We start from the raw sequence: 288,358 nt of genomic DNA, 5'->3' as shown, positions 1-288,358 counted from the left end.
TTGGGCTCATCAAATATATCCTGGAAATCCGACAAAAACTCAGGAACTTCAGAAGAGGGGGAAGAGGAAATCGACATCAAAGGAATATCACAATGCATCCCTTGGCAACCCCAACTAGTCACAGACATAGATTTCCAATCCAGCACCGGATTATGTAGCTGTAACCATGGAAAACCCAGCACAACTACATCATGCAAATTATGCAACCCCAAAAAACAAATATTTTCCTGATGTGCTGGAGCCATGTACATGGTCAACTGTGTCCAGTACTGAGGTTTATTCTTGGCCAATGGCGTAGCATCTATCCCCCTCAAGGGAATAGGACTCTGCAAAGGCTCCAAGGAAAAACCACAGCGCTTGGCAAATTCTAAGTCCATTAAGTTCAGGGCAGCACTAGAATCCACAAATGCCATTACAGAAAAGGACGACAATGAGCAAATCAGGGTAACAGACAAGAGAAATTTACTAATGGTAACAGACCTAGCGACCCTCTTAGTACGCTTCGGGCAATCAGAAATAGCATGAGTAGAGTCACCACAGTAAAAACACAGCCCATTCTGACGTCTGAATTCCTGCCGTTCTGCTCTAGTCAAAATCCTATCACATTGCATAGGCTCAGGACTCAGCCCAGAGGACACCGCCATATGGTGCACAACCTTACGCTCGCGCAGGCGCCGATCAATCTGAATGGCCAGAGACATTGATTCGTTCAAACCAGCAGGTATGGGGAACCCCACCATAACATCTTTAAGGGCTTCAGAAAGACCCTTTCTGAAAATAGCTGCTAGGGCATCCTCATTCCATTTTGTGAGCACAGACCACTTTCTAAATTTCTGGCAGTATACTTCTGCTACTTCCTGACCCTGACACAGAGCCAGCAAGATTTTTTCTGCGTGATCCACAGAATTAGGTTCATCATACAGCAGTCCGAGTGCTTGAAAAAATGCATCTACATTGAGCAATGCAGGATTCCCTGGCTCTAGGGAGAATGCCCAGTCCGGCGGGTCTCCACGCAGTAGAGAAATGACAATCTTCACCTGCTGAATGGGGTCACCAGAGGAACGGGGTCTCAAAGCAAAAAACAATCTGCAGTTATTTTTAAAGTTCAGAAATTTAGATCTATCCCCAGAACACAAATCAGGAATAGGAATTCTAGGCTCCAGAACCGGAGTCTGAACAACACAATCTTGGATACTCTGTACCCTTGCAGCGAGCTGATCAACACGCGAGAACAGACCCTGAACCTCCATATCAGCACCAAAATCCGGAACCACCCAAAGATCAAGGGGAAAAAAAAAGACAAAACAAGCTACAAAGGAAAAAAAAAATGGCTCAGAACTTTCTTTTCCCTCTTTTGAGATGCATTCAACACATTGTAGGCCAGCTGTACTGTTGTGACCTGGTGGTTACGGAGAAGCACTGATATGACCTGGTGGGTAAAATGAGTCATGGGACAAGCTCTGGGAGGTGGTAGCTTTACTGACCGCAGTTCCTAATCCTAACACCAACACTAGAAATAGCCGTCGGACGTTCCTGTCACTCCCTAGACGCCTCGTCACAGCCTAAGAACTAGCTACCCCTAAAGATGGAAACAGAAAACTATCTCGCCTCAGAGAAATTCCCAAAAGGAAAGATAGCCCCCCACAAATATTAACCGTGAGTAGAGAGGGAAATAACATACACAGAAATGAAATCAGATTTTAGCAAAGGAGGCCAATTCTAATCTAGATAGACAGAAAATAGAAAAGGATACTGTGCGGTCAGTATTAAAAACTAAAAATCCACGCAGAGTTTACAAAAATGATCTCCACACCGACTCACGGTGTGGAGGGGCAAATCTGCTTCCCCAGAGCTTCCAGCTAGCCTGAATATTTCATAATGACAAGCTGGACAAAAGAAACATAACTTAACTGAGCAGTAAGGTCCAAAGCAAATGGACAACCAAAGAACTAGCAAGAACTTATCTTATGCTGAAATGGACAGGCCATCAGAGAAATCCAAGCAGAGATCTGAATCCAACCCAGAGAACATTGACAGCTGGCATGGACTACAGACCAGAGCCAAGTTAAATAGCAAGGCCAGTGGAGCCGATTAGTGAAAGCAGCTGCTGCAGAACCTCAAGGAGCAGCAGTTCCACTCGAAACCACCAGAGGGAGCCCAAGGGCAGAACTCACAATAGTACCCTTCATAACCACAGGAGGGAGCCCAAGAACAGAATTCACAACAGGTCGGGTTTCACGAAACCCGACTTTGCCAAAAGTTGGCGACTTTTGAAAATGTTCGATCCGTTTCGCTCAACCCTAGTGGCAAGGGTTGCCTAGCCTGGGCCTTTTTGACACTGCAAAGGATGAGTCAACTCACGTAATCTGCCAGCTTTGCAAAAAAAAGTCGAGGTAAAAAGTGCAATAATTACTACTACTGTACATGTATAAATCCCACTGCGCAAAAATGCAGACCAGCTGACCTCAACAACCCACAGCCGCCCATCAATCGCATCTGCTGCTTCTCCATCCTCCTTTGTTACCATGCCAACTAATAAGATGCAGTTCTTTGACCGCAGAATCTCGGGTTCTTTACCCGCTCCAGACATGCACTGAGAGCCCGCCGTCAGCTGTAATGTAAGCGCACATGCCTGATGTTTTTGACCGTTCTCAGAGAACGAGCACACCACAAGTTACTCAATCCACCATAGCATCTCTTCCTGCACCTCTGTCATGGTCCAGTAGTTTATTAGTTTGTCCTGTTCACCGTACTGCGCCCACTCTCAGCACTGCAGCCGGATTACGTTTCCGCAGTTGTGGTCACATAAAAGATTGTTTCCTCCTATGCATGACAAAGCTAAGAGGTTGACCTCCACCATCTCCATTCTGTTGGCCACGGAAATGCTACCTTTCCACCTGGTAGATACATACCAACCTGGTAGGTTTCCAAAAGCTGATGGCCATCGCAGTCCCCCTGTACCAATTGCCTAGTCACCATTACTTTTCTAAGAAAGCTGTGCCTGCACTACACCAGCATGTCACAGACACCACCTGTTCCTTTGCTAAATCTCTGCCAGGGTGCATTTCACCACAGGCACTTTGACAAGTAAGCATGGCCAAGGGTGTTACATCTTGCTGACTGGGCACTGGGTGACTCTGGTGGCTGTGGGGGAAGGTGCTGATCCACAAGTTTTGGAATCCCCAAGGCTTGCAGTACAAAACTACATTTAACATTTCCTCTCCTGCTTCTGTCTCCTCTATCTCTAGGGTCTCCACCTACGCCCTCAACCTCTGCCTTAATGAGACACGCGTTCCAACAGTGCAGGAGCAATTCCCCACCACCTCCGTACTGCACAGCCAGGGCTCATCGCAATCAGTAACACAATTGATATGCCTTGGAGATCGCAGTAATACAGCTGAAGAGTTGTGGACAGCTCTTCAGGCTGAGTTTGATCAATGGCTGTCTCTGCTGAACCTGCATCCAGGGAAAGCCATGTCCGATAACGGTGCAAACCTGGCAGCGGACTTACGGCGAGGCAAGCTCACACACGTGCCTTGCATGGCTCATGTCCTCAACCTGGTGGTACAGCATTTTCTCCGCCACTATCCTGGCCTGGGTGAGCTGCTCCAGAAATCACGTAAGCTGTGTGCTCATTTCCACCGTTCACCCCCTCAGGTCATCGACTTGCATCGATACAAAGGTCTTTGTCCATGCAAGTTAAAAAGTTGATATGTGATGTGCCGAAATGGTGGAATTCCACTCTGCACATGTTGCAGCAACTGTGGCATCAGCAATGAGTCCAGATGCAGTATTTCATGTTGTATAGCCTAGGCCAACGTAGTATGGACATGGCACATATCATGTTTATAGAGTGGGCAAAGATTATGGACCCCTGCACTCTTCTGCACAGTTTCGAAATGGCTACTAAGGTGATTAGCGCTGATGATGCCATTATCAGCATCACTATTGCGGTCATCTATATGCTGGAGCAGACTTTGAATAGCCTGCAGGAGGAGATGGTGGTCCCAGAAGAAGAGGAGAAATCAGAGGAGGATGCGAAAGGGATAATATTGTCTCTAAGTTCCAGACTGTCGTCACACAGGTGGGTGCGAAGGGAGGGTTGATTGCTGCAATCGAGGGGGCTGATGATAACCGACAAATTTATCAAAAGGTGCAAGATCCGAGGAACAAAAGGAGGAGGAAGAGATGATGGGCGAGCTACTGTCATAAAGAGGATAATTCTCTCCTCTCTGTTTGTGGTTGATGGGAGGGGATGGATGGAATGAGCCTCATTGTTACCCAGCCACCAACATAGCATGGGCTTGGACCTCATGGTAGAGCCTGACATATGAGTGCCTTCTTGCTGCACTATCTGCAACATGATCCCCGTATAGTTGATATATATATCACACTTAAAATCTGTGCCACTGAACCCCACCCCCCTGCTTCCTCTCTGGGGCACTTTGGAATGCCAACTCCATCTGCAACAAGCTCCACGTGATCCACTATCTCTTTACTTCCTGCAACCTTTCCTTCCTGGCCCTCAGTGAGACCTGGCTGACACCCCCTGACACAGTCTCCCCTTCTGCACTGAGTAAAGGTACCGTCACATTTAGCGACGCTGCAGCGATCAAGACAACGATGCCGATCGCTGCAGCGTTGCTGTTTCGTCGCTGTTTGGTCGCTGGAGAGCTGTCACACAGAGAGCTCTCCAGCGACCAACGATGCCGAAGTCCCCGGGTAACCAGGGTAAACATCGGGTTACTAAGCGCAGGGCCGCGCTTAGTAACCCGATGTTTACCCTGGTTACCAGTGTAAATGTAAAAAAAATCAACACTACATACTTACATTCCGGTGTCTGTGGCGTCCCCCGGCGTCCGCTTCCCTGCACTGTGTCAGTGCCGGCCGTAAAGCACAGCGGTGACGTCACCGCTGTGCTCTGCTTTACGGCTGGCCGGCGCTGACACAGTGCAGGACAGCAGAACGCCGGAGGACGCCACAGGCACCGGAATGTAAGTATGTAGTGTTTGTTTTTTACATTTACACTGGTAACAAGGGTAAACATCGGGTTACTAAGCGCGGCCCTGCGCTTAGTAACCCGATGTTTACCCTGGTTACAAGTGAAGACATCGCTGAATCGGCGTCACACACGCTGATTCAGCGATGTCTGCGGGAGATCCAGCAACGAAATAAAGTTCTGGACTTTCTGCTCCGACCAACGATGTCACAGCAGGATCCAGATCGCTGCTGCGTGTCAAACACAACGATATCGCTATCCAGGACGCTGCAACGTCACGGATCGATAGCGATATCGTTGTTAAGTTGGTCAGTGTGAAGGTACCTTAACAGTGGCCTCCAATTTACCCACACTCCTCGCTCTAGCAACAGACAAGGTTTCCTTTCTAAAAACTGCTCTTTCATCCCTATCCAACCCCCACCTTCCCTTATCCTCCTTTCTTTTGATGTTCACTCTGTATCTACTTTCCCTCGAATCTCCAAATGGCTCTCATATACCGACCACCAGGCTCAGCCACTGCCTTCATGGACCAATTCTCCACCTGGCCTCTTCACTTTCTCTCTGCTGACATCCCCACCATCATAATGGGTGACTTTAATATCCCTACTGACTCCCGACAGCCAGCAGCCTCCAAGCTCCTGGCCCTTACTTCATCCTTTGGACTTACTCAGTGGTCCTCAACAGCCACCCACAGCCAGACATACACTAGACCTCATATTCACCCGCCTCTGTTCCTTATTTAATCTCACAACCTCTCCCTTCCTCCTATCTGACCACCATCTGCTCACCTCATCCTTGTCCTCACCTGCCCCCCATTTCCAGCCACTACTACATTCTCTCGGAAACCTCGCACATCTAGACATTCACAGACTCTCAGACTCTCTTCTACCCCTGTCCTCCATATCTTTACTCCACGACACGGACAGCGCCACCGCTTTCTATATCTCCACCCTCACATCAGCCATAGACTCAGTCACCGCTCTCATGCATGGCAAAGTGCGACAAATCAATAGGCAACCCTGGCACAACAATTTTACAAAAAACTTCGACAAGCATCCAGGGTCACGCAGCGGCATTGGAAGCAAACACGCCTGCCAGACAACCTCACTGCTTTTAAACAAGCTACACTTGCCTTCAAATTAGCCCTCACCTCTGCTAAACAGACATATTTCACAAACCTTGTATCTTCATTATCCTACAGCCCAAAACAGCTGTTCAGCACATTTAACTCTCTCCTCCGCCCACCACTGCCACCTCCAACTCCCCTCATCTCTTCCGAGGACTTTGCCACCTACTTCAAAAACAAGATAGACCAAACAAGGCAAACCTTTACTGTTCCACCACCCCAACCACTCCATATACCAAACATCTGCCCTTCCCTAATAACCTCCCTCTCCAACATCACTGAAGGAGAGCTTACTCACCTCCTTTCCAAATGACACCTCACCACCTGTGCACTTGACCCCATCCCTTCCCACCTGCTCCTCAACCTCACTAACATGCTCATTCCAGCGCTATCCCATCTGTTCAACCTATCGCTATCTTCTGGTACCTTCCCTTCTACCTTCAAACATGCCACCATCATACCCATCCTCAAAAAAATTAACCTTGACGCAACTGCTATGCCCAGCTATCGCCCCATATCACTGCTCCCTTTTGCTTCAAAACTCCTTGAGCAGCATGTCCATGCTCAACTTTCCTCCCACCTCTCATCTAACTCTCTTCTTGATAACCTCCAATCTTGCTCCTGCCCCCACCACTCCACCGAAACTGCCCTAACCAAAATTACTAATGACTCCATCCTCCTCCTTCTCCACCTGTCCTCTGCATTAGACACATTCGACCACAGCCTACTGCTAGATTCTTTCTTCCCTTGGCATCAAAGACCTTGCCCTGTCCTGGATTACCTCATACATTTCCAGCCGCACATTTAGCATTTCCCACTCCCACACTACCTCCTCATCCCTCCCTCTCTCTGTTGGAAACCCTCAAGGCTCTGTCCTGGGGCCCCTACTTTTTTCCCATCTATACCCTTGGCCTAGGACAACTCAAAGTTCCATGGCTTCCAGTACCACCTGTATTTGGACGACACCTCTCTGCTGTCCAGAATCCCGGTGTGTCTATCAGCCATATCCTCTTTCTTCACCTCTCGCTTCCTAAAACTCAATATAGACAAAACCGAACTCATCATCTTTCTCCCATCTCATGTATCCCCTCACCTGATCTATCTATTATGGTAAACGGCATCACGCTCTCTCCCGCACCTGAAATCCGCTGCCTCGGGATAACTCTCGACTCTGCCCAGTCCTTCAAACCGCACGTCCAAACTCTTGCCACCTCCTGTCGCCTCCAACTCAAAAATATTGCCAGAATCCATCCCTTACTCAGCCCACAATCTACTAAAACTCTTGTGCATGTCCTCATCATCTTCCACCTCGACTACTGCAACACCCTCCCTGCTAACTCTCTTGCACCACTCCTGTCTGTCCTCAACTCTGCTGCCCGGCTAACCCACCTCTCTCCTTGCTACTCCTGTTTCTCCCCTCTGCAAATCCCTCCACTGGCTCCAATTCCCCAACAAATCCAGTTCAAACTACTAACACTGATCTACAAAGCAAATCATAACCTGTCCCCTCCCTACATCTCTGAACTAATTTCCCAATATCTTCCCTCATGTAATGTTCGATCCTCCCAAGACGTTCTACTCTCCTCCACACTTATTTGTTCCTCACACAATCGCCTCCAAGATTTCTCCCGAATATCCCCCATCCTCTGGAATTCCACGCCTCAACATGTCCGATTATCCACCACCCTCGGATCCTTCAGACGGAACCTGGAAACCCCTCTTCAGGAAAGCCTACAGCCTGCAATAACCATTCTGCCACCTCACCACCACCCGAGCCTCCAGACACCACCACCTCAGACACCAGAACTCTAGCCCCCGACGTCAGCTGCCACCTGGTGAGCGACCTGCCCTCTTGTACCGTTCTGTATTCTCCTGGCCTTTCCTTCAGCCTCTGTTCCAACACTGCTGTAGCCCACTGCTGTTCTAGCCTGCTGCTGTGGATGGCTGGGCTCCTGCTTCACAACATTACGTGGTCACTGCGTAGTCCTGGGCATCAAGCCCGTCTGGACTGTCAGGGCACTCCAGCCCCCTGAGCTGTTCAGCTCCCAGACTAGACTGAACTAAAAAACAGGAAGCACTCTCTTACCCCACAGTAGCCCCTCCTATCATGACTATGCACAATGATATGACTAAGGCTACTTTCACACTTGCGTTGTGTGAAAGACGTCGCAATGCTTAGTTTTGGAGAAAAAACGCATCCTGCAAAGTTGCCCGCAGGATGCGTTTTTTCTCCATAGACTTGCATTAGCGACGCATTGCGACGTATGGCCACACGTTGCATCCGTCGTGCGACAGATGCGTCATGTTTTGGCGGACCGTCGGCACAAAAAAAGTTACATGTAACTTTTTTTGTGCGTCGCGGCCGAAACTCCACCCCCTCCTCCCCAGACATTACAATGGGGCAGCGGATGCGTTGAAAAACTGCATCCGTTGCCCCCGTTGTGCATTTCTTTCACGGCCCCGTACCGACGCTAGTGTGAAAGTAACCTTACATTATACTGTACTCCATCTTATGGACAAACTTCAGTACTACGCTTTCCCTATTTAACTGGCACACCAAACAACAATATATACATTTAGCTGAACAAGGCATGGTAATACACTTGATTGTGTAGCAGTACTAGTATATAAGAGGTGGTAGTACACTTAAATCGTATAGCAATACCATCATGTGTAAACCTATACACAAACACTGATAACATATGGCACCGGGATGAGAGGGAAAGGCAAAGGCAGTAACACGTTTTACCATGCACCCTACATTCCCCCTTCCCTTTAATTTGGCCGTCCTGACCAAGTACTGCAATAACTTTATTTTACAGATAATACTTCACGCAGGGAGGTCACATGAGGTATTCCATTTACTACTAAAATCGACTCAACACGAACAGAGTCAATTAAATGATACACCACTGTCCATGCAATAAGAACATAATCCTGGCTCACAGTCCTCCAGGTGAAGTCCACCAAATACAGTTTCATTCAGCGCAATGAAACATTTATTCACAGCATGACCCCTAAGTGAGGTCTGTAGTCCTTCTGGAAGGACTCCCCTTCCCTTGAGGCGAGCACAGTTTCAAACTTTTTCACAGATGAGAAGGCCTATACATTAGGTCAACAGTCCTTGACGTGGAAGGCACCCCCTCCCTTCACATTGAGTATTGCCCATTAATGCCAGGTGCACTGCCTGTCCTGGAAACAGTCCGTTGCTACAGTACACATAGTCCCTGACACAGTCCCAGGGCAAGTTCCTGTTTTCCAGCAGAAGAGAACATTAACGGTTTAAAGGGGAAAAAACACAGTTCAACTGTGGCCCGTACTGGCCACACTGCACCCGATTTTTTGGTGCTTCAGGTCTCTTTGCCCACAGGGATGCGGAACAGTCCTGAAAATCAGCATAGTGCAGTGAGCACAAAGTCCCCTAATCAGCAAGTAGTTCAACGGCACGTGACCCATGCTACTCCACTCCAGATCAGGCTTCATCCCCGTACTCCAGTAGATGACCCTGCAGCCGCAGGTGTCGTGTCCTCCTGCCGTCACAATGACAGGAGAGGGGCAGACCGGGGGACAGGGGGCCAACTGCGCCTGCTCCAGGCCCACATATAACTCCAGATGATGACATGACAGGCCGAGAGGCATGAGGCTACTACACAGGGACCTACTACTCGGGATAGGAGGCCAGGTGACAGGCCGGGCATCTGGGGTGAGGGACCAGGGCATGGACTAAGGTACACTCACCGCCTCCAGCTACTGCAGCTTGGCCGTGCCCGTCCCGCGAACATTAGATCCTTCCGCAGACACATCTACACACTGTGGCTCCCGAGACTGAATTTCTGGCTCTGCCTTCACTTCCGGCGCGGGCTCCTCTGAGGTGGTCGTTGTTTCCGGTCTGCCAGCCTCTAGCTCTCGATGACTTGGTTCCATTTCCTGGTGACGAGGTTCCTGCTCCGGAAGACGTGGAAGCTCCGCAAGATTCTGGCCCCGGCTGATTTTCTGGCTCCAGCAGCCGCCGGCAATTCTCCTCCACTGGTACAGGGAACCAGTCAGTTCGTACTTCATCTGCGGACTTAATCTGCGACTCCTCTCAGTCGTCCATGTCGGGTCTTTTCTTCCTCCATCTGTCGCCATTTCCTTTCAATGCGGCCTAGGCCACCACAGCTACACACAAAATTTTCTTCTGGGCCCCACCCGATCCCAGGTGGGGACACTTCCAACCACTCCACCCATTTGCTGTTATTAGGTAGAGATGGACGAGGCCTCTTCCTCATCACCCGCTCCCACCAGGGGCGGACCGGGGGGTGCAGCCCGACCTGTTTTGGTGCCAGTTTGGCTTCAGCATGCCCACGAAGGGTTAAGTCATTCTCCTTTTTTTCGCAAACATCCGCCATCTTCATGGCCACTATCTTTGTTGCCATTACAGTATCAGACACATCCAAGTTTTTAGACAAGCCCATTAAATCAGCCACAATCAGTCCATTAGAAACATCAGCAGTTTCTCCATTTCTCTTGTTCACTTCCAGTACATCACTGTTCACGGCATCTTTATTCCTTGCGGTTCCTCTGCATTGCGAGTTAATCGCATCCTGACGCCCTACGCCAAATGTAAGGATCTGGACCAGGACACCAGAAAGGTGCCCTCTTGCACCGTTCTGTATTCTCCTGGCCTTTCCTTCAGCCTCTGTTCCAAAACTGTTGTAGCCCGCTGTTGTTCTAGCCTGCTGCTGTGGATGGCGGGGCTCCTACTTCAGAACATTGCGTGGTCACTGCGTAGTCCTGGGCATCAAGCCCATCTAGACTGTCAGGGCACCCCAGCCCCCCTGAGCTGTTCAGCTCCCAGACTACACTGAACTAAAAAAACAGGAAGCTCTCACAGTGACCCCTCCTATCATGACTATGAACAATGCTATGACTAACAGTATACTGTACTCCATCTTGTGGACAAACTTCAGTACTACGCTTTCCTTATTTAACCAGCACACCAAACAACAATATATACATTTAGCTAAACAAGACATGGTAATACACTTGATTGTGTAGCAATACCAGTATATAAGAGGTGGTAGTACACTTAAATCATATAGCAATACCATCATATGTAAACCTGTACACAAACACTGATAACATATGGCACCGGGACGAGAGGGAAAGGCAAAGGCAGTAACACATTTTACCATACTCCCTACATGTAAATTCAGGAGAGGACTGTTGGATCACCTGAAGGACGCTCTGGCTCTCCATCCACCACCCAGCTCCTTGGAGGAGGCCATGACTCAGGCTATTTGTAAGGATTGGAGGCTATGGGAGAGAGGTGTAGTGCAGCAAGAGGTTCATTTGCTTCCTACTACTCCTGTAGTTATGCCACCTTCTGAACCTAGGGAGGTGGGGGCCATCAACCTCAGGGAGAAAGAGAGGAGACGGCGACACAAAGGAAATTTGTGTTTCTACTGTGGAAAACCCAGACATTGGAAAAAGGACTGTCCCTCCTGCCTACCGACTAGCAAGGTGTCGGGAAACGCCTAAGTCTGGGAGACTATTGAGGAGGTCACCCAGACTCTCAGGTACCTTTTCCCTCATTTCAGAAAATATTGTTGGAAGTGGAACTTGGTTATGGGAATTGCTTCACTCCCACTTCTGCCTTCGTGGACTGCGGGTCGTCCATGAACTTTATTGACTCTAACTTGGTGACCAAGTGCAAGTTAGGGACAGTTAAGCTTGAGACTCCTATTCATATTGTGGCCATTGGCAAAACACTGTTGGCTAAGAATGTTATTAAATTTGTCTCAGAGGAGTTTCTCCTTAAGGTGGGTTCCTTGCTCATGTTTTGTTCTGGATAGGGACTGGTGTTGGGATTTCCTTGGTTACAGTTACACAATCCATGATTGACTGGGAATCTCAGGACATTGTTAAATGCGGTCCTAATTGTATTAAAGGTTTTCTTACCGCTGTACTGGTGTCATCTGTAAGTCTGGAGGTATTCAGGAGTATCTGAGGGATTTTAAGTATGTTTTTTTCTGAAAAGGAGGCTGAAATCTTACCACACTGCCTTTTTGATTGTGCTATCAATCTAAGGGTACTGTCACACAGTGCAATTACAATCGCTACGACGGTACGATTCGTGACGTTCTAGCGATATCGTTACGATATCGCAGTGTCTGACACGCAGCAGCGATCAGGGACCCTGCTGAGAATCGTACGTCGTAGCAGATCGTTTGAAACTTTCTTTCGTCGCTGGATCTCCCGCTGTCATCGCTGGATCGTTGTGTGTGACAGCGATCCAGCGATGCGTTCGCTGGTAACCAGGGTAAACCTCGGGTTACTAAGCGCAGGGCCGCGCTTAGTAACCCGATGTTTACCGTGGTTACCAGCGTAAAAGTAAAAAAAAAACAAACAGTACATACTCACCATCTGATGTCCGTCAGGTCCCTTGCAGTCTGCTTCCTGCTCTGACTGTGAGCGCCGGCCGGAAAGTGAGAGCAGATCACAGCGGTGACGTCACCGCTGCGCTCTGCTCTCACTGTACGGCTGCACTCAGTCAGAGCGGGAAGCAGACTGCAAGGGACCTGACAGACATCAGATGGTGAGTATGTACTGTTTGTTTTTTTTTACTTTTACGCTGGTAACCACGGTAAACATCGGGTTACTAAGCGTGGCCCTGCGCTTAGTAACCCGATGTTTACCCTGGTTACCAGCGAACCTCGGCATCGCTCCAGCGCCGTGATTGCAAAGTGTGACCACAGTCTACGACGCTGGAGCGATACTCATACGACGCTGCGACGTCACGGATCGTGCCGTCGTAGCGACGAAAATTGCACGGTGTGACAGTACCCTAATTCCGGGTGCTAAATTGCCCAAGGCTCTTCTGTACAACTTCTCTAGCCAGGAGCGCACTGCTATGAAAGAGTATATTTCTGAAAGCTTACGTAAGGGTCACATCCATCCCTGTCTCTCCATTGATGGCTGGTTTCTTTTTTGTAAAGAAAACGATGGTAGATTACGCCTGTGCCTCGATTTTCGGGAATTAAGTAAGATCACAGTGAGAAATACTTATCCCCTCCCGCTCATCCCTGATTTGTTTAGCCAATTATCTGGAGCCACGTGGTTTTCTAAATTGGACCTCAGGGGAGCATATAATCTTATCCGTATTGGGGAAGAGGATGAGTGAAAAATGGCATTTCTCACCTCTGAGGGTTTGTTTGAGAATTTGGTTATGCACTTTGGTCTCACTAACGTGCCAGCATTTTATTAACCATGTATTTTCTGATTTCACTGGGCACTTTATGGTGGTTTACTTAGATGATATTCTGGTATTCTCATCTGAGAAACAAGATCACGTGGGTAATCTAAGTGCAGTTTTCCAGAGGTTACGGGAGAACTCTATTTTTGCTAAACCTGAAAAATGATAAATTTTTGTCCAGGAGCTGTCCTCTTTGGGGTTCATTCTGTCTACCAAGGGGTTTCATATGGACCCTGGGAAGGTAATGGCCATTGTGTATTGGGTGCAACCCAGAGCAGGGCCGGCGTTAGCGGCAGGCAGACCAGGCAGCTGCCTAGGGCCCCAGCTCCCCCAGGGGCCCCAGCTAGTGGCAAATCATGCAGCCGCTATGGGGCCCGTGAGGCAGGGGGGCCCGCCTGCCACCAGCACCAATTCCCCCGCTGCTGTATTGAACTATACCGGTGTCATGGAAGCCAGAACAGTTCAAAGCAATGATGGAGGAGAGAGCGTCAGCTGATGCTCCCTATCCCATCATAACCCTCTGCCTCTGACACAGCAGGTGCACGATGATGTCATATCATCGAGCACACACTATGTGTCGGGCCGAGGCAGTGCAGCCGCTGAGATCAGAGTCGGGAGCAGCGCGGGGCACAAGGAGCGGTGAGGATTGTGTGTGTTTTTTTTTTAAATATATCCGTGCGTACTGGACTGTGGCGCTATTGGGGGGGCGTTACATTATATTCTATGGAGGAGGCTGTGTTATATACTATGGGGGACACATTATATTCTTTGGAGGAGGCTGTGTTATATACTATAGGAGCACATTATATTCTGTAGAGGAGGCTGTGTTATATACTATGGGGGTATATTATATTCTATGGGGGAGGCTGTGTTATATACTATGGGGGTACATTATATTTTATGGAGGAGGCTGTGTTATTTACTATGGGGGGCACATTATATTCTATAAAGGAGGCTGTGTTTACTATGGGGTGCACATTATATTCTATGGAAGAGGCTGTGTTATATACTATGGGGGCTCATTATATTTTATGGAGGAGGCTGTGTTATATACTATGGGGGTCATATTATATTCTTTTTGGGAGGCTGTATTATATTCTATGGGTGGGCTGTATTATATTCTATGGGGGTACATTATATTTTATGGGGGGCACATTATACTGTATTCTATGGAGGAGGCTGTGTTATATAATATGGGAGTACATTATATTCTACGGGGAGGCTGTATTATATACTATGAGGGGTACATTATATTCTATGGGGGGAGGTTGTATTATATTCTATGGGTGGACTGTATTATATTCTATGGGGGTACATTATATTTTATGGGGGGCACATTATATTCTATGGAGGAGGCTGTGTTATATACGATGGGGGTACATTATATACTATGGGGGAGGCTGTGTTATATACTATGGGGGCACATTATTTTCTATGGAGGAGGCTGTGTTATATACTATGGGGGCACATTATATTCTATGGAGGAGGCTGTGTTATATACTATGGGGGTACACTATATTGTATGGGGAGGCTGTGTTATATACTATGGGGGTACATAATATTTAATGAAGGAGGCTGTGTTATTTACTATGGGTGCACATTATATTCTATGGAGGAGGCTGTGTTACTTACTATGGGGGGCACATTATATTCTATGGAGGAGGCTTTGTTATATACTATGGGGGGTACATTATATTCTCTGGAGGAGGCTGTATTATATACTATGGGGGACACATTATATTCTATGGAGGAGGCTGTGTTATATACAATGGGGGCACATTATATTTTATGGAGGAGGCTGTGTTATATACTATGGGGGGCATATTATATTATATGGAGGAGGCTGTGTTATATACTATGGGGGTATATTATATTCTATGGAGTAGGCTGTGTTATATACTATGGGGGGGCTACATTAAATTCTATAGGGAGGCTGTATTATATACTATGAGGGGTACATTATATTCTATGGGGAGGCTTTTTTATATACTATGGGGGTACATTATATTCTCTGGAGGAGGCTGTATTATATACTATGGGGGACACATTATATTCTATGGAGGAGGCTGTGTTATATACAATGGGGGCACATTATATTTTATGGAGGAGGCTGTATTATATTCAATGGGGGTACATTATATTCTATGGGGGCTGTATTATATTCTATGGGTGGGCTGTATTATATTCTATGGGGGCTACATTATATTCTATGGGGGTGCTGCATTATATCGTATGGAGGGCTAGATTATATTGTATGGGGGCTTCATTATATTCTATGGGGGCTGCATTATACTCTATGAGGAGGGCTACATTGCATTCTATGGAGGGGATACATTATACTATATAAGAGGACTGCATTATATTCTATGAAGTGGCTGCATTATATTCTGTGGAGGGGTGCATTATACTCTATGAGGGGGCTACCATACATTCTATGAAGCTGCTGCATTATACTATATGAGGGGTGCTGCATTATATTCTATGGGGGTTACATTATATTGTATGGCAGGGCTGCATTATACTCTGTGGGGTGGCTGCATTATACTCTGTGGAGTGGCTGCATTATACTGTGGGGTGGCTGCATTATACTCTGTGGGGTGACTGCATTATGCTCTATGGGGTGGCTGCATTATACTATATATGGGCTGCATTATACTGTATCGAGGACTATGGGGAATACATTATACTATATTAACAAACTATGGGGTGCATTATACTATGGAAAGTGAATTGTACTACATGGATTACTATGGCAGTGCATTATACTATATGGAGCAATACGTGGAGTGTATTATACTATATGGAGGACTGAGTATTATATTATACTATATGGAGGACTGAGTGCATTGTAATATGTGGAGGGCTATGAGGAGTGTATTATACTATATGGAGGACTGAGGAGTGTATTAAACAATATGGAGGACTGAGGAGTGTATTAATATATGGAGGACTATGAGGAGGGTATTATACTATATGGAGGACTGAGTAGTGTATTATACTATATGGAGGACTATGGGAAGGTATAATACTATATGGAGGACTGAGGAGTGTATTTTAATATATGTAGGACTATAGGGAGTGTATTATACTATATGAACGACTATAGGGAGTGTATCTATATATATGAGGCATCGTGATTACTTGCTAATCCCGCCCTCTGCACAGTAGCACCACCTGCCACCACATCACCACACATAATCCCGCCCCCCACCACATTACCACAGATAATCCTGCCCCCACCACATTATCACACATAATCCCGCCCCCACCACATTACCACACATAATCCCGCCCCCACCACATTACCACACATAATCCCGCCTCCCCACCACATTACCACACATAATCCCGCCCCCCACCACATTACCACACATAATCCCGCCCCCACCACATTACCACACATAATTCCGCCCCCCCACCACATCACCACACATAATCCCGCCACCCTAACACATTACTACACATAATCCCGCCCCACCACCACATTACCACAGATAATCCCGCCCCCCACCACATTACCACACATAATCATGCCTTCCACCACATTACAACACATAAACCCGCCACCAACCATATTACCACACAATCCTGCCCCAACACATTACTACAGATAATCCCACCTCCCACCACATTGCCACACATAATCCCGCCCCCCACCACATTACCACACATAATCCCGTCCCCCCACCACATTACCACACATAATCCTGCCCCCCAAATTACCACACATAATCCCGCCCCACACCCCATTACCACACATAATGCCCCCACCACATTACCACAGATAATCCTGCCCTCCACCACATCACCACACATAATCCCGCCCCCACCCCATCACCACACATAATCCTGCCTCCCACCACATCACCACACATAATCCCGCCCCCCACCACATTACCACACATAATCCCGCCCCCACATTACCACACATAATCCCGCCCCCCCACCACATCACCACACATAATCCCACCCCCCACCCCATTACCACACATAATCCCCCCACCCCATTACCACACATAATCCCCCCACCACATTACCACAGATAATCCTTCCCTCCACATTACCACACATAATCCCGCCCCAAACACATCACCACACATAATCCCGCCCCCCACCCCATTACCACACATAATACCGCCCGCCACCACATCACCACACATAATCCCACCCCCCACCACATCACCACACATAATCCCGCCCCCAACACATCACCATACATAATCCCACCGCCCACCCCATTACCACACATAATCCCACCGCCCACCCCATTACCACACATAATCCCACCCCATTACCACACATAATCCTGTCCCCCCACCACATCACCACACATAATCCCGCCCCCAACACATCAGCACACTATTGTTTTTAGCTTCATTTTAAGTTAATTTACCACCTGCGTAAGCACTATTGAATGTTGTCATTATTTACTTTAGTTTATTCACCAGCAGCATTAATTAGATAGCAATGAGCGTGCCGAGCGTTAGCTGGCTGGAAACATCTAGTTATACTATATGGAGGACTATGGGGAGTGTATTATACTATATGGAGGACAATGGGGCACATTATAATATATGGAGGACTATGTGGTGTATTATACTCCACAAGCATAATGCTGCCTATTCATCAAGTGATTGGATTGTTTATTCCAGAACATAAATCATTGTTCTCAGCAGCACATCACCGATGTAAATGGTAGATGTGCTGCTGATAAATTGATACTGTATGGGGACAGATTGATATAATAGTGATTGTTCTGTACTATATTGTGTCGGGTCGAGCAAATTGGAATACTCGTGAATCGCCCCGTCAGGGCAGCGGGGTACTCGGTACCGGGTCCTTCGGTTCACAGGGGGATGTCACAGTGGCTGACCCGGTCTGTGGCCCTGGGATGTCCGTGTAAAAGGGAAAGGTCTTTTAACTTTTAAGGGGAAATGTTCGTGACGCCACCTGTGGTATTCGGTCAGGGTGACCGATGCTGCTTTAAGGGGTCCGCTGGGGTGATGTTATGGCAGCTAGATGGTATACCTTCCCACAGGTGAAGTGTATCCCCAGGGCTTCCTGGTGTGTAGATGGTGGGAGGCGCAAGGAAGAACGAGGACACAAGGTTGCAGTCTCTTTACCTTTACTGAAGACTTCAGCATCCACAGTCCAGGGCACCAGATCACAGCGCTGGCAGAGTCCGGCCGGTTTGGAGGCAAGTCCAGAGTCCCTTAGTCCAGGTGGAAATCAGTAGCCTTCCTCTAGCGCTGCAGTGTTGTAGTCCCTTACTGCTAAGCTTCTCATAAGGTTCTCACAACTGTTGTAGATGTTGTCTCTCTCTCTGTCCCCCGAATAGGATAGGACAAACCCATATGACTGGTGGCTTGAGGCGGTTTATAGGGACTCTATCATGCCCCAGTCTCTAAGGGGTGCCACCGTGCCTCCTGGGTGTAGGGCGAACAGGTAACTTGAAATTAGCTGTCCTGCCGGTCTCTGGAGCAAGGCGTAAAGATCATTACTCCCTCGGTGTTCCGGCTCGGCTACTGGGCTTCTGCGCCTCAGAAGGAGGCAGCCTGTGTAGGGCTGGTCCCCTTTTGATATCCACTCCTTTGCTACGACTTCTTTTGCACGCTCGCTGCAACACAGTTCTGCCTTCGATGTCTCTTTCTAGGAGCTGCAGCTCTGAGGGCAGGCACAGCTCCATGTCCTTCTCCCTCGATATCTGACAGGATCCCAACCCTGTCAGGTGTCATGATATGTACTTTTGCCCTGTCCTGTATTTGAAAATATGCCATTTGATGTATGTAACTGTTCTCTGGTTTCTATTAGCTGTAATTTATGTATTTTCTTGTGCTGGGAGTCACCTGTAACAATGTCTCCTTCCCCCAATACTTGCAGCCCTAAGCTTTAATGTAATTAAGCTTTGTCAACTAGTGAAGGAATAGCCATTCTTCCTCACAGCAGGTGGCTAGTCAAATGTACATATTACGTAGACTAAGCGGAGCCGACCAGAATAGAATCTTCTGGTGGACCCAACCATTGAACAGAAGGTGTGACCCCTACCCCCCTTCATGGGCGGATCCCAGGAGCTCAGACAATCCATTCTTATTTTTGAGATCAGATGTGAGTTGACCTTTGAAGGAGAAGGAGTGGGGATTCTTAGCTGAGGCAAGACCCCATGTCCATCTGTGACTGCGTAAGCGAACGGGGCGAGACTTGAGCTGAGGGCATATCTCGTCGTTCGTGGGATTGTTTTGTGATCCCTTGGACTCGTGTGGACTATTGTTTTGTTAGCTGGCACAAGGATTATCGGGAGGTGCCCCCGAACCTGTTCCGTTGGACTAATTGTGGACTCTGTAGATCTACCTGCATGTGTTGTTCCAGCGTTCTTGATAATAAATCTGTGGAATCATCCCTTGGCCTGTTGTCCCTTCTTGCTCTGCCGTACACCCCGTCACAAACTGGTGGCAAGCAGCGGGATCAGAGCAGAAGGAATGGAGGGCAATGGCCCAACATCGGGAACCAGCACCGCAGAGTACAAGAATTGGACTTTGGGGAGCCTACAATCAAAGGCCCGTGAAGTAGGAGTCCGTTTTAAAGGACTCTCCAAGGAGCAGCTAATTGAGGCTTTGGAAGGAGTTCGCCTGCAAGATGACACTGAGGAAGGATCCTCACAGCAAATGGAGGAAAGACTGCAGCCGGAGGTAAATACCCAAAAAAGTCAGTGGGTTGTGAGGAGGAGATGGCAGTGCTGGGAGAGGAGGCCACCATAGATGATAAGAGGGAGGCCATTCACAGAGCTCAGGAGAGGGAGAGGGAGGCCATTCACAGAGCCGAGGACAGAGCTCAGGAGATGGCATTGCTGGAGAGGTAGATCGCTTTGGAAGCAGCTAGAAGCTCCAGACAGACTGTAACCCCAGCACCCACCATGAGGGAACTCCCCAGAGTGTCCCGCAAAGACTTCAAGCCCTTTAATGAGGCTGCAGGCGACATTGAGGGCTTCTTCCAGGACTTTGAGCATCAGTGTCGATTAATGGAAGTCCCGGAAAGGGAGCGAGTCAGACATCTTGTGGGGCTCTTAGAGGGTGGAGCTGCTGAAGCCTATAGAGCTATGGACCCTCGGGGGAACTGTGAGTATGCGGAGATTAAACAAACTATTCTAGAACATTATGCTGTGACGCCAGACACTTACAGGACTCAGTTCCGTACTTTAGCCTGTGATGGGGAAGTGTCTTTTAAGATATATGCTCATAGACTCAAACAAATATGTCATCGCTGGCTGGAGGCAGAGGAGGCCTTAACCTGGAACACCTTTCTCCAGGTTATCCTAAAAGAACAATTCTTTGCCCAGTGCCCCGTTGACATCAGGGAATGGGTGCGTGAGAGGAGACCAGTGACAGTGGAAGAAGCTGCATCTCTCGCTGATGAGGCTCTCACCATCAAGTCTCAGTGGAGGGTTCTGTTAGAGGATCGAGAGAGGCCTACCAGCCCCACAACACCGGTGGCCCCCAGTTCTTCTGTCCCCATTATTCCCCGTTCCTCTAAGCCACCACCTCATGCTGATACCCGTGTAAATGTGCCTCCAGTTGCTTCTAATGCATTTTCTGGAATACGACGAGGAGAGGAAGTAGCAGAGCGCAGGTGTTATGGTTGTGGGCATCCGGGGCATCTGCAGGCCTCATGCCCAGCCTGCCCATGGAGGAGTCGTCCTCAAACCCCTACAGCACCTTCAGGTGGGAGCTGGCCTCCAGGTTCCCTTACCCCTCGCCCAAGAGGACGCCTTGGATGGAGTGAGACCCAGCACAGATGCTATCGATGTGGGCAGCTGGGGCATCTGCAAGCCTCCTGCCCAGCTGTTCAAATGAGGATTGATCCTGTACCCAGGCGTGTTATTAATTATGTACAGCCAAGTGCCATGGAGGAAGACGTGTCACCACTACGTGAGGACCGGCCTAGTGCCTCACCCACCCATGTTGCACCACTAGGAGTTTATGGTGTGCGACCCACAGCTATGACGACTCCTGCTCATCGAGGTAAGCACTTGCAGGAGGTCGTGCTGGATGGACAGAGACTTATTGGATTTTGTGACTCAGGGGCTTTCCTCACACTGGCTGATCCTCAAGTGGTTCGGCCTGAGGCAATCCATAGAGGACCTGGGATTGTCATTGAACTGGCTGGTGGACAATGGAGGACTATTCCCACAGTCACTGTGGATCTGAACTTTGGTTTTGGGGTCAGGCGATGTGTGGTTGGGGTGATGGGTGGTCTGCCTGCAGATGTTCTCCTGGGCAATGATGTGGGAGAGCTAAGATGCCAATTCGTGGCTGCATGAAGCCACATGTAAGTTACGCTCTGCCTGTGTGTACTTAACCAGCGACCTGTAGAGGTCCCTAGTACGTACACAAATTGGGAGGGGAAGGGATTGTCATGATATGTACTTTTGCCCTGTCCTGTATTTGAAAATATGCCATTTGATGTATGTAACTGTTCTCTGGTTTCTATTAGCTGTAATTTATGTATTTTCTTGTGCTGGGAGTCACCTGTAACAATGTCTCCTTCCCCCAATACTTGCAGCCCTAAGCTTTAATGTAATTAAGCTTTGTCAACTAGTGAAGGAATAGCCATTCTTCCTCACAGCAGGTGGCTAGTCAAATGTACATACTACGTAGACTAAGCGGAGCCGACCAGAATAGAATCTTCTGGTGGACCCAACCATTGAACAGAAGGTGTGACCCCTACCCCCCTTCATGAGCGGATCCCAGGAGCTCAGACAATCCATTCTTATTTTTGAGATCAGATGTGAGTTGACCTTTGAAGGAGAAGGAGTGGGGATTCTTAGCTGAGGCAAGACCCCATGTCCATCTGTGACTGCGTAAGCGAACGGGGCGAGACTTGAGCTGAGGACATATCTCGTCGTTCGTGGGATTGTTTTGTGATCCCTTGGACTCGTGTGGACTATTGTTTTGTTAGCTGGCACAAGGATTATCGGGAGGTGCCCCCGAACCTGTTCCGTTGGACTAATTGTAGACTCTGTAGATTTACCTGCATGTGTTGTTCCAGCGTTCTTGATAATAAATCTGTGGAATCATCCCTTGGCCTGTTGTCCCTTCTTGCTCTGCCGTACACCCCGTCACATCAGGGACCAACTACCTGAGCGAAGCTCAGCCAGTAACTAACTCTTTCCCTACAGGTCACCAGTTTTACTAAAGTGTGGGGAGTGACCTAATAAATAGGAGCAAGAGCTCCCCCTTGTGGCCCGTAGTGTGAAATGTGTTGCATGTTTGTGATACCTGGATGCAGTTGTCCTTCTTTGCCTCCAAACGTAATACCACTCTCCCCTAGAGGAAAATGACATTACTGCAATGACCAGGACCCTGGGGTGCTGCACTCAAGTATTTGGCCCAAGCAATGAGCCCAATGTAAGTCTATGGGAAACCCGAATATTTTTACCGCGATCCCCCCGGGGGTCCTTTTGAGGTCTAAAAACGTCAGAAAATGATGGAAACACTGCACAAATGACACAGGAACATCATGGGATTGCCCCTGGAAGTATTTCTGACTCCTAGGTCACAGCTATAAGCAATGTTGTCAGAGTTTCACGCCATTTTTACAGGTGCACCAAAAAACATACAAAAATGTAACCAAAATGGATTTTGCTGGGAAAGACTGTATGTTAAGGTACATACTTTCCAGGCTAATGACTTGTATATAAGGCAAAATAATTTACTCCAGACCAAAATGTTCCTCCACCACTTGGGCTATGTTCACACGCAGCATTTTTGATGCGTTTTTCAACTGTAACATTGCTTTCAACCAATACAAATGCATTCACTGGGAAATGTCACTAACATTTAACAACCCTAGCTGGCCATGTGGTGTGTGACACTTAAAGGGCCATTATTAAACAGTGGGTCTCCTATGCAGTTATTGCCTATGCAGTGAGTGGCTGGGCTGCCAATTACTAAAATGCACCCCAATACCCCAGTACAGGAGGGCTTCCTGAAAAAATGTTGCATTGAATGCTAGGCCTGCCCTGCTATCAAGTTATATTGCACCCCAATAAGCCTTTGAACTCAGGTACTGGATGGCCACAGGAAAACCCACTTCACAGTCTTCAGTTGACCTCCCATAAAGATTCCTTATGCATTGAATGCAAGGGCCGCCTTGACCCAAATTTGCATGCACACCAACCCCCCTTGGAAGAAACATGGAGGAGGGCCTCATAAAAAAATGTCCCATTACAAAGGAGCGGGTCTCCTAGACTCTTAATGCCCATACACTTTGTATGGGCTGACAAACATTTCCCGATGTGGGGTACATTTATTAAACAATTTTTTTATGTGGATCATAGACACCCTTGCCAAAAATTGACTGGCTGTAGCAGCATAGAACACGTTCACCCTGGTGTTCTAGTGGTGGTGGATGATGAGACATGGAGGAAGGCCTCATTAAAAAAAGTCACAATTTAAAGGAGCCGGTCTCCTAGACTTGAAATGCCCATACACTAAGTGTATGGGCTGACAAACATTTCACCATGGGGGGGATAAATTTAGAGAAAAAAAAATCAGCACAAAATAGTGTATACTGTTTAGAGCTAGGGTAACACACAGCAAAAAAAAAAGGTGAATGGAAGCTTGAAAAGCACACTTTGTAGACCAAAGATACATGAGGCATGTCACAGACAAACCACACTGTAAAATATGTGGCCTGTGTTTTTATTTTGGCCCAAAAAAATAGTGTATAGAAATCAAGTCAAAGACAGCAAATACAGTGGAATGTAGCCCTGAAATGCCACAATTTGTAGGCCATAGATACATCTGGCGTTTGACTGAGATACCAGACTCTTCAATATATCTATTTTTACTGCTAAATAGTGTTTAGAGCTAGGGTAACACACCGCAAAAAAAGGTGAATGGAAACCTCAAAAGTACACTTTGTAGCCCACAGACAGATGACGCATGTCATGTAACTACCACACGGTAATATATATATTTCTTTTTTTTACCAAAATAGTGTATAGACCTAGGGTATTAAACAGACCAAAAATTGGAATGTATGAATGAAAAACAACTATTTTTAGACCACACATAGAATGGGCGTCGGACGGAGATAACAGACTGTTTTAATATGTGGCCTGTATTTTGTAAAATTTTGAAAACAACAAAATACTGTATACACCAAGGGTAGCAGACCAAAAACTGGAATGTATCCCTGAAAGGCAAGCATTTGGAGACCCCAGATACACCAGGTGTTTGACTGAGATAACAGACTTTCAATATGTGGCCTGTATTTTTTATCATTTTTAAAACAACAAAAGTCTGTATACAGCAAGGGTAGCAGACCAAAAACTGGAATGCATGCCTGAAAAGCAAGGATTTGGAGACCACAGATAGACCAGGCGTCTGACTACGATAACAGAATTATAATATGTGGCTTGTATTTTGTAAATTTTTTTTAACACAAAAATACTGTATACAGCAAGGGTAGCAGACCAGAAACTGGAATGTAAACATGAAAAGCAAGGATTTGGAGACCACAGAAAAACCAGGCGTCTGACTGAGATAACAGACTTTCAATATGTGGCCTGTATTTTTTAAAATTTAAAAAAAAAAAATGTATGCATACACCAAGGGTAGCAGACCAAAAACTGGAATGTATGCCTGAAATGCAAGGATTTGGAGACCACAGATAGACCAGGCGTCTGAGATAAAACTTTCAATATGTGGCCTGTATTTTGTAAAAATGTTTGAACCATAAAATACTGTATTCACCAAGGGTAGCAGACCAAAAACTAGAATGTATGCCTGAAGAGCAAGGATTTGGAGACTGCAGATAGACCAGGCGTCTGACTGAGATAACAGAATTTCAATATGTGGCCTGTACTTTGTAAATATTTTTGAACCATAAAATACTGTACATACCAAAGGTAGCAGATCAAAAACTGGAATGTATGCCTGAAAAGCAAAGATTTGAAGACCACAGATAGACCAGGAGTCTGACTGAGATAACAGACTGTTTCAATACGTGACATGTATTTTTTACAATTTTTAAAACAGCAAAATTCTGTATACTCCAAGGGTAGCAGACCAAAAACTGGAATGGGTTTTTGGAGATCACAGATAGACCAGGCATCTGACTGAGATAACAAACTGTTTCAATATGTGGCCTGTATTTTTAAAAAAGTTAAACCACAAAATTCTGTATACAGCAAGGGTAGCAGACCAAAAAATGCAATGTATGCCTGCAAAGTGAGGATTTTGACACCACAGATATACCGTGCGTCTGACAGAGATAACAGACTGATCAAAATGTGGCCTTGATTTTTTTGGGACCACCAAAATTGTGTCAATAAGTAGGCTATAACACTAAAATAAAAAATGTGGAGTACTAAAATTGTACAATATTTAGCGCAATGATATCTGATTTGTGTAGCATACAAATGACAGTGCTAAATATAAGAAATGTAGCTAAATATTTAATTTTGTCCAAAAATGTTGCAAGACACACCCAAAAAAACTATAGTACCAAAAAAAAGGCCAGAATTTTATGTGCACTCACATCTGATGCCTGGGACAAAAACAACTGTTTTAAATTGTGAGATTTTAACTCTCTTGTATTAAAATTACCTGGCTGTAGCCTGCAGTGTGACCAAGCAAATAAATGTTGAAAAAATGGGGCTCTGGATTGCTTTGTACTAAAATTAGCAGGTATAAGGTGCCCCCCCACCCCAAAAAAAAATCCTGGCCACGGATACCTGCAGCTAGGTATATATAAAATACGCAGCAGCAGACAGTAATGGAGACTTTTGATATATGCAGGGAGATCTATAGACTCACATACAGTGCCATCATGCCTTGCAGTGATGTGGATATGTGCACATAGACTCCCCTGCCTACCTAGCACAATGATCTATATACCCCTGAAATAGCCCTAAAAAAGTACTGTTGGTTTATCAGGATTTGATTGAACACTGTTAGACCCACACTAACTAATAAAAGGACAAATCTGACCCTATCTCAGCGGTAACTCTCCCTACACTAGCTGAGTCCGGAGCAGAATGCAGGGCAGCATAAGGTCTCTTATAGACCTGATGCCGCTGTTCGGCCAGCAAATCGCTGTAATACCACAACAAAGATGGCTGTGTGGTATTGCAGTGCATGGCAGACAATCCCTGCATGTTCATTGGCGCTGTAAAGAGCGCCAAAATTGCAGGGCGGAGACCAAAGTTCCTGCCTAATAATTCCGGAAATGCTGGGTGCTCGCCGAGTAATCTGCAAGCCTCCTGCCCAGCTATTCAAATGAGGATTGATCCTGTACCCAGTCGTGTTATTAATTATGTACAGCCAAGTGCCATGGAGGAAGACGTGTCACCACTACGTGAGGACCGGCCTAGTGCCTCACCCACCCATGTTGCACCACTAGGAGTTTATAGTGTGCGACCCGCAGCTATGACGACTCCTGCTCATCGAGGTAAGCACTTGCAGGAGATCGTGCTGGATGGACAGAGACTTATTGGATTTTGTGACTCAGGGGCTTTCCTCACACTGGCTGATCCTCAAGTGGTTCGGCCTGAGGCAATCCATAGAGGACCTGGGATTGTCATTGAACTGGCTGGTGGACAATGGAGGACTATTCCCACAGCCTGCAAAGTGAGGATTTGGACACCACAGATATACCGTGCATCTGACAGAGATAACAGACTGATCAAAATGTGGCCTTGATTTTTTTGGGACCACCAAAATTGTGTCAATAAGTAGGCTATAACACTAAATTAAAAAATGTGGAGTACTAAAATTGTACAATATTTAGCGCAATGATATGTGATTTGTGTAGCATACAAATGACAGTGCTAAATATAAGAAATGTAGCTAAATATTTAATTTTGTCCAAAAATGTTGCAAGACACTCCAAAAAAAACTATAGTACCAAAAAAAAAGGCCAGAATTTTATGTGCACTCACATCTGATGCCTGGGACAAAAACAACTGTTTTAAATTGTGAGATTTTAACTCTCTTGTATTAAAATTACCTGGCTGTAGCCTGCAGTGTGACCAAGCAAATAAATGTTGAAAAAATGGGGCTCTGGATTGCTTTGTACTAAAATTAGCAGGTATAAGGTGCCCCCCCACCCCCAAAAAAAATCCTGGCCACGGATACCGGCAGCTAGGTATATATAAAATACGCAGCAGCAGACAGTAATGGAGACTTTTGATATACAGTGGGGCAAAAAAGTATTTAGTCATTCAGCAATAGTGCAAGTTCCACCACTTAAAAAGATGAGAGGCGTCTGTAATTTACATCATAGGTAGACCTCAACTATGGGAGACAAACTGAGAAATAAAAATCCAGAAAATCACATTGTCTGTTTTTTTATCATTTTATTTGCATATTATGGTGGAAAATAAGTATTTGGTCAGAAACAAACAATCAAGATTTCTGGCTCTCACAGACCTGTAACTTCTTCTTTAAGAGTCTCCTCTTTCCTCCACTCATTACCTGTAGTAATGGCACCTGTTTAAACTTGTTATCAGTATAAAAAGACACCTGTGCACACCCTCAAACAGTCTAACTCCAAACTCCACTATGGTGAAGACCAAAGAGCTGTCAAAGGACACCAGAAACAAAATTGTAGCCCTGCACCAGGCTGGGAAGACTGAATCTGCAATAGCCAACCAGCTTGGAGTGAAGAAATCAACAGTGGGAGCAATAATTAGAAAATGGAAGACATTCAAGACCACTGATAATCTCCCTCGATCTGGGGCTCCACGCAAAATCCCACCCCGTGGGGTCAGAATGATCACAAGAACGGTGAGCAAAAATCCCAGAACCACGTGGGGGGACCTAGTGAATGAACTGCAGAGAACTGGGACCAATGTAACAAGGCCTACCATAAGTAACACACTACGCCACCATGGACTCAGATCCTGCAGTGCCAGACGTGTCCCACTGCTTAAGCCAGTACATGTCCGGGTCCGTCTGAAGTTTGCTAGAGAGCATTTGGATGATCCAGAGGAGTTTTGGGAGAATGTCCTATGGTCTGATGAAACCAAACTGGAACTGTTTGGTAGAAACACAACTTGTCGTGTTTGGAGGAAAAAGAATACTGAGTTGCATCCATCAAACACCATACCTACTGTAAAGCATGGTGGTGGAAACATCATGCTTTGGGGCTGTTTCTCTGCAAAGGGGCCAGGACGACTGATCTGGGTACATGAAAGAATGAATGGGGCCATGTATCGTGAGATTTTGAGTGCAAACCTCCTTCCATCAGCAAGGGCATTGAAGATGAAACGTGGCTGGGTCTTTCAACATGACAATGATCCAAAGCACACCGCCAGGGCAACGAAGGAGTGGCTTCGTAAGAAGCATTTCAAGGTCCTGGAGTGGCCTAGCCAGTCTCCAGATGTCAACCCTATAGAAAACCTTTGGAGGGAGTTGAAAGTCCGTGCTGCCAAGCGAAAAGCGAAAAACATCACTGCTCTAGAGGAGATCTGCATGGAGGAATGGGCCAACATACCAACAACAGTGTGTGGCAACCTTGTGAAGACTTACAGAAAACGTTTGACCTCTGTCATTGCCAACAAAGGATATATTACAAAATATTGAGATGAAATTTTGCTTCTGACCAAATACTTATTTTTCACCATAATATGCAAATAAAATGATAAAAAAAACAGACAATGTGATTTTCTGTTTTTTTCTCAGTTTGTCTCCCATAGTTGAGGTCTACCTATGATGTAAATTACAGACGCCTCTCATCTTTTTAAGTGGTGGAACTTGCACTATTGCTGAATGACTAAATACTTTTTTGCCCCACTGTATGCAGGGAGATCTATAGACTCACATACAGTGCCATCATGCCTTGCAGTGATGTGGATATGTGCACATAGACTCCCCTGCCTACCTAGCACAATGATCTATATACCCCTGAAATAGCCCTAAAAAAGTACTGTTGGTTTATCAGGATTTGATTGAACACTGTTAGACCCACACTAACTAATAAAAGGACAAATCTGTCCCTATCTCAGCGGTAACTCTCCCTACACTAGCTGAGTCCGGAGCAGAATGCAGGGCAGCATAAGGTCTCTTATAGACCTGATGCCGCTGTTCGGCCAGCAAATCGCTGTAATACCACAACAAAGATGGCTGTGTGGTATTGCAGTGCATGGCAGACAATCCCTGCATGTTCATTGGCGCTGTAAAGAGCGCCAAAATTGCAGGGCGGAGACCCAAGTTCCTGCCTAATAATTCCAGAAATGCTGGGTGCTCGCCGAGTACACCGAGCACAGTGATACTCGGGCAAGTACCGAGTAGTGGCGAGCATGTTCGCTCATCAGTGATCACTAGCGATGGATGATGAGACGTGGAAGGTCTCATTAAAAACTAGTCCCAATGTAAAGTAGCGTGTCTCCTAGACTTGTAATGACCATACGCTAAGTGTATGGGCTGACAAACATTTCCTCATGGGGGTGTACATTTTTTATAAATTATTTATGGGGATGATAGACACCCTTGCCCAAAAATTTAAAGGCTGTAGCAGCATACAACACGTTAAATATCGTGTTCTTGTGGCGGAGAATGATTAGATGTGGAGGAAGGCCTTATTAAAAACTAGGCCAAATGTTAAGGAGCGTGTCTCCTAGACTTGTAATGCCCATACACTAAGTGTCTTCCTCTCGGTGAGGGTGATGCCATGCCTGGAAACGAGGAGGATTCCTTTGGGAGGTAATCTGTACATGCAACACTTTCTGACTCCAGGCCAGAAGGGGGAGCTCTAAACCCAGTTTCAGGGGAGCTTCCCTAGATCTATATACATTCTGGTCTGGAGGAGGAGTTAGTTAGTCTGGAGCAGACAAGGAACAGTGAAGGAGCACAGGAGAAGTCAGGAGCTAAAGGAGAGCTGCGAGTGGGCTCCCTCTAAGCTGAAGCGCAGAAACCGGGCAACGAGAGCCTGAGGCTGTGTTGAACTACAGGTCACATGGCAGAACCAGAGGGCAGGAAATTGAAAGTGATTTGCCCACATGACACCCTGAGGTACAGCAACACCCAGAGCCCAGAGTCACCGTGGATAGAGACCCCAACGAAATGTTTCCTACCATGCAGGAACTGTCCCTGGACAGAGAGTAGAGAGGACCTTGAAGGAAGCCATAGGCAGCAAGGGACTATTATTTAGCGCATAGAGGAAGGCTCCCAATCTGACCTGGCAAAGGCAATGCTACTCATTTTCAAGCTGTCTGGAATCCACCGTCACCTGTTGCTGGTACCCTGGACTGTGGCTGTCTACCATCAGTAAACAAGGTAAAGAGACTGCAACCCTGTGTCCTCCTTTTATTTTCCGGCACCGCACCATCCTTGCCGAACACACAGGGAGCCCTGGGGACCCAGCTTCACCTGTGGGAAACCATACCATCCCTGCTCCCATAACATCACCCCAGAAGACCAATTTAAGCAGTGTCGGTCACCCCTGACCTTGTACCACAGGTGGCGTCATGAACATTTATTATTTCACAAACCTGTTTAAAGACCGTTCCTTTTACTTGGGTGCCCAGTGCCACATACCGGGTCACTGCCACCGTGACACATCCCTTTAAGTACCGGACCTGGTACTGAGTACCCCATGGCCCTGGTGGGCGTCCCAACTTGGCATCACGAACAGGATCCGTGCACCAGCATCGCCGGGTATTGCGTGCCATAGACTGCATTGAATTTGTATGTGAGCTGCCACTGCCGCGCCATGTGGAGCACGAGGAAAAGGGGGCGTACCTTCGTGGGCGGAGCCTGGAAAAGAGCTCAGAGAGGAAGCAGCGCTCCATGCAGAGAGATCCGCAAGTGAAGAAGCTGGAAGCCCCAGAAGGAGAACCGGGAGGAACACAGTACTGAGCACAGGAGGAACCGCTGCAGGCTCCGGTGGTGACATCAGGCCTGATTGAAGTTAGCATGGGGAAAGGGATATGTCCCACCCGGTCGCAGTTGCAGCCCCCATGATGCCCTCAGGCCCCGCAGTGGACGCAGCCGCAGGTCCCATGATGCCACCCACAGCTCCTGTCAACCGGCCAGACCCAGTCGCAGCTACAGCTCCCATAATGCCGCTATCCATGCCCTATCTACTGGGAGTGGCCTGGCTGCCACAATGTTCAGGGGAGTCCCACAAGCTGAGTGACTTTAATCCCTTAAGCCCCGAGGGTGGTTTGCACGTTAATGACCGGGCCAATTTTTACAATTCTGACCACTGTCCCTTTATGAGGTTATAACTCTGGAACGCTTCAACGGATCTTGGCGATTCTGACATTGTTTTCTCGTGACATATTGTACTTCATGATAGTGGTAAAATTTATTCGATACAACTTGCGTTTATTTGTGAAAAAAATGGAAAATTGGCAAAAATTTTGGAAATATTGTAATTTTCCAACTTTGAATTTTTATGCCCTTAAATCACAGAAATATGTCACGCAAAATACGTAATAAGTAACATTTCCCACATGTCTACTTTACATCAGCACAATTTTAGAACCAACATTTTTTTTTTGTTAGGGAGTTATAAGGGTTAAAAGTTGACCAGCAATTTCTCATTTTTACAACACCTTTTTTTTTAGGGACCACATCTCATTTGAAGTCATTTTGAGGAGTCTATATGATAGAAAATACCCAAGTGTGACACCATTCTAAAAACTGCACCCCTCAAGGTGCTCAAAACCACATTCAAGAAGTTTATTAACCCTTCAGGTGTTTCACAGGAATTTTTGGAATGTTTAAATAAAAATGAACATTTAACTTTTTTTCAAACAAACTTTATTTCAGCTCCAATTTGTTTTATTTTACCAAGGGTAACAGGAGAACATGGACCCCTAAACTTGTTGTACAATTTGTCCTGAGTACGCTGATACCCGATATGTGGGGGTAAACCACTGTTTGGGCGCATGGCAGAGCTCGGAAGGCAAGGAGCGCCATTTGACTTTTCAATGCAAAATTGACTGGAATTGAGATGGGACGCCATGTTGCGTTTGGAGAGCCCCTGATGTGCCTAAACATTGAAACCCCCCACAAGTGACACCATTTTGGAAAGTAGACCCCTTAAGGAACTTATCTAGATGTGTGGTGAGCACTTTGACTCAACAAGTGCTTCACAGAAGTTTATAATGCAGAGCCGTAAAAATAAAAAATCATATTTTTTCACAAAAATGATCTTTTTGCCCCCAATTTTTTATTTTCCCAAGGGTAAGAGAAAAAAATTAGACCACAAATGTTGTTGTGCAATTTGTCCTGAGTACGACGATACCCCATATGTGGGGGTAAACCACTGTTTGGGCGCATAGCAGAGCTCAGAAGGGAAGGAGAACCATTTTACTTTTCAATGCAAAATTGACTGGAATTAAGATGGGACGCCATGTTGCGTTTGGAGAGCCCCTGATGTGCCTAAACATTGAAACCCCCCACAAGTGACACCATTTTGGAAAGTAGACCCCTTAAGAAACTTATCTAGATGTGTGGTGAGCACTTTGATCCAACAAGTGCTTCACAGAAGTTTATAATGCAGAGCCATAAAAATAAAAAATCATATTTTTTCACAAAAATTATCTTTTCGCCCCCAATTTTTTATTTTTCCAAGGGTAAGAGAAGAAATTGGACCCCAAAAGTTGTTGTGCAATGTGTCCTGAGTACGCTGATACCCCATATGTGGGGGTAAACGACTGCTTGGGCGCATGGCAGAGCTCGGAAGGGAAGGAGCGCCGTTTGACTTTTCAATGCAAAATTGACTGGAATTGAGATGGAACACCATGTCGCGTTTGGATAGCCCCTGATGTGCCTAAACATTAAAACCCCCCACAAGTGACACCATTTTGGAAAGTAGACCCCCTAAGGAACTTATCCAGATGTGTTTTGAGAGCTTTGAACCTCCAAGTGTTTCACTACAGTTTATAACGCAGAGCCGTGAAAATAAAAATTATTTTTTTTTCACAAAAATTCTTTTTTAGCCCCCAGTTTTCTATTTTCAAAAGGGTAACAGGATAAATTGGACCACAAAAGATGTTGTCCAATTTGCTCTGAGTACGCTGATACCCCGTATGTGGGGAGGAACCACTGTTTGGGCGCATGGCAGAGCTCGGAAGGGAAGGAGCGCCATTTAGAATGCAGACTTAGATGGATTGGTCTGCAGGCGTCACGTTGCATTTGCAGAGCCCCTGATGTACCCAAACAGTAGATATCCCCAAGAAGTGACCCCATATTGGAAACTAGACTTCTCAAGGAACTTATCTAGATGTGTTGTGAGAACTTTGAACCCCCAAGTGTTTCACTACAGTTTATAACGAAGAGCCGTGAAAATAAAAAATATTTTTTTTCCACAAAAATTATTTACTAGCCCCCAGTTTTGTATTTTCCCAAGGGTAACAGGAAAAAATGGACCACAAAAGTTATAATATTACAAACCACTGCGCTAAAACTAAGGCTGAAATATCAATATACTTACTTCTATTATGGCTGTTTGTGTGTTGTATGAGAATCCTTATGGGTAAAGGGTTGCACCTGGTTACAGCGATTTTATCCTCATATGAGGTTTTATAGGCTGCACCTGGAGTGTTCCTATATGGGGTTAAGTGTTTCTCGGTGTGATAAACCAAATGCTGAAAGGTAGAATATGCAAAAAATCAGTATAATATTTGGACCGTATAAATGTATTATCGTAAGTATTGGTGATATACACTTACTCTTTTTATAAGACTACTGTATATAGGCTGCATCCGGAGTGTTCCTATATGTGATTGAGCATTTCTCTTTCCACGGTGTGACAAATTGAATGCTAATAGATAAATAGAGTAAAAATGTCAGCAGTACCTTAAATCAATTGGGTTATTACTAACCACAACAATTGCGGCAGTATCAATAAGAATCAGCCGGCACTCACCACATCCTGCTTAGAAAAAACCACATGCGGTGAAGATGGCGAGGTAATCCTCTGAAAGCAGCTTGTCTCTCTCGCGCACCCATCCCTGCTTTCTGTGACGTCACACTAGCTCCGCCCCCATCTCGGCACCGCGTCCTCAGCGTTGCTTCCGGCTGGGGCACGCTAGGCGCTGGTACCTTCTTGCCACTCACTGGGACGTTACCGTCCAGGAACCTCGGCCTCAGGCACAGACCGCACCACAATCCGCTGAGCTAATTTAAGCAATACAAACAGCACTGCTTTCAGAGGATTACCTCGCCATCTTCACCGCATGTGTTTTTTTCTAAGCAGGATGTGGTGAGTGCCGGCTGATTCTTATTGATACTGCCGCAATTGTTGTGGTTAGTAATAACCCAATTGATTTAAGGTACTGCTGACATTTTTACTCTATTTATTTATTAGCATTCAATTTGTCACACCGTGGAAAGAGAAATGCTCAATCACATATAGGAACACTCCGGATACAGCCTATATAGTCTTATAAAAAGAGTAAGTGTATTTCACCAATACTTATGATAATACATTTATACGGTCCAAATATTATACAAATTTTTTGCATATTCTACCTTTCAGCATTTGGTTTATCACACCGAGAAACACTTAACCCCATATAGGAACACTCCAGGTGCAGCCTATAAAACCTTATATGAGGATAAAATCGCTGTAACCAGGTGCAACCCTTTACCCATAAGGATTCTCATACAACACACAAACAGCCATAATAGAAGTAAGTATATTGATATTTCAGCCTTAGTTTTAGCGCAGTGGTTTGTAATATTATTATTTACGTGTTAATTTTTCTAACAGAGTCCTGCACAGAACCTGTTTTAACCACGTGCAGCTTCCAAGGCCCCCACCTTATCTTTTCAGGTGATTAAGCGCCAGTGTATATACATTTTTTTCTCATTTTTGGACCCCAAAAGTTGTTGTCCAATTTGTCCTCAGTACGCTGATACCCCGTATGTGGGGGGGGGGAACCACTGTTTGGGCGCATGGCAGAGCTCGGAAGGGAAGGAGCGCCATTTGGAATGCAGACTTAGATGGATTGGTCTGCAGGCGTCATGTTGCATTTGCAGAGCCCCTGATGTACCCAAACAGTACAAACCCCCCACAAGTGACCCCATATTGGAAACTAGATCTCCCAATGAACTTATCTAGATATGTTGTGAGAACTTTGAACCCCCAAGTGTTTCACTACAGTTTACAGCGCGGAGCCGTGAAAATAAAAAATCTTTTTTTCCCACAAAAATGATTTTTAGCCCCCCAAATTTTTATTTTCTCAAGGATAACAAGAGAACTTGGATCCCAAAAGTTGTTGTCCAATTTGTCCCGAGTACGCTGATACCCCATATGTTGGGGTAAACCCCTGTTTGGGCTCATGGGAGAGCTTGGAAGGGAAGGAGCACTGTTTTACTTTTTCAACGCAGAATTGGCTGGAATTTAGATCGGACGCCATGTCGCGTTTGGAGAGCCCCTGATGTGCCTAAACAGTGGAAACTCCCCAATTCTACCTGAAACCCTAATCCAAACACACCCCTAACCCTAATCCCAATGGTAACCCTAACCACACCCTTAACCCTGACACACCCCTAACTCTAATCCCAACCCTAATCCCAACTGTAAATATAATCCAAACCCTAACCCTATCTTTAGCCCCAACCCTAAATTTAGCCCCAACCCTAACCCTAGCCCTAACCCTAATCCTAATGAGAAAATGGAAATAAATACATTTTTTTTATTTTATTATTTTTCCCTAACTAAGGGGGTGATGAAGGGGGGTTTGATTTACTTTTATAGCGTTTTTTATATTGGATTTTTATGATTGGCAGCTGTCAGACACTAAAAGACGCTTTTTTTATAGCAAAAAAGTTTTTGCGTCTCCACATTTTGAGAGCTATAATTTTTCCATATTTTAGTCCACAGAGTCATGTGAGGTCTTGTTTTTTGTGGGACGAGTTGACGTTTTTATTGGTAATTTTTTCGGACACGTGACAGTTTTTGATCACTTTTTATTCCGATTTTTGTGAGGCAGAATTACCAAAAACCAGCTATTCATGAATTTCTTTTGGGGGAGGCGTTTATACCATTCCACGTTTGGTAAAATGGATAAAGCAGTTTTATTCGTCGGGTCAGTACGATTACAGTGATATCTCATTTATATCTTTTTTTATGTTTTTGCGCTTTTATACGATAAAAGCTATTTTATAGAAAAAATAATTATTTTGGCATCGCTTTATTCTTAGGACTATAACTTTTTTATTTTTTTGCTTATGATGCTGTATGGCAGCTCGTTTTTTGCGGGATAAGATGATGTTTTCAGCAGTACCGTGGTTATTTATATCCGTCTTTTTGATCGTGTGTTATTCCACTTTTTGTTATAATAAATGATAAATGATAATAAAGCGTTGTTTTTTGGCTCGTTTTTTTTGTTTGTTTCTTACGGTGTTCACTGAAGGGGATAACTAGTGGGACAGTTTTATAGGTTGGGTCGTTACGGACGCGGCGATACTAAATATGTGTACTTTTATTGTTTTTTTATTTATTTAGATAAAGAAATGTATTTATGGGAAGAATTTTTTTTTTTTCTTTATTTAGGATTTTTTTTTTTTTTTTTTACACATGTGGATTTTTTATTTTGACTATTGATTTTGATTATTTTGAGGTTTTACTCCCCCTGAGGAAGGTTTTACTACCGAAACGTGCGTTGGGGAGGGCGCACGGACCCTGGACACATCTTACCCGCCTTTCCCACTAGAGGTAATGGATATGTATTTTGCATATATTTGTACTTGGACCTTTAATCTTACTATGTGGGTGCTGGTATGAGATACTTACTAGTTATAGCAGGATGGGATTGTATTTTTCTTAAATCCCTTGCTTATTACCACTCCGTATATGGGGTTTTTTTGTTCCCGGCTCCGTGCGCCCTTTATATGCTCTCCTGTGGTGTCCCTGTACACCTTGCGGTACTGTGCCTCATCTGCTCCTTATATATGTGATGTATATGTTAATTAATTTTTTTAAATGATTGTTGTGCAATAATAAAATTTGGTATTTTTATATACATTGCCCTTTGGATTTTTTGGTCGTTTTTTGGGGTCCTTGTGATCCATAATCCCCTACCTTGACGGGATAGTACGTCCAATGGGATTAAGGGGTTAAAGCAAGACTCTGCAGCCTATTTGAAGTATATCTCCTGATGGAACATCAAAAGGTCAGCATTCTAACTGGTCAATTAATTGGAGCAGTACAAAGGGAGGTAAAATCCTGGCTGGATATTGAGAAAGGAACTGTGGAGCAGATAGTAGCCAAACTGAAAAACACTTGACACCCGCACTGCTGCAGAAATTAAGATGAAGTTTTTTGGGTGCAAACAAAGGGCGGAGGATAGCATACGTGACTATGCCCTTAATCTCCGGGAGGTACTGCGGGCCATTAAGCAGGTTGACCCGAACAGCATGCAGGATGGGGTCAAATTATTAAAGGAGCATTTCATTGAGGGACTCCTGTCCAGCACCCACAGGACACAGCTGCGCATCCTGGCCTTGCAAAGCCCTGACCTGGACTTTGCACATTTTAAAGACAGGGCCATCCGGGTGCTACATGAATCACAGCCTAGCCATGCAACACTCCCTAGGCATCCAGCAATCAAGTACCACCAGGAGGTGGCATCCTTTCATCAGGCCCCCGTTGAGGCCGACGTACAGATCCCGGAGGAAGATCCCTCAACAGAACTACGCCTCCAGGTCCAGGAACTGAATAAAAGAATAGCTGCACTAGCCAAAACCGTGCAGTCCCTGCTAGAGTCCCCAAAAGGAAAAATTCAGCTGGCTTCCAGTCCAGATGACGTCCCCTGGCGACGACAGAAGAGGATCCCACCGATCAGAGGAAGAGACAACGACTGCTATCATCAGGACAGATGACCCATCTGTCGCGGCTATAACCAGGTGGAACACATCGCAAGTTTCTGCCATTTAAACAAGCAACCCCTGGGGCAGAGGGCCAACCCCCAGGAGTAAGACGACCAGGAGGCCCACAAAGCTGGAGAGCCAAGTACTTCGGAGGACGACCGGTCCTCCCCATTGTGATCGACGGCATCCCAATAAACACTTTACTGGACACAGGTCCTCAGGTGACGACTATGCCTTACATTCTCTACAAACGGTACTGGGTTGACTCTGATATTACCTGTGGCCCAGATAGTGATTTGACAATAGCAGCCGGTAATGGTCAGCCTTTGCCACAGGAGGTAACCATTAAGGTGGGGCAGGTAGAATTGAAAGCCCAAGGATTGATGATCGTAGATATTGACCGGCGAGAATGTAACCCCTTGATGACCTTAGGTACTAATGCCATAGAAAACTGTCTTGCCAAGGTTAGTCTTGTTACAACAGGTGGCCGAAACGGCTGGCTACAGTGAGCAGCGTGTCCTGCAAAAAGAAACCAGAGCCCTGATGCAGAGACAGCAGGTAGAATTGTCTGTGGAGAAGTTGGACCGTGTCACAGTGAGTGATCTGATCCCCATTGCAATACCCCCCCAGGAGTGAAATGTTAATCTGGTGTCGGACAGCAATAGACCTCAGAGGTAAAGACTACCATGGCCTGGTATAACCTGTGTATTCAGATAGCAGGCCCACCATCCTGACAGTAAGAGGGGTGGTTGATGGACGCAAGGGGAGGGTACCAGTACGTGTCCTTAATTGTGGAAAGAGGTCCACTTACCCAGATAGGCCACACTTGCTAAACTGTTCACTGTTAATGAATAATAAAGGGGTTCAACATCATATCCCCACTGGAGGTAATCCGCCCATTAACCCCTTTCTGCCATTGGACGTACTATTCCGTCCATGTGGGGTGGGCCCTAATTCCCAAGGACGGAATAGTACGTCCAGCACGATCGGCCGCGCTTACGGGGGGAGCGCGGCCGAGTGTCAGCTGCCTATCGCAGCTGACATCCGGCACTATGTGCCAGGAGCGGTCACGGACCGCCCCCGGCACATTAACCCCCGGCACACCGCGATCAAACATGATCGCGGTGTGCCTGCGGTACAGGGAAGCATCGCGCAGGGAGGGGGCTCCCTGCGGGCCTCCCTGAGACCCCCGGAGCAACGCGATGTGATCGCGTTGCTGCGAGGGTCTCCTACCTCCTATCCCTGCAGGCCCCGGATCCAAAATGGCCGCGGGGCTGCATCCGGGTCCTGCAGGGATTACTTCTGGGTGCCGTGCAGGCTGCAGATGAAAGCTGCAGCCTGCATGGCTGTAAGTGAGATCGGTGATCTGACAGAGTGCTGTGCACACTGTCAGATCACCGATCTGTAATGTCCCCCCCGGGACAAAGTAAAAAAAAAAAATTCCCACATGTGTAAAAAAAAAAAGAAAAAAAAAAAATTCCTAAATAAATTAAAAAAAAAATTATTCCCATAAATACATTCCTTTATCTAAATAAAAAAAATCAAACAATAAAAGTACACATATTTAGTATCGTCGCGTCCGTAACGACCCCACCTATAAAACTATGTCACTAGTTAACCCCTTCAGTGAACACCGTAAAAAAAAAAACAAAAAAAAAAAAAACGAGGCTAAAAACAACGCTTTATTCTCATACCGCCAAACAAAAAGTAGAATAACACGCGATCAAAAAGACAGATATAAATATCCATGGTACCGCTGCAAACGTCATCTTGTCCCGCAAAAAACGAGCCGCCATACAGCATCATCAGCGAAAAAATAAAAAAAGTTATAGTTCTCAGAATAAAGCGATGCCAAAATAATTATTTTTTCTATAAAATAGTTTTTATCGTATAAAAGCGCCAAAACATAAAAAAAATGATAGAAATGAGGTATCGCTGTAATTGTACTGACCCAAAGAATAAAACTGCTTTATCAATTTTACCAAACGCGGAACGGTATAAACGCCTCCCCCAAAAGAAATTCATGAATAGCTGGTTTTTGGTAATTCTGCCTCACAAAAATCGGAATAAAAAGCGATCAAAAAATCTCCCGTGCCCAAGCATGTTACCAATAAAAACGTCAACTCGTTCCGCAAAAAACAAGACCTCACATGACTCTGGACTCAAATATGGAAAAATTATAGCTCTCAAAATGTGGTAACGCAAAAAATATTTTTTGCAATAAAAAGCTTCTTTCAGTGTGTGACAGCTGCCAATCATAAAAATCCGCTAAAAAACCCGCTATAAAAGTAAATCAAACCCCCCTTCATCACCCCCTTAGTTAGGGAAAAATAAAAAAATTAAAAAAATGTATTTATTTCCATTTTACCATTAGGGTTAGGGCTAGGGTTAGGGTTGGGGCTAGGGTTGGGGCTAGAGTTGGGGCTAGGGTTGGGGCTAGGGTTGGGGCTAGGGTTAGGTTGGGGCTAGGGTTAGGGTTAAGGCTACAGTTAGGGTTGGGGCTAAAGTTAGGGTTAGGGTTGGGGCTAAAGTTAGGGTTAGGGTTTGGATTACATCTACGGTTGGGAATAGGGTTGGGATTAGGGTTAGGGGTGTGTCTGGGTTAGAGGTGTGGTTAGGGTTACCTTTGGGATTAGGGTTAGGGGTGTGTTTGGATTAGGGTTTCAGTTATAATTGGGGGGTTTCCACTGTTTAGGCACATCAGGGGCTCTCCAAACGCGACATGGCGTCCGATCTCAATTTCAGCCAATTCTGCGTTGAAAAAGTAAAACAGTGCTCCTTCCCTTCCGAGCTCTCCCGTGCGCCCAAACAGGGGTTTACCCCAACATATGGGGTATCAGCGTACTCGGAACACATTGGAGAACAACTTTTGGGGTCCAATTTCTCCTGCTAACCTTGGGAAAATACAAAACTGGGGGCTAAAAAATAATTTTTGTGGAAAAAAAAATATTTTTTATTTGCATGGCTCTGCGTTATAAACTGTAGTGAAACACTTGGGGGTTCAAAGCTCTCACAACACATCTAGATGAGTTCCTTAGGGGGTCTACTTTCCAAAATGGTGTCACTTGTGGGGGGTTTCTACTGTTTAGGCACATTAGGGCCTCTGCAAACGCAATGTGATGCCTGCAGACCATTCCATCTAAGTCTGCATTCCAAATGGCGTTCCTTCCCTTCCGAGGCCTCCCATGCGCCCAAACGGTGGTTTCCCTCCACATATGGGGTATCAGCGTACTCAAGACAAATTGGACAACAACTTTTGGGGTCCAATTTCTCCTGTTACCCTTGGGAAAATACAAAACTGGGGGCTAAAAAATAATTTTGGGGGGAAATTTTTTATTTTTTATTTTCACGGCTATGCGTTATAAACTGTAGTGAAACACGTGAGGGTTCAAAGCTCTCACAACACATCTAGATGAGTTCCTTAGGGGGTCTACTTTCCAAAATGGTGTCACTTGTGTTTTTTTTTTTACTGTTTAGGTACATTAGGGCTCTGCAAACGCAATGTGACACCTGCAGACCATTCCATCTAAGTCTGCATTCAAAATGGCGCTCCATCCCTTCCGAGCCCTCCCATGCGCCCAAACAGTGGTTCCCCCCCACATATGGGGTATCAGCGTACTCAGGACAAATTGGAAAACAACTTTTGGGGTCCAATTTCTCCTGTTACCCTCGGGAAAATACAAAACTGGGGGTTAAAAAATAATTTTTGTGGGAAAAAAATGTTTGTTTAATTTTTACGGCTCTGCATTATAAACTTCTGTGAAGCAGTTGGTGGGTCAAAGTGCTCACTACACCTCTAGATAAGTTCCTTAGGGGGGGTCTACTTTCCAAAATGGTGTCACTTGTGGGGGGTTTCAATGTTTAGGCACATTAGTGGCTCTCCAAACGCAACATGGCATCCCACCTCAATTCCTGTCAATTTTGCATTGAAAAGTCAAACGGCGCTCCTTCCCTTCCGAGCTCTGCCATGCGCCCAAACAGTGGTTTACCCCCACATATGGGATATCAGCGTACTCAGGACAAATTGTACAACAACTTTTGGGGTCCAATTTCTTCTCTTACCCTTGGGAAAATAAAAAATTGGGGGCGAAAAGATCATTTTTGTGAAAAAATATGATTTTTTATTTTTATGGTTCTGCATTATAAACTTCTGTGAAGCACTTGGTGAGTCAAAGTGCTCACCACACCTCTAGATAAGCTCCTTAGGGGGTCTACTTTCCAAAATGGTGTCACTTGTGGGGGGTTTCAATGATTAGGCATATCAGGGGCTCTCCAAACGCAACATGGCATCCCACCTCAATTCCTGTCAATTTTGCATTGAAAAGTCAAATGGCGCTCCTTCGCTTCCGAGCTCTGTCATGCGCCCAAACAGTGGTTTACACCCACATATGGGGTATCGGCGTACTCAGGACAAATTGTACAACATCTTTTGGGGTCCATTTTCTCCTGTTACCCTTGGTAAAATAAAACAAATTGGAGCTGAAGTAAATTTTGTGTGAAAAAAAAGTTAAATGCTCATTTTTATTTAAACATTCCAAAAATTCCTGTGAAACACCTTAAGGGTTAATAAACTTCTTGAATGTGGTTTTGAGCACCTTGAGGGGTGCAGTTTTTAGAATGGTGTCACACTTGGGTATTTTCTATCATATAGACCCCTCAAAATGACTTCAAATGAGATGTGGTCCCTAAAAAAAAATGGTGTTGTGAAAATGAGAAATTGATGGTCAACTTTTAACCCTTATAACTCCCTAACAAAAAAAAATGTTGGTCCAAAATTGTGCTGATGTAAAGTAGACATGTGGGAAATGTTACTTATTAAGTATTTTGTGTGACATATCACTGTGATTTAATTGCATAAAAATTCAAAGTTGGAAAATTGCAAAATTTTTAAAATTTTCGCCAAATTTCCGTTTTTTTTTACAAATAAACGCATGTAATATCAAAGAAATTTTACAACTATCATGAAGTACAATATGTCATGAGAAAACCATGTCAGAATCACCGGGATCCGTTGAAGCGTTCCAGAGTTATAACCTCATAAAGGGACAGTGGTCAGAATTGTAAAAATTGGCCCGGTCCATAACGTGCAAACCACCCTTGGGGGTGAAGGGGTTAAACAGAGGTTCTGGCCTATACCTCCAGCTCACTACCAATGTGCCAGAAGTATGTTACAAGAGATGAAGGAGGCTGGGGTAATCAGAGACAGTTGTAGCCGCTGGGCAGCTCTATTAGTCCTTATTAGAAAGAAGGATGGTACAATGGAGGATGTGTGTTGACTACAGGCAGATAAACCGAATTAGACACAAGGATGCCTTCCCGTTGCCCAGAATTGAAGAGTCATTTGCTGCTTTAAAATCTGCTATTTCTCCATCTTAGATCTGACTAGTGGGTATTGGCAGGTTCCCGTGGCAGAGGCGGATAAAGAAAAGACCGCTTTCACGAAACCGATGGGCCTCTCGGAATTCAACTACATGCCATTCGTACTTTGCAATGCCTCAGGGATGTTTCAGAGGATGATGGAGTGCTGACTCGGGCACAAGACAAGAATTTTGAAACCGTCCTGTTGTACCTTGATGAGGTCATCGTCTTCTCCAAGACTTATGAAGACCACCTGAAGCACCTGGCTGAGGTGTTTGAAGCTGTGTCTAACTTTGGCCTGAAGGTAAAGCCGTCCAAGTGGCACCTGTTAAAGCCCAAACTTCAGTACCTGGGCCGTGTGGTAAGCGAAGGAGTGGCACCAGACCCTGACAAGGTCACCGTGATCAGGGACTGGCCGAAACCCAGCAACATCCATGAAGTATGGCAGTTCCTCGGGTTAGTAGGCTACTACCGAAGGTTCATTAAGGACTTCACTAAGGTAGCCACACCCCTGCAAAACCTGTTAGTGTGCCAATCTAAAAAGGCCAAGAACAAGGGTCCTCCGTTTGAGTGGAATGACAGGCTGGAAGGATCCTTCACTCGGTTGAAGTGGGCTCTCACGGGAGATAAAGTACTGGCCTACCCTGACTATGACCAACAGTTTGTGATCTACACAGACGCCAGGAACGTGGGATTGGGAGCAGTGCTGTCCCAGGTACAGAAAGGCAAGTAAAGAGTAATTGCCCACCCCAGCAGGAAACTTCGTCCCAATGAAAGGAACCCCGAAAACTAAAGTTCCTTCAAGCTGTAGTTCCTCGCCATAGTCTGGGCGGTAACAGAGCAGTTCAAACAATACCTGGCCTCAGCAAAATTCACCGTTTTCTCGGACAACAATCCGCTGACCCACCTGGAGATGGCAAAACTAGGTGCATTGGAGCAGCGATGGATGGCCCGGTTGTCCAATTATGAGTTCACCATCAAGTACCGTGCGGGGCACAAGAACGCAAATGCCGATGCGCTGTCCAGGATGCCCCATTTACTAGAGATGGGAGAAGATCCAGAAGCACTCGAAGAGATTGAGCTACCGGCCTTCCACTGTCCCGAGGTGACTCAGTACTTCCATCATGTGAAGAACAAGCGCAATAATACGCGAGAAGCCAAGCTGAACCCATTGCCCCACCATGGATGGGCAGAAATGCAGGATAGCGACCCAGCAGTCTGTCTAGTAAAAGAGCTGTTGACCCAAGCTGATTCACACCCTGGTCCAGATGCTCCACAAGAGACTCAACAGTTGTGGAAGGAGAAGGGCAAATTGTTTATCTACGACAGTAAGCTGTGTCAGAGGAATATTGACCCACGTACTCACAAGCTGATCTGGCAGGTGGTAGTCCTGAGACAAGATGGTCTTGGAAGCGTACCATGATGGAGCAGGACACTTCGGATGGAAGAAGTTAGAGGTCCTACTTCGTGGGAGGTTCTATTGGATTGGCTTGAGAAGAGCCATTGAAAAGTGGTGCCGAGAGTGTGGCGCATGCAACCTGCGCAGAAAAGGACTGTGACAGCCAGAGGGCACCCCTACAGCCCATAGTCACCAAACAGCCACTTGAATTGGTTGCTTTGGATCATGTGAAGCTAACCCCAAGCCGGTCAGGTTATGTCTATTCTTTGACCATAGTGGACCATTACTCCAGATTCCTGGTAGTCGTGCCTGTCAAGGACCAGACAGCGAAGACGGCAGCCAAGGCATTCCAACACCACTTTTGTCGACCACATGGTTACCCTGAAAAGGTATCACTGATCAAGAAATATTCCAGGAGTTCTGTCACCTGTACGGATGTAAAAAGATCAGGACAACACCGTACCATCCACAGACAAACGGTATGTGTGAGAAGATGAATCAGTTGGTAATCGACTTACTGAAGACTTTGCCCCTGGAAGAGAGAAACCTGTGGCCAGAAAAGTTGCCGGACTTGGTAGATATGTACAATCATATCCCGGTAAATTCCACAAACTGCACTCCAGCTTACCTAATGAGAGGAAGACCTAGCAAATTACCTGTTAACTTTGATATGGGAGTCCCAACACCAGAAACAACCTCACCAGCCAACCTCATACGATCAGGTTCATCATAAATCAGCCCCAGTGCTTCAGAGAACTGATCTACAGACATTCTCTCAGGGGTGGTGGGGGGTAGGAAGAAAGCCCAAGCCTGCGGACCCTCCTGAAGTAGAGATATGACTATCCTGTTATGGACCTGGTGGTTAGGAGCACCTGGAATGACCTGATGGTTAAACTAGATGACAGGACAAGCTCTGGGAAGTGGGATCTCTGCTGACCGCAAATTCTAATCCTATCACACACACTAGAAATAGCCGTGGAGCGTACCTAACTCTCCCTAGACGCCTCTTCACAGCCTAAGAGCTAACTACCCCTAAAGATAGGAAATAAAGCCTTACCTTGCCTCAGAGAAATTCCCCAAAGGTAAAGGCAGCCCCCCACAAATATTGACTGTGAGTTAAGAGGAAAGTCACAAACACAGGAATGAAACAGGTTTCAGCAAAGGAGGCCAGTCTTCGCTAAATAGACAGAGGATAGGAAAGGGATCTATGCGGTCAGCACAAAAAACTACAAAAAGCCACGCAGAGTGTGCAAAAAGACCCCCGCACCGACTCACGGTGTGGCGGTGCCACTCTGCACCCCAGAGCTTCCAGCTAGCAAGGCAATATCATGTTAGCAAGCTGGACTAGAACTTAGCAAGTACTAAGAAATATATTCAGTACACAATGAACAACAAATGAACTAGCAGGGACTTAGCTTCTGCTGGAGTAGACAGGTCATCAGAAAGATCCGAGAGAGATCTGAACCAGTACTGATACATTGACAGCTGGCATGAAGTAACGATCTGAGTGGAGTTAAATAGAGAAGCCAGCCTAGCCGCAAACGAGGGCAGCTGAGGAAGCAACCTCAAGAACCAGCAGTTCCACTCACAGCCACCAGAGGGAGTCCACGGACAGAACTCGCCGAAGTACCATTCATGACCACAGGAGGGAGTTCGAGAACGGAATTCACAACAGTACCCCCCCTTGAGGAGGGGTCACCGGACCCTCACCAGAGCCCCCAGGCCGATCAGGACGAGCCAAATGAAAGGCACGAACCAAATCGGCAGCATGGACATCGGAGGCAACAACCCAGGAATTATCCTCCTGACCATAGCCCTTCCATTTGACCAGGTACTGAAGTTTCCGTCTCGAAATACGAGAATCTAAAATCTTCTCCACCACATACTCCAACTCCCCCTCGACCAACACCGGAGCAGGAGGGTCAACGGAGGGAACCATAGGCGCCACATATCTCCGCAACAACGACCTATGGAACACATTATGGATGGCAAAAGAAGCTGGAAGGGCCAAACGAAACGACACAGGATTGAGAATTTCAGAAATCTTATAAGGACCAATGAAACGAGGTTTAAACTTAGGAGAAGAAACCTTCATAGGGACATAACGAGATGACAACCAAACGAAATCCCCAACACGAAGTCGGGGACCAACACAACGACGGCGGTTGGCGAAACGTTGAGCCTTCTCCTGGGACAATGTCAAATTGTCCACTACATGAGTCCAAATTTGCTGCAACCTGTCCACCACAGAATCTACACCAGGACAGTCCGAAGGCTCAACCTGCCCTGAAGAAAAACGAGGATGAAAACCAGAATTACAAAAAAAGGCGAAACCAAAGTAGCCGAACTGGCCCGATTATTAAGGGCGAACTCAGCCAATGGCAAGAAGGTCACCCAATCATCCTGATCAGCAGAAACAAAGCATCTCAGATAGGTCTCCAAAGTCTGATTAGTTCGTTCAGTTTGGCCATTTGTCTGAGGATGGAAAGCCGAAGAAAAAGACAAATCAATGCCCATCTTAGCACAAAAGGACCGCCAAAACCTTGAAACAAACTGGGAACCTCTGTCCGACACGATGTTCTCCGGAATGCCATGCAAACGAGCCACATGCTGGAAAAATAGTGGAACCAAATCAGAGGAGGAAGGTAATTTAGGCAAGGGTACCAAATTGACCATCTTAGAGAAGCGATCACAAACCACCCAGATGACCGACATCCTTTGAGAGACAGGGAGATCTGAAATAAAATCCATGGAAACATGCGTCCAAGGCCTTTTCGGGACTGGCAAGAGCAAAAGTAACCCACTGGCACGAGAACAGCAGGGCTTGGCCCGAGCACAAGTCCCACAGGACTGCACAAAAGAACGCACATCCCGTGACAAGGAAGGCCATCACAGAGCCATCAGAACTTCTTTGAGACAAAACAGCCCCTGCTCCAATCTCAGAAGCATCAACCTCGACCTGAAAAGGGAGCAAAACATCTGGCTGACACAACACAGGGGCCGAAGAGAAACGACGTTTCAACTCCCGAAAAGCCTCAACGGCCGCAGAGGACCAATTAACCACATCAGCACCTTTGTTGGTCAAATCAGTCAACGGTTTAACAACACTAGAAAAATTAGCGATGAAGCGACGGTAAAAATTAGCAAAGCCCAGAAATTTCTGAAGGCTCTTCACAGATGTAGGCTGAGTCCAATCATAAATGGCCTGAACTTTAACAGGATCCATCTCGATAGTAGAAGGGGAAAAAATGAAGCCCAAAAAGGAAACCTTCTGAACTCCGAAGAGACATTTAGACCCCTTCACAAACAAAGAATTAGCACGAAGGACCTGGAACACCATTCTGACCTGCTTCACATGAGACTCCCAATCATCCGAAAAGACCAAAATATCATCCAAATATACAATCATGAATCTATCCAAATACTTTCGGAAGATGTCATGCATAAAGGACTGAAACACAGATGGAGCATTAGAAAGCCCGAATGGCATCACCAGGTACTCAAAATGGCCCTCGGGCGTATTAAATGCTGTTTTCCATTCATCGCCCTGTTTAATACGCACAAGATTATACGCCCCTCGAAGATCTATCTTGGTGAACCAACTAGCCCCCTTAATCCGAGCAAACAAATCAGACAGTAGAGGCAAAGGGTACTGAAATTTGACCGTGATTTTATTGAAAAGGCGGTAATCTATACAAGGTCTCAGAGAACCATCCTTCTTGGCCACAAAAAAGAACCCTGCTCCCAAAGGTGACGACGACGGGCGAATATGCCCTTTCTCCAAGGACTCCTTTATATAACTCCGCATAGCGGCGTGTTCCGGCACAGATAAATTGAAAAGTCGTCCCTTAGGAAATTTACTACCAGGAATCAAATTAATAGCACAATCACAATCCCTATGAGGAGGTAGGGCACTGGATTTGGGCTCATCAAATACATCTTGGTAATCCGACAAAAACTCAGGGACTTCAGAAGGAGTAGAAGAAGAAATTGACAACAACGGAACATCACCATGTACTTCTTGACAACCCCAACTGGACACAGACATTGATTTCCAATCCAATACTGGATTATGGACCTGTAGCCATGGCAAACCCAACACGACCACATCATGCAAATTATGCAACACCAAAAAGCGAATATCCTCCTGATGTGCAGGAGCCATGCACATGGTCAACTGAGTCCAGTACTGAGGTTTATTCTTGGCCAAAGGTGTAGCATCAATTCCCCTTAATGGAATAGGATACTGCAAGGGCTCCAAGAAAAAACCACAGCGCCTGGCAAACTCCAAGTCCATCAAATTCAGGGCAGCGCCTGAATCCACAAATGCCATAACAGAGTAGGACGACAAAGAGCAAATCAGAGTAACGGACAAAAGAAATTTAGGCTGTACCGTACCAATGGTGACAGACCTAGCGAACCGCTTAGGACAATCAGAGATAGCATGAGTGGAGTCACCACAGTCACCACAGTAAAAACACAGCCCATTCTGAAGTCTGTGTTCTTGCCGTTCAGCTCTGGTCAAAGTCCTATCACATTGCATAGGCTCAGGCCTCTGCTCAGAGGATACCGCCAAATAGGGAACAACCTTGCGCTCACGCAAGCGCCGATCGATTTGAATGGCCAAGGACATTGATTCATTCAGACCAGCAGGCGTGGGGAACCCCACCATAACATCCTTAAGGGCCTCAGAAAGACCCTTTCTGAAAATTGCTGCAAGGGCACACTCATTCCATTGAGTAAGCACAGACCACTTTCTAAACTTCTGGCAATATACCTCCGCCTCATCCTGACCCTGACACAAAGCCAGCAAGATCTTCTCTGCCTGATCCACAGAGTTAGGTTCGTCATAAAGCAATCCAAGTGCCAGAAAAAAACGCATCTACATTAAGCAATGCAGGATCTCCTGGCGCAAGGGAGAATGCCCAGTCTTGAGGGTCGCCACGTAACAAAGAAATAATGATTTTTACTTGCTGAATGGGGTCACCAGAGGAGCGGGGTTTCAAAGCAAGAAACAGTCTACAATTATTTTTGAAATTCAGAAATTTAGATCTATCCCCAGAAAACAAATCAGGAATTGGAATTCTAGGCTCTAACATCGGATTCTGAACTACATAATCTTGAATGCTTTGTACCCTTGCAGTGAGTTGATCAACACAAGAGGACAGACCTTGAATGTCCATATCTACACCTGAGTCCTGAACCACCCAGAGGTTAAGGGGAAAAGAAAGACAAAACACACTGCAGAGAAAAAAAAATGGTCTCAGAACTTCTCTTATCCCTCTATTGAGATGCACTTTGTTGGCCAGCTGTACTGTTATGGACCTGGTGGTTAGGAGCACCTGGAATGACCTGATGGTTAAACTAGACGACAGGACAAGCTCTGGGAAGTGGGATCTCTGCTGACCGCAAATTCTAATCCTATCACACACTAGAAATAGCCGTGGAGCGTACCTAACTCTCCCTAGACGCCTCTTCACAGCCTAAGAGCTAACTACCCCTAAAGATAGGAAATAAAGCCTTACCTTGCCTCAGAGAAATTCCCCAAAGGTAAAGGCAGCCCCCACAAATATTGACTGTGAGTTAAGAGGAAAGTCACAAACACAGGAATGAAACAGGTTTCAGCAAAGGAGGCCAGTCTTCGCTAAATAGACAGAGGATAGGAAAGGGATCTATGCGGTCAGCACAAAAAACTACAAAAAGCCACGCAGAGTGTGCAAAAAGACCCCCGCACCGACTCACGGTGCGGAGGTGCCACTCTGCACCCCAGAGCTTCCAGCTAGCAAGGCAATATCATGTTAGCAAGCTGGACTAGAACTTAGCAAGTACTAACAAATATATTCAGTACACAATGAACAACAAATGAACTAGCAGGGACTTAGCTTCTGCTGGAGTAGACAGGTCATCAGAAAGATCCGAGAGAGATCTGAACCAGTACTGATACATTGACAGCTGGCATTAAGTAACGATCTGAGTGGAGTTAAATAGAGAAGCCAGCCTAGCCGCAAACGAGGGCAGCTGAGGAAGCAACCTCAAGAACCAGCAGTTCCACTCACAGCCACCAGAGGGAGTCCACGGACAGAACTCGCCGAAGTACCATTCATGACCACAGGAGGGAGTTCGAGAACGGAATTCACAACACTATCCCCACCCTTTGACTCTCATCACCTGAAGACCGAGAACGGAGGGAAAACAATATTTTACAACCTTCCATAAATACCAGAAATTTTCCTTTTTCCCCAGAAAAGGTGTCAAGGAGTTTGACAGAGGGTTCCTAGGAGGGTAAGGAAACATCAGATACACTAGCATTTTTTACTGTCAACTGACCGAGACACAGTCCTTATAGATTTAACTGTTTCAGCCAAATCTCTTTGGACCTGCTGGTGAGATGCTGCCAAGGTCCTCTGATCCACAGAGAAATTTTGCATCATCTAAGTCAGGTTGGCCACTTGAAAAGACAGGGCACAAAGCGATTCCATACTGCAACCGTGGGCAAATCCCACAGAGCTTATTATGGGTAGGTTTAATGTCACATCGCTCAGGACGCGACTCCACAGATCAACACCTGGTTGTCTAATGGTTAGACGGAGACCTGGAGAGGGTACAAACCACAGTGTCTTGTACCCATGGTGAAATTTGGTGGAGGATCGGTGATGATCTGGGGATGCTTCAGCAAGCCAGGAATTGGGCAGGTTGTTCTTTGCGAAGGATGTATGAATCAAGCCGCATACTAGGTTATCCTGGAAAAACAGTTGATTCCTTCTGCTCAGGCAATTTTCCCCAACTTTGAGGACTATTTTTTCCAGCAGGACAATGCACCATGCCACACAGCTAGGTCAATCAAGATGTGAATGAAGGACCACCACATCAAATCCCTGTCATGGCCAGCCCAATCTCCAGACCTGAACCCCATTGAAAACCTCTGGAATGTAATCAAGAGTAAGATGGATAGTCACAAGCCATCAAACAAAGAAGAGCGGCTTACATTTTTGTACCAGGAGTGGCATAAGGTCACCAAAAACAGTGTGAAAGACTGGTGGAAAGCATTAGTGATGAGTGAGTGTACTCATTGCTCGGGTTTTCCCGAGCACGCTCGGGTGACCTCCGAGTATTTATAACTGCTCGGAGATCTAATTTTCATCATGGCAGCTGAATGATTTACAGCTATTAGCCAGGCTGAGTACATGTGGGGGTTGCCTGGTTGCTAGGGAATCCCCACATGTAATCAAGCAGGCTAGTAGCTGTAAATCATTCAGCTGCCGTGATGAAAACTAAATCTCTGAGCAGTCATAAATACTCGGAGGTCACTCGAGTGTGCTCGGGAAATCTCAAGTAACGAGTACACTCGCTCATCAATAGAAGCATGCCAAGACCCATGAACGCTGTGATTAAAAATCATGGCTAGTCCACAAAATATTGATTTCCGAACTCTTCCTGAGTTAAAACATTAGTATTGTTGTTTCTAAATGATTATGAACTTGATTTTTTTTTTTGCATTATTTAAGGTCTGCAGCAATGCATTTTTTTGTTATTTTGACCATTTCTCATTTTCAGAAAATAAATACAAAATTTATTGCTTGGAACTTCAGAGACATGTTGTCATTAGTTTATAGAATAAAAGAACAATTTACATTTTACTCAAAAATATACCTATAAAGAGAAAAATCAGACAAACTGAAAATTTTGCTGGGGTCTCTTCACTTTTTACCAGAGCTGTAGTTTGGTCTTTTCTATGGTAACATACGAATGGAAAATCTGGAAGATAAAGAAACAAGATAGGAGAAGAATCGACGCCTTAGAAATATGGTGCTGGAGATGAATGTTATCAGTATTATAGATGGCAAGAAGAACAAAGAAATAAATCTTGAAACACATCAAACCAGACATGTCAAAGAGTCAGGGATCACCAAGCTATGACTTACTAACTTTGGACACATCATACGAAGAAAGCAATCACTGGAGAAGGACATCATGGTGAGAAGATTTGAAAGAATAAGAAAAAGAGAAAGATCAGCAATCCGATGGTTTGATATAAAATAATGGCGGAGAAGACCCTGGTGGGCCTATCTAGGTTTGCATAAGATCCATTTTCCTTCAGATCGTTCATCCATGATAATAATCTTTTATTTTTATATAGCGCTAACATATTCCACAGCACTTTACAGTTTGCACACATTATCTGTCGCCATGGCCCAAGATCGAGCCGAAGGCTGATAAATAATAATAATAATAATAATAATAATAATATCAAGCTGCATTTACATGCTGGGGGTTCCTTGGCTACTTCCTTATATAAACCACAGCTGCTTTTACTGTAGATTCTGTCTCCCCCTTACCTCACGCTATAAATGTTCTCTGTAATACAGGTTTCTGATTGCTGAGCCCCTTGTTATACTTTCTCATATTATACTGGTTTTCTGTCTATATTAAGCCTGAGGAAGGGTCTGTGAGCTGAAACATTGCGACCACAAGAAAGAATATTCAGGAATGAGGGTCTGAAAAACCTCACAATGAAGAAGTTTTGAGGCAAATGCTTGTGATTATGGAGCGCTGGTTCATCTCTCTGTAAATGCTCTGAAGTCTCCTGAGCAAGTGGTCGGCTGTACGGGAACGTGCCCCCGGGAGCTCCCTATGTGCTGCCTGGACTCCGCTCCTCCAGCACCAGGACAACCAGCACAGTCCTGTATATACTGAGGCCCCTGATCATGTGACCCCTGACTCCTCCCCTCCTGTGACCTCATCCCAGGTCCTGTGCGCACAGAACAGCCATATATGTGGTGTGCGGCTCTGCAGGTGGAGGTAGGGTTGAGCCTAGAGTGTATGGGCTCCTTCCAGGTCCTGACTGCAGCCCATACACTCTAGCCGGCTCATTACTGAAGATGCTAGAGTGTATGGGCTCCTTCCTGGTATATATTATTGTAGATACAGACTGTACGGACTCCTGTCAGGTATATATTATTGTAGATATAGACTGTACGGACTCCTGTCAGGTATATATTATTGTAGATACAGACTGTACGGGCTCCTGTCAGGTATATATTATTGTAGATATAGACTGTATGGGCTCCTGTCAGGTATATATTATTGTAGATACAGACTGTACGGACTCCTGTCAGGTATATATTATTGTAGATACAGACTGTACGGGCTCCTGTCAGGTATATATTATTGTAGATACAGACTGTACGGGCTCCTGTCAGGTATATATTATTGTAGATACAGACTGTACGGACTCCTGTCAGGTATATATTATTGTAGATACAGACTGTACGGGCTCCTGTCAGGTATATATTATTGTAGATACAGACTGTACGGACTCCTGTCAGGTATATATTATTGTAGATACAGACTGTACGGGCTCCTGTCAGGTATATATTATTGTAGATACAGACTGTACGGGCTCCTGTCAGGCATATATAATTGTAGATATAGACTGTACAGGCTCCTGTCAGGTATATATTATTGTAGATACAGACTGTACGGGCTCCTGTCAGGTATATATTATTGTAGATACAGACTGTACGGGCTCCTGTCAGGTATATATTATTGTAGATACAGACTGTATGGGCTCCTGTCAGGTATATATTATTGTAGATACAGACTGTACGGGCTCCTGTCAGGTATATATTATTGTAGATATAGACTGTACGGGCTCCTGTCAGGTATATATTATTGTAGATATAGACTGTACGGGCTCCTGTCAGGTATATATTATTGTAGATACAGACTGTACAGGCTCCTGTCAGGTATATATTATTGTAGATATAGACTGTATGGGCTCCTGTCAGGTATATATTATTGTAGATACAGACTGTACAGGCTCCTGTCAGGTATATATTATTGTAGATATAGACTGTACGGGCTCCTGTCAGGTATATATTATTGTAGATGCAGACTGTACGGGCTCCTGTCAGGTATATATTATTGTAGATACAGACTGTACGGACTCCTGTCAGGTATATATTATTGTAGATATAGACTGTACGAGCTCCTGTCAGGTATATATTATTGTAGATATAGACTGTACGGGCTCCTGTCAGGTATATATTATTGTAGATATAGATTGTACGGGCTCCTGTCAGGTATATATTATTGTAGATACAGACTGTATGGGCTCCTGTCAGGTATATATTATTGTAGATATAGATTGTACGGGCTCCTGTCAGGTATATATTATTGTAGATACAGACTGTACGGGCTCCTGTCAGATATATATTATTGTAGATATAGACTGTACAGGCTCCTGTCAGGTATATATTATTGTAGATATAGACTGTACAGGCTCCTGTCAGGTATATATTATTGTAGATATAGACTGTATGGGCTCCTTCCTGGTTCCCTGACTGCAGCCCATACACTCTAGCCGGCTCACTACTGAAGATTAGTGTTGAGCGATACCGTCCGATACTTGAAAGTATCGGTATCGGAAAGTATCGGCCGATACCGGCAAAGTATCGGATCCAATCCGATACCGATACCAATACAAGTCAATGGGACTCATGTATCGGACGGTATTCCTGATGGTTCCCAGGGTCTGAAGGAGAGGAAACTCTCCTTCAGGCCCTGGGAACCATATTAATGTGTAAAAGAAAGAATTAAAATAAAAAATATTGCTATACTCACCTCTCCGACGCAGCCTGCACCTTACCGAGGGAAGCGGCAGCGTTCTTTATTTAAAATTCGCGCTTTTCTTTCCTTTACTGAAGTCCCGGCTTGTGATTGGTCGCGTGCCGACCATGTGGCCGGGACGCAACCAATCACAGCAAGCCGTGACGTAATTTCAGGTCCTTCAGGATTTTAAAATTACGTTCCGGCGTTGTGATTGGTTGCGTCGCAGTCACATGGGCAACGCAACCAATCACAGCAAGCCGTGACGTAATTTCAGGTCCTTCAGGATTTTAAAATTACGTCCCGGCTTTGTGATTGGTTGCGTCGCAGTCACATGGGAGACGCAACCAATCACAAGCCGGGACGTCACGGGAGGCTGGACACGCGCGCATTTTAAAATGGGCGCGTGTCCAGCCTCCCGGCTTGTGATTGGTTGACCGCGACGCAACCAATCACAAGCCGGGACGTCACGGGAGGCTGGACACGCGCCCATTTTAAAATGCGCGCGTGTCCAGCCTCCCGTGACGTCACGGCTTGTGATTGGTTGCGTCTCCCATGTGACTGCGACGCAACCAATCACAAAGCCGGGACGTAATTTTAAAATCCTTAAGGACCTGAAATTACGTCACGGCTTGCTGTGATTGGTTGCGTTGCCCATGTGACTGCGACGCAACCAATCACAACGCCGGAACGTAATTTTAAAATCCTGAAGGACCTGAAATTACGTCACGGCTTGCTGTGATTGGTTGCGTCCCGGCCACATGGTCGGCACGCGACCAATCACAAGCCGGGACTTCAGTAAAGGAAAGAAAAGCGCGAATTTTAAACAAAGAACGCTGCCGCTTCCCTCGGTAAGGTGCAGGCTGCGTCGGAGAGGTGAGTATAGCAATATTTTTTATTTTAATTCTTTCTTTTACACATTTTTACATTAATGTTGTTTCGATACCGATACCCGATACCACAAAAATATCGGATCTCGGTATCGGAATTCCGATACAGCAAGTATCGGCCGATACCCGATACTTGCAGTATCGGAATGCTCAACACTACTGAAGATGCTAGAGTGTATGGGCTCCTTCCAGGTGCCTGACTGCAGCCCATACACTCTAGCCGGCTCATTACTGAAGATGCTAGAGTTTTATGGGCTCCTTGCTGGTATATATTATTGTAGATATGGACTGTACAGACTCCTTTCTGGCATATATTATTGTAGATACTGACTGTACGGGCTCCTGTCAGGTATATATTATTGTAGATATAGACTGTATGGGCTCCTGTCAGGTATATATTATTGTAGATATAGACTGTACGTGCTCCTGTCAGGTATATATTATTGTAGATATAGACTGTATGGGCTCCTGTCAGGTATATATTATTGTAGATATAGACTGTATGGGCTCCTGTCAGGTATATATTATTGTAGATATAGACTGTACGTGCTCCTGTCAGGTATATATTATTGTAGATATAGACTGTACGGGCTCCTGTCAGATATATATTATTGTAGATATAGACTGTACAGGCTCCTGTCAGGTATATATTATTGTAGATATAGACTGTATGGGCTCCTTCCTGGTTCCCTGACTGCAGCCCATACACTCTAGCCGGCTCACTACTGAAGATGCTAGAGTGTATGGGCTCCTTCCTGGTATATATTATTGTAGATATAGACTGTACAGACTCCTTTCAGGCATATATTATTGTAGATATAGACTGTACGGGCTCCTGTCAGGTATATATTACTGTAGACTGTACGGTCTCCTGTCAGGTATATATAAGTGATGATATCAGAATGTATGGGCTCCTATCAGGTATATATATATCATTGACGGTATCAGAATGTGTGGGCTCCTGTCAGGTGTATATTAGTGATAATATCAGAATGTATGGGCCTCTGTGAGGTATATATTACAGTAGTGATGATATCAGAATGTGTGGGCTCCTGTCAGGTATATATTAGTGATGGTATCAGAATGCATGGGCTCCTGTCAGGTATATATTAGTGATGATATCAGAATGTATGGGCTCCTGTCAGGTATATATTAGTGATGATATCAGAATGTATGGGCTCCTGTCAGGTATATATTAGTGATGGTATCAGAATGCATGGGCTCCTGTCAGGTATATATTACTGATGATATCAGAATGTGTGGGCCCCTGTCAGGTATATATTAGTGATAATATCAGAATGTATGGGCCTCTGTGAGGTATATATTACAGTAGTGATGATATCAGAATGTGTGGGCTCCTGTCAGGTATATATTACTGATGATATCAGAATGTATGGGCCCGTCAGGCATATATTACTGATAATATCAGAATGTATGGGCCCTGTCAGGTATATATTAGTGATATCAGAATGTATGGGCCCTGTCAGGTATATATATTAGTGATGATATCAGAATGTATGGGCCCATGTCAGGTATATATTAGTGATGGTATCAGAATGCATGGGCCCCTGTCAGGTATATATTACTGATGATATCAGAATGTATGGGCCCATGTCAGGTGTATATTAGTGATGATATCAGAATGTATGGGCTCCTGTCAGGTATATATTAGTGATGATATCAGAATGTATGGGCCCATGTCAGGTATATATTAGTGATGGTATCAGAATGCATGGGCCCCTGTCAGGTATATATTACTGATGATATCAGAATGTATGGGCCCATGTCAGGTATATATTAGTGATGGTATCAGAATGCATGGGCCCCTGTCAGGTATATATTACTGATAATATCAGAATGTATGGGCCCTGTCAGGTATATATTAGTGATATCAGAATGTATGGGCCCTGTCAGGTATATATATTAGTGATGATATCAGAATGTATGGGCCCATGTCAGGTATATATTAGTGATGGTATCAGAATGTATGGGCCCTGTCAGGTATATATTAGTGATATCAGAATGTATGGGCCCTGTCAGGTATATATATTAGTGATGATATCAGAATGTATGGGCCCATGTCAGGTATATATTAGTGATGGTATCAGAATGCATGGGCCCCTGTCAGGTATATATTACTGATAATATCAGAATGTATGGGCCCTGTCAGGTATATATTAGTGATATCAGAATGTATGGGCTCCTGTCAGGTATATATTAGTGATATCAGAATGTATGGGCCCTGTCAGGTATATATATTAGTGATGATATCAGAATGTATGGGCCCATGTCAGGTATATATTAGTGATGGTATCAGAATGCATGGGCCCGTCAGGTATACATTACTGATAATATCAGAATGTATGGGCCCTGTCAGGTATATATTAGTGATGATATCAGAATGTATGGGCTCCTGTCAGGTATATATTAGTGATATCAGAATGTATGGGCTCCTGTCAGGTATATATTAGTGATATCAGAATGTATGGGCCCTGTCAGGTATATATATTACTGATAATATCAGAATGTATGGGCCCTGTCAGGTATATATTAGTGATATCAGAATGTATGGGCCCTGTCAGGTATATATTAGTGATATCAGAATGTATGGGCCCTGTCAGGTATATATATTAGTGATGATATCAGAATGTATGGGCTCCTGTCAGGTATATATTATTGTAGATATAGACTGTATGGGCCCCTGTCAGGTATATATGCTGCGATTGTTCTCGTATGCTGATTTGGCATGAAAAAATAATCACAGATGTGATCTGCCCCATAGATTAACACTGGTCCGAGTGCCATGCGATGCTTTCTCACATAGCGCTCGTCCGTATTCTACGCTAGTGTGACCCCGGCCTTAAACTTATGAAGCGACACAGACCACCTGCAGTTCAGCCACCATCAATATTTAAATTACAAGTTTTTCACCATCCAAAAAAATGCTAATTTTAACCTAGTTCCATAGGTTTCTTAAAGGGAACCTGTCACCAGGTTTTCCCCATATATAGTACCACCAGCACCTATATGGCCTTATACACACCCTTCTAGAGTGCTGTACCGTATATACTCGCGTATAAGCCGAAATTTTGGGGGGCAGAAAGAGTCCCTCTCGGCTTATACTCGAGTCATTGTCGGCGGGGAAGCGGCGGCTGTCACATACTCACCTGCTCCTGGCACGGTCCCTGCATGTCCGATGGTCTCCGGGCAGCTCTTCCTGTGTTCAGCGGTCACGTGGTTCTGCTCATTAATGAATATGGACGCATAATGGTTAAGGCTATGTGCGCACGTTGCAGATTTGCTTGAGGAAATGTCTGCATGGTTAGTGCGTCTCTTAGCAGAAAACGCAGTGGAAATTCTGTACTTTTTTATGCGGATTTGATGCGTTTCTGTAAATCGTGAGCGCTAAATAAAGATATATTAAAAAAAATAAAAATAAATAAAGGAATTTGATGCATTTCCTTATTCAAACTCTTCACGAGATACCCTCATTAATATTAACTAAAGACACACACACACCCATGTAGGAGCATTAACATAATTAACCTACATATGCTGTAAAAAAAAACAACTAAGAAACCTGCGTGAAATGCAAAATGTTTATTTTTCAAAAAATAAAGCCTGCATGGGCTCCCGCATAATTTTCATAACCAGCAGTGGGAAAGCTGACAGCTGATGTTACTATTCTGGAAAGGAGCCAATAACCATAAAGGTTCCCAGGCTATTAATATCAGCTCACAGCTGTTTGCTTAGCCTTTACTGGCTATTTTACAGGGGGACACAAAATATTGACATAAAATCCAACCAGCAAATGCTAGGCAGACAGCTGTAGGCTGATATTTATAGCCTGTGAAGAGGCCATGGATATTGGCAGCCCCACAGGCTAAAAACCATCAGCTCTCAGCCGTCGCAGAAATGGCGCATCTTATAGATGTGCCAATTCTGGCACTTAGCCTCGCTCCTCCCACTTGCCCTGTAGCAGAGGGGTTCATAATTGTGCGGTTGATGTCACCTTTTTATTGTCAAGTAACATCAAGCCCACAGGTTAGTAATGGAGAGGCATCTATCAGACATCTCTCCATTACTAAGCTGGCCTAATGTCACCTTACAATACAAAGGTGAAATTAACCCCTTATTACCCCATATGCCACCGCTACAGGGCAGTGAGAAGACAGAGGCTGAGTGCCAGAATTGGCGCATCTTACAGATGCACCTTTTCTGGGGTGGCAATAACCATGGTCCCTCTCTAGGCTATAATATCTGTCCTCAGTCACTGGCTTTCCCTCTGTGGCACAGAAAATTGTGCGGGGGCCCACGCCAGTTTTTTCAGTGAAAACATTATTAAATACATACAGGCCCCAAATTTTACACACACACACACACACACACACACTACTAACCGTATTAGTCACTGACCTATATAAGTCTAACTGTTCTGCAATGGTTTACTGTATGTAAACCATGTCTCCTATCCTGTCAGCCTCTGCAATGATTTAACAGAAGCCGACAAATTAACTATCAGCTATTCCGCTGTCCGTGTGATATATTATATATATACACATATACATATACACACACACACACACACATACATACACACACATACATACACACACACAGACAGTATAGACCAAATGTTTAGACACACCTCATTTAAAGATTTTTCTGTATTTTCATGACTATGAAAACTGTACATTCACACTGAAGGCATCAAAACTATGTGGAATTATATACTTAATAAAAGTGTAAGGCAACTGAAAATGTCTTATATTCTAGGTTTTTCAAAGTAGCCACCTTTTGCTTTGATGACTGCTTTGCACACTCTTGGCAGTCTCTTGATGAGCTTCAAGAGGTAGTCACTGGGAATGGTCTTCCAACAATCTTGAAGGAGTTCCCAGAGATGCTTAGCACTTGTTGGCCCTTTTGCCTTCACTCTGTGGTCCAGCTCACCCCAAACCATCTCGATTGGGTTCAGGTCTGGTGACTGTGGTGGCCAGGTCATCTGGCGTAGCACCCCATCACTCTCCTTCTTGGTCAAATAGCCCTTACACAGCCTGGAGGTGTGTTTGGGGTCATTGTCCTGTTGAAAAATAAATGATGGTCCAACTAAAAGCAAACCGGATGGTATAGCATGTCGCTGCAAGATGCTGTGGTAGCCATGCTGGTTCAGTATGCCTTCAATTTTGAATAAATCCCCAACAGTGTCACCAGCAAAGCCCCCCACACCATCACACCTCCTCCTCCATGCTTCACGGTGGAAACCAGGCATTTAGAGTCCATCCGTTCACCTTTTCTGTGTACAAAGACACGGTGGTTGGAACCAAAGATCTAAAATTCGGACTCATCTGACCAAAGCACAGGTTTCCACTGGTCTAATGTCCATTCCTTGCGTTATTTAGCCCAAACAAGTCTCTTCTGCTTGTTGCCTGTCCTTAGCAGTGGTTTCCTAGCAGCTATTTTACCATGAAGGCCTGCTGCACAAAGTCTCCTCTTAAGGGCTTGTTTCCATTTGCGAGAAACACGTCCGTATCTCGCATGTGGAAACCAAGCTGTAGCACCGGCACTCCAGAGCGGAGCATGCAGCCGCATAGGAACACATGGAGCTGCACGCTTTGCTCCAAAGTGCCGGCGCCACAGCTTGGTTTCCACATGCGAGATACGGATGTGTTTCTCGCAAATGGAAACAAGCCCTAACAGTTGTTGTAGAGATGTGTCTGCTGCTAGAACTCTTTGTGGCATTGACCTGGTCTCTAATCTGAGCTGCTGTTAACCTGCGATTTCTGAGGCTGGTGACTCGGATAAACTTATCCTCAGAAGCAGAGGTGACTCTTGGTATTCCTTTCCTGGGGCGGTCCTCATGTGAGCCAGTTTCTTAGTAGCGCTTGGTGGTTTTTGCCACTGCACTTGGGGACACTTTCAGTTTTCCCAATTTTTCGGACTGACTGATCTTCATTTCTTAAAGTAATGATGGCCACTCGTTTTTCTTTACTTAGAATTTGTATTATGGCAGGAAAAAAGCAGCTAACAGTCTATTCAGTAGGACTATCAGCTGTGTATCCACCAGACTTCTGCACAACACAACTGATGGTCCCAAACCCATTTATAAGGCAAGAAATCCCACTTATTAAACCTGACAGGGCACACCTGTGAAGTGAAAATCATTCCAAGTGACTACCTCTTGCAGCTCATAAAGAGAATGCCAAGAGTGTGCAAAGCAGTCAAAGAAAAAGGTGGCTACTTTGAAGAACCTAGAATATAAGACATAACAAAAAAGTGTGAAATTGAAATTAAGTATATAATTCCACATGTGTTAATTCATAGTTTTGATGCCTTCAGTGTGAATATACAATTTTCAGTCATGAAATACAGAAAAATCTTTAAATGAGGTGTGTCCTAACTTTTGGTCTGTAGTGTATCTCTTTAGATTTTATATACACCTATACTGTGTGTATATGTCTATTCTATTGTAACCTGTCAGTGTGATTTTACTGTACACTGCACCTGAATTGTCGGCCTTTCAAAGGACACCGTTGCGTATTTCTCGCAAGTCACACTGAAGGCCCGTGTGGTGCGAGTTTTTCTTGCACAAATAGACTTTCATTGGCGAGTCTCGGCTGATATACGGTGCAAATCACAGCATACTGCAATTTCACTCGCACATATACGGCCGTGAAAAAAAAAGTGATGGGAGATTAACATTGGTTCGAGTGCTATGCGATTTTTTTTCTCGCATAGCACTCGTCCGTATTCCTCTCTAGTGTGACTCCGGCCTTAAAGGGAAAATCATTAAAAATTTATATTTTTTAAAATTTGTAAAATTTCTGATTTTTTACAAAATAAATCAAAACATATCAACTCAAGTTTACCATTATCATAAAGCCTAATATAACACGAAAAAAAAATTAATCTCAAAATCAATGGGATGTTGAAGCATTCCAGAGTTATTACTATATAAAGTGACACTGGTCAGATTTTAAAAAATTGGCCCCGCCACAAAGGGGCTAAGAGCTTGTACATGTGAACACTGTTTCAAAAGTGGCTTACCTGTCTCAGGCAGGTTTCACACCAGCGTTCGGCAGCATTCTTCCTCCATTAAGCCCGGCCCACTGCTGCGCCTCTTCCTTCAGCTCCGCCTAAGTCTGCATGCGTCCCCTATCTAACATTGGGTACACAGGCATGCCTCATTTTGAAGATGCGCTGAACTGCGTCGAACGCAACATGTTGCATTTTATTGCAGTCGGCGCAGCGTTGAAACAACGCATGTGGAGGCATCCGCTTGGCCTGCGTACCCAATATTAAAGATAGGGTATGCAGGACGCATGCAGACGTAGGCGGAACTGAATGAAGAGTTGTGGCAGTGAGCAGGGCTAAGGCTACTTTCACACTAGTCAGTCGGTACGGGCAGTCGCAAACCGTCGGCCCGACGGACAGTGTGTTTTATATAGAACGTGGGCAGCGGAGGCAGTTTTACAACGCATCCGGGGCCTATTGTGAGTTCTGGGGAGGAGGGGGCGGAGTTTCGGCCACGCATGCGCGGTCGAAAATGGCGGACTCGACGCACAAAAAAGTTACATGGAACTTTTTTTGTGCCGACGGTCCGCCAAAACACGACGCATCTGTCGCATGATGGATGCGACGTGTGGCAATCCGTCCCTATGTGTTGCTAATGAAAGTCTATGGAGAAAAAACGCATCATGCAGGCAACTTTGCAGGATGCGTTTTTTCTCCAAAATGACGCATTGAGACGTACAGCAAGCGACGTTAGTGTGAAAGTAGCCTTAACGGAGGAAGAAGGCTGCCATCCGCAGCCCTGCCGAACGCTGGTGTGAAACCAGCCTACGGCTGTTATTATAGCACCTACCATGTGTTACACAGATACATCATGGGCTTGTCCTGCCCTGCGCATGAAATGAAAGGCGAAAATACAATGTGGAGACTTCATCAGAGCAATGTTTTATTTACATTCAGAACTGGTTTAAGAGGAACAAATGACCATTTCCCACAGAAATCTCAGACTTTTACTTATAGAAATACTGGATAAATATCATTTTACCATTAGATATAGAAACATTTCTAATTTTATAAAACTGCATTTTTTTGCATTGAATAACTTTATGCCTTTGCTTGTTTCATTTTATGCATTTCTAAAGTATTGTAAAACTGTAGTATGCTGTTGGTGCATGCGGGTTGGACTGTCGGTTTGGTATGTGGCTCTGTTCCCCCCAGGCCTGCCTCCGATGTCTGAGGTTTCGGTGTCCCAGACCAGAGATCGTAATACCGGCCTTGAATTGTGAAGGACACGGCAGCCGACCCTGAGAAACATCCAAGGTGGGAACGCCCCATCATGTCGAAGAGAGTCTGCTAGATCCAGGCCTAGCAGACCAGTGCTGGTGGGTTCATGGATGCCAGGAGGGGGTTGGCCTAAAGGAAGGTCTCATCTTTTCCTGGCGGGTCGGAGAGTTGTCCCGTCGGTTTTTTGGACAGAACATTTCCAAAACAACCAAAATTGAACAGCAGATGTCTTGGGAGGCAGACTTTAGTCCTCTGTTGCAGAAGCGAAGTACTCTTAAACTGATAGGTGCAGAGTAGGACACACTAGAAAGTTGGTGTGCATGATTGTTCAGGGCACTGGCGGTGTGGACCGGCCACCAGAGAAGGCCTAGACCGAAGCCTGGATATTTTAAGAGCAGGGTCACAGGAGCCTCTGGAAAACATGGAGGCTGCATGAATAGGAAGGTTTCCCCAGAAGATGTCCATATTGCTCAGGGGCAAACTAGGACATACTTGTCCTGTCCTTTCCATTTTTTTTTTTTTTTTTAAAGTAGCCCCCTCACTGCCTGGTAGGATATACCTGTCCTGAAGGTCACACATCATTCTTCACAGACCGATGATGAAGATGGGCATGGAATAACCTGGACGCAGACCTTTCGGCGGCTGGCACATAACGGATTAGTCTTCCCTCCCTACTCTATCTGGCTCTGGGGGGGCCAGAGGGTAGGGGGATTCGTGGCATGGACCGTCCTCTGGGGAACCACAAACACTTTTGATGTGTTAGGGCCTTGCCTCGTAGACCACAGATGATATGGTAGTGACAATTCTAGGTGGGAGATTAGAGTGACAATTCCACTGTCGCCCTCAAAAGCCGTATCTGAAAAAAAAAAAAAAAAAAGAAAAAAAAAAGAAAGGAAAATCGTTAATAAAAAAAAAAACCCCAAAACCTAAGTCAGAACTGAGCTGGGTGGTCCAGACCCATGTCTGCCTCCTACTGACATTAAGCTAAAAAGGATTAGCTTCGTGCCAGTTGGTGGTGTGGCCTACTCTACAGGGAAATACCTTTTTTTTTTGCATAGCATAAGCAGCATACACTCATATTTTTTTTGTGTACCCCAATGAAGCATTAGCCCCCCCCCCCCCACATCAACCAGATGGCCACACAGCATAACCTCGCTCCCCCAGTCAGGAACATCCACCTCACATTAACCAGCGGACCCCACAGGATAAATCCAAAGCCCACCAGACATTCCCTCCCCTCAAGCGTAAATCCAAATATGGCGCCCCCTGCCCCAACCATAAATCCCATCAGACACCCCCTCCAATCGAACGCCACCCCAGCTTAAACTCTCATCGGACGTCCAACCCCCACAAACCCCCATCGGACGTCCAACCCCCACAAACCACCATCGGACGTCCAACCCCCACCGGACGCGGAACCCCCCACCCAGCAAACCCCCAGATGCAGACCCCCCCTCCCGAGCACAAACCCCCATCACACGTGGACCCCCCCTCCCGAGCACAAACCCCCATCGGACGTGGACCCCCCCACCCAGCACACACCCCCTTCGGATGTCCAACCCCCACAAACCCCCATCGGACATCCAACACCCATCGGACGTGGACCCCCCCACCCAGCACACACCCCCTTCGATGTCCACCCCCCACCCAGCTTAAACCCTCTTCAGCCCCCCCCCCCCAAACCCAACCCATAAGCAGGTCGCCCCCAATAAAAGGGATCCCCCAGTAAGCAGCAGGTCACCCCCCAATAAAAGGGTTCCATCTGTAAGCAGCAGGTCATCCCCAAATCCCACCACGGGATCCCCCCAATAGCCAGCAGCAGGTCGCCTCCCCACATTCAACGACAAGCAGGTCGGCTCCCCACATTCAACGACAAGCAGGTCGCCTCCCCACATTCAACGACAAGCAGGTCGCCTCCCCACATTCAACGACAAGCAGGTCGCCTCCCCACATTCAACGACAAGCAGGTCGCCTCCCCACATTCAACGACAAGCAGGTCGCCTCCCCACATTCAACGACAAGCAGGTCGCCTCCCCACATTCAACGACAAGCAGGTCGCCTCCCCACATTCAACGACAAGCAGGTCGCCTCCCCACATTCAACGACAAGCAGGTCGCCTCCCCACATTCAACAACAAGCAGGTCGCCTCCCCACATTCAACAACAAGCAGGTCGCCCTCAAATCTCACCACAGGGGTCCCCCAAATAGCCTGCAGCAGGTCACCCCTCACATGCAGGTCGCCTCCCCACATCCCACCACAAGCAGGTCACCCCCGCATCCCACCACAGGGGTCCCCCAATAGCTTGCAGCAGGTCTCCCCCCACATCCACCACAAGGGTCCCCCCCAATAGACAGCAGGTCACGCCCTCCCAAAACCCGACCACAAGCATGTCGCCCTCATACCCCATCACCAGGGTCTCCCCAATAGCCAGCAGCAGGTCGCCCCCACTAAAAGGGGTCCACCCCGTAAGCAGCACGTCACCTCCAAACCCCACCACAGGGGTCCCCAACAATAGCCAGCAGGTCACCCCCAAACCCCACCACAGGGGCCCATCAATAGCCATCAGCAGGTCACCCCTCCACAAGCAGGTCGCCCCCACTAAAAGGGGTCCCGCAACAAGCAGGTCGCCTCCCCAAACCCAACCATAAGCAGGTCACCCTCACTAAAAGGGGTCCCCCGCACGCAGGTCGCCCCCAAATCACACCACAGGGGTCACCCCAATAGCCAGCAGCAGGTCTCCCACCCCAAACAAGTCTCCCCATAAGCAGGTCACCCCTAAATCCCACCACAGGGGTCCCCCCAATTGCCAGCAGCAGGTCCCCCCCCCACAAGCAGGTCACCCCCCACTAAAATGGGTCACCCCCAATTGCATGCAGCAGGTCGCCCCCCCCCCCCACAAGCAGGTCACGGGTCCCCCAATAGCCTGCAGCCCCCCTCACAAAAGCAGGTTGCCTACCACAGAAGTCCACCACAACAGCCAGCAGCAGCCCCCCCCCCACAAAATCCCACAATAGCAAGCAGCAGCAGGTCCCCCCAAAAGCCCACCACAGGGGTCCCCCACAATAGCCAGCAGCAGCGGAGCCTCCCAAAATCCCACCGCAGGAGTCCCCCACAATAGCCAGCAGCAGCAGAGCCCCCCAAAATCCCACCGCAGGGGTCCCCCACAATAGCCAGCAGCAGCGGAGCCCCCCAAAATCCCACAGCAGGGATCCCCCACAATAGCCAGCAGCAGCGGAGCCCACCAAAATCCCACCACAGGGGTCCCCCACAATAGCCATCAGCAGCGGAGCCCACCAAAACCCCACCACAGGGGTCCCCCACAATAGCCAGCAGCAGCGGAGCCCACCAAAACCCCACCACAGGGGTCCCCCACAATAGCCAGCAGCAGCGGAGCCCACCAAAACCCCACCACAGGGGTCCCCCACAATAGCCAGCAGCAGCGGAGCCCACCAAAACCCCACCACAGGGGTCCCCCACAATAGCCAGCAGCGGAACCCCCCCAAATCCCACCGCAGGGGTCCCCCACAATAGCCAGCAGCAGCGGAGCCCACCAAAATCCCACCACAGGGGTCCCCCACAATAGCCAGCAGCAGCGGAGCCCACCAAAACCCCACCACAGGGGTCCCCACAATAGCCAGCAGCAGCGGAGCCCACCAAAACCACACCACAGGGGTCCCCCACAATAGCCAGCAGCGGAGCCCACCAAAACCGCAGCGGTCCCCCACAATAGCCAGCAGCAGCGGAGCCCCCCAAAACCACACCGCAGCGGTCCCCCACAATAGCCAGCAGCAGCGGAGCCCCCCAAAACCACACCGCAGCGGTCCCCCACAATAGCCAGCAGCAGCGGAGCCCCCCAAAACCACACCGCAGCGGTCCCCCACAATAGCCAGCAGCAGCGGAGCCCCCCAAAACCACACCGCAGCAGTCCCCCACAATAGCCAACAGCAGCAGAGCCCACCAAAATCCCACCGCAGGGGTCCCCCACAATAGCCAGCAGCAGCGGAGCCCACCAAAATCCCACCACAGGGGTCCCCCACAATAGCCAGCATCAGCGGAGCCCCCCAAAATCCCACCACGGGTCACTCCCCACACAGACAAGTAGGTCGACCACCACAGGGCCTCCCCCCAATAGCGAATAGCGATCGGCAAGTAGCATTTTTCACCCTGAAACCACTGACCTCCATGGCGTCCACAAGCTGTCATGCTGCTTTCCTTTGCCGCCTTGGAGAACACGCCCCCTCCCGATAGGACACGCCCCCGGAAATGACGTCACACCTGGAAGGAGCCCATACACTCTAGCATCTACCGTGGAGGTAGGTGCTGGAGATTCCCCATTACTGGCCGCAGGCGCTAGAACATTTGTATTTGTCATTCTGGGCTTCATATAAGGGAACCTGTCACGTTGAGGGTAGAAAGCGTCAGCGATTCTCTCATCGTCTTCCTGCATTGTCACCAGTTAGAGCCGCGCTCGTTTCTCCTCCGTCCCATAGACGATGAATAGAGAGAAGCGCACACGTCCCCTGTAGAAGCCTCTCTGCGGTTCTATATACCGGACTTGTTTCTATCGCGGTTTCTTCAGGCGACATTTATAATTGCGGCAGTTATAATGAATGACTCCTGTAAATCCCCCTCATGGCCGCTCCCCGGGACCCTCCCAGTGTCATTGCACTTTGTATTTCCAGAGGCCCTGTGACCAGAACGTCTCCTGTATTAGGAATCTGCACCATTATCCGTGTAGATGGCAGATTCTGGGGAAAGGACACAAAACACATCGCGTTCAGGCCGCGCTCCATCTTTATGACATACTAGCTGAAGAGCCCAGCGTTGCCTGGGCATAGTAAATATCTGTGATTAGTTATAGCACCTCACTTCTCTTATTTTCCCATCACGCCTCTCATTTTCCCCCTCACTCCTCTTATTTTCCCCCTCACTCCTCTCATTCCCCCCTAACACTTGTCATTTCGACCTCACATCTGTCATTTTCCGATCACTCCACTGTTTTCCCTCATTGCTCTAATTTTGCACTCATACCTTTTCATTTTCACCTCACACCTCTCATTTTCCCCTCAGTATATACATGTTTGTCATCTTCCTTATATATAGTATACACCTGTATGTCATCTCCTGTATATACCTGTATGTCATCTCCCCTGCATATAGTATATAGCTGTATGTCATCTCCCCTGTAAATAGTATATACCTGCTGTATGTCATCTCCTCCTGTATACTGTATATCCTTATGTGTCAACTCCTCCTGTATATAGTATATACCGGTGTGTCATCTCTTCTGTATATACCTGTGTGTCATCTCCTATTTTATATAGTATATACCTGTATGTCATCTCCTCCTGTATATAGTATATACCTGTGTGTCATCTCCTCCTGTATATAGTATATACCTGTGTGTCATCTCCTCCTGTATATAGTATATACCTGTGTGTCATCTCCTCTTGTATATAGTATATATCTGTGTGTCATCTGCTCCTGTATATAGTATATACCTGTATGTCATCTCCCCCTGTATATAGTATATACCTGTATGTCATCTCCTCCTGTATATAGTATATACCTGTAAGTCATCTCCCCTGTATATAGTATATACCCATGTGTCATCTGCTCCTGTATATAATATATACCTGTGTGTCATCTCCCCTGTATATAGTATGTACCTGTAAGTCATCTCCTTCTGTACATAGTATATACCTGTGTGTCATCTCCTCCTGTTTACAGTATATACCTGTGTGTCATCTGCTCCTGTATATAATATGTACCTGTATGTCATCTCCTCCTGTATTAGACCTCGTTCACACATTATTTGGTCAGTATTTTTACCTCAGTATTTGTAAGGTAAATTGGCAGCCTACAGGAAGCCCTCTTCCCTGGCAGTATATATTAGCTCACACATACACATAATAGACTGGTCATGTGACTGACAGCTGCCGGATTCCTATATGGTACATTTGTTGCTCTTGTAGTTTGTCTGCTTATTAATCAGATTTTTATTTTTGAAGGCTAATACCTGACTTGTGTGTGTTTTAGGGCGAGTTTCATGTGTCAACTTGTGTGTGTTGCGTTGCTTGTGGCGACATGCATGTAGCGACTTTTGTGAGATGAGTTTTGTGTTGCGACATTTGTGTAGCAACTTTTTGTGTGTCGAGTTGCATGTGACAGGTTAGTGCAGCAAGTTTTGCGCTTTGCGAGTTTTGCGCTTTGCGAGTTTTGCGCTTTGCGAGTTTTGCGCTTTGCGAGTTTTGCGCTTTGCGAGTTTTGCGCTTGGCGAGTTTTGCGCTTGGCGAGTTTTATGTGTGGTGCGTTTTGAGTAGGTGCAAGTTTTGTGTGAGGCAACTTTTGTGCATGTGGCAATTTTTCCACGTGTGCAAGTTTTGCGTGTGGCGAGTTTTCCATGAGGTGAGTTTTGCACGTGTGGCGAGTTTTGAGTGAGCCTAGTTTTGCATGTGGCAAATTTTGCGCATGGCGAGTTTTGAGTGGCGACTTTTGTGTTTCGACCTTTATGTGGCGAGGTTGGTGTATGTGTGGTGAAATGTGTGCAGAGGGTGGTATATGTGTTCAAGCACATGGTAGTGTGTGGCGCATTTTGTGTGTGTGTTCATATCCCCGTGTGTGGTGAGTATCCCATGTCAGGGCCCCACCTTAGCAACTGTATGGTATATACTCTTTAGCGCCATCGCTCTCATTCTTTAAGTCCCCCTTGTTCTCATCTGGCAGCTGTCAATTTGCCTCCAACACTTTTCCTTTCACTTTTTCCCCATTTATGTAGATAGGGGCAAAATTGTTTGGTGAATTGGAACGCGCGGGGTTAAAATTTCGCCTCACAACATAGCCTATGACGCTCTCGGGGTCCAGACTTGGGACTGTGAAAAAGTTTGTGGCTGTAGCTGCGACGGTGCAGATGCCAATCCCGGACATACACACACACACACACACACACTCAGCATTATATATTAGATTTCCACTCCATCACTCAGGCGTCCATTGTTTCCTTCAGTCTGTTTACATCGCTGCAATGACGATACTGGATGCCGGTATGTCTGAGCTGTAACTGTTCTGTTACATGATGGTTTATGGAGATCATCTGCCAGATATGCTGCCACCATGAAGATGTGACGTGGAGAAAATTTATTCATGACATATGGAATAGATTCTTTATGATGTTACATCAGCTCATTTTCTTCCCATTCAGATCACTACAATATCAAATCCTCTGAGTAAAGAATATCGGATCTTCTATATAAGAAAAATTTCCTGATTTACCCATCAAGGATGGATAGGGACAGGGACAAGATGGTGGAGAGGATATTACACCTTATCGTAGAGATTCTCTATCGGCTTACTGGAGAGGTGAGAGATTCTGATGACGTCACATTACATCATTCTTATCTATGGGAATAACAGATGGACAGAACTGGAGAGGTGAGGACTCTGGAAATGTCTGTAGTGAGGTTTATTAATGTGTCTTTCCATAACCAGGATTACACAGTAGTGAAGAAGACCTCTAGTGAGCGCTGTCAGGCCCCTGTGTCTGAGGGATGGAGAAGACCCCTGAGCCCAATAGCATGGCCTCCATCTCACCCCCTGATAAATCAGGACATCAATGACCAGAAGATCCTGGAACTTGCCTACAAGATGATTGAGCTGCTGACTGGAGAGGTGGGAATGCTGGGACGTTATACTGTAACGCTATGAAGGGATCGAGGGGATGATGGTGTCATTGTATGTGTCAGGTTCCTATACGGTGTCAGGATGTCACCATCTATTTCTCCATGGAGGAGTGGGAGTATTTAGAAGGACACAAAGATCTGTACAAGGACGTCATGATGGAGGATCCCCAGCCCCTCACATCACTAGGTAAGAAACAGAATTAAATACACACATCCTATAAGTATGTAAAGAATGGATTCAGTCCCTGAATGTGTTTCCTCCAGTTGTATCCAGTAAGATGACAACACCAGAGAGATGTCTCCGTCCTCTTCTTCCGTTGGACTGTAAAAAAGAAGATTCCAATGTTCCTCAGGATCATCAGGTAGATGCTGCCACCATGAAGATGTGATGTGGAGAAGATTTATTCTTAACATATTGAATAGATTCTTTATGATGTTTGAATTTCTTCTCATTCAGGTCACTGCAATATCGGATCCTCTCAGTGGAGATCTTCTATGTAAGAGTATTTTCCTGATTGACCCACCAAGGATGGATAGGAGTAGTGACAAGATGGCAGAGAGGGTATTACAACTCACCCTCGAGAGCCTTTTCCTGCTTACTGGAGAGGTGAGAGATTCTGATGATGTCACATTACATCATTCTTATCTATGGGAATAACAGATGGACAGAACTGGAGAGGTGAGGACTCTGGAAATGTCTGTAGTGAGATTTATTAATGTGTCTCTCCATAACCAGGATTACACAGTAATGAAGAAGATCTTTAGTGAGTGCTGTCAGGCCCCTGTGTCTCAAGGGTCGCGAAGAACCCTGAGCCCAATCAGGGGGTCTCTACCTCATCCCCTGAAACATGTGGGAATCAGTGACCAGAAGATCCTAGAACTCACCTACAAGATGATTGAGCTGCTGACTGCAGAGGTGACACTGCTGGGAATGCTGGGACATTATACAGTAATGCTATGAAGGGATCAGGGGATGACTGTATCATTTTATGTATCAGGTTCCTATAAGGTGTCAGGATGTCGCCGTCTATTTCTCCATGGAGGAGTGGGAGTATTTAGAAGGACACAAAGATCTGTACAAAGACGTTATGATGGAGGTTCCCCAACCCCTCACATCACCAGGTAATAGTCAGGACTAAATACACACTGCCTATAATTATCTGTATGTAAAAATGGATTAAGTCCCATTTATGTGTTTCCTCCAGTTGTATGCAGTAGGAGGACAACACCAGAGAGATGTCCCTGTCCTCTTCTCCCACAGGATTGTAAAGAAGAAAATTCCAGTATTCCTCAAGATCATAAGGTAGGTGAAAAAAAGGTGTCATGGGATCTCTCCTATGATGTGTAGACGGCTGTGAAGGTCTTGTGCTCAGTCTTGTTTTATTCACCAGTATTATATGTTTTATACTTGTGTAATGAGAACGGTGGAGATGGCAGAATTAGAGCTGATCATAGATGTGACTTCTCTATCTGTTTGTGACTTGTACAATATTTGTTTCAGGGTGAAGATCTGACCAATATTAATACTTCAGAGACATATGTGAGATGTGATGAGCGGTGTAATGAGGAGATTCCTGCAGATAACCAACCAGGTGAGTGGTAAACACTAAATGCAGAGAAATCACAGATTATCCTTGCTGTAGAATTCAGTTTTTTTTTTTTTACGGCTTGTTCTCTGAATAATTTTTGATGTCCATTTTTACTGAACGAAGTATTTAGTGCTTTTTCTATAAAGTATTTTAGCTACAACATTTCACAGGCCAAAACTAAAGTAATACAGTTTTCCCACTAAGAAGAATATTGGGCCGATCTCTGTATACTGTAATCTGCTCTGACCGTTTGGTCATGTGATTGCTCCAGCCTAACTCCATCCACAGCAGGAATACAGTCATGGCCAAAAGTATTGACACCCCTGCAATTCTGTCAGATAATACTCAGTTTCTTCCTGAAAATGATTGCAAACACAAATTCTTTGGTATTATTATCTTCATTTAATTTGTCTTAAATGAAAAAACACAAAAGAGAATGAAGCAAAAAGCAAAACATTGATCATTTCACACAAAACTCCAAAAATGGGCCAGACAAAAGTATTGGCACCCTCAGCCTAATACTTGGTTGCACAACCTTTAGCCAAAATAACTGCGACCAACCGCTTCCGGTAACCATCAATGAGTTTCTTACAATGCTCTGCTGGAATTTTAGACCATTATTCTTTGGCAAACTGCTCCAGGTCCCTGATATTTGAAGGGTGCCTTCTCCAACATGCCATTTTTAGATCTCTCCCCAGGTGTTCTATGGGATTCAGGTCTGGACTCATTGTTGGCCACCTTAGAAGTCTCCAGTGCTTTCTCTCAAACCATTTTCTAGTGCTTTTTGAAGTGTGTTTTGGGTCATTGTCCTGCTGGAACATGACCAGCAGGACATGACCATGACCTCTGAGGGAGACCCAGCTTTCTCACCCTGGGCCCTACATTATGCTGCCAAATTTGTTGGTAGTCTTCAGACTTCATAATGCCATGCACACGGTCAAGCAGTCCAGTGCCAGAGGCAGCAAAGCAACCCCAAAATATCAGGGAACCTCCGCCATGTTTGACTGTAGGGACCGTGTTCTTTTCTTTGAATGCCTCTTTTTTTTCTTCTGTAAACTCTATGTTGATGCCTTTGCCCAAAAAGCTCTACTTTTGTCTCATCTGACCAGAGAACATTCTTCCAAAACGTTTTAGGCTTTTTCAGGTAAGTTTTGGCAAACTCCAGCCTGGCTTTTTTATGTCTCGGGGTAAGAAGTGGGGTCTTCCTGGGTCTCCTACCGTACAGTCCCTTTTCATTCAGACACCGATGGATAGTAAGGGTTGACACTGTTGTACCCTTGGACTGCAGGGCAGCTTGAAGTTGTTTGGATGTTAGTCGAGGTTGTTTATCCAACATCCGCACAATCTTGCGTTGAAATCTCTTGTCAATTTTTCTTTTCCGTCCACATCTAGGGAGGTTAGCCACAGTGCCATGGGCTTTAAACTTGTTGATGACACTGTGCACGGTAGACACAGGAACATTCAGGTCTCTAGAGATGGACTTGTAGCCTTGAGATTGCTCATGCTTCCTCACAATTTGGTTTCTCAAGTCCTCAGACAGTTCTTTGGTCTTCTTTCTTTTCTCAATGCTTAATGTGGTACACACAAGGACACAGGACAGAGATTGAGTCAACTTTAATCCATGTCAACTGGCTGCAAGTGTGATTTAGTTATTGCCAACACCTGTTAGGTGCCACAGGTAAGTTACAGGTGCTGTTAATTACACAAATTAGAGAAGCATCACATGATTTTTTGAACAGTGCCAATACTTTTGTCCACCCCATTTTTTTATGTTTGGTGTGGAATTATATCCAATTTGGCTTTAGAACAATTCTGTTTGTGTTTTTTTCATTTAAGACAAATTAAATGAAGATAATAATACCAAAGAATTTGTGTTTGCAATCATTTTCAGGAAGAAACTGAGTATTATCTGACAGAATTGCAGGGGTGTCAATACTTTTGGCCATGACTGTAGATAAGTTTCGGCTGTGGATAGTGATTGGCTAAATCGCTCACGAGTTCATCCTAAAGAGGAGGAATGGAGACGGGCGGGGCACGTGGCCATCAGGGGGATTATTAATAATTACTATTTCTCATAAGGTATAAACCCTTGAGAGTCATGGACTTGGCATCAATGTGTATAGGGCTTGTGTTGTGCATCAGTCCCACCATGGACTTGTTGTGATTGTACAGAAGAGGTAAGTAACCCCTTATACGATGGACGACTATGACCTCATGATAAGGATTCAGAGAATATAAAGAACCAGGACTTGTACAGCGATAATCCAGAACGACATAGAAAGGTTAAAACATCACTTATATTCCCTGGTGTAAACTATTATTTCTGTGCAGGCATGCGCTAAGAAAAAAAACCACATACACTTATGGCCACATCCCCCCTTCCCGACACGTTTCATGTTTGTTCACAGCCTTTATTTATAGCTTGTGGAACAATACCACATGGTATACATACATGGTACAAGAATAATCATTTAATCCAAAAGGAGAAAATAGATCTTAACAAGATAGAATAGAGATATAATAATAAAAAGAGAAAAATATACTGTATATAAGATGTTGACAGATTTACATGAGATCCGTCTCTTCGAGCCTCAAGATCTGGTATTCATTTTGTCTCCTGTCTTAAGTTTCTTTTCCATTTTCCTCCTCATGGAGTCTTGTTGCCCCTTTCAATACTATCAAGAGAAAAAAGCAATACAGTAAACGGCGCACACCTAAGAGTACAAAATCAATTATTTTATTGAACACCATATAGCTCCAAGATTAAAAACAAGTAAAACCAAATCCTCCCCATAGATATATATGGATCAATATACATTAATATGATTTATTACAATAATGCATATATAGAATAATAAGTACTATAAGATTCCTCAAAATTGAAGAAATACAATCAAATAGATACCAATATTACAGTAATATTACCCTAACTGGTGTCTGTGTTCTCCTTCTGCGCTCCTGAGACTGGCTATTCTGTTCCTGTTGCAAGTGTTTCTCCCCTGTTGTGGGTTATCCGGCTGGAGCTGCGGGGACCTGCGCACTTTTTTCCTCCTCATTGGGACGGCCGCTAGCGCTCCTTCTACAAACCGCCATTTGTTGTTCTACAATATTACAGTATAGGCAATAATGGATCCCTAGGTGAAATAAATAAGTGCAGACAGTCATGGCCAAAAGTGTTGGCACCCTTGAAAGTGTTCCAGAAAATGAAGTATTGCTCCCAGAAAATGATCACACTTACACAATGTTTTGTTATACACATGTTTATTTCCTTTGTGTATATTGGAACATCAGAAAAAAAAAACAGAGTAAAAAAGGCAAATAGGACATCATTTTCATACAAAACCCCAAAAATGAGCCTGACAAAATTGTTGGCACCTTTCCAAAATTGTGGATAAACAACTTTGTTTCAAGCATGTGATGCTCTATAAACTCAGCTGTGGCAATGAACAGATGGGGGCAATGTGAAAATCATGCCTGAAGTCAGATAAAAAGGGGAGAAGTTGCATTTTGTGTCTGGGTGTGCCACACTAAGCATGAAGAACATAAAGAGGAGAATAGACCTCTTTGAGGACTTGAGAACCGAAATTGTTAAACAATATAAACAATCTCAAGGTTACAAGTCCATCTCCAGAGATCCACGGTGCTCAACATAATCAAGACATTTCCAACGGCACTATAGCAAATCTCCCTCAATGTGGACGGCAACGAAAAATTGATGAAAGGTTGTAATGCAGGATAGTCCGAATGGAGGATGAGCAGCCACAGTCATGTTCCAAAGAAAGTCAAGCTGTCCTTCAAGCTCAGGGTGCATCAGCGTCAGCGAAACCTATTCATAGACATTTCAATGAAATTAAACACAATGGCAGAAGGCCCAGGAGGACCCCACTGCTGACACAGAGGCATAAAAAAAATAGGCTTTAGTTTTCTAAAATGTACGACAGATGAGACCAAGATAGAGCTTTTTGGTAAGGAACATCATTCTACTGTCTACCAAAAAAGGAATATGGCCGCAAAGAAAAGCACACAGTACCTACAGTCAAATATGGTGGAGTTTCAAAGATGTTTTGGGGTTGTTTTGCTTTCTCTGGCACTGGGTGCCTTTACTGTGTGCTTGGCATCATGAAATCTGAAGATTGCCAAAGGATTTTGTGCCACAGTGTGGTGCCCAGTGTCAGAAAGTTGGGTTTGCATCCTAGGTCATGGATCTTCCAATAGGACAGACTTCAAACATACTTCAAGAAGCACCCAGAAATGGATGGAAACAAAGCACTGGAGAGTACTGATATGGCCAGGAATGAGTCCAGAATGAAATCCCATTGAACACCTGTGGACAAACCAGTGTGGGTTGTAAGTGAAATTATGTCCATTTTGCCTTCTTTTCTCTGTTCTTTTTTTTTGTGTGTTGTTCCAATAAACACAAAGGAAATAAACATGTCTACAAGAAAATGTGTAATTGCAATCATTTTCTGGGAGAAATACTTAATTTTATAGAACACCTTCAACACTTTTGGCCATGACTGTAGATCCATATAATACCAACGTCACAGTATATCATACCAAAGCCAATTGAATGTCCAAATCAGTACAAAATATCCAGAACACTCCAAACTAGCAACTCCAACAGCCCTAATCATGTGTAAGTAAAGTGATAAAAACATAAATGAAAAATAGATGTAATATCACTATTAAATAAGAAAAATATAAATTTAAAGAGCACCAGAAAGCGCTGATTGCGGTGTCTGCGAAGATAATGAAATATAACAAATAATATATGACCGTCGGAGGATGTGGAATAAAGGATTGCACAAATAAAGTTTGTTATAGGGACAGCATAAAGAGGCAATCAATGGAGGGAACATAATGTAGGACCAGTAGTGCCAGCTAGAGGAATGAATGGGGGGAGACTCCAAGAGTATCATGCAAAGAAAAGCAGCTTCCTCAGGGCAAAAAGTCAATAAAAAAAATAGAGTAACCCCTTCATGACCTTTGATGTACAGGAACGTCAATGTTGTGTCCTTGCGAGTGATTCTGGCTCCGACTCTTAGCCGACATCTTTCCCGACACATGACAGCTGATCTGATCACCTGTCATGAGCCTCTAACAGCCGCAGATGGATCCGAGATCCACCTCATGGCTGACCTTTATAGGAGATCGTGATTTCTGCTATCCATAGCTGTGCTGAATCCCTGCTGTGTGTAGCACAGGCGATCAGATGATCGCAGCTTCAAGTCTCCTAAGGGAACTATTGAGACCATTAAAAAGGTACAATTTTTTTTTTACAAAACATAAAAAACACCAAAGTTGAAATCGCCCCTTGAAAACAAAACAAAAACATAAAAATGCACATTTTGTTTCGCTGCTTTCAGAAATGTCCGATCTATCAAAATATAAAGTAAATTAATCCGATCAGTAAATGGCCTAACGAGAAAAAAAAATCGAAATGCCTGAATTAGGTTTTTTTTTGGCCACAACATTGCAAAAAAAGACAATCAAAACATTGTGTGTACCCCAAAATGGTATCAATAAAAACATCAACTCAGGGAGCAGAAAATAAGCCCTCACTCCAGCGCCAAATCCAAAAAAAATGTTTTTTCTTACAAATTTGGGATTTAAAAAAAAAACTTCTTTATTGAACAATAAACAAAGGGTGCATAGATTATTCAGCAGCATTAGAAAAGATTTGACAAATAGAGTTTTACAGTACTTTGAACAGTGTATTATAACTATAACCAACTCCCCCCTTCACCGGGCACACATCCACAACTTCATAGCACAATACCAATCAAGCCCAACAGGAATTCTGCCATCAGTATGCTCTCTCATGTACTAGTTAGTAAATTGGAAGCAACCATGAATCGCCTGGTGTAAAGATAATGTCTGGGCATTAATAAAAGAAGACCATGTAAGGAAAAACCATTCAGCGTATTTTTCTTTATTCAATATGGACTCTATCCAGTCCATCATGAAGAGATAGGCTACCTTCATAGTAATTAAGCTCAAAGAGGGAGTATCACCCTGTGCCCATAAATGAAGAATACGTTGGCGGGTGGCGGCCGCCCAGATGAATAAATTGTGGCGCTGCTGAACAGAAAGCCTCACCAACTGATCTTGTGGGAGAATGTTGAACATGGCCCACTCCGGAGAAAGAGGAATAGATACACCAAAGGTATTAGTGAGATGTTGCAAGAGTGTATCCCAAACCTCCCGTATTTTTTTGGACAGTCCCAGAGACAATGAAAAATATCAGCTGGAGAATGTAAGCATTTAGGGCAGGGAAAATCACCTGAGGGGAACATTTTAGATTTAACCTCTGGGAAGATATATGCTCTATAGAATATCATGAGAGCCATGGTTGTGTAACTACCATTCGGTAACATAGAGTAAATACATAATGTGGCTTTCAAGAGTTCTTTTACCTGACAGTCAGTTAGTTGAGATACCCACCTCCCCGGGCCCAGTGAAGAGTCTGACCCCTGTATGGAAGGTTTCAGTGACTTGTATTTAAAACTCAAACAGTAATTCACCGCTTGGGCTTTAATGGAGATTAACTTTAGAGGGTGCACTCTAACGTCGTCCGGTATATCCCGCAGTTCCAAGCCTACATAATGTCTAACTTGAGTAATAGTAAAGTTATCTCCCGCCAGGGTTGAGTTTTTAGCCCCTTTCTGACATGTGAAGTACTATCCCGTCGAGGTGGGCCCGTATGCCCACCGACGGGATAGTACATCATAGCGATCGGCCGCGCTCACGGGGGGAGCGCGGTCAATCGCGGCCGGGTGTCAGCTGACTATCGCAGCTGACATCCGGCACTATGTGCGGACTGCCCCCGGCACATTAACCCCCGGAACACTGCGAACAAACTGGATCGCAGTGTTCCGGGGGCATAGGGAAGCATCGCGCAGGGAGGGGGCTCCCTGCGGGCTTCCCCGAGACCCTCGGTACAACGCGATGTGCTCGCATTGTACCGAGCGTCTCCTCCCTGCAGGCCCTGGATCCAAAATGGCCGCGGGGCTGCATCCGGGTCCTACAGGGAGGTGGCTTACCAGCGCCTGTTCAGAGCAGGCGCTGGTAAGCCTGCAGCCCTGCATGTCAGATCGCCGATCTGACATAGTGCATTGCAAAGTGTCAAATCAGCGATCTGATACTATAGCATGATGCCCCTCCCGGGGCAATGTTATAGTGTAAAAAAAAAAATATTCAGATGTGTAAAAAAAAAACATCTAAATAAAAAAATATATATATATTGTTCCCATAAATACATTTCTTTATCTAAATAAAAAAAATAAAAGCACACATATTTAGTATCGCCGCGTCCGTAACGAACCGACCTATAAAACTGTCCCACTAGTTAACCCCTTCAGTGAACACCGTAAAAAAGAAAAAAAAATGAGGCTAAAAACAATGCTTTATTATCATACCGCCGAACAAAAAGTGGAATAACACACGATCAAAAAGACAGATATAAATAACCATGTTACCGCTGAAAACGTCATCTTGTCCCGCAAAAAACAAGCCGCCATACAGCATCATCAGCGAAAAAATAAAAAAGTTATAGTCCTCAGAATAAAGCGATGCAAAAATAATAATTTTTTCTATAAAATAGTTTTTATCGTATAAAAGCGCCAAAACATAAAAAAATATAAATGAGGTATCGCTGTAATCGTACTGACCCAAAGAACAAAACTGCTTTATCCATTTTACCAAACGCGGAACGGTATAAACGCCCCCCCAAAAGAAATTCACGAATAGCTGGTTTTTGGTCATTCTGCCTCACAAAAATCGGAATAAAAAGCGATCAAAAAATCTCCCATGCCCGAGCATGTTACCAATAAAAACGTCAACTCGTCCCACAAAAAACAAAGCCTCACATGACTCTGTGGACCAAAATATGGAAAAATTATAGCTCTCAAAATGTGGTAACGCAAAAAATATTTTTAGTAATCAAAAGCGTCTTTTAGTGTATGACGGCTGCCAATCATAAAAATCCGCTATAAAACCCGCTATAAATAGTAAATCAAACCCCCCTTCATCACCCCCTTAGATAGGGAAAAATAAAAAATTATTTTCCATTAGGGCTAGGGTTAGGGCTAGGGTTGGGGCTAGGGTTGGGGCTAGGGTTAGGGTTTGGATTATATTTACGGTTGGGATTAGGGTTAGGGGTGTGTCAGGGTTAGGGGTGTGGTTAGGGTTATGGTTGGGATTAGGGTTAGGGGTGTGTTGGAGTTAGGGGTGTGGTTAGGGTTGGGATTAGGGTTAGGGGTGTGTTGGGGTTAGGGGTGTGGTTGGGGTTAGTGGTGTGGTTGGGATTAGGGTTAGGGGTGTGTTTGGGTGAGGGTTTCAGTTAGAATTGAGGGTTTCCACTGTTTAGGCACATCAGGGCTCTCCACACGCAACATGGTGTCCATCTCAATTCCAGTCAATTTTGCATTGAAAAGTCAAATGGCGCTCCTTCCCTTCCGAGCTCTGCCATGCGCCCAAACAGTGGTTTACCCCCACATATGGGGTATTGTCGTACTCAGGACAAATTGTACAACAACTTGTGGGGTCAATTTTCTCCTGTTACCCTTGGCAAAAATAAAACAAATTGGAGCTAAAGTAATTTTTTTGTGAAAAAAGTTAAATGTTCATTTTTCTTTAAACATTCCAAAAATTCCTGTGAAACACCTGAAGGGTTAATAAACTTCTTAAATGTGGTTTTGAGCACCTTGAGGAGTGCAGTTTTTAGAATGGTGTCACACTTGGTTATTTTCTATCATATAGACCCCTCAAAATGACTTCAAATGTGATGTGGTCCCTAAAAAAATGGTGTTGTAAAAATGAGAAATTGCTGGTCAACTTTTAACCCTTATAACTCCCTAACAAAAAAAATTTTGGTTCCAAAATTGTGCTGATGTAAAGTAGACATGTGGGAAATGTTACTTATTAAGTACTTTGTGGGAGATATCTCTGTGATTTAAGGGCATAGAAAATTCAAAGTTGGAAAATTGCGAAATTTTCAAAATTTTCGCCAAATTTCCGTTTTTTCACAAATTAACGCAGGTAATATCAAAGAAATTTTACCACTATCATGAAGCACAATATGCCACGAGAAAACAATGTCGAATCACTGGGATCCGTTGAAGCGTTCCAGAGTTATAACCTCATAAAGGGACAGTGGTCAGAATTGTAAAAATTGGCCTGGTCATTAATGTGCAAACCACCCTTGGGGGTAAAGGGGTTAAAGACAGTATCTTCCAAAGTAAGAGGACATTGATTGTCCGCCAACATGTCACAAATCTGTCTACATCCATTATTCCCAAGCACACGATAGATGGGAGGTGGCCTGCCCTGTAGAAAGGCGGGATTGCCTCGGAAGGGAAGAAACACTGAAATATGGGGGTCAAGTCCACTAATTCGGCTAGCATGGCGACATCCCAAGATTACTGACTACAGTAGGGGGTTATCCATAACCTCCACTGGGACCTCGGCTTGTCGTAGGTGGAGCAAAGTAGGGAGACCAAAAGGTCTACACATCACCTCATCTATTGGAGTATTAGTGAAGTGGGTGAAGGCATAGATCCAGTCCAGGGAGTGGCGGAAGACCGCCGCTATACTGTATAAACATATATTAGGGAGATTAAGGCCACCTAAGGATTTAGTTTGTTGCAGCTTAAAAATACTAGTTCTAGAGCCCCAAATTGAGTCCCAAATAAATTTAGGGAAGATTTTTGTTAAAAAACTGTCATCAGCTTTAGATAATAGAGCTAGCAGCATCTGTAAGAGAAAAAGTTTTTTAGGGGAAGAGATCATTTTAATCAGATGGACCTTGCCCGCAAAGGACAGTTTAAGGGATTTCCAGGATTGTATTCCCTGTACAACTGCAGAAATGAGGGATCGAACATTCAGTTTATAAATATGGAGGTTTGAAAATAGGTAGACCCCAAGATAATGCAGGAAATCCCTCCTCCACTGAAAGGGGAAAGGGAACGGCCATAGTTTCTGAGCAGTTTTGAAGATAACCAAAGCATGATATTTGTCAAAATTGAGGGTTGGCTATCATGAGTAAAATATCATCAGCAAATACCAATGTTTTAAGAGTATGGTGACTGATCCCAATGCCCCCAAAGGAAGGGATCTTCTCCAGGTATCTCAGCAAAGGGTCCAGGGCAATATTAAGTAACAGAGGTGACAGTGGACATCCCTGCCTCGTACCGCCGAAGATGGAAAAAGAGGTTGATTGAATACCATTAAGCCAAATCGAAGATTGGGGGTTGGTATAAATTGTCCTTACAAAGGAGATAAAATGTCCTCTAAGCACTGTCTTAGTAGTGGCCCAGAATAGGTTGATATTGTCTAGGTGTTCCAGGTTATCCTCCATGAAAGTCTCCCACAACCAGTCATATAGCGTTTGAAGTCATCCGAAGTGTAAAGATATGAGTGAAAGTGCCAACGAAAAGATACAGTTCTCAAATGGCACCTCGATGATGGGCAATGGCACCAGAGGACTGCGGAAGTCGGCTGCTGTGGAGGTCACCTGGAACGTGGGGCAGGAACGACAACAGTTCACAATTTCTCTGTCACACCCAGGCCAGTAGAATCTCTGCAGAATGCGCTCTTGGGTCTTATCTGCCCCAGGTGACCACCCAATAAATGGGAATGAGCAATGTCTAACACCCTGCGTCTATATGGCCCTGGTACCAATAGCTGCTCTATTAACTCACCTTTTGGCTTGGTTACCCTATACAGCAGATCTCCAATCACAGCAAAATGAGGAAACTGACTGTCGGCCCCCGTATCCTGAGGCATACCATTTAGCACAGTTACATTGTCAAATGCCCCTTTAGGAGTTAGGTCCCTGAGTTGGGCGTTTCCAAAGTTTCCCCCTGACACCTCCAGCTCAGGGACGTCCTCAGTGGATGCTGCATCATCGCCAACAAGTACACAAAATGGAAACCAGTCATGTGCAGCCTTCGATGAGGTTTCTTCTGGAGCAACCTGGCTGTCGTCTGGGAAGCCAGACGTCCTCCCTTTTCCCACAGGTCCCAAAATAACACAGTCCCACCTTATTATAATAGGGTGCAATAGGTCCTTTACCACGCCGACCTCATGGGACTTGCTGCTACAGTTTGTGTTTATGACCACTTGGGCCACAGGGTAGTCCTTCGCGTCGCCATTTATAGAGCGCAAATCCTCCGCACACTCTAATGGAATGATTTGCAACCATCTGTGGAATTTTATTTTAGACAAAGAAAAAAAAGTGCCAAGTTACAAAAATTGGTCCAAAACCCACTAAAGTAGAGACACCCGACGTTTCGACCCTCCCGGGTCTTAATCATGGGGTTTACTAAAAGACAAAGGGTAAGCGAATAAAAACATGTACATACAGTATATACAAGAAAAACAATAATAACATACAGAAAAAAACAATATAACAATAAATAGAAATTCTCAAGGTGCAAATGGCACAAATAGAGTTGCAACCATACATTAGTCGATATCTAGCTACATAATATATAACTATATGAATAGGAATAAGGTAGGGAATAAGCCATACAGTATCAACAAGTTTGTGTGCATGATTGAGTCCTAAATAGGGTAGGTAATATCATACAGTATCAATAAGTTTTTGAGCATGCTTGTTGATACCGTATGTAACTTGGCACTTTTTTTTCTTTGTCTAAAATAAAATTCCACAGATGGTTGCAAATCATTCCATTAGAGTGTGTGGTGAATTTTTGCTATTTATTTCAGGGACCACCATGGTCCGTTCTACAGCACCTCGCTTCTACAGTGACCTTGAGTGCACACCAATACCTACTCTATTTGCCATTTATAGAGCGAACACCCACCCTCTTTCCAGGAATCAGCCGATGGGGAATTGTGGCCCTCACTAGGGTTACCAAACTTCTTGAGTCCAACAGACCAGCCACTTGCACCCTGTTTACTGACGCGAGGCATTCCTGTGGCCCCTCTCCCATTTGGGTAACAGCACGACAGGCCGGATATGCAAAGTACGAACAGCGCCGTCCTGTATTCCATTGGCTTAGTGGTCATGGGACAAAGGGCTGCTGTGTGGCTCGGGGTATGACACGTCCAACAAACTACAAAATGGGAAGGAACCTTGGACACTAACTCCGGTGCTTTTGGCCGCCCCCCAGGTGTGACTGATAGCTCTCCTCTTTTGGGTGTGAGCCCCGCTTTGGGAACCCCAGTATGGAGATGCTCCACACCCTTGCTTCCCTAAGTACCTCTCGACCACCTGGTATCTCTCCAAGCTCACTGGGTCATTTGTATTACGGGGATCTCCCTGGGCAACCCAGGATTGCATCAGCCTTGGTAGGGAATATATTAACCTGTCCATGACAACCTTCTCCACCATCTGTGCTGGAGAGGAGGATCTAGGTTACAACCATTTTTGGACCAGGTGTAGGAGATCGAACATTTGGGACCAGGGAGGTTTGTCACTGCGATAAGCCCATTCATGCACCCTGACAGTTACTCCTAAACATGCCAAGCTTTCAGCCTTTAACTTGGCTCATTCTTTTGTGTCCTTTGGCAACGCCAAGTCATAATACACCTTCTGCTCACCTGTCAAATATGGCGCCAGAAACTCGGCCCACTGATCCGGAGGCAATTTCTCCCGCTCTGCCACCCTTTCAAACACCGCTAGGAACGCCTCGACGTCATCCCCCGGAGTCATCTTTTGCAACGCTCTTCTTACCGACTTACTCACGTAAGGGTCATCAGCCAGCCTTTGGTTTGGGGTGCTCGTCCTGCCCTGGATGGCGGTTGCCAGGCGCTGCATCTGCTGACGTTGCTCCTGCTGGATCCGCTGCTGATGCTCCTGCTGGATCTGCTGTAATAACAACCTGTTGGTCTCTTGCTGCTGTGCCTGGACCAGGTGTTTGCGCATGTCCTCCATATTGTCAGATTTCCCTCCTGCAGCCGCTTTTACTCAGGACATGTGGTATCGGTAGTCACAGTGCCTCTTGGGATTCATAAAAACACAAAAATTGAGCTTAACTTGAGTTGATAGACATGCAGAAGTTAAATGCATGTTCACATTGGCCACAAAACATATAAAACCTACAAGAGAAAAAGTGAACAAAAATCTTGCTGTAAAAAAGCAAAAGTGCATTTAAATAACGGAGTTTTTAGTAATACTGTTTTTTTATTTTAAAAAAATAGCATAAAAGCCATCCCACCACGTCGAGTAAATCTGATCGGGACAGTCCTACTCTGTCTAATATTAAAACTTTCAAAGAAAAAAAAACATAAAAATTGAGCTTAACTTGAGTTGGTACACATGCAGAAGTTAAACGTATGTTCACATTGGCCACAAAACATATAAAACCTACAAGAGAAAAAGTGAACAAAAATCTTGCTGTAAAAAAGCAAAAGTGCATTTAAGTAACACAGAGTTTTTATTAATACTGTTTTTTGAACAAAAAATAGTACAAAATCCATCCCACCACGTCAAGGTAACTGATCGGGATAGTCCTACACTGTCTGATATTAAAACCTTACCATGTGTCAATCTTGGGATTCATGCCCGCATTCTCCATCAATTGTAGGGATCTATACACACGCGGTTGCGGTACGCACAGGAAGCAGTATTGCTGAAATGTCCAAGCAAGTTTATTGAAACTGCATAAACTCCTCTGGATAGCAAAACAAACAAACTGCCTTTTCTGGCACAAAGTGAAAACAAACAGAAAGTAAACAATCCATATAGTTCTGCAGGTCAGTGTCTCTAGCAACACACACTAGAGGTCTCCACACCTCCCATCACAGACACTGAATGAGACATCTGGCCTCCATTTTATTAGCCAAACCATGCCCCTGGGGTTGGGATATATGAGCGGTCATTCCCACCCGTCTCTTATGACTGCTCGTAAAACTCTCTAAGCACTATAAGTGCTGGAGCATACTTCCAAGCTTACATCACCACAGCTAATAACCGCGATGACACATATCTCCCCTCAAGGACTCGTCCGGCGGCTATCTTACAGTTTATAACAAAAAAAAGTGCTCACCTCCCTTCCGCTCTACATTCCCTGCGGCTTCAGTCGGGCCGCGGCTGCAGCATTACTAGGGTCACGTGTGGGAGAGCAGAGTGCACGATCTCTGCCCACAGACAGCGCTGACACATAACAGTGTCAAAGCTTTCCCAGCTGCAGCCACACGTGCATAGCAGCGTTCAGATGGTGAACGTTGCAAGCATATGCGCGCCCCGCCCCAGCGATAATGAACAACCAGGGCAGGCACCTGCAGTGTGCTCTGAGACACTGCAGAGCAGAACACACTGTCAGTGTTTAGTGCTGGTCTGTGGCAGCGCCGAGGACCGGCAAAAAAACCTCAACAGCCCAGTCCTGGTCCGCAGACTGGTGGTTGGGGATCCCTGTTATACGGTATCCGGACCCCCTCTAATATTTATTCCAGGTACACTAATAGCTCGGCGTTGCAATGTTATGGCCCGTTCTCCAAAGTATCACAGGTGCTGTTTTTCAACACACACGACAACCCCAGGCTGCATATTGCTTGTGGTAGTGTGAGCTGCCAGCATGGTCTAAACGTGCTCTCGTGTTCTGCAACGTCTCTTTACTTCTCTGCCATTTAACATATCTGAGACACCACTGATTGCTAATTGCAGCTGCAGATCTTGAGGATTTTCTTGCCAAAGTGTATTCAGTGTGGCAGAACATTCCTCGTACAATCATTAATAACCTCACTGATAGCAACCAAAGCATGTAAGTGCATTTTTACACAAGCCACTCATACTCGATACTGAAAAGATAGAGATGTTTTGAAAATGTTGTTTCTATTTTTCATCATTTCCAAATTACCAACATGTTTTTCCATCCTGTGATTTCTATAAGGCTGGGTTCACACTGCGTTGAACCCGTCCGTTAGACGGACTACGTTACACCGCGGCATAACGCGGTGTAACATAGCCTGTTAATGCCGCCATTAAGTTCTATGTCGGGCGCATCACTAGCGCACGCCCACAGTGCCGTCATTGAGTGACGGACCCTGAGACGCGGGCTGCAGCGTTTCCGGGTCCGTCACTGCTAGCGCAGATAAAGCTAGCAGATGCTCTATCTGCACTAGCAATGGTGCCAAGTCGGCACTTGCGTTACAGCAGCCCGTTTAACGTATGTGTTGAACGGGCTGCTGTAACGCAGTGTGAACCCAGCCTAACTCCACAACTTTGCCTTCTGGGTGCTACAATATCAATATTGAGGAGTGTGGTAAGTCTGGCATAATGTGGTACTTCTCCACCACTGCTCCCAAGGATTAGCATTGCCTGCCAGGCTGACATCATGACAAACAGCATAGCAACTAATCAGTAAGCTGACTAGTTGCCATGCTGTCAATGCAATGTCAGTGCTGCAGCCAATGCCAGACTGTTGTGAATTCTGTTGTGAATTCTGCTCTTGGGCTCCCTCCGGTGGTTATAAGTGGTAGTGCTGCTGTTTGTCCTTCACAGCAGTCATCAGGTGCGTCCACTTCGGACGGGGCTATTTAGTCTGGCTTCACCCTTTAGTGAGTGCCAGTTGTTCATTGTTTTCTGGAGGATTCTCATCCCTTCCTGGTCGCTCCTGCTTGCTGTTCATTTCTACAAGATAAGTTCTGCTTGTTTTGCTGCCCACATGTTGTGGGCCTCATTGTTCAGTGCATTGCATGTTTTTTCTTGTCCAGCTTAATCTGTGTAAGGATTTATGCAGCCTAGCTGGAATCTCTGGAGAAGCAGAAATAACCTCCATGTCTTTAGTTAGATGTGGAGTTTTTTGTATTTTCTGTGGTGGACATTTTCTAGGTATTAATACTGACCGCATAGTTCTCTGTCCTATCTTTTCTATCTAGCTAGATTGGCCTCCTTTGCTAAATCCTGTTTTCAGCCTGTGTATGTTTTTTCCTCTCCTCTCACAGTAAATATTTGTGGGGGGCTGCCTATCCTTTGGGAATTTTCTCTGAGGCAAGATAGTTTTCCCTTTTCTATCTATAGGGTTAATTAGTCCTCCGGCTGTGTCGAGGTGTCTAGGATTGGTAGGTACATCCCACGGCTACTTCTAGTTGCGGTGTTAAGTCCAGGGTCTGCGGTCAGTACAGTTACCACATTCTCCAGAGTACGTCACATGCCGCTCCTAGGCCACCAGATCATAACAGTACAACTGGCCTACAATGAGTTAACCGCATCTCAAAAGAAGGGAAAGAAAGTGCTGAGCCATTTTTTTTTCTGTACTCTGTTGTGTTTTTTTTTCCCTCTTTACCTCTGGGTGGCTCAGGAGTTAGGCGCTGAGATGGATGTGCAGGGACTTGCTTCTCGTGTGGATCAGCTTGCTGCTAGAGTACAGGGTATTTCTGATTATATCGTGCAGACTCCTATTTTACAGCCTAGAATTCCTACCCCTGATCTGTTTTTTGGGGACAGATCCAAATTTTTGAGCTTTAAAAATAGCTGTAAACTGTTTTTTGCTCTGAAGCCCCGTTCCTCTGGTGATCCCATCCAGCAGGTAAAAATTGTCATATCTCTGTTGCGTGGCAACCCTCAGGATTGGGCATTTTCCCTGGAATCTGGGAATCCGGCCTTCCTTAATGTAGACACCTTTTTTCAGGCGCTTTGGTTATTGTATGATGAACCTAATTCTGTGGATCATGCTGAGAAAACCTTGTTGGCCCTGACTCAGGGTCAAGAAGCGGCAGAATCGTATTGCCAGAAATTTAGAAAATGGTCTGTGCTTACTAAATGGAATGAGGATGCTTTGGCGGCAATTTTCAGAAAGGGTCTTTCTGAATCCGTTAAAGATGTTATGGTGGGGTTCCCCACGCCTGCAGGTCTGAGTGATTCTATGTCTCTGGCCATTCAAATTGATCGGCGCTTGCGTGAGCGCAGAGTTGTGCACACTATGGCGTTGTCTTCCGAGCGGAGTCCTGAGCCTATGCAGTGTGATAGGATTGTGTCTAGAGCTGAACGACAAGAATTCAGATGTCAGAATAGGTTGTGCTTTTACTGCGGCGATTCTGCTCATGTTATTTCTGATTGCCCTAAGCGTGCCAAGAGAATCGCTAATTCCGTTACCATCAGTACTGTACAACCTAAATTTCTTTTATCTGTGACCCTGATCTGCTCATTATCGTCATTTTCTGTCATGGCATTTGTGGATTCAGGCGCCGCTTTAAATTTAATGGACTTTGACAGCTAGATTGGCCTCCTTTGCTAAATCCTGTTTTCAGCCTGTGTATGTTTTTTCCTCCTCTCAGTCAATATTTGTGGGGGGCTGCCTATCCTTTGGGAATTTTCTCTGAGGCAAGATAGTTTTCCCTTTTCTATCTATAGGGTTAATTAGTCCTCTGGCTGTGTCGAGGTGTCTAGGATTGGTAGGTACATCCCACGGCTACTTCTAGTTGCGGTGTTAAGTCCAGGGTCTGCGGTCAGTACAGTTACCACATTCTCCAGAGTACGTCTCATGCCGCTCCTAGGCCACCAGATCATAACACCAGACATAAGGAGCAGTGTCAGAGACTCACCAGTGGACCCCAGGAAGGAGAGTCCACCGCAAATAGTTTTTCTTAAAGCCAAATGCAGTGATGAACATATTTTATTTGAAAGCCAACAACCCCTTCAATGACATTGGTCAGTTGTTCTGTCATGATTATGCTTACCAGCATGGTTGCGCAAACTGTGGAAAGCTGATGATGGCTGAAATGGACAGCAGATCCAAGGAATGCCTGGTAGTTAGGCATGCAGGGACTCCCTAGGAAACAGGAATTAGTCACTGACTGTCATTTTACAGTTTAGGAAGTTAAAAAATAACCTAGGTCGTGCAGAGAAGTGGGGCAGCTGGACGTCTAAGCATAGCATGAGGCAGGATGCAGTTCAGGAACAACCCAAGATCAATTTTTAGCAATGATTCAATGGATATTGAAAAATAAATATACAATTATCTTTTTTGGCAGATAACTGGACCGTGATTTCCAAGAAATACCTGACATTTTCAGATTTTAGTGCAAATGATCCTAGTATCACACCTGACACTTTTGAAGAGCATCCCATTACACCAGACATACCTCTACTTCTTAAGAAAAATAAATATAACAAAAGGGATGGTGAACATCCAAGACCACATACAAGAAAGAAGATGTTTTTATGTTCGGAATGTGGGAAATGTTGTATATCGAAATCTGATCTTACTAAACACCAGAGAATTCACACAGGGGAGAAGCCATTTTCATGCTCGGAATGTGAAAAAAGTTTTTCTGACAAATCATCTCTTGCTCAGCATCAGAAAATTCATACAGGGGAGAAGCCATTTTCATGTAAAGAATGTGGGAAATGTTTTAATCGGAAGAAAAATCTTGCTACACATCTGAATATTCACACAGGGGAGAAGCCATTTTCATGCTCAGAATGTGAAAAAAGTTTTTCAAACAAATCATCTATTGCTCGGCATCAGAAAATTCACACAGGGGAGAAGCCATTTTCATGTTCAGAATGTGGGAAATGTTTTAGTCAGAAAACATATCTTGCTGCACATTTGAAAATTCACACAGGAAAGAAGCCATTTTCATGCTCAGAATGTGAAAAAAGTTTTTCAAATAAATCTTCTCTTGCTCAGCATCAGAAAATTCACACAGGGGAAAAGAAATTTTCATGTTCAGAATGTGGGAAATGTTGTATAACAAAATTTGATCTTACTAAACATCAGAGAATTCACACAGGGGAGAAGCCATTTTCATGCTCCGAATGTGGAAAAAGTTTTTCAGACCAGTCATCTTTTGCTCAGCATCAGAAAATTCACACAGGGGAGAAACCATTTTCATGCTCAGAATGTGGGAAATGTTGTATAACGAAATCTGATCTAACTAAACATCAGAGAATTCACACAGGGGAAAAGCCATTTTCATGTACAGAGTGTGGTAAGTGTTTTGCACAAATATCACAATTTCTTCGACACCAGAGAATTCACAAAGGGGAGAAGCCATTTTCATGTTCAGAATGTGGGAAATGTTTTACAGGGAAATCAGATCTTGTTATACACCAAAGATATCACACAGGAGAGAAGCCGTTTTCATGTTTAGAATGTGGGAAATGTTTTACAGAGAAATCACAACTTCTTAAACATCACAGATATCACACAGGGGAGAAACCATTTTCATGTTTAGAATGTAGCAAATGCTTTAGAGATAAATCACATCTTGTTAATCATCACAGATGTCACACAGGGGAGAAACCATTTTTATGTTCAGAATGTGGAAAATGTTTTAATCGGAAAACAAATCTTGCTAGACATCTGAAAATTCACACAGGGGAGAAGCCATTTTAATGTTTAGAATGTGTGAAATACTGGTCTTCAAAATATGATCATGCTAAACATAAGACAATTGACACAGGGGAGCAACCATTTCATGTTCATTATGTGGAAAATGTTTCAATCGGAAAACAAATCTTGCTAGACATTTGAAAATTCACACAGTGGAGAAGCCATTTTAATGTTTAGAATATGGGACATACTGGTCTTCAAAATATGATCTTGCTAAGCATAAGACAATTCACACAGGGGAGCAACCATTTCATGTTCATTATGTGGAAAATGTTTTCAACAGAAAAAAACTCCGACTAGACATCTGAGAAATCACACAGGGGAGTAGCTATTTTTCTGATCAGAATATGGGAAATGTTTTACAAACACATCAAATCTAGTTACACATTGCAGAAGTCATGCAGGGGAGAAGTACCGCAATTTCCATTTTTAAAATGTGGGGAAAATGTTCTTACATATTTATTTTTTTTACTCAAAGAAATCACACGGGCAGATAGCCACTTTTTTTTTTTTTATAATTTACTTGGCAAATTGTATGAGTTACAGTCAATGTCGTCATACAAGAGAAATGGAAAACAATTTAACGCAGTGAATGATGACTAATAAATGTAATCAATTACCAATAAACATCTGTTATAAAAACAATGGAAATAAAGAACCTATAAACTGATTGGACACTATTAGAAACACCCATCTATTAATACGTTGGACATCTTTTGGCTTTTCTAAGTGCAGCAATTTCTTGTCACAAAAATTGAAATGCAGGAATACTGGTCCATGCAGGCTGGATATCTTTTCACAAATATTGGCAAAAATTTGAATCTCTGTTTACTTCCTTCAGTTCTAATTCAGACGTCAGTGATCTTCTTGTGTGCAAAAAAAAAAGGGCAACTTGTGGGGGGGGGGGAAGCTTCCAGTCTTTTGGCACATCAGGGACATTCCAATCTAGACATGGCATCCGCTAATGATTCCAGCAAATTTTGCATTCAAAAAGTCAGATGGTGCTAATTCTTTTCCGAGCCCTGTAGTCTGATCAAACAGTAGTTTTCCTTTACATATTGGCTATCTACGTACTCAGGAGAAATTGCACAACAAATTGTTTTGTGCATTTTCTCCTGTTAGCTTTGTGAAAATAAAAAAAATGGGGCTAAATGAACATATTTTTTACGGCTCTACATAATAGACTTCTCTGAAGCACCTGGAGGTTCAAGGTGCTCATCACATAGCTAGATAAGTTACCTGAAGGGTATAGTTTCTAAAATGGGGTCACTTGTGGGGGGTTTCCACTATTTACGCACATCAGAGGCTCTCCCACATAGCAACCGCTAATGATTCCAGCAAATTTTACATTCAAAAACTCAAATGGCGCTCCTTCCTTTTTGAGCCCTGCCATGCCCAAAACAATAGTTTCCACCACATATGGGGCATCAACGTACTCAGGAGAAATTGTACAAAAATTGCATTGTGCAATTTCTCCTGGTGCCCTTGTAAAAATGCAAAATGTGGGGCTAAAAAACATTTTTGCTTGAAAAATGTGACTTTTTTTTATTTTCGTGGCTCAGTGTTATAAACTTCTGTGAAGCACCTGGGGGTTTATGGGGCTTAACACATCTAAATATGTTCCCTGAAAATGGGGTCACTTGTGAGTGATTTCCAATGTTTAAGCACATCAGGAACTCTCCAAATGTGACATGGTGGCCGCTAATTATTCTAGCAAATTGTTCATTTAAAAAGTCAAATGGTGCTCCTTCCCTTTTGAGCTCTGCAGTGTGTCCAAACAGTGGTTTCCCCCCCACTTATGGGGTATCACGGTACTTAAGAGAAATTGCACAACAAATTTTGTGGTCCATTTTGTACTGTTACCGTTGTGAAAATAAAAAATGGGTTTAGAGGAAAATTTTTGTGAAAAAAAAGTTAAATGTTTATTTTCTCCTTACACATTCCATTAATTCCTGTGAAGTACCTGAAGGGTTAATAAACTTCTTGAATGTGGTTTTGAGGACCTTGAGGGGTGCAGTTTTTAGAATGGTGTCACTTTGGGTATTTTCTGTCATATAGGCCCCTCAAACTCACTTCAAATGTGATACAGTCAATAAAAAAAATGGTTTTGTAAATTTAGTTAGAAAACTGAGAAATCGCTGGTAAACTTTTAACCCTTATAACTTCCAAACAAAAAAAGTATGTTTCAAAAACTGTGCTGATGTATAGGTATCCAAAAATAAGAAAAAAGAGCCGCACAACTCCAATCTTCCGTGGAATAAAAAACCGGTGTCCTTTATTTCATTTGCACCATGTGGACAAGGTTACAAAGGAGGGACGTAGACAGGACATGCAGAGAAACAGAAAAGGACTATGGCCTTTTCGCTTATTGCACGCTTCAATGGGTCCTATGTTACAGATGGTAAGTCATTTCCTTTTATACCACAACACCTGGTTTAATTAATTAAAAACACAATTGCGTGAAAATAAAAACATGACAAAATATTAGCAATCAAAAACAATATACCACATGAATATTTTTCGTTGATAATAGATCTAACCATTTTCTATGCAATAGAACTTACAAGACACAGGAATAATCAAGTCTTTCAATCAATCTTAATGGGCCTTGTGCATTTGCTCTTATCCATTTAGCTTCTTTCGGTAGCAGAGCTTTATTGTGGTCTCCCCCACTCTTAGGGAATTTAACCACTTCCAAACCTGCAAAACGCAGGCATTGAGGATCAGACCCATGTGTTTCTCGAATATGCTTTATAAATCTAGGAGAACCTTTCCCTGTTGAAATCAAATGGAAATGCTCACGAAATCTAATACACATCGATCTTATTGTTTTACCAATGTAGTAAAATGCACAAGAACAAAAAATGATATTTACTACATATTTCGTTTTACAAGTTATTAAGTCTTTAACGTTATGTTGAATATGTCCTACTTTTAAAGAAGGGCCTGTGAGATGATAATCACAGAAATTGCAATCTCCACATTTAAAATTCCCCTTTGGGGCAGATTCCCTCAACCAATTAGTTTGCACATTTGTTATCCGATTTTGCACCAAAAAATCAGACAAATTATGACTTCTTTTATAAGTGAATCTCGGCTTAATCTCACCCTGTTTAATTAAATTGCCATGATGTATAGGTATATGTGTGAGAAATGTTATTTGTTAACTGTTTTGTGTGATATAACTGATTTAAGGGCATACAAATTAAAGTTTGAAAATTGCTAATTTTTCCACATTATCGATATTTTTCAGAATTGGAAAATTTGGCCTGGTCATGAAGGTAAAAACAGGCTTGGGGGATAAAGAAGTTAAATGTGCTGTCTATAAGATTAGTGTCACGATCCATTTTTGGATTTGTGGCAGAACTGGTTCCCTGTTGTGAATTAGACTTTTTGGCTCCCTCTAGTGGTTACTAGTGATATGACTCTGGGATTTCCTTCCCTCTGTTTGCACCCAGCTGGGTCGTTACTTCAGGGGTGTTGCTATATAAACCTCCTGGAACCTTAGTCCAGTGCCTGGCATCGGTGTTATCAGACACATTCTGTTTGCTCCTGTTTGCTGGTCCTGGTTCGTGCTAAATTAAGCTAAGTCTTGCTTCTTTGTTTTTTGGGTTATTTGTTTGCTATCATTTTTGTCCAGCTTGTACTAAATTTGATTCCTGACCTTGCTGGAAGCTCTAGGGGGCTGGTGTTCTCCCCCCGGGCCGTTAGACGGTTCGGGGGTTCTTGAATTTCCAGTGTGGATATTTTTGATAGGATTTTTTGCTGACCATATAAGTTATCTTTCTATATTCTGCTATTAGCTAGTGGGCCTCTCTTTGCTAAATTCCTAGCTCATTCTTATGTTTGTCTTTTCCTCTTACCTCACCGTTATTATTTGTGGGGGGCTTCTATCCAACTTTTTGGGGTATTTCCTCTGGAGGCAAGAAAGGTCTTTCTTTTCCCTTCTAGGGGTAGTTAGCTCTCCGGCTGGCGCGAGACGTCTAGGATCAACGTAGGAACGTTCCCCGGCTGCTGGTATTTGTGGTGCTAGGATTAGTTATATGGTCAGCCCAGTTACCACTGCCCTATGAGCTGGTTTTCTGTATTTACTGACTTAGCATTATTCCTGAGACCCTCTGCCATTGGGGTCATAACAGTATGCCAGGCCAATATTGAATGTTTAAAGCATTGCAGAAGTGGGATAATAAGAAAGGAAATTCTGAGGTTTTTTTTTTCCTTCCTTCTCTTCCTCCCCTTTACCTTTGAGTGGCGTGTGCTTGCTGCAGACATGAATGTGCAGACCTTGATTACAAGTGTTGACCAGCTGGCAGCTCGTGTGCAGGGTATACAAGATTTTGTTACCAGTAGTCCTATGTCTGAACCTAAAATACCTATTCCGGAATTGTTTTCTGGAGATCGATTTAGGTTTAGGAATTTCAAGAATAATTGAAAATTGTTTCTTTCTCTGAGACCCCGTTCATCTGGAGATTCTGCTCAGCAAGTTAAAATTGTTATTTCTTTTTTGCGGGGCGACCCTCAGGATTGGGCTTTCTCGCTAGCGCCAGGAGATCCGGCATTGGCGAATATTGATGCGTTTTTTCTGGCGCTCGGATTGCTTTACGAGGAACCCAATCTTGAAATTCAGGCAGAAAAAGCCTTGCTGGCTATTTCTCAGGGTCAGGATGAAGCTGAAGTGTATTGCCAAAAATTTCGGAAATGGTCCGTGCTTACTCAGTGGAATGAGTGTGCTCTGGCCGCAAATTTCAGAAATGGCCTTTCTGAAGCCATTAATGTGATGGTGGGTTTCCCCATTCCTACAAGTCTGAATGATTCTATGGCGCTTGCTATTCAAATTGACCGGCGTTTGCGGGAGCGCAAAACCGCTAATCCTCTGGTGGTGTTGTCTGAACAAACACCTGATTTAATGCAATGTGATAGAATTCAGACTAGAAATGAACGGAAAAATCATAGACGTCAGAATGGGTTGTGTTTTTACTGTGGTGATTCTACACATGTTATATCAGCATGCTCTAAACGCCTAACAAGGGTTGTTAGTCCTGTCGCCATTGGTAATTTGCAACCTAAATTTATTTTGTCTGGGACTTTAATTTGCTCTTTGTCTTCTTACCCTGTTATGGCGTTTGTGGATTCAGGTGCCGCCCTGAGTCTTATGGATCTGTCATTTGCCAAGCGCTGTGGTTTTGTTCTTGAACCGTTAGTAAATCCTATTCCTCTTAGAGGTATTGATGCTACGCCATTGGCGGAAAATAAACCGCAGTTTTAGACGCAGGTGACCATGTGCATGACTCCTGAACATCGGGAGGTGATTCGTTTTCTTGTTCTGCATAAAATGCATGATTTGGTCGTTTTGGGTCTGCCATGGTTACAGACCCACAATCCAGTCCTGGATTGGAAGGCAATGTCTGTGTCAAGTTGGGGCTGTCAGGGAATTCATGCTGTTTCCCCGCCGGTGTCTATTGCTTCCTCTACTCCTTCGGAAGTTCCTGAGTATTTGTCTGATTATCAGGATGTATTCAGTGAGTCCAGATCCAGTGCTCTGCCTCCTCATAGGGACTGTGACTGCGCCATAGATTTGATTCCAGGTAGTAAATTTCCTAAGGGAAGATTATTTAATCTGTCAGTACCTGAGCATGCCGCAATGCGTTCATATATCAAGGAGTCTCTGGAGAAGGGGCATATCCGTCCATCCTCTTCCCCTCTTGGTGCGGGATTCTTTTTTGTGGCTAAGAAGGACGGATCTTTGAGACCTTGTATTGACTATCGGCTACTGAATAAAATCACTGTAAAATTTCAGTATCCTTTGCCTCTCTTGTCGGACTTGTTTGCCCGGATTAAGGGTGCCAAGTGGTTCACCAAGATAGATCTTCGTGGTGCATACAACCTTGTGCGCATTAAGCAAGGTGATGAATGGAAGACTGCATTTAATACGCCCGAAGGTCATTTTGAGTACTTGGTGATGCCTTTTGGGCTTTCTAATGCTCCCTCAGTATTTCAGTCCTTTATGCATGATATTTTCCGGAAGTATCTGGATAAATTTATGATTGTTTATCTGGACGATATTCTGGTTTTCTCTGAAGATTGGGACTCGCATGTGGAGCAGGTCAGGATGGTGTTTCAGGTTTTGCGTGAGAATGCCTTGTTTGTTAAAGGCTCAAAGTGTCTCTTTGGAGTACAGAAAGTTCCCTTTTTGGGGTTTATTTTTTCCCCTTCTGCTGTGGAGATGGACCCAGTCAAGGTCCGAGCTATTCATGAGTGGACTCAACCCACGTCAGTTAAGAGTCTTCAGAAGTTCTTGGGTTTTGCTAACTTCTACCGTCGTTTTATCGCTAATTTTTCTAGCGTTGTTAAACCTTTGACGGATATGACCAAGAAAGGTTCTGATGTTGCTAACTGGGCTCCTGCAGCCGTGGAGGCGTTCCAGGAGTTGAAGCGCCGGTTTACTTCGGCGCCTGTTTTGTGCCAGCCTGATGTCTCACTTCCCTTTCAGGTCGAGGTGGATGCTTCTGAGATTGGGGCAGGGGCCGTTTTGTCACAGAGAGGCCCTGGTTGCTCGGTAATGAGACCATGTGCTTTCTTCTCTAGGAAGTTTTCGCCTGCTGAGCGGAATTATGATGTGGGCAATCGGGAATTACTGGCCATGAAGTGGGCATTTGAGGAGTGGCGTCATTGGCTCGAGGGTGCTTAGCATCGTGTGGTGGTCTTGACTGATCACAAAAATTTGATGTATCTCGAGTCTGCTAAACGCTTGAATCCTAGACAGGCCCGCTGGTCATTGTTTTTCTCCCGTTTTGACTTTGTGGTCTCGTATTTACCAGGTTCAAAGAATGTGAAAGCTGATGCTCTTTCAAGGAGCTTTGTGCCTGACTCTCCTGGAGTCACAGAACCTGTTGGTATTCTTAAAGAAGGAGTTATTTTGTCAGCCATTTCTCCTGATTTGCGACGTGTGTTGCAGAGATTTCAAGCTGGTAGACCTGACTCTTGTCCACCTGACAGACTGTTTGTTCCTGATAAGTGGACCAGCAGAGTCATTTCCGAGGTTCATTCCTCGGTGTTGGCAGGTCATCCGGGAATTTTTGGCACCAGAGATCTGGTGACTAGGTCATTTTGGTGGCCTTCCTTGTCACGGGATGTACGGTCATTTGTGCAGTCCTGTGGGACTTGTGCTCGAGCTAAGCCTTGCTGTTCCCGTGCCAGCGGGTTGCTCTTGCCCTTGCCTGTCCCGAAGAGGCCTTGGACACATATTTCCATGGATTTCATTTCTGATCTCCCGGTGTCTCGGGGTATGTCTGTCATCTGGGTGGTATGTGATCGCTTTTCAAAAATGGTCCATTTGGTGCCTTTGCCTAAGCTGCCTTCCTCTTCCGATCTGGTTCCTGTGTTCCTTCAGAATGTGGTTCGTTTACACGGCATTCCTGAGAATATTGTGTCTGACAGAGGATCCCAGTTTGTTTCCAGGTTCTGGCGATCCTTTTGTGCTAGGATGGGCATTGATTTATCGTTCTCGTCTGCCTTTCATCCTCAGACTAATGGACAAACTGAGCTAACTAATCAGACTCTGGAAGCTTACTTGAGGTGTTTTGTTTCGGCAGATCAGGATGATTGGGTGACCTTCTTGCCGTTGGCTGAGTTTGCCCTAAATAATCGGGCTAGTTCCGCTACTTTGGTTTCGCCATTTTTCTGCAACTCTGATTTCCATCCTCGTTTTTCCTCGGGACATGTGGAGCCTTCTGACTGTCCTGGAGTAGATTCTGTGGTGGATAGGTTGCAGCAGATCTGGAATCATGTGGTGGACAACTTGAAGTTGTCACAGGAGAAGGCTCAGCGTTTTGCCAACCGCCGCCGCGGTGTGGGTCCCCGACTTCGTGTTGGGGATTTGGTGTGGCTGTCTTCTCGATTTGTTCCTATGAAGGTCTCCTCTCCTAAATTTAAGCCTCGCTTCATCGGTCCTTACAAGATATTGGAAATCCTTAATCCTGTGTCCTTTCGCTTGGATCTTCCGGTTTCGTTTGCCATTCACAACGTGTTCCATAGGTCTTTGTTACGACGCTACGTTGTGCCTGTGGTTCCTTCTGCTGACCCTCCTGCTCCGGTGTTGGTTGAGGGCGAGTTGGAGTACGTGGTGGAGAAGATCTTGGATTCTCGTCTCTCCAGGCGGAGGCTTCAGTATTTGGTCAAGTGGAAGGGTTATGGTCAGGAGGATAATTCCTGGGTGGTTGCCTCTGATGTGCATGCGGCCGATTTGGTTCGTGCCTTTCACGCTGCTCATCCTGATCGCCCTGGTGGTCTTGGTGAGGGTTCGGTGACCCCTCCTTAAGGGGAAGGGACTGTTGTGAATTAGAATTTTTTGGCTCCCTCTAGTGGTTACTAGTGATATGACTCTGGGATTTCCTTCCCTCTGTTTGCACCCAGCTGGGTCGTTACTTCAGGGGTGTTGCTATATAAACCTCCTGGAACCTTAGTCCAGTGCCTGACATCGGTGTTATCAGGCACATTCTGTTTGCTCCTGTTTGCTGGTCCTGGTTCGTGCTAAATTAAGCTAAGTCTTGCTTCTTTGTTTTTTGGGTTATTTGTTTGCTATCATTTTTGTCCAGCTTGTACTAAATGTGATTCCTGACCTTGCTGGAAGCTCTAGGGGGCTGGTGTTCTCCCCCCGGGCCGTTAGACGGTTCGGGGGTTCTTGAATTTCCAGTGTGGATATTTTTGATAGGATTTTTTGCTGACCATATAAGTTATCTTTCTATATTCTGCTATTAGCTAGTGGGCCTCTCTTTGCTAAATTCCTAGCTCATTCTTATGTTTGTCTTTTCCTCTTACCTCACCGTTATTATTTGTGGGGGGCTTCTATCCAACTTTTTGGGGTATTTCCTCTGGAGGCAAGAAAGGTCTTTCTTTTCCCTTCTAGGGGTAGTTAGCTCTCCGGCTGGAGCGAGACGTCTAGGATCAACGTAGGAACGTTCCCCGGCTGCTGGTATTTGTGGTGCTAGGATTAGTTATATGGTCAGCCCAGTTACCACTGCCCTATGAGCTGGTTTTCTGTATTTACTGACTTAGCATTATTCCTGAGACCCTCTGCCATTGGGGTCATAACAGTTCCCCTCAGTTTAAAACCATTTTTCTTTCAGGTAATCAGGGGTTAATGCAGTTTCCCCGGTGGCCTGCTGGCATATTGCATTGGATTGCTGCTGGGTCAGCTGATGTGGGTGGTGACCACTCCCTCCATCCTTTTAAGAGGTCACCTGATGCATCAGCTGACTCTTGGTGTTAGTTCATTCTGCAGCGACCTTGCTGGGAGAAGGAGCTTTCTGGGAGCAGTGGTTCTACAGCTTAGTTCGGTTTTCCTGGTGTCGTTTTCTTGCTGTGCGGTGCTTTGCAGCAGAAAGCTAAGTGTGGTATTTTTAATATCCTGTCCCTTTTGGTGTCTGTCTTTCCTTTCCTCTTGATGTATTAGTGCAGCAGTGGGACCAGTGGTCTCACCTGCCAGTTCCCTAAGTAGGGACAAGAGCAGGACAAGTGAGGGACAAGGTATCATGGTCGGTGACAGTGTGAAAGAACCCGTATAGGGATGATAGCAAGATCAGGGCATATTCTCAGGTGAGTGCAGGAGGTGTCCATTCCCCCTTCACCCTACTGACAAAAAAACTGCATTTCTGCTCTGAATGAGCCTTCCTCAGGTAAAGTGATGTGGCATATGTGGAGTTTTATATACAACCCCTTCAGATGTGGGTGTGGTTACAATTGTGAAAACTCTTGTCTTTCCTTTATTGTTAAAAGCAGATTATGGATATATATACCATATATACTCGAGTATAAGCCAACCCAAGTATAAGCCGAGGTACCTAATTTTACCTCAAAATCTGGGAAAACTAATTGACTGAAGTATACGCGCCGAGTGGGTAGATCCAACAGCTACTGGGTCCGTGAGTCTTCCCTCTCCCCGCGAGTCTCCCTATTAGTCCGTGAGTCTCCCACGGGGGTGTTTCTTACCCACTTCTTCACAACAGTGGTGGCGGCGGAGCAGCGCCATCCTGTCCGGTATGGAGTACCGGAGGTAGAGGCCTGCCAGTAACGTATGGAGCAGCAGTAGCAGTAATGGAGGCAAGCGGTAGCCGTACAGCAGGTGGAGGTTGCAGGCGGCCTGTATTTTCGCTAAGCACACTTCACTTGATCCCGCTCATTATGGCTTATGAATATTCATGATGTCAATGAAAGTTAAGTGTGCGGCACTGAAAATACAGGCTGCTCGCAACCTCCACCTGCCGTACGGCTACCGCTTGCTCCATGCCTTACCAGAACGCCGCTTCCTCCGGGACTCAATACATGCTAGGATCGCGCTGTTCCGCTGCTGCTGTGAAGGAGGGGTAAGAAACACCCCCGGGGAAGAGAGACGGACCGGGGGAGAGGGGAGACAGACCGGTGGCGGTGACTCGAGTATAAGCTGAGAGGGGCACTTTCAGCCCCCCAAAAAATGGGCTGAAAATCTCGGCTTATACTCGAGCATATATGGTATATAGACACTACAGCAATATATTTAAATTGTAGCATTCTAAGAAAATTGTCAAATTGATTTCTGTTCAAATATACTCATTCAACCTACTAGGCAAAGAGAGAAGACCTCCCCAAATAGGTCTTCTCCCTCTCTGTGCATACTTCAAATAAATCCCAAACGGTCTCTTCTGTCTTTGTTATTATTTTAAGTTTCTTGTTTCTATATATATAAAAAAATACCAGTATCAATTGATTTTGTTTTGCTTTACAACCCTTTCATCAATGTGCCTCTTGTTTATTCTCAAGTTGCTTGTCTGATATATAACAAATATGTAGTTATAAAAAAAACTTAAAAAAAAATAATTGTCTTTTTCCCCTTCCTTTCCCTTTTACAATATTTTGTTTTGTAGTATGCATTGTTCTACTTGCAAAATGTACCCTGCGGGGAGCCTATATGAGCGATGTTGCGATCTATAAACAGTAGCAGGAGAGCTATTGGGATTAAACACTCATCACATGCAATTGCGATCTTTATCCTAAAGCTTCTGTTCGGAGATATATCACACTTGCTCATTTGCAGCACTCTACAAGGGAAGAATGTCCTCATCGAACTGCATATCTTTCCTCCCGCTGAAAGGATTAGAAGTTGGAATCCAACTGGTTTTTGTTCATTCTGCCTCCCAAAAATCGGAATTGAAAGCGATCAAAAATGTCATGTGCCCAAAAATGGTACCAATAAAAATGTCAACACGTCCCACGAAAAACAAGACCGCACATGATTCTGTGGGCCAAAGTATGGAAAAATTATAGCTCTCAAAATGTGGTGATGCAAAAACTATTAATTGCAATAAAAAGCATCTTTTAGTGTGTGACAGCTGCCAAACATAAAAACCCGATATAAATCTGGTATCGCTGTAATCGCACCAACCTGAAAAATGACGTTGCCTAATCACACCGCACGAGGAACGGCGTAAAAAATGAAACCAATTTTTCACATGCTGTTGATTTTTTTTATTCTGCCTCCAAAAGATATCAGTAAGGCTCAGTGCACATTTATCCTATGCTATGCGTTAAGGTCTTACACCAGGGTTTCAGTGTAAATCTCTGAAATACGTGATTCAGATGGAACTTCTGATGGAAGATTCCCTATAATGAGGCAGATGTGGACGTCGTCTGACCTGTGATCCGGCGGTGTCTGCCTTTTTAAGATTGCATAAAAGTGCCGTCGGAGTCCAGAGTAACTGGAGGCCATACGGAGTCCAGAGTAACTCTGCTGCCTCATTATAGTGAATGGTTCCCTAAGGGGTTTCATCTGAATCATGTCACTCGGAGATTTAGATGGAAACCCCAAAGTAAGTGGTCAGTGTAGAGCACCAGAAAAATGTGATCCCAAACGTAATTTAAAATGTTCCCAATGAAAGCTTCAACTCGATGCACAAGAAAAAGCAAGCCCTGACTCGGGTCCATCATCTGTTATCAAATCCAAATGACCCCCTTCCGAGCCCCACAGTGTACCTAAACCTTATATTGCGTCTACATTTGGCATTTCTGAAGTGATGAGAGCCTGCATAACATATGGGTGCATGCCTCCATAAGCACAGGTTGGGCATAACTTACTGGTGACTGCAACGTACTGGTCACTTCAGCGTGCTGGTCACTACAATGGCTGTTTGCAATTTTCAATCGGCAACATTAATTGCTGCTTGTTTCTGGAAAATACCCATGGAGTCAAAATCGTCATTACACCTGTAGTTAAATTCCGCAACGATATAATTTCCCAAAAGGGGTCATTTGAGGGGCGATTCTGCTCTTCTAGCAATTAGGGGCTCTGTATATGGAGTCCACAAACTGCTCTAGGAAAATCCACGTTCCAGGAGGCAAATAGCATTCTGTTCCTCCAGAGTCTCTCCATATGGCTAAGTAGTACTGTACAGCCACATATGGGGTATTCCCATGTTTAGTAGAAATTGTAGGATACATTTTGGTGCCATTTTTACCCACTTCTGTGAAAATGTAAAATCTGGGGCTAAAACAAAATTTTGGTGGTAAAAATGTAGTTATTTTGTCCTCACTGCCCAATGGTATAAAATTCTGAGACACACCCATGGTGTCAGTATGATCACTGCACCCCAAGTTGAATTCATTTAGAGGTGTAGTTTGTAAAATGGGGTCACTTATCGGGGGTTCTGCTGTTCTCATGGGCTCTTCCAGTGGGTCATGGTGCCTGCAAACCATAACAGTAAAATCTGCCTTCTGAGCTTTACACTGTGTTAGGGCTAGCGGAACACACCGAGGAAAATTGTTTTTATTGTTATTGGTGCGTTCGCAGCCCGGGGTCTACCGTGCAGGAGAACCTGCTGCTAGACAAATGGCAGCACTATATGGCGGTATTGGCTAGCTCGGTTAACTCACAGAGCAGCCGTGAAAGCAAAGCTCTGCGCCCTGTTAACTTCACAGGAGCACAGGCTAACTACCCAAGAGAGAGCAGTCAGTGGTCATGCATGCACACAAAACTCCTCGCCGGAGGTGCCAGCATTCTAGGGGCTTATTTCAGCCAGGTCCCTGAATGTACTCAGACACACAAACTCCTCGCCGGAGGTGCCAGCATTCTAGGGGCTTATTTCAGCCGGGTCCCTGAACACAATCACACATGACCACACTGGCGCAAAGCACATAATTTAGAAAGACACTAGCGCATGGCTGTGCGGCCATGCGAGCCTTTTATAGCTGCAGCCCAAACAGGACCTTCCAAGAAGGACCAATGAGAAGCTGCCGCAAAGCCTGAGCACCTTCAGGGCCTTCCTGGAGGACCAATGGGCTTTGCTGCAGTATCCAAGCATGTGACCCTCGATCTCCAATGAGAGATCTTACCCTGGGCATGCTCAGAAGGAGAAAAGCAAGACTTAGTCCCAAAAGCGTCTGCTCGCCGCTGCCCAGCACTGACTACAATAGCAGAAGCTGGAAGAGTAGCAGTAATCCTCACAGAGTCAGTTTGAGCGAGACGCTGAGACTGACATCACTGCTGAGCAGCCTCCACTGTGGCAGGAGAATAGGAGACCGCAGCGGAGATGGCCCGAGATTCCCCCTGTGCAGAGGTGGGAACTCGACCCCTAACACACTGTGCCTCCAAAATATCTCCCGATTACATGTAGGGTATTGGCGCACTCAGGAAAAAATGTACCTCAGTTTGTTGCAAAAAAAACCTTCATATTAGCCCTTAGAAAAATTAAAAACTTGGGGCTAAATCAACATTTTAATGGTATTAATGTAATTTATTCTTTTTTCACTGCTCAGCGGCATATAAATCTCTGTGAGGCACATGTGGTGTCAATATGTTCACTGTACGAGTAGATGAATTAATTGGGAAGTGTAGTTTGTAAAATGAGTATACATATACCGTATTTTTCGGACTATAAGACGCACCGGACCATAAGACGCACCCCAAATTTGGGGTGAAAATTGTAGAAAAAAAGATTTTTTTATAAGATGGGGGTCCGTCTTATTGTCCGAATTTACATTATCTTACCTGAGGGCTGGCAGTGGCAGAGCAGGGTCACTGGAGGCATGGTGTCGGCAGAGGTGGGGTGATGCGGTACGGCGTGCACCTGACCAGGGTCCCTTCCTGCTTAGGTGGGTGCCGCCACGGCCTGGTGTCCATGGGGGGTTGCAGCAGTGGTGTGGCAACGGCAGAGGTGCGGGGATAATGAGTGGTATGGTGTGAGCAGGGTCCCTTCTGCAGGTGAGGTGACGCAGCGGCCTGGTATGCAATGTGAGCAGCAGAGCCGGGTTAATCAGTTTATCGGTGGCGGCGGCCATCTTCCTGAGGCCGCGCGTGCGCAGATGGAGTGCTCTGCTTCCCGGGGCTTCAGGAAAATGGCCGCGGGAGGCCGCACGTGAGCAGATGGAGATCGCGGCGGCCATTTTCCTGAAGCCGAGATCTAAATCTGCGAACTCAACTTCAGGAAAATGGCCGCCGCGATCTCCATCTGCGCACGCGCGGCATCCCGCGGCCATTTACCTGAAGCCCCGGGAAGCAGAGCACTCCATCTGCGCACGCGCGGCCTCAGGAAGATGGCCGCCGCCACCGAAAAGCCGGTGATCAACCCGCCTCTGCTGCTCACATTGCATTCCGGGCCGTTGCGTCACCTCACCTGTGGAAGGGACCCTGCGCAAGCCATGTCGCACCTCTGCCGCCGCACCTCTGCTGCCGCGTCTTGTAGTCCGAAAAATACGGTAGGTGGTTTATGTTGTTCAGGCACCTCTAGGACTCTGCCAATGTGACATGGCATCCTCAAACCATTCTGGCAAAGTCTGAACTCTAATATGGCACCTCTTCTCTTATGAGCTTTGCACTGTGCCTCTAAAGTAGTGTGGGGTATTGACGTACTCTGATTTTTTTTTTATTTTTACGGCTCAACGTTATAAACTTTTGTGAAGTACCTGAGGGTTCAATGTGCTTCACACATCTAGATTGAATCCTTGAGGGGTCTAGTTTCCAAAATGTTGTCACTTGTGGGGGATTTTCACTGTTTAGGCACATCAGAGGCTCTCCAAATGCGACATGGCGTCCGTCAATTGTTCCAGCAAATTTTGCATTCAAAAAGTCAAATGGCGCTCCTTTCTTTCCGAGCTTTGACATGCGCCCAAATAATGGTTTTCTCCCTCATATGGGGTATTAGCGTACGAAGGAGAAATTGTACAACAAATTGTATGGTGGAACACAATGCTGACTCTGTTCGTTCTCCCAAGACTTGTTCACCTATGACCCTCACTGAGGAACCCATGCAGATTGGGGTGACTCACAAGCCGTTTTTTGGTAACCACTGTGGAAAGTCTGGTCATCAGAGGTCTTCCTTCTCAAGACAATTGACACAAAAAAAATCAGCGTCTGGGTGGGCACGAGGACGCCCACCTAGGCGCACAGGTATTTCCTGATGATTCTGCAAAATTAGCGTTACCTGGCTGTTTATTTTAACTAGAAAAATCTGTGCGGCTTCAGGTCTTTATTGATTGTGCACTTGAGCCCTGATTGTCAGCAGAAATACATGTCCTGTTCTGTGAATATATCTAAAACCATGACACTGGTATTGTTGATGCTTCCGGTGGGATAACCCGTCTTATTATTCCAATTAACTAATAATACCTCCCCCTTAATACTCAATAAAATAAAATGAGAACACCATAACTTCTTTGACTAATTATGGCCACAGCAGTCTTCATTTAAAACAAACATAGAATGATAATATATACACTCACCGGCCACTTTATTAGGTACACCTGTCCAACTTCTTGTTAACACTTAATTTCTAATCAGCCAATCACATGGCGGCAACTCAGTGCATTTAGGCATGTAGACATGGTCAAGACAATCTCCTGCAGTTCAAACCGAGCATCAGTATGGGGAAGAAAGGTGATTTGAGTGCCTTTGAACGTGGCATGGTTGTTGGTGCCAGAAGGGCTGGTCTGAGTATTTCAGAAACTGCTGATCTACTGGGATTTTCACGCACAACCATCTCTAGGGTTTACAGAGAATGGTCCGAAAAAGAAAAAAAATACAGTGAGCGGCAGTTCTGTGGGCGGAAATGCCTTGTTGATGCCAGAGGTCAGAGGAGAATGGGCAGACTGGTTCGAGCTGATAGAAAGGCAACAGTGACTCAAATCGCCACCCGTTACAACCAAGGTAGGCCTAAGAGCATCTCTGAATGCACAGTGCGTCGAACTTTGAGGCAGATGGGCTACAGCAGCAGAAGACCACACCGGGTACCACTCCTTTCAGCTAAGAACAGGAAACTGAGGCTACAATTTGTACAAGCTCATCGAAATTGGACAGTAGAAGATTGGAAAAACGTTGCTTGGTCTGATGAGTCTCGATTTCTGCTGCGACATTCGGATGGTAGGGTCAGAATTTGGCGTAAACAACATGAAAGCATGGATCCATCCTGCCTTGTATGGAGCATCTTTGGGATGTGCAGCCGACAAATCTGCGGCAACTGTGTGATGCCATCATGTCAATATGGACCAAAATCTCTGAGGAATGCTTCCAGCACCTTGTTGAATCTATGCCACGAAGAAATGAGGCAGTTCTGAAGGCAAAAGGGGGTCCAACCCGTTACTAGCATGGTGTACCTAATAAAGTGGCCGGTGAGTGTACAGCTCTGGCAAAAATTAAGAGACCGCTGCAAAATGTTCCGTTTGTCTGATTTTTCTCTTTATAGGTATATTTTTTAGTAAAATGTAAATTTTTCATTTATTCTATAAACTTCTGACAACATGTCCCCGAATCTCCAAGCAATAACATTTTTATTTTTTTTCTGAAAAGGAGAAGTGGTCAAAATTTAAAAAAACCCCAGTGCTTTCAGACCTCAAATAATGCAAAGAAAACAACAAGTTCATAATCATTTAGAAACAACAATACTAATGTTTTAACTCAGGAAGAGTTCAGAAATCAATATTTTGTGGAATAACCTTGATTTTTAATCACAGCTTTCATGCGTCTTGGCATGCTTACCACTAGTCTTTCACACTGCTTATAGCGCAAAAATGTGAGCAGTTCTTCTTTGTTTGATGGCTTGTGACTATTCATCATCCTCTTGATTACATTCCAGAGGTTTTCAATGGGGTTCAGGTCTGGAGATTGGGCTGGCCATGACAGGATTTTGATGTGGTGGTCTCTTAATTTTTGCCAAAGCTGTATATAACATGCTGGGATTGGTTCTTGAAGCTGCCAAAATCTGGTGATTACCAAACATAAAAATGTGAACATAAAAGATACCATGAATTACCCCACTGGCTTGGGAGCATCATAACCACAAGGGTTCCATTGTTCACTTAACTTCCTTGGGATCCGACAAACCCTTGCCATAACTCCCCCTAAAAATTCATCAGATCCAGAACCATATTTTAATTCCAAAATTGAGGAATCCATATCCCAATGGATCCCCCAGACCAATTTATAACCAACTTCAAGGACCTCCCAACCGCCATAGAGCTACCATGACCAGGAAAATTGCCCCCAAAAATCCACACCGAAAACATCCCAAGTACCAAAAAGAGCGGGCGGGACTATTCTTGACCCCTGTGAGTGGTAACTGAGGGGGCCCCACTCCTAAACTGGCCATATAACTGACCCCACATGGTACCCTCCCCTAATATGATGCCTCACCCACTCCAACCCATTGTCATGCCACCCTACGCCCACACCGTGGGGGGCTGCTCTGTTCCGGCCTTTCACCCAATTGTTTAACTCATGTATTCAGAAATTTAGCTAATGTATTTTCTGTGTCCGAATTTGAAAAACTACCCCAACGCATAGATTATGATTGTTCAATAAAGCTGGTACATAACTAGCTAACATCAGGCAATGAAAGTATTTCTAGACAGACTGCAAAAAGGGTTCATCAGGCCTTCTATGTCACCAGTAGGTGCCATTTTTTATTGATAAAAGATGGTGGTCTCAGATCTGGTATTGACTATCGCGAACTTAACGCAATTACTTTAAGATATCAGTATCCTCTGGAGTGGGTGAAACCTAAGTCTCTAAAAGCCTTGCAGCATTTTCTTGGGTTTGCAAAATATTATCGTAAAGCTATTAAAGATATTTCCAAGATTGCCAGAGCACTCACTGACTTGAGCAGATGTGGTTAATTGGAAGCCTAAGACAATCTGTGCCTTTTCTGAGCTAAATAAATTTTGGATGAAGATTCAAACAGCGCTTCTGCTTTTAGGAAGGAATTCCAATAGGGAGGTCATAGGACTATCAACCAAGAAGTGTAGATAGTCAGCAGATTTTATTTAATTTTTTTTCGCTGTAAAGCCTTTATCAGGTGTCTGATACAATATGCCCCATATGAGCTATTTTTGCCCTTATCCATTACTTATGGGTGCAGTTTTCCCAAATAAGGGATTGAATCACTATTACTTTTTCTTTTAAAGGTCTCCCACTATAGATACTTATTCAAACATTGTCTAAAAATTGTGAAATCCGAAAAGGAATCAACATTACTGGCAAACTCATACATAATAGATGTAGGTATGCAAAAACCCAAAATTAAATGTCCAAATTACAGAATGCTTCTACAACATATTGTTAATACTCAAGTGGTTTGATTGTCTTTGTCTATCATGATGAATATTAAAATTCATTACAAGGAAGATGGTCTCACAGAGGCAAGACGTGGCAAGGTTGACTCCAGTTTAGGTAGCACCCATACAGCAGCCAGTGAGCTCTCCCATTGCAACCAGCCAGCCCGGCAGGACTCCCGAACCAAGTGGCCAGATGCATCCACCACCAGAACCCACCATGAGACAGCAAGAGTCTCTGATTTCCCCCTCTCTAATGTCAAGGGACAACCACACACAGGAATCCCTGCTGTTGACAAGCCAACGCATGCAAGTTGGCAGGTGCAGTTATGCCTAATTTAATATTTATGCAAGTTCCAATGTCTCATTGAGTCCTTCTGGATACAGACTGCCCGGTTGGGTTTATTGGAGTGTTTATTAAGGCAATCGTTTTGGGTAAGATGCAGATTATGTCAATATGCTGTCTGAATCAATGGTTTAGGATATATTTTTTCAATAAACCTGGAGAGTAGAACATATGATTGTTGGATGCAGTCTGTGGTGGAAGTACAATTACATCTAAGGCTACTTTCACACTAGCGTTTTTGGCTGCACGTCGCAATGCGTCGTTTAGGAGAAAAAACGCATCCTGCAAAGTTGTCTGCAGGATGCGTTTTTTCCCCATAGACTAACATTACCGACGCAGTGCCACACGTCGCAACCGTCGTGCGACGGTTGCGTCATGTTTTGGAGCACCGCCGCCACAAAAAAAGTTACATGTAACTTTTTTTGTGCGTCAGGACCGCCATTTTCGACCGCGCATGCGTGGCCAAAACTCTGCCCCCTTCTCCCCGGACCTTACAATGAAGCAGCGTAAGCGTCTTAAGACAGCTTCCGCTGCCAACGTCGGGCATTTTTTTCACAGTATGCGTCCGTACGTTGGGCCGACGCAGCGCGACGGCCCCGTACCGACGCTAGTGTGAAAGCAGCCTAAGGGTACCGTCACACAGTACCATTTTAATCGCTACGACGGCACGATCCGTGACGTCGCAGCGATCGTATGAATATCGCTCCAGCGTCGTAGACTGCGGTCACACGTAATCACGGCGCTGGAGCGATGCCGAAGTCCCCGGGTAACCAGGGTAAACATCGGGTAACTAAGTGCAGGGCCGCGCTTAGTAACCCGATGTTTACCCTGGTTACCAGCGTTAACGTAAAAAAAAAAAAAACAGTACATACTTACATTCCGGTGTCTGTCCCCGGCGTTCTGCTTCTCTCCACTGTGTAAGCGCCATAGCCGGAAAGCAGAGCGGTGACGTCAGACGTCACCGCTGTGCTAGCTTTCCGGCCGGCAGGCGCTCACACAGTGGAGAGAAGCTGAGACGCCGGAGGACAGACACCGGAATGTAAGTATGTACTGTTTGTTTTTTTTACGTTTACGCTTGTAACCAGGGTAAACATCGGGTTACTAAGCGCGGCCCTGCGCTTAGTTACCCGATGTTTACCCTGGTTACAAGCGATCACATCGCTGGATCGCTGTCACACACAACGATCCAGCGATGTCAGCGGGTGATCAAGCGACGAAAGAAAGTTCCAAACGATCTGCTACGACGTACGATTCTCAGCAGGATCCCTGATCGCTGCTGCGTGTCAGACACTGTATCGTAACGATATCGCTAGAACGTCACGAATCGTACCGTCGTAGCGATCAAAATGGTACTGTGTGACGGTACCCTAACACGACAGAATTGGCTAGATGGTATGTTCTTTTTCCATTTGGAATAATATGAACTGAACTAATCTAAATATCCATTTGTACCAACCAGCTTGAAGTGAGTTCAACTTTCAATAGACTGATCTTTTGTGATATAATTCTAAATCCAAGAACACAATTTATGTTTTAGATACATTTGCAGTAAATGAAAGTCCCCAGTCAGTACTGTTGAGTTCATGCACAAACATTGACGCCTCTTTCTGCACCACACCAGATTAGGAATAAGTCATCTATGTAATGGCAGTAATATTTGATATTGCCACAGTACTTATGGGGCATGGTAGGTGACAGGGACTCCCTATAAACAAATTTGCAAAACATCGGGCAACTCAAGTCCCCATCGCAGTCCCAAACTACTGGAGTTAAAGTTTATTTTGCAAGGTGAATAGATTAGATAGAGACACAGGTGTGTCTCAGTGTATCCTACCTGCAGAAGTCATTATACGTACAGAAACAGACAATATGTGTCCTAGATAGTGGTGCAGGAGTCAATATGGTGGATGCACGGTTTGCTCAGATTCATGGTCTCTCCTGTAGTAACCTGGCGAAGTCCATTCTCATATTTGTGATAGACTCTGCACCTCTTGGTCAAGGAATCTTTATGCAAATAGCGCATAAGGTGAACCTTGTAGGGGCCCTTCATGGGGAGCTCCTTTTTTGTTACATTCTGGAAGGCCTTCCTACTCCTATTGTGTTGGGTCTTCCCTGGTTGACTATGCATGTACTGGGTCCCCTGAACTTCTTCAATGATTTTTTAATTTCAACCTTGATCATGGACTACGTACTTTCTGTAAGACAAAATGATTCTTTGGCTAGGGTTCTAACAATACAGGATGAACATAATTTTTTGCTGTATGCAGATTATAATTTATTTTTGCAAATAAAAATAAAGTAAAGTAAATAAGTAAAAATATAGGCATTAAGATAGTTTGTGCAGGGGTTCCCTCCTGTTTGGTTACTGTCATACATCCTGGAATATTCCTCCAGCTAGGATGTTCCTGCTATGAGGATTCGATTTTATACCTTTCCAGGCTGCCGTAAATTATGTCCTGGAAGTGATCCCTCCACTTACGGTTCTGGATTTTCATTGTGACCTGCGGGGAGCACTGCACCCCAGACTACTTGGGGCCATCATACTGTGTGGGGGAAGACTACTGGAGGCATCAGAGTGTAGGGGAGACTACTGAGGGCCATTGTACAGTGTAGTGAAGACTACTTGGGGCCATCACAGTTTGGGGAAGACTACTGGGGCCCATGATACAGTGTTGGAGAAACTACTGGGGGCCATCATACAGTGCAAAGTAGACTACTGGGGGCCATCGTACAGTGTGGGTGAGACTACTGGAGGCCATAGTAGTGTGGGGAAGACTACTGGGAGGCATCATACAGTGTATAAAGACTACTGGGGGCCATTTTATAGTGTGGGGCAGACTACTGGGGGCTATCATAGAGTCTCGGGGAGACAACTGGACGCCATCATATAGTGTGATGAATACTACTTGGGGCCATCATACAGTGAGGGGAAGACTACTGGGGCCCATGATAAAGTATTGGGCAGACTAGTGGGGGCCATCATATAGTGTGAGGGAGACTACTGGGGGCCATTGCACAGCGTTGTGGAAACTACTGGGGGCCATGATGCAGTGTGTGTGTGGAAATACTAAGGACCATTATATGGTGTGTTAGGCTAGTTTCACATTTGCGTTTAAATCCGCAGAGTTTAAAACGCATCCGCAAGTGGTGTAAAAAACGTAAACGCGTAAAAACGCGGTGTTTTTTAGACGCATGCGGTATCGCATGCGGTTAAAAAAAACGCCGCGTTTGTACACGTTTATATGCGTTTTTTCCTGTGTTTGCGTTTTTGGTGCGCATGATGTGAAATTTCACAAGAGAAAAATCTAGACAACCAGACACCGCCAATGGTACTACAGAGGGTGTGTATTATGGAATCTCTATATATAGACCCTTGAACAGCTGAAATGTTCAGATTTTGCTCCTGTATGCTGTGTCATGATGGATCTTCGCATGGAGAGCTTTTATTTCAACCTGGATTTAAGCATCAAGCTGTTTCTTGCCTGTGCATTTGCTTGGGAGCAAGACAGAAATCGCGAAAGATGGAGGAGACAACGTAGGCGTTTTTGGAGACACCCCATTATCGAACTACGTGAGAGCCGTGGAGCCTATCACACGCTGTATGCCGAGCTTAATGCCAACCCGGAGAAATTCCATGAATATACAAGGATGTCGCAAGACTCGTTCCGTGATTTGCTTGCTCCTGTCCAAGGAGCCATACGGAGACAGGACACCCAGCTCCGTAGAGCGATTCCACCGGAGGAACGTCTGCTGGTTACATAAAGGTACGTTCCAAATCAAAACCAATGACAGTCCAAATTTTGTGTTTTCTGATATGTATGTTTTTGGTATTTTCCTTTCTTTCTTTAGCGTAACCACACCATAAATAGAATAGATTGTAATTTTTTTGTGGTTTGTTTTTCTTACAGATTTCTGGCAACCGGAGAGAGTTTATCATCCCTCCACTTCCAATACCGGCTTAAAATATCCACCCTGTCCGGAATAGTTGCGGACACCTGCCGGGCTTTGTGGAATGCTTATACCCCTACCCACCTTGGACATGTGGCTTGAAATTGCGGAAACATTCTGGAGTGTGTGTGATTTCCCCAACTGTTTAGGAGCGGTGGATGGAAAGCACATCCGCATTATCAAACCTGCCAGAACAGGATCGGAGTATTTCAACTACAAAAAATATTTTTCTGTTGTGCTCATGGCAATAGCCGATGCGAACTGTCGCTTCATCGCCTTGGACATTGGAGCTTTTGGCCGTGGCAACGATTCCCAGACTTTCAACAACTCGGATATGGGCCGCCATGTGTATGGCAAAAATTTCAATTTTCCACCGCTACAACCTCTCCCCAAAACTCAAGGTCCACTGATGCCATTTGTTATGGTTGGGGATGAGGCCTTTCAGATGTGTGAAAACCTACTGAAGCCCTATTCCAGTCGGGACTTGAACCACACTAGAAGGATCTTTAACTACAGACTGACCAGGGCCCGAAGAACAGTAGAGTGTACCTTTGGCATTCTGGTCTCTAAATGGCGCATTCTTGCATCAGCCATAAATCTAAAAGTGGAAACAGTCGACGAGGTGGTCAAAGCCTGTGTGGTTGTACACAATTATATAATGGCTAAGGAGCAACCCAACATTGAACTGGATGAACCAGTTGCACACCCACTGCCCGATTTCCAGCATCACCCACTGCGGTCAACTGCAGCAGTTGGTCACATGCGGGACCAATTTGCTGCCTTTTTTGATTCAGATATTGGACGTGTGTCATGGCAGGACAATGTTGTGTAAATGTCCTGTTGTAATTCTATCTGTACCAGTAATTTTCTGCAATGATAATAATATTTCTCATTAATAAACTTTATTTTTGGTTGTGTTGACCGTGTCTCCTATGTATTTCCTCTACAAACCAAGGCTGTCCTAAAACTAGCAGTATTTGGTCTGTATTTAATATCAGTATTTGTAATCCAAAACCAGGAGTGGGTGATAAAGGCAGAGATGATAGTTATTATATTAATATCATAATTTACTTCTAATTGTTCCACTCCTTGTTTTGGCTTACAAACACTGATATAAAACACTGGCCACATACTGCTAGTGTTATGGCAGCCACGTTGCTTTATTGGTAAGCTTGTTGACGTCATTGCGTCCTGATTCTGTTCTGCTGTATCCATTGGACACAGACTGAAGAAACAATGACTGTCACACTAAAGAGATCTATACTCATCAAGTCAGGTGTCAGAAATAATGAATTCATGATGCACATATACAGCTTCATGAATTCCCTACTTCTGACACCTGTGCAGGTGAGCATAGATATGCCATGTGTGATCACCATCGTCCCTTCAATTTGTGTGTAATAGATTATGTACACAGAAAAGAAAATGGCGGTTATACAAGGCAATTCTCTACTCACCATGTCAGGTGTCCCAACTAATGAGTTTTTTGACACCTGACCTGTTCAGTAGAGGTCTGCACTGTATGTCCGCCAGGGGCGTAACTACCGCGGTCGCAGCGGTCGCCATTGCGACCGGGCCCCGCAGGTCAGGGGCCCCGGGCCGGCAGGTCTGAGCAGGGCCAGGCTGGCCATCGGGCACTTCTGGCAAATGCCAGAAGAGCCGATGCCAGTAGTGGGCCGCTGCACTGTTCCTCCCCCGGAACCCCCCCAGTGCCGCCGCCGCCGCCGCATTTAACTATGTCTATGACACCGGTATAGTTCAATGCAATGATGGGAGGAGAGAGCGTCACCTGACGCTTCCTCTCCCATCATTCCCCGCTCTGCCTCTGACAGTACACTGCGGGTGCGCGATGACGTCATATCATCGCGCACCTGCAGTCACTGTCCTGGGCAGACTGCAGCCGCCAGGAGCAGCGCGGGCAAAAGGAAAGGTGAGGAGAGTTTTTTTTTTTTTTTTCTTTTTAACCGGACTGTGGGGCCATTATCGGGGGGGATGGGATGAGATGTGGGCTGTGCTCTATATACCCCTGTGCGGGCTGTGCTGTATATACCCCTGTGGGGGCTGTGCTGTATATATCCCTGTGCGGGCTCTGCTGTATATACCCCTGTGGGGGCTGTGCTGTATATATCCCTGTGCGGGCTCTGCTGTATATATCCCTGTGCGGGCTCTGCTGTATATACCACTGTGCGGGCTCTGCTGTATATACCACTGTGCGGGCTGTGCTCTATATACCCCCTGTGCTGGCTGTGCTGTATATACCCCTGTGCGGGCTGTGCTGTATATACCACTGTGCGGGCTCTGCTGTATATAACACTGTGCGGGCTGTGCTGTATATACCACTGTGCGGTGTGTGCTGTATATAACACTGTGCGGGCTGTGCTCTATATACCACTGTGCGGGCTCTGCTGTATATAACACTGTGCGGGCTGTGCTCTATATACCACTGTGTGGGCTCTGCTGTATATAACACTGTGCGGGCTGTGCTGTATATACCACTGTGCGGTCTCTGCTGGATATACCACTGTGCGGTCTGTGCTGGATATACCACTGTGCGGTCTGTGCTGGATATACCACTGTGAGGGCTGTGCTGTATATACCCCTGTGCGGGCTGTGCTGTATATACCCCTGTGCGGGCTGTGCTGTATATACCCCTGTGCGGGCTGTGCTGGATATACCACTGTGAGGGCTGTGCTGGATATACCACTGTGCGGTCTGTGCTGGATATACCACTGTGCGGGCTCTGCTGTATATACCACTGTGCGGGCTCTGCTGTATATAACACTGTGCGGGCTGTGCTCTATATACCACTGTGCGGGCTGTGCTGGATATACCACTGTGCGGGCTGTGCTGGCACCCAACACCATGTTGCAGTGCAGGAGATTCCTGCAACAGTCCGAGGCGTATCTAGGGGAAGCGGGGCGGGGGAAGGTGGGGGGGTTGCGGGGGCGGGGGTAGGGGGGGGTAGGGGGGGGGCCCCATTTGGAAGTTCGCACCGGGGCCCATAACTTTGTAGTTACGCCACTGATGTCCGCCATTTTCTCTTCAGACTGCCACACTAGTCACAGACTAAGCAGAAAGAAGAGATTATGGAGATAATACATCTAATATTTTTGGGCCCACCTCATATCTGTATACTAAAGACACACAAAGCTGCAGTCTTTTTTTTTTTTTATAACTACTGGAGATATGATGTGGCCCTAAAAGTAAGTGTGTGGCGAAGTTTCTTAGTTGGCGCACGGTGTGTGTTGCCGGTGGCGATAGACACAATAAACCAAACATAATTTGGGCAAATCAAATTGTATTTATTTTTTAACAACCCAAAAACTTTATTTAACTGCGCCGGCTTCGGGTAGAGTGATGTAAACGTGGAGTCTGAAGCACTGAGGCCTGGCTAACCGTGGACGACGCAGAGGTGGCAGGAGAAGGGGCAATGAAACTACTGGGGTCTGGTAGTTCGGGGATGGGGCTTGACACATGAGAGGCTTGAGACGCACTGGAAGGGTGAGACAAACCTAACATTACAGACACATTGGGAGGTGAAGGGGGAGGAATGCTGAGTCCTCTGTTTTGTTTTTTTTTTTGTGTGTTTTTTTTGTGGTTTGCCTGGTTGTTGGAGGTCTTGGTGGGCTCATATGGCGTGGCGTGGTGGTGGGTGACCTGTCAGGGTCCGGCTGCACTGTGTCAGAGTCCATTGTGCTCGTAGATCGTGCAGCCACGCCAGAGTCCATAGCGCTCGTAGAGCGTGCAGCCATGCCAGAGTCCATAGTGCTCGTAGATCGTGCAGCTCAATTAACATAAGGAAAAGAAAGAAAAAAGATGCTGAGAAATGGCATGAATAGGAAAGTCAACATACAATAGGATTCCAGAAGAAAAAAGTAAAGAAATACGAATGGAAAGAAAGGAAGATTCAAGATAACAGTCAGCCTTGTATACGTACCCGCTGCCGTCTTTCCACCGGACCTTGAGTCCGCTGCTCCTGCCCAGTCTCTGCCACAGTAGAAGAAGAGCTCTAAAAAAAAGAAAAATTCAAATTGTCACATGTGTAGATGTGACAGTGAATACTTACCAATCTGACGAGGCAAGTACTCACCTCACTGACATGCTCGACTTCAGACGGCCCAGGAAGAAACTCCTCATGAGAAGAATCCGAAGAAGACATTCTGATGCATGTAGAAAGAAAGAAATGGCAGAAATTAGGACATGTAGAGAAAGAAAATAGAAAATAAAGGCATTGGCTAGGATATACTCACATTGTTCAGAGGCTTGTTTTCTCCAAGGTGCTGTGGTCTGTCTGCTCTGCTTGGCTGTCCGCTGTGGTCCGTCTGCTCTGCTTGGCTGTCTGCTGAGAAGTGACCTGCAACTGTCCACACCCTCCCTTTATCACCCCTGACGAAGGCTCCGCCGAAACGCGCGTTAGGGTGATGTGACCCCTGGCTTTCCGCTGTGCCCCTTCCTGATTGTTCTTGGTAGCATTTTGGTCCTGCATCTGGGTATGTTATATTACGTTATATTATTCTTATTGGTTTCTATTGTGGTTACCTACCCGGATGCTTTCCTATATATTTATATCTATATGCTAGGGGCTATCAGTGTGATTTACATGTACATTTCATCATATATATTAAGGCATCACTTAACATGTGATGCGAATTTTGCATAATTGAATAGCCACGGTCTACCCATCCCGCTTTGTTTGATTGTACATATGCACTGTGGTTGCATCCACTTTTTCACCTGTTTTTCATCTAAGTAATTATAATAAAGATTTTTCTATTTTTATATCTACCTTTGGCCTATGTTTCATCTCTTGTTCTTTTGCTGTTTGTTCTATGAGGTATAGATGATTGGCCTGTAAAATTGTCCCAATATTTATGACATTGTGATTACACACACCTTTGAGAGATGTTTTGATATCCAATATGTCACTCATATCTTTGTTGGGTCTGCTTCACTTTATCACCTTGTACATGGGGGGTGGCTTATCAGTGTCTAGACATGTTTTTCTCTTGTGGAACGCATGCGTTCATGAACGCAACCAAACGCATGTGCTTGTAAACGCATGCGTTCATATAGACAGCAATGCGGTTTTTTGTCGCAATCGACCGCATGCGTTTCCAGGCGGCAAATTGACGCCTCTAAAAATTACTACATGTTGCATTTCCGCGCCAAGCCGCAAACGACGAAACGACGCATGCGTCATCAAACGCGGCAAAAAGCAAAAACGCATGCGTCCCTAATGTTAAATATAGGAATTCAAAACGCATGCGGATATATGCGGTACAAATGCTGCGAACACTCTTGCAAATGTGAAACCAGCCTTAGTGATACTCACACAGCTTCACTCCGTACCCCTCGTACATACACAGCTCTGCACCATACACCTCCTACACACACGGCTCCGCTCCGTACATCTTGTAAACAGACGGCTCCGCTCTGTACACCTCATACACATAGGGCTCTGCTCCTTACATCTCGTACACACACGGCTCCGCTCCATACACCACGTACACACGGCTCCACTCCGTACACCTCGTACACTATTATCAAACTCCCAGAAACAACATGGGTCCCATATAGTTGAAAGTAATATTCAAGTGAATATATACAGTATCTTTACCCATGTATAGTAACAGAATAATAAGTGTATACTCCCAATACAAGTAATTAGCCAAAAAACAATGGAGTTCTATACACAAAAATTTTTAAATTGAAGATAATTTATTACATATAATAATGCAAAATGTATAAAAAATGAAGCACAAACATAGAACATTAAACCCTAGTGAGACGCACCTGGGTCCATGACATAAGCAACAATAATAGTAATAAACAACATCATGGTACAAATATAGAGCACTATAAATTTCAACAGCACATGGTATGCACCTTATACAGTGGGGCAAAAAAGTATTTAGTCATTCAGCAATAGTGCAAGTTCCACCACTTAAAAAGATGAGAGGCGTCTGTAATTTACATCATAGGTAGACCTCAACTATGGGAGACAAACTGAGAAATAAAAATCCAGAAAATCACATTGTCTGTTTTTTTATCATTTTATTTGCATATTATGGTGGAAAATAAGTATTTGGTCAGAAACAAACAATCAAGATTTCTGGCTCTCACAGACCTGTAACTTCTTCTTTAAGAGTCTCCTCTTTCCTCCACTCATTACCTGTAGTAATGGCACCTGTTTAAACTTGTTATCAGTATAAAAAGACACCTGTGCACACCCTCAAACAGTCTGACTCCAAACTCCACTATGGTGAAGACCAAAGAGCTGTCAAAGGACACCAGAAACAAAATTGTAGCTCTGCACCAGGCTGGGAAGACTGAATCTGCAATAGCCAACCAGCTTGGAGTGAAGAAATCAACAGTGGGAGCAATAATTAGAAAATGGAAGACATTCAAGACCACTGATAATCTCCCTCGATCGGGGCTCCACGCAAAATCCCACCCCGTAAGGTCAGAATGATCACAAGAACGGTGAGCAAAAATCCCAGAACCACGCGGGGGGACCTAGTGAATGAACTGCAGAGAGCTGGGACCAATGTAACAAGGCCTACCATAAGTAACACACTACGCCACCATGGACTCAGATCCTGCAGTGCCAGACGTGTCCCACTGCTTAAGCCAGTACATGTCCGGGCCCGTCTGAAGTTTGCTAGAGAGCATTTGGATGATCCAGAGGACTTTTGGGAGAATGTCCTATGGTCTGATGAAACCAAACTGGAACTGTTTGGTAGAAACACAACTTGTCGTGTTTGGAGGAAAAAGAATACTGAATTGCATCCATCAAACACCATACCTACTGTAAAGCATGGTGGTGGAAACATCATGCTTTGGGGCTGTTTCTCTGCAAAGGGGCCAGGACGACTGATCCGGGTACATGAAAGAATGAATGGGGCCATGTATCGTGAGATTTTGAGTGCAAACCTCCTTCCATCAGCAAGGGCATTGAAGATGAAATGTGGCTGGGTCTTTCAACATGACAATGATCCAAAGCACACCGCCAGGGCAACGAAGGAGTGGCTTCGTAAGAAGCATTTCAAGGTCCTGGAGTGGCCTAGCCAGTCTCCAGATCTCAACCCTATAGAAAACCTTTGGAGGGAGTTGAAAGTCCGTGTTGCCAAGCGAAAAGCCAAAAACATCACTGCTCTAGAGGAGATCTGCATGGAGGAATGGGCCAACATACCAACAACAGTGTGTGGCAACCTTGTGAAGACTTACAGAAAACGTTTGACCTCTGTCATTGCCAACAAAGGATATATTACAAAGTATTGAGATGAAATTTTGTTTCTGACCAAATACTTATTTTCCACCATAATATGCAAATAAAATGATAAAAAAACAGACAATGTGATTTTCTGGATTTTTTTTTCTCAGTTTGTCTCCCATAGTTGAGGTCTACCTATGATGTAAATTACAGACGCCTCTCATCTTTTTAAGTGGTGGAACTTGCACTATTGTTGAATGACTAAATACTTTTTTGCCCCCCTGTATATCAATAGTGCATTTGGACCTAATGTGGACCTAATGTGGACCCAATGCTAGCAATCATGCAACCAAAGTGCACATTCTATACTAAATTCCTTAAGGCTGCCACAGTGGCAATACGCCCCCACACAAAGGAAGAAAAAAGAAAAAGTGCCCTTTAACAGCTAAGTAACTTACCCATGATGAGAATAACCCGGTGCCAATGATCCAGATCCACCCCCTGACGCGCGTTTCGCGTAGGCTTTATCAAAAGGGAATTAATAAAGCTTCACCAAACCGGCGTTATATAGTGGCATTCATCATGCGGAGTGTCATTATTGCGCACCGCCGGAAATAGTTCCCCACTCCCCGGCATTTACCAAGAGCGCATGCAGCGCCCCAGAGTCCTGGTCGTTGCAGTACTGATGCTCCGCCGCTAAGGGGGCTATGGTACGTCTGATGGCACTGAAGGAGTTCATCTGACCAGGTATCACAGACACCAATACATTTCACAGTCTGGCCTCCAGGGGGAGCTAAGGGTTCTATGTATTAGGCCACTCCTCACAATCTGGTAAAACTGGGGGTTAGGCAGGAAGTTAGTTCAGAAAGCTGACTGGGTTGGAACCAGGCAACACCTTGTGGCAGAGGGTGTTGTAGGGGAAGATTCAGAGGGGTCCCTGTCAGGGGTGGGATCCTGACAGAGGCCTAGCAACCAGAGAGAACGTTACGGGACCGCGCCTGCACGATATAGCGGCGGTACCCCAAGAAAGGACAAGAAGCGAGGTTTATTGTGCTGAGTGAGAAACGAGATCAACGCAACAAGGAGAATACCAGTAGGAGTCGTGCTGTAAGACGAGGCAACATCCTATTGAGGCGCATAACCGGTGGCCGGAACGCCGAGGAAGTATAGAGCTCCAGGCCAAACTTCAAACCTACGGCAGGAAAGTCAGTTATAGGCGGGCTGTCTCACCCAATTGACCTAGGAAGACACAGGGGGGTAACAACAGGAGTGGGGCGACGCTAGAGTCCCGGAAGAGCTCCGAGCCTCCCCGTCATACAGGTGCGTCCTAGCCATATCATCTGGGGGACGTGGAAGAACATCAGAATCGAGTTGTGAGGGAACACAAGAAACAGACACAACAGTTGTGAGGACTATCCCGTGGTGCTGAGCAGGGAAGGACTACAACACACAAGCGCTAGAAGGTAGGCACAGATTTCCACCTGCAAAGGGAGCTCTGGAGGTGCCATCGGACCGGCCAGGCTTGCGCAGCCTGGTTAACCGGATTGAGGATCCTGAAGCCTTCAGTAAAGAGGTAAAGAGACTGCAACCTGGTGTCCTCGTTATTTACTGCCACCTGCACTGCACCACCACATCATCACCATTTCCTCCACCTATTGTACGCCCCTCAGCAGGGTCACGGACCGGGTCTAGCTACCGTGACAACCCCAGAACAGAGACTCAGAGGCCCGGTACCGGGTACCCCTCGGCCCTGCGACAGTGGGGGCGCTACACGCACATCAGGGGGAAATCCCCCGGTGACGTCAATAGACATGCGCACTTGGAAAATTGAAGCCGAAGACGCAAGGTCCCTCCAGCGGGTGCGGGGCGCATGCGCAGGACAACAATCTCCATATTGAAGCCATGAAGACGGGAGAAGATTGCATCAGATGGCAACCATGGTATACGAGTCCAGCAGAGTGCACAAATTAGAGTTAGTAAGTAAACCCATGATAATAGCATGTGCAGACCATGAATATAAAGTGCATAAGTGCATCGAATTAATGCCAAAGAATTATGTGCATAATAAAAAAAGACAATATATAATATATACAGTACATGTGAAACATGCTATAATAGTATAATAATAGTGCATGAATTTTATATACCGTATTTTCCAGCGTATAAGATGACTTTTTAACCCCTGAAAATCTTCTCAAAAGTCGGGGGTCGTCTTATACGCCGGGCACGGCGTGTGCAGGGAGCGGTCCTGGATGGTTCCCAGGGTCTAGAGGAGAGGAGACCCGGGATCCATATTCATGCAAAAAAAAAGAATAAAAATAAAAAATATGGCTATACTTACCTCGACGGCCCCCCGACTCTCAGCGGTGCAAGCGGCGGACTCCGTTCCCAAGGATGCATTGCACGAAGGACCGGAGATGACGTCGCGGTCACATCTCTGCTCCATACACACACGGCTCTGCTCCGTACACCTCATACACACACGGCTCTACTCCGTCCACCTTGTACACATGCGTCTCCGCTTCGTACACCTCGTACACACGCGGCTCTGCTCCGTACAGCTCGTACACACGTCTCTGCTCCGTACACACATGGCTCTACTCCGTCCACCTCGTACACATGCGTCTCCGCTTCGTACACCTCGTACACACGCGGCTCTGCTCCGTACAGCTGGTACACATATGGCTCCACTCCATACACCTCGTACACATGCGGCTCCGCTCCGTACACCTCATACACTCACGGCTCTGCTCCCTACACCTCGTACACATGCAGCTCCGCTCTGTACACCTCGTACACATACGGCTCCGCTCCATACACCTCGTAAACACACGGCTCTGCTCCATACACCTCGTAAACACACGGCTCTGCTCCGTACACCTCGTACACACACGGCTCTGCTACATCCACCCTGTAAACCCCTCCTGACCCCACACAAACATCCCCTCATCCAGCACCATGACAACCAGCACAGCAGAGTCCTGCATACACTGAGGCCCCTGATCATGTGACCCCTGACTCCTCCCCTCCTGTGACCTCATCACAGGTCCTGTGCGCACAGAGCAGCCATATACGTGGTGTGCGGCTCTGCAGGTGGAGGTAGGTGCTGGAGATTCCCCATTACTGGGCGGGGGCAGGGGGCAGTAACCCCTCCATTACTGAGGTGATTTGGGGGGTTTGTGCTCCGGGAGACATATTTTCCCGGTGATGTAGACTCAGACCTGGCGGGTTGGATAGTACAGACACATATCGCGCACACTGTGCCCCTCTGTCCCCCTGAGAATAGTGACCGGGGTAATAAATAACATGACGTCACTTCTGACCCTCAGTCGTGTATGTTCCAATCTACGACACGAGAAGCCGATCCCGGATCAGACGATTCCCCACATGTGACCATCACTGAGACCATCTCACACCGCTCTCTGCACCTACAGCCAGATCACTTCTTCTTGGGGGGGAAGGGGTTAATGTGTGACATTCTCATCGCACGGACTGCTCACTGTCAGGATTCTCTGAGGCCGGCACCAGGCATGTGACCACAAGAATGTGATTTACATACTTTCGGTCACATTGTGACTCTAGACTTTAGCCTAAGACGGTACAACCCCTTTCACCCTTAAAACAAATAAGTATGTTCTGTCTTCATACACGTTGATACAGTGTGTGATCCAACATACAGCATAAACTGTTGCGAATTCTGCTCTTGGGTTCCCTCCTGTGGTTGTTGGTGGTAATACAGTTGTCCCTGGCTTGCAATCGTGGGCAGGTGTTCCTGCTGATTGCAGCTCTGACTGGGATATTTAGGTGTGCAGGATTCATTAGCCCTTGCCAGTTGTCCATTGTTCTTGGAGGTTATGCATCTCTGTCTGGTTCCTCCTGCCCTGCTGCCAAATCAACAAAGATAAGTGTCTGGTTTTTGTTTCTACAGCACACATGCTGTGTGCTTTATAATTCTGTGCTATTCATTGTTTTTTCTTGTCCAGCTTAGGGTACTGTCACACAGTGCAATTTTGATCGCTACGACGGCACGATCCGTGACGTCGCAGCGTCGTATGATTATCGCTCCAGCGTCGTAGACTGCGGTCACACGGTGCAATCACGGCGCTGGAGCGATGCCGAAGTCCCCGGGTAACCAGGGTAAACATCGGGTTACTAAGCGCAGGGCCGCGCTTAGTAACCCGATGTTTACCCTGGTTACCAGCGTAAATGTAAAAAAAACAAACAGTACATACTTACATTCCGGTGTCTGTCCCCCGGCGTTCTGCTTCTCTCCACTGTGTAAGCACCATAGCCGGAAAGCAGAGCGGTGACGTCACCGCGTCACCGCTGTGCTCGCTTTCCGGCCGGCAGGCGCTCACAGTGCAGAGAAGCTGAGACGCCGGGGGACAGACACTGGAATCTGAGTATGTACTGTTTGTTTTTTTTACGTTTACGCTGGTAACCAGGGTAAACATCGGGTTACTAAGCGCGGCCCTGCGCTTAGTTACCCGATGTTTACCCTGGTTACAAGCGAACACATCGCTGGATCGCTGTCACACACAACGATCCAGCGATGTCAGCGGGTGATCAAGCGACGAAAGAAAGTTCCAAACGATCTGCTACGACGTACGATTCTCAGCAGGGTCCCTGATCACTGCTGCGTGTCAGACACTGCGATATCGTAACGATATCGCTAGAACGTCACGAATCGTACCGTCGTAGCGATCAAAATTGCACTGTGTGACAGTACCCTTAGACTGTGTTTGGATATTTCAGTCAAGTTGGATTCTCAGGAGATGCAGATATACATTCCATGTCTTTAGTTAGATGGTGGAATTTTTGTATTATCTGCTGTGGGTATTTTTAGGGTTTTAATACTGACCGCTTAGTATTCTGTCCTATCCTTTCCTATTTAGCTAGCGTGGCCTCTTTTGCTAAATCCTAATTTCTGCCTGCGTGTGTCTTTCCTCTAATACTCACAGTCAATATTTGTGGGGGGCTGCCTATCCTTTGGGGTTCTGCTCTGAGGCAAGATAGAATTCCCATTTCCATCTATAGGGGTATTTAGTCCTCCGGCTGTGTCGAGGTGTCTAGGATGTGTTAGGTACACCCCACGGCTACTTCTAGTTGTGGTGACAGTTTAGGGTATGCGGTCAGTACAGGTTCCACCTACTCCTGAGAAAGTCTCATGCGGCTCCAAGGTCACCGGATCATAACAGTACAACTGGCCAACAATGAGTTAAATGCATCTCAGAAGAAGGGAAGAAAGGTGTTGAGACATTTTTTTTTCTGTAGCCTGCTTTGTCTTTTCTTCCCTCTTTCTCTGGGTGGCTGAGGAGTCTTGTGCTAGCATGGATGTTCAGGGATTAGCTTCTCGTGTAGACCAGCTTGCTGCTAGGGTACAGGGTATTTCTGATTATATTGTTAAGACTCCAATTTTAGAGCCTAAGATTCCTACTCCTGATTTGTTTTTTGGGGACAGGTCCAAATTTTTGAGTTTTAAAAACAACTGTAAACTGTTTTTTGCTCTGAGACCTCGATCCTCTGGTGATTCCATTCAGCAGGTTAAAATTGTCATCTCCCTGCTGCGTGGCGATCCTCAGGATTGGGCATTTTCCCTGGAATCTGGGAATCCGGCCTTGCTTAATGTAGACGCCTTTTTTCAGGCTTTAGGATTATTATATGATGAACCAAATTCTGTGGATCAAGCGGAGAAGACCTTGTTGGCCCTGTCTCAGGGTCAAGAAGCGGCAGAATTGTATTGTCAGAAATTTAGAAAATGGTCTGTGTTGACTAAATGGAATGATGATGCTTTGGCGGCAATTTTCAGAAAGGGTCTTTATGAATCCATTAAAGATGTTAGGGTGGGGTTTCCCACGCCTTTCGGTCTGAGAGATTCTATGTCTCTGGCCATTCAGATTGATCGGCGCTTGCGGGAGCGCAGAACTGTGCGCGCTGTGGCGTTGTCCTCAGAGCAGATGCCTGAGCCAATGCAGTGTGATAGGATTCTGTCTAGAACGGAACAACAGGGATTCAGACGTCAGAATAGGTTGTGTTTTTATTGTGGCGATGCTTCTCATGTCATTTCAGTCTGCCCTAAGCGTAGAAAGAGGATCGCTAGTTCATTTACCATCAGTACCGTACAACCTATATTTCTATTATCTGTGTCCTTGATCTGCTCATTGTCATCATTTTCTGTCATGGCGTTTGTGGATTCAGGCGCCGCCTTGAACTTAATGGACTTTGAGTTTGCCAGGCGTTGTGGTTTTCCCTTGCAGTCTTTGCAGAACCCTATTCCTTTAAGGGGCATTGATGCTACACCTTTGGCTAAAAATAAGCCCCAATTCTGGACACAGGTGACCATGTGCATGGCGCCAGCCCATCAGGAAGATTGTCGATTTCTGGTGTTGCATAATTTACATGATGCTATCGTGCTGGGTTTTCCGTGGTTGCAGGTACATAATCCTGTGTTGGATTGGAAGTCTATGTCTGTGACTAGTTGGGGATGTCAGGGGGTTCATAATGACGTTCCTTTGATGTCAATCTCCTCTTCTTCCTCTTCTGAAATTCCAGAGTTTTTGTCTGATTTTCAGGATGTATTCGATGAGCCCAAGTCCAGTTCCCTTTCACCGCATAAGGACTGTGATTGTGCTATTGACTTGATTCCAGGTTGTAAGTTTCCTAAGGGCCGACTTTTCAACCTGTCTGTGCCTGAACATACCGCCATGCGGAGTTATGTTAAGGAGTCTTTGGAGAAAGGACATATTCGGCCATCTTCTTCACCGTTGGGAGCGGGATTTTTTTTTTGTTGCTAAGAAGGATGGCTCCTTGAGACCCTGTATTGATTATCGCCTCTTGAATAAGATCACGGTCAAGTTTCAATACCTTTTACCTCTGCTTTCCGATTTGTTTGCTAGGATTAAGGGGGCTAGTTGGTTTACGAAGATTGACCTTCGGGGGGCATATAATCTTGTTCGTATTAAGCAGGGTGATGAATGGAAAACTGCGTTTAATACGCCCGAAGGCCATTTTGAATACCTTGTGATGCCATTTGGGCTCTCTAATGCTCCATCTGTTTTTCAGTCCTTCATGCACGATATCTTCCGGACTTATCTTGATAAATTCATGATTGTATATTTGGATGACATTTTATTTTTTTCCGATGATTGGGAGTCTCATGTGGAACAGGTCAGGATGGTATTTCAGATCCTTCGTGATAATGCTTTGTTTGTGAAGGGGTCTAAGTGTCTCTTTGGAGTGCAGAAGGTTTCTTTTTTGGGCTTCATTTTTTCTCCCTCATCTATAGAGATGGATCCGGTTAAGGTTCAGGCCATTCATGATTGGATTCAACCCACATCTGTGAAGAGCCTTCAGAAATTTTTGGGCTTTGCTAATTTTTATCGCCGTTTCATTGCTAACTTCTCCAGTGTGGTTAAACCCTTGACCGATTTGATGAAGAAAGGAGCTGATGTGACGAATTGGTCCTCTGCGGCTGTCTCTGCCTTTCAGGAGCTTAAACGCCGATTTACTTCTGCCCCGGTGTTGCGTCAACCGGATGTTTCTCTTCCGTTTCAGGTTGAGGTTGACGCTTCTGAGATTGGGGCAGGGGCCGTTTTGTCTCAGAGGGATCCTGTTGGTTCCTTGATGAAACCGTGTGCCTTCTTTTCGCGTAAGTTTTCACCCGCTGAACGCAATTATGATGTCGGCAATCGGGAGTTGTTGGCTATGAAGTGGGCGTTTGAGGAGTGGCGACATTGGCTTGAGGGAGCTAAGCACTGTATTGTGGTCTTGACCGATCATAAAAATCTGATTTACCTCGAGTCTGCCAGATGGCTGAATCCTAGACAGGCTCGATGGTCCTTGTTTTTTTCCCGTTTTGATTTCGTGGTCTCGTATCTTCCGGTTTCTAAGAATATTAAGGCTGATGCCCTCTCTAGGAGTTTTTTGCCTGATTCTCCTGAGGTCCTTGAACCGGTCGGCATTCTGAAAGAAGGGGTGGTCCTTTCTGCCATTTCCCCTGATTTACGACGGGTTCTTCAGGAATTTCAGGCTGATAAACCTGACCGCTGTCCAGTGGGGAAACTGTTTGTTCCTGATAGATGGACTAGTAGAGTGATTTCTGAGGTTCATTGTTCTGTGTTGGCTGGCCATCCTGGTATTTTTGGTACCAGAGATTTGGTTGGTAGGTCCTTTTGGTGGCCTTCTTTGTCTCGTGATGTGCGTTCTTTTGTGCAGTCCTGTGGGACTTGTGCGCGGGCCAAGCCTTGTTGTTCCCGTGCTAGTGGGTTGCTTTTGCCTTTGCCGGTCCCTGAGAGGCCCTGGACGCATATTTCTATGGATTTTATTTCTGATCTTCCGGTTTCCCAGAGGATGTCGGTTATCTGGGTTGTTTGTGACCGGTTCTCTAAGATGGTCCATTTGGTGCCTTTGCCTAAATTGCCTTCCTCTTCTGATTTGGTTCCGTTGTTTTCTCAGCATGTGGTTCATTTGCATGGTATTCCGGAGAATATTGTGTCCGACAGAGGTTCCCAGTTTGTTTCTAGGTTTTGGCGGGCCTTTTGTGCTAGGCTGGGCATTGATTTCTTTTTCTTCGGCATTTCATCCTCAGACAAATGGCCAGACCGAGCGAACTAATCAGACTTTGGAAACTTATTTGAGATGCTTTGTGTCTGCTGTTCAGGATGATTGGGTGGCTTTCTTGCCATTGGCCGAGTTTGCCCTTAATAATCGGGCTAGTTCGGCTACCTTGGTTTCACCCTTCTTTTGTAATTTTGGTTTTCATCCTCGTTTTTCTTCGGGGCAGGTTGAGCCTTCTGACTGTCCTGGTGTGGATTCTGTGGTTGACAGGTTGCAGCAGATTTGGGCTCATGTGGTGGACAATTTGGTGTTGTCTCAGGAGGAGGCTCAACGTTTTGCTAACCGTCGTCGGTGTGTTGGTTCCCGGCTTCGGGTTGGGGATCTGGTCTGGTTGTCTTCCCGTCATGTTCCTATGAAGGTTTCTTCCCCTAAGTTTAAGCCTCGGTTTATTGGTCCTTATAGGATTTCTGAGATTATTAATCCGGTGTCTTTTCGATTGGCCCTTCCGGCCTCTTTTGCTATCCATAATGTCTTCCATAGATCTTTATTGCGGAAATATGTGGTGCCCGTTGTTCCCTCTGTTGATCCTCCAGCCCCTGTGTTGGTTGATGGGGAGTTGGAGTATGAGGTTGAGAAGATTTTGGATTTTCGCTTTTCGAGGCGGAGGCTTCAGTACCTTGTCAAATGGAAGGCTTATGGCCAGGAGGATAATTCTTGGGTTTTTGCCTCTGATGTCCATGCTGCTGATTTGGTCCGTGCCTTTCATCTGGCTCGTCCTGATCGGCCTGGGGGCTCTGGTGGGGGTTCGGTGACCTCTCCTCAAGGGGGGTACTGTTGTGAATTCTGCTCTTGGGTTCCCTACGGTGGTTGTTGGTGGTAATACAGTTGTCCCTGGCTTGCAATCCTGGGCAGGTGTTCCTGCTGATTGCAGCTCTGACTGGGGTATTTAGGTGTGCAGGATTCATTAGCCCTTGCCAGTTGTCCATTGTTCTTGGAGGTTATGCAAATCTGTCTGGTTCCTCCTGCCCTGCTGCCAAATCAACAAAGATAAGTGTCTGGTTTTTGTTTCTATAGCACACATGCTGTGTGCTTTACAATTCAGTGCTATTCATTGTTTTTTCTTGTCCAGCTTAGACTGTGTTTGGATATTTCAGTCAAGTTGGATTCTCAGGAGATGCAGATATACATTCCATGTCTTTAGTTAGATGGTGGAATTTTTGTATTATCTGCTGTGGGTATTTTTAGGGTTTTAATACTGACCGCTTAGTATTCTGTCCTATCCTTTCCTATTTAGCTAGCGTGGCCTCTTTTGCTAAATCCTAATTTCTGCCTGCGTGTGTCTTTCCTCTAATACTCACAGTCAATATTTGTGGGGGGCTGCCTATCCTTTGGGGTTCTGCTCTGAGGCAAGATAGAATTCCCATTTCCATCTATAGGGGTATTTAGTCCTTCGGCTGTGTCGAGGTGTCTAGGATGTGTTAGGTACACCCCACGGCTACTTCTAGTTGCGGTGTCAGTTTAGGGTTTGCAGTCAGTACAGGTTCCACCTATCTCATGTGGCTCCAAGGTCACCGGATCATAACAATAAACCACTTCTGTCCTCCAAATAAGCAGACTGTTCTCTGTAGTCTAACTTGTTTATTGGTAAACAGGTATTGTAAATGCGGTAGAACTATAAGAATACAAATGACATAAATAAGTATTGGGCCAAATAATAAACACACTTTACAACTAACAGAGAAAGTATACAGTATGATGCAACTTGTGTATATAACTACATACAGTAAGTCTCTGATAAGCCGGATTACTCACCGGTAATGCTCTTTTAATGAGTCCACGACAGCACCCCACTGGAGAGAGGGATCCGCCCCGCAGGAACAGGAAACCTATTGAGAAATAAAAGATGGCGGTCCGCCTCTCCTCCTCAGTTTTGATTTCAGAGTACCCGGAGGACCGCCAGTATTAGGCAAATATCATTTATTTCATTCTTTAAACTTATTTGCTTATGATTAAAAGGAATTTACTCAATCAGTATTATATTGATCTAGGGCGGGATGTAAGAGGGTGCTGTCGTGGACTCATTAAAAGAGCATTACCGGTGAGTAATCCGGCTTTTTACTCTTCGCCACGACAGCACCCCACTGGAGATCTTTCAGAGACCATCACCTAGGGAGGGGACCACCGTGCTGAGGACAGTCCTGCCAAAGTCTAGGTCAGAAGTTGACGATAGGTCTAGCCTATAGTGGTTATAGAATGTAGAAGGATTTGACCACGTTGCCGCCTTACATATAGTTTCAATCGGGACGTCTCCCCTCTCTGCCCAGGAGGATGCCATCGCTCTGGTGGAGTGTGCCGTTATGCCTTCCGGAGGGATTTCTTTCCTCGCGGAGTAAGCCAGTCTGATAGATTCTCTGATCCACCGGGATAAGGTGCTTTTTGTTACTCCATGACCCTTCTTGACACCCTGGAAGGAAATAAACAGAGCCCTACTCTGTCGCCAGCTGCTGGTCTTTTCAATGTATTTTAACACTACTCTTTTAACGTCTAGAGTGTGATATTTTTGTTCTTCAGGAGTGGATGGATTACTGAAGAAAGTGGGCAAGATTATTTCTTGTGACCTGTGGAATTTTTTCGCTACTTTGGGTAGATAGGAAGGGTCTGGTTTAAGAATTAGTTTATCCTGAAAGGTTAACAAAAAAGGTGGATCTATGGAGAGTGCTTGGATGTCACTGATTCTCCTAGCTGAAGTCAGTGCTACCAAGAGGGCCGTCTTTAGTGATAGACATTTAATTGATATTGAGTCTATTGGCTCGAATGGAGAGTCTGTTAGGGCTTGTAAGACTAAATTTAAATCCCATGGTGGAATCCTAGGTATGCTAACTGGATTCATTCTTTCGCAGGCCGTAATAAATCTGGATACCCATCTATCCCCCGCGATGTTATGGCCATAGAGGGCTCCTAGTGCTGAAACATGAACCTTTAAGGTGTTTACAGTTAGACCCAGTTCTCTCCCTTTTTGAAGAAATTCCAAGATAGAGTATATAGGAATTTCTGATGTATTGGTAGATGTATGGAATTGCAGGAATTTTTTCCATACTCTCGTATAGATTTTTGTGGTGGAGGGTTTCCTACTATGGAGAAGTGTATCAACCAAACCCCCCGAGAACCCTCTTGACCTTAGCATCTGCCTCTCAAGTTCCAGGCCGTCAGGTGAAGATTGTCCACCTGAGGGTGGAAAAACGGACCTTGGAAGAGAAGATTGGGCGTTGAGGGGAGGACCCAAGGATCTGAGATCGACATAGTCTGTAGCCACGAGAACCATGGTCTCTTGGGCCAGAATGGAGCTATCAGTACAACTCTCGCCCCTTCCTCCCTGATTTTGCGTATGACTTGAGGTAGCAATATGATTGGAGGAAACGCGTACGCCAGACTGAACTGCCAAGGGGCTTGGAGAGCGTCCAGAATGTCCGGATGATCCGCTGGTGATAGGGAGGCGAATCTCTGAACTTTTCTGTTTCTTCTTGTGGCGAAGAGATCTATCTGAGGACGGCCCCAAAGAGATACTATGTCCAGGAAAATTTGTTGGTTTAGACACCACTCCCCTTGTTTTAGGGTGTGTCGGCTTAGAAAGTCCGCCTGCTGATTGCTTGCTCCTCTTATGTGCAACGCAGTAAGGGATGCTAGATGATTTTCTGCTAGATTTAAAATTTCCGTAGCAGAAGACATCAGAGTCTCTGATCGCGTACCTCCTTGACGGTTTAGATACGCCACGGTGGTGGTGTTGTCGGACAGGACTCTGACGTTTTTCCCCCGAAGCTGTGGGAGGAAATGGTATAAGGCGTACTTTACAGCATTTAGTTCTTTGAAGTTAGAGGAGCTGCAGCTTTCCTCTATGCTCCATGATCCCTGGCAATAATCATTCCCCATATGAGCGCCCCATCCATGAGGACTGGCGTCAGTGGTTATGGTATGAGATGGCGTTATTACCCATGGAACCCCACTCATCAAATGGTCTGAGTCTAGCCACCACTCTAAGGAAGTTAAAACCTCCTGAGATAAGGTTATTTTTGCATTTAGATGACCCAATAACCGTTTATCCTCTTGTAAAACTTGATGTTGCAGTGTTCTAGTGTGGTGTTGAGCCCATCTTACTGCAGGTATACAAGAGATTAGAGACCCTAATAATGACATAGCCTGTCTTAGGGATATACGTGGATTGTTTATTGCGGCTAGGACTTTGTGTCTGATCAGTGAAATTTTTACCTGTGGCAGAAGACACTTTTGAGATATAGAGTCTAAATGGAACCCCAAGAACGCTTGACGGGAAAGTGGAGTGAGTCTGGATTTGTCGGTATTGATTATCCAGCCCAGGCCCTGTAGAGAGGAAATTGTGTGAGCTAAACGGTCAGTACATTGAGTAGCTGAATTTCCTATTACCAGAAAATCATCCAGATAGGGCACAATCAAGGTTTCCTTCTGGCGAAGGTAGGCCATCACCTCTAGCATTATCTTGGTGAAGATCCTCGGTGCTGTTGAGAGGCCGAAGGGCAGGGCCACATATTGAAAATGATGAACCTCGTTGTTGATTTTTACCGCCACCCTGAGGAATTTCTGGTATCTGTTATGAATAGGGAGATGATAATATGCATCTTTTAGATCAATGCCCCCCATCATACAATTTGGGAAGAGGAGCTTTATGGTGGATCTAATGGACTCCATTTTAAAGGTATAATTTTCGATAAATAAGTTGAGTTTTTTAAGGTTAATGATTGTCCTGAAAGAACCGTCGGGTTTAGAGATTAGGAATAGGGGAGAGTAGAACCCCCTACCCTCCTGTCCCACCGGAACTTGGACTAGGACCCGTTTTGATAATAGGGTTTGAATTTCAAGCTCTAACGCCTGTTGCTGTATAGGCGAGCTGAAAGATGTTATAATATAAGACTCGTGGGGGACACGAGAGAATTTTAATTTAATTCCATCTCGGATGATATTTAAAACCCACAAGCTAGATGTTATCTTTTCCCATTGAGTGGCGAAAAACTTCAATCTACCCCCAACTGGTATATCCTCAGTATTTGTTATCTTTTGAGGGGTTGGGTCTTCTGAACATGGTACCTCTCTGCTTTTCATCTTTAGTGGTCCATGTTGTAGACCTATCCGTTTGCTTTCTTTTGCCAAACGGTCTCCTTTTGAAGGCTCTCCTATAAAAAGGAATGGAAGAGTCAGGAAAAGCTTTTTTCCTGTCTTTCGCCTTCTTTAGTATGTCATCTAGAGTTTTGCCAAAGAGGAACTCACCCTCACATGGGATGGCGCATATTTTAGATTTTGACTGCGCATCGCCCTTCCAGCTTTTCATCCATAGTGCACGCCTTGCGTTGTTTACCAGACCTGCAGACCTTGCCGCTAACCGAAGGGAGTCCGCGGATGCGTCCGCCATGAAGGCTGCTGCACCCCGTATTAAGGGGATGGCTGCCCGTAATTTCTCTCTTGGGGTTTTATTCTCAATTTGTTGGTCCAATTGATCTATCCATATGAGCATTGATCTGGCTGTGCAAGTGCTTGCTACTGCTGGCTTAAATATTCCCGTAGTTGCCTCCCAGGATCTTTTTAGGGAGGACTCGGCTTTGCGATCTAGAGGATCCGAGAGCAGTCCCGCATCCTCTACAGGCAGAGTTGACTGCTTCGAGGTAGAGGCTACAGCAGCATCAACTTTAGGGACTTTTGTCCATGTGAGAAGCTCGTCGTCACTAAACGGGTATTTTCGTTTTGACGATGAGGGTAAAAAGCTTCTCTGATCTTGCTTTTCCCACTCCCTTTTTATTAACGCTTTCACTGCCGGTATGACCGGAAAGCATCTCCTTTTTCTCTCTGCCAAACCCGCAAACATTATATCTTGCGTGGTTTGTGCTCCTTTTGTCTCTTCACACCCCATAGTGTCTCGTATTGATTTCACTAAATTGTCCACACTTTCCACCGGGAAGCAAGGACGTCCCTCAATTTCAGACGATGAAGATGATGATGATGATGATGACGACAGGGAGGCGTCTGAACACACAACCTGGTCACTGTCTGAATTTGACGAGGGTGTCGGTATTTTGGGTTTGGCTTTATGCGGTTTATCTTGGGATATGGCTCTTAATTCTTCCCTGATAATGGTACGCAAGTCCGTAATGGACATTGCCGCTCCTTGTGTGGTCTCAGATATACAGCCTTGACAAAGTTTTTTGGGGTATGAGTCGGGTAGGGGCTGGCTACATAGAGCACATTCTTTATGTTTTGTTTTTTCACGTTTTTTACCCTGACCCGTGCGCTGATGAGAGAAGGAGGAGGGAGAGAGAGAGAGAGGGGAAATAGCATTAGCTTAATAGGTAGAGTCACTCACACTCACCCAGTGAAGCTGATAATACCGGATCAGAAGCCCGAGATCCTGTCCTGGATCTGATCACCGAACCGCTCTTATGACCGGTGTCTGAAGATCCTTTGCTGGGACGATCTTTGGCAGGGGGTACTTGGTCTCCTGTTTCAGGGTCCATGGCACCTGGGGATGACATCTTACATCGCCGGATAGTAGCGCTCATTTGATTTAAATATGGCGCCTAAGCGTCCTCCTTCTTGCGCATGCGCAAGGACCGCACCTTTCCCCCCGCCGCCGGCCGCAGCTTGGATACTCCGGAAGTTCAAGCTATACTTCCGGGTAATCCTTGGTGGTGGTCGGCGCGTGCGCAGTCCGAGCCCCGGACTCACTTCCGGAACGCTGTCCTCACCTGCTCAGCGAGGATTCCGGCGCCTGCTATTGCCACCTGCTTCGGAAACGATGCCCGGCGGCCTTACCCGGACCAGGTCATCGTCCGGGCTTCTGTCAGGCGAGGAGGGAGCCGTCAAACGGATCTCCCCCGACGCTGCCTCTGGACTGCAGCCCCTGCCGTTCTTAAAAGACACCGCACAGGCGGCGTGCATGCCCAGGTATATTTTTCTTTATAGAAATCCTGTCGTTCCTGCAGGAACAGGAAACCTAAACTGAGGAGGAGAGGCGGACCGCCATCTTTTATTTCTCAATAGGTTTCCTGTTCCTGCGGGGCGGATCCCTCTCTCCAGTGGGGTGCTGTCGTGGCGAAGAGTAAAAATACATTTCCTATGTACTGGCTGCTATAAAGTAAATCACATTCTGTACAACACTATATTACAAGAACAGAGGTAACAAGCTTACCGGATAAACTTAACCAGGATGGCAAGTAAGTGAGATGGTTCCAGCACAGCACATGAGTGTTGTGAATTAGACTTTTTTGGCTCCCTCTAGTGGTTACTAGTGATATGACTCTGGGATTTCCTTCCCTCTGTCTGCACCCAGCTGGGTCGTTACTTCAGGGGTGTTGCTATATAAACCTCCTGGAACCTTAGTCCAGTGCCTGGCATCGGTGTTATCAGACACATTCTGTTTGCTCCTGTTTGCTGATCCTGGTTCATGCTAAATTAAGCTAAGTCTTGCTTCTTTGTTTTTTGGGTTATTTGTTTGCTCTCATTTTTGTCCAGCTTGTACTAAATGTGATTCCTGACCTTGCTGGAAGCTCTAGGGGGCTGGTGTTCTCCCCCCGGGCCGTTAGACGGTTCGGGGGTTCTTGAATTTCCAGTGTGGATATTTTTGATAGGATTTTTTGCTGACCATATAAGTTATCTTTCTATATTCTGCTATTAGCTAGTGGGCCTCTCTTTGCTAAATTCCTAGCTCATTCTTATGTTTGTCTTTTCCTCTTACCTCACCGTTATTATTTGTGGGGGGCTTCTATCCAACTTTTTGGGGTATTTCCTCTGGAGGCAAGAAAGGTCTTTCTTTTCCCTTCTAGGGGTAGTTAGCTCTCCGGCTGGCGCGAGACGTCTAGGATCAACGTAGGAACGTTCCCCGGCTGCTGGTATTTGTGGTGCTAGGATTAGTTATATGGTCAGCCCAGTTACCACTGCCCTATGAGCTGGTTTTCTGTATTTACTGACTTAGCATTATTCCTGAGACCCTCTGCCATTGGGGTCATAACACATGAGCACGTGTGTCCCAGGAAGTACGCAGAAAATCATGGAGTTTCCCTCTCCCAGCATACCTTGGTACAATCCCACAATGCAACACTCTAATTGTTACTAAGGCACAGATTATAAATTTAGCCACCACTAGATGGTGCTATAACACAGCAAACCAAACGCTATAGTACTAAACTTCAATGCATAATACGAGCCACACTGTCCTTCCTGGAATGGACAGAACAAAGTAAGTTTTTCAAATCAGTACAAAGTTTCAACTTGCCAACTTTTTTCAACCACTCTGGCCAGCCTGAAAGAAAACAACTGATTTTGACTTGGATCTTCCTGAAAATCACCAGTTACCTGTTCAAATCTGTGAAAAGTGGCTATTTGCCCACCTTGTAGCCCAGAATACATTTTTGCAAGTCTAAAATTACCTGAATTTGCTGCGAGCCATCACTATGTATGTAATGTTGGTGTGAGATCAGTGGCTCAAAGTATTTTAACCACTAAAAAACACCAATTAATTATTCAGATATGTGAAAATCGTCTGTTTGCCCAATTTGATGCCCGTTCTGATGCCAAGAACCCATTTAGGCCAGGATGGAGTGACCTGAATTTGTTGCCTGGCATCACTGTCTGTCTGAAGTGTGACATCAGTGGCCCAATCTCTTATAGTCCCTTAAAAATACCAGTTACTTATTCAAATCTGTGAAAATTTGCCCACTTTAATGCCCGTTCTGATTCCCAGAACTCGTTTGTGTAGTGATCTGAATTTGATGTGGGGCATCCTGATCTATGTGTCTGTAGTGTGAGATCAGTGGCCCCAAGTCATTTAACCTTTTCAATATCACCCTTCAATGCCCACTTTGATGCCCATTTTTGTGCCAATTTGATAATTTTTTTAGCTATTTTTAATTGTACTCCCATCAGGCACCTCGCTGCATTGTACTTTATTATTGTGATGTTTCACTTTTTTTGTTAAACCTGTAAAAAAAACGGAGAATAAAAATTGCTGAAGAAGAAACCAACTTCAGCATCGTGTACGGACAAGTGTGGGAGAATTTTCTTTACTTGAATGTGACTGTATTTTAGAGGTAAAATAAAAATCTAATTTTTCTTTTCATCCTATAAAATAAAAAAACAACTTCACACTAGAACTTGGAAGTCAAGGTCCCAGAGTCTGGAGGAAGTGTGGAGAGGAACACAATCCAAACTGCTTGAGGTCTAGTGTGAAGTCTCCACAATCAGTGATGGTTTGGGGAGCCATGTCATCTGCTGGTGTAGGTCCACTGTGTTTTATGAAGACTAAAGTCAGCGTAGCCGTCTACCAGGAAATTTTAGAGCACTTCATGCTTCCCTCTGCCGACAAGCTTTTTGGAGATGGAAATTTAATTCTCCTGCAGGACTTGGCACCTGCCCACACTGCCAAAAGTACCAATACCTGGTTTAAAAACAACAGTATCACTGTGCTTGACTGGCAGCAAACTCACCTGACCTTAACCTAATAGAGAATCTATGGGGTATTGTCAAGAGGAAAATGGCTGATACCAGACCCAACAATGCAGACAAGCTGAAGGCTGCTATCAAAGCAACCTGGGGTTCCATAACACCTCAGCAGTGCCACAGGCTGATCGCCTCCATGCCACGCCGCATTGACACAGTAATTGATGCAAAAGGAGCCCCGACCAAGTATTTCTTGAATTTACTGAATATACAGTTCAGTAGGCCAACATTTCGGATTTTAACCCCTTCACCCCCAAGGGTGGTTTGCACGTTAATGACCGGGCCAATTTTTACAATTCTGACCACTGTCCCTTTATGAGGTTATAACTCTGGAACGCTTCAACGGATCTTGGCGATTCTGACATTGTTTTCTCGTGACATATTGTACTTCATGATAGTGGTAAAATTTCTTTGATATTACCTGCGTTTATTTGCAAAAAAAATGGAAATTTGGCGAAAATTGTGAAAATTTTGCAATTTTCCAACTTTGAATTTTTATGCCCTTAAATCAGAGATATGTCACACAAAATACTTAATAAGTAACATTTCCCACATGTCTACTTTACATCAGCACAATTTTGGAACCAAAATTTTTTTTGGTTAGGGAGTTATAAGGGTTAAAAGTTGACCAGCAATTTCTCATTTTTACAACACCATTTTTTTTTAGGGACCACATCTCATTTGAAGTCATTTTGAGGGGTCTATATGATAGAAAATACCCAAGTGTGACACCATTCTAAAAACTGCACCCCTCAAGGTGCTCAAAACCACATTCAAGAAGTTTATTAACCCTTCTGGTGCTTCACAGGAATTTTTGGAATGTTTAAATAAAAATGAACATTTAACTTTTTTTCACAAAAAATTTAATTCAGCTCCAATTTGTTTTATTTTACCAAGGGTAACAGGAGAAAATGGACCCCAAAAGTTGTTGTACAATTTGTCCTGAGTACGCCGATACCCCATATGTGGGGGTAAACCACTGTTTGGGCGCATGACAGAGCTCGGAAGCGAAGGAGCGCCATTTGACTTTTCAATGCAAAATTGACTGGAATTGAGATGGGACGCCATGTTGCGTTTGGGGAGCCCCTGATGTGCCTAAACATTGAAACCCCCCACAAGTGACACCATTTTGGAAAGTAGACCCCCTAAGGAACTTATCTAGAGGTGTGGTGAGCACTTTGACCCAACAAGTGCTTCACAGAAGTTTATAATGCAGAACCGTAAAAATAAAAAATCATATTTTTTCACAAAAATTATCTTTTCACCCCCAATTTTATATTTTCCCAAGGGTAAGAGAAGAAATTGGACCCCAAAAGTTGTTGTACAATTTGTCCTGAGTACGCTGATACCCCATATGTGGGGGTAAACCACTGTTTGGGCGCATGGGAGAGCTCGGAAGGGAAGTAGCACCGTTTGACTTTTCAATGCAAAATTGACAGGAATTGAGATGGGACGCCATGTTGCGTTTGGAGAGCCACTGATGTGCCTAAACATTGAAACCCCCCACAAGTGACACCATTTTGGAAAGTAGACCCCCTAAGGAACTTATCTAGATGTGTGGTGAGTGCTTTGACCCACCAAGGGCTTCACAGAAGTTTATAATGCAGAGCCGTAAAAATAAAACAAAAATTTTTTCCCACAAAAATTATTTTTCAGCCCCCAGTTTTGTATTTTCCCGAGGGTAACAGGAGAAATTGGACCCCAAAATTTGTTGTCCAATTTGTCCTGAGTGCGCTGATACCCCATATGTGGGGGGAACCACCGTTTGGACGCATGGAAGGGCTCGGAAGTGAAGGAGCGCCATTTGGAATGCAGACTTAGATGGAATGGTCTGCAGGCGTCACATTGCGTTTGCAGAGCCCCTAATGTACCTAAACAGTAGAAACCCCCCACAAGTGACACCATGTTGGAAAGTAGACCCCCTAAGGAACTTATCTAGATGTGTGGTGAGTGCTTTGACCCACCAAGGGCTTCACAGAAGTTTATAATGCAGAGCCGTAAAAATAAAACAAAACTTTTTTCCCACAAAAATTATTTTTTAGCCCCCAGTTTTGTATTTTCCCAGGGGTAACAGGAGAAATTGGACCCCAAAGGTTGTTGTCCTATTTGTCCTGAGTACGCTGATACCCCATATGTTGGGGTAAACCCCTGTTTGGGCACACGGGAGAGCTCGGAAGGGAAGGAGCACTGTTTTACTTTTTCAACGCAGAATTGGCTGGAATTGAGATCGGACGCCATGTCGCGTTTGGAGAGCCCCTGATGTGCCGAAACAGTGGAAACCCCCCAATTATAACTGAAACCCTAATCCAAACACACCCCTAACCCTAATCCCAACAGTAACCCTAACCACACCTCTAACCCTGACACACCCCTAACCCTAATCCCAACCCTATTCCCAACCGTAAATGTAATCTAAACCCTAACCGTAACTTTAGCCCCAACCCTAACCCTAACTTTAGCCCCAACCCTAACTGTAGCCTTAACCCTAGCCCCAACCCTAGCCCTAACCCTAACCCTAATGGGAAAATGGAAATAAATACATTTTTTTTATTTTTCCCTAACTAAGGGGGTGATGAAGGGGGGTTTGATTTACTTTTATAGCGAGTTTTTTAGCGGATTTTTATGATTGGCAGCCGTCACACACTGAAAGACGCTTTTTATTGCAAAAAATATTTTTTGCGTTACCACATTTTGAGAGCTATAAATTTTCCATATTTTGGTCCACAGAGTCATGTGAGGTCTTGTTTTTTGCGGGATGAGTTGACGTTTTTATTGGTAACTTTTTGGGCACGTCACATTTTTTGATCGCTTTTTATTCCGATTTTTGTGAGGCAGAATGACCAAAAACCAGCTATTCATGAATTTCTTTTGGGAGAGGCGTTTATACTGTTCCGCGTTTGGTAAAATTGATAAAGCAGTTTTATTCTTTGGGTCAGTACGATTACAGCGATACCTCATTTATATAATTTTTTTATGTTTTGGCGCTTTTATACGATAAAAACTATTTTATGGAAAAAATAATTATTTTTGCATCGCTTTATTCTCAGGACTATAACTTTTTTATTTTTTTGCTGATCATGCTGTATGGCGGCTCGTTATTTGCGGGACAAGATGACGCTTTCAGCGGTACCATGGTTATTTATATCTGTCTTTTTGATCGCGTGTTATTCCACTTTTTGTTCGGCGGTATGATAATAAAGCGTTGTTTTTTGCCTCGTTTTTTTTTTTTTTTTCTTACGGTGTTTACTGAAGGGGTTAACTAGTGGGCCAGTTTTATAGGTCGGGTCGTTACGGACGCGGCGATACTAAATATGTGTACTTTTATTGTTTTGTTTTTTTTATTTAGATAAAGAAATGTATTTATGGGAATAATTTTTTTTTTTTTTTCATTATTTTGGAATATTTTTTTTTATTTTTATTTTTTACACATTTGGAAATTTTTTTTTTTACTTTTTTACTTTGCCCCAGGGGGGGGACAATACAGATCGGTGATCTGCCAGTTTGCATAGCACTCTGACAGATCACCGATCTGAGAGAAGTGCAGGCTGCTTCACAGTGCCTGCTCTGAGCAGGCTTCTGTGAAGCCACCTCCCTCCCTGCAGGACCCGGATCCGCGGCCATCTTGGATCCGGGTCTGGAGCAGGCAGGGAGGGAGGTAAGACCCTCGCAGCAACGCGATCACATCGCGTTGCTGCGGGGGGCTCAGGGAAGCCCGCAGGGAGCCCCCTCCCTGCGCGATGCTTCCCTGCACCGCCGGCACATCGCGATCATGTTTGATCGCGGTGTGCCGGGGGTTAATGTGCCGGGAGCGGTCCGTGACCGCTCCTGGCACATAGTGCCGGATGTCAGCTGCGATAGGCAGCTGACACCCGGCCGCGATCGGCCGCGCTCCCCTCGTGAGCGCCGCCGATCGCGCTGGACGTACTATCCCGTCGGCGGTCATACGGGCCCACCCCACCTCGACGGGATAGTACGTCAGATGTCAGGAAGGGGTTAAAATAATGTGTTCAAGCTGGTGTTATAAAGTATTCTAATTTCCTGAGATAATGACTTTTGGGTTTTCATTGGCTCTAAGCCGTAATCATCAACATTAACAGAAATAAACACTTGAAATAGATCACTGTTTGTAATGACTATATAATATGAGTTTCACTTTTTCTATTGAAGAATTGAAATAAATTAACTTTTAGATGATATACTAATTTTGTGAGCTGCACCTGTGTGTGTGCATATGTATATGTATGTGTACATACACACATATATATATGTATGTATGTATGTATGTATGTATGTATGTATGTATATATATATATATATATATATATATATATATATATATATATACACACACACACACTTATACAGTACTGAGCAGAAGTTTGGACACGCCTTCTCATTTAAAGATTTTTCTAGATTTTCATGACTATGAAAATTGTACAATCATACTGAATGCATCAAACCTATGAATTAACACTTGTGGAATTATGTACTTAACAAGAAAGTGTGAAACAACTGAAAATATGTCTTATATTCTAGGTTGTTCAAAGTAGCCACCTTTTGATTTGATGACTGCTTTGCACACTCTTGGCATTCTCTTGATGAGTTTCAAGAGGTAGTCACCGGGAATGGTCTTCCAACAATCTTGAAGGAGTTCCCAGAGATGCTTAGCACTTGTTGGCCCTTTTGCCTTCACTCTGCGGTCCATCTCACCCTAAACCATCTCGATTGGGTTCAGGTCTGGTGACTGTGGATGCCCGGTCATCTGGCGTAGCACCCCATCACTCTCCTTCTTGGTCAAATAGCCCTTACACAGCCTGGAGGTGTGTTTGGGGTCATTGTCCTGTTGAAAAATAAATGATGGTCCAACTGAACGCAAACCTGATGGAATAGCAACTGATGGTCCCATCCCCATTTATAAGGCAAGAAATTACACTTATTTAACCTGACAGGGCACAACTGTGAAGTGAAAACCAATCCCGTGACTACCTCTTGAAGTTCATCAAGAGAATGCCAAGAGTGTGCAAAGCAGTAATCAAAGCAAAAGGTGGCTACTTTGAAGAAGCTAGAATCTAAGACATAATTTCAGTTGTTTCACACTTTTTTGTTAAGTATATAATTCCACATGTGTTAATTCATAGTTTTGTTGCCTTCAGTGTGAATGTACAATTTTCATAGTCATGAAAATACAGAAAAATCTTTAAATGAGAAGGTGTGTCCAAACTTTTGGTCTGTACTGAATGTGTATGTGTATGTATGTGTATATATATATATATATATATATATATATATATATATATATATATATATATATATATATATATATATATATACACACTCACTGGCCACTTTATTAGGTACACCTGTCCAACTTCTTGTTAACACTTAATTTCTAATCAGCCAATCACATGGCGGCAACTCAGTGCATTTAGGCGTGTAGACATGGTCAAGACAATCTCCTGCAGTTCAAACCGAGCATCAGTATGGGGAAGAAAGGTGATTTGAGTGCCCTTGAACGTGGCATGGTTGTTGGTGCCAGAAGGGCTGGTCTGAGAATTTCAGAAACTGCTGATCTACTGGGATTTTCACGCACAACCATCTCTAGGGTTTACAGAGAATGGTCCGAAAAAGAAAAAAAATCCAGTGAGCGGCAGTTCTGTGGGCGGAAATGCCTTGTTGATGCCAGAGGTCAGAGGAGAATGGGCAGACTGGTTCGAGCTGATGGAAAGGCAACAGTGACTCAAATCGCCACCCGTTACAACCAAGGTAGGCCTAAGAGCATCTCTGAACGCACAGTGCGTCGAACTTTGAGGCAGATGGGCTACAGCAGCAGAAGACCACACCGGGTACCACTCCTTTCAGCTAAGAACAGGAAACTGAGGCTACAATTTGTACAAGCTCATCGAAATTGGACAGTAGAAGATTGGAAAAACGTTGCTTGGTCTGATGAGTCTCGATTTCTGCTGCGACATTCGGATGGTAGGGTCAGAATTTGGCGTAAACAACATGAAAGCATGGATCCATCCTGCCTTGTATGAAGCATCTTTGGGATGTGCAGCCGACAAATCTGCGGCAACTATGTGATGCCATCATGTCAATATGGACCAAAATCTCTGAGGAATGCTTCCTGCACCTTGTAGAATCTATGCCACGAAGAATTGAGGCAGTTCTGAAGGCAAAAGGGGGTCCAACCCGTTACTAGCATGGTGTACCTAATAAAGTGGCCGGTGAGTGTATATGTATATATATATATATATATATATATATATATATATATATATATATATATATATATATATATATATATATACACTAGATGGTGACCCGATTCTAACGCATCGAGTATTTTAGAATGTGTATGGTAGTATATAGCATATATAGCACAGCCCACGTAGTATATAACGCAGCCCACGTAGTATATAACACAGCCCACTTAGTATATAACAGCCACGTAGTATATTGCCCAGCCACGTAGTATATAGCACAGCCCACGCAGTATATTGCACAGCCCACGTAGTATATAGCACAGCCCACGTAGTATATAGCACAGCCCACGTAGTATATAACACATCCACGTAGTATATAACACAGCCACGTAGTATATTGCCCAGCCACTCAGTATATAGCACAGGCCACGTAGTATATAACACAGGCCACGCAGTATATAACACAGCCCACGCAGTATATAGCAATGTGGGCACCATATCCCTGTGAAAAAAAGAATTAAAATAAAAAATAGTTATATACTCGCCCTCCGTCAGCCCCTGGATCCAGGCCAGGCGTTTAGCGATGCTCCTCGCGACGCTCCGGTCCCAAGAATGCATTGCGGCAATAACGTGTGATGATGTAGCGGTCTCGCGAGACCGCTACGTCCTGTCCAGTCATTGCCGAAATGCATTCTTGGGACCAGAGCGGCGCGAGGAGCGGGAAAGGTGCCGGAAGGTGAGAATATAATGTTTTTTTTATTTTTTTAAAATTATTTTTAACATATGTTTTTACTATTGATGCTGCATAGGCAGCATCAATAGTAAAAAGTTGGTCACTTATAGGGTTAATATCAGCGTTAACGGACTGCGCTACACTGCTTTATGCCGCTGTGTAACGTAGTCCGTTTAACGGACTGCTAAAACCCTATGTGGCTGCTGACTGTAGGGGAGTATGGAGGGGGCACTGACCGGAGGGGAGTAGGGAGGGGCCAATTCGTGGCCAGACTGCCTGTCGCTGATTGGTCGCAGTCAGCCGGCCGCCACCAATCAGCGACCTGGAATTTCCGCGACTGACTAACGGAAGTACCCCTTAGGCAAATATATATACAGTGGGGCAAAAAAGTATTTAGTCAGTCAGCAATAGTGCAAGTTCCACCACTTAAAAAGATGAGAGGTGTCTGTAATTTACATCATAGGTAGACCTCAACTATGGGAGACAAACTGAGAAAAAAAAATCCAGAAAATCACATTGTCTGTTTTTTTAATCATTTTATTTGCATATTCTGGTGGAAAATAAGTATTTGGTCAGAAACAAACAATCAAGATTTCTGGCTCTCACAGACCTGTAACTTCTTCTTTAAGAGTCTCCTCTTTCCTCCACTCATTACCTGTAGTAATGGCACCTGTTTAAACTTGTTATCAGTATAAAAAGACACCTGTGCACACCCTCAAACAGTCTGATTCCAAACTCCACTATGGTGAAGACCAAAGAGCTGTCAAAGGACACCAGAAACAAAATTGTAGCCCTGCACCAGGCTGGGAAGACTAAATCTGCAATAGCCAACCAGCTTGGAGTGAAGAAATCAACAGTGGGAGCAATAATTAGAAAATGGAAGACATTCAAGACCACTGATAATCTCCCTCGATCTGGGGCTCCACGCAAAATCCCACACCGTGGGGTCAGAATGATCACAAGAACGGTGAGCAAAAATCCCAGAACCACGCGGGGGGACCTAGTGAATGAACTGCAGAGAGCTGGGACCAATGTAACAAGGCCTACCATAAGTAACACACTACGCCACCATGGACTCAGATCCTGCAGTGCCAGACGTGTCCCACTGCTTAAGCCAGTACATGTCCGGGCCCGTCTGAAGTTTGCTAGAGAGCATTTGGATGATCCAGAGGAGTTTTGGGAGAATGTCCTATGGTCTGATGAAACCAAACTGGAACTGTTTGGTAGAAACACAACTTGTCGTGTTTGGAGGAAAAAGAATACTGAGTTGCATCCATCAAACACCATACCTACTGTAAAGCATGGTGGTGGAAACATCATGCTTTGGGGCTGTTTCTCTGCAAAGGGGCCAGGACGACTGATCCGGGTACATGAAAGAATGAATGGGGCCATGTATCGTGAGATTTTGAGTGCAAACCTCCTTCCATCAGCAAGGGCATTGAAGATGAAACGTGGCTGGGTCTTTCAACATGACAATGATCCAAAGCACACCGCCAGGGCAACGAAGGAGTGGCTTCGTAAGAAGCATTTCAAGGTCCTGGAGTGGCCTAGCCAGTCTCCAGATCTCAACCCTATAGAAAACCTTTGGAGGGAGTTGAAAGTCCGTGTTGCCAAGCGAAAAGCCAAAAACATCACTGCTCTAGAGGAGATCTGCATGGAGGAATGGGCCAAAATACCAACAACAGTGTGTGGCAACCTTGTGAAGACTTACAGAAAACGTTTGACCTCTGTCATTGCCAACAAAGGATATTTTACAAAGTATTGAGATGAAATTTTGTTTCTGACCAAATACTTATTTTCCACCAGAATATGCAAATAAAATGATAAAAAAACAGACAATGTGATTTTCTGGATTTTTTTTTCTCAGTTTGTCTCCCATAGTTGAGGTCTACCTATGATGTAAATTACAGACGCCTCTCATCTTTTTAAGTGGTGGAACTTGCACTATTGCTGACTGACTAAATACTTTTTTGCCCCACTGTGTATATATATATATATATATATATATATATATATATATATATATATATATATATATAGTAAGAAAAGTATCAGGAAAATGGTGAGGGCACAAAAAGTTACAGACAGACAGTCAATACTTCAATACTTCACAGAAATATAGGGGTGCATATATAGCCAAACAGGTTAAGTACGATTTGCCAAAAAATAACAAGTTTAAAGGGATGGGTTTGCCAGACACTGTGTGCAATACAGATATGAGAGCCAAAATGAGTGATGTTAAGTCCAAAGTAGGCCATAGAGGGGCTCACATGTAATCAGTAATGGATGCCTATAGCAATGAGCAACACTCAACCTATGAAGAGTTTCCAAAGGAATAGTGTGGATGACTATATAAGTCATATTACAAGACTCGTTAAAGAATTGATTGTGACTTGTAGGATCACTACTTCCAACAGGTGGCGCTATAGAGTTAAGTCCTCTTTTTCTCTGAAGAGGCTATTTGCATATTAAATTTCCCAGAGGAGCCTTGCACGGTGAATAAGCCTCCTTACCTTGACAAGCCAGAGCTGGTATGTCACTCTCCACAAGGAAAAGCCTTACCCCTTAGACCTCAGTCTCAGAGCCTCTCACCTAGCCAAATTACACTGTGTTCCAAGATATTATGCAAATTGGATTTAAGTGTCAAAATGATTTAATTGTTTTGTTTTTCAAATAAACTAATGGATGGCATTGTGTCTCAGGGCTCAATGGATCACTGAAATCAATCTTAAACACATGTGATAATTAGTTTTCCAGGTGATTCTAATTAAAGAAAAACTACTTAAAAATGATGTTCCACATTATTAAGCAGGCCACAGTTTTCAAGTAACATGAGAAAGAAAAAGGATCTCTCTGCTGCCGAAAAGCATCAAATAGTGCAATGCCTTGGTCAAGGGATGAAAACATTAGATATTTATTGAAAATTTAAGCGTGATCATCTTACTGTTAAGAGATTTGTGGCTGAATCTGAGCACAGTCGTGTTCGTGCTGATAAAGGCATAATGAGGAAGGTTTCTGCCAGGCAAGTTCATCGGATGAAGAGAGCAGCTGCTAAAAAGCCATTACAAACCAGCAAACAGATATTTGAAGCCGCTGATGCCTCTGGAGTCCCTCGAACCTCAAGGTGTAGGATCCTTCAAAGGCTTGCTTTGGTTCATAAACCTACTATTCGGCCACCCCTAAACAGTGTTCACAAGAAGAAATGGTTGTAGTGGGCCCAGACATACATGAAGACTAATTTTCAAACAGTCTTGTTTACTAGTATATTGCGACAAATCAGCACTCACCTAATTATCAACATCAGATGACATGACATGTTGGATTTCCCCCATAATTGGTAAAACGAAGTGATGTTATCCCCCTTGTTGTTCCTATCCCTAGTCTGTCCTGTCTTGTCTTTCTAGTTTGGTTTATATGATCGACCTTTATTGATATGGTTACTTTTACATTTTTGTCACGATGCTCTATAAATAACTATATCTTTTCTACATGGAAGGTCGTTTTTGTTATATATTGCTATGAAAACTTTAAATAAACATATTGAAACAAAAAAAACAGTCTTGTTTACTGATGAGTGTCGAGCAACCCTGGATGGTCTAGATGGATGGAGTAGTGGATGATTGGTGGATGGCCACCATGTCCCAACAAGGCTGCAACGTCAGCAACGATGTGGAGGAGTCATGTTTTGGGACGGAATCATGGGGAAACAGCTGGTAGGGCCCTTTAAAGTTCCTGAAGATGTGAAAATGATCTCTGCAAAGTATATAGAGATTCTGACTAACAACTTTCTTCCATGGTATAAGAAGCAGAAACGTGCCTTGAGGAGCAAAATCATCTTCATGCATGACAATGCACCATCTCATGCTGCAAAGAATACCTCTGAGTCATTGGCTGCTATGGGCATAAAAGGAGATAAACTCATGGTGTGGCCACCATCTTCCCCTGTCCTCAACCCTATAGAGAACCTTTGGAGTATCATCAAGCAAAAGATCTATGAGGGTGGGAGGCAGTTAACATCAAAACAGCAGCTCTGGGAAGCTATTCTGACTTCATGCAAAGAAATACAAGCGGAAACTCTCCAAAAACTCACAAGTTCAATGGATGCAAGAATTGTGAAGGTGAGATCAAAGAAGGGCTCCTATGTTAACATGTAACTTGGCCTGTTAGGATGTTTTGGAGTTAAATAGCTTTTTTGTTCAGTGAATGTGACCTCTTAATGCTGCAAATTCCACAAATGAGCATTTTCAGTTCTTTAAAACATATCAAATGTCTAGAAATTCTACTGTGCCTAATAATTTGGAACAGTTTATTTTGAGGTTTTATTCATTTTGGAGATTATACTGTTATCATTGGGAGGTTTCTTCAATAAAATTCGATGTATACTGTAAAGGGTGATGACTTTTATTAGACTGACTGTCATTTGCACCAACCATTTAGGAAAATCCGAGAAAAATATCATTTGCATAATAATTTGGAACATAGTGTAGTTCTCATGCTTCGCACTGACGAGGGCCAACAGCCCGAAACACCGTGTCTGCGAATTGAGATACTGATTTGGCTTTTGTCCTAAGTCATATTACAAGACTCGTTAAAGGGTTGATTGTGACTTGTAGGATCCGCTACTTCTAACAGGTGGCGCTATAGAGTTGAAGTCCTCTTTTTCTCTGAAGAGGCAATTTGCATATATAAATCAACAACTTAACTCACCCATGGAGTATGACAGCACCTGTAGGCACCTAGATGAGCTGTGTGGGAGCTCCCCTCACTGACTATGGTTATTCATACTCATGCTTCGGGCTTATATTTCCTATCTCTTTTACAAGGGGTAATAACATAAAATGTATTACACAATTTCTACTAAATGTGGCAATATCCTATATGTGGTCAAAAACTGCTGTTTGGGCAAATGGCAGTAGTAGTAGGGAAGAAGCGCTATTTGGTATTTGAAGCGTAAATTTGGCTGGATTGGATTGCAGATACCTTGTCTCATTTGAAGAGCTCCTGAGGTACCAAAACAGCAGAAACCCCCACAAGTGACCTCATTTGGAAACTACAGACACCACATGTGCCTCACAGAATTTCATAGCATTGGGCGATGACGAAAGAATAATTACATTTTTACCACCAAAATGTTGCTTTAGCCCAATGTTTTAAATTTTTATAAGGGCAATAGGAAAAAATGGACCTCCACCGGCTGCTGTGTAATTTCTCCTAAATGCGACAATACCCTTCGTGTAATCGGGAACTAGTTTTCAGGCACAGTGCAAAGCTCAGAAGGGAAGGAGCGCCATGTAGTAGTTCAGGTTTGCTGCTATGGTTTGCGGGTGCCATGACCCACTGAGGTGCCAGACTAGCACAAACCCCCATGAGTGTCCCCATTTTACAAACTACACCTTTCAATGAATTCATCTAAGGGTGCAGTGATCATATTTACACAATGGGTGTGCCACAGAGTTTTGTATCATTAGGCAGTGAATGAAAAATTACATTTTTTAAGCACAAAAATGACGTTTTAGTCACAAATTTTAAATTTTCACAAGCGGAAATGAGTAAAACTGGCAACAACATTTGCATTACAGAATGCTGTAGATAAGCCCCTGATGCCGGTGGCCTTAGTTTATAGGCCACTGAAAAACAGTGGTGGCGAACCGGCTCCGGAACGCAGTGTTCCGGGAGTTAAAGTGCACTTAGTGCAGGGTGTCAGCTGAGACAATCAGCTGACACCCGGCCCCGATCAGCCACACACCCCCCATGTGCGCGACTGATCGGTAATGACGTACTATTCCGTCCATAGGAATTAGGGCCCAGGTCACATGGACGGAATAGTACGTCTGATGGCAGAAAGGGGTTTAAGCACATTGTTTTTCTGGACTGTTGTAGGAATTGTTTATTTGTAGTGTTCTAATTGTGTCAAAGAATTTTTTAAACTTTTTTTATTAAAAAAACCCCTCCAATTGTCCTCTCTTTCTTGAATATGATGTTTTTTGGAGTAACATTTAAGTAGCTTAGTAATTCTCACTTGACAAAATATATGGAAAAATATGAGTCTGGGTGTTGTTGTATTAGTTCATAAATATGTGTGAACACAGCCATACAGACTTGTTTGGCAAAATGTCACTACTACAGCTCTTGTCACAAAAGAGCAAGATGTCATGTAGCGAAGCTTGTGTAAAAATCAAAATGTTATGGCTGCTATGACTATGAGTGAATGACCCAAAAAATCTATAGCTCCCAAACGCCCTGGATACAGCAGAACAGCCATATACCGGACATTTCTAAGCCAATGTTTGAGCAGGGGACTAATATATTGTGAGATGATTTACACAGATTATGGTCTAAAATAAATAGGTGTTAGTAGTACATATGAAGAAAAAAATCCACAATGCTGTACTAATAATGTAATAATAAAAATAGAAATACATTAATCATCTCCTGCTGCCCTCACTACGTCGGGTCTGTATGCCATTTTTTTTCAATTAATACATAGGTGATCCAGGGAAAGTGTGGGGAAGTATTTATTCAAATAAACTATTTTTTTGTGTGTGTGTGTTTTCATTTTGATTACCAGGTTAGTTATGGGGGTATCTGAAAGACACCTCTCCATTACCAACCCCAGGGCTTGATGCCAGTGGTGATTTTTGAAAAAACACAACTGACATCAACCCTAACTACTGTTATCCGGATTGCCACCGCAGCAGGGCATTCTGGAAGAGTAAAGGCAAAGTGCCAGATTTGGCTCATTTAATGTGATTCGCCTCTTTTAAGGATGCTGACAATAACCATGGACCTTCCCAGCCTGATAATATCAGCTCACAGCTGTCTGCTTTACCTTTGCTGGTTATTAAAAATAACAGAGACATCACGTAGTTTTCTCATTTATTTATTAGCTTAATACATGTACATTAAACTAGACATACAAGGCCCTGATTATATATCTCACGGATATCAAGTAAATCTGTCTGTCTGTCTATCTATCTATTTATCTATATTTTTGCCCATCTTTAACGCCTAAACATTTGTCATTTCTATTCTTCATTCTATTACTGAACATGTCACATGGATGGGGCACATGAACAGCACACGGAAATATCAAAATATGTGACGTAGGCCTTAGTAAGCCGTTCATGTCTTTAAGAGAAAAGAGAATTGAACATCTACATTATACATCTCATCACAAGCTTCCCTCATTATCTTCAATAATTGTATTATTACACGGATTCTTTATGATGTTACATTGTCATCTTCTTCCAATTCAGGTCTCTACAATATCAGATCCTCTCAGCGGAAATCTTCTATATAAGTATATTTTACTCATTGACCCATCAGGGATGGATAGGAGCAGTGACAAGATGGTGGAGAGGATATTACACCTCACCCTAGAGATCCTCTTCCGGCTTACTGGAGAGGTGAGAGATTCTGATGACGTCACATTACATCATTCTTATCTATGAGAATAACAGATGGACAGAACTGGAGAGGTGAGGACTCTGGAAATGTCTGTAGTGAGATTTATTAATGTGTCTCTCCATAACCAGGATTACACAGTAGTGAAGAAGACCTCTAGTGAGCGCTGTCAGGATCCTGTGTCTGAGGGATGGGGAACACCCCTGAGCCCAATCATGGGGCATCTACCTCACCCACTGATATGTGAGGACGTCAAGGACCAGAAGATTCTAGAACTTGCCTACAAGATGACTGAGCTGCTGACTGGAGAGGTGGGAATGCTGGGACATTACATAGTCGTGCTATGAAGGGATCAGTGATATGATGGTATCATTGTATGTGTCAGGTTCCTATAAGGTGTCAGGATGTCACCATCTATTTCTCCATGGAGGAGTGGGAGTATTTAGAAGAACACAAAGATCTGTACAAGGACATCATGATGGAGGTTCCCCAGCCCCTCACATCACCAGGTAATAGACAGGACTAAATACACACGGCCTATAAATATCTGTATGTAAACAATTCAGTCCCTGTATGCATTTCCTCCAGATCTGTCCAGTAAGAAGACAACACCAGAGAGATGTCCCCCATCCTCTTCTTCACCAAGACTGTACAGAAGAAAATCCCAATGTTCCTCATCAGGTAGATGGAAAGAAGGTGTCATGAGATCTCCCCTATGATGTGTAGACGGCTGTGAAGATCTTGTGTTCAGTCTTGTTTTATCCACCAGTATTATATGTTTTATACTTGTGTAATGAGAACGGTGGAGATGGCAGAATTAGAGCTGATCATAGATGTGCCTTCTCCATCTGTCTGTGACTTTTACAATATTTGTTTTAGGGTGAAGATCTGACCCATATTAATACTACAGAGACATATGTGAGGGGTGATGAGCGGTGTAAAGAGGAGATTCCTATAGATAACTGCCCAGGTAAGTAGTAACCACTAAATGCAGAGAAGTCACAGATTCTTCTTCCTGCATAATTATATGTTGCATTGTTTTAGGGTTTGTTACTCAGAGCTTTTTGATGTGCATTTTTACTGACTGAAAGATTTAGTGCTTCAACAAAAAATGACACCTTTAACATTTTTTTAGTACGCATTTGTGATGCAACATTTCAAAGGCCATAAAGTAAATAGCTGCAAGTCAAATTTATGTATGAGATAGCCAAGATGATTATCTATAAAATGATGGAAGTCTAACGTTCAAAGTAGTGGTGGATGGTGAGATAAGGAGCCTGAAAGTTAAACATTCAAAACATTGTTAATACCAGTTTTCCACAAAGAAAAATATAGTTCCGATCTCTGTACAATCAGCTCTGATTTGGTCATGTGATTGATCCAGCATAAATCCATTCATAGCAGGAGTGTGTTAGGGTACGTGTTCACTTTCAGGATGGCCGGTGGTTTGGATGGGGCGGCAAACCCGCTCCGCCCCCTTCTGTGACGCGATGATTCCAGATGTGTTCATTGCACACATCCGGCATCATCGCATCCCACACATAGGGCCCTGGGTTTTACCTTGCGGCAGCGCAGCATCGCCACAAGGTAAACGGACATGCTGCGATCTTAACCCCTTCGTGCCATGCGCCGTACTAGTACGGCGCTGCCGGCACTGCATTAGTGCCAGCTGCAGTACTAGTACGGCGCATCGATCACCGCGGTCTCGCGCTGAGCGCCGCGGTGATCGGGTGCGGGTGTCAGCTGTATATGACAGCTGACACCCCGCAGCAATGCCCACGATCGGCGCTGTCGCCGATCGCGGGCATTTAACCCCTCTGATGCCGCTGTCAATAGTGACAGCGGCATAGAGGGGGATCGCGCAGGGACGGGGGCTCCCTGCGCTCTCCCACCGGAGCAGCGCGATGAGATCGCGCTGCTCCGGTGACCTGGAAGGAGTCCCCGGATCCAAGATGGCCGCGGGACTCCTTCCGGGTCATAAGATGACCCTGCTTGCCGGCGTCTGCTGAGAATCCTCATAGCAGGTGCCGGCAAGCCTGTGGAACGTGCCTGTCACATCGGTGATCAGACAGAGTGCTGTGCACACTGTCTGATCAACGATCTGTGATGTCCCCCCCTGGGACAAAGTAAAAAAGTAAAAAAAAAATTTTTCCACATGTGTAAAAAAAAAAAAAAAAAAAATCCTAAATAAAGAAAAAAAAATATATTCCCATAAATACATTTCTTTATCTAAATAAAAAAAACACCACACAATGAAAGTACACATATTTAGTATCGCCGCGTCCGTAACGACCCCACCTATAAAACTATATCACTAGTTAACCCCTTCAGTGAACACCGTAAAAAAAAAAAAAAAAAAAAAACGAGGCAAAAAACAACGCTTTATTCTCATACCGCCAAACAAAAAGTGGAATAACACGCGATCAAAAAGACGGATATAAATAACCATGGTACCGCTGAAAACGTCATCTTGTCCCGCAAAAAAAAAGCCGGCATACAGCATCATCAGCAGAAAAATAAAAAAGTTATAGCTCTCAGAATAAAGCGATGCAAAAACAATTATTTTTTTATATAAAATAGTTTTTATTGTGTAAAAGCGCCAAAACATAAAAAAATTACATAAATGAGGTATCGCTGTAATCGTACTGACCCGAAGAATAAAACTGCTTTATCCTTTTTACCAAACGCGGAACGGTATAAACGCACCCCCTAAAAGAATTTCAGGAATTGCTGGTTTTTGTTCATTCCGCCTCCCAAAAATCGGAATAAAAAGCGATCAAAAAATGTCATGTACCCGAAAATGTTACCAATAAAAACGTCAACTCGTCCTGCAAAAAACAAGACCTCACATGACTCTGTGGACCAAAATATGGAAAAATTTATAGCTCTCAAAATGTGGTGATGCAAAAACTATTTTTTGCAATAAAAAGCGTCTTTTAGTGTGTGACGGCTGCCAATCATAAAAATCCGCCCAAAAAACGCTATAAAAGTAAATCAAATCCCCCTTCATCACCCCCTTAGTTAGGGAAAAATAATAAAATTTTAAAAAATATATTTATTTCCATTTTCCCGTTAGGCTACTTTCACACTAGCGTCGGTACGGGGCCGTCGCGCTGCGTCGGCCCGACATACCGACGCATACTGTGCAAGCGCCGCACAACGGGGGCAGCGGATGCTGTTTTTCCACGCATCCGCTGCCCCATTGTGAGGTGCGGGGAGGTGGGGGCGGAGTTCCAGCCGCGCATGCGCGGTCGGAAATGGTGGACCGTCAGCACAAAAAAAGTTACATGTAACGTTTTTTGCTGCCGGCGGTCCGCCACAACACGACGCAACCGTCGCACGACGCTTGCGACGTGTGTCAATACGTCGCTAATGTTAGTCTATGGGGAAAAAATGCATCCTGCAGATGACTTTGCAGGATGCGTTTTTTCGCCAAAACGACGCATTGCGACGTATGCAAAAAAACGCTAGTGTGAAAGTAGCGCTAGGGTTAGGACTAGGGTTAGGGTTGGGGTTAGGGTTTCAGTTAGAATTGGGGAGTTTTCACTGTTTAGGCACATCAGGGGCTCTCCAAACGCGACATGGCATCCGATCTCAACGCGTTTGTTTGCGTTAAAAACGCATGCGTTTTTATAGAAAAAAACCAGAACACACACTGAAAAGTCACCCACCACCATCAAGGTGATAAAGGGATCCAAACCCTAACCCTAAACTCATCCCTAACCGTTTAATGAACATTTTCTGACAGTCATAGTGCCACGTATTTCAGTGCCACGTATTTCAGTGCCACGTCTTTCAGTGCCACGTCTTTCAGTGCCACGATATTTCAGTGCCACAATATTTCAGTGCCACGTATTTAAGTGCCACGATATTTCGGTGAAATACGTGGCACTGAAATATCGTGGCATTTACGTGAAATACGTGGCACTTAAATACGTGGCACTTAAATACGTGGCACTTAAATACGTGGCACTTAAATATGTGGCACTTAAATATCTTGGCATGTACATGAAATACGTGGCACTTATATACGTGGCACTTATATACGTGGCACTTATATACGTGGCACTTATATACGTGGCCACTGAAATATCGTGGCACTTATATACGTATATAAACGTATTTCAGTGCCACGTATTTCAGTGCCACGTATTTCAGGTTAGGGGTAGGGGTAGGGTTAGGGTTTTTTGTTTTTTTCTTGTTTTCTTGTGTTGTTCTATAAAAACGCATGCGTCTACAAAAAACGCATGCGTTTTACCGCGATTACATGCGTTTTTTTCACACATGCGTTTTTTTTAAAAACGCATGCAGATAAAAACGCAAGTGTGAAACCAGCCTTACCCTTGGGAAAATAAAAACATGGGGGCTAAAATATAATTTTCGTGGAAAAAAATATATTTTTTATTTTCGCGGCTCTGCGTTATAAACTGTAGTGAAGCACTTGGGGGTTCAAAGTTCTCACAACACATCTAGATAAGTTCCGTGAGGGGTCTAGTTTCCAATATGGGGTCACTTGTGGGGGGTTTCTACTGTTTAGGTACATCAGGGGCTCTGCAAATGCAACATGACACCTGCAGACCAATCCATCTAAGTCTGCATTTCAAACGGCGCTCCTTCCCTTCCGAGCTCTGCCGTGCGCCCAAACAGTGGTTTATCCCCATGTATGAAGTATCAGCGTACTCAGGACAAATTGGACAACAACTTTTGTTGTCCAATTTCTCCTGTTACCCTTGGGAAAATAAAAATGTGGGGGCTAAAATATAATTTTCGTTGAAAAAAAAATATTTTTTATTTTCATGGCTCTGCGTGATAAACTGTAGTGAAACACTTGTTGGTTCAAAGTTCTCACAACACATCTAGATAAGTTCCGTGGGGGGTCTAGTTTCCAATATGGGGTCACTTGTGGGGGGTTTCTACTGTTTAGGTACATCAGGGGCTCTGCAAATGCAACATGACACGTGCAGACCAATCCATCTAAGTCTGCATTTCAAACGGCGCTCCTTCCCTTCCGAGCTCTGCCGTGCGCCCAAACAGTGGTTCCCCCCAATGTATGGGGTATCAGCGTACTCAGGACAAATTGGACAATAACTTTTGTGGTCCAATTTCTCCTGTTACCCTTGGGGGAAAAAAAATTGCAGGCTAAAACATCATTTTGTGGAAAGAAAAAATGATTTTTTGATTTTCACAGCGCTACATTCTAAACTTTAGTGAAACAACTGGGGGTTAAAAGTGCTCACCACACATCTAAATAAGTTCCTTAGGGGGTCTTCTTTCCAAAATGGTGTCACTTGTGGGGGTTTCCACTGTTTAGGCACGTCAGGGGCTCTCCAAACACGACATGGGTTCCGATCTCAATTCCAGCCAATTTTGCATTGAAAAGTCAAATGGCGCTCCTTCCCTTCCGAGCTCTGCCATGCGCCCAAACAGTGGTTTATCCCCATATATGAAGTATCAGCGTACTCAGGACAAATTGCACAACAACTTTTGGGGTCCAATTTATCCTGCTACCCTTGGGAAAATAAAAAATTTGGGGCAAAAAGATCATTTTTTGTGAAAATTAATATTAATTTTTTTTTACGGCTCCACATTATAAACTTCTGTGAAGCACTTGGAGGTTCAAAGTGCTCACCACACATCTAGATTAGTTCCTTAGAGGGTCTACTTTCCAAAATGGTGTCACTTGTGGGGGTTTCCACTGTTTAGGCACGTCAGGGGCTCTCCAAACACGACATGGGTTCCGATCTCAATTCCAGCCAATTTTGCATTGAAAAGTCAAATGGCGCTCCTTCCCTTCCGAGCTCTGCCATGTGCCCAATCAATGGTTTACCCCAACATGTGGGGTATCAGCGTACTCAGGACAAATTGTACAACAACTTTTTTGGTCCAATTTCTCCTGTTACCCTTGGTAAAATAAAACAAATTGGATCTGAAGTAAAAATTTTGTGAAAAAAAAGTTAAATGTTCAATTTTTTTTAAACATTCCAAAAATTCCTGTGAAGCACCTGAAGGGTTAATAAACTTTTTGAATGTGGTTTAGAGTACCTTGAGGGGTGCAGTTTTTAGAATGGTGTCACTTTTGGACATTTTCTGTCATGTAGACCCCTCAAAGTCACTTCAAGTGTGAGGTGGTCCGTAAAAAAAATGGTTTTGCAAATTTTGTTGCAAAAATGAGAAATCGCTGGTCAACTTTTAACCCTTATAACTCCCTAACAAAAAAAAATTATGTTTCCAAAATTGTGCTGATGTAAAGCAGACATGTGGGAAATGTTGTTTATGAACTATATTATGTGATATAACTCTCTAATTTAAGGGCATAAAAACGAAAAATTTGAAAATTGCTAAATTTTCATAATTTTCGACAAATTTCTGTTTTTTTCACAAATAAATGCAAGTCATATCGAAGACGTTTTACCACTATCATAAAGTACAATATGTCACGAGAAAACAATCTCAGAATCACCAGGATCCGTTGAAGCGTTTCAGAGTTATGACCTCATAAAGTGACAGTGGTCAGAATTGTAAAAATTGGCCGTGTCACTTAGGTGAAAACAGGCTTTGGGGTGAAGGGGTTAAAAGACGCGCCGCATGTCCGGAATCGCAGGGCCGCCGGATGCATGTTACCACGCATAGTGGAGATGGGATTTCATAAAATCCCCTCCACTATGCTGTAACATCTGGACGCTGCGTGTTTGACGCCGCGGCTCTGCACAGCGTCAAACACGCAGCGTTTCCTGAAAGTGGACACATACCCTAAGTCTCTGCTTCGTACAGTGTTTCGTAGATCTGTCAACAGGTCATCGGGAAGAAGCTTGGAGATTTGGGGGGGCACCTAACCATCAGTGGAAGAGGATTATTAATAATATCTCATGAGATATAAACCCTTGAGGGCCATGGACCTGGCAACAATGTATATAGGGCAAGTGCTATGCACCAGCTCGCCGTGGACTTGGTGTGGTGGCAGCTCAGAAGAGGTAAGTAAAACCCTTATATGATTGACCTCTATTACCTCAAGATATGGATTCAGAGAATATTTCAAATCGGCATTTGTACAGCGATCATCCAGCACCACATAGAAAGTTTGAAACATTACTTTTATTTCCTGGTTAAAAACAATCCTACTATACAGGGGCCAAATCCCCACTGATGCATTTCTTGATTGTTCACAGCAATTATTCATAGCATACGGGTGACTGCATGGTACAGGAATAATCGCTTAATCCATCAATAGACCATAGATCTTAACAACAAAGAAATGCTATACAATACCAAAAAGAGAAGAATATATGTAAGATGCTAACAGACGTGCATGAAATCCATTTTTTAATTTATACTCTCCTTCTCATGAGGGCTTATTAAACCAACAAAGTTGTCATGGTCCTGAGTTCAAACCCTGGAGCCTGTGTTTTATGGTCGACTTCTCTGTCCGCCGAACCACAGCAGACACACTTTTTTTCTCCTGGTGTTTAGGTTCTGCTAGGGTATGTGCACACGTTGCGGATTTGGCCCTGCAGTTTTCCATGCGTTGTACAGTATCATGTAAACCTATGGAAAACCAAATCCGCAGTGCACATGCTGCGGAAAATTCTGTGCAGAAACGCAGCTCTTTATTTTCCGCAGCATGTCAATTCTTTGTGCGGAATCTGCAGCGTTTTACACCTATTCCATTATAGGAATCTGCAGGTATAAAAACGCAGGCGAAATCCGCACAAAAACCGAGGAAATTCCGCAGGGAATCTGCAGGTAAAACGCAGGTCATTTTACCTGCGGATTATGCAGAATCCACGCAGAATAATCCGCAATGGAATCCGCAACGTGTGCACATACCCTTGTTCTGGCTGCAGTCTGTTTAGATTAACGCAGGTGTTTTCATTTGTCTGTCCTATCAACTTTCGGGTGAGGCTTTATATTCTGTCCCCCTGCTGGCATTTCCTGCTGGTGATAATCTCTTTTGTGTGTCCAGCCATTCTGCTGTAGTTTAAAGTCAGCCAGTGAAAATCCAGTTAGGGTTTATCTCTTTGCTGTTTCTGTTCTGTATTCTGCACCTATCTTTTTTTTTTTTTTTTAGGAGGAATCTAGCATGCCATATTTTATACTTTTCTGTATTTTGTGGTTTGTTTTACTCAAAAGGACAAAACATAGTCATCAACACTGTAATGCCTAGAAAGAAAACATCTCCTTTCGGAGCTTCTAGTCGTGCATTCATTATTATTGCTCATGGGATCCATATCTCTCGGAATCCTCCTTAAGTCAAGCCCAATCTATATCTCGCTAATTCCCTTGATGGGAGCCCTGGTTCATGCATCCAGGCAGCCCAAAGCTGTTCACATTTATTAATATTGCCTCTTTTTTGTACACACCTTTTTCCAAACTTATAAATCAGTTTATTTTGTTGATATATTCCTTTTTTGTTGTGCTTTCAGTATCTAACCAGTGTTGTGCTATTAGTTGCCTCGCTAAATACAGCTTTCGTGCTATAGCTATTTTTCCCGGCTCAGTTGTCTGTAGATCTTCCACATACCCCAGCACATAAACTAATGGCGTAGTTTCCAATACCACCTTAAACACTCGTCTAATTAATCCTAGTACTTTCCTCCAGTATCCCTCCAGTTTAGGACATGACCACATCATATGAAGTAGAGTAGCCAACTCCACCCCACACCTAGGACAGCATGCGTCTGCTCTGGCCCCAATCTTACACATAAACTCCGGTGTTCTATATGTATTAGATAAAGTTGAGAAAGTCTATGCATTTCACTAAGAGAGAGTTGAGGTACCCTTTCCAATATATCTATCCATTGACCTTCTTCTATTGGGCCGATCTCTGCCTCCCATCTTTCTTTACTATGAGTTGGGTGTTTGCTTAGCACTAATGTTAATAAAGATCTATATAGCCCCTATATTATCCCAGATGAACTATTTGATCTGCTAATTAACTGTATTAATTAGAGAATGCTGTAGATAAGCCCCAGATGCCGATGGGCTTAACTCACCTTCGATTTTGGGGGAGACAGGTTCCCTTTAAAGGGAAGGTGCCATCAAAAAAATTTTTTTTCCAGCGATTGAAAAAATGTAAAGAATTAATGTTTACATTTTCTTAAAAAATATTATCATTTGTTTTTAATTTAGTAAAATATGAAAAATAATTTTAAAAGGTTTGGCATTTCCACTTTTAAACACTAGGGGGAGCAGCTAATGAAATTTGACAAAAACCTAGTGTACAACTAGCTCACATTACTGCACTGCAGTAATTATGGGCAGAGTCTGCTGACCTGTGTGATGTCTCCTCTCCTTCCCTTCTGGTGTTTGCTAGGGGATGAGAGGATTCAGGAACACAGTGTGCAGCCATTTTGTTGGTGACTGCAAAGTTATACTGACAAGTAGACAGTCACCGAAGATGGCAGGCAGCAAGGATTCTGGGAGATATATGGTGGAGGGAGCAGGGTGACAGCAGCACAGAGTATTTCAGGATAGCAGTGTGCTGGTCTATGGGGGGCACCCTGTTTGGTGCGCAGAGCAGCCAGGGATTGTACATAGAGCGCTGTCTTTTATACACATGGATGGACCGTCTCCTCAGAAATCCAGGAAACATTTCTGCTGATTGCTGGCCTGTTCTGATCCAGGCTTTGCATGCAAAGACCCCATTCCCCTCCTCAGATCCTGTCCTGACGATGTGTGAAAGCGAGGTGACAGGCGCAGTCCGGGGTGATGCTGGGAAGGAAATGTAGCCATATAGTAACGATAAAAATGAGACCCCTCTCTTCAGCTGCCTCACCAGCCCTCCCCTGAAGGCACCTAACTGGAGGTCATGCTGCCCCCTCTATTACCCCAGACCCGCGTGCAGCTGCTCAACCGGAACCACCCTAGATTTGGTCCCCTTTCTGCAGATAATACTTCCATAGTGTTCTCACATAATACCGCCATATAGATCACTCATAATACCGCCGTATAGAGCACACATAATACTGTCCTATAGTTCTCACATAATACCATCGCAAATAACGACGCCAGAGTGTTCTCACATAATACCGCCATATAGAGCACACATAATACCGCCATATAGAGCACACATAATACCGCCATATAGAGCATACCGCCATATAGATCTCACATAATACCGCCATATAGATCACACATAATACCGCCATATAGAGCACACATAATACCGCCATATAGAGCACACATAATACAGAGCACACAATACCACAATATACTTCACACAATACCGTCATATAGATCTCACATAATACCACCAGTGTTCTCACATATCTCCATATAGATCACACATAATACCGCCATATATATCAAACAATACCGCCATATACATCACATAGTACCGCCATATACTTCTCACATAATACTGCCATATAGATCTCACATAATACTGCCATATAGAGCACACATAATACTGCCATATAGAGCACACATAATACCGCCATATAGAGCACACATAATACCGCCATATAGAGCACACATAATACCGCCATATAGAGCATACCGCCATATAGAGCATACCGCCATATAGATCTCACATAATACCGCCATATAGAGCACACATAATACCGCCATATAGATCTCACATAATACCACCAGTGTTCTCACATATCGCCATATAGATCACACATAATACCACCATATACATCACATAGTACCGCCATATACTTCTCACAGAACGCCGCCATATAGATCACACATAACGGGGGAGAGGACTGCATAGGAGAGGATTAGATACACAGCTCAGTCAGTATCATACAGGATAGGATTAGATACAAGGCTCAGCACAGTATCACATAGGATAGGATTAGATACATGGCTCAGCAGACTATCACACAGGAGAGGATTAGATACACAGCTCAGACAGTATCATGCAGGATAGGATTAGATACAAGGCTCAGCACAGTATCACATAGGATAGGATTAGATACATGGCTCAGCAGACGGCATCACACAGGAGAGGATTAGATACACAGCTCAGTCAGTATCACACAGGATAGGATTAGATACCTGGCTCAGCACACAGTATCCCACAGTAGAGGATTAGATACACGGCTCAGCACAGTATCACACAGGATAGGATTAGATGCATGGCTCAGCAGACAGTATCACACAGGAAAGGATTAGATACATGGCTCAGCAGTCAGTATCACACAGGATAGGATTAGATACATGGCTCAGCAGACTATCACACAGGAGAGGATTAGATACACAGCTCAGACAGTATCACACAGGAGAGGATTAGATACACGTCTCAGCAGACAGTATCACACAGGATAGGATTAGATGCATGGCTCAGCAGACAGTATCACACAGGAGAGGATTAGGTACACAGCTCAGCACAGTATCACACAGGAAAGGATTAGATACATGGCACAGCAGGCAGTATCACACAGGAGAGGATTAGATACACGGCTCAGCAGACAGTATCACACAGGAGAGGATTAGATACACGGCTCAGCAGACAGTATCACACAGGAGAGGATTAGGTACACAGCTCAGCACAGTATCACACAGGAAAGGATTAGATACATGGCTCAGCAGTCAGTATCACACAGGATAGGATTAGATACATGGCTCAGCAGACTATCACACTGGAGAGGATTAGATACACAGCTCAGACAGTATCACACAGGAGAGGATTAGATACACAGCTCAGACAGTATCACACAGGAGAGGATTAGATACACAGCTCAGTCAGTATCACACAGGAGAGGATTAGATACACAGCTCAGTCAGTATCACACAGGAGAGGATTAGATACACAGCTCAGTCAGTATCACACAGGAGAGGATTAGATACACAGCTCAGTCAGTATCACACAGGAGAGGATTAGATACACAGCTCAGCAGACAGTAACACACATGGGAGGAGATACACTGCTCAGAGTCAGCACCACAAGGGATAGGATTAGATTCCCTCTCCCCCTCCCCACTGATACTTACGGCTCCCTGCTGAGTCCTTTCTCCCTCCCGTCCTTGGTCTCCTCCTCCTCCTCCTATAGCTGCAGGGCTCCTGCGATTATCCTGGGAGCTGGAGCTCACAGCTGCAGTGTGAGCTCCAGGAAGATGGCGCTGATCTCCTGCCTCTGCTGTGCAGGACGGCTCAGGTGGCGTAGTCGTGTTACTGTGAACGCTGAAAGGCGCAACGGGATGATAACGCTTGCAAATATATAAGTTCTGCATCGCTGCAGAGTCGCAGTTTATATTACAGGACGCCGACGCGTCACATCCTGGGGGTCTCAGCCTATCTGGCTACACTACAACGCCCCTTTGGGTGTGTCAAGTCAATACACTCTGGCTGTTTGACATGGAGCGAGCAACCAGCGACAGCGATAAATTGGTTGCCGCTACGTCACTGGATCGCTCCTGCATCGCTCTGGCGTTGGTGTGTTTGACGTCTCTACAGCGACCTAAACAGCGACGCTGCAGCAATCTCGTTTCGGTCGCATCGCTGGCTATATCGCTGCGACGTTGCTTAGTGTGACGGTACTTTAAGTGACGTGCAGCTTCACTAAGGGTATGTTTCCACGTTCAGTTTTGCTTCAGGCTTTGGTCAGGATTTTATGCAGGTAAAATCCTGACCAAAACTGCACCTGAGGTCACGGGCAGGTCACCTGCGGTGTACCTGCGTGTTTTGCTCATAGTAGCAACATGCTGCGTTTCGAAAAAACGCACCACGCATGCGTTTTCGCGGCAAAAACGCATGCGTTTTTTAACGCATAGTGGAGTCTGGATTTCATGAAATCCCATCCACTGTGCTGTAACATCTGGACGCTGCGTTTTTGACGCTGCGGAAAAACGCAGCGTCAAAAACGCAGCGTTTCCTGAACGTGGAAACCTACCCTTACACTCCTGCAAAGCAAAATGGCGGCACCCAGTGGCTTAAAAAAAAATTAATAATAAAAAAAATGTTAAAGTTAAAAAAAGGAAGTTTGTATGAAAAATAATTGTTTATATAAACAATTATTTTTAATACAAAAAATAAAATGCGGCACCTTTCCTTTAAAATGAAAAAATAAACAAAGCGTAGCTTAAAAAAGGTTTTTAAGAGTGTAAGAAACATTCAAAATCACCCACTCTTTGTAAAACAAAAATAAATGTAAAAAGTAAACATTTTGTATCCCCATGTCTGTAAGAGGCAGATCTATTAAATTGTTGCACTGATAAAGTGTAAGGTAAATCACACAACCAGTGATGATCTAGCACTAAAATTCTCAAGTGCTTGGTACTCGAATCAAGCAGGTCCGACTCTCGGACAGGCCTGACTTGAGTATAATGAAAGTCAATGGGAATCTCAAGCATTTTTCCAGGAGACACGAGGGCTAGGGAGGCAGGAAAATCACTGAAATGGATGAAAACAGAGCTCAAATGGAATAGGAATAGCATGTGGAAGACGCCTGGATGCATCTCTGACTAATTGCCATTTCCCACAGTCGTATTCTTCTGATTGTGTCTGCTCAAACATTGGGACATTGCTAAACTCGATCTCCTCATGTCCCTCTTGAAACATGAAGGGTGAGAGGCCAGAATCAATAAATGGAAATATAAAGAGCTCCTCAGACTGTTCAAGTGTGTGATCACTTGTCTCCTGGGACTCTCCATGCAGGTAATAGTGGTTTTACTACAGAAAGGACAGCGTGTAGCCCTGAAAAAACTTTTGTGTTAACCCCGGAGGTATTTTCGTTTTTGTGTTTTCGTTTTCGCTCCCCTTCTTCCCAGAGCCATAACTTTTTTTATTTTTCTGTCAATATGCCCATGTGATGGCTTGTTTTTTGCGTGACGAGTTGTACTTTTGAACTACATGATTGGTTTTACCATGTCGTGTACTCGAAAATGGGAAAAAAATTCCAAGTGCAGTGAAATTGAAAAAAAATGCAATCCCACAGTTGTTTTTTGTTTTGCTCTTTTTACTAGGTCCACTAAATGCTAAAACTGACCTGTCATGATTGTCCAGGTCTGTACGAGTTCATAGACACCAAACAGGTCTAGGTTCTTTTTTATCTAAGTGGTGAAAAAAATTCCAAACTTTGTTTAAAAAAAACTCCGGAGTCCCTGCAACCCCCTGTGAAGTCCCCCAGGCCACCGGCGTCTTGTTCCAGGCAGAAAATCCAGATCTGCTGGCCGGCACCCGGCAACAATAGGACATTTTTCCTATTGATTAATTTTGATCACTGTGATAGACCCTTCAAAGTGATCAAAATAAAGAAAATAGTAAATCGGGCTCTCCTTTATCACCCCCTTAGTTAGGTAAAAATAAAATAAAAAAATGTATTTCCATTTTTCCATTAGGGTTAGAATTGGACTAAAGTTAGGGTTGGGCTAAAGTTAGTGTTGGACTAGGGTTAGGGTTGTGGTTATGGTTGGGATTACAGTTAGGGATGGGATTAGGGTTAGGAGTGTGTTAGGGTTAGGTTTGTAGTTAGGGTTGGGATTAGGGTTAGGGTTGTGGTTAGAGTTATGATTAGGGTTAGGAGTGTGTTGAGGTAAGGGTTGGAGTTAGAATTGGGGGGGTTCCACTGTTTAGGAACATCAGGGAGTCTCCAAATGCGACATAGCGCCATCATTCCAATTTTCTGTTCAAAAAGTCAAACCTTGCTCCCTTCCTTCTGAGCCCTGCCATGCAACCAAACAGTGGCTTTCCCCCACATATGGGGTATCGGCATACTCAGGAGAAATTGCACAACAAATGTTGTGGTCCATTTTCTCCTGATACCCTTGTAAAGTAAAAAATGGTTCCAAAGTAAATTTTTGGTGAAAACAAAGTAAAATGTTCATTTTTTCCTTCCACATTGAGTTCATTCTTGTGAAGCACCAGAAGGGTTAATAAACTTCTTAAATGTTGTTTTGCGCACCTTGAGGGGTGCAGTTTTTAGAATTCTGTCGCTTTTGGGTATATTCTGTTATACTATTGACCCCCCAAACTCACTTCAAGCATGAGGTGGTCCCTAAAAAAATGGTTTTGTAAATTTTGTTGGAAAAATTAGAAATCGCTAGTCAACTTTTAACCCTTATATCGTCCTAACAAAAAAAATATGTTTCCAAAATTGTGCTGATGTAAAGTTGACATGTGTGAAATGTTATTTATTAACTATTTTGTGTGACATATCTCTCTGATTTAAGGGTTCGAAAAGTAAATGTTTGAAAATTTCAACATTTTCAAAAGTTTTGCCAAATTTCCATTTTTTTCAAAAATAAACTCGTTATATCTAAGAAATTTTACTACTAACAAAGTACAATATGTCACGAGAAAACAATCTCAGAATCTGTGGGATATGTTGAAGTGTTCTAGAGCTATAACCTCATAAATTGATAAAAAATTGGCTTGGTCATCAAGTACCAAATTGGCTCTGTCACTAAGGGGTTAAAATAAATTCTCCATTTTCCGATACCCGTAACATCTCCATTTTTCTTGATCTCGGGTTGGGTGAGGGCTTATTTTTTTGTATGCCGAGCTGATGTCTTTAATGATACCATTTTGGTGCAGATACATTCTTTTGATCGCCCATTATTGCATTTTAATGCAATGTCACGGCAACCAAAAAAACATAATTTTGACAATTTTACTTTTTTTTTCAGTAAGCCTTTTAGCGATCAGGTTAATTCTTTTTTTTTATTGATAGATCGGGCGATTCTGAATGCGGCCATATCAAATATGTGTATGTTTGATTTTTTTTAATTGTTTTATTTTGAATGGGGCGAAAGGGGGTGATTTGAAATTTTATATTTTTTAATTTTTTTAATAACAACATTTTTTTTACTTTTGGCATGTTTCAATTTTCTCCATGGGAGACTGGAAGCTGCCATAACCTGATCGGCTCTGCTACATACAGGCGATGATCAGATCCACCTGTATGTAGCAGAATTGCTGACTTGCTATGAGCGCCGACCACCAGGCAGCACTCATAGCAATCCGGCACTGACAACCATAAAGGTCTCCAGGAGACCTCTGGTTGTCATGCAAACCCACCGGTGACCCGCGATCACTTGACGGGGTCACTGGTGGGCGGATTTCCAGCACGAATGCCTTAAGTGCATGTTAAATGCCACTGTCAGCATTTGACAGTGGCATTTAAGTGGTTAATAGCCGAGGGTGGATCCACCGGTACCAGGAAAGATGTGGGCTCACTGCTGGAGCCCACATCAAAGGCAGGGAGTCCAACATCGGCGTACTATTACGCCCGATGTCGGAAAGGGGTTAATGCTGCAGTAGCAGTATACAAGTACTGCAATAGTAATTATACACTGTCTACTCTAATCTAAGCTCTCCCTCGTAAAGCTACTCTCCCTGAACTGCTTCCAGAGAAGAGTGGGCCAAGAATCTGGTCACCGGGTCTTATATAAGACCAGATGGCGCAATGCGGCCTGCTAATCACGGTAATGCCAGTTGCCAAAATGGCTATGGTATTACCATGTATGGCAGGCAATCCCTTCATTTTTAACAGCTGCGCAACATGCGCACAGGGACTCGAGCATGGCACACGAGCACCCCTGATACTCGATTGTGTAACGAGTGCACCCGAGCACCCTGATGCTCATTCGAGTATCGAGCAGTGATGACCACGCTCCCTCAGTACTATAAGCAACTAAACCACTGGCTATCAAGGTGTAGAACAAGATGGCAATAGAGGCTAGAATGGAGGTCTGTCCTCTTGAGTGATGAGTCCAGTTTTTCTCTTGAATGCAATGATAGCCATAGATTGGCCTGTAGACTAGGCGTGCCATGCCATGAAGAAGCCTTATCAATGTAACTTCACACTGGTGAAACTCTCGGGATTATAGTGTGGGGTGGTGTAATGTAATGTATCCAGATCCCTCTTATCTTCATTCCAGATACAATAATAACTCATCGATACATTGATTTGATTGTGGAAGTAGTGATATGGCCAGTACTCTGAAGAATCACAGGAGCCATTTTTCATCATACACAACACCAGGCTACATATTGCTTGTGCGCTGCCTGTGTGGCCTAAACATGCTCCCATGTCCTGCAGCGTCTCTGGACTTCTCTCTCATCAAGCATATCTGAGACATCATTGGTTGGCAATTGCAAAGGGATAGCGTAGATCAGCACATTGTTTGGAGTGATTTCTCCCCCACCTTAGGAGGGAATTGGTGGATGTTAGGTTTCCTGTGGGTACAGGTTACCAATAAGCCCCCCTCAGTTTTTCTAATCAAGACATCTAGAATAGGCAGACTTGTACAACTGTACTCATAGGTAAAACACAAGCTTATGAGGTAAGGTTAAGTCTGCTGTACCCTGCCATATTAAAAATACATAGTCGATAACGTTTTAATATTTCAGTCTTCTCAATACCCAGTTCTCCATTGGCAAATATCATGGTTTCCTCCAGCCCAGGAGCAAGTTGGCATAAGTGGGGGCACAAGGAATCGCCATAGCAGTGCTCCTGAGCAGGTGGTAGTACACATGTCAAAAATATTATTTTTTATGTAACACAGAATTCCAATGCTTTGACAAGAAATTTGTTATGTACCTTTATAGTGGCAGCCTTTCATAAACAAGAAATACTTCACTTCCTCCACTCCCATATTGTAGTGTATTGGATAATAGAGAGCCTCTACATCAATGCTAACAAAGAGGCCCCCTGAGTCTACTGAAATATTCTCCAATTTAAGCAGAAGATCAATAGTGTCCCCTGTATAAAACTGCAGGGCCAAGACAAAGGGTCTTAGGATCTGGTCCAGATATTGATCCAGGTTCTGACAGAGGCTGTTAGCTCTCAAAACTATTGATCTCTCCTTTAATGGTTCTATGCTCCTGTAAACTTTAAGGAGACTATAAAAGAGGATCATGACTGGTTTCTGGGGTAACAAAATATCATACTTGTTCTTAGATGGTTTGATCACAGTGAGACGATCCTGCTCCAGACCCCTAATCATTTGTACCTCCTCTTTGCTGCGAGTAGGTATGTGCGTTCTTCAGTGACTTCAAGTCTCTGGAAACAACTTTAACAAACACCTCTGCTGCCGACAAATCATTTTGTGGTGGTGGCATTTTAGTGTTTTTCTATTTTAGCCCAGTGAATGGGTCTACACCTTTAAGGTTGGGGTCAGATTAACCTAGATTGTCCAATAATCTTACATCAGCCAACATACTGGTGGGAATACTTAGCTCATTACATAATTGTTTATGATGTTTAGAAAAATGTTTCTTACACTTCAGTTTGTGGGCAAATAGGTTCAAATCTTTTATGGATTTTATGGATTCAAAAAGGTCAAAATCTGAAGTTGGAATGAAGAATAGGCCCTTCCTCAGAATCAGCATTTTGGTTTCAGGCAAATTACAAGATGATAAATTAATAACCTGTAGATTTATGTGAGATTCTGTTTCCTTACAGGGCCCAGTCAATTGCTTAGTGATTATGAAGGTTATAAATAATGTGATCCTTGAGTACATTGATACCTATCCTTACCCCTATATTGAATCCTACTTATGTTAGTACCACATTGATTTTTACTTCTACTTTCACTATCGGAAGTTTCCTTGCCTGTAAAGTCAGGATCTATTTCAGGGTCCAAATGTAATGTCTTGCATTGCAGTTTCCTGATGATCCTGAAGTAGGGCAAGCGATTTTTGCATAGGGCAAGGAGGATCAGGGTGAGGATTATGTGGTCCAGACTCTTTGCACGTGAGACTGGACATTGTGGAAGACAGACTGGGAAACATACTGGAAGCATTATCTGCCATCCGACCGACCAACTGTTTGCACTGTTCTGGCTTCAAGAGTGGTGTCCCACGCTCCCCTCCAAAGTGCGACAGGATGGTGGACAGGAAGGTAGGTCTTGTGGATGAGCGTGTTTGTTGTGCTCCCGCAGCAGGCAGTTTCATCTGGCTCATGGCCTCGGTGTGCACCATCAGGAGCAGGTCCACTTTCCCCACCCTTACCACATGCCTTGCGCATTTTAAATTAGGTATATAATATATGCCTACAAACTTTGTTATTAATAGGGAAATTAAAATATGTAGCTGTGAAAAGGACTTGTGTTTTAGGTTGCAGCAGCAGTATACCTATAGAAGGACCGTAAGGCAATAATCCTGGCCTATATGCCTCTATCCCTCCTCCACCAGCTATCCCTACACTGCGTGCAAGTAACAGCTGCTTATCTAGCGAAAGGAGAGTATGTAGCCCCTAAAAGGACAGTAGCGGTATACAGGTACTGCAATAGCAATTAAACACTGCCTATATGCCTGCTCTAATCTAAGCTCTACCTCCCAAATCAACTGTCCCTAAATTGCTTCCAAGGATCGCGTCATCGGGTTTTCTATAAGACCAAACGATGCGATGTGGCTGGAAAGTCACAGTAATGCCAGCAGCCAACATGACTTTGGCATTACCGTGTATGGCAGGCAATCCCTGCATTTTTATTGGCTGTCTAACAGCCAGGGGTTGTTTTTTTGCATAGGGCAAGCTGTGGACTGCCCTTGTTGTTTTGGGGTGCAAAGGGCTATTGTAGTTTCAACAGGGCACAATAGGGTAATTACCAAGTTCCGCTCAAGGGACTGATCTTTGCAAGATGGATGTCTGCACTAGGACATTATCCCTTGAACACTGACAATTGGGCAAGATGGTTTTAACCCTGCTGTGGAACCATGAAAAAAAATCACTGCTTTGGTACCATGGGGGCTATATGACCCCAGGCTCAAAATCGTCATATTTCATTAAAATTAACATGCTGCTGTTCAGAATAGTCAAGTTTTATTCTGTCATCAATTCAGAGCACAGTTATGAAATCAAACTTAACTTTGAAGTGATTTATTGGTCTTCATCAAACACAAACTGAACTAAAACTAATTCAAATTTTAAAAAAACCCGCACAATAACTGCAACTGTGTGGATTTTAGTAAAAACATAATGGCAACTAATTATCTGGCAATAAATTTAGCCCTTGCATTCACTGCATGTCACAGTGCCATGTTTTTCACAAATGAACTTTCTTGCAGTCATTGCAAAGAAATCTCGTCTTTTTGTCCTTCAATCGAGGACAAACATAGTACCGTTTGCGCTGTCCTGTAACACTACTGGTGTCACTTGGAAGTGACTAGTCATTGTTTATTTACAATTATATTACAAAACCTGTGAATAAACAGGAAATCTAAAAAAAACTGTCAGACAATAAAGGTACTATGGTTGTCAGGAGAGTCCCAAACCCAGAAAATTGAAAATAACTTTGAAACAAAATTGAAAAATAAATTCAAAATATCATCAACATAAGCAGAAATATGTTACTTGGCAATACATAGAAGGTCAATGTCTGAGATTGACCAGTTTTAGAAATATTTCAATTTATTGAGCGCTGGGGTCTATATGACCCCATGGTTCCACAGCAGGGTTAATTTTGTCTATTTCCCATTTTAGTGACTGATGGTTGCATAAGCGTCAGCTGACCTTGGATTGATTAATTTTCATTTTTTACCTGATCTTAATGAGGCATTTTATTGTGTGTACTTTTATTTTGCTGAATATCTTGATTAAAGGTTATGCTTTAATGATCACAATATTTTGATCTACACCAGGGGTCCTCAAACTTTTTAAACTGGGGGCCAGTTCACGGTCCCTCAGACCATTGGAGGGCCAGAATATAGTTTTTTTTTAAAAAACTATGAACAAATTCCTATGCACACTGCACATATCTTATTTTGAAGTAAAAAAACAAACAGGAACGCATACAATATTTAAAATAAAGAACAAGTAAAGTTAAAACCACAAACTTACCGGTATTTCAATGGGAAACATGGGCCTGCTTTTGGCTAATGAGATGGTCAATGTCCGGTTCCATATTTGTCACTGCTAGTCGTAACAAGTGAAGCAATTGTTCTCTTTCTTGATATCATTGTTTCCGATGGATTCCAAATTGCTATTAATAAACTACCAATATATATATATACAGCGCTACAGAAACAATATACCAGCAATAAAATTGCCCACACAGACATACAGACTGCACTGCCCATCAATGCAGTCTGATCAGTGCCAATCAATGCAGCCTTGCCAGTCGATATCCTTTCAGCCTCACCAGTGCCCATATTGGTGGAACTCTGCTTTTATCTCAGGCTCAGACTGGTGTGGTGTGAGAGTCCCCAAAAGGCAGGTAAATGTCCCCAATACGTAGGTAAATGTCAACAATAGGCAGCATAAGTCCCCAATAGGCAGCATTGGTCCCCAATAGGCAGGTAAATGTCCCAATGGGCAGGTAAATGTCCCCAATAGGCAGCATTGGTCCCCAGTAGGCAGCACAGGTCCCCTATAGGCAGGTAAATGTCCCCAGTAGGCAGCATAGGTCCCCAATAGGCAGCATTGGTCCCCAATAGGCAGGTAAATGTCCCCAATAGGCAGCATAGTCCCCAATCGGCTTTCCTCGCCGCCTCGTCATTCCGCCCGTGATTAAAGGGCCACCGGCATTGAACTGTAGTGACGTTCAATGTCGGCCTGGCCCAGGGGCTGCATAAATGTCCTTGGAGGGCTGCATGAGGCCCACGGGCCTTAGTTTGAGGACCCCTGATCTACACTATTTGTGAGGTGTCCGGGAGATATTTTTTGTTTGAGAATTGCTTGGATTTACTTTTTTCCCCATATTGTTGATCAGTTATTAATTGCAAAGGGAGCTTACAATAGAAGGTCTACACAAAATGTAGCAATGGACATATTTTATTTAAAACCTTAACAACCTCTTTATTTGTATTGGTCAGTTATTCTGTTATGAATATGCTTACGAGCAAGGTGGTGCAAACTGTGGAAAGCCCAGTGCTGGCCAAAACAAGAGAGTGGGTGTAAGTAATACCTGGTAGTCACCCTTTAACTGCGGTTTGGTCTTCACTGCAGGAAGTCCCTGATACACAGGATATAGTCGCTGACTGGTATTTTACAGTTTATCAAGTCAAAAATGATACACGTAAGGCAGGAAGCAGTTTAGGAGCAAGCCAAGATCAATTTCTAGCAATGAATCAATGTCTATTGAAAAAAAATATATACATTTATTTTTTTCAGATTTTAATGCAAATGATCATAGTATCACATCTGATACCTTTGAAGAAAATCCCACTATGCCAGACATAACTCCAGTTCTTCTTAAGAAAGAGAAATATAGCAAAAGGGATGGTGAACAACAAAGAGCACACAGAAGAAAGAAACCATTTTCATGTTGTCAGAGTGGGAAATGCTATGCAACAATATCTGATCTTATTGAGCATCAGAGAATTCACGGAGAGGAGAATCCATTTTCTTGTTCCAAATGTGGGAAAGGTTTTGCAGACAAATCAGCTTTTGCTAGGCATCAGAAAATTCATACAGGGGAGAAGACATTTTCATGTTCCCAATGTGGGAAATGTTGTTCTACAAAATCTTATCTTGCTAAACATCAGCGAATTCACACAGGTGTGAAACCATTTTCATGTTCACAATGTGGGAAATGCTGTTCTACGAAATATAATCTTACTAAACATCAGCAAATTCACACAGTGGAAAAGTCATTTTCATGTTCAGAATGTGGGAAATATTTTGATCGGAAAACAAATCTTGCTAAACATCTGAGAATTCACACAGGGGAGAAGCCATTTACATGTTCACAATGTGGGAAATGTTATGTAACAAAATCTGATCTTACCAAACATCAGAAAATTCACACAGGAGAGAATCAATTTTCATGTTCAGAATGTGGAAAATGTTGTATAACAAAATATGATCTTACTAAACATCAGAGAATTCACACGGGGGAAAAGCCATTTTTATGTTCGGAATGTGGACAATGTTTTGCAGACAAATCATATTTTGCTAGGCATCAGAAAATTCACACAGGGGAGAAGCCATTTTCATGTTCACAATGTGGGAAATGTTCTACGAAATCTGATCTTACTAAACATCAGCGAATTCACACAGGGGAGAAGCCTTTTTCATGTTTAGAGTGTGGGAAATATTTCAATCGGAAAACTAATCTTGCTATACATCTGAGAATTCACACAGGAGAAAAGCCATATTCATGTTCAGAATGTGAGAAATGCTTTACATTGAAATCATATCTTGTTGCACATAAGAGATTTCACACAGAAGAGAAACCATTTTTATGTTCAGAATGTGGAAAATGTTTTAATTGGAAAACAAATCTTGTTTCACATTTAAAAATTCACACAGGGGAGAAGCCATTTTCATGTTCACAATGTTGGAAATGTTTTACAGAGAAATCACACCTTGTTAGACATCAGAGATTTCACACACGGGAGAAGCCATTTTCATGTTTAGAATGTGCAAAATGCTTTTCTTTAAAATCTGATCTTGGTAAACATCAGACAATTCACACAGGGGAGAAGCCATTTTCATGTTCAAAATGTGGGAAATGTTTTAAGAACCAATCAGTTTTAGCCTCACATGAAAAGATTCACACAGGAGAGAAACCATTTTCCTGTTCAGAATGTGGAAAATGTTTTAATCGGAAAACAACTCTTACTAGACATCTGAAAATTCACACAGGGGAGAACACATTATTCTGATCAGAAGTAATTTTCATTTTCAGAATGTGGGTACATATATATGATAGAATCGCTATATGCTTGCTAATGGCGTTCCAGGGTGGGTTGGATCTCTTTGTCACATACTTTTTTTTATCACAATTTATTTTGTTCATGTTTTGTACATGATTATTTCTAAATAAAGAATGTTATACTTTATGTGGGTGTGACGCTGCATTCTGTGGGGTCATCAGGGGCTTCCTGGTTCTTTTGTGTCCCCTCCTCTGGTTCAGGCCCAGGCTGGTTTAGGGGAGAATGGATAAGGGTCAGACAGAGGCCAGAGAGAGCCCAGAGTAACTCTGCTGCCACATTATAGTAAATGGATTCCTCGTAAGGGTCTCATCTGAATTATGTTACTTGGAGATTTAAAGTGACACCCCAATGTAAGTACTCAGCGTAGGGTGCCTAATAAAAGTGATCTAAAATGTTATGTAAAATGTTCCAAATAAAAGCTTCAAATCAATCCACAAAAATAGCAAGTCCCCACTCAGGTCTGTCATCTCTTAACAGAAATATAGAGGGATTCCATGTTACTGGTTGCACAAAGGCTCTGGAAAAGCGAAATGGCCTTCAGTGATCCAAAAATCCAAATGCCCCCTTCCCTTCTGAACTCCAGTGTACCAAACAGAAGTTAGTATCCACGTTTGGCATTTCTGTAGTGATGAGAGCCCGCCTAATTTATGGGTGCATGAGATGGGCTCAATGTGCAGGCACTACAACGTACTGGTCACTACAACGGCAGCTTGCAATTTTCACTCAGCAACATCCACTACAATTTGTTTCTGGAAAACAAAAATCATCACAACACCTCTAGATAAATTCCCAAAGGGATATAATTTCTAAAATGGGGTCGCTTGAGGAGGGTTTTTGCTCTTCTAGCACTTAAGGGCTCTGTATATGGAGTCCGCAAACTATTAGATAATTTTTTGCTCCAGGATTCCTCCTGTATAACAATACTGCTTAGCCATATGGCGATGTTCGGGAGGGACGGAGTGCTATTGACCAATAGTGCTGCATTCTTCCTGAGTCTCGCCGTATGGCTAAGCAGTACTGTCCAGCCACATATGGGGTAGTTATACATTCAGCATAAATTGTGGAACAAATTTTGGTGCCATTTTTACCCATTTCCCAGTGTGAAAATGTAAAATCTGGGGCTAAAACAAAATTTTGGTGGTTAAAATGTAATTTTTTTTCTTCATGGTATAAAATTATGTGACTCACCTGTGGTGTCAATATAATCACTGCATCCCTAGATGAATTAATTGAGAGGTGTAGTTTGTAAAATGGGGTCTCTTATGGGGGTTCTGCTCTTCTGGCACCTCGGGCTCTGCTAATGTTATATGACACCCTCCAACCTTTCCAGCAAAGTGTGAACTCCAACATAGCACTTCTACCCTTCTGAGCTTTGCACTGTGCCTCAAAAGTAGTTGTCGACCACATATGGGGTATTAGCATACTGAGGAGAAATTGCACAACAAATTTTGGGGTCTATGTTCTCCTGCTATGGTTGTGAAAATAAAAAATTTGGGGCTAAAATAACATTTTGGTGGGAAAAATGTGATTTTCTTTTTATTTTCACGGCTCTACGATGGTGCAAACAGCCTTTGTGGGGGTGAAGGGGTTAAAGTGGGAGCTCTCCAAAAAGTAACTGCTGGATTTATAGGTAAGGATTTTCCCAAAATAGGGTCATACAAAAGAATATGCCAATCTGGCCTTCTGATTTGCCACTGAAACATTTTTACACAAATGATTTGGAGTAGCTAATTGAGCCTCGTGGCTGCACCCCAATATTAGGCCTAACAATTTTTAAGTGGAAATCTGGCTTGCTTATTTGCCACTGAAACACAATTTCATCACAAACAATTTGAGTAGCAAATGGGGCTTCATGAGACTGCCACACTGTTTTTGCACATTCTAGTTCAATGCTGGAAGATCAATTTCACACACGACAAGATCCTAAATATTTAACTGACAGGTTCACCTTCAGCAGCAGCCCTAGCGCAGGAGTGCTTTTAGTTTAGTTCCACGCCTACGTCATCCCTGACCTACATTTGTAGGCGGCAGGGGTTTTCCATTGTACTCAAACATGTCAATGGAAACTTTTTCTTAAGAAGTGGTGAGGTACTTTTGTTTCCATAATTCCCTAGTGATTTAATTTTCTGTGAATCAAAACCTAATATTTTAATACATAATTTTTATATATTAATTTAGTGTGATACAATGTATAATTTCATACATTATTCACATATGCAATTTCTAAGAATTTGAGTACACTGTCATTCTTTCTGAGCTTATTCCTGATGGATCCTTTCTTTGATGACCACAGCATTTCCTCTTCAAGAGGATGAGTATACAGTTAAGGAGATCTGTTCTAGACCTTCCTCAAGAGTCAATAGTTCTCTTTTATCCAAGGGTATTTCTGTGGTGGCACCATAAATAACTGACACCATTAGGGATTTGGGCAGCAGTCCAGAGTTAGTTTGAATCCCACTAAAATAACCTATTTTACTGTTATTTTATTATTTTATTTTTGCATACTCTTTCTAATATTTACTAAATAAATATATAGATAAACATATATTTATTATTATTATTTATTATTATAGCGCCTTACGGCACTTACCATGTGGAAAGGGGTATACATAATAAAAAACAAGTACAATAATCTTAAACAATACAAGTCACATCTGGTACATGATGAGAGAGGACCCTGCCCGCGAGGGCTCACAATCTACAAAAGATGGGTGAGGATACAGTAGGTGAGGGCAGAGCTGGTCGTGCAGTGGTTTGGTGGATCGGTGGTCACTGCAGGTTGTAGGCTTGTCGGAAGAGGTAGGTCTTCAGGTTCCTTTTCAAGGTTCCATGGGCAGCATGGTGGCTCAGTGGTTAGCACTGAAGCCTTGCAGCGCTGGAGTCCTGGGTTCAAATCCCACCAAGGACAACATCTGAAAGGAGTTTCTATGTTCTACCTGTGTTTGCATGGGTTTCCTCTGGGCACTCCGGTTTCCTCCCACATTCCGAAGACATACTGATAGGGAATTTAGATTGTGAGCCCCAGCAGAGGCAGCGATGTTAATGTGGGCAAACTGTATAGCGCTGCGGAATATGTTAGCGCTATATAAAAATAAAGATTATTATTATTATTAGTCATGAGCGAGTATACTCATTGCTCGGGTTTTCCCGAGCACACTCGGGTGGTCTCTGAGTATTTGTTAGTGTTCGGAGATTTCGTTTTCATCGCAGCAGCTGAATGATTTACAGCTACTATCCAGCCTGAGTACATGTGGGGGTTGCTAGGGAATCCCCACATGTAGTCAAGCTGGCTAGTATCTGTAAATCATTCAGCTGCCGCGATGAAAACTAAATCTCCGAACACTAACAAACACTCGGAGACCACCCGAGCGTGCTCTGGAAAACCAGAGCAACGAGTATGCTCGCTAATCACTAATTATTATTCCATGGTAGACGAGAGTCTGATATGTTTTGGTTGAGAGTTCCAGAGTAGGGGGTATGCAAGGGAGAAATCTTGTAAGCGATTGTGCAAAGAGGACATAAGAGGGGAGTAGAGAAGGAGATCTTGTGAGTATCGGAGGTTGCATGCAGTTAAGTAACAGGAAAATAGGTCTCAGATGTAGGGAGGACACAGGTTGTTCATAGCTTTGTATGTAATGGTTAGAATTATGAACTTGAGTCTCTGGATAATGGGGAGCCAGTGCAGGGATTGACAGAGAGGAGAGGCCAGGGAATAGCGGGGGACAGGTGAATTAGTTGGGCAGCAGCGTTTAGAATAGATTGGAGGGGTGCGAGAGTGTTAGAGAGGAGGCCACAGAGCAGGAGGTTGCAGTAGTCAAGGCGGGAGATGATGAGTGCATATGTAAGGAGATGGACCAGCTGCCGTGTTTCACCTGAAGATATCAATGCTACTGTGGTGTAGACATATTTCCTTGTTCTAACAATTGTAATTCTGTGAGCTGCAGTAATAACTAACAGTCACAAGATGTCACTGTCTAGAATGCAGGTGAAGTTTGCCTAGTAACACAACAGGCATAGAGTTAGTTGACAGTTAACTGCCAGCCTAGTTTGGGAGGTGGAACTGTGTGTTAGTGGCAAGTCCAGGAAGTGACTGGTCAGGAGTGCATATGAATCAGGAATAGTAGACTACTAGGGACGACATGGGGACAGCAGATTGCCGTAAATACCTTCTGTGTGATTCCATCTAATGGCCGAGGGCAACCTCAAGATGGACTTCAGGGGACAGGGGCACACTAAGCTTGTGAAGCTAGATGAAAAGATCGACTTAGACTACATGGGGCGGAAGGTATCTCAATACAGAAATGCTGCTAGAGGTGAGGAAGATCCCCAAGGGCTAGGAAAGCCAGAAAGGGGGATATGCCACCTAATCCAAGAACCAGGGCTAATGTTGTATCCAGTACCTGTGGAAAAGATAACGCATTGGGCCTTATTCTTCAAACCTGCTTGTAAATATTGTATAGTCTGCCATTCTCTAAGTAAAAGTTTTTTATTAACCACATGACTCTTGGACTGTTTTCTGCCCTAGTTCCAGAAGAAGGATTAATGGACTCAGAAGAGGCTTGTTGTCCACAAGTAGGTGGGAAGCACCACATACACAGCAGCACACCAGGACTGAGACACCCCTTGTCTGTAGGATGCCACAGCGAGTGGGGACCAGCGCTCGCCCACGACTACCTCGCTAAGGCATCTTACACATGGACCAGGGTCTTTGCAGATTCTTGGTTGAGGAATGTACGGATCTGGGAAGTATTTTTGAGTTGAAGTTGACAGGAAATGGAAAGGGCTTGGATATGTGGTGTAAAGGAGAAATCTGAGTCAAGGATTACCCCAAGGCAGCAAGCTTGTGGGACTGGGGAGAGTGAGTAGCCATTTTCTTTAATGGATAGGTCCATTGGGGGGGGTCAAATGAGATAGGGGTAAGTGGATTAAGTTTTAGAAATCTCGCGGAGAAGAAGGATAAAATAGTGGACAGATATTGTAGGATTCTGGTGAGTAGGGAGGTCATATCGGTTTCAGAGAGGTAGATCTGTGTGTCATCAGCATACAGGTGACACTGAAAGCCATGAGAGTCTATGAGCTGTCCCAGGCCGAAGGTGTAAATGGAGAAGAACAGGGGCCATAGGACTGAACCCTGTGGGACTCCGACAGATAGGGGGTGAGGTGAGGTGGTGTGTGAGTGAGAGATGCTGAATGTCCGGTCTGTTAGGTATGATAAGATCCAACACAGGGCCAAGTCTGTGATATCAAGAAATGAGAGGGTCTATAGTAATAGGGAATGGTCCACTATGTCAAAGGCAGAGGACAGATCCAGGAGGAGGTGGAGGACAGAGTAGTGTTGGTTGGCTTTGGCAGTTAGTAGGTCAATGGTGACTTTAGTTAGGGCAATTTCAGTGGAGTGATGCGGTCGGCATCCAAATTGTAAGCAGTCGAAGAGGGCGCAAGAAGAGAAGTGGGAGGAAAGTTCAAAATGGATGCGTTCGAGTATTTTTGAGGCATAGGGGAGAAGTGATATGAGGCAATAGCTAGATACAGAGGAGTCAAAAGAGGGCTTTTTAAGGATGGTTGTGATTGAGGTATGTTTGAAGCATGAGGGGAAAACACCAGTTGTTAGTGATAGGTTGAAGGGATGGATTAGTGTTGGGATAAAGACTGCTGAGGTTTGGGATGAAGCGGGATGGAATCAGGTTATGTGCACAGATGGTGAGATGTGATCTTGAGACTAGTAGAAAGTCGATCATCTGTAATGCTGGAGATGTTGGTTTTGGAGGAGGAGTGTCATAATCTGCTTAGTTTGTGGGATTAGGTAATTCACAGGTTAATCTGGACGGCCTCACTCTGGGATCCTTGGAGGCTTCTTTATAGCCTCATTGTGGGGTCATTCCTCGTCGCTTATACTTTGACCCTTGGCCGAGTGTGTGACTTTGTTGTGCCTGTGCTACTTTATGCTTGTCTGGTTCTGACCTGGTTCTGTCCATGTTTAGAGTTCCGCCTGTCCCTCCTGTACTGCGTGTATGACTCCTTGCCTACGTTCTGACTATTCTCTGCTCGCCCCTCCTGTACTGTGCCGCCCTCTCCATGTATGACCCCGTTTGTCCGACCTGAGTTACCTTATCCTCTATTCCATAGTCCCTGTAGCATCCTGCACTCATCTCCAGCAGCAGGACGATAAGCCCGACCCTGTGGTCACATGATCGTAGGTCCTTCTGCTTTCTGCTACCTTCAGCATCCCCTCTCCCTTCTCACCATGCTGCTCAGGTCCCATCTGCCTGAGCTTTCCCCACAGCATCTGACTCCGGGCTCTCCCGCAGTGTGGGTGAGTCACCCTGCTCAGCCGTGGCAGTTAGCCGTTGCTGACAGGATCCTGATAGGAGGGTCTCTGGGGGTTGTAGACTAAAGCTTTCTCTGATGTTATCAATCTTCTGTTTGAATAATGAGGCAAATTTTTCAGCTGAGATGAGTGGAGAGGGAGGAGACACTGTGGGACAGAGGAGAGAATTGAAAGTGTTGAATAGCTGTTTAGGGATGTGAGACAGGGAGTATATGAAAGATGAGAAGTAGGTTTGTTTTTCTGCAGCGAGTGTGGCCTTGAAAGCAGTGAAGGACTATTTGAATGCGATGAAGTGCTCGTGGAGAGGGATCTTTTCCATCTCCTCTCAGCAACCCTAGAAACCCACCTCAGTTCTTTGGTCAGGCTGGTGTGCCAGGGTTGTCTGTTGGTTTTGTGAGCTTTGGTATGTACGAGAGGGACGATCAATTCCAGAGCTACAGCTTTTTATATACAGAGGCAGCAGCATCCGCATTGTGTAAGGATCTTATGTCTTTAAGAGAGGAGGGACTCAGAAAGTGAGTGTGGATCGAGGTATTTAAGATTTTTGCGAGGGTGTGCAAGTTTGTGGAGTGGGGATTATGGACAAGGAGAGGAGATAGAAGAGAATGATAGTAGGTTGTGGTCTGAAAGAGGGAGCGGCAAGTTACAGAGGTTAGATAGGGAGCAGAGGCGGGTGAAGATGAGGTCCAGTGTGTGGCCATCTTTGTGAGTGGCAGCAGAAGACCATTGAGCGAGGTCGAAGGAGGAATTGAGAGATAGAAGTTTAGTGACAACTGAGAGGGAAATGTCAATGGGGATGTTGAAGTCACCCATGATGATAGTGGGGATGTCAGTGGAGAGGAAACTAAGTAGCCAGGTGGTGAAGTGGTGGAAGAAGGAGGTAGCTGGCCCTTGGGGGTGGTAAACTTCACATTTTAGTTGCCAGGAATGGAGCTGGGCCCATACCACTGCGAGGATGCAGCACACGACTTCACTCCATACACCTTGTACACCCACGGCTCCACTCTGTACACCCCGTACACCCACAGCTCCGCTCCGCACACCTCGTACACACACGGCTCCACTTCGTACACACACGGCTCCGCTCCGTATACCTTGTACACACATGGCTCCGCTCCGTACACCCGCGTCCCCGATCCGTGCACCTCGTTCACATGCGACTTTGCTCTGTACACCTCGTACACACGCGGCTCCGCTCCATACACCTCGTACACACACGATTCAGCTCCGTACACCTCATACACACGGCTCTGCTCCGTACACCTCATACACACACGGCTACGCTCCATACACCTCGTAAACACCTGACTCGGCTCCGCTCTGTACACCTCATACACACACGTTTCTGCTCCGTACACCTCATTCACACGGCTCTGCTTCGTACACCTTGTATACACGCGGCTCCGCTCTGTACACCTCATACACACACGGTTCTGCTCCATACACCTCATTCACACGGCTCTGCTTCGTACTCCTCATACACATGCGGCTCCGCTCCGTACACCTTGTACACAAAGCTCCGCTCTGTACACCTCGTACACACACGGCTCCGCTCCGTACACCTCATACACACGCGGCTCTGCTCCGTACACCTTGTACACACAAAGCTCCGCTCCGTACACCTCGTACACACACAGCTCTGCTCCGTCCACCTCGTACACACACGGCTCAGCTCTGCTCCGTACACCTCGTACACACACGGCTCCGCTCCGTACACCTCGTACACACGCGGCTCTGCTACATCCACCCTGTAAACCCCTCCTGACCCCACACATAAACTTCCCCTCATCCAGCACCATGACAACCAGCACAGCAGAGTCCTGCATACACTGAGGCCCCTGATCATGTGACCGCTGACTCCTCCCCTCCTGTGACCTCATCCCAGGTCCTGTGCGCACAGAACAGCCATATACGTGGTGTGCGGCTCTGCAGGTGGAGGTAGGTGCTGGAGATTCCCCATTACTGGGCGGGGGCAGGGGGCAGTAACTCCTCCATTAGTGAGGTGATTTGGGGGGTTTGTGCTCCAGGAGACATATTTTCCCTCTGTTCCCGGTGATGTAGACTCAGACCTGGCGGGTTGGATAGTACAGACACATATCGCGCACACTGTGCCCCTCCATCCCCCTGAGAATAGTGACCGGGGTAATAAATAACATGACGTCACTTCTGACCCTCAGTCGTGTATGTTCCAATCTACGACACAAGAAGCCGATCCCGGATCAGACGATTCCCCACATGTGACCATCACTGAGACCATCTCACACCGCTCTCTGCACCTACAGCGAGATTGCGGCTTCTTGAGGGGGAAGGGGTTAATCTGTGATGGAAATTACAGCCCTCTGGGAATTCATCTGTGGTTTTAGTGTCAATTTTTTCTCCATTGGAGAAAAATAAGCAGCGGGGACATTGTAGAGTGAAAATTGCAAATATGCCGAGGTAGTGCCCTGTACATTGTGCCCAGCTCCTGCTTCTGGATACACGCTCCCTGTAAATTAAGTGGGCTCTCCTTGATGCAGTAATGCCAAACTTGTGGACGTTAACTGCGGTTAAGGCACATCGTGGGGCTCAGAAGGGAGGGGGCATGTGGATTTGGAAGGGCAGATTTGATTGGTTTTCTACTGGGAGTGTTGGGATCCATGAGGCTTTCCCAGAGCCTTTGTGCTACATGTAACCTGGACACCCCCTATATTTCTGTTAACCGGTGACGGACTTAAGTGAGGTCTTTTTTTTTTTGTGGGTTGAGTTGAAGCTTTAATTGGTGGCATTTTGATCTTCATAACATTTTCGATCAGTTCACATTTATCCTGTGCTCTACGGTTGAGCACTTACTTCGCAGTTTCCATCTACAGTTGTGTTCAAAATAATAGCAGTGTGTTCAAAAACATGAGTTAATCACAAAATCTTTATACTAGTTTTTATTTCCTGCATTGGAAACATTGCACACTGTTGTCGAATTCAAAATGTGAAAATAAATGTATATAATTGTAACTGTTTTACAGAAAATAGCAAAAAATTAACATGCTAAAAAATAAGTGGCTGCATTTGTCGTTTTACAAACTCACAATATGTACTTTTTGTGGATTTAGCATGCCTGTGAATCACTAACCTAATCCTTAGTTGTATATCCATAGTTCACATTTATCTTGCATAGTCAACCAACATCTGGACTACAACCCACAATTTGTTTTGCTATTTGTTGGCTTTGCCTCAGAAATGGCATTTTTAATGTCACCCCACAAGTGTTCTATAGGGTTAATGTATGGGGATTGGGCTGGCCACTCCATTACCTCAATTTTGTTGGACTGGAACAAAATTTTTGCTTGTTTACTAGTGGGTTTAGGGTCATTGATTTGTAACACCCATTTCAAGGGCATATCCTCTGCAGTGTAAGGCAACATGACCGCTTCAAGTATTTTAATATAAGCAAACTGGTGCATGATCCCTGGTATGCAGTAAACAGGTCTGGCACCGTAGTAAGAGAAACATGCCCATATCATGATGCTTGCACCACCATGCTTCACTCTCTTCAGAGTGTACTGTGGCTTGAATGCAGAGTTTATTGGTCATCTGACAAACTGTCTGTGGCCCTAGGACCCAAAAAGATCAATTTTACTTTCGTCAGTCCATAAAATGTTTCTCCATTTCTCCTTAGGCCAGTTGATGTGTTTTTTGGCAAATTGTATCCGCTTCAGTACATGTCGTTTTTGTTTTTTTTTTGGTTTTTTTTTTTAACAGTAGGACTTTGCTAGGACTTCTTGCTAAGAGATTAGCTTTACACAGGTGTCTTCTAACTGTCACAGTACTCACAGGTAACTTGAGACTGTCTGTGATCATCCTGGAGCTGATCATCGGCTTAGCCTTTGCCATTCTGGCTATTCTTCCATCCATTCATATGGTAGTCTTTTGTTTTCCTCCACGTCTCTCTGGCTTTGCTTTCCATTTTAAAGCATTGGAGATTGTTTTAGCTGAACAGGCTATCACTGTCTGCACTTCTTTATAAGGCCATGTGCATACGTCGCCGGTTTTACCGCGTATACGCGGCGTTTTTGACGCTGAGGATCTGCAGCAGTTTCCCATGTGGTTTACAGTACCATGTAAACCTATGGAAAACCCAATCCGCTGTGCACATGCTGCGGAAAAAACGCGCGGAAACACAGCGTTATTTTTTCCACAGCATGTCAATTCTGCTGCAATTCTGAGCGGATCTGCAGCGTTTCTGCACCCATAGACTTGCATTGAGTCGGGCACATCCGGCGCAAAACCCCAGATGTAAAAAAAGATCTGCGGTTTAGCTGCGGGTGAAACGCTGCAGATCGGGAGGAGGGAAGTGTGTGGGCGATGACTGTGTGCGGGCGGGGTCTGCTGGCTGTCTGCGGGGGTCTGTGCGGGGCTGTCAGGGGTCTATGCAGGGCTGTCGGGAGTCTGTGCGGGGCTGTCAGGGGGTCTTTGGGTGTGTGTGTGTGTGTGTGTGTGTGTGCGCATGCAGGCATCGTCCGATGGGACTACAAGTCCCATCGGGCGATGCCTGCTACAGTGACAGTGATTGACACATTAGCCAATGATGGGTCAGTAGTAGTCCCATCATCCGGCTAATGTGTTGAATGTAAAAAAAAAAAAAACACACACATACAGTACATACAACATATGACAAGTACATACAACATACAGTACACACAACATATGACATACAGAACACACAGCAGAACATACAACAGTACATACAACATATAACATACAGCTCATACAATATGTGACATACAGTACATACAACACATATAGACATACAGTACATACATATAGACATACAGTACATACAACATAGAGTACATACTCACCATCACCCTGATCCCCGAAGCCATTGTCACCTGTAAAAAAATTAAAATAATAAACAAACAATATACTCCCTGATCCGCAGATATCCAATTAATATGAGTGTCCCACGATGATCTCCCGTGGAGAGCAGCCACATCAGCTGATGCGACCGCTCTCCAGGGGCTCCAGGAATACAATGACGGAAGGTATCCTTCCGCAATGTATTCCGCCGCCGCTGTGAAAAATAGTCCCTATTCTCACTTGTGGCACTGCTGTGTGGGAAAATTCCCATGCAGCTTTGTCATAAAGTGAGACCCTGAACTCAGGTAACCTCTTCAGTGATGCAGTACTGGAGCCATTGTCTCCTGTCAGTGTGTCACTGAAGGTCTATAGAGCAGTGACATCACCCGATGTCACTGTTCTATAGGAGAGATCGTTATGGGACACTCGTTATTAACTGGACTATGGCGGAAAGTGAGTATTCGGTTGGTTTATTTTTAATTTTTTGCAGGCGTTCGAGTATGGTAAGTGTGGTGAAAATAAGAATATTAAAATACTTTTCTGGCTGTCATTTTTTTTAACCCTTTTAACTACTATAGGATTAGTAATGGATAGGCGTCTTATTGATGCCTCTCTATTACTAACCGAGCTTAATGTCACCTTACATTAGCAAGGTGACATTAACCCCTTATTACCCCATATCCCACCGCTACAGGGGAGTGGGAAGAAAGGGGCTAAGTGCCGTAATTGGTGCATCTTAGAGATGCGCCATTTCTAGGGCGGCTGGGGGTTGGTATTTGTAGTTGTGGGGGGGGGTAAATATCCACGGCCCCTCTCTAGGCTATGAATATCAGCCCGCGGCTGTCTGCATAACCTTTCTGGCTATAAAATATAGGGGGATCCCACGGCATTTTTTTGGGGGGTCCCCCTATTGTAATAGCCAGTAAAGGCCACGCAGACAGCTGCGGGCTGACATTCATAGCCTGGGAAGGGGCCATGGGTATTACCCCCTTCCCAGGCTACAAATATTGTCCCCCAGCCGTCGGCTTTCCCCCTCTGGCGCACAAAAGTGCGCGGGAGCCCACGCCATTTTTTTCCTTTTTTTTTTTTATTAAACATGTTCATTAATCAACATCGGCCTTGCTATTATATATCTATGGATAAAACTATATATCTATGGATATATCTATGGATAAATCTATATATCTAAGGATATATCTATGGATATATATATCTATAGATATAACTATGGATATATCTATAGATATAGCTATGGCTATATCTATTTATAGATATATTTATAGATAGATATATCTATAGATAATAGATATATCTATCCATATATCTATCTGGCTACTTTCACACATCAGGTTTTTGCCGTCAGGCACAATCCGGCGAGTTTTGAAAAAAACTGATCCGTTTTTTTCTCATAGAGTTGTATTAGTGCTGGATTGCACCTTATGGCCTCACGTTTCATCAGTTTTTTGCCGGATCCATCAAAAAGCTGTTTCCAGAGGACGGAGAAAATGTACAGAGGAAGTTTTTTTTTCTGTCCGGTGAAAAAAGCCCAGCGACTGATCTCTCTCTCTCTATTCATCTATCTATCTATATTTATATCCATCCGTTCATCTGTGTGTAATGGAGTGTGGGTTGGACTAATGTAAAAGAGGAGGTTGGATAAGAAATGACATCACAATTTTTTTTTTTTGCCAAAAAACGCATCAAAACCGCGCAAAAACGAATCAAAACCACACAAAAAAAAGCATAAAAAACGCACCTGCGTTTTCTGACAAGAGCTGCGGATTTAGTGCAGAAAAATCCAGAGGCAAATCTGCAACATGTGCACATACCCTTAGTTTTACTCTCTCCAATCAACTTTTTAATCAAAGTACGCTGTTCTTCTGAACAATGTCTCGAACGACCCATGTTTCTCAGGCTTTCAAGAAGAAATGCATGTACGACATGTCCTGGCCTCACCCTTAAATAAAGGCCATCTTATTCACACCTGTTTCTTCACAGAATGATTGACCTCACTAATTGATTTCCACACTTATTATTTTGAACACACCCCCTTTCAATTACCGTATTTTCCGGCGTATAAGACGACTTTTTAACCCCCGAAAATCTTCTTAAAAGTCGGGGGTCGTCTTATACGCCGGGAATCGTCTTGTACGCCGGTGTATATGGTGGGTGGGGAGGGGGAGTGATCCTGATGACGAGGGGGCGTCTCACAGGAAAGTGAGTAATCCCCATTACCTTATCCTAGCGGTGCAGCGTGGGGGTGTCAGTGCTGGGAGCGGCGGCGGCTGCTGTGTTCTGGTGCGGCGGCTCCTCTTCTGTGTGGGGCCTCTGTGCTGTGAGGTGGCGGCGGCAGCGGCGTATCTTTATCCAGTTGGGGCTCCTCCGGCATCTCCTTAGCCCTGGAGGCCCCGCCGCAACTCCATCGGTGCAATGTGGTGGCCTCCGGGAAAATGGCCGCTGCTCAGATTCAGATCTCGTGTCCCGAGATTTCGGGACGAGATCTGAATCTGAGCAGCGGCCATTTTCCCGGAGGCCACCGCATCGCACCTATTGAGCTGCCTCCGGGAAAATGGCCGCTGCATTGCACCGATGGAGTTGCGGCGGGGCCTCCAGGGCTAAGGAGATGCCGGAGGAGCCCCAACTGGATAAAGATATGCCGCCGCCACCGCCACCCCACAGCACAGAGGCCCCACACAGAAGAGGAGCCGCCGCACCAGAGCACAGCAGCCGCCGCACCAGAGCACAGCAGCCGCCGCCGCCACTCCCAGCACTGAGACCCCCACGCTGCACCGCTACGATAAGGTAATGGGGGATACTCACTTTCCTGTGAGACGCCCCCTCGTCATCAGGATCACTCCCCCCCCCCCCCCAAAAGGCACATATTCACCGGCCCTATAAGACGACATAGGGTGTATAAGAAGACCCCCGACTTTTAAGAAGATTTTATATTTTAACTGGTAAAGTTGGGGGGTCGTCTTATACGCCCAGTCGTCTTATACGCCGGAAAATACGGTAATTATTCTAATACACAGACGCAAAAACATGCAGATCATGAATGCTGAGTCTGTTGGTTTTCTTAGAATCTACTGCACCAAGTGGTAAATTATTTGACATCTGGTATTATAATTTATACTAAAAACAATGATTTATCTTGTTAGTCATATTGGATGGACTGCTATTCTTTTGAACCCTACTGTATATCTAAAAAGGACGTGATTCAGATGAAACCCCCAATGGATCCACTCACTAAAGTGAGTACACGGCTAGAAAAACGGACACCATTGGATCACTGGCCAAAGTGTCTCAATCTGTCTTCTTATAGGGAATGTTCTGTTGGGGTTTCGAGCAGGGCTGTGGAGTTGGAGTAGGTGCCCATTTTGATGGAGTCGATGTTGGAGCCTGTATAAAATGGACTGACTATGACTCCTAAAATATATAATAAATTGGGTGCAGTAGTACAATGCAGGATGTGTTGTAAATGTTTTCACAAGAATTTATGAAATGTCCTATGTATGTCCATTCTGTTCCTAATCTAAGGATCCAGGGTTTTAGTTTAGATGAATCTATGCTGCACTTTATGTACGTGCTCAGTAGTGAGGCAGTGCTATGGAGTCGGAGTCAAGGAAATTAATGAGTCAGAGTCAGTGATTTGGCTCAACGACTCCACAGCCCTGGTTTCGACTGAATCACCTATTTTAGAAATGTAGACATAAAACCCGATGGAAGCGCTCAGCGCAGAGCTCAGGATAAATGTGAGCCGAGCCTTATTGTGATCCTTGGGAAACATTGAAAAACTCAACAACAGGTTAAGAAAAAGTTTTATTTTTTTACTCTGTTCACCATGCGGTAAACAGGATAAGATTATCTTCTGGTCAGAATAATGACAGCAATACCAGATTTACATTTTTTTTTCAGGTTTTGTTACTATTTCAAAATGAAAAACAATTTTTTAGCACAATATTTTGAGAGCTATAATTTTTTCATTTTTCTGCCAAAGGAGTCACGTAATGGTTTGTTTTTTTCAAGATGAGTTGAAATTTGTATTAGAACTATTTTGCAGTGCATAATATTTTATGATCCCTTTCAATTCCAATATTGAGAGGCAGAATTAACAGAAAACAGCAATTCAAGAATTGTTTTGCTTTGTTTTTGTTATATACAGTTCTATCAAGTGGTAAAAGTGATAAGACCACTTTAGGGTATGTGCACACGTTGCGGATTTGCCTGTGGAATTTTGTGCACAGATTCTTCCTCTCTTGGCAAAAAATGCTGGTGAAAATCTGCGCGTTTTTGATGCAGATTTTCATGCATTTTGTTTTTCATGTGGATTTGTATGCGTTTTTGAAAGCTAAATAAAGATATATTTAGCAAAAAAAATAAATAATTGTGATATAATTTTTGTCCAACCTCTTCTTTTACATACTCTATTGAAAAATAATGTTAACACACACAGGTAGATAGATAGATAGATAGATATCTCGATAGATAGATAATACCAAGCTCGATGTTTAGTAATAAACATAATAAAATGGTACATAAAGAGACAAATACACACACACACTGTGTTAGGCCGGGGTCACACTTGCGGGAAACTTGTGCTTCAGTACCCGGCACTGCCGCCGGCACTTGGACCGGAGCATTCTGCTGCATAGAAATACATGCAGCCACACACTCCGGTCCCAAGTGCCGGCGGCAGTGCTGGGTACTGAGGTGTGAGACTCGTGCGAGTTTCTCGCAATTGTGACTCTGTTCTTAAACGCAATAGCTGTTTAATTAAAAAAAAGTCGCGTGGGCTGCCGCACAATTTTCCAAACCAGAGAGGGAAAGCCAGCGACTGGGGGCCTATGTTTATGGCCTCGGGAGGGGTTAATACCCATGGATCTTCCTGGGATATTAATATAAGCTCACAGCTGTTTACTTAGCCTTTACTGCAATTAAAATAAGGGCCCCCCTCAAAAAAAATTATGTGGGGTCCCCCTATAATTAATAGCCAGAAAAAGCTATACAGACAGCTGCGTGCTGATATTAATAGCCTAGGAAGGGGCCTTGGATTTTGGGCCCTCCTGGCTACAAACACCAGCTCACAGCCGCCCCAGAAATGACGCATCTGTAAGAGTAGAATTACTGCATGAGAGTCCCAGGAACGCGAATGCTACCACTGCTGGAATGGCATCAGCATGGAAGGTGAGTGTAAGCTTTTTGTTATTCTATTGGTGCAAAAAATTTAGATCAATAAGGGGTTGTTCTAGTAGTGGGCAACCCCTCTAACCTCTTAACAACCAATGACATAGAGTGTCTGTCATTGGGTGCCTCACCGTGTTTGGTGCGGGCTCCGGTGATGATCAGATCAGCTTTCATGTGCCCCTAACAGCCGCAGGTGGAATCGCAATCCACACGCGTCTGTTAACATGTTAAATGCTGCTGTTAATCTCTGACAGCGGCATTTAACATGTATGTTCTGGAAGCGCATCACAAACCACGCCCATCGGTGCCTGGGTCACCTATTGATTGGCATGACAACCCGGGGTCTGAGGCAGACCTCTGTTGTCATAGCTGGATTGCTATGAGTGCCGCCCAGCACTCACAGAGCAGGGCTTCAGGTGATCGCACCTTCTAATCTCCCATGAAGACTATTGAAGCAGGTAAAAAGTGAAAAAAATGTTTAGCCCGATCTATCAATATATAAAAATAATTAATTCGATTGGTACACGGTGTAACGCGAAAAAAAAATCAAAACTCTAGAATTAAGGTTTTTGGTCGCTGCAACATTGCATTAAAATGCAATAACGAACGATCAAAAGGTCGTATCTGAACTAAAATGGTATAAATACAAACGTCAGCTTGGCGTACAAAAAATAAGCTCTCACCAATCCCCAGATCACAAAAATGGAGACGCTGCGGGTTTCGGAAAATGGCAACCTTTTATTTATTTATTTATTTATTTATTTATTTATTTATTTTACAAACTTTGGATTTTTTTACATGTTTAGTATCTACATACATAATGTCCTGGAGAATCATACTGGCAGGTCAGTTTAAGCATTTAGTTAGCATGGTGAAAAAACAAGCAAAACAAAAAACAACTGAGGAATTGCACTTTTTTTTTTTGCAATTTCACCGCACTTTAAATTTTTTTCCCATCTTCCAGAATACAGTATGGCAAAGCCAATGTTTTTTGCAAAACCAAAGGAATTTGGTCCCAGCCTGATATCGTGTTATCGTCCAAACTGATCAACTATCCTGGAGGAGATCATCCCCAGCCAGGAGGCAGCAGCAGCTGATATCATCAGGTGTTCATAGGAGTTGTGCCTGGACAAAACCAGCTCAGTTGAGCACCTTCCTTTTACTTTCCTTTGTAACTAAAAGGGCATCACCGATTGGTCTTGTGCACTTTTTGTTCCCCCACACCTTTTATACCACAGAACGGGAACTAACACCCCCAGACCTGAAGCTGTGTTTTCTGTGTTTTAAACCATTTCTACAACAGAACAGCTTTGATTCTGTCCTTAAAGATGCAACTTTTTTACATACTTTCTTTTACAGACTTCATATAGAAGCCTATGTAGAAAATAAGGAACAAAAATGCACAGTTTAACTGTATATTTAGTCTCACAGCGGGCCGAGTTTTCATGAAATCACATCCACTTTTTCTTCACTTTTTTGCTACACAAAAACTCCTTAGAAAAATATGCATTGTTTATGCTATGTGTGAACAAAGCCAACCAGACTTGTTTGGCAAAATGGCACTACTACAGCTCATGTCACAAAAAAGCAAGACCTCGGGTAATGAAGCTTGTGTAAAAATAAAAATGTTATGGCTGCTTTGACTGAGTGAATGAACAAAAAAAATCCTTAGATCCCAACTGCCCTGGATACAGTGGGACAGTCCTGGATTTAAGTCTACATTGTGCAGTCTCGGGTATCTGCTGAATGTCCTTCGCTGCCACCGCCCCTCTGGCATCTCCTGGCAGAGTAGTCAGAAAAGGGCTGTAGGTTTTAGTAATGAATATGAAGGGAAAAAAGTACAAAATGCTGTAAAATAACTGCATTAACCTTCTCCTGTCGCATTCACTTCACTCCAAGAAGTGACCAGCAGCCAATGATGGAGACTAGAGAAGCTGTCTAAGGCCGGGTTCACATTTGTGTCTGCATGCGTCATGCGTACATATCTTTAACATGGTGTACGCAGGGACATGCGTTCGCTTGCGGATGCGTAACGCATGTGTCGTTTTGAGGTGTGCTGCGCGGTCCGGTGAACGCAACATGTTGCATTTTCTGTAGCATCAATTATGCGCAACAATGCGCATGCGGATGATTGCGGACAGAGTGCGTCAAAACAACACATTACTGTCTATGGGAATGCATTGAAACACAAGGTCATGCGTACGCCTGCGTTCGATACACAGGCGTACTTCTGACTAATTTTGTCTTGGAAACTATGTCACCACCTGAAAATTGCCAGCTGTATAAAAGGGGGTCTGGAGACAGGAAGTTACTCTCAAGACTCTTGATGCGGGCACAGGACATTGGATGAAGGCAGAAGACTCTATATGTAAGTAGAGAAGCTTTGAAAATGTCTGTCTCTCACCACATTCTGTACTCTGTACTTTTTTCTGTTGCTTCTTAGACTGTTTGTTGCTGACATCCCGGTGCTGCTGTCTTGGTCTCGCTGCTGTCTTGGTCCCAGTGCAACCTTCTATGTAAGTAAAGAAGCTATGAAAATGTTTTTCACTCTGTACTCTGTACAGATTTTTTTTCCATTCCTTGTAGATTAGGTGCTGCTGTCTTGGTCCCGGTGCTGCTGTCCTGGTGCTGTTCTTTAGTCCATCCTGGTACTGTGCTGCAGTTCCTGTTGTGTGGTGCCTGCCTGCTGTGTGGTTGGACAACTGCCTGTAATGTAAGTATGAGTCCCTTTTTTTGGCCTACATTTTGTGTGTTCTAAAACATGTTAATTTTTTTCTTTTCTCTAGTGTTTCACTTGACTGCTGCCTGCGATTCCAAGATGTCCTCCAGTGAGGCTTCCCAGACTGGACATGACACAGATTATATAATCACATTGGATATACTGATTGGTATGTATTGACTAGCAATACTATACATGTGTTAAATCATGTATTTTCTTTGCAGGTTCCATCCAGTGAGGAAGAGCAGGAGCAGTCAAGTGGAAATTATTCTTCCCAGGGTCGTCGGCCTTAGGTTGCTGAGGAGGAAAGACAGGTGTAAGTATCCTTTATCAGAGTTGTAATTGAATTTGTTTTCATTTTTACTAACAAATTCTTTTTTTGTATTTCATCTATAGGTTCCACAACGTGACATAGATAATGAGTTACTTATTCAAGCTGTGCAAGACTGAGCAGCATTGTGGGACCCCCGTGATCGGAATCATTCCGACTCAGTCTTGATCCGACGACTCTGGGAAGAAGTGTCCAGATCTGGATGATTGGGATCATGTGACGCCAAAAGTCAGAAAGGATTTTGGTAAATATTGCTATTTTGGACCCATCTGTTTTTCTGTAAATTTTGCTTTCTTTTAACAATTTTTTTTTCTTTCCCTTTCACAGAGAAGAGAGTAAAAGATCGTTGGCGATCGATGAAGGATCGCTTCAATAAGGACATGAGAGAGGAGATTCGGGTTCGAGGTGGTGCAGCTCGAAAAATCAGAAAATGCAAGTACCATAACCAGCTTTCTTTTCTGAAGCCAGCGGTTGCTCAGTGAACGTGAGTATCTTTTGTGTTGTCGTTTACTATTATTTAAATTTTTTTGTTATAATGTTTTTTTATTTCATTTCCACATAGAACCTGGAGCAGCACTGTAGAACCTCGATCATCCTCTGTTGGAGCGGCCCCTCATTGACCAGGCAATGAACCGAAACCATCCCAATCATTCACCAGCGATGGATCAGCCAGGCAGGCTTCACAGGCTGGGGAACAGAAAGCCAGTCCTTCTGGTTTTCCCCTCTCCCAGCCCTCTGCCACTACTTTACTTGGGACTGCTCGCCAGCGGCAGAGGGCCCGGGAGAGGTCAGTCATGCCCGAGTTTATTCAATTAAGCTCGGTCTTCCAGGCTGGGATGAAGGCGGTTGTGGATAGAATGGAGAGTGGGTTCACTCATGTGAACACACTTTTCCAGAAAGTCCACAGATGCCTTTACCGCCTGGAAGGAGACCTTAATAGACGGCGCAACATTATTTTTCCACTATAGAACCGGGCATGACGGAAAACCTTAGTCCTGATCTCCAGCTGTTTGTGATGAAGGCCTGTCAGGATGCTTATACCGAGGCTATGTAGCGGTCCTGAAATCAGCAGCAGGCACAAAGTTCATTCCCTACAGGGCAACAAGCTCCAGGACAGCAGCTGTGGCAGAATCCGCCTGCACCGACTTGCCAAGGGACTTATCTACAACCACCACCGCTGGACATTACGACATTTCCAAGAATACCCAGCTTCACCATGCAGCCGAGTGCAGCAGCCCAGCCATCCGCATCCACCACCACGCAGCCGAGTGCAGCAGCCCAGACATCCACATCCACCACCATTCAGCCAAGTGCAGCAACCCAGCCGTCCTGTTCCACCATCAAGCCGAGTGCAGCAGCCCACACTTCTACTACACCAACACAGCACCAGGAAAAAAAAAAGCAGGAAAACCAAAGTCCTGGAGGAGAAAAAATGGGGAAAAAAATACACACACCCTCACCTCTTAATATGTCTTTGTTTTCTAGTCTGTCCACACCTTCCCCTGGTTCTTTCCCTTCCAATGTGTCAATCCTTTCCAACTTGTTTTGCACTCCTAATGTGTCCTCTTCCCCCAATGTGTCTGACCCAATCCTCCAATTGTCTTCACTTCCCCTGTCACAACTTCCCCAACCACTCCTAACCTACCATCACAGCCTGACACCCCCCCTGGTCCACCATGTTACTCCCACCCACAGACCCCGAAAGTAAATAATCAGTAAATCTTTTTTTTATAAAAAATGTAATCTTTTTTAATTTTTGTTAGTAAAAAATTTTTGATTCACAATACTGGTCTCACTGTGTTTTCTTTATCTATTTAACCATGTGTTTATTGTTGAATGAAATATGAACGGGTGTAACAGTTAAGGTGTTTATCATACAAGTTACATTCAAGGTGTTAATATTAGAGTCAGAAACCATTACAGGTACATTTTATTTACAGTTTAAACCATTTCATCTTGCCATGCCACACGTCCAATATCAGAGACAAAATAGGCTGCAAATTTATCCCTCATTTGGGCAACTTCTACTATAGTCCTCAGAGGGTGATGTTGGTAATCCTGCAATGTGGCATTAACAGTTTCCTCAAGTTCAAAGCGGGGTTGCTCTTTTGACAGGATATAGTTATGCCGAACAACGCATGCTTTCACAACCTCCTCAATTGTCTCTATTTTTAGATTGATGGCTGTTCCCAAAAAGCGCCATTTAGATGCCAGCAAACCAAATGCACACTCCACAGTTCTTCGTGCCCTTGTCAGTCGGTAGTTTAAAATCCTTTTTGTGTGACTCAAGTCCCGACTTGAGTACGGTTTTATTAGGTTGGCACACATTTGAAAGGCCTCATCCCCAACAATAACACGGCATTGGCGCTCCTTCAGTGTTAGGAAGAGGTTGTGGCGGTGGAAAATTAAAATTATTCTCATATAATCGTTGACCCATGTCCGAGTTTTGACTCCGTGAGTCATTTCCTCGTCCAAATGAGCCAACGTCAATGGCGAAAAATCGACAAACTGCATCTGCAATTGCCATGAGAACAATTGAAAAGTATTTTTTATAATTGAAGTACTCGGATCCACTTCCTGCAGTTTTCAGAATCCGAATGTGTTTGCTGTCCACAGTCCCCACACAGTTAGGAAAATTACAAACTTCACTGAATTTTGCTGCATTTTGCAGCCACAATTCAGCTGTGGGTTGGGGGAGGAGTTCTGTATGCAGAACGTCACACAACGCACGCCAGGTGTCTCCAACAATCCCAGAAAGGGTGGACAGTCCAATCCAAAACTGAAAATGTAGAGATCTTAAGGTCTCTCCCGTAGCCAGGAATCTGTGGAACAGACAAAGGAACAAATAAATCAGTACATGGCTTTTCTAACAATAATGGTAACGACAGGTGTTTGTTGTTCAAAATGATGTACCTTATGATCACCAACAGATGTTCTTCAGCAGGAATTGCTCTACGTAGTTGGGTGTCCTGCCTGCTGATGGATCCTCGGACACGTTGCAGCAAGTCATCGAAGCTCTGTTCCGACATCCTGGTGTAGTCAAAAAAACTTCTCCAGATTTTCACGAAGCTCTGTGTACAATGAGTGGTAGGCTCCACGGCTCTGTCTGAGTCCAACAATGGGATGTTGCCAATAGCGACGACGATCTCTTCTCCGTCTTTCTCTTCTACTTTCTTCCCCACAAGCCACAGCGAAAGAAAAAGCCAATTTCAATGATAAAGTCAGATTGAAGCTCTCCACACTATCCATCTTGCAGCAGCATCCAACATACAAAGAAGCGGATTTCAGCTGGGCAGTGTCTCTATATATAGAAAACCCATAAGCCACGCCCATTGGGAAATAACGTACGCATGCGCATAAACAACGCAAACAAATGCAAAAACGCGTGCATTTGCAGTTTTTTTGACGTCATGCGTAAGCATGTAGATAAACGCTTCGTACACATGCATTTGCATGCGTTTTTGCATGCGTTTGCGCATGCAGATGATACGCTGTGGACACATACGCAAATGTGAACTTGGCCTAAAGCAATTCACGTCATGTTCATGTCTTTAAGAAAAAACAGAATAGAACATCTACATTATACACATCATTACAAGTTTCTCTTACTACCTCCAGTAATTGTATTCTTACATGGGATTTTTATGATGTTACATCTTCTTCACATTCAGGCCCCTACAATATTGGATTCTCCCAGTTGAGTTCTTCGATATAACAGAATTTTCCTGATTGACCCTTCAAGGATGGATAAAGAAAGAAACAAGATGGTGGAGAGGATATTAGGCCTCACCCTAGAGATCCTCTTCCGGCTTACTGGAGAGGTGAGAGATTCTGATGACGTTACATTACATCATTCTTACAGTGCCTTGTGAAAGTATTCGACCCCCTAGAACTTTTCATCCTTTTCCCACATATCATGCTTCAAACATAAAGATACCAAATATAAATTTTTGGTGAAGAATCAACAACAAATGGAACATAATTGTGAAATTGAATGAAATTTATTGGTTATTTAAAATTTTTGTGGAAAATCAAAAACTGAAAAGTGGGGCGTGCAATATTATTCGGCCCCTTTAACTTAATACTTTGTTGCACCACCTTTTGCTGCGATTACAGCTGCAAGTCACTTGGGGTATGTCTCTATCAGTTTTGTACATCGAGAGACTGAAATTCTTGCCCATTTTTCCTTGGCAAGCAACTTGAGCTCAGTGAGGTTTGATGGAGATCGTTTGTGAACAGCAGTTTTCAGCTCTTTCCATAGATTCTTGATTGGATTGAGGTCTGGACTTTGACTTAGCCATTCTAAACCTGGATACGTTTATTTGTGAACAATTCCATTGTAGATTTTGCTTTATGTTTGGGATCATTGTCTTGTTGGAAGACAAATCTCCATCCCAGTCTCAGGTCTTTTGCAGACTCCAACAGGTTTTCTTCAAGAATGGTCCTGTATTTGGCTCCATCCATCTTCCCATCAATTTTAACCATCTTCCCTGTCCCTGCTGAAGAAAAGTAGGCCCAAACCATGATGCTGCCACCACCATGTTTGACAGTGGGGATGGTGTGTTCAGGGTGATGAGCTGTGTTGCCTTTACGCCAAACATATCATTTTGGCATTGTTGCCAAAAGTTTGATTTTGGTTTCATCTGACCAGAGCACCTTCTTCCATATGTTTGGTGTGTCTCCCGGGTGTCTTGTTGCCAACTTTAAGTGGCACTTTTTATAGATTTCATTGAGAAATGGCTTTCTTTTTGCCACTCTTCCATAAAGGCCAGATTTGTGCAGTGTACGACTGATTGTTGTCCTATCGACTGACTGTCCCACCTCAGTTGTAGATCTCAGCAGTTCATCCAGAGTGATCATGGGCCTCTTGGCTGCATCTCTGATCAGTCTTCTCTCCTTTTTTGAGATGAAAGTTTAGAGGGACGGTCGGGTCTTGGTAGATTTGCAGTGGTATGATACTCCTTCCATTTCCTTCCATGATCGCTTGCACAGTGCTCCTTGGGATGTTTAAAGTTTTGGAAATCATTTTGTATCCAAATCCAGCTTTAAACTTCTCCTCAACAGTATCACGGACCTGCCTGTTGTGTTCCTTGGTCTTCGTGATGCTCTCTGTGCTTCAAACAGAACCCTGAGTCTATCACACAGCAGGTGCATTTATACGGAGACTTGATTACACACAGGTGGATTATATTTATCATCATAGGCATTTAGGACAACATTGGATCATTCAGAGATCCACAATGAACTTCTGGAGTGAGTTTGCTGCACTGAAAGTAAAGGGGCCGAATAATATTGCACGCCCCACTTTTCATTTTTTGAATTTCCACAAAAATGTAAAATAACCAATAAATTTCGTTCAACGTCACAATTGTGTTCCACTTGTTGTTGATTCTTCATCAAAAATTTACGTTTGGTATACTTATGTTTGAAGCATGATATGTGGGAAGAGGTTGAAAGGTTCCATGGGGCTGAATACTTTCGCAAGGCACTGTATCTATGGGGATAACAGATAGACGTAACTGGAGAGGTGAGGACTCTGGAAATGTCTGTAGTGAGATTTAATAATATGTCACTCCATAACCAGCATTACACAGTAGTGAAGAAGACCTCTAGTGAGCGCTGCCAGGCCCCTATGTCTGAGGGTTGTGGAAGACCCCTGAGTCAAATCACAGGGCCTCCATCTCACCCCCTGATACATGAAGACATCAGTGACCAGAAGATCCTAGAACTCACCTACAAGATGATTGAGCTGCTGACTGGAGAGGTGACACTGCTGGGACATTATAGAGTAACGCTATGAAGGGATCAGGGGGGGTGACAGTATAATTGTATGTATCAGGTTCCTATCAGGTGTCAGGATGTCGCCATCTATTTCTCCACGGACGAGTGGGAGTATTTAGAAGGACACAAAGATCTGTACAAGGACGTCATGATGGCGGTTCCCCAGCCCCTCACGTCACCAGGTAATATTCAGGACTAAATACACATTACCTATATCTGTATGTAAAGAATGAATTAAGCCCCTGTATGTGTTTCCTCCAGTTCTATCCAGTAAGAGGACAACATCAGAGATATGTCCCTGTCCTCCTCTTCTACAGGACTCTAAACAAAAAAATCCCAATGTTCCTCAGGATTATCAGGTAGATGGAGAGAAGGTGTCATGAGATCTCCCCTATGATGTGTAGACGGCTGTGAAGGTCTTGTGCTCAGCCTTGTTGTATCCACCAGTATTATATGTTTTATACTTGTGTAATGAGAACGGTGGAGATGTCAGGATTAGAGCTGATCATAGATGTGACTTCTCCATCTGTCTTTTACAATATTTGTTTCAGGGTAAAGATCTGACCCATATTGATACTACAGACACATATGTGAGGGGTGATGAGTGGTGTAAAGAGGAGATTCCTACAGATAACTGCCCAGGTGAGTAGTAAACACTAAATGTAGAGAACAGATTCTTCTCCCTGCAGAATTATATGTTTCAGATTTTTAGGGTTTCTTCACTCAGAGCTTTTTGATGTGCATTTTTACTGACTGAAAGATTTAGTGCATGAACAAAAAAACCCACACTTTTTAACTTTTTTTAACGCATTTTAGCCACAACATTTCACAGGCTAAATTTGAATTACCGTTTTTCCGCAAAGAAAAATGTTGGGTCGATCTCTGTACAATCAGTTCTTTTTATTTGGTTATGTGATTGCTCCATCCGGTAGAAGATGCATGGAGACTGGCGGGGAGCCTGGCCAGCAATGGTAGAGGATTATTATTATTATTATTATTATTATTATTAACTCTTGAGGGCCATGAACTTTGCAACATTGTGTATAAGGCAAGCACTGTGTAAACGACTAATTAAAAAATTAGCTTTTATTACAGTAGTTATAAACGACCATCAAAAAACATATAATGCCTAACCAAGCAGCTAAAAATTAGCTGACCTACAGCTGACTAATACTATAAAGTTGCGGTTTATACTGGGTGTAAAACTGAGGACTAAGAGTGGTATACGTGTTCGAAATGCGTCCAGTTATTCAAGACATTCCTTCCTCCAGTATGCACTGGTTTGTCAAGCAGCTTACTTTTTAAATTTGTCCAAATAAAGACTTTTGATTTTATTTCCTGAGCTGGATACCTTCATTTTCATGCATTTATACTTGGTGTACCTGGTTCACCTTATTATGCCCTGATTTAATCCTGCCTCTCCGCAGAGGTTGGCACCCTAACGAACACAAAATGGCGCCCACGCTCACCGGCGGTTCTCCCTGATGACCCTAGAAGTCCGTACTCAACTTGTGGCAAAATAAAGTACTATACCAAATGAGGCAACCTAGTACTCCAAAAAAATACCACCTATTTCCAAACCTAATTAGATAAGTTTGGGCCAAATGAGCAGTTCAACACGTATATAGAAGCAACAGGGGTGGGGAAATGTATTAAAGCAGCCAAAGTTCAAAATGCCAACAATATGAGAAAGGTATCTAGAGATCCAAAAATCACCGCAGTGTTAGTAAGAAGAGACGTCAGTAACAAAATAATTTGTCCTTAAATTTAAGTCAGGGAGGAGAGGGGAAGATATTAAGGATGCTTTAACTATAACTCACCCTAATAGAAAGTCCCTAATAGAAAAGTCCATTCCCGGCTGCCAAGGTTATATAGAGTTATACGCAAATGGAGCACCCGCTTAATGAGGACTCTCCCTCATTGGTCTCTTAATCTTTCCCTGCACAAAGCTCACCGACACAAAAAATAGAATTAGTCTTACCGGTAATTCTGTTTCTATGAACCTTCCACGACAGCAGCCTCGTAGGATGTCTCCCCGCCCTAATGGGGGACAGGAAACACAGAGGTTAAATACCCTCTCCTTTCTGCAACCACCAGTGTTTTTTCTGGACACAGTAGCATGCATAGTTACCACTCAAGTGCAGGAATCATCCAATAAGAATATCAGATAGGGAGGGAAATTAGTGCTGTCGTGGAAGGTTCCTAGAAACCGAATTACCGGTAAGACTAATTCTATTTTCTCCAGTCACCTTCCACGACAGCAGCATCTGAGTAATACCAACAACTTAATTTCTTAGGGAGGCACAACAGTCTGCAGAACTCGTTTGCCGAATGTTACATACCTATTAAAATCTAGTCTGTAGTGCCTTGTGAACGTATGGACCGAAGACCAGGTGGCAGCTCTGCATATCTGCTTCATAGATGCGTCTCCTCTTTCCGGCCATGATGTCTATACCGAACGTGTAGAATGGGCCCTTAATGATGATGGAGAAGATAAGTTTTGTGATGAGTATGCGAGAGATATGGCTTGCTTGATCAAATTAGCGATTGTGTTTTTAGCCGCCTTCTTGCCCTTGTTCCTTCCTGAGTGTTGAATGAATAAATTCCGGTCAATCCTCCAACTCTTGGTCTGCTGGAGGTAGTAGACAACTACCCTTCGGACATCAAGGGAGTGAAAGGACTCTTTCTTCATGTTGGAAGGATTTGGGCAGAATGAGGGCAATACTATATCCTGACCTCTGAAAATCTGAGGTTACTTTAGGCATGAATGTAGGGTCTTAAGGCCCCGTCTCACATAGCGATTTACCAACGATCACGACCAGCGATACGACCTGGCCGTGATCGTTGGTAAGTCGTTGTGTGGTCGCTGGGGAGCTGTCACAGAGACAGCTCTCTCCAGCGACCAACGATCAGGGGAACGACTTCGGCATCATTGAAACTGTCTTAAACGATGCCGAAGTCCCCCTGCAGCACCCGGGTAACCAGGGTAAACATCGGGTTACTAAGCGCAGGGCCGCGCTTAGTAACCCGATGTTTACCCTGGTTACCAAAAAAAACAAACAGTACATACTCGCCTTTCGGTGTCCGTCAGGTCCCTTGCCGTCTGCTTCCTGCTCTGACTGAGCCGCCGTACAGTGAGAGCAGAGCGCAGCGGTGACGTCACTGCTGTGCTGCGCTCTCACTGTACGGCGGCACTCAGAGCAGGAAGCGGACGGCAAGGGACCTGACGGACACCAAAAGGCGAGTATGTACTGTTTGTTTGTTTTTGTAACCAGGGTAAACATCGGGTTACTAAGCGCGGCCCTGCGCTTAGTAACCCGATGTTTACCCTGGTTACCAGTGAAGACATCGCTGGATCGGTGTCACACACACCGATTCAGCGATGTCAGCGGGACCTCAACGACCAAAAAACGGTCCAGGCCATTCCGACACGACCAGCGATCTCACAGCAGGGGCCTGATCGCTGGTACGTGTCACACATAGCGAGATCGCTACTGAGGTCGCTGTTGCGTCACAAAACTAGTGACTCAGCAGCGATCTCGCTAGCGATCTCGCTATGTGAGACGGGGCCTTTAGGCATGAATGTAGGGTCTAGACTTAGGACAATACTATCTGCCGTTACTGTTAGGCAAGGCTCCTGCATAGATAGGGCCTGTAGTTCTCCTACCCACCTAGTGGAAGTAACTGCCACTAAAAAAACAGTTTTAAGAGTAAGGATCCTTAGACTAGCTTCTGACAAAGGCTCTCGGGTTAAGCTATTATTGCACAAGATTTACAGTAGATCTTAAGGGGGAGTGCGACTATGAACTCTGGGACGGATTCTAATGGCTGAGGTCATGAAGCATTTTACCCAATGATGACTAGCTAAGTTCTGGTCGAAAAAAGAACTAAGAGCTGAGACCTGAACCTTTAAGGTACTAGGTCTAAGTCCCATGTGTAGGCACTTCTGAAGGAAGTCTAGGATCTGAGCAATGTTTGGATGGAATGGATCTGGAGTGTTCGGAGAACACCAAGATGAGAATTTTTTCCAGACTTTGCCATAAATGGCGTTAGTTGCTGGTTTTCTGCTTTTCTGAAGTGTTTGAGTTACTTCATAAGAAAGACCTCTTGCTTTTAGTATTTTGGCTTCAGTAGCCAGGCCGCAAGGTTCAACCTGTGTAGATTAGGATGTAACAGGGGACCCTGGTGAAGGAGGTCGTCCTTCTGAGATAGTGGTAGTGGACCCTCCTGGGCCATGTCCATCAGGGCGCTGTACCAACTCCTTCCTGGCCACATGGGGGCGATCAAAATTGTAGTGACCCCATCGGATCGAATTTTCTGTAGTGTCCTTGCCAGGATCGGCATTGATGGGAAGGCGTAGGCGAGGTTGAACCTCTAGGGGTGGGAAAAGGCATCTACGCCCAATGCTCTGTCCGCCGTGTTCAGGGAAAAATGTTTCTATTTTTGTGTTCTGGCTGCTGGCATATAAACCCACATCCGGGATTCCCCATCGTGTTACTAGGGAGAGGAAGACCTCCTGGTCTAGGCACCATTCCCCCAGATGTACATCCTTCCTGCTGAGGAAATCTGCTTGGATAGTGGCGGATCCCTTCAGATGGACCGCCGTGATAGACAGGAGGTGTTTTTCTGCACAGGGAAAAAATTCTTGCAGCCACGGATTTTAATTTTGCGAATTTCGTGCACCCTAGGTAACGGAGGTACGCTACTGTGGTCATATTGTCGGAGTATATGCGCACATGATGACCTTGGACAAGAACCGATGCGGAGTTGAGGGCATCTTCCACCACCTTCAGTTCCCTGAAATTCGATGAGCTGGCTCTGATGTCTGGGGTCCATATGCCCTGGAAATGGGATTTTTCCACCATGTCTCCCCATCCCCTCCGACTGGCATCTGATGTAAATATTTTTAGGGGAAGCTGGTCCCAGCTGACCCCTTGTTGGAGATTCCGATGGCACAGACACCATGCCAGGGATAACTTGACATGATTGTGAACAGGAACTCTTTTGGTTAAGGAGTTCTGCTGTCAGTCCCAAGATAAGAGTACATGTGTCTCAAGAGCTCTTGTATGGGCTTGGGCCCAGGATGCCATCTTGATGCAAGATGTTAAGGAACCCAGGATAGACATAGAGTGCCGAAGGGTGAGGGCCTTCAGGGCTCTGAACTTTGAGATCTTCTGTACCAGTTTGAGCTGACTCTCTCTGGGCAGGAAGGATTCTCTTACTTCTGAATCCAGCAGGACTCCTAGGAATTCTTCTTTGTGGGGGGAAGAAGGTCTGATTTCTCAAGGTTCGTGATCCATCCCAAGGATTCCAGAGTTTCTAGAGTCCTTGTCACATCAGAGTTTAGACGGGAGGTGGATGGAGAGACATTGATGAAGTCGTCCAGGTATGGTATAATGTAAGGTATAATGTAAATCCCCTGATGACGAATGAAGATCACTGCCTCCGTCATGATTTTGGTGAACACTCGAGGAGCTGATGAGATGCCAAACGGGAGGACGTTGAACTGATAATGGCTGATTTGATGACCTTGGGAAATTGCAAACCTGAGGAACTTCCAGTATTTTTGATGGATTGAAACATGGTAATAGGCATCCCTCAAATCTATTGTAGCCATTACGCAGTTCTGACCAATAAGGGGAATTGCCGACTTGATTGATTCCATCTTGAATCTCCTGTATGTGATAACGTGATTCAGGGGCTTCAGGTCGATAATGATCCTGTGCTTTCCTGAAGGTTTTTTGATTAGGGAGAGGCGAGAATAATGGCCTCTTCCTATCTCTTGCTGAGGTACTGGAGAAATCACACCTGCTTGGAGTAAATCCTGAAGACCCGATAGTAATGCGTCCCGGGGATGGAGATTTTGTAATGAGGTGATCCATAGGCACTGAGGGGGAGGACTCTCGAACTCTAGTTTTAATCCATCCTGGATGGTATGGAGCACCCACTGGTTTGAGGAGATGGTCCACCATTGGTGGACGAAGCCCGAGAGTTGACCCCCGACAGACCGAGAATAGTCACTGTTTGTCAGGGGTTTGCGGGGCATGGATATTCTTGCCCTCCCCCCTTTGGGATAACTCTAGTGGCCCGTTTTGCTTTTCCCTTAGAATTCTCTTTGAGAAGTCTGATCTCTGGAGGAACGAAAAAAAACATTTCTTAGGATTGCTCTGTTCAGGGAGTGCCTTCTTTTTGTCCATAGACTTCTCTAAGATATCATCGAGGGCTGGACCAAACAAATAGTGACCCTGAAATGGAATGGCACAAAGCTTCCCTTTAGATTTGATATTGCCACTCCAGGATTTCAGCCACAGGGCCCTCCTAGCTGAGCTTGAGAGGACAGCAGATTTGGCTGCCACCGAAACTGATTCCACCGAAGCATCGGCCACGAACCGGTAAGGTGATCCTCCAGGGTACGGAGCCAGCGAAACAGTGACCTAGCAACACAGGTAGATGCTATGTTCGTTTTTTGAAGTTTAGTGGAGGTATCCCAAGATATCCTTAGCAGGCTTTCGATTTTATGATTCATGGGGTCCCTGAGTTGAGGTGAGTCCTTGAATGGGAGAGCTGTCTTTTTCGTCACTCTAGATACCTGTATATCTACTTTGGGGGTATCCCAAAGAGAGCAATCCCCGTCCTAACAGAGCTGTGGAAGCGATCATATTGAAATGGAAGGAATATCATACCACTGCAAATCTACCAAGAGCCCTCTAAACTTTCATCTCAAACAAGGAGAAGACTGATCAGAGGTGCAGCCTAGAGGCCCATGATCACTCTGGATGAACTGCAGAGATCTACAGCTGAGGTGGGACAGTCTATCCATAGGACAACAATCAGTCGTACACTGCACAAATCTGGCCTTTATGGAAGAGTGGCAAGAAGAAAGCCATTTCTCAAAGATATCCATAAAAAGTGTAATTTAAAGTTTACAGTAAGCCAGCTGGGAGACACACCAAACGTGGAAGAAGGTGCTCTGGTCAGATTAAACCAAAATCAAACTTTTTGGCAACAATGCCAAACGATATGTTTGGCGTAAAGGCAACACAGCTCATCGCCCTGAACACACAATCCCCACTGTCAAACATGGTGGTGGCAGCATCATGGTTTGGGCCTGCTTTTCTTCAGCAGGGACGGGGAAGATAGTTAAAATTGATGGGAAGATGGAGGAGGCCCAATACAGGAGTATTCTTGAAGAAAACCTGTTGGAGTCTCCAAAAGACCTGAGACGGGGACGGAGATTTGTCTTCCAACAAGACAATGATCCCAAACATAAAGTAAAATCTACAATGGAATGGTTCACAAATAAACGTATCCAGGTGTTAGAATGGCCAAGTCAAAGTCCAGACCTCAATCCAATCGAGAATCTATGGAAAGAGCTGAAAACTGCTGTTCACAAACCATCTCCATCAAACCTCACTGAGCTCGAGTTGTTTGCCAAGGAAGAATGGGCAAGAATTTCAGTCTCTCGATGTACAAAACTGATAGAGACATACCCCAAGCGACTTGCAGCTGTAATCGCAGGAAAAGGTGGCGCAACAAAGTATTACGTTAAAGAGGCCGAATAATATTGCACGCCCCACTTTTCAGTTTTTGAATTTCCACAAAAATTTAAAATAACCAATAAATTTTACTCAACTTCACAAGTGTGTTCCACTTGTTGTTGATTCTTCACCAAAAATTTACATTTGGTATCTTTATGTTTGAAGCATGATATGTGGGAAAAAGTTGAAAAGTTCCAGGGAGCCGAATACTTTTGCAAGGCACTGTATATATAGGGGTGCAAGGATGTGTGCAGCAAAGGTTCAGTGCAAAAGCAGGAACAATAAAAACAGAAAAGAAGCACCAATAGAACCAAAATACTAAAAGTACAAAACTTTATTGATGGAACAATAAAATGCATAATGTAAAATCAGAAAAAATGACAGGGAAATGACAAAGTACACCAGACCAAGAGTGGAACCACGATAAATAAACAGGCAAACAGAATCACCGGCAAAGTAAATGGATGAAAATATATAGGTCTGCTCAAAAGTGCATAGTGCAACGAAGGATACCCACAAGTGTAAATGTAGATAGGAATTATATCCACTTTAATTGCAGGCAGCATACATGGAGACAGAGCAGCCATAATCAAAAGTCATGTGTAGCAAAGACCATACACCAAAAGCATATAAAAGCCTGGGAGTTTACCTGAGAAAAACATGGTGCCTCCCACCCCAATGCTCGTTTCGGGCGCAGTGCCTTCTTCCGGGGGTAGGCATCAAAGAGAATTGGGGGCCTTATATACGTGTAAATAGCCAATCCAGACGGTCTTGCAATGGATGTGACGCCTCTCCATCTATAGCGCATGCGCAGTCGGCCGCAATCAGGAGCATAACAACACTTAGGGCGTCAATGGATGAGGGAGCCCACGTCACTCAGACACGCACAAAGGAACCACATGTGAGCAGGACCAAGGACGCGAGCCCGCCCAGAGCCAGAAAGAGACACCGTCGGTGATGCCAAGCAACGGGGCGCCGGCGCGCATAGGAGCGATAGTGTCTGCAATACTCACAAGGGAAAATGTAAACAAAGGACAAGCAACAGTGTGTGGAGCACAATAATGATAAGTGTAAATGTGAAGAAAGTAAGTACCATTATATGAATAGATAAAAGTATATAAATATTACAGAATACTCCTAAACACATCGTGCATGATACAAATAATATTAGAAAATTAGAAAATGTAATATATACATAAATTAAATAAAGAGAACAAATAATGTTAGTATGAAGAAAACCCCATTATTAAATTATATCATGTAAAAAAAGAGGCAAAGGAAATATACCAAACATTATATAGTAATACAGTGCAGTCCTTTCTTACGATGAACAAAACATTAGTTCCTCGATTGAGCATGAATCCGCAATGGCAAAATGTAGAATAACTCAGACTCCATGAATGGCTGCATACAAAAGGATAACAAAAAAATAGTAAAATAAAAAAACATAAAATATAACATAAAAAATGTAAAAATAAAGAAGATGCCAATAAATACATGGGACTGGCAGATCAAAGGAAAGGGGCAAAACTCAAAGTTTCTTTAAGGCCATGGGGTTGTAGAGTGCTGAGCCTTCAAATCCTACTGGAAACCAGTAGGATCACAAGAGTGATGAAGCTTAAAATGTTGAGGGATTGTTTTGAGGGACTCAACATTATCCTCTTTGGCAGCCGCCAGGACGTCCCTCACATGTTCACTTGACCGAACTTTGAGGGCACGAGTCGTAAGGCCAACGTACATTTTGTCACATGGGCATGTCCCGTGATAAACACAGTGGTTGAGCACGAGATTGTTTGAGTAATAAGAAAAACCTTCCCATCAGAGGAGGAGAAGTGACTAGCATGAGCAATGGTAGGACATGCTACACAGTGACAGCTCTCCATGCCAGAGACAGAGTGCTGGTTCGAGACAAACGTCCAAAGGACAAACTGGAATACCGGTGGGAAAAGACCCTGTATGGAGTAAAGCGAAGAATCAGCTGAAGGGCCCGTCTATGAAACCCAACCTGAAGGAGAAAAAAGATGCCCCCACTCGAGTAGTCCATCGAAATATGCCATGTCCTAGTATATCAAGAGATCCTGACCAAATTGAAGAAGAGAAAAGTGCTCCTGAAAGACTCCCTTCACCTGTTGTTGATTGTGAAGACAAACAGTTGCCTGAAGATTCGGAAGTAGGACAGATTCCTGAAGCTTCTGAGGCTCCCGAAATGTTAGTTCCTGTGGAAATGGGCACATCCCCACCCTCGTCTATTCATCCCGACTCAACTACTCAACCGGTTTCAACTACCCCTTCTGACTTAAGGTGCTCCGAGTGGGCCACAGCCGGGTTACCCCCCAATAGATACAATCAGGACCAATTTATTTGGCAACAAGTCGTCCAAAGTCCAGCAGGCTGTCAACGCAATCTACCAGAACTCTCGCCCGTGGAATGGCGAACAAAAGAAGAGGGGGAGTGTAAGAAGAGAGCCCGGAGCGGGGGTATCTTTTTCATGCTGAGGCCGGAACTGTCAGGACTGTCACTTTTGTTGTCTGAGAGAAAGCTTAGAGACCCGAACAAACCTTTGCCCTTTGGATAGCAGGGGCCGAAGTGAGGATAAAAAGGGCAGAGCGTGCAAAATGAGAGGCAGACTTGGCAGGAAGATGCAGCGTGCAGCAGGGGAATTTAGGTGCTCCATCCTCTGAGTACCGTGACAGCGCAGGACCACGCTACATTGATCCAGCTTCTACCTACAAAGACTGTGACGGATAACCATTTTCCCATTGTTGGCCTCCATTGCTCAAGTAACTACTCATCTCGGGCCATCGTATAATGCACGCGTGCCGCCTAAATGCAACCGAGTGATTTACCGAGAACTTTACCCGTACTCACCCGCTTATTTCTGCTGGGCTCAGTCTAGCCCTGGCAGTTCCCAGTACTGCTCCTCTCCCTGCTACTCATGACCCTTGGGAAGACATTGAGGACTCTCCGCCATCTCCAGGAACTGATCCACCGATGCCTACAAGCCTGCATCGTTTCCATCATGTGCTGACCTGTCATGATTCTCAATGGCGAGAGAACATAGCCCAGCATATATGAGAACTAGCTCTTGGAAGATGGAAACTATACTGACCATGAACTAAACCTGCCGCACAACTAGAAGTGGCCGGGTAGCATGCCTACGTTTTTTAACCCTAGATGCCCAGCGCCAGCCGGAGAGCTACCTAATCCTAGCAGAGGAAAAGACAGTCCTGGCTCACCTCTAGAGAAATTTTCCCAAAAGGCAGACAGAGGCCCCCACATATATTGGCGGTGATTTTAGATGAAATGACAAACGTAGTATGAAAATAGGTTTAGCAAAATCGAGGTCCGCTTTCTAGATAGCAGGAAGACAGAAAGGACACTTTCATGGTCAGCAGAAAACCCTATCAAAACACCATCCAGAAATTCCTTTAAGACTCTAGCATTAACTCATAACACCAGAGTGGCAATTTCCGATCACAAGAGCTTTCCAGACACAGTAACGAAACAGCAGCTGTGAACAGGAACAAAATGCAAAAACACACAAGGACAAAGTCCAACTTAGCTGGGAGTTGTCTAGTAGCAGGAACAAGCACAGAAGGCTTCTGATTACATTGTTGACCGGCAAGAAACTGACAGAGGAGCAAGGTTATATAGCGACTCCCACATCCTGATAGGAGCAGGTGAACAGAGGGGATGATGCACACAAGTTCAATTGCACAAGTGGCCACCGGGGGAGCCCAGAATCCAATTTCACAACACTGACCATGTTGGCACCACCGTGCACATCTGAGACTCCTCACTCTGAAGCCGCTGGACCAATAAGTTTACTACTGTGAACATTGTTTATATCCTTTGCCCTCACTCCCTCCGTCTATGCAACAAAAGCGTTAATACCACCTCTCTATACCTTCCCTCCTCCCTGCGTGGAGTGTACCCCTGTTATAGTGGTTATTTTTTAACCCTTGCTCTGCCTCTTATCCGTTACTGCATCCCACTACCTGCTAGCACAGGCACTAACGAAAAACACATACACTTATGGCCACATCCCCGCCGATGCGTTTCATGCTCATTCACACTCTTTAATAATAGCTTGAGGAGAATATACTGTATGTAGGAGACTAACAGAGGAGCATGAGATCTGTCTTTTCATTTATACTTTTTGGTTCTCGGGTACAGTTTCCTTTAGAGGGCTTAGTAATACCAACGACTTCTAACATTGACACATTACCAGAGTAAACCTCCATAAAATGTTGTCTTATCTAATATGCCTGTTTTCACTCTTTAAAATGAGTCTAACAAATAAACAAAAAGTAGTTTATGAAAGGTGTAAGAGTGTAAAAAAAACCCCGTCATCCACTTTTACGTAAAACTAACAAAAAAAAGTAAAAAGTAGGCATGTATTGTATCCCCACATCTGTAAAATGCAGATCTATTCAAATATAGCATTGATGAAACTGTAAGGTAAACTATACAACCGCTTTTTTATTTTTTACAAAGTTTTGCATTTTTATAAGCCACTAAATCACCAGTTATGAAGGTGTAGAACAAGATGGCAATTGAGACTAGAATGGAGGTCTGTCCTCTTCAATGATGAGTCCAGTTTTTGTCTTGGATGCAATGATAGGCTGGAGAATGGTCTGGAGACTATGCGTGCCATGCCGTGTAGAAGCCTTAACAAAGGAACATCACATTGTTGAAACTCACAGGGTTATGGTGTGGGGTGGCATAATGAGCCAGATCCGGACCCTGCCAATCTTCATTCCACATACACTAATAACTCAGCCACATATTGTTTGAATGTGGAAGCAGTGGTATAGCCAATTCTTCAAAGTATCACAGCAGCTGTTTTTCAGTACACACGACAACCCCAGGCCACATGTTGCTTGTGCTATTGTGAGCAGCCTGCTTGGCCTAAATGTGCTCCCATGTCCTGCAGCGTCTATGGACTTTTCTCCCATCGAGCACATCTGAGTCGTCATTGGATGGCAATTGCAAAGTGATATGGTATATTATTATTATACATTTTTATAGCGCCATTTATTCCATGGCTCTTTACATGTGAGTACGGGGCAAATATAGACAAATACATTAAACATGAGCAAAAAACAAGGCACACAGGTACATAAGGAGGAAGGACCCTGCCCGCGAGGGCTCACAGTCTGCAGGGGATGGGTGAGAATACACTAGGAGAGGGTAGAGCAGGTTGTGCGGCAGTTCAGTAGGTTGAAGATCACTGCAGGCTGTAGGCTTGTCGGAAGAGGTGAGTCTTCAGGTTCTTTTTGAAGGTTTCTATGGTAGGCGAGAGTCTGATGTGTTGGGGTAGAGAGTTCCAGAGTATGGGGGAAGCACGGGCGAAGTCTTGGATGCGGTTGTGGGAAGAAGAGATGAGAGGGGAATAGAGGAGGAGGCCTTGAGAGGATCGGAGGTTGCGTGTAGGTAGGTACCCGGAGACCATGTCACAGATGTATGGAGGAGATAGGTTGTGGATGGCTTTGTATGTCATTGTGAGGGTTTTGAACTGGAGTCTCTGGGTGATAGGAAGCCAGTGAAGGGCTTGGCATAGGGGAGAGGCTGGGGAATAGCGGGGAGACAGGTAGATTAGTCGGGCAGCAGAGTGTAGGATGGATTGAAGTGGTGCCGGAGTGCTAGAGGGGAGTCCAGAGAGTAGGAGGTTGCAGTAGTCAAGTTGGGAGATGATAAGGGCATGCACTAGTGTTTGTGTGGTGTTGCGATCAAGGAATGCGCAGATCCGGGAAATATTTTTGAGTTTGAGATGGCAGGAGGAGGCAAGGGCTTGGATATGTGGCTTGAAAGAGAGGGCAGAGTCGAGGATCACCCCGAGGCATCGGGCGCATGGGACTGGGGAAAGTGAGCAGCCATTGACATTAGTATATCAGCACATTGTTTCAGGTAATTGCTCTCCCACCTTAGGAGGAAATTGGTGAATGTTGATTTCCTGTGGGTACAAGTTACCAGTGAGCCCCCCTCAGTCTTTCTAATCAAAACGTCTAGAAAAGGCAGAATTGTACAACTATATTCATAGGCAAAACTCAAGCTTTTGGGGTTAAAGTTAAGTCTAGTGAAAAATTATTTTGCTGTGCTTTGCCATTATTAAAAGGACATCATCGATATAACTGGCTGTGACATTTCAATCTTCTCAATACCCGATCATCATCAACTATTATGGTTTCCTCTGTTATGATCCAAGTGGCAAGGATCGCAGGTCGGACTAGCTAAGTAACTGAACAGACTACTAGCTCTGGGGAAGTGGTAACTAGATTGACCGCAACCTGATCCTATCCGCAAACAACTATAGGCAGCCGTGGAACGTTACCTAAAAATCCTAGACGTCTCGTCACGGCCTGAGAAACTGACTATTCCTGGAGGGAAAGTAAGTCCTCACTTGCCTCAGTGGAATGACCCCAAAGATATAGAATAGCCCCCCACAAATATTAACGGTGAGTTAAGGGGAAAGCACAAACGCAGAGATGAAATCAGATTTAGCAAATGAGGCCCGCTAATACTAGATAGCAGAAAATAGGAAGGAAACTGTGCGGTCAATAAAAAACCCTATTCAAAATATCCACGCAGAGATTGCTCGAGCCCCCGCACCAACTAACGGTGCGGGGGAAGCAACTCCGTACCCCAGAGCTTACCAGCAAAAAGAAATCACATGTTAGCAAGCTGGACTAGACTCATCATACACAGAAATCATATTGCAGGCAGATGAGCAAAAAATATTCAAACAGAACTTAGCTTATCCTGAAGAGGCAGAAAACGAGATAATCTTCTAGATTTTGGAATTTCAATATTGAGGAGTGTTGCTAGTCTGACATATTGTGAAAAGTCTTTGCCGCTGCTCCCGAAGTCTAGCATTGCCTGCCATCATTTCAGCAGCACAGCAACCAATCAGTGAGCTGACAAATTTACTCCCGTGCTGTCAATGAGGCATGCGCGCCGCAGTCAATGCTAGACATCTGGAGTAGTGGCAGAGACTTGCTGGTGAACCCCAGAAGCAGTTTCCGTCACAGTTAGTTTCTATAGCAAAATGCAGTAATGGACATATTTAAAAGGCAACAACTCCTTAAATTGTATTGGTCAGTTATTCTGCTATGATTATGCTTACCAGCAAGGTGGTGCAAACTGTGGATAGCCTAATGCTTGCTGAAACACAGTGGGTGAAGGAATTCTTGAGTGTCACCCTTTAACGTTGATTTGGACTTCACTGCAGCGATTACCTGGGACACAGGAGTTAATCGTGGACTGGCATTTTATACATTATCAAGTGAAAAATATCCAGGTCCTGCAAAGAAGTCAGACAGGAAGCAGTTTAGGAGCGAGCCAACATCAATTTATATTAATGATTTAATGTCTATTGAAAAAAAATTTACATTTCATTTTTTTTGGCAGATAACTGGACCATGATGTCAGAGAAACATTTAATATTTTCAGATGCAAATGATCTTGGTATCACATATGATGCCTTTGAAGAGCATCCCATTATACCTGACATACCTCCAGTCCTTCTTAAGCAAGACAAATGTAGCAAAAGGGATGGTGAACAGCAAAGAGCACACAGAAGAAAGAAGCCATTTTCATGTTCAGAATGTGAAAAATGTTTTAATCGGAAAACAACTCTTGCTACACATCTGAAAATTCACACCGGGGAGAAGCCATTTTCATGTTCAGAATGTCAGAAATGTTTTACATTGAAATCAGTTCTTGTCAGACATCAGAGAATTCACACAGGGGAGAAGCCATTTTCATGTTTAGAATGTGGGAAATGCTTTGCTGTAAAATCTGATCTTACTACGCATCAGACAACTCACACCGGGAAGAAGCCATTTTTATGTTCAGTATGTGAAAAATGTTTTAATCGGAAAACAACTCTTACTAGACATCTGAAAATTCACACAGGGGAGAAGCCATTTTCATGTTTAGAATGTGGGAAATGCTTTGCTTCAAAATCTGATCTTGCTCAGCATCAGACAATTCACACAGGGGAGAAGCCATTTTCATGTTCAGTGTGTGAAAAATGTTTTAATCGGAAATCAACTCTTGCTACACATCTGAAAATTCACACAGGAGAGAAGCCATTTTCATGTTCAGAATGTGGGAAATGTTTTACAGAGAAATCAGATCTTGTTAGACATCAGAGAATTCACACAGGGGAGAAGCCATTTTCATGTTTAGAATGTGGGAAATGCTTTGCTGCAAATTTTGATCTTGCTACACATCAGACAATTCACACAGGGGAGAAGCTGTATTCATGTTCAGTATGTGGAAAATGTTTTTATCGAAAAGCAACTCTTACTAGACATCAGACAATTCACACAGGGGAGAAGCCATTTTCATGTTCAAAATGTGAAAAATGTTTTAATCGGAAAACAACTCTTGCTACACATCTGAAAATTCACACAGGGGAGAAGTTATTTTTCTGATCAGAATGTGGGAAATGTTTTACTAACAGATCAAATCTAGTTACACATCAGAGATCTCACGCAGCGAAGAAGTAATTTCAATTTTTAAAGTGTGAGGAAAATTTTCTTGCATATTTCATTTTTTACTAAGAGAAATCACCCAAGTAGATAGCCACTTTCTTTTAAATCGTTTACTTGGCAAATTAAAGTCAATGTAAATTCACATGTCGTCATACAAGACAAATGGACAACTGTTTAAAGCACTAAATGATGACTAATAAATGTATGACTGACCCGTGGAAGCGCTACCGTCAGCGCGAAACGGCCGTTGTCGATCCCTGCACACCCTTGTTCTACCTACACAGCCCTGAGCCGTGAAGATGCCGTTTTAAACGCTTGAATAAAGGATTTATACCACTCAAGGACTGGTGAGTGCTGCCGCATTTTTTTCTGCTTATTTTGGTCTAGTACTTTTTTCTATTCGAGCACCCCTGATCCGCTGCCAGGCTCTCCTTTGCACCGTATAAAGACTACGGTCGGTTCTGTATCCTGCAGCTGTGCTGCTCAACATTTTTTCTTTGATTGACTTAATAAATGTATGCAATTACCGATAACATTTGTTGTCAAAAATCAAACAATGTAAATAAAGCATCTATAAACTGATTGTGAACTTTATTAGAGACACCCATCTATTAGTATGTTGGACCTCCTATGGCCTTTGTAAGGGCAACCATTTGTTGTCACAAAAAATTGAAATGCAGGAATATTGGCCCATGCAGGCTTGATATCTTTTAATATATATGGCAAGAAATTGAATCTGTTTACTTCTTTCTTTTCTCATTCCGACATGAGTTTTCTTATGTGAAAAAATGGTCCAAGTTTCATCAGTGCTCCATAGACTTGCATTGGTGAGTTTGATCCAAAATTATGATCCTTGTCAGACAAGTTTCTGTGCTTTTTTTGTGGACCATTCAGTCGTAGGGAAAAAAGGAGCATGTGAACTACCCTACAAACTATAATAGATATGAGTGTTACTCATGAGTGTCACGGATATCACTCATGCAGGAAAAACTGAATGAGCCTTTAGACTCCAATGGCTTTGGAACTGGTCATTTACTATTATAGCCTACTTGTACCACTTGAACAATGAATTATGTGTTTGGACACGTTAGTTGGAGTATGAGTGGCGTTGCTTTTGCCTACAATGTGCACTGTCTGCTTATTATAGTGATTCTTCGCATTCTCCTTTCACCCCTTTTGTTGTTAACATCCACTGGATCCTCTTTCATTTGATATTTTTACTCTGTCACACAATTTTCAGAATACGCTCAACTTTGTTGCTTGAGAAAGCTGTAAAAGGTTGACCGTTAGGGTACCAGTCCATATCCTCCTAGATTTCTTCTATTTATTCTCTTCTCTTCTTATTTAAGCCACTTTTGGGCTATACTGAGTTTGTCTTTTGGCCTCATCTTAAACAACAATTGCATTGTTTGTTAACAGTCCAAGGTCAAAATTCCAGGAAGGTAGCAGATCAGTAAGGCAAACAAGAGGGTCAACGGCAAGGTCCAAGGTCGGGCAGCAAATATCAAATACAGGAACAAAGAGCACCATGAGCCCCAGCCCTGATTGGATAGCTGAATTATCACTCATCATACTGAGAGCTCAGCACACCCTAGCCTGCGATTGGACTGCTAAGCTGTCCACCATACTGACAGCTCATCATGCCCGTGTCCTAGATTGGAGAGCTGAATTGTCTTTCACTGCTTTCAGGCACACCAATACAGAATTGTGACTATCCCCTCTTCTAGGGGGACCACCGGGCCCAAAGATTTCCCAGGAAACCTACAACGGAAGGCCATGACTAGACCATCAGCCTTCTTGGAACGAGCCGGAACCCAGGATCTCTTTTCAGGTCCATATCCCCTCCATTGAACAAGATATTGGAGAATTTCTGAACCTCCAAGAATCCATGATCCTCTACACCTCATACTCCATCAACAGAAACAGAAAGAGGCAGAGACGAGGAATGCAACACAGACAGGGTGACGAACTCAACAAGGATATTTGAAGACATTTGGGATGCGAAGAATAGCAGGAAGTCTTAATCTTATGACCACTGGATTAAATGCCTCCTGAATCACATACGGGCCAAAAAAATTTAGGACCCAACTTTGCTGATGATACTTTCAGCTTAATGTTTTTTGGAGACAGCAATCCATCAGGTCACTGGGGTGACGGATCATGAAAATTTAGCTTAGGCAAGTTGTAATGTGATGCCAGTCACTACTCATGGACAAGCCACGAGGTGGGTAGTCAAGAAGTATGAATAAAACGGCAAGGGCCAAGGTCAGGCAACAAATATTTATTACAGAGTAAAATCCAGGTGAGGCAGCATGTGTGTACGATAAAATCCAAATTTATTATAGAAAAATGAACTAAAAGTGCATGGCAGTTCCAATATGACTGAGGCCTATCTGTTTCCGTTCCTTGGAGTCTTACTCTTGGAGGTTGGAGTGTGATTCGTTGAGTCTGTGGACAGGTGTCTTTTATATAGGTAACGAGTTCAAACAGGTGCAATTAGTACAGGTAATGAGTACAGAGTAGGAGGGCTTCTTAAAGAAAAATTAACAGGTCTGTGAGAGCCAGAACTCTTGCTGGTTGGTAGGTGAAAAAATGCTTATTTCATGCAATAAAATGCAATTAATTACTTAAAAACCATACAGTATGATTTTCTGGTTTTCATTTTTAGATTCTGTCTCTCACGTTTGAAGTGTAGCTATGATAAATATTACAGACCTCTCCATTGTTTGTAGGTGGGAACATTTGCAAAATCGGCAGTGTATCAAATAATTATTTTCCCCACTGTATATACTTTATAGCTGAATTTTAATGGGAACCCATCACATTAGTCATGTTGCCCAAACTAAGGGGAGCATGAATGTCATGATTCTGGTGTCAAGTGTCCTTCCCTGTCCCTAATGCTGGGGGTGCCCTGTTCTCCGGATTACTTCTGATGGTGAAGATGCTGAGACCATGTACCTTGCCTTATCTCCTGAATCCACCCTCAGTCTGTTCCTTTCCCCCACCCAGGGAATAGGGGAGTAGTAGGGCACTGTAATACACCAACCAGACTAACAAGATAATATGAACAAGGATAAAGGAAAATATCAATCATACAAATATACACATAAATAACAAAGGTAAATACTGGGGAATGGAAGATGGGGTTAAGCCAAAGTAGGAGAAGAAAGGGCTTTGTTACACACTCAAAACCTAACAACAGTCACAGATTAATCCACTAAACTCCTCCAATAATAACCACTAACAACCTCCAGCCATGCAGCATAAGCTAACTCTGACAATGAGTGCTAGCCAGGAACCAGATTTTATAGGAGATTGGAGTGGCTAACAGTGCACAGCTGAGAGCCTTAACTCAGGAAAGCTTCCAGGAGCTCTCAGCTGAGCAGATTAACCCCTGCACTGCTAAAATAAATTTACACCATTTAATATGAAGATGAAATGCTAAGTGAGATTATGTTAATGGAGGAGCTCACCTCCACGATCAATAACTCCCATATTAAATTTTTTAAAAGATAGTTCAACTGGCTGGTAGTGATGAGCGAGTATACTCGTTGCTCGGGTTTTCCCGAGCACGCTCGGATGGTCTACGAGTATTTGTGACTGCTCGGAGATTTAGTTTTCGTTGACTCAGCTGCATGATTTACATCTGCTAGCCAGCCTAAGTACATGTGGGGGTTGCTTGGTTGCTAGTGAATCCCCACATGTACTCAGGCTGGCTAAGAGTCGTAAATCATGCAGCTGCAGCGATGAAAACTAAATCTCCGAGCAGTTATAAATACTCGGAGACCACACGAGTGTGCTCGGGAAAACTCGAGCAACGAGTATACTCGCTCATCACTACTGGCTGGAGTTTAAATCTTCTGCCGATTGTCTTGACCTTATAGAGGAGAACTAAGTTTATTCTTCAGGAGCCTCTCTGACGGTACCCTTACCCTCTTACCCATACATTCCTTCCCCCACTTCCTTTTATCTTTGTGTGTATTTGTTTTTTGGTTTTAACTTCTTCTCGTTTTTTCTTTTATTACCCTTCTTTGTTAATTCACATGAATATGTAATGACTTAATGTTTAAGTCTTGAGTCACCACGCCGGCATATCCAAAAATACGGTGAACCAATGTACTACCAGTGACTCTACCTTGGATTGCGTTTTCATTTTCAAATGTTTTGGAAATACTGTTTATTGTTATGGTTATGTGGTCATGTTTGACCTACTACTTGTGGCATAACCAGTACCCAGTGTTTGCATTTGTATTCCCTTTTCAAAACTTAATAAAGATAAATTTATAACAAAAAAATATGAAGGTGAAGTGCCTCTAATCAGTGCAGGAGTATGCAAAATCAGACGCCGCGGTCTTCTGGCTCCTCTGTGGTCTATCAAGAGAGGAAAAAGACCATGCAGTATAATTTGCACACCTGGAGTATATAATATGCAAAATATAAACAACTTTATTACACCAAAACACATACAATTAAAACCACATAAAAAAATATTACAAAGGAGGGTGATATACAGCACGTATATTCCCCTAGTACTAATACAGTGAATGTGCAACACTAGCAAGTGGCTAGCTGCGAGAGATCACAACAGCTTTTAGTATGTGCAAGTATAGGTGGTAATGAACATGTGAATAAACATAAATAAACATAAATAAAATATATGTAAACACACATATGTAATCCAGTAGTGGGCATCCCCACATCAAGAACAAAGCAGCACCACAAAATAACCCCTATTAAAAGTAGAGTCTAAATGACTGGTGTGGAGCTAGTGTAAGACCCAGTAACCACAAGATAAGCTGTATGTGAGCAAGACACAGAAAAAATATCAAAAAAGCTATGATAGCAGGTAAGAAAGACCATGGTCTCCAAAGATTATATATATAGATAACCGCTTGTGTGTCCTATAAGGGTATGTTCCCATGGTCAGTAATCGCTGCGGGTTGGATGCTGCGTACATCTGCAGCATCAAACCCGCAGCGGCCAGATGTTACAGCATAGTGGATGGGATTTCAAGAAATACCATCTCCACTATGGGTGCACGGACGCCTTCGGCTTCCCTACGGAGACGGACATGCCGCGCATCTTTCCAGACCGCAGCATGTCTATTTACGATGCAGAGGGGCTCAGTCTCTGCAGCGTAAATTTCCCATTCACTATCATTAGATGCGGTAAAACCACATTCTCTTCTTAGTCACATGCGTATTAACTGCAGGAACACCGCTTACTATGCATGTGTACTAATTTACATAATAGCATACCTTGCAGTTCTCACGATAGATCAGCTGACCGCGAGAACTGCCATGTACGGGACCGCCAGTGACGGGGTTATCTCCGGTCACAAGCCAAGTTCTCACAATCAGCTGACCGCGAGAACTGCAGTGCACGTGACTGCCGGGAATCGCATTATCTCCGGTCATCATCTTCAAGCTCCGCTGTGTCTGAGTGTCAGGCTGAGCCAGCCATCCAGGTGTAGCAGAGCTGGACTCGACGTGGGACAGTATGTATATCTTCTCGGCGGACAAGTAAAGATATTGTTGCTTTTTTATTTTATTTCTCTTAGGCCACTTTCACACGTCCGTGTCTCCTGAATGTGTGGTCACAGTTTTTACACGTACACACGTAGACCCATTCAAATGAATGGGTCTGTGCACGCCAGTGTGCTTCCACGGACCGTGTGTCCTTGGGCAAAACATGCTGATGTATCCATTTTTACCGTCCGCAAGGACGGTAAAGTCCCGTACTTGTGCACACAGAGAACACACATTGATGTCCTACGTGTGACACACATCAGCACCGAGGAAGAAGCGCTACAGTAAGTGCTGTTCCCCTGCGTCAGGTGCTGAAGCTGGCTCTCATCATTCTCCCCTGCTCTGCCGGCGAGCAGAGGAGAATGATGAGCGTTATATTGAAGTCTGAATGAAAGCAGGTGGGGGCTTTTGGGACTCTTACCCCCATCATCCGACACCTGCTGCCGTTAATAACAGAGACAGCAGGTGCAGATGATAGGGGTATTCCACAGCCGCCGGCTGCGAACTAAGGAAATAAATGAATGAAAAACTTGACGTGGGTTCCTTCCTATTTTTTGAACCAACCAGGCAAAACTCACAGCTGGGGGCTGCAACCCTCAGCTGTCAGCTTCAGCAAGGTTGGTTATCAAGAAGAGAGGGGTCCCCACACTTTCTTTTTAATCATTTAAATAAATAATTAAAAGAAACTGCGTGGGGTCTCCCCCATTTTTGACAACCAGCCTTGCTAAAGCTCACAGCTGGGGGCTGGTATTATCAGGCTGGTAAGGAGCCATTGTTATTGCCCCCCAAGCCTAAAAATAGCAGCCTGCAACTGCCCAGAAGACACACAGCCAGAGTAAAATCCTTTATTTGAAAAAATTGCACAGACTCCTTTTAACCCCTTTACCCCCAAGTTGGTTTGCATGTTAATGACCAGGCAATTTTTTACAATTCTGACCACTGTCCCTTTATGAGGTAATAACTCTAGAACCATGGTTCCATGGATCTCGGTGATTCTGACATTGTTTTCTCGTGACATATTGTACTTCATGATAGTGGTAAAAATTTATTTGATATAACTTGCATTTATTTGTGGAAAAAAACTGAAATTTGGTGAAAATTTAGAATTTTCATGCCCTTAAATTACAGAGATTTGTCACACAAAATACTTAATAAGTAACATTTCCCACATGTCTGCTTTACATCAGCATAATTTTGGAACCATATTTTTTTTTTTTGTTAGGAAGTTATAAGGAGTAAAAGTTGACCAGCAACTTAAGGGGTGATAAAGGGGTGTTTGATTTACTATTTATAGCGGGTTTTTATGTTTGGCAGCTGTCACACACTAAAAGATGCTTTTTATTGCAAAAAATTGTTTTTGCATCACCACATTCTGAGAGCTATAATGTTTACATATTTTGGCCCACAGAGTCATGTGAGGTCTTGTTTTTTAGCGGGACGAATTGACATTTTTATTGGTACTATTTTCGGGTACATTACTTTTTTTATTGCTTTTTATTCCGATTTTTGTGAGGTAGGATAAACAAAAACCAACAATTCATGAATTTCTTTTGGGGGGGCATTTATACCGTTCCGCATCTGGTAAAATGGATAAAGCAGTTTTATTCTTCGGGTCAGTACGATTACAGCGATACCTCATTTACCGTATAAATTTTTTTTATGTTTTGGGGCTTTTATACAATAAAAACTATTTTATATAAAAAAATATTTTTGCATCGCTTTATTCTGAGACCTAAAACTTTTTTTATTTTTCCAGTGATGATGCTGTATGGCGGCTTGTTTTTGCAGGACAAGATGTCGTTCTCAGCGGTACCATGGATATTTATATCTGTCTTTTTGATCGCGTGATATTCCACTTTTTGTTCGGCGGTATGATGATAAATCATTGTTTTTTTGTCTTTTTTTTTTTAATGATGTTCACTAAAGGGGTTAACTAGTGGGACAGTTTTATAGGTCGGGTCGTTACGGATGCAGCAATACTAAATATGTGTACTTTTATTGTTTAGATTTTTTTCATTTAAATATTTATTTATTGATAGAATAAATATTGATTTCTTTATTATTATTTTTTATAATTTAAAAATATTTTTACAATTATTTAAAAAATTTTTTTATTTCATTCATACTTTTACACTTTGTCCCACTATGGGACAAAAATTGTGTGCAGGCTGATTGCATCTATAGCATGCAGATTTGCATGCTATAGAAGCAGTCAGCGCTGCAGCTTCTATTACACTGACCTTAGGCTTCTTTCACACTAGCGTCGGCACAGGGCCATTGCTATGCGTCGGTCCGACGTGCGTTGTGAAAGTGAATGCCCGACGTGGGCAGCGGAAGCGTCTTACGACGCTTCCGCTGCTTCATTGTAAGGTCCGGGGAGGAGGGGGCGGAGTTTCGGCCGCGCATGCGTGGTCGAAAATGGCGGACACGGCACGCAAAAAAAAGTTACATGTAACTTTTTTTGTGCCGACGGTCCACCAAAACACGACGCAACCGTCGCACGACGGTTGCGACGTGTGGCCATACGTCGCAATGCGTCGCTAATGTAAGTCTATGGGGAAAAAACGCATCCTGCAGACAACTTTGCAGGATGCGTTTTTTCTCCTTAACGATGCATTGCGACGTATTTAAAACGACGCTAGTGTGAAAGTAGCCTTAGAGACTTCCTGACATGCACTGCGCATGACCAGAAGCCTCCCAGCTTTAGAAACCCGAATGTCATCATGACGACATCGGGTCTCCATGGCAGAGATCGGGATCCAAAGACAGAGGGGCTGTCAGCCCCTGTGCTGCTCCGAAACGCTGCGATCATGTTTGATCGCAGTGTATTGGGGGTTAAAGTGCCCGGAGCGGTCCGGGTGTCAGCTGTGAGAATCGGTGAACACAGTCCAGAGGTCACCGCAGTTCAGGCCAGCTGGGAGGGCAGCTTCAGTGACGTCACTGAAGCTGCTCTCGCAGCATCTCATTCACCAGTGGATTTTCAGCCAGGACGTTCACATCTTGGCACCGTCCAGGTTGAAAAATGTATATCCCCCAGATATGGATTACTGCGTGGGACACAAAGATGGACAGGTATGGTATATTGTTGGTTTGTTATTTTATTTGTATTACAGGAGATCGAGTGCTTCGCTGGGATTAGGCTTAACAGTAAAAATGGAAAACTGTGTCTTATTTCTAATAAAAGACCTTATTCTGGCTGTGTTTTTATTTAGGAAATACCAAAATATATTGAACAGCGGAGTATAAATCAAGGTATAAAACAAAAATAATACCCCTAGAATATAACTTTTAATATTCTTAGGTAAAATTACCCTTAGATTAGGGTCAGGAGACAAATAACAGTCTTAACAATAAAATCTTAATAATATTGAAAGGATAGAAGCAACTCTGGTGAGAGGGTGATCTTTCCCTTACTCACCCTACCTTACCGTGAAGGTTGGCACCCTAAGTTCGACATGGCGCCCCCACTCAACGACAGCTCTCCCTTAACCCTTTCACGACATGCCCCGTACTAGTACGGCGCATGTTGTGTCTCCCCTTTGATGTGGGCTCCGGCGGTGAGCCCACATCAAAGTCGCGACATGTCAGCTGTTTTGTACAGCTGACATGTGCGCGCAATAGCGGCAGGTGGAATCGCGATCCACCTGCCGGTATTAACCAGTTAAATGCCGCTGCTAAACGCCGACAGCGGCATTTAACTACCGCTTCTGCGCGGCCGGAAATGCGCGCATCGCCGACCCCCGTCACATGATCGGGGGTCAGCGATGCGTCGGCATAGTAACCAGAGGTCTCCTTGAGACCTCTATGGTTACTGATGCCGACTTTCTGTGAGCGCCACCCTGTGGTCGGCGCTCATAGCAAGCCTGCAATTCAACTACATAGGAGCGATCTAATGATCGCTGCTATGCAGCAGAGACGATCAGGCTATGCCAGCTTCTAGCCTCCCATGGAGGCTATTGAAGCATGGCAAAAGTAAAAAAAGAAATGTTTTAAAAAATATGAAAAAAATAAAAAAATATAAACGCTTAAATCACCCCCCTTTCGCCCCATCCAAAATAAAACAATTAAAAAAATCAAACATACACATATTTGGTATCGCCGCGTTCAGAATCACCTGATCTGTCAAGAAAAAAAAGGATTAACCTGATCGCTAAACAGTGTAGCGAGAAAAAAATTTGAAACGCCAGAATTAAGTTTTTTTGGTCGCTGCGACATTGCATTAAAATGCAATAACGGGTGATCAAAAGAACATATCTGCACAAAAGTGGTATCATTAAAAATGTCAGCTCGGCACGCAAAAAATAAGACCTCAACTGACCCGAGATCAAAAAAAATGGAGACGCTACGGGTATTGGAAAATGGCGTTTTTTTTTTTTTTTTAGCAAAGTTTTGAATTTTTTTTCACCACTTAGATAGACACTGAGCATGTCAAGGTTATTTTTTATCAACTCGTAATGACCTGGAGAATCGCAATGGCAGGTCAGTTTTAGCATTTATTGAACCTAGCAAAAAAGCCAAACAAAAAACAAGTGTGGGATTGCACTTTTTTTTGCAATTTCACCACACTTGGAAATTTTTTCCCGTTTTGTAGTACAAGACATGCTAAAACCAATGGTGTCGTTCAAAAGTACAACTCGTCCTGCAAAAAACAAGCCCTCACATGGCCATATTGACAGAAAAATAAAAAAGTTATGGCTCTGGGAAGGAGGGGAGTGAAAAACGAAAATGCAAAAACGAAAAAGGGCCGCGTCTTTACGGGGTTAAGACCCTAAAGGGAAACTGACAAAGAAACACCAACACCAGTATTATATAAAGTACTAATGTGCTCAGTCAAAAACCTGCATCAGTATATTCTCTTATAGTTGATATACCAAATTAATTCAGGGTTAATTTCTTTGCATGCCTTGATAATTCATAAATAAGGTGCATTAGTGAGCAATATCATAGCCAGAGAAGAAAAGATATATTTCTCAAACGTTACAGCGGATTTCAACCTTCGCGATAAGGTAGGGTGAGTAAGGGAAAGATTACCCCCTCACCAGAGTTGCTTCTATCCTTTCAGTATTGTTAAGATTTTATTGTTAAGACTGTTATTTGTCTCCTGACCCTAATCTAAGGGTAATTTTACCTAAGAATATTAAAAGTTATATTTTAGGGTTATTATTTTTGTGTCTTTATTTACCATATAACTATAGGATTAGTAATGGAGAGGTGTCTTATAGATACCTCTCCATTACTAAACCGTGGGCTTGATGTCACCAGAAAATAGAAAGGTAACATCAACCCACCTTGCCTCCGCTACAGGGCAAGTGGGAAGAGTCGGGCAAAGCGCCAGAATTGGCGCATCTAATACATGCGCCATTTCTGGGCAGCTGCAGGCTGGTGTTTTAAGGCTGGGGGGGCCAATATCAATGGCCTCTTACCAGCCTGAGAATTCCAGCCCCCCGCTGTGAGCTTTAGCTAGGCTGGTTGTCAAAAATGGGAGGATCGCATGCAGTTTTTTTAAAATTATTTATTTAAATAATTTAAAAAAAATCACCGTGGGGACCCCTCTATTCTTGATAACCAACCTCACTGAAGCTGACAGCTGAGGGTTGCAGCCCCCAGCTAGAGTTTTGCCTGGTTGGTTCAAAACATAGGGGAGAACAGGCGGCTAAGTAATAACCCCGATCATCCACTCCTGCTGTCACTGTTATTAGCAGCAGCAGGTGTCGGATGATGGAAATAATAGTCCCATTAGCCATCGCCTATTGTCATTATTATCACTTGACTATAACTCTCATCATTCTCCCCTGCTCTCGCTGATCGCCGGCAGAGCAGGGAAGAATGATGATAGCTGGCTTCAGCACCCACCGCCGGGGAACACTGCTTACTGTAGACATACATGTTGCCACATGTATTACACATATAGACACGGATAACTCTGGTACCGTTTTTTCCGGGATCGGAAATAACAGAACGTGTGAAACCGGCCTTACAGGAGAACGAGGGTGTCGGTGGAATAGGCGATGCAGTAAGTATGGTTTAATTAAGATCTATTAAAGGAGTCTGTGTCATTATTTCAATTAAAGAACTTTATTCTGACTGTGTGTTTATTTACCATCTAACTATATGATTACTAATGGATAGGTGTCTTATAGACGCTTCTCCATTACTAAGCCGTGGGCTTGATTTCACCGGACAATACAAAGGTGACATCAACCCCACAAATATGAACCCCACTTGCCACCGCTACAGGGCAAGTGGGAAGAGCCGGGTAAAGTGCCACCATTGGTGCATATTTAGATGTGCCAATTGTGGGTCGGCTTCGGGCTGCTATTTTTAGGCTGGTGAGGGACAAAATCCATGGGCTGTCAGCCTGAGAATATCAGGCCGCAGCTGTCTGCTTTTTCCTTGGCTGGTTAACAAAAATAAGGACCCTACGCCATTTTTTTTTTTTTTTAGGGGAGCCTACTACTTTTGCTATCCATGCAAGATAAGCAGACTGCTGCGGCCTGGTATTATCAGGCTGGTAAGGTTCATGGATATCGGATCCTTACCAGCCTGAAATACTAGCCCCAGTAGTCTGCTTTACTCTGGCTGGTTAACAAAAAGAGCTAATAACCCGGGCCCCTGCGATTTCCCTCAGACTAGGGAAACCCTGACTGACCCTCTCCCAGAGTTTACACTGATGGTGTGCATGTCTGGGCCTCCACCCTCGCCCTATCTCCTGTTTCAACCCTAGGCTGAAACCCCCCCCCCCCCCCACCAGTGAAGAGACCACAATCCAATACCCACAGTTAGCACAGACAAGGATAACGGAAAAATAAGCACCACGCCGCAGTCACTCAGGAATACACTATAAATGCAAAGGGCAAAACAAATACAAATATGGGAAGGAGAAAATAAGACAAAGGGAAATACACCACCAGCAACGATACTCCAACTACTTAGCTCACCACTCCAGACCGAGATAACCACGCACAAGACAGAAGCTATAATCGGCAACGCCCAATGTTCAGGAGAACTATTTAAGGCTACGTTCACATTTGCGTTGTGCGCCGCAGCATCGGCGCCGCAACGCACAATGCAAACAAAAACGCAGCAAAACGCATGCACAACGCTGCGTTTTGCGTCGCATGCGTCCTTTTTTTCATTGATTTTGGACGCAGCAAAAATGCAACTTGCTGCGTCCTCTGCGCCTGGACGCGGGCGCCGCAGGGAAAAAATGTCCATGCGCCCCCATGTTAAATATAGGGGCGCATGACGCATGCGGCGACGCTGCGGCGCCCGACGCTGCGGCGCCGACCGCAAATGTGAACGTAGCCTAAAGGCAGTGGGCATGGCCCAGCTTCCAATCTGAGCACCAGGTAAATTAACCCCGGACCAGCTAAATAAAATCTAGCCGAAGCCAATGAGCGCATAGTGGACAAAAGCGGAATTACCGCTGTCTGTCGGACGACCTGGTCTGAACAGCGTCCGATATGACAGTACCCCGCCTTCTACGAGGGACCCCAGGGCCCTCACGACTTATAGGACCCAGCTTGTCCAGATGGTGGCGGTGAAACAACCTGACCAGCCGATCCGCATGAACGTCCGAGGCTGGTACCCAGGACCTCTCCTCAGGCCCATAACCACGCCAGTGTACCAATTACTGTAAAGTGCGGCGCACTACACGAGAGTCAACCACCTTGGAGACTTCAAATTCCAAATTACCATCCACCAAGACTGGAGAAGGCATTGGTGTTGCGTCCACAAGACCCACAACCTTCTTTAACAACGATCTGTGGAACACGTGTATTTTATACACCGTAGGAAGCTCCAACCGGTACTCTACTGGGTTAATGACAGCGGCGACCCTAAATGGACCAATAAACCGTGGACCCAATTTAAGGGATGGTATTTTGAGTCTTATGTTTTTTGTGGATAACCACACCCAATCATCCACACTCAGGTCCGGACCTGGCACACGCCTACTGTCAGCCACACGTTTGTACCTAGCACCCACACTCAACAGGCCCTGTTTAACTCTCCTCCAGACTGATGATAATTGTGCTCCTAACTGGTCTTCCTCCGGGACGCCGGAAGAGCCCCCCTGACTCAAAGTACAAAATTGAGGATGAAGCCTGCAAACACAAAAAAACGGAGACTCCCCAGACGACTCCTGGCGGTGATTATTGATGGCAAACTCAGCCAAAGGAAGGAACTTCGACCACTCCTCCTGGTTATCCGAAACAAAGCAGCATAAGTACTGTTCCAAATTTTGGTTCATACGCTCGGTCTGACCATTTGACTGAGGATGAAACGCCGAAGAATGAGACAACTTGATCCCCAGCCGTGAACAAAATGCTTTCCAAAATTTTGCCACAAACTGAGACCCCCTATCAGAAACGATGTCAGACGGAACCCCATGAAGTCTGACCACCTCCTGCACAACAAATACCTGAGCCAGAGTCTTAGCGTTAGGCAACGAAGGCAAAGACACAAAGTGCGCCATTTTTGAGAACCGATCAACAATCACCAAGATGACCGTGTTCCCAGCTGAGGAGGGCAAGTCAGTGATAAAATCCATGGAGATTTCCGTCCATGGCTTACTAGGTACCTCGAGAGGAAGTAGAGTGCCAACAGGACGGGAGCGGGGCGTCTTAGTCCTAGCGCACGTGGTGCAAGCTGACACGTATGAGACCACGTCCAGTCGGATCTTGGGCCACCAAAACTGACGTGACACCAACTCCAAGGTACCCCTAACCCCTGGATGGCCAGCCAGGACAGCATCATGATGCTTCGCCAAAACCTTTAAGTGGAGATGAAGCGGTACAAACGTTTTGTTGATGGGAAGCTCAGATGGTACCTCCTCCTGAGCCTCGGCAATCTCAGCCTCAACCTCGGTAGTGAGAGCCGAAACCACAACACCCTTTTGGAGGATGGGTACTGGATCTTCCCGAGGCTCTCCCCCCGGAAAACACCTGGACAAAGCATCCGCCTTAGTGTTTTTAGAACCAGGTCTGTAAGTGACAACAAAGTTGAACCGCGTGAAAAACAACGCCCAGCGAGCCTGCCTGGGAGACAGACGCTTGGCAGACTCCAAATAAAGCAAATTCTTATGGTCGGTAATAACAGTAACCTGATGAACCGACCCCTCCAAGAAGTGTCGCCATTCCTCAAAGGCCAATTTGATTGCCAACAACTCTCTGTTGCCGATATCATAGTTACGTTCAGCGGGCGACAGTTTCTTGGAAAAATAGGCGCATGGACGCAAACCGCTCAAGGATGAGCCTTGTGACAGCACCGCCCCCACACCAACCTCAGACGCATCGACTTCTACAACAAAAGGTTTCGATACATCTGGCTGCACAAGAATGGGAGCCGAAACAAACCTGTTCTTAAGAGATTCAAATGCGCACACAGCAGCCTCAGGCCAAACGGAGAAATTGGTACCCTTTTTAGTCATGTCAGTTAGTGGTTTAGCAATGATAGAAAAATCCTTGATAAACTTCCTGTAGTAGTTAGAAAACCCAAGGAACCGCTGAAGTGCTTTTAGGTTATCAGGCCGTTCCCAATGCAACACCGCTTGCACCTTAGCGGCGTCCATTTTAAAACCAGAAGCAGACACAATATAGCCCAAGAAAGGCAACTCCTGTACCGAAAATACACATTTCTCCAGTTTTGCATATAGCTTATTCTCTCTGAGAAGCTGTAACACCTGCCTGACATGATCTAAATGAGTATCACGGTCGCAAGAATATATGAGGATGTCATCTAGGTACACAATAACGAATTTCCCCAAAACATGCGAGAACACATCATTTATGAAATGTTGAAACACTGCAGGTGCGTTTGTCAACCCAAATGGCATCACCAAATTTTCAAAATGACCCTCAGGGGTATTAAAAGCCGTCTTCCACTCATCACCTTGACGGACTCTTATGAGGTTAAACGCCTCCCTGAGGTCAAGCTTGGTAAACCACTTAGCACCTGCCACCTGGTTGAACAAATCCGGTATCAATGACATAGGGTATGGATCACGAACCGTAATCTGGTTTGACTCCCTGAAATCCAGACACGGCCGTAGTCCACCATCTTTCTTCTTAACGAAGAAGAACCCTGCTGCCACTGGTGAGGATGAAGGCCTGATGTGCCCTTTGCTCAAACTTTCAGCAATGTAATCCTTTAGCGCTTGTCTCTCCGGACCAGAGATGTTAAACATCCTTGCTTTAGGCAATTTGGCCCCTGGTTTAAACCTGATAGTACAGTCATAGGAGCGATGTGGTGGCAACTCTGAACATCCCTTCTCAGAGAACACATCCACAAAATCCAGAAGTGACTCAGGAACGCTTGAAGTCACAGCAGAAACACATGTGGCCAAGCAATTCTCCTGACAGAAATCACTCCACTGAATTATGTCCTGAGTTTTCCTGTCAATAACTGGGTTGTGTGTAGACAACCATGGAAAACCCAGAACCAATTGTGCCAGAAGACTCTTGAGCACCTTACATGTAACCTGTTCGAAATGAAGAACCCCAATGTGGAGTTTAACCTCAGCCACAAACTCAGTAATCTCCCCCTGTGGGAGAGGAGCAGAATTGCTGGTAACCACGCGGATAGGATGAGGCAGTTTTTCGATCCTAAAACCAGCAGTGCGCGCAAACTCCTCATCAATGAGATTTGTGGCAGAACCACTATCCACAAAAACAGTGATTGGCAGCTCTCTGCCAGCGAAAACAACTTTGGCAGGGAGCATGCACTGAGAAACCATCATGGAGGATATACATAAGCTCAGATTGGACTCCTCCACACCCTCTGAGCTTAGAAGTTTTCCGCCGTTGCGTTTTTCTTTGACAGCAGAGGACAGATATTAATAAAATGACCAGTTTTACCGTAGTAAAAACAGGCTCCCTGCTTCCTGAGTACAGGGGCTCGATGCTTAACATGTGATACCCCTGCGATTTGCATAGGTTCCGTGGGCTCACCTGCAGCAACCTCACGTGACCCTAAACCTTCTCCCACAGGCGGCGTCTCATGATCCCCCTGACGCAAACGGCGATCAATGCGGACAACAACACTCATAGCGGAATCTAGTGAAGCAGGAGTCTCGTACATCCGGAGGGCTTTTTTAACCCTATCAGAAACTCCATTAATAAAGTGACTCCGCAGCGTGGGATCATTCCACTGTGTGTCGACCGCCCAGCGGCAAAATTCAGAACAGTAATCCTCTGCAACACGCTCCCCCTGGCGAATAGTGCGTATCTTAGATTCTGCTAGAGCCATTCTGTCCGGATCATAGTAAATGTGTCCTAGAGCAGAAAAAAACTCTCCACTGAGTTAAATGTAGCAGAATCAGACGGCAAAGAAAACACCCATGCTTGGGGATCCCCGCTTAATAATGACATTACCAGGCCCACACGCTGAGCCTCATTACCGGAGGAGATCGGGTGCATACGGAAATGCAGTTTGCAAGCTTCATGAAAAGAAACAAATTTACTGCGTTCCCCAGCAAACTTTTCAGGCAAAGGAAACTTAGGCTCAGCAATTTTACCTGTAACTCCGGCTTGCACATTAGATACTTCTAGTCCCTGTTGCTGCACTGCCCCCCTCAACTCAGTGACCTGTAGGGACAGCGCCTCCAACTGGCAGGTTATGGAAATCATGGGATCCATGGAAATAATGTTGGCCGATTATAATGTCACGGGAGACCTAAATAGGAAAGAGCTAATAACCCGGGCCCCTGCGATTTCCCTCAGACTAGGGAAACCCTGACTGACCCTCTCCCAGAGTTTACACTGATGGTGTGCATGTCTGGGCCTCCACCCTCGCCCTATCTCCTGTTTCAACCCTAGGCTGAAACCACCACCCCCCCACCAGTGAAGAGACCACACTCCAATACCCACAGTTAGCAGAGACAAGGATAACGGAAAAATAAGCACCACGCCGCAGTCACTCAGGAATACACTATAAATGCAAAGGGCAAAACAAATACAAATATGGGAAGGAGAAAATAAGACAAAGGGAAATACACCACCAGCAACGATACTCCAGCTACTTAGCTCACCACTCCAGACCGAGATAACCACGCACAAGACAGAAGCTATAATCGGCAACACCCAATGTTCAGGAGAACTATTTAAAGGCAGTGGGCATGGCCCAGCTTCCAATCTGAGCACCAGGTAAATTAACCCCGGACCAGCTAGATAAAATCTAGCTGACGCCAATGAGCGCATAGTGGACAAAAGCGGAATTACCGCTGTCTGTCGGACGACCTGGTCTGAACAGCGTCCGACATGACACTTCCTGTGTCATTTACTTCTAGCTGTGTCACAAGATTCACCATTATTTAAATTAGTGCACGTGCGTGGTAAGCTGCTTCCCCGCACTTAATACGCATGTGACTAGGAAGATAGTGCGGTTTTACCGCATCTAATGAAAGTCTATGGGTAATTTACGCAGCGGAGACTGAGCGTCTCCACTACATAAACTGATATGCTGCGGTCTGGAAAGACGCACCACATGTCTGTCTACGCAGGGAAGCCACAGGCGTTGATGCACGCATAGTGGGCATGGGATTTCTTGAAATCCCATCCAATATGCTGTCACAGCTGGACGCTGCAGGTAGGACGCTGCGGATGTACGCAGCGTCCAACCTGCAGCGTTTACTGACAGTGTGCACATACCCCAAAGTATCTGCAAACAGGAAATCACTTTTTTCCTTCCCAGAAGCCAACTTTCAATTAGCTTGATTTCAAGTGACAAAAAAAACGCATGCAATGTTTAAATGCATCAAAAATGCATGTAAAATACGTAAGTGACCTCATATGCAGATTTGGTGCAGATTTCACCTGCGTCAAATCCCGAACAAATACTGAGCCATTCCTGATCGTGTACACATACCCTAATAGGAACAAAAGGTCTGCATGGAGTTCCTGCCTAGAAATAAAGCAGTAAGGGCAACATCTGGAACCAATAAATACAAGAATCTACAGATATCCCACCAAGAGGGTGTCTGAATACATGGCTACCAGACCAGGGGAAGGGAGCACATCCCACGCGTATCGCTGCTCATACAGCTTTGTCAGGGAAAGAAATGAGATGTGTGGAGTCAGAAGGCGTAACAATAAATACCTTGTTAATTAAGGTAAATGCGGTTCCCCGATGTGTCATAGAGGGCTGAGGCTAAACACTCGATCAGCGTGTGGGGCGTGCCTCGCTCTCAGTAGATGCGACGGATAGTAATCCCCTGATGCTTAATTGAGCATCCTCAGTAAGTGAGGCATAGCTGAATCTGTGAACGGGCAGTAGATTGCGCATTAGAGCGCTGTAAGCAAATGAACTAAGGGCAAAAGCAGCATGAAAGATAAGGTTTGGACACTGCATAAATCATTGGGACATGCCAGCCCATTAGATCATGTACGAATATAAGGATTATTAAAGATGGAAAAAGTTGAGAAACAAATTAATAGAAATGTTACAGGAATGAATGATGAGGTGGGGTACCCCATGAACAGGAGAGGTCCCTATAATGGAGCAGGGAAGGAACACCCTACACCATATAGGGAAGAGGCTGATTTGTGGGATATCCTGACACCATGGGTAGGACAGATGCTTGGGACAGGAACCTGAATGGAGTTGGAAAATAAAGGAGTAAATAAGGCTAGCATGAAAATTGCATACAGTTGAAAGATGCACCATAGTTTGAATATGCCCCAACTAAATGAAGCAGTGATTACAGCCATAGGGGAAAAGGAGCCAGATGGGAAAGTATGGAAACTACAATTGGTTCCCTAATATACCAACCAAATCTATGTATAGAAAAATGTCAACTGGGCGACTATAGTTTAGATGCCTGAATCAATAGATTTATTTACAGTACATAGAAGGAGAGAGACTCAAGTTAAAACGTCAAACAAGACTAAATATTGAAAGACGTATGCTATTCCCCCCTGTTTATGCAAAAACATTGTTGGATAAAGCAAAGGATGGAGCATATCCATGTATAAAGACCCGGACTCAAGGTCTAAGCCATGATAATTCTGGTACATAAAGACTCCCTATAGAGCTGTGGTTGCCTAAATGATATTTAGGAGACAGTCAATGACCAACTTAGATATTACATTAGTCCTTCATGGTGTCCATAGACATCAGATGTCTATATGGATTTGAAGCTGATTAGCCCAGGAAGCCGGTGAAGAGCAATTCTTCATTCAGACTGGAGGGGTTGACTGTGAGTACGTTAAAAATCCATCGGGCCTCAGTTTGTATTAGTAATTTGTGAGAGCTCCTGCTGACTTTTCAGTCATGTTGCGATAAGTGATGTTCAGCCACAAGTGTCAAGGTCTTACCTTTTATTTTTTATCTGCTGCCGCCAAATGGATGGTGGATCAGTGCTTCTGTGCCCGTTTCCTCAATTCCTGTGATGTTTGTCCGATGTATACTTTCTGGCAAGGACAAACAATAGCATAGATGACATTTCTTGACTTACAATTGATATATGACTTCAATGTATAGTGTCTGGATTCAAAGGGATTGGCGAATTTATCCTGGGTAGGTCACATGTACTAGCAGATATCACAATCTCCACAGGAGATGCCCCAATGCAATCTGGTGGACGGCTGGCTAAAGTGGCTTCTCGTAAGGATGTCCTGTAAATTTGGGGCCCTCCTTGCTGTTAGAAGAGGTCATGTGCTCATAAGTGGAGACGCCTGGGAATCCATCTGAAGGATCGGCCAATGGGTCTGCAATATCCCCCTAATCTGTTCCCACCCAGTGTTTTATTTTGTTATGAACCTAAAAGTTTGATCCTGGGTGCAGGTATGGGGGGTCAGCAGGGTATCCGTATGCCCCTTGGCTCTTTGGTAGGCCACGAAAATTACCTTTTTGGGGTAGCCACCTTGTGGAATCTCTCTGTTAGAGACCTTGCTTGGATGTTGAAGTCAAGACGAGAGGTACAATTTTGTCGGATTCTCAAAAAATTGGCCTACGGGTATCCCTTACTTGGTATGGGCAGGGTGGAAACTCTTATATTGTAGCAAGCTGTTTGTGGCAGTGGGTTTCCAAAACAGGTCCGTGGCAAGTCGATGATCGGAGAACAGCACTTCCAGGTCCAAGAACATCACAGAATTGGAAGAACAAAGGTACATAAAAAAAATGTTGTAGCTGTTACAATTGAGCTCACTGAGGAATTTGCGAGCACTCAGATTCTGTACCTAGCCATACAAAAAAGACAACGTCAATAAATCGATGCCAATGCAAGACCTTGTCGTGGTACCAATCATGCTGTCTCAGTAGGGCAGAGCAAAGTACAACTGCGTGGAGTGAGATTGGGGGCACTGTGTGGATGACGTAGGACATGTAATCCAAATGAAACAGGAAAAGAGGACAGCGATTGAGGGGACAGAGGAGACACCGAGCAAGACACGCAACGCTGAACGGACTGGACTGTATGGGGGGATTTTAAAGGGTATTTTTTGGATATGTAGAGGGGGTTGGAGACTTATTTACAGCGGACTATTGTAAATGAGGGATTAAAGGTGGTGGCCTTAGTTAATACCTGGTGACAGGTTCCCTGATATCCTGTTTAGAAAAGTATTCTATGCGCACAGAGTGATCACTAATGCAACCGTTTTGTGCTTTTGTGTTCGGCAGCACATCATCTCTTTACATTGGCCAATGTGCTGTCCAATACAATGATTATAAATCAAGCTAATGCACTGGCATCTTCCCTTAGTCCAGAGGTCATCGCAGTTCAGGCTGTGAAGGAGCACAGCTTCAGTGACAGCACCGCTAGTCATTGAAGCTGTTCTCAGCATCTCATTCACCAGTGGTTTTCAGCCGTGAAGGAGGCAGCCTGGCACCGTCCTTGTTAAAAACTGTATAGCCCCCAAATATGGATTACTGCATGGGACACAACGATGGACAGGTATGGTATATTGTTGGTTTGTTATTTTACTTTTATTACAGGAGATCAAGGGCTTCGCAGGAATTAAGGGTGGTCGTAAGTATGGTTTTATTAAGAATATTAAAGGAGAATGTGTCTTTATTTCAAATATAGGACTTTATTCGGGCAGTGTCTTTATTTACCATGTAACAACTATAGGATGTAATGGATAGTAATGGACAGGTGTCTTATTGACACTTCTCCATAACTAAGCCGTGGGTTTGATGTCACCAGACAAAACTAAGATAACATCAACCCCACATGAACCCCACTTCCCACCGCTACAGGGCAACTGAGAAGAGCCAAGCTAAGTGCCGGAATTGGCGCAGAGATGCGCCTTTTCTGGGGTGGCTGAGTGTTGTTTTTAGCCGGGGGGGCAATACCCTTGGCTCCTTCCTAGGCTATTATTTTTGGTCCACAGCTGTCTTCATAGCCTTTGCTGGTTATTAATTATAGGCGGACCCCACATCATTTTTGGGGGGCTCCCCTATTTTAATAGCCAGTAAAGGCTAAGTATACAGCTGTGAGCTTATATTAATAGCCTGGGATGCTCCATGGATATTACCCCCTTCCCAGGCAATGAACATCTGCCCCCAGTCACTGGCTTTCCCTCTGCTGGTTTTGAAAATTGCGTGGGAGCTCACGCCCTTTTTGTCCGTAAAATAATCTTTTATTAATTAAATACATGTCACACACTGTACTAATTGTATTTGTCACTGACATCTATATATCTACCGATTTAATTTGTATTTACTATATGTAATCCATCTCTTCTGTGCTGTCGGCTCCGGCAGTGATTTTACACAAGCCGGCAGATGAATTACCGGCTTTTCTTCTATCTTTCTGTGCAATATAAATACACAAACATATGTATATATATATATATATATATATATATATGTGTGTGTGTGTGTGTGTGTGTGTGTGTGTGTGTGTGTGTGTGTGTGTCACTGACTTGTATGTGTGTATATAGATATATATATATATATATATATATATATATATATATATATATACACAATGTATTCTATGTGTATATATCCATACTATCTATTCTATTCTAACCTGTCAGTGTGATTATACCGTACACGGCAGATCATTTGCCGGTTTTTAATCTATAGCATTTCATACAAATGTTGCGTTTAAAAAGAACGCACGACACTCGTCCGTTTTTTCGATTCTGATATCGGAACTTTTTTTCACACGTATAGGTATGAGCCCTTAGAGTGACAGTAGGAGAAGGGAGAGAATACAGTCATATGAAAAAGTTTGGGCACCCCTATTAATCTTAAGCTTAATGTTTTATAAAAATGTTTTTTTTTTTTGCAACAGCTATATCAGTTTCATATATCTAATAACTGTTGGACTGTTTCTGCCTTGAAATGAGGTTTATTGTACTAACAGAAAATGTGCAATCTGCATTCAAACAAAATTTGACAGGTGCATAAGTATGGGCACCCTTATCATTGGAACGGTGATGGAAATGTGAGAAGTCAGATGTATCAGTGTTGGTCGTACACACGCGGCTCCGCTCCGTACACCTCGTACACACACGGCTCCGCTCCGCACACCTCGTACACACACGGCTCCGCTCCGTACACCTCGTACACACACGGCTCCGCTCCGTACACCTCGTACACACACGGCTCTGCTCCATACACCTCGTACACACACGGCTCTGCTCCATACACCTCGTTCACACGCGCTCCGCTCCGTACACCTCGTACACACGCGGCTCCACTCCGTACACACACGACTCCACTCCGTACACCTCGTACACACACGGCTCTGCTCCGTACACATATGGCTCCGCTCCATACACCTTGTACACACGCGGCTCCGCTCCGTACACCTCGTACACACACGGCTCCGCTCCGCACACCTCGTACACACACGGCTCCGCTCCGCACACCTCGTACACACACGGCTCCGCTCCGCACACCTCGTACACACACGGCTCCGCTCCGTACACCTCGTACACACACGGCTCTGCTCCATACACCTCGTACACACACGGCTCTGCTCCATACACCTCGTACACACACGGCTCTGCTCCATACACCTCGTTCACACGCGCTCCGCTCCGTACACCTCGTACACACGCGGCTCCACTCCGTACACACACGACTCCACTCCGTACACCTCGTACACACACGGCTCTGCTCCGTACACATATGGCTCCGCTCCATACACCTTGTACACACGCGGCTCCGCTCCGTACACCTCGTACGCACATGGCTCTACTCCATGCACCTCGTACACACACGGCTCCGCTCCATACACCTCGTATACACACACGGCTCCTCTCCGTACACCTTGTACACACGCGGCTCCGCTCCATACACCTTGTTCACATGCGGCTCTGCTCCATACACCTTGTACACACACGGCTCTGCTCCGTACACCTTGTACACACACGGCTCTGCTCCGTACACACATGACTCTGCTCCGTACACCTCGTACACACACGGCTCCGCTCCGTACACCTCGTACACACACGGCTCCGCTCCGTACACCTCGTACACACACGGCTCCGCTCCGTACACCTCGTACACACACGGCTCTGCTACATCCACCCTGTAAACCCCTCCTGACCCCACACATAAACTTCCCCTCATCCAGCACCATGACAACCAGCACAGCAGAGTCCTGCATACACTGAGGCCCCTGATCATGTGACCCTGGACTCCTCCCCTCCTGTGACCTCATCACAGGTCCTGTGCGCACAGAACAGCCATATATGTGGTGTGCGGCTCTGCAGGTGGAGGTAGGTGCTGGAGATTCCCCATTATGGGGCAGGGGGCAGTAACTCCTCCATTACTGAGGTGATTTTGGGGGGCTTGTGCTCCAGGAGACATATTTTCCCTCTTGTCCCGGTGATGTAGACTCAGACCTGGCGGGTTGGATAGTACAGACACATATCGCGCACACTGTGCCCCTCTGTCCCCCTGAGAATAGTGACCGGGGTAATAAATAACATGACGTCACTTCTGACCCTCAGTCGTGTATGTTCCAATCTACGACACGAGAAGCCGATCCCGGATCAGACGATTCCCCACATGTGACCATCACTGAGACCATCTCACACCGCTCTCTGCACCTACAGCCAGATCGCGGCTTCTTGGGGGGAAGGGGTTAATCTGTGACATAAATTACACCCCTCTGGATATTCATCTGTGGTTTTAGTGACAATTTTTTCTCCATTGGTGTTTGCTAAAAAATAAGCCGCAGGGACATTGTAGTGAAAATTGCAAATATGCCGAGGTAGTGGCCTGTGCATAGTAGTGGCCTGTGCATAGTAGTGGCCTGTTCATTATAGTGGCCTGTACATAGTAGTGGCCTGTACATTGTAGTGCACATTAAAATTAATTTATTTTATTTTTTTTTATACAAATGTGATACAGCAGCCGAGATCTGAGTTTGAAATTATTTTGAACCTATCGTCTAGATCAGTGTTCCCCAACTCCCTCCCTCAAGAGCTACCATCAGATCATGTTTTCAGGATTTCCTTCGTAGTACACAGGTGATGGGATTCTTGGTCGTCCAGCTGATGCAAGTATCACCTGTGTAATACTAAAGAAATCCTGAAAACATGACCTGTTAGTGGCTCTTGAGGACTGGAGTTGCGGAATACTGGTCTAGATTATGTGCTTCTTTGGCATCCAATTTCTCACGGGCATCTTTTATACCTAGCTTGGGACGCCCATCTGTTACACCTATCTTCTGACGAGTATCAAACGCTCTCTGGTAGTTGGTGTTGGGTAGATGAGTAAGGCTGGGGTCACACATGGCGTAAGAAAATACGCCACGTATTATACGTCCGTACTACGGCCGTAATACGGAGAAATGTCCCCAAAATATTGATCCGTAGTCAGGGTGTTTCAGCGTATTTTGCGCATGGCATCCTCCGTATGTAATCCGTATGGCATCCGTACTGCGAGATTTTCGCGCAGGCTTGCAAAACCGACATCTAATGGATTTATGTGCTCAAATGTTCGGGAAAACATATATACAGTATATATATATATATATATGTCATTGAGACACATATATATATATATTCTGTATTTAGATTTCATTCAGCGCGATATCTGTGAACAGCCGCTAATTCAATTGCCGGCTTTTCATTTCTCCTGCACAAACCCGACAGGATATGAGACATGGTTTACATACAGTAAACCATCTCATATCCCCTTTTTTTTTGCATATTCCACATTACTAATGTTAGTAGTGTGTATGTGCAAAATTTCAGCGCTGTAGCTGCTGAAATAAAGGGTTAAATGGCGGAAAAAATTGGCGTGGGCTCCCGCGCAATTTTCTCCGCCAGAGTGGTAAAGCCAGTGACTGAGGGCAGATATTAATAGCCAGGAGAGGGTCCATGGTTATTGGCCCCCCCGTGGCTAAAAACATCTGCCCCCAGCCACCCCAGAAAAGGCACATCTGGAAGATGCGCCAATTCTGGCACTTGGCCACTCTCTTCCCACTCCCTGTAGCGGTGGGATATGGGGTAATGAAGGGTTAATGCCACCTTGCTATTGTAAGGTGACATTAAGCCAGATTAATAATGGAGAGGCGTCAATTATGTCACCTATCCATTATTAATCCAATTGTAGGAAAGGGTTAAAAAACACACACACACATGATTACAAAGTAGTTTAATGAAATAAACACAGCGGTTGTTGTAATAATTTATTGTTCTCCCATTCCATTTCCAGGACCTCGCTTGGCAACATAATAAACGCACAAGATACATACCTTCTGCTGTCAGATCTCGTCCCACGAAGTAATCCATCTGAAGGGGTTAACTAATATTACAGGCAGGAGCCCTGCAAATGCAGCTGTGCTCCGTGCTTGTAATCCCCGGGGAATGAATGAAATGTAGGTCATTGACCTACATTTCCTTCAGTCGCGGTGATGCGCCCCCTGGTGGATGTCCTCATATGACCTGGAGCGTGGGAAAAAGTTCCCAGGCTGCAGTTCATGAGAACATCCAGCAGGGGCGCACCACCGCGACTGAAGGAAATGTAGGTCAATGACCTACATTTCATTCATTCGCTGGGGATTACAGGCACGGAGCACAGCTGCATTTGCAGGGCTCCTGCCTGTAATATTAGTTAACCCCTTCAGATGGATTACTTCGTGGGACGAGATCTGACAGCAGAAGGTATGTATCTTGTGCGTTTATTATGTTGCCAAGCGAGGTCCTGGAAATGGAATGGAAGAACAATAAATTATTACAACAACCGCTGTGTTTATTTCATTAAACTACTTTGTAATCATGTGTGTGTGTGTTTTTTAACCCTTTCCTACAATTGGATTAATAATGGATAGGTGACATAATTGACGCCTCTCCATTATTAATCTGGCTTAATGTCACCTTACAATAGCAAGGTGGCATTAACCCTTCATTACCCCATATCCCACCGCTACAGGGAGTGGGAAGAGAGTGGCCAAGTGCCAGAATAGGCGCATCTTCCAGATGTGCCTTTTCTGGGGTGGCTGGGGGCAGATGTTTTTAGCCACGGGGGGGGCCAATAACCATGGACCCTCTCCTGGCTATTAATATCTGCCCTCAGTCACTGGCTTTACCACTCTGGCGGAGAAAATTGCGCGGGAGCCCACGCCAATTTTTTCCGCCATTTAACCCTTTATTTCAGCAGCTACAGCGCTGAAATTTTGCACATACACACTACTAACATTAGTAGTGTGGAATATGCAACAAAAAAGGGGATATGAGATGGTTTACTGTATGAAAACCATGTCTCATATCCTGTCGGGTTTGTGCAGGAGAAATGAAAAGCCGGCAATTGAATTACCGACTTTTCACTAACAGCGCTGCGTATTTCTCGCAAGTCACACTGCTGGTCCGTGTGGAATCCGTATTTTTCTCGCCCCCATAGACTTTCATTGGCGTATTATTTGCGCAGTACGCTGACAAACGCAGCATGCTGCGATTTTGTACGGCCGTAGAAAGCCGTATAATACTGAACCGTAATATACGGCTAATAGGAGCAGCCCCATTGAGAATAATTGTGCCGTATGTAATGCGAGTTTTACGGACGTAGTTTCTGCGCTCTTACGTCCGTAAAACTCGCATGTGTGACCCCAGCCTAATAGTTGTAGGCTGGATCCTGGATCTTGTACTTCCCATAGCCGCCCTGTTATTGATCCTGTTGTACCTTCCCATTTCCGCCCCCCAAAAATTCTTCTATTACGAACATCATACAGTAGGGGACATTACACTTTGAAATTGTTTGGAGCAACTACTCAATCTTATAGAGGCTTCATTGACAGGCCCCCAAAAATGTTCTGTTACTAAAGTCATACAGCAGGGGAGATCTCGGTTTTAAATTGTTTGGAGCACATCTTCTTTGTCATACAGGCCTCATCCACACAGAATTTTTTTTTTCTGTGACTAACTTGATTCAGCATGCCATATTTCACCTCATTTAGTGCCACTGAAATTCAGCTGTGCAGAAGTGGTGCAGAGTTAAAAATTAAATTTTTATTTGCTAGTACTGTGCTCATAGCACACTATGTGAGCAACATGACTGGGAAAAAGTGAGGTCGTGGTGGAAGGGGGATTAGGCTCGGTGTTCGAGGTCTAAATGGGGTAGGTGGTGAAATTGATTCCACATTATTGGTGTCTGCCACTAATTTTTGAGGTGCGGCTGGGCCCTGATGGCTTTGTTAGTTGTGGCCTCTGTTCACATGGGACGCATTACAGTTAGCACTGGGCAGCCTGCCGCAGGGCGTTACTAATAGGCTATGATCAAGATGCTTTGCATACTCTGTTTGAGCACTGCTGCAGATTATTTATTTGCACTAGTGTAGGATGGCTGTCTCATTTGGTATTACCGCACCTATGCAGTCGCCATCTTTACTTGGGCCCACTGCTTTGGTGTTTTCTCTAGAGTAGTGGAGTTTTTTCCTCCTCTTTTTTTCTCCTGTTGTGGTTTTTGCTGTTAGAGTAGGACTGGCAAGCGTGAGGACACGTGAAGTGGGTTGCCAGCTTACGTATTGTGGCCATAATATTAAAGGGGTTGTCCACTACTTTCAATTATCCCCCCGGGGCCCCTGATGAATTGTGTAAATACCTTGCGTTGCCTTTTTCCCCTGTGAGCGGCGCTATGCTGGTGGCTGAGTCCTGGTCACGTGACCCCCAGGCTGCAGCCACCGCTAATTTCCGCCGACGTCACGTCAATTTCCAGACTCTGGAAATTGACGTGACATCAATAACAGGCGTGTCCCAGCCGCACAGTCAGCAGTCACTCAAGAGTGACTGGGCTGTGGGCGGGACTGTGCTGTGCTGGGGGCGGGCGGGGCTGTGCACTGTAGGTGTCTGGTGCTGGGATCTGCTTGCCGAGATGTGCTGCGGCGGCGGCTGATCCCGTGGCTGCGGCCGGTGCCCTGGCGGCGGCTGCCGGTGCTGAAGGTGGCTGTGCGGTGGTGGTGGCAGCGGCGTTGTCTCTGTGTGCAGGCATGTCCGATGGGACTACAAGTCCCATCGGGCTCTGCCTGCTACAGTGACAGTGAGTGACACATTAGCCAATGATGGGACAGTAGTAGTCCCATCATCCGGCTAATGTGTTGAATGTAAAAAACAAACAAACACATATACAGTACATACATACATAGAACACATACAGGACATGCTGCATGCGACGACATGCGCATACAGTACATACATACATACAGACATACAGTACATACATATAGACATACAGTACACAAAACATAGAGTACATACTCACCATCACTTGTCACTTTGATCCCCGAAGCCATTGTCATCTGTAAAAAATATTAAAATATAACTATACTCCCTGATCCGCAGAAATCCAATTAAAACGAGTGTCCCACGACGATCTCCCGTGGAGAGCAGGAGCATCAGCTGACGCAACCACTCTCCAGGGGCTCCAGGAACACAATGAGGGGAGGAAGGTATCCTTCCACAATGTATTCCCCACAATGTATTCCTACGCCCCTGTGAGAAAATAGTCCCTAGTCTCACTTTATGGCATGCTGTATGAGAAAGTTCCCACGCAGCTTTTTGCCATAAAGTGAGACCAGTGAACTTTAGTAACCTCAGTGATGCACTACAGGAGCCACTGTCTCCTGTCAGTGTGTCACTGAGGGTCCTATAGAGCAGTGACATCACCCGATGTCACTGCTCTATAGGGGAGATCGTCGTGGGACACTCGTTATTAATTGGACTACAGCGGACAGGTAGTATACGGTTTATTATGTTAAGTTTTTTGCAGGCGCTGAAGTATGGTATGTATGGTTAAATGAAGAATATTAAAATACCTTTTCCTAATGTGTGCGTGTTTTATTAACCCTTTTTTAGTATTGGATTAATAATGGATAGGCGTCTTATTGACGCCTCTCCGTTATTAACCCAGCTTAATGTCATCTTACAATAGCAAGGTGACATTAACCCCTTATTACCCCATATCCCACCGCTACACGGGAGTGGGAAGAGAGGGGCTAAGGCTGGTTTCACACTTGCGTTTTTATCTGCATGCGTTTTTTTTAAAAAAACGCATGTGTGAAGAAACGCATGTAAACGCGGTAAAACGCTGCGTTTTTTAGACGCATGCGTTTTTGCATGTAGAAAAAAACGCGGCGTTTTGCCGCGTTTACATGCGTTTTTTCATGCGTTTGCGTTTTTAAAACGCATGCTGAGAAGTGTGTGACAGCTGCCAATCATCAAAATCCACAAGAAAACCCACTATAAATAGAAATAGCTAGGGGTAGGGTTAGGGCCTAACCCTAACCCTAAACGTGACAGAAATACGTGGCACTTTAATACGTGACACTGAAATATGTGGCACTTAAATACGTGGCACTGAAATATGTGGCACTTACATTGATGGCACTTAAATCCATGGCACTGAAATAAATGGCACGTGGCACTTAAATACGTGGCACTTAAATACGTGGCACTTAAATACGTGGCACTTAAATACGTGGCACTTAAATCCGTGGCACTTAAATCCGTGGCACTTAAATCCGTGGCACTGAAATACGTGTCACGTGGCACTTACATACGTGGCACTTACATACGTGGCACTTGCATACGTGGCACTTGCATACGTGGCACTTGCATACGTGGCACTTGCATACGTGGCACTTATATACGTGGCACTGAAATACGTGGCACTGAAATATCGTGGCACTATGACTGTCAGAAAATGTTCATTAAACGGTTAGGGGTGAGGTTAGGGGTAGGGTTAGGGTTAGGGTTTGGATCCCTTTATCACCCTGATGTTGGTGGGTGGTTTTTCAGTGTTTTTTGTTTTTTTTTCTATAAAAACGCATGCGTTTTTAACGCAAACAAACGCATGTGCTTAAAAACGCATGCGTTTACATAGACAGCAATGCATTTTTTTGCCGCAAATAAACGCATGCGTTTTTTTTGCTTGAAAAAAACGCCGCTAAAAATTACTACAGGTTGCATTTCTGCAAATGAACGCGCGTGTTCAAAAACGCATGCGTTGCCGAAAACGCGTCAAAACGCATGCGAAAAAACGCATGCGTTTTTAATGTTAAGTATAGGGGAAAAAACGCATGCGTTTTTAGCGCTAAAACGCAGCGTCCAAAACCGCAAGTGTGAAACCAGCCTCAGTGCCGGAATTGGCGCATCTTACAGATGCGCCATTTCTGGGGTGGCTGCGGACTGGTATTTGTAGCTGGGGGGGGACCAATATCCATGGCCCCTCTCTAGGCTATGAATATCAGCCCGCAGCTGTCTGCGTAGCCTTTCTGGGTATAAAATATAGGGGGACCCCACGTCATTTTTTTTGGGGGGTCCCCCTATTTTAATAGCCAGTAAAGGCTACGCAGACAGCTGCGGGGTGATATTCATAGCACAAATATTGGCCCCCGGCCGTCGGCTTTCCCCCTCTTGCGCAGAAAATTGCGCGGGAGCCCACGCCGTTTTTTTCAGTTTTTTATTAAATTAAACGCTCATTAAGGCCTGTTTCACACTTGCGTCGGCACGGGTCCATCGCTATGCGTTGGGCCGACGTACCGACGCACGTTGTGAAATTTGTGCACGTCGTGGGCAGCGAATGCAGTTTTTCAACGCATCCGCTGCCCATTCTGAAGTCCGGGGAGGAGGGGGCGGAGTTTTGGCCGCGCATGCGCGGTAGAAAATGGCAGACGCGACGGACGTGCCAACGGTCCGCCAAAACACGACGCATCCGTTGCACGATGGACGCGACGTGTGGCCATCCGTCGCGATCCTTCACTAATACACGTCTATGGGTAAAAAACGCATCCTGCAAGCACATTTGCAGGATCCGTTTTTTTCCCAAAAAGACGGATTGCGAAAAACGCAAGTGTGAAAGTAGCCTTATAGAAACATCGGCCTTTCTATTATATATCTATCCATAGATATATTTATCTATAGATATATCTATAGATACATAGATGTATCTATCCATATATTTGGGTGCTTTCACACATCAGGTTTTTGCCGTGAGGCACAATCCGGCGAGTTTTGAAAAAAACTGATCCATTTTTTTCCGTCGGATCCGTTTTTTTCTCATAGAGTTTCATCCGTTTTTTGCCGGATCCGTCAAAAAAGCTGTTTCCGCCGGATGGAAAACACATACAGAGGAACGTTTTTTCTGTCCGGCGAAAAAACGCACAGCGACGGATCCGGCAAAAAAACGTATGAAACTGAGCTGTGAAATGATGAATCTGTTTTTTCATGCATGTTTCCATTCAAATCATGCACATTTTCCGTTTATTTACTTATTTCCAAAAACGGCATTAAAACCGCGCATAAACCGCACCAAAAAAAGCATCAAAACTGCACCAAAAACTGCATCAAAACCTGGTGCAGTTTTGCAGTTTTGGTGCGGTTTTGATGCAGTTTTTGGTGCGGTTTTGATGCAGTTCTTGGTGCGGTTTCGGTGCGGCTTTTTCCGCAGCATGTGCACAAGTCTGCGGCTCCCATAGACTTACATTGGTTGTACACTACACTGCGGATTTGATGCAATTCAGTGCAGCAAAAACGCTGCGGATCTGCAATCAGATCCGCAACGGGTGCACACAGCCTTAGCATTTAGTGAACCTAGCCAAAAAGCCAAGCAAAAAACAAGTGTGGGATTGCACTTTTTTGCCATTTCATTGCACTTTGAATTTTTTTCACATTTTCTGCTACACGACATGCTAAAACCAATGATGGCGTTCAAAAGTAGAACTTGTCCCGCAAAAGATAAGCCCTCACATGGCCATATTGACGGAAAAATTATGGCTCTGGAAAGAAGGGGAGTGATAAATGAAAACAAAAAAGCTCCAGGGGGTGAAGGGGTTTAGAAACATGGATATGGACATATCTATGGAAATAGACACAGATATATAGATATATCTGTATCTATCTATCTGTCTGTCTGTCTATCCCATATCTATCTATCTATCTATTTGTTATCTATCTATCTATCTATCTATCTATCTATCTATCTATCCCTCTATCTGTGTGTAATGGAGTGTGCGTTGGACAAATGTAAAAGAGGAGGTTGGACAGAAATGACATCACAAATCTTTTTGAAGCTAGAGGAGGGAGAGGAGGGAGGGTTTGGGTGTGTTTTGGAGGGGGTGTGGTAGGTTCGTGCTTAGTAGCAGTGCAATGCATCATGGAACTTGTAGTATTAGAGCACAGTAACTCAGGAGAAAGGAAGTTGTCGATTAACCCCATGAGAGCTGAATCCAGCACTAAAGATGTGCTGCTACAGCATGATAAAAGGTAATATTGCTAAAATAAACACAGTAGATGTTTTCAGTGGCCCATAATAGCAAGATTTATGAAAAAAAAAAAAAAAGTTATGGTAGTGGACAACTTCTTTAACTAATACCTTACAAATTTTGATATGTTCTTGTGCACTTTTTTACCTTACTTTTTGAGGTGCAGTTGGGCCCTGATGGCTTTGTAAGTTGTGGCCTCTGTTCACACAGGATGAATTACAGTTAGCACTGGTCAGCCTGCCACATGGCGTTACTAATAGGCTATGATCCAAATGCTTTGCATACTCTGTGTGAACACTGCTGCAGATTATTTATTTGCACTGGTGTGCCAAGCGGCCAATCCCTGATTGTAGGCTGGCTGTCTCATTTGGTATTACCGCACCTGTGCAGTCGCTATCTTTACTTGGGCCTCCTGCACCATGATAGTGCATTTGATTTGAGGCCTGGACAGGTAAGCACCTTTGCCTGTTTTTTTCTGTGGTGTTTTCTCTAGAATAGTGGAGTTTTTTCCTCCTGTTGTGGTTTTTAGTGATGAGCGATTTAGTGATGAGCGAGTATACTCATTCGGGTTTTCCTGAGCATGCTCGGGTGGTCTCCGAGTATTTGTAAGTGCTCGGAGATTTCGTTTTCATTGCCTCAGCTGCATGATTTACAGCTGATTGACAGCTTGAATACATGTGGGGATTCCCTAGCAACCAGGCAACCCCCACATGTACTCAGGCTGGCTAGCAGCTGTAAATCATGGAGCTGCCTCAGCAAAAACTAAATCTCCGAGCAGTTACAAATGCTCGGAGACCACCCGAGCAACGAGTACACTCGCTCATCACTAGTGGTTTCAATAATTTTTGGAAATCTGTACACTCTCGGTTGGGTGTCCATTTGCTGGGTTAGCCGTAATGGAAGATGCATTGGTCTCTATTATACTATTTCTACTCTCTTGAAATTGATACCATTTTTGGAAATGTGTGCACTCTTCGTTGTGTGTACATCTGCTGGGTTGGCTGTAGTGGAAGAGATGTCGCTCTCCATTATACTATTTTTTTCTCTGGTTAAATTGATGCCACTTTGTTGGTGTCTGCCACTAATTTTTGGAAATGTGAACATTCCTATTTGAGTGTCCGTCTGCTAAATTAGGTGTAGCGGACAATGTGTCGGTCCCTATTGTACTATTTCTGTTGTGGTGAAATTGATGCCACTTTGTTGGTGTCTGCCATTAATTTTTGGAAATGTGAGCAATCCTGGTTGGATGTCCATCTGCTGGGTTGGCTGTAGTGGAAGATTTACTTGTTCCTATTATACTATTTCTGCTGTGGTGAAATTGATGTCACTTTGATGTCTGCCTATACATTTTTGGAACTGTGTAGACGCCTGGTAGAATCTCCTTCTTGTGTGTTGCCTGTAGCAGTAGGCCTCTGACACCAGCAGTCCTCCACTCTCATTAAGTCAACTACCCGTGTTAATATTCTTACATTTTTCTGACTATAGTAATCTACAAAACTGATATTTGTGCCATCTTAGTGTGGCTGAGCATCAATTTCAATTTTATAACTTATATAGCGCCAATAATTCAACATTCGCTTTACAGACATTTCTGCCACTGTTACCATTAGGACTCACAATCGAAATTTTATATCTGTATGTCTTTGCAGTGTGGGTAGAAAAATAAGTACTGGGAGGAAACCCTTGCATACACGATTAGAACATACAAACTCTTTGCAGATGCTGTCCTTGGTGGGGTTGGAACACAGAACTCCAGCGCTGCAAGGCTGCTAATGTTTTTGCATTTATGAGTCAACGTTTCTGTGGTAGGCTTCCTATCACTGTGATGCAAACTGTGTGCGTCACTGGTGTCTTGGGGAAAACCATTGTCAAGGTTGTCTTCAAGCATATTTTGATACTGCAGAATGGACCCGTCCCTTTTTCAGGGGGGGAGACAACTGGCAAAATGTACTTTTGTATCATGGATAGAACACACTGGCACCCAGAAGTCACCACTATTTCGAATCATAACTATACGGGTAACAATCATGTTGCAGATAGTGCTGCAAGAAGGCACATATGGGTCGGTCTCTTTCATGAGGTCCAACTCCACAGTGTGTTGGTGGCAGGATAACACACAAGCTTTCTTTCTCCACCCCTTAGACAATTACGGTATATAGTGTGCGTATATATATATGTGTATGTATATATATATATATGTGTATATATATATATATATATATATATATATATATATATATATATATATAATATATACAGGTCCTTCTCAAAAAATTAGCATATAGTGTTAAATTTCATTATTTACCATAATGTAATGATTACAATTAAACTTTCATATATTATAGATTCATTATCCACCAACTGAAATTTGTCAGGTCTTTTATTGTTTTAATACTGATGATTTTGGCCTACAACTCCTGATAACCCAAAAAACCTGTCTCAATAAATTTGCATATTTCAACCGTCCAATCAAATAAAAGTGTTTTTTAATAACAAACAAAAAAACCATCAAATAATAATGTTCAGTTATGTACTCAATACTTGGTCGGGAATCCTTTGGCAGAAATGACTGCTTCAATGCGGCGTGGCATGGAGGCAATCAGCCTGTGACACTGCTGAGATGTTATGGAGGCCCAGGATGCTTCAATAGCGGCCTTAAGCTCATCCAGAGTGTTGGGTCTTGCGTCTCTCAACTTTCTCTTCACAATATCCCACAGATTCTCTATGGGGTTCAGGTCAGGAGAGTTGGCAGGCCAATTGAGCACAGTAATACCATGGTCAGTAAACCATTTACCAGTGGTTTTGGCACTGTGAGCAGGTGCCAGGAAGCATGGAGTGCTCCAAAATCTCCTGATAGCTAGCTGCATTGACCCTGCCCTTGATGAAACACAGTGGACCAACACCAGCAGCTGACATGGCACCCCACACCATCACTGACTGGGTACTTGACACTGGACTTCAGGCATTTTGGCATTTCCTTCTCCCCAGTCTTCCTCCAGACTCTGGCACCTTGATTTCCGAATGACATGCAAAATTTGCTTTCATCAGAAAAAAGTACTTGGGACCACTTAGCAACAGTCCAGTGCTGCTTCTCTGTAGCCCAGGTCAGGCGCTTCTGCCGCTGTTTATGGTTCAAAAGTGGCTTTACCTGGGGAATGCGGCACCTGTAGCCCATTTCCTGCACACGCCTGTGCACGGTGGCTCTGGATGTTTCCACACCAGACTCAGTCCACTGCTTCCTCAGGTTCCCCAAGGTCTGGAATCGGTCCTTCTCCACAATCTTCCTCAGGGTCCGGTCACCTCTTCTCGTTGTACAGCGTTTTCTGCCACATTGTTTCCTTCCAACAGACTTACCATTGAGGTGCCTTGATACAGCACTCTGGGAACAGCCTATTTGTTGAGAAATTTCTTTCTGGGTCTTACCCTCTTGCTTGAGGGTGTCAATGATGGCCTTCTTGACATCTGTCAGGTCGCTAGTCTTACCCATGATGGGGGTTTTGAGTAATGAACCAGGCAGGGAGTTTTTAAAAGCCTCAGGTATCTTTTGCATGTGTTTAGAGTTAATTAGTTGATTCAGAAGATTAGGGTAATAGGTCGTTTAGAGAACCTTTTCTTGATATGCTAATTTATTGAGACAGGTTTTTTGGGTTATCAGGAGTTGTAGGCCAAAATCATCAGTATTAAAACAATAAAAGACCTGACAAATTTCAGTTGGTGGATAATGAATCTATAATATATGAAAGTTTAATTGTAATCATTACATTATGGTAAATAATGAAATTTAACACTATATGCTAATTTTTTGAGAAGGACCTGTATATATATATTAGATGGTTGCCCGATTCTAACGCATCGGTTATTCTAGAATATGTATGTCCACGTAGTATGTTGCCCAGCCACGTAGTATATTGCCCAATTACATTGTATATTGCCCAGTGATGTAGTATATTGCCCAGCTATGTAGTATATTGCCCAGCCACATATGACACAGGTTAAAAAAAAAATAAATAAACATATACTCACCTTCCGCAGGCACGTTGTAGCACTGTCGCCTGTGTGGGGTGCAGGTGGCAGCTTCCGGTCCCAGGGTGATGACGTCGCGGTCACGTGACCGTGTCTCGGTCACATGACCGTGACGTCACGGCAGGTACTTGTCGGGCAGGACCTGTCGTGACGTCGCGGTCACATGACCGTGACGTCATGGCAGGTCCTTCTGCTAGACTACGGTACCACCAGAACGTGCTGGTTGCATCGCGAGGAGCGGGAAAGGCGGCGTAGGTGAGTATATAATCATTTTTTATTTTTTTTATTATTTTTTACATTAGATGTTTTTACTATTGGCGCTGCATAGGGTGCGTCTATAGTAAAAAACTTGGTCACACATGGTTAATAGCAGCGGTAACGGAGTGCGTTACCCACGGCATAACGCGGTCCGTTACCGCGGGCATTAACCCTGTGTGAGCGGAGGGGTGTATGCGGGCGCCGGGCAGTGAGTGCGGGGAGTAAGGAGCGGCCATTTTCTTCCGGACTGTGCGCGTTGCTGATTGGTCGCGGCAGCCATGACAGGCAGCTGGCGAGACCAATCAGCGAACGAATAACCGTTAAAGACAGGACAGACGGAAGTGACCCTTAGATAATTATATAGTGTGTATATATATATATATATATATATATATATATATATACACACACATATAATCTCTCTCTCTCTCTTATTCTCTACTTCACCATCAAACTCCACTGTACCCAAAAGGCTCATGCAGCCTTTATCATATCTCCCATTTCCTCAAGATGGTTGCACCATCACTGTTAATAAGCACCTGTAATTGGTGTCACCCCCACCACATTGTAGATTGTAAGCTCTGAAGAGCAGGGTCGTCATTATTTTTGCTTTATTTGTTTGATTATCTTAAACTTGGTAACTTTTGACTGTTTTATATGAACTGCTGACTCGTAAAGCTATGCGTAATGTGTTTGTGATATATAAATAAAGTTTATTATTAGTAGATTGAAGATGGTGAAATTCAAACTGTTAACTGTGCCATGTTTAAAGGAGTGAAGAATCTTTAATGTGAGCACAACAGCACAACCGAGGGTTTGCTTCTATGTTCACTGGGTGGAGTAGTGTGAACACAACAAGCTGCTGGAATGTGAGAGAGGTGCAGGCAGGGATGTTACGGTGGATTGAGAAAGATGTGATGTGCTTGGTATATAAGATCAGTCAAAAACAGCAGGCATGTCCAATTCCGTATCAGCTGACAGGCTATAAATCACCCCAACTGTAGGGGGTAAACAAGTGGAAGTTCTTTGGACGGAGACCTGTGTGACAACACTTGCCACTGTGAGGGAGGAGGAAGAATCAGAAGATACGGTTGATGGGGTGTACGGTGGTTGGTGAGACCCGCTAGTCTGCATTTTAGCACAATGACATTCCCAGATTAATGCATGTTGATCAGGCATGTAGCAGGTCACGCATGTAGTACTGAGGTTATATTATTTTTTTACTCTACTAGGTTGTTTTTAAAAAAGTTGACAGATAACATGATTTTTTTTTTTTTTTTTTAGATTTTTGCCAATCTGAAAAAGACTCAAGCTAGGCTACTGCAAAAATGCAAACGCTGCTGTCCACTGCCAGAGTAGGGCCTCAGGATGCACTGGTTGTGCATTGGTTGTCGGTCTTGTATAACTCTGTGTCTACGTAACCTCCTCATCTTCCTCCTCCTTCTCGGCTGAGCTACTCAGCTGCATGCCTCTGGGTTTACACCAAGTGTGATCTACTACCTCATCATCCTCTCTGTTCTCCCACTCCTCGCTCTGAGAGTCACCCTCCTCTTCCTGCCTTGACAGCACAATACAGTCCGTGGACGCCTCAAATATCTGAGTCTCTTCACAAATGGATCACCTTCACCCAATGGGGTTAGCATCTGTTGAAGAGGGTTTGGTTTATGTTTAGACAAAACTTTGTCCTGCCATAGATCTAAAGGTACCTTCACACTAAACGATATCGCTAGCGATCCGTGACGTTGCAGCGTCCTGGCTAGCGATATCTTTGTGTTTGACACGCAGCAGCGATCAGGATCCTGCTGTGATATCGCTGGTCGTTGAATAAAGTTCAGAACTTTATTTGGTCGTCAGACCGGCGTTTATCGTCAGGTTTGACACCAAAAGCAACGATACCAGCGATGTTTTACACTGGTAACCAGGGTAAATATCGGGTTACTAAGTGCAGGGCCGCTCTTAGTAACCCGATGTTTACCCTGGTTACCAGCGTAAAAGTAAAAAAAACAAACAGTACATACTCACCTGCGCGTCCCCTGCCGTCCGCTTCCCACACTGACTGAGCGCCGGCCCTAAAGTGAAAGTAAAAGCACAGCGGTGACGTCACCGCTCTGCTGTTAGGGCCGGCGCTCACACAGTACAGGAAGCGGACGCCGGGGGACGTGCAGGTGAGTATGTACTGTTTGTTTTTTTTACTTTTACGATGGTAACCAGGGTAAACATCGGGTTACTAAGCGCGGCCCTGCGCTTAGCAACCCGATGTTTACCCTGGTTACCAGGGGACTTCGGCATCGTTGGTCGCTGGAGAGCGGTCTGTGTGACCGCTCTCCAGCGACCAAACAGCGACGCTGCAGCGATCGGCATCGTTGTCGCTATCGCTGCAGTGTCGCTTAATGTGAAGGTACCTTAAGTCAGAAAACTTTTGCCATCGGTACAGATGATTTCCTCCTCTTGACTCTGTGAATCTTTACAGTTCACTTCCCAGGCCCATGGCATACAATGTATGAAGAGATCTGCTGACTCAGTCATCAGTGGTTCCCAACAGTCAGTTGGTCGCTTGGAGAGTTGTGCTGTGGGGGAAAAAAGGATAGTTGGTGTGCCACCACTGAGGAATGTACTGTGTGTGATGTTAAGGTAGAGGAAGAGGAGCAGAGGCCACTTGATGCAGCGCTTGCCATCTACTGGAGCATGTGTTCTTTCTGGCCATCATCTACAAAGCGTACCGTTGTATGGCTGCCAAGAAAAGGGAGCAGAGTTGCCCATCCAGTAACAGAAATTGTAAAAATGCTGCCCAAATTCAGACTTCAGCAAAAGAAACCGACATCTCATTCCTCATATCATACCTGTCTCACAACCCTAAACAGCTATTCAGTACTTTCAAATCTTTCCTGCGTCCACCAGTCCCCCTCCTTCTCCTCTCATCTCAGCTGAATACTTTGCCTCACCACCTGTGAACTTGACACAGTAACGTCTTACCTCATTCCAAACGTTACCACAGTCTTCATCACAAGCATAATCCACCTCTTCAACCTGTCACAAACAACTGGTGTCTTCCATCCTGATTGAAACATACCTCAATCACACCCATCCTCAAAAAGCCCACCATTGACCCATCCTCTGTGTCTATCACTCACCCCATATCATTTCTCACCTATGCCACCAAACTACTGGAACATGATGTCCATTTTGAACTGTCCTCTCACCTCTCCTCTTGCTCCCTCTTTGACCGCATATAATCTTGACTTCAGACCGCACCATTTAACTGAAACTGCCCTGACTAAAGTCACCAACGGACTACTTACTGCCAAATGGAAGCGATATGAGTTTGTCCTCGTCCTCCTCCTTCTCCTAGATCTGGCATCTGTCTTTGACACTGGACTATTCCCATTCCCTCTTACTCCAGACTTTCTGATCTGTTGAAATTATAGACTTGGTCCTTTGTTGGATATCCTCATACCTAACAGAGGACATTCAGTGTCACCCACTAACACACCACCTCCTCATCTCGTACCCTATGTGTCAGTGTCCACCAAGGTTTAGTTGTAGGGCCGGGAACTATACTTAGAGGGCGCACTCGCGCGCACCCTCCCTATTTAAGGGACCGCCCGCATCAACCTAAGGTATTCCTAATTTATAGCTGGGTGACACCTTCTATTTAAGGCTTCTCCAGTATGGAGGTGCCTGAGCTATGTTGTTAGTTTGCCTTACATGCTGTGCCCATCTGCTTGTACCTGTTTTTGGTCTTCTGTCCATCAGCCGGTCCAGATCACACCTACCTGCACCCATCTGTCTAACACCCGGTCCAGCCCGTACCTGCCAGTGCTTTTGTTCCTCAGCCGGTCCCATCTGCACCCATGGTTCCAGAGTCTCTACAGTGCCTGCCTGTATTTTTCATCCCTCCTTTGAACCTTAGCAGCTTACCTGCTGTAGAGGGTCACCTGCCACATTCTGTAGGTCAGCCATGGAGTAGCACCTGGAGCCACCTCTTTGTACATCCTTGGGTCTCAATTTTCACCAGCTACCACTTGTCCGAGTAGGGATTTGGTAGGTCACCTAGTTACGCCCCTTACAGGCTTTCAGAGGGATTCGGAACAGTGATTCCACCACTTTTCCTGTTAGTCTCCATCTGCTGGGTTGACTGCAGTGGGAGAGGTGTCGGTCCCCGTTATACTAACTATTGCAATTGATGACACTTTTTCGGTGTCTGCCACTAATTTTTGTAAATGTTTAGACTCCTGGTTGGGTCTCCTTCATGTGTGTTGCCTGTAACAGTAGGTATGCGAGACCGTCAGGCCTCCACTTCCTTGGACTCAACTACCCGTGTTACTGTCGATAAATTTTTCTGACAATGGTAGTCTAGAAAACTGATAATTGTGCCACCTGAGTGTGCTCCGCATGAAAGCGGGTAGAGATGTTGCATGTGATATCAGGGCTCCCAGCAAAGAGGCCCTACACCGATCCCTCATCTCGTCTTACTGTGAAGTTCTATTGAAAGCTGTAAATGCTGTCCCAGACCCTGATAGCTCATGCCTGAGTGATTGCTGCAGTACCATGCTACAGTTTATACTGTGGGTGAATTGAAGCCACTTTCCTGGTGTCTGTCCCTCATTTGATGTGTTTTGGCGGCATTTGTGACCATTATAAGGTGCTGTGCATGTGTTTGTTTTGCTTCCCATTGAGGTGAATGGCATTCGGTTATGTTCGGAGAATATTCGACGAATTAATCGGCGAATATTGCAAATTTGTCAAACGTAATTCAAACCGAACATTGAAATATTCACTCATCTCTACACATAATGTATTATACCTGTCATTATGGGGTTAGTGCAGATCTGAAGCTGTGTTTTAAAGCGTTTCTAGTACAGAACAACTTTGATTCTTTCCTTAAAGATGCAACTTTTTTTTCTTTTACAAGCGTTCTTTTTCAAACTTCACATAGAAGCCTATGGAGAAAACAAGGGAAAAATGCACAGTTCACCTATATATTTAGGCTTTCACGTTTTCATGAAAGTACATCCTCTTTTTCTTCACTTTTTTTTCTGCACAAAAAACTCCGTTTAATATTAAAAATGTAAAATATTATGGCTGCTATGACTATGAGTGAATGAACAAAAAAAATCCATAGATCCCAACTGGATTTAAGTCTACATTGTGCAGTCTCGGGTATCTGCTGAATGTCCTTCGCTGCCACCGCCCTTCTGGCATTTCCTGGCAGAGTAAGCAGAAATGGGCTGTAGGTTTTAGTAATAAATATGTAATAAAGTCCAAAATGTTATAAAATAATAACCGCATTAACCTTCTCCTGCTGCACTAACTCCACTCCAAGAAGTGACCAGCAGCCAGTGACTGAGGATGGAGAAGCTGTCTTCGTAAGCCATTCATGTCATGTTCATGTCTTTAAGAAAAAAACAGAATAGGACGTCTACATTATACATCTCATCACAAGTTCCCCTTATTATCTCCAGTAATTGTATTCTTACATGGCATCTTTATGATGTTACATCTTCTTCACATTCAGGCCCCCACAATATTGGATCCTCTCAGTAGAGCTCTTATATATAATTTTCCTGATTGACGCTTCATGGATGGATGGATAAAGGCAGAAACAAGATGGCAGAAAGAATATTAGACCTCACCCTAGAGATCCTCTTCCGCCTTACTGGAGAGGTGAGAGAATCTGATGACATCACGTTACATCATATCTATGGGGATAATAGATCGACATAACTGGAGAGGTGAGGATTCAGGAGATGTCTGTAGTGAGATTTATTAATGTGTCTCTCCATAACCAGGATTACACAGTAGTGAAGACCTCTAGTGAGCGCTGTCAGGACCCTGTGTCTGAGGGATGGGGAAGACAAATCACAGGGCCTCTATCTCACCCCCTGATATATGAAGACCTCAGTGACCAGAAGATCCTAGAACTCACCTACAAGATGATTGAGCTGCTGACTGGAGAGGTGACACTGCTGGGAATGCTGGGACATTATACAGTAATGCTATGAAGGGATCGAGGGGGATGACAGTATTATTGTATGTGTCAGGTTCCTATCAGGTGTCAGGATGTCACCGTCTATTTCTCCATGGAGGAGTGGGAGTATTTAGAAAGACACAAAGATCTGTACAAGGACGTCATAAAGGAGGTTCCCCAGCCCCTCACATCACCAGGTAATAAACAGGGCTAAATACACACTACCTATTTCTGTATGTAAAGAATGAATTCAGTCCATGTGTTTCCTCCAGTTCTAGCCACTAAGAGGACAACACCAGAGAGATGTCCCCGTCCTCTTCTTCCACCGGACTGTAAACAAGAAAATCCCAATGTTCCTCAGGATCATCAGGTAGATGGAGAGAAGGTGTCATGAGATCTCTCCTATGATGTGTAGACGGCTGTGAAGGTTTTGTGTTTAGTCTTGTTTTATCCACCAGTATTATATGTTTTATACTTGTGTAATGAGAACGGTGGAGATGGCAGGATTAGAGCTGATCATAGATGTGACTTCTCCATCTGTCTGTGACTTTTACAATATTTGTTTCAGGGTGAAGATCTGATCCATATTAATACTACAGAGACATATGTGAGGGGTGATGAGTGGTGTAAAGAGGAGATTCCTACAGATAACTGCCCAGGTGAGTAGTAACCACTAAATGTAGAGGAGAAGTCACAGATTCTTCTCCCTGTAGAATTATATGTTGCAGTGTTTTAGGGTTTGTTCACTCAGAGCTTTTTGATGTGCATTTTTACTGACTCAAAGATTTAGTGCTTCAACAATAAAAACACACTTTTTAATATTTTTTTTTTTTTACACATTTTAGCCATAACATTTCACAGGCTAAAATTGAAATACCGGTTTTCCACAAAGAAAAATGTTGGGTCGATCTCTGTACAATCAGTTCTTTTTATTTGGTTATGTGATTGCTCCATCCGGTAGAAGAATCTTGGAGACGGGCGGGGAGCCTGGCAGGCAGTGGTAGAGGATTATTATTATTATTATTATTATTATTACTATTATTATTATCATCTCATGAGATATAAACTCTTGAGGCCATGAACTTTTTGGAAGTGCATTTGAACAGCAAGGTGGATTGCTGTTGAGGGGAAATAGAGAGAAAAAAAAAAATCTTTAAATCTTCAGCTTAGCGAGTGTGAGCGAGCTGAGTGTGACCTAAGTGTAGGTGTGAACGGCGGTAAGTGTGACTTGTGATTCAGTGACTTTGGAATCAGGGAGTTTCCAAGGGAGGAATTGCTGTCTGTTTTTTATTAATACTTTGTATTTATTTTTACTTAACGTTTCTGTGTGGTGCAATCCCCATTAGGAAATGTGCTCCACTATTGTTAATGCCATCCAGTGCACATCTTGCCACATGTATGCAATCCTTGATCAGCCGGTCGAGGGTGCATACTGCTGTGCGAGATGTGAGCACGTTGTGCATTTGGAAACCCAGATTCTGGATCTAAATGTGCAGCTGGCAACACTGAGATCCATTGACAACATGGAAAGGAGTCTTCTGCTCACTGAGCAGACACTCAATGGGATAGATGAGGGGGGGATGGTAGGATGGAGCTGCAGGACAGTGAAGTAGCTAGCTGGGTGACATTCAGAAAGCGGGGTAGAGGGAAGAGTGCCAGGGAGGCTATTCCTGATCTGGCTCTCCCCAATAAGTTTGCTAAGTTGGCAGATGAGGGGGGTGGCAGTACAGGGGTAGCACTGCTGCAGCCAGGCATGTCCACTGAAAGCCGGAGGAGTGACTGCTCCAGTAAGAAGGGAAATAGGAGAGCAGGGCAGGCCAGACAGGTGCTGGTAGTGGGGGACTCAATTATTAGGGGAACAGATAGGGCAATCTGTCACAAAGACAGGGATCGTCGAACGGTGTGCTGCCTACCTGGCGCTCGAGTCCGACACATCGCTGATTGGGTGGACAGATTACTGGGAGGGGCTGGTGAGGACCCAGCGGTCATGGTGCACATTGGCACAAATGACCAAGTTAGAGGTAGGTGGAAGGTCCTTAAAGATGATTTCAGGGAATTAGGCTGCAAGCTGAAAGCAAGGACCTCCAACGTGGTATTTTCCAAAATACTTCCTGTACCACCTGCCACGCCAGAGAGGCAACGGGAGATTAATAGGTGGCTCAAGATTTGGTGTAGGAAGGAGGGGTTTGGGTTCCTGCAGAACTGGGCCGACTTCTCAGTTGGCTACAGGCTCTACGCTAGGGACGGGCTGCACCTCAATGGGGAAGGTGCAGCTGTGCTGGGGGAGAAAATGTCTAGAAGGTTAGAGGAGTGTTTAAACTAGGGATTGGGGGGGAGGGTATTCAATTTATAGGAGGGGAAGATAGTGCAGATAGAGACCTGGGCACAAATAAGGAAGTTGGGGGTGGCGATGGCATGGGAGGTGGGGTTAGAACAGCTAATAATTTAAGAAAGAATAGAGGTACAGAGAGGAACATCAAGTGCATGTATACTAATGCCAGAAGCCTCGCCAACAAAATGGACGAATTAGAACTAATGTTGTTGGAGCATAATTATGACATGGTGGGGATATCTGAAATGTGGCTGGATGAGAGCCATGACTGGGCTGTTAACTTGCAGGGCTATAGCCTGTTCAGAACTGACCGTACAGATAAGCGAGGGGGAGGGGTGTGTCTGTATGTAAAATCCACCTTAAAACCCATCCTGCGTGATAATATAGGTGAATCTAATGAAAATGTAGAGTCCCTGTGGGTGGAGATAAGGGGAGGGGGGAAAAATAATAAATTACTGATAGGGGTTTGTTATAAATCTCCAAAAATAATGGAAGCAATGGAGAATATCCTCGTAAAGCAAATAGATGAAGCTGCGACTCAAGGAGAAGTCATTATTATGGGGGACTTCAACTACCCTGAAATAGATTGGGGAACAGAAACCTGCAGTTCCAGTAAAGGTAATCGGTTTTTGACAACTATGAGAGACAATTACCTTTCACAACTGGTTCAGGACCCAACAAGGAGGGGAGCACTGCTAGACCTAATATTAACCAACAGGCCAGACCGCATATCAAATATAAGGGTTGGGGGTCACTTGGGGAATAGTGATCACAAAATAATAAGTTTTCATGTATCCTTTAATAAGATGTGTAGTAGGGGGGTGACAAGGACACTAAACTTCAGGAGGGCAAATTTCCAACAGATGAGAGAGGATCTTGTTGCAATTAACTGGGACGATATCCTGAGACATAAAAGTACACAAAGAAAATGGGAGACGTTTATTAGCATCCTGGATAGGACCTGTGCACAGTATATACCGTATGGGAATAAACATACTAGAAATAGGAGGAAACCAATATGGCTAAATAGAGCTGTAAGGGGTGCAATAAGTGACAAAAAGAAAGCATTTAGAGAATTAAAGGAAGTAGGTAGTGAGGAGGCACTAAATAAATACAGAAAATTAAATAAATTCTGTAAAAAGCAAATCAAGGCAGCAAAAATTGAGACAGAGAGACTCATTGCCAGAGAGAGTGAAAATAATCCCAAAATATTCTTTAACCCCTTACTGACCTCGGACGGGATAGTACGTCCGAGGTCAGCTCCCCTGCTTTTATGCAGGGCTCCGCGGTGAGCCCGCATCAAAGCCGGGACATGTCAGCTGTTTTGAACAGCTGACATGTGCCCGCAATAGAGGCGGGTGAAATCGCGATTCACCCGCCGCTATTAACTAGTTAAATGCCGCTGTCAAACGCAGACAGCGGCATTTAACTACCGCATCCGGCTGGGCGGCCGGATATGAGCGCATCGCCGACCCCCGTCACATGATCGGAGGTCAGCGATGCTTCTCCATTGTAACCATAGAGGTCCTTGAGACCTCTATGGTTACAGATCCCCGGCAGCTGTGAGTGCCACCCTGTGGTCGGCGCTCACAGCACACCTGATTTTCTACTACATAGCAGCGAACAGCAGATCGCTGCTATTTAGCAGAGGCGATCGTGCTGTGCCTGCTTCTAGCCTCCCATGGAGGCTATTGAAGCATGGTAAAAGTAAAAAAAAAAAAAGTAAAACAAAAATGTGAAAAAAATATAAAAGTTTAAATCACCCCCCTTTCGCCCCAATCAAAATAAATCAATTAAAAAAAAATCAAATCTACACATATTTGGTATCGCCACGTTCAGAATCGCCCGATCTATCAATAAAGAAAAAAGCATTAACCTGATCGCTAAACGGTGTAACGAGAAAAAAATCGAAAAGCCAGAATTATGTTTTTTTGGTCGCCGCGACAGTGCATTGAAATGCAATAACGGGCGATCAAAAGAACGTATCTGCACCGGATTGGAATAATGAAAAACGCCAGCTCGGTATGCCCTCAACCGACCCCAGATCATGAAAAATGGAGACGCTACAAGTATCGGAAAATGGCGCAATTTTATTTTTATTTTTTTTTTATTTTTTTTAAGCAAAGTTTGGAATTTTTTTTCACCAGTTAGGTAAAAAATAACCTTGACATGATAGATGTCTATGAACTCGTAATGACCTGGAGAATCATAATGGCAGGTCAGTTTTAGCATTTAGTGAACCTAGCAAAAAAGCCAAGCAAAAAACAAGTGTGGGATTGCACTTTTTTTGAAAATTCACCGCACTTGGAATTTTTTTCCCGTTTTCTAGTACATGACATGGTAAAACCAATTATGTCGTTCAAAAGTACAACTCGTCCCGCAAAAAATAAGCCCTCACATGGCCAAATTGACGAAAAAATAAAAAAGTTATGGCTCTGGGAAGGAGGGGAGTGAAAAACGAACACGGAAAAATGAAAAATCCCAAGGTCATGAAGGGGTTAACCACATAAATAGTAAGAAACTAAAAAATAATAGTGTTGGCCCCCTTAAAAAATGGAAATGGTGGATGAGGATGAGGAAAAGCCAATATGCTAAATGACTTTTTTTCATCAGTATTTACAAAAGAAAATCCCATGGCAGACAATATGATCAGTGATAACAAAAATTCCCCATTAAGTGTCACCTGCTTAACCCAGCAGGAAGTATGGCGGCATCTAAAAATCACTAAAATTGACAAATCTCCGGGCTCGGATGGGATACACCCCCGAGTACTGCAGGAATTAAGTACAGTCATTGATAAACCATTATTTTTAATCTTTAAAGACTCCATAATAACAGGGTCTGTACCACAGGACTGGCGTATAGCAAATGTTGTGCCAATATTCAAAAAGGGGACAAAAACTGAACTCTGTAATTATAGGCCAGTAAACTTAACCTCTACTGTGGGTAAAATCCTGGAGGGCTTTCTAAGGGATGCTATACTGGAGTATCTGAAGAGGAATAACCTCATGACCCAGTATCAGCACGGGTTTACTAGGGACCGGTCATGTCAGACTAATCTGATCAGCTTCTATGAAGAGGTAGGTTCCGGACTGGACCAAGGGAACCCAGTAGATGTAGTGTATATGGACTTTTCAAAAGCTTTTTATACGGTGCCACACAAAAGGTTGTTACATAAAATGAGAATAATGGGGATAGGGGAAAATATGTGTAAGTGGATTGAGAGCTGGCTCAGGGATAGGAAACAAAGGGTGGTTATTAATGGAGCACACTCTGACTGGGTCGCGGTTAGCAGTGGGGAACCACAGGGGTCAGTATTTGGCCCTCTTCTTTTTAACATATTTATTAATGACCTTGTAGGCGGCATTCAGAGTAGAATTTCAATATTTGCAGATGACATTAAACTCTGCAGGGTAGTCAATACAGGGGAGGACAATATTATATTACAGGATGATTTACAGTGCCTACATATAGTATTCACCCCCCTGCAGATTTAGCAGGTTTAATAAGATGCAAATAAGTTAGAGCCTTCAAACTTCAAACAAGAGCAGGATTTATTAACAGATGCATAAATCTTACAAACCAAAAAGTTTTGTTGCTCAGTTAAATTTTTATAAATTTTAAACATAAAAGTGTGGGTCAATTATTATTCAACCCCTAGGTTTAATATTTTGTGGAATAACCTTTGTTTGCAATTACAGCTAATAATCGTCTTTTATAAGACCTGATCAGGCCGGCACAGGTCTCTGGAGTTATCTTGGCCCACTCCTCCATGCAGATCTTCTCCAAGTTATCTAGGTTCTTTGGGTGTCTCATGTGGACTTTAATCTTGAGCTCCTTCCACAAGTTTTCAATTGGGTTAAGGTCAGGAGACTGACTAGGCCACTGCAACACCTTGATTTTTTGCCTCTTTAACCAGGCCTTGGTTTTCTTGGCTGTGTGCTTTGGGTCGTTGTCTTGTTGGAAGATGAAATGACGACCCATCTTAAGATCCTTGATGGAGGAGCGGAGGTTCTTGGCCAAAATCTCCAGGTAGGCCGTGCTATCCATCTTCCCATGGATGCGGACCAGATGGCCAGGCCCCTTGGCTGAGAAACAGCCCCACAGCATGATGCTGCCACCACCATGCTTGACTGTAGGGATGGTATTCTTGGGGTCGTATGCAGTGCCATCCAGTCTCCAAACGTCACGTGTGTGGTGGGCACCAAAGATCTCGATCTTGGTCTCATCAGACGAGAGAACCTTGAACCAGTCAGTCTCAGAGTCCTCCAAGTGATCATGAGCAAACTGTAGATGAGCCTTGACATGACGCTTTGAAAGTAAAGGTACCTTACGGGCTCGTCTGGAACCGAGACCATTGCGGTGGAGTACGTTACTTATGGTATTGACTGAAACCAATGTCCCCACTGCCATGAGATCTTCCCGGAGCTCCTTCCTTGTTGTCCTTGGGTTAGCCTTGACTCTTCGGACAAGCCTGGCCTCGGCACGGGAGGAAACTTTCAAAGGCTGTCCAGGCCGTGGAAGGTTAACAGTAGTTCCATAAGCCTTCCACTTCCGGATGATGCTCCCAACAGTGAAGACAGGTAGGCCCAACTCCTTGGAAAGGGTTTTGTACCCTTTGCCAGCCTTGTGACCCTCCACGATCTTGTCTCTGATGGCCTTGGAATGCTCCTTTGTCTTTCCCATGTTGACCATGTATGAGTGCTGTTCACAAGTTTGGGGAGGGTCTTAAATAGTCAGAAAAGGCTGGAAAAAGAGATAATTAATCCAAACATGTGAAGCTTATTGTTCTTTGTGCCTGAACTACTTCTTAATACTTTAGGGGAACCAAACAGAATTCTGGCGGGTTGAGGGGTTGAATAATAAATGACCCTCTGGAAAAACTTTTCACAATTTAAAAAAACAAACAAAAAACAAAGAAATAACATTCTTTTTTGCTGCAGTGCATTTCACACTTCCAGGCTGATCTACAGTCCAAATGTCACAATGCCAAGTTAATTCCAAATGTGTAAACCTGCTAAATCTGCAGGGGGTTGAATACTACTTGTAGGCACTGTATGTAAACTAGAAACTTGGGCTGATAAATGGCAAATGAGCTTTAATGGGGATAAATGTAAGGTCATGCACTTGGGTAGAAGTAATAAGATGTATAACTATGTGCTTAATTCCAAAACTCTGGGCAAAACCGTCAATGAAAAAGACCTGGGTGTATAGGTGGATGACAAACTCATATTCAGTGGACAGTGTCAGGCAGCTGCTACAAAGGCAAATAAAATAATGGGATGCATTAAAAGAGGCATAGATGCTCATGAGGAGAACATAATTTTACCTCTATACAAGTCACTAGTTCGACCACACTTAGAATACTGTGCACAGTTCTGGTCTCCGGTGTATAAGAAAGACATAGCTGAACTGGAGCGGGTGCAGAGAAGAGCGACCAAGGTTATTAGAGGACTGGGGGGTCTGCAATACCAAGATAGGTTATTACACTTGGGGATATTTAGATTGGAAAAATGAAGACTAAGGCTAGGTTCACATTGCGTTAGTGGGTGATCGCTAACGGACAGCGTTGCACGGCGAAAATGTCGCAATTAACGCCGTGCAACGAGTCCGTTAGCGCACCCATTGACAGCAATGTAAATTTCGCCTGCAGCGCATCACTAGCGCGTGCCTTTTTCGGCTCGCGCTAGTGATGTGCCGTTCTTCTGTGACGCGCCTCGGACGCTGCTTGCAGCGTCCGCGGCGCGCCCGAGGTCCGTTCCCCGCTCTCGCAGATCGGGGATCTGCGAGAGCGGGGACGTTAACGCGACCCCTGAACGCGGCCCCTAAATAAACATTGCGTTAGCGCAATCCGCTAGCGCTAAACGGATTGCCCTAACGCAATGTGAACCTAGCCTAAGGGGTGATCTTATTTTAATGTATAAATATATGAGGGGACAGTACAAAGACCTTTCTGATGATCTTTTTAATCATAGACCTGAGACAGGGAGAAGGGGGCATCCTCTACGTCTGGAGGAAAGAAGGTTTAAGCATAATAACAGACGCGGATTCTTTACTGTAAGAGCAGTGAGACTATGGAACTCTCTGCCATATGATGTTGTAATGAGTGATTCATTACTTAAATTTAAGAGGGGACTGGATACCTTTCTGGAAAAGTATAATGTTACAGGGTATATACACTAGTCTGATTGCCGTATGTGGAGTCGGGAAGGAATTTTTTCCCCAATGTGGAGCTTACTCTTTGCCACATGGGTTTTTTTTTGCCTTCCTCTGGATCAACATGTTAGGGCATGTTAGGTTAGGCTATGGGTTGAACTAGATGGACTTAAAGTCTTCCTTCAACCTTAATAACTATGTAACTATGTAACTTGACAACAATGTGTATAGGGCATGCACTGTGTAAATGACTAATACTGTTAAAAATTAACTTTTATTAGAGTAATTATAAACGACCATCAAAAACATATAATGTCTTCGCAAGCAGCTAAAAGTTAGCTGACCTACAGCTGACTAATACTATAAACATGGGGTTTATACTGGGTGTACCTGGTTCACCCTATTAGCACCTAATTAAATCCTGCCTATCGGCGGCGGACGGCACCCTAACTTGAACACAAAATGGCAACCCCGCTCTGCGGCGGTTCTCCCTGATGACTCTAGAAGGCAACCAAATGAGGCAACCTATTACTCCAAAAAATACTACCTATTTCCAGACCTTCTAACGATAAGTTTGGGCCAAATGAGTCCAATATACACTCACTGGCCACTTTATTAGGTACACCTGTCCAACTTCTTGTTAACACTTAATTTCTAATCAGCCAATCACATGGCGGCAACTCAGTGCATTTAGGCATGTAGACATGGTCAAGACAATCTCCTGCAGTTCAAACCGAGCATCAGTATGGGGAAGAAAGGTGATTTGAGTGCCTTTGAACGTGGCATGGTTGTTGGTGCCAGAAGGGCTGGTCTGAGTATTTCAGAAACTGCTGATCTACTGGGATTTTCACGCACAACCATCTCTAGGGTTTACAGAGAATGGTCCGAAAAAGAAAAAAAATCCAGTGAGCGGCAGTTCTGTGGGCGGAAATGCCTTGTTGATGCCAGAGGTCAGAGGAGAATGGGCAGACTGGTTCGAGCTGATAGAAAGGCAACAGTGACTCAAATCGCCACCCGTTACAACCAAGGTAGGCCTAAGAGCATCTCTGAACGCACAGTGCGTCGAACTTTGAGGCAGATGGGCTACAGCAGCAGAAGACCACACCGGGTACCACTCCTTTCAGCTAAGAACAGGAAACTGAGGCTACAATTTGCACAAGCTCATCGAAATTGGACAGTAGAAGATTGGAAAAACGTTGCTTGGTCTGATGAGTCTCGATTTCTGCTGCGACATTCGGATGGTAGGGTCAGAATTTGGCGTAAACAACATGAAAGCATGGATCCATCCTGCCTTGTATGGAGCATCTTTGGGATGTGCAGCCGACAAATCTGCGGCAACTGTGTGATGCCATCATGTCAATATGGACCAAAATCTCTGAGGAATGCTTCCAGCACCTTGTTGAATCTATGCCACGAAGAATTGAGGCAGTTCTGAAGGCAAAAGGGGTCCAACCCGTTACTAGCATGGTGTACCTAATAAAGTGGCCGGTGAGTGTATATATAGAGAGAGAGATATAGAGATTATATATATATATATATATATATATATATATATATATATATATATATATATATATATATATATACTAGACTGTGGCCCGATTCTAACGCATCGGGTATTCTAGAATATGCATCATGTCCCCGTAGTATATGGACAATGATGATTCCAGAATTCGCGGCAGACTGTGCCCGTCGCTGATTGGTCGAGGCAACCTTTATGACATCATCGTCGCCATGGCAACCATTATGACATCTATGTCGATACTGTGCCCGTCGCTGATTGGTCGAGGCCTGGCGGCCTCGACCAATCAGAGACGTGGGATTTCCATTATGACATCATCGTCGCCATGCTGTGCCCGTCTCTGATTGGTCGAGGCCTGGCGGGGATGTGGGATTTCCAGGACAGACAGACAGAAAGACAGACAGACAGACGGAAAAACCCTTAGACAATTATATATATACTAGATTGTGGCCCGATTCTAATGCATCGGGTATTCTAGAATATGCATGTCCCCGTAGTATATGGACAATGATGATTCCAGAATTCGTGGCAGACTGTGCCCGTCGCTGATTGGTCGAGGCAACCTTTATGACATCATTGTCGCCATGGCAACCATTATGACATCTACGTCGATACTGTGCCCGTCGCTGATTGGTCGAGGCTTGGCGGCCTCGACCAATCAGAGACGCGGGATTTCCATTATGACATCATCGTCGCCATGCTGTGCCCGTCTCTGATTGGTCGAGGCCCGGCGGCCTCGACCAATCAGAGAGGTGGGATTTCCAGGACAGAAAGACAGACAGACGGAAAAACCCTTAGACAATTATATATATAGATATATAGATATAGAAGCGACAGGGGTGGGGAAATGTATTAAAGCAGCCAAAGTTCAAAATGGCAACAATATGAGGAAGGTATCTACAGATCCAAGAACCACCGCAATGTTAATAAGAAGAGACAGTCAGTAACCAAAGAATATGTCCTTAAATTTAAGTCGGGAGAGGAGGAGATATTAAGGGGCCTATATGTAACTGGCACAAACCATCCAATGTATGGTTCTTTTATTTGAGAATATCTATTTCCCACATCAAAAATATCCTTTTCTCTACCCATGGTCAATTGAGAAACTGCCTCCTGTTAAAGCACAGGCCTATCAGATGGTTTGTGCCAGTTAGATATAGGCCCCGTTCGGTGAGGGTTTGTGTATGGCATCAATGTAAGCATCATAACCTTGAAACCTTGTTGATGTACTCTACATCAATTGTGAGTATTGCTGTGTAGAAGCAGCTGTATAATATAAAACCAATGGGTCTGTTTAGAGCTAGTAGCAGCCCTGAATAGGTACTTTAACCCCAGACAGAACTATATATTAGTTTATTAAGTTGAATACAATCTCTAAGGCTCTTATTTTACTCTGCACCTGTTGTGAAATTGGATTTTGGGCTCCCCCGGTGGCCACTGGTGGAATTGAACTGGTGTGCATCATCCTCTCTGTTCACCTGTTTCCATCAGGATGTGGGAGTCGCTATTTAGCCTTGCTCCTCTGTCACTTCCATGCCGGTCAACATTGTAATCAGAAGCCTTTCTGTGCATGTTCCTGCTGCTAGACAACTCCCAGCTAAGTTGGACTTAGTCCTTGTTTGTTTTTGCATTTTGTTCCAGTTCACAGCTGTAGTTTCGTTTCTGTGTCTGGAAAGCTCTTGTGATCTGAAATTGCCACTCTGATGTTATGAGTTAATACTAGAGTCTTAAAGTAATTTCAGGATGGTATTTTGATAGGGTTTTCAGCTGACCATGAAAGTGCCCTTTCTGTCTTCCTGCTATCTAGTAAGCGGACCTCAATTTTGCTAAACCTATTTTCATACTACGTTTGTCATTTCATCTAAAATCACCGCCAATATTTGTGGGGGCCTCTGTCTGCCTTTCGGGGAAATTTCTCTAGAGGTGAGCCAGGACTATATTTTCCTCTGTCAGGATTAGTTAGTCCTCCGGCCGGCGCTGGGCGTCTAGGGATAAAACGCAGGCTACGCTACCCGGCTACTGTTAGTTGTGCGGCAGGTTTAGTTCATGGTCAGTTTAGTTTCCATCCTTCCAAGAGCTAGTTCGTATGTTTGCTGGGCTATGTTCTCTTGCCATTGAGAACCATAACATGCACCCCTCTCTGAGTTTAGAGGATAAGTGTGGTCATGTGAGTGTAAATACAGCAACAGCCTGTCTCTAAATCTGATGTGATATGTGCAAATGTTGGATCCACATATCAATTGCGATATGCAGGGAAAGGTACCTCGCGGGAGAGGTGTGTTGCATATAAGGACACACTGACTGAGGATGTGTGGGTGCTGCCGACCAATGTTGTGCTGGTGTGAATGTCTTATGAACATCTGCACAGGCGCTGTCAGGATATACTTCTAAGATCGGGGTCACACTTGCGAGTTCAATGCGAGAAACTTGCCCAAGTCTCTTGCATCAAGTCCCGGCACTGCCGCCAACACTCAGACCGGAGCGTTCAGCTGCATAGAAATACATGCAGCCGCACGCTCCGTTCCCGAGTGCCGGCAGTAGTGACTGGACTTGATGCGAGAGACTCGGGCGAGTTTCTCACATTGAACTCGCAAGTGTGACCCCCGGCCTAATATGGAGTGCGCAGGTGCTGCCGACTGCTATCTTCCCTGGGCGGACATCCCTGTCGCGTCTGCACAGGCACAGCCAGCTCTGTGATGATGCGTGCGCAGTATGACTCACATCAAGACACATCGGTCGATAAAAAAAAAAAAAGAAAACCCCTAAGTATATCCTTAACATAAGGCCATGAAGTAAACAACAATAAACCACCAAAAAAGGAACACCTTCACATAAGGCCAATAAAATCCACATAATCTTTATTAAACATTATAAAAACAATATAGGTATAAAGGTATATAACCACAGGCACAGGCAAGAAAAAGATGTGTAACCCCAGGTAGTAACCTCAAAATATGGTATATAGACAAATAACAATTATGTGTAAAAAAAAAAAAAAAAACACTGTGTGACCATGTACAATCAAAAACAAAAATGACAATAATATAATAATACAAGTGTATATAAGAAAACAGTAATGCAATATAATTACCAATAAAGTACTCCTGGGGACCCACCTCACCCGACGCGCGTTTCACACTGAAATGCTTCATCCAGGGGTGGTTGGGTACTGGCCAGCTATAGTATATATCCCTAAGGGCCAATAGGAAAGGTGCAAAAATCAAATTAGTAATAGGTACCTGCTGTGCAGGGACACGCAGACAGAGCAAATGTATGACACAATCCAACACTCACTGATACACATGGAACACCGATATCCCGGAAACAGAACGACCGCTGATATAAAAAAGCGCGCAGGCGCACACTGCCTGTATTACAAATGAATCCGTAGTTACCATATCAATGCGCGTGTGGCTCAAAACCGCCGACGTAACATCCGGTGCGGGCCCTCCAGTCATAGAAGGCGTTGGTATATATATATACCAACCCATACACCTATATAAACACTATAAAATACAAATGCTATGGACAAAGTCCAGTGACATACTATACACTATAATATTGACACTAATGATAAAAAAAAAATATATGCAAATATATGAAAAGCATATATATAAAAAAAAGTGGAAAGAAAGTGCATGGACACACAGCCACATAGGTTAGAACTAATGCCATAAAGAGATCCTATGGTGTAGGGATAAGCCATGCCACACTCTGTTCCAATATCCAACGATCCATTGTAAATATGGGAGCACCGAAGCTAAAGACCCTTTTAATACAAAAAAATATTAAAATTAGTAATTAAAAATAATAATACCAAGCTAAAAAGGCCAAGAACAAAAGACAGCAGTAGCTAGTAATGAATAATCCAATGCAACAAATACATGAACAGCCACACAAATGCTAAAAACTCAAGTTGGCAAAAAAGAAGCAAAACTATTGTGGTCATTCAGGCCAAGTGGTGAGTTGGTATCCAATTTAAAAATCCATCTAGCCTCCTTCTGTGCCAGCATCCTCTTCCAATTACCTCCTCTGAGTCCTACAAAGACTCTATAAATACCCTTGATACTCAATCCCTTAGGGTCACATCCATGAAAGGCCCTAAAGTGCCGTGGGATTGGTTTAAGTTTGTGGGGGTCATCTTCAGTCCGTGCCCACTCAATATCCAGTACATGCTCACGTACTCACCTACGAAGCTCACGTGTGGTCATCCCGATATAAATGAGACCACACGGGCACGTTACATGATACACAACGGCTTTGGTAGTGCACGTAATAGTGTGTTATTTGAAAAATCCAAACATTCTTACAAGCCACACACTTCCCACAACTAGTGCAGCCCCATTTAGGGCCCTTCGCCCCAAAGATGTAATTAGGACCAGGTCCTTTGTGGTAACTATGGACTAACTGATCCCTGAGATTGTGTGACCGCCTAAAGGTAATGTTGGGAGTTCTACTAATACATTTGGCAATTATCCTGTCCATCATAAGTATTGACCAATGTTTGGTGATGGCATCCCTGATTTCATCAATCCTTTACGAAGCATTTCAGTGCGAAACGCACGTCGGGTGTGGTGGGTCCCCAGGAGTACTTCATTGGTAATTATATTGCATTACTGTTTTCTTATATACACTTGTATTATTATTATATTATTGTCATTTTTGTGTTTGATTTGTACATGGTCACACAGTGTTTGGTTTTTTTTTACACATAATTGTTATTTGTCTATATACCATATTTTGAGGTTACTACCTGGGGTTACCCATCTTTTTCTTGCCTGTGCCTGTGGTTATATACCTTTATGCCTACATTGTTTTTATAATGTTTAATAAAGATTATGTGGATTTTATTGGCCTTATGTGAAGGTGTTCCTTTTTTGGTGGTTTAAATTTTTAAAATAATGAAATGTTCAATAATAAAACAGACAGTACAATGGGACCTCCAAATATAGGGGAAGGAAAACTGGCCAGCAACATATATGACAATAATTTATGACAGAAAGAACAGTCTAATATTATTGTATAACAAAGACCGACCTTGCGGATATGTTCATAAATGTACCACTCCCTTCTACAAAAAGTGCCCATAGCACTTTGAAGGGGAGGGGCAAACTTCCACATAAATATTATCCTATAAACTTAACAAGAGCATGATGCCCCATAAATAGACATCATCAATTATAAAGAATGTAAACTTTATTAGTATAGTACAACAATTTTTTTAAAATACCAGTAGTCAAACAGTATAAGTGTTGAGGATCGGTGAATGAACAATGGATAACTCCAGCAAAACCCACATTTAGCAAATGTAAAGGTGCAACCCAAAACGGCACATAGTGTAATACTTGGTTGTATAGGGCATAAGGGGCTTCTGGAATGTGGGGATAGGTGCTGATAATTCTATCCTGGACTAATACATAGTTACCAATAAGAAGTAATGGCCAGTAATCCTCTCCTATCTCAACCCACTCATATTGCACTTAGCCCATTCAGTGAAAAGATCTATCTATCCCCGAGGAAGCTCAGCACGCGAAATGTGCATCGGGGCTAATTATTGGACATACCCAGCAGTAAACCACACATGGGTAACCAAAACGTACGGCATTTTATATAGATAAATAGATAAAGGACAAATTCTTTGGTTACTGACCGTCACTTCTTCTTACTAACATTGCGGTGATTTTTGGATCTCTAGATACCTTCCTCATATTGTTGACATTTTGAACTTTGGCTGCTTTAATACAATTCCCTAACCCAGTCTGTTTTCACTCTTTAAAATGATATAGTATAGAAAATAAACAAAAAGTAGTTTAAAAAAGGTGTTGAAGAGTGTTAAAAAAAAAAAAAAAGTTATCCACTTTTTTGTAAAACTAAAAAAAAAATTTAAAAGTAGGCATATTTCGTATCCCCACATCCGTAAAAGGCAGATCTATTCAAATATAGCAGTGATTAGCCCTTTAAGATAAACGATACAACCACTTTTTTTTTTATTTTTTACAAAGTTCTGAATTTTTTGTAAGCCACTAAATCACCGGCTAAGAAGGTGCAGAACAAGATGGCAATCAAGACTAGAAAGGAGGTCTGTCCTCTTCAATGATGAGTCCAGTTTTTGTCTTGGATGCAGTGATCGATTGGAGAATGGTCTGGAGACTATGCGTGCCATGCCATGAAGAAGCCTTAACAAGAGAACGTCACATTGCTGAAACACACAAGGTTATGGTGTGGGGTGGCATAATGGGGGGCCATATCCAGACCCCTCTAATCTTCATTCCAGATACACTAATAACTCAGCCATACATTGATTTGAATGTGGAAGCAGTGGTATGGCCAATTCTTCAAAGTATCACAACAGCCGTTTTTCAGTACACACAACAACCCCAGGCAATATGTTGCTTTTGTTGCTATTGTGAGCAGTCTGCTTGGCCTAAACGTGCTCCCATGTCCTGCAGCGTCTATGGACTTTTCTCCCATCGAGTACATCTGAGACATCATTGGCTGGCAATTGTCAAGTGATATGGTAGATCATCACATTGTTTCGGGTAATTGCTCTCCCACCTTAGGAGGGAATTGGTGAATGTTGATTTCCTGCAGGTACAAGTTACCAGTGAACCTCCCTCAGTCTTTCTAATCAAAATGTCTAGAATAGGTAGAATTGTACAACTATATTCATAGATAAAACACAAGCTTATGGGGTTAAGGTTAAGTCTAGTGACAAACACTTTTGCTGTGCCCTGCCATTATTAAAAAGACATCATCGATATAACCGGCCGACATTTCAATCTTCTCAATACCCGATTCTCCATCAACATCATCAAATATTATGGTTTCCGCCAACCAGACCAAGAGAAAGTTGGCATAAGTGGGGCACAAGTGTCTGGGATATATTTTTGTGTTTTGGGAATTACCTGGATTTACTTTTTCCCCATTATTGTTGCTGAGATATCAATTGCAAAGGGAGCTGCCAGCAGAGATTTTGAAGATTTTCTTGCCAAAGTGTATTCATTGCAGCAGTACTTTCCTAAGATGACCATTAATAACCTCATTAATAGCTACTAAAGCGAGCAAGTGTATTTTTGCACAATGTGCTCATACTCGATACGGAAAAAATTGAGATGTTTTGAAAATTTTATTTCCATTTTCTTCATACAGTATAATTCCACATGTGTTAATTCATAGTTTTGATGCCTTCAGTGCGAATTTACAATTTTCATAGTCATGAAAATACAGAAAAATCTTTAAATGAGAAGGTGGGTCTAAATTATTGGTCTGTACTGTATATTACTAACAAGTTTTTAAATCCATTGATTTCCATAATTCCAGAACTTTTTCTTCCGGGTTTTGCAGTTTCAATATTGAGGAGTGTTGCTAGTTTGACATATTGTGGCTGGTCTCTGCTGCTGCTTCCAAAGTCTAGCATTGCTTGTCTGTCTGACATCATTTCAACAGCACAGCATCCAGTGAGCTGACTAATTGGCTGCCGCACTGTCAATGAGGATTGAGCGCCACAGTCAATCCAAGACATCGGGAGCAGTGGCAGAGACTAACCAGTGAACCCCAGGAAGGTAAGTCCACCACAGTTAGTTTCTATGGCAAAATGCAGCGATGGCCATATTTAAAAGGCAACAACCCCTTAAATTGTATTGGTCAGTTATTCTGTTAAGATCATGCTTACCAGCAAGGTGGTGCAAGCTGTGGATAGCCTAATGCTGGCCGAAACAGACAGTGGGTGAAGGAATGCTAGAGTGTCACCCTTTAACTACGATTTGGACTTCACTGCAGGAATTATCTGGGACACAGGAGTTATGTCGCGGACTGGCATTTTACACATTATCAAGTCAAAAATGATCCAGGTCATGCAAAAAAGTTAGGCAGGAAGTGGTTCAGGAGCAAGCCAACATCAATTTCTAGTAATGATACAATGTCTATTGAAAAATATATACATACATTTATTTATTTATTTTTTACAGCTAACTGGACCATGATCTCAGAGAAATATTTAAGATTTTCAAATTTTAATGCAAATGATCATGGTATCACATCTGATACCTTTGAAGAGCATCCCTTTATACCAGGCATACATCCAGTCCTTCTTAAGCAAGACAAATATAGCAAAAGGGATGGTGAACATCAAAGAGCACACAGAAGAAAGAAGCCATTTTCATGTTCACAATGTGGTAAATATTATGCAACAATATCTGATCTTACTAAACATCAGAGAATTCACAGAGGGGAGAGGCCATTTTCATGCTCAGAATGTGGAAAATTTTGTATAACAAAATACGATCTTACTAAACATCAGAGAATTCACACGGGGGAGAAGCCATTTTCATGTTCACAATGTGGGAAATGTTTTGCAGACAAATCAACTCTTGCTAGACATCAGAAAATTCATACAGGGGAGAAGCCATTTTCATGTTCACAGTGTAGGAAAAGTTGTTCTACTAAATATGAGCTAACTAAACATCTGCAAATTCATACTGGGGAGAAGCCATTTTCATGTTCAGAATGTGGGAAATATTTCAATCGGAAAACAAATCTTGCTAGACATCTGAGAACTCACACAGGGGAGAAGCCATTTTCATGCTCACAATGTGGGAAATGTTATGCAACAAAATCTGATCTCACTAAACATCAGAGAATTCACACAGGTGATAATTCATTCTCATGTTCAGAATGTGGAAAATGTTGCATAACAAAATATGATCTTACTAAACATCAGAGAATTCACACAGGTGAGAAGCCATTTTCATGCTCAGAATGTTGGCAATGTTTTTCAGACAAATCAGCTCTCATTAGGCATCAGAAAATTCACACAGGGGAGAAGCCATTTTCCTGTTCACAATGTGGGAAATGTTGTTCTACGAAATCTGATCTTACTAAGCATCAGCGAATTCACACAGGGGAGAAGCCATTTTCATGTTCCGAATGTGGGAAATATTTCAATCGGAAAGCAAATCTTGCTATACATCTGAGAATTCACACAGGGGAAAAGCCATTTTCATGTTTAGAATGTGGGAAATGTTTTACAATTAAATCACATCTTGTTACACATCAGAGATTTCACACAGAGGAGAAACCATTTTCATGTTCAGAATGTGGAAAATGTTTTAATTGGAAAACAAATCTTGCTTCACATATGAAAATTCACACAGGGGAGAAGCCATTTTCATGTTCAGAATGTGGGAAATGTTTTATAGAGAAATCAGATCTTGTTAGACATCAGAGAATTCACACAGGGGAAAAGCCATTTCCATGTTTAGAATGTGGGAAATGCTTTTTTTCAAAATCTGATCTTACTAAGCATCAGACAATTCACACTGGGGATATGCAGTTTTCATGTTCAGTATGTGGGAAATGTTTTACGCACAAATCCGTTTTAGTCTTGCATGAAAAGATTCACACAGGGAAGAAACCATTTTCATGTTCAGAATGTGAAAAATGTTTTAATCGGAAAACAACTCTTGCTACACATCTGAAAATTCACACAGGGGAGAAGCCATTTTCATGTTCAGCATGTGGGAAATGTTTTACAGAAAAATCAGATCTTGTTAGACATCAGAGAATTCACACAGGGGAGAAGCCATTTTCATGTTTAGAATGTGGGAAATGCTTTGCTGCAAAATCTGATCTTGCTAAGCATCAGACAATTCACACAGGTGAGAAGCCATTTTCATGTTTAGGATGTGGAAAATGTTTTAAGCACAAATCAGTTTTAGTCTTGCATGCAAAGATTCACACAGGGGAGAAACCGTTTTCATGTTTTAAATGTGGAAAATGTTTTAATCGGAAGACAACTCTTACTAGACATCTGAAAATTCACACAGGGGAGAAGTCATTTTTCTGATCAGAATGTGGGAAATGTTTTACAAACACATCAAATCTAGTTACACATCAGAGGTGTCATGCAGGGGTGAAGTAATTTTAATTTTCAAACTGTTGGGAAAATTTTCTTACATATTTCATTTTTTTGCTAACGGAAATCACACGGGTAGATGGCCACTTTCTTTTAAATCATTTACTTGGCAAATTGCACGAGTTAAAGTCAATGTAAATTCACATGTTGTCATACAAGAGAAATGGAAAACTGTTTAAAGCACTAAATGATTTTTGATAACAGATGTTAATTGGTAATTTCTTACATTAGTCATCAAACAATGGAAATAAAGCATCTATAATCTGATTGAGCACTTTATTAGAGACACCCATCTATTAAAATGTTGGACCTCCTATGCCTTTTCTAAGTGCAGCAATTTGTTGTCACAAAAAAAATGAAATGCATGAATTTTGGCCCATGCAGGCTGGATATCTTTTAGCATATGTGGCAAGAAATTGAATCTGTTTATTTCTTTAATTTCTCATTCAGACGTGAAGTTTCATCATTACTGTCATTAGAGTTTTGGTCAGAGTTATCAGTTTTTCTCAGATGAAAAAAAAGCTTAGTGCAATTTCCTAAGCTTTTTTTTATCAAACAATACATGAAAAAGAGAGAGCACACAAATGGCATCCAAGTGCTGTCCGATGTTTTCACAGTTCCATAGACTTGCATTGGTGAGTTTGATCCAAAATTATGATCTTTGTCAGACAAGTTTCTGTGCGTTTTGTGGACCATTCCGTCCAAGGAAAAAATTGGGGCATGTGTACTACCCCAGAAACTATAATGGATGTGAGTGTTTTTCATGAGTATCACGGATAGCACACAAGCGGGAAAAACTGAATGAGCTCTGGACACATCAGTTGGAGCATGAGTGGCGTTGCTTTTGCCTACAATGTGCACTGCCTGTTTATCATGGTGATTCTTCACATTCTCCTTTCACCCTTTTCGTTGTTATGTTCAATTTGTTTTTATTAATCAATTTTGAAAATACAAAAAAAAAACATACAACGAAATATATTATGATCAAATAAGTCACGCAGGACTTAACAAAACTTGTAATGATAACAATATTCATTCAGAAATATAAACAGGTTGCTCAACATTGCAGCTGCAAAAAAAAAAAACAACCTAAATTTTAATATCCGCAAATATAAAATTATTCGGAAAATTCCAACATAGAGGTTAGAAAGAGGGAAAGTGAAAAAAAAATAAAATAATTAAATAAATAAAACATTTTTAGGGAGGGTAGGAGGATTAGGAGGGAGAAGAGGGAAGGGAGAAGGGATATGGAAAAAGGGAGGGAAGGAAAGATAAGGGAAATTAGGTGGCAACCTTGAGGTAAGCACACAGCAAGAACCCAGAAACACCTCACAAGAGAAGGACCCATCTATTGGAATAGTTTATAAAAAGCCACTGAGTCCTGAAACACAAATCTATCACCGTGTCCAAAGCTTTCGACTGTGAGTTCTTCTATCCTACAAATACAAATATTAACCATCTCAGCAAACTATTCCAACATTAGGGGAGTATCAGTTGTTTTCCAATGTCTTGGAATCACTGAACGCGCTGCAGTTAAATAAAATCGGAGACTATCTTTCTTTTGAGAACCAATTGAAGAGGGAAAAACAGAAAGAAGAGCAATCTTAAGGTACCTTCACACGAAGCGACGCTGCAGCGATAGCGACAACGATGTCGATCGCTGCAGCGTCGCTGTTTGGTCGCTGGAGAGCTGTCACACAGACCGCTCTCCAGCGACCAACGATGCCAAGGTCCCCGGGTAACCAGGGTAAACATCGGGTAACTAAGCGCAGGGCCGCGCTTAGTAACCCGATGTTTACCCTGGTTACCAGCGTAAAATCTAAAAAAAACAAACAGCACATACTTACATTCACGTCCCCCTGCGTCCACTTCCTGACTGACTGAGCGCCGTACAGTGAGAGCAGAGCGGTGACGTCACCGCTGTGCTGCTTTCACTTTCACTTTGCGGCGCTGAGTCAGAGGAGGAAGCAGACTGCAGGGGACGCAATGTGAGTATGTGCTGTTTGTTTTTTTTACATTTTACGCTAGTAACCAGGGTAAACATCGGGTAACTAAGCGCGGCCCTGCGCTTAGTAACCCGATGTTTACCCTGGTTACCAGTGTAAAATATCGCTGGTATCGTTGCTTTTGCTTTCAAACACAACGATACACAGCGATCGGACGACCAAATAAAGTTCTGGACTTTATTCAGCGACCAGCGACATCACAGCAGGATCCTGATCGCTGCTGCGTGTCAAACGAAACGATATCGCTAGCGAGGACGCTGCAACGTCACGGATTGCTAGCGATATCGTTATAATGTCGTTTCGTGTGAAGGTACCTTTAGGGCTGAACTTCAGACTTCTACCTGTAACCAAAATACAGATAACACTGATGCATATCAGAATAGAACCTCACATAGGGATATACCCTCAAGATGGACATAGGTTACAGGGACAAAACTCCAATATTCAATATATCCTACAACAAACTGGAGTATAAACAACCCATCGGTATAACATAGGTAATAAATTTTATTATAAATAGAATAATACAAATAGGTACACACTACAAAAACAGGGTATACGCAGAGCTAATGTACATAGGACGTGCAACACTGAGAGTCACACCATGGGTATGTAAGGCTGGCAGAAAAACATATTAGCTTCAGATACATATCAGGAGTGATTTGGTATATAATATAAAGTGCATAGTGCTTGATAGAGCAGTGCTCATGTATGGTATAACTGCTCATCTAACCAAAAAACTGAGCTAAAGACCCTCTACTCATGCCTGTCTTACCCATACATTGGTGCCAGTGTCCGTCCAACAGCCTGTAACCAAAGAGTGATTTGAAAAAAAGCCATTCTGGGAAAAGTTGATTCTAGTGCAATCCCACCATATGTGTATCACATTACCACTATCTCTTCCAAGTCGCCAACATGTGTCAGGAACAGATGGAAAAATAGCATGCAATATTGAGGGATAATGATACCATCTTGTAATACTTTTATAGTTTTTTCCTGGGCAGGGCAAGCGATTGATAGGATTTCTACTTACACATAAACTTTCTACCACTCCGACTGAGATAAAGATTCCCCAAGTTTCCCTTCCCATGCAAACTGATAACCCATTTTCCCCCCCTTATCCCTCTCTGATTAGGTAGTTATATATAACTGAAATCACATGCTTAGGCGGAAGTTCCTGTAAAAATCAATTTTCAAAAGAGGAAGGTGTGAAGTGGCTTAAGCGGTTTACACCCTTAGAAGATATGAGATTGCAATTGTAGATATTCAAACCAAGAAAGGACTTTAGGCCCCGTCTCACTAAGCGATTTACCAACGATCACGACCAGCGATACGACCTGGCCGTGATCGTTGGTAAGTCGCTGTGTGGTCGCTGGGGAGCTGTCACACAGACAGCTCTCTCCAGCGACCAACGATCAGGGGAACAACTTCGGCATCGTTGAAACTGTCTTCAACGATGCCGAAGTCCCCCTGCAGCACCCGGGTAACCAGGGTAAACATCGGGTTACTAAGCGCAGGGCCGCGCTTAGTAACCCGATGTTTACCCTGGTTACCAAAAAAAAACAGTACATACTCGCCTTTCGGTGTCCAGGTCCCTTGCCGTCTACTTCCTGCTCTGACTGAGATCCGGCCGTACAGTGAGAGCAGAGCGCAGCGGTGACGTCACTGCTGTGCTCTCACTTCTCACTGTACGGCCGGCAGTCAGTGAGAGCAGGAAGCGGACGGCAAGGGACCTGACGGACATCAGAAGGCGAGTATGTATTGTTTGGTTTTTTTTACATTTACGCTGGTAACCAGGGTAAACATCGGGTTACTAAGCGCGGCCCTGCGCTTAGTAACCCGATGTTTACCCTGGTTACCAGTGAAGACATCGCTGGATCGGTGTCACACACACCGATTCAGCGATGTCAGCGGGACCTCAAAGACCGAAAAAAGGTCCAGGCCATTCCGACACGACCAGCGATCTCGCAGCAGGGGCCTGATCGCTGGTACGTGTCACACATAGCGAGATCGCTATGGAGGTCGCTGTTGCGTCACAAAACTTGTGACTCAGCAGCGATCTCGCTAGCGATCTCGCTATGTGAGACGGGGCCTTTAGGATGGGTACTGAGCCTGCAGAGAATTGAATGCGGGCAACTTACCATCAATAAGAACATGATGTATACAGGTGTCCTCTACTGCCCTGCAACCAAGAAAAGACTCTCTCAAATAACCCGGGCAAAATGGAGTAAAAAAAAAAAAAGAGTGATGTAAGAGGACTGATACTACCAGAGGCAAATTTTCCCTTACAGAAACTGTGCCATATTTTGAGTGTCTCTACTGTTTGGTAGGCGTGGTACTACATAAGGAGCGCGCCTGTGACTGTGGAGCCCATATAACAGACGGCAATAAAATACTTTCAGTGCCCAGTTTCCCCCTCACACCACTGTCCTTGGTG

At 44.3% G+C, this 288,358-nt stretch overlaps 4 protein-coding genes and 2 long non-coding RNA genes across 10 annotated transcripts in view; 4 read left to right on the top strand and 2 right to left on the bottom strand.

The window, feature by feature from the left end:
• The window catches only part of LOC143766192 (uncharacterized), a 161,593-nt gene extending 65,086 nt beyond the window's left edge, over positions 1–96,507 (top strand). Inside the window, exons 1-11 of one of the 2 annotated variants that reach the window (XM_077253670.1) lie at positions 53,702–53,748; positions 71,942–72,099; positions 72,229–72,408; positions 72,483–72,606; positions 72,684–72,781; positions 72,877–73,026; positions 73,156–73,335; positions 73,418–73,541; positions 73,625–73,722; positions 73,921–74,011; positions 91,949–96,507. In XM_077253670.1, coding sequence (XP_077109785.1) covers positions 72,022–72,099; positions 72,229–72,408; positions 72,483–72,606; positions 72,684–72,781; positions 72,877–73,026; positions 73,156–73,335; positions 73,418–73,541; positions 73,625–73,722; positions 73,921–74,011; positions 91,949–93,315 — 2,490 coding nt within the window. In that variant the 5' untranslated portion in view covers positions 53,702–53,748; positions 71,942–72,021 and the 3' untranslated portion in view covers positions 93,316–96,507. Of the gene's footprint in view, positions 1–53,701; positions 53,749–71,941; positions 72,100–72,228; positions 72,409–72,482; positions 72,607–72,683; positions 72,782–72,876; positions 73,027–73,155; positions 73,336–73,417; positions 73,542–73,624; positions 73,723–73,920; positions 74,012–91,948 lie in introns of those variants that run through there. The other variant, XM_077253669.1, reaches the window with a different exon arrangement.
• Positions 64,378–69,061, bottom strand: LOC143766204 (uncharacterized). The gene is made up of 2 exons (XR_013213545.1): positions 68,919–69,061; positions 64,378–65,595 (listed from the first exon to the last, which is right to left on the bottom strand). It is a non-coding gene; the product is annotated as an uncharacterized LOC143766204 (long non-coding RNA).
• A 29,929-nt stretch (positions 96,508–126,436) lies between the features above and the next one.
• On the top strand, positions 126,437–156,738 carry LOC143766203 (gastrula zinc finger protein XlCGF66.1-like). Its single transcript, XM_077253693.1, has 6 exons — positions 126,437–126,485; positions 155,648–155,797; positions 155,927–156,106; positions 156,181–156,304; positions 156,384–156,476; positions 156,675–156,738. Exons 2-6 carry the CDS (start codon positions 155,720–155,722, stop codon positions 156,677–156,679), a joined length of 480 nt encoding a protein of 159 aa, XP_077109808.1. The 5' UTR covers positions 126,437–126,485; positions 155,648–155,719; the 3' UTR covers positions 156,680–156,738.
• Positions 156,739–165,516: 8,778 nt separating this feature from the next.
• Positions 165,517–167,747, bottom strand: LOC143766205 (uncharacterized). The gene is made up of 3 exons (XR_013213546.1): positions 167,589–167,747; positions 166,332–166,796; positions 165,517–166,061 (listed from the first exon to the last, which is right to left on the bottom strand). It is a non-coding gene; the product is annotated as an uncharacterized LOC143766205 (long non-coding RNA).
• Positions 167,748–177,143: 9,396 nt separating this feature from the next.
• Positions 177,144–221,161, top strand: LOC143768173 (uncharacterized). The gene is made up of 6 exons (XM_077256862.1): positions 177,144–179,282; positions 204,319–204,498; positions 204,574–204,697; positions 204,777–204,874; positions 205,067–205,157; positions 219,464–221,161. The coding sequence occupies exons 1-6, from the start codon at positions 177,753–177,755 to the stop codon at positions 220,492–220,494; spliced, it is 3,054 nt and encodes a 1,017-aa protein (XP_077112977.1). The 5' UTR covers positions 177,144–177,752; the 3' UTR covers positions 220,495–221,161.
• On the top strand, positions 187,634–284,186 carry LOC143766194 (uncharacterized). 4 transcript variants are annotated; one of them, XM_077253676.1, is made up of 7 exons: positions 187,634–187,669; positions 263,540–263,688; positions 263,814–263,981; positions 264,066–264,189; positions 264,265–264,362; positions 264,561–264,651; positions 281,970–284,186. In XM_077253676.1, exons 2-7 carry the CDS (start codon positions 263,611–263,613, stop codon positions 283,844–283,846), a joined length of 2,436 nt encoding a protein of 811 aa, XP_077109791.1. In that variant the 5' UTR covers positions 187,634–187,669; positions 263,540–263,610; the 3' UTR covers positions 283,847–284,186. The 4 variants fall into 4 exon arrangements, with proteins under 4 accessions (XP_077109791.1, XP_077109788.1, XP_077109789.1 ...); XM_077253673.1 differs by lacking the exon at positions 187,634–187,669 and adding an exon at positions 244,632–244,756; XM_077253674.1 differs by lacking the exon at positions 187,634–187,669 and adding an exon at positions 244,766–244,814.
• The last annotated feature ends 4,172 nt before the right edge of the window (positions 284,187–288,358 follow it).

This window comes from Ranitomeya variabilis, chromosome 4, assembly GCF_051348905.1.
Source record: "Ranitomeya variabilis isolate aRanVar5 chromosome 4, aRanVar5.hap1, whole genome shotgun sequence".
NCBI lineage: Eukaryota > Metazoa > Chordata > Amphibia > Anura > Dendrobatidae > Ranitomeya > Ranitomeya variabilis.
The sequence above is the reverse complement of the archived record's forward strand: the minus strand, read 5'-3'. Positions and strand labels throughout refer to the sequence as shown.

Bases quoted from the DNA above. Each gene is read 5' to 3' on its own strand.
- LOC143766203 (XM_077253693.1), top strand. From the start codon at position 155,720: ATGGATAGGAGCAGTGACAAGATGGTGGAGAGGATATTACACCTCACC. The intron at 155,798-155,926 runs GTGAGAGATTCT...CTCCATAACCAG, and splicing joins TCTTCCGGCTTACTGGAGAG to GATTACACAGTAGTGAAGAA. The intron at 156,305-156,383 runs GTAATAGACAGG...CATTTCCTCCAG, and splicing joins CCAGCCCCTCACATCACCAG to ATCTGTCCAGTAAGAAGACA.
- LOC143768173 (XM_077256862.1), top strand. From the start codon at position 177,753: ATGTCTATTGAAAAAAAATATATACATTTATTTTTTTCAGATTTTAAT. The intron at 179,283-204,318 runs TTCTGATCAGAA...CTCCATAACCAG, and splicing joins ACACAGGGGAGAACACATTA to CATTACACAGTAGTGAAGAA. The intron at 204,698-204,776 runs GTAATATTCAGG...TGTTTCCTCCAG, and splicing joins CCAGCCCCTCACGTCACCAG to TTCTATCCAGTAAGAGGACA.
- LOC143766194 (XM_077253676.1), top strand. From the start codon at position 263,611: ATGGATAAAGGCAGAAACAAGATGGCAGAAAGAATATTAGACCTCACC. The intron at 264,363-264,560 runs GTAGATGGAGAG...TATTTGTTTCAG, and splicing joins ATGTTCCTCAGGATCATCAG to GGTGAAGATCTGATCCATAT. The intron at 264,652-281,969 runs GTGAGTAGTAAC...TATTTTTTACAG, and splicing joins TCCTACAGATAACTGCCCAG to CTAACTGGACCATGATCTCA.